Genomic DNA, 288,358 nt, shown 5'->3' on the forward strand with positions numbered 1-288,358 from the left:
ATAAGTTTTTGTTTTTTTTTTTTTTCCCTCTACTGGTAGGAATGCTTGGACTTCAAACAAAAATGTGTTCATTTGTTTTTAGGAGTGATGATATGATGTGTCTCAGGATAGTTATATAAATTTATCTTCTCAAGTGTGGTACCAGAGCTGTAGTCATGCCTATCCTATCCATTGTTTTTTATTGTGTTTCTTTTCAATTTCACCCAAACCTTTATTATTTGTGGCAGATGGATACACAAACCTGCAAATTTAACCACTGCTTTCTATTGCTGTTTGTAAGAGAGAGTTCCTAGAGATATACTGAATAGTTAAAGAGCAAGGTGACAAACGGCAAATAATAAAGTGACCTTGGGAAAAAAGAAGTGTCATTACAAACCTCAAGGAGGAGGTGGGGGTAGGCAAGCATTGGGGTTCAACATGGCTGTTTCCAGAGAGCTTATTGCCTCCCCCAACCGTGTGCCTTCTGAGGTACATGGCAGTACTATACCATCTGGCAAAGCTTGTAGGAGGCTGGGAGCAAGCAAAACCTAAGAGAGACCACTCCCAGTCAGAACTTCATGGACATGGCTTATGGATGGGACTCGTGTGTGGGTAGTTAGGATTAGGGCCTCTCCACGGTGATGGGGAGTTTCATGTATATGAGAGATGTTAGCTAGCTGGAGCAAGACATTGGCCATTCAGGGGTTGGAGGCCAGCTCTGGAGGCACTGTGCAGGGCTCTGTCTAATGCCATGCCATCTTCATTCCTTGGATGTGGCGTTCTTGACCTAACCATAACCTCTTCATCCTAGGGAGGAGGATCAGGAAAGGGATAAAAGATAAAGAATGGAGTGTGCCCAGCGGTACACATTTAGGAGAATTCCTGGGAGTTGCCACACCCTGGTGCTTAGAAAACATTGGCCAGGAGCTTGTCCTGGGGAGCAATAAGACAGAGGGAGGCCAGGAGTTTGGGTTTCCTTCCAAGCAGCCATGTGCTCAAGGGGAGGCTGTTTCCGGGGGTAAACAGATTGAGACTGGCAGCTGTATCTTCTCTGCTGTTGACTAGCAGAAGAAGGTGCAGATGTTTTAGCTACACAAATCCTATTGCTCTGCAGGTTTTAACATGCAGGCCATTCTGTCTGACAATCAAGGTACCACAGCCTTAGCAAAATCCTTCCTTCATTCTCGTCAGCTGGTATAGGAGGTGGTGCCAACCCTCAGGCTGCTGCTGAAGGTCAGCATACCCAGGAACTAAGGCCAAAGGAAGAGAAAATTTCCCACTTGTTAATATGGAAAGGAGAGAAATCCAAGGGAGAGAGTTCAAGGCTGACCTCTCAGACATGGCTTTGCAAAGAGTTAACTCTAGGTCACTGGAGGCCTTATAAAAAGATGGAGCACTCCTTTCCCATGAGGCCCCCAGGCATGGTCCTCCACCAGTGTCTTAGCAACTTTTGTCAGCTACTGTATTTTCTACCTGGATGGAGTCTCCATCATTGAATCTTCAGTAATGGCCACCTCAGCACTCTGGCTGCTCTTGCTAACGACATCTCACTTAATGCATTAGCATATCTTTTCTGCTTTCAGAATGAGTTCAGAATCATCTGCTTCTTACCCCCCCTGCTGCGGTAGTCCTCAGTGATGTGAGCAAATGGGAACTGAGACCCAGCTGTGTCCTACACATGGGGTCATTTACTTTCCTCCAAGATTCTTTCCTCTGGCTGGAGAGATGGCTCAGAGGCTAAGAGCAGTGACTGTTCTTCTGAAAGGTCCTGAGTTCAATTCCCAGCAACCACATGGTGGCTCACAACCATCTGTAACAAGATCGTATGCCCTCTTCTGGCCTGCTGGCATACAAGCATGTGGAATACTGTATAAATAATAAATAAATAAATCTAAAAAAATCATTCCTCTAGATACTCTTATCAACTGATGCCTCACAGACTCACTCGCAATGGGCTTAGTCTACTTCATTCTTCTCACATCCTTCTCTTCTCACTTAAAGGGTCAAAATTCACAGGGAAATTTTCAAGGCAGCTTTGCAATATCTGGGACCCAGTCATCTGCTGTTGAAGCTGTGTCCATTTGTAGGCAAGTTTCTGTCTTGGGCCCTTGGCATTTGCTGTTTCTTTTGCCTAGAATAACTCATTCCCTCACATCATAAGGAGAACATCCCTGGATCCCATCACCCCATCCCATCCCCTCCTCATGCGTCCTGCTGTCCTTCCTTTCCATGTCGTCAACACACGGAGGGTTGAGTCAGGTATACAGACATGCTCAAGTTGGAACTTCAGGTTCCTTTGAATGCGAACTCATCTGGAGATAAAGCCCTTGCAGAGAAATGAAACCAAGACAAAATCACACTTACAGTGTGCCCAATCCAGTGACTAGTGTCCGTATAAGAGCAAAGAGATGGGGACACAGAGACACACAGGGAACAGTGTGTTACTGAAGGAGGTGGAGATGGGAGCATCAGGGCGACTGTCTTTGTCCATCTGTGCTATTAAAAGAATTACTGTGTAATTTAGGAACAGCAGAAACCTGTTTTCTTATAGTTCTAGAGGATGGGGAGCTTAGGGTCAAGGAACTGGCTGTCCTGCTGCCTGGGGAGAGCCTAGTGTGCCTCTGCATCTCTGCTTCCTCGGTGACACCTTGTTGCTGTGTCCCCTGAAGGGGAGAGGCAGACACTGTGTGCTCTTATGGAGGAGACAAAGGGGGAAAGGGTTGGTACTTTTCACCCATCTTTATGAGATCCCTGATCCTATCAGCCAGCTCCCATCCTCTGACAAAATCGTCTCCCCAAAGCCACACCTTTTAGTACTACCGCCTGGGGGATTAAATTTCAACACAAGAATTTTGGAGGGCAGCTTCAGACCACGGCAGCCGGAAATCCAACCATGGGAATTTGAGAAGGAATGAGGCTCAGAATATATTCTTCCTCAGAGTCTGAAGAAAGAATCAACTTGACTGATACCTTGAGGCAGGCTTCTCATCTCCATAAATAAATTTCTGTCATTTGAAGGCATCTGGAGATATTTACATCATCTGGCATGTAATGCATTGCTCATCAATTTGCCTTTCTCATTACTAGGAGGGCAAGAATGCTCACAACCATGTTTCCTGTGGCTGCATGGTACCGGGCAGAGAGTAGACACTACAAATACTTCCTGGAAAAGTGAATAAAAGTTTATTCTGTTGGACTCGGTATGGAGGGCTCTCCCTCCCACTGAATGTAGACATTTTCTGCCACATCCTTTGTCCCTCCCATTCACAGCGGGTGACTTCTCCATTGGTGGCAGAGAGGTCGCAGATACCAAAGAAGCATGTTGCTCAGCATCTTTCTAGACTGCTGATGGGCCAGAACCTCTCTAGGGTGTTTTGCTAGGTTCCTGTGTCTGGGAGTAGGACTTAGGGAGGGTGAAGGTTACTCCAGGGCAAGATCTGGGACTTACTCATGTCGAAATACCTCTTCACAGATACAGAACATTCGAGAGATACATAGTTTCTGAGTAAGTCAGTGGGGTGCTCAGAGGGTGAGGATCTCTATGCTATGCAGCAGGCCATGCACAGGGCTTCCTGTGCCTCCCTCCAGCCGCACAACAAGCAAAGTTACCTGCTTTCCGCTTTCGGAGCTTTGTAAGAGGCAGAAAGACATTTTGTAATTCACCCAAAGAACCCTCGAGAGCCTGCTTTAGATTCACAGGTGGACAGGGTTCGGTCTCTTGCTTTCTGGTCATCACAGATAGCAATGCTTCAAGGGCAACTCGGCAGGAATCCACAGGGTGTGCGGTCAAGTATATCCACAGGAAACAAGATATTCAGGCAGGGTTGGAACAGCTCTTTTCTCTCTCCATCACGTCTTACAATTCTTCTTTCCTTTCAGCAGATTTATCCTGTGGCTTGCAGGTAGCTTAGTAAGCCTGGCCTTTCGCTTGAGTTGTTAGGCTACCCCGACTGATGGGGAGAGAGGTCCAGCGTGACAAAGACACGGCAGGCAGGTCGGGCACCTCTCATTCAGTGGGCGGGTACTCTTCCCAGAACCTTGGGATTGGGAGTGTTGACATCACACTCCCTTCCCACGAGACTCTTCTTTGGGAAATAAAACAGGTGACAAACATGTTCGTATCAGCCGAGTGGCACGTACTGTCCTCTTTCCACACAGGGAGTCAAAGAAGGCGAAGCTTGTACCACAGTCTCTGGTCCTTGGCTGTGGCCTTGGTTAGCTGACAGAGGACAGCTCCATTACTGCCTTCATCTTCTTGTGCGGCTCTCCTTGCCTCTACCCCTTTTGATCTCGACTTCTTCCTCTCTCATTTTTCTTTTTTTCCAATAGGATTGGATTAAACAACCAGAATTCCATCTTTACCATATCTGTAGCAACCTCATTTCTCAGTTAAGTCGTGTGTTAAGGTGCTGGGAGTTAGGTCTCAACATTATGGTTTAAGAGAGAACACAATTCATCCCATTGTAGTGATTTGGCCACTTTGTCAAGCAGGGACACTTTTGTGCATCTGTTGCTGATCATGCTGCCTTGGACTGCAGCTGAGAAAGCAGCCTGAAGCCAGAACACAGTGTAAGGCCATGGTATAGACTAGAGCAAAGCCTGGGCTTTGACAGCAATTTCTATCTGGAATTTGAAGTTTTAACCTAGCCCGTTCAGTGGCTCAGATGACCTTGGTAGTCCTAGTCTGGTCTGAGCAGTTGATCTGAGGACACGTGTGCATGTGCACACATGTGTACATGTGTGCGTACATGTAAGTGTGCACATGGTGTTGGACAAAGCTCAGAGAATTGTCTCTTTATTACCCTTTGGATGTAATTCCCTTTCTCCCACTTCTTTAAAAATGTTTTTTTTTTCATGTAGTATATGCTGATTATAGTCTTCCCTCCCCCAGCTCCTCTGAGATTCCCTTCTCCTTCTTTTGACAGGTCTCACTGTGTAGTGACGGCTGGTCTGGAACTCACTACTAGGCTAGCCTCAAACTCACAGAGTCTGTGTGCCTCTGCTTCCGTGTGCTGGGCTACTGATACAATTTTTCTGACCTTGACTGGTTCCAAAATTTTCTCATTTCTTCTCCTCATGTTTTCAGACATGTCCCCACAGCTGCACAGGCAAAAAGACTCATGCTCAAGGTCAACTTTGCCATCCCTCTCCCCACACCCCACACCCCATGGCCAGCTCCCAACATTGCTTCCTTAGTTCATGGCACAAGCTCAGTCCAGGACACACCACTCCCTGGTCAGCATAACAAGTCCTATCTGTCTATTGAAGGCAGATGGCACTTATTAAAAAATTTCCCAATGTCCTTGGGTTGAGCTTTACAAGTACTTAAAAAAAATTTTATGCCTAATTATTGCCCCACCTGCTACACGATGATGGTTTGTTTACCTGCCTTTGAAACTGCCAGCAGGCTAATTTGTGGGTCTCACACAGAATAGAAGCACAGGGCTGCTTATTAAAAAGTTATTAATAATTTCAAGATGGCAACAAGTAAATGAGGGGCTCTCTTAATGGTATAGGCCTCGCAGATGGCCTTGTCTGTCTGCCTGGCGCTCTTAGTCCTTTGATACCTGCCCTTCAAGACACTGACTGAAGAAATGAGTCAACAGGAAAATAAGTGTGAGCAGAGTCAGCCATTTTGTGAGAGAGACATTGCAGTTTAATTGGTCCCTCCTCAGCCACCAAGGGTGAGAGGAAAGCACAGCGGTATGCAGTCATTTGTAACAACAAATAGTCACACTTTGTGTGCAGGTAAGACTTCATCTTCAAAACACTTTCAAAACATTAATTAATCCCTACAAAAGCACCAATGAAAATGAAACTAAAGGAGAATGTGAAACACGCAGAGTTTAATTACCAATATTAAAATCTGGCACAGAGCTAACATTCTCCCTACCAGAACAGCACACTCCATGCCGTCTCTCACTCCAGAAAAGGTATGTGGGAGCATGGAGGGGCATGAGGACATGTGGGACATGGAGAGAGATGGAGGACATGAGAACGTGAGGATATGGACAGACATGAGGACATAAGGACATGGAAGACATGGAGGACATGGAGGACATAAGGACATGAGGACTTGAGGACATGGAGGACATGGAGGACACAAGAACATGGAGGGACATGGAGGACATGAGGACATGGAGGACGTGAGGACATGGAGGGGCATGGGTTCTTATTTCTAATATATCAGGGAAGAAGGAGAAGGGGTTCTTCTGAGAAACCTTCCGTGTGTGTGGTGGTGTGTGTATATGTGTGGAGTGGGGACCAAGCATCTGACGGAGGGTGTGTTTAGGCACCTCTGAGTTGTGTTTCAGGCCTGGGACTGCAAGCCCAGCTAAGGGTGGTCACTAGTGCAGGGTGGGTTTGTTGTGAACAAAGATATGGCCACTTCTTGGAAGTCAGCCATCTATTTTGGACCAAGAGTTTTATAAAAGATTCTAAGGAACAAGGATGGTGATTTCTTAGACATTGGCATTGTATTTGGATGCCAGAAGAGGGTTTTATCTATGGGTGAAGCAAAGCTTGGACAGGAATGGGGAGGGCTGGCAGGACAACGGGCCAATGCAGACCTGTTCCACGTGTTCGGGAGAACAGTGAGTGAACCTGCCTGCCCCCTCTCAGCAGAGAGAAGCCTTCACTAGGGGCCTTCACTCTGTCCCCACTGAGCAAGGGGAAAAGGGGGTTCAGGCTGTCCTGGTGTACTCAGAGGCCGTTTGTCTTGGGAATGGAAGGGCGGGCGCTCAGCTCCCCAGAGCACAGAGGAAGGGCTGACACTATAGCAAGGGGAGGTGCAGGGGTAACTGCCTAGGGGAGAAACGTGGTAGACTCTTCCTCAGCCAGGCGGTGAAGGCCAGCAGGGAGGTGTGGCTGGCCACTGCCATTTCCTTTCTAGCGTCCAGATTCTTCCACTGGAATACTTTTGCGCCTTCAGGTGGTACGAAAATGTCTCAGTCACCAGTTTGGTTTGAAAACCCGACATACAGTGTGAATGAAAGCGGTCCCTAGGCAAGTTCCATCCACCATTCTCTATGACCGGTCCTGCTGTGTCCTGCCAGTGCCCCAGGGCAGTGATGCTCTAGGTTCCAACCTTCTTATCCCCCTACTCACTGTGACTCCCGACGCTGTCTGTTAGCATCTTTGGCAACTGCAGAGGGCCAGGCATGTGTTTCCATGAGTGGGAGATGTGCAGAAAGCTTTTCAGAGTGGTCTGCGGCGGCAGAACAGTGATGTGGCCACAGGGACTCAACACTGAGATGCTAGCCACAGTTCGCATGTGGAGGAAAGAATTAGTCAGAAATTCCTCAATCACCACCAAATCTTGCTTCCTCTGCTTACATAAAGATCATGTGGCAGGTTTCAGGTTGGACATGTATGTATTTTCCACTTCATGTCTGCAAATTCCATCTTTTCTTTTCCTCATTGTTGTGTGTATCCTCTCTCTCTCTCTGTCCATCTGCCCATCCATGTGTGTAGACTGAAGGACAGCCTTGGTTTTTGCTGTTTTAGGTTTCTACCTTTCATTTTGTTTTGTTTGAAACAGTGTCCCTCTCCAGCCTGGAACTTGACAGGTATGCTAGGCTGCTGGCCAGCAAGCCCCAGGGCCCTGCCTGGGATAGGAAACCCACACCACTACTCTGGCTTTTTATTGGGTTCGAGGAGTTGAACTCAGGTCCTCACATTCATATCATAAGTGCTTTACTGACATAGACATCTTTTTAGCCTGTCTTGTGTTTAAAAAAGAGAACTATAACACTCCTGCAAATGCCTTCACACCTCTGGAACCCACCTTGGGTGCTTGGCCCTGCTCCCGGGGCCGTTATGCCTCAGCAGCCAGGGCATATTAGAAGTACTCCTGGAAGGGCCTAGCCTTGAACTTGAAGTGATTTGTGGAATATATTTCCATAGTGTGTTGTAGTGGGCTTCACTTGGCATCTTAGAAACAGACAAAATTGATTTGCCGAGCACAGGTGCTTGTCCAATTGTTTATTTGCCATTCATATGGGTTTTAATATTGAAGTTACAGAAAAGACTGTAGTACAAAGAAAGGAACCCTTTAATACTTAGGGCTGCCCCGCACTGGCTGTGCGTGATACCCCAAGAGCACGGGCCCAGCTCACTGACTGTGCAGTGACAGCGGCAATGGGTGTCCGCTTTCCTGGGCTCCTGAGGGGGATCTGGAACATTCTCTCCTATCTAGTGTGATTTAAGACCTGAGCCTGACAGCGCTGCTTAGGAGGTGTTCTGTATGTTAGTGCCAGGGAGAGAGAGGACTACACACGGATTTCGGGATGCCCCTTGACAGGGCAGTTGCTGGAGGCCGAAGAACTGCATTTTCTGAGATTTTCCTTTTTAGCTTTTCAATACATGTATTTTGCTGTCATTTAAATTTGGAAGTTTATTTTTTTCCATTGATCTTTGTACATCCAGAGTAACAGAAATACCCAACAGTTCATTTGGAGATTTTTTTCACATTCATTCCTCCTAGGACATAAAAAATTAAAAAAAAAATTGGAACCATGCTGTTTATTAGCTGTTTATAAAAGTGAATAAGAAGTAGTTCTTTTAAGTCTAAAATAAACAAGTGGAGAAAAGCATTTTTCTTCTACAATATTTAGCGAACATAAGAAAAAGTCCTTAGAAACACACACAAAAAGTGGAAAAAGTTATTACAGGCATTAACAATATTTTATAATGAAGCTTGAAATCTATTTACATACATAAATACAATTGAGTTTGTTGATACAATTCTTCTGAGGGAGGGATAAAAAAAGACAACTGATCAGCTTTGCCAATACTGACCTGGCTGAAAGAGGGAAGCTATTCCAAACAAGTAACCGACTAACCAGCCACAACCCTCAAACAAATGTATACTCTAGAGTAAACAAAAAGGCATTTTGTTCAGATATGGAAAAATATTCTGAGATTGCTGTCAAACCGTTTATTTTCATGTATAAAAGACCCTAAACATCTCATGCCTCCTGCTGCAAACAAAAAGAACCAAAATAATAACAATAATATCAAACCCCAAAACCCCTAGGACAGAATGTCCTAGGCAAAAAAGATATTTCAAGAAAGAAATCTACAATCCTCAGTTGAGGCCATGTGAAGTCTGAGCGTGTGTTTGTCTGCACAAGATGCTGTGCCAGCCACTCAGCCCCGGATTGTGATCTGTGGAGCTTCGCTGTCATCCACACAGCAAGCAGATTCAAAATGGCTGGCAACGCCTCTGTTCTGCTGGGAGAAACCCATGAGCAAGAGAATGGCTGACTCACCCTGTTCTTTATGCAAATGGAAAAGAACTGAACCTTCCGTGTTCTGAACACTTGGTATGGGGGAGAGAGAGAGCGAGCGTGTGTGTGTGTGTGTGTGTGTGTGTGTGTGTGTGTGCATGCATGGTGGCTCCTTGGAAACCAGGCAGGAGGAGGAAGGTGGAGTTTGGAGGAGGGAAGAGAAGAGAGAGAAAAGATATTGGGGGAGAACAGAGGGTGAGAAAAACAGAAGGAATTAGGTATGTGTTAAAATCATAACTAGGCCTTTATAACAGTAGAAACAACTGTTCTGTTCTCCTTTTCCTGGACCAGTATTCCCAACAGCCCCAGTTACCTCAGAACTGGCCTGTGGGTCTTACCTGAAGACAGTGAACGAGGTGGCACCTTCATGCCCCTGAAGGCAACGAACACAATTTCTCAGGCAGAAAAATATGTGCTGTATGGAATCTACTTTCGAAGCAGTGAGTGCATGATTTTTTTTTTCTGAAATGACCAAATACTACATATGCTGATAAAGGTTTAGAAAGCACAAAACCAGACCTTCCACAAGGTGACAAGCCTCTTGATGCATGGTTTCCAGTGCAAAGGTTCCATGTTTGTGATTATCTGGTTCCTCTCTTATGGTTAGAATTTCTTCCCATACCACAATTATTATGAAAAAAAAATCTTTTTCCTTTGTCTTTCCCTAGCATTTTTTTTTTTTCAGGGCTGGTATGGCAACCTATGCTAAATGAAACATCTAATTTTGGAAAAATAAACTAATGGTCCTTTTCATAAATTAAATTATTTTTTTCTTGATGACAGCATAGCTGCACACATGTCCTGTGGAATAGCTGAGTAAAATTGAAGGAAGGAGGAAGTTATGTGTAATGTGAAAATCTAGTCTGAGTTTCTCCAGATCTCCAATGGGTCTTCTCCAGATAAGAACAACCTGCCATCACAAGTTAGCCTATTACCAAAGTGCTGCTGCTCCGTGTAAAACAAAGAATCAATATATAGATAGATATACATATAGATAACTCAAAACACAAGTTGTTTTTTAAATAAGTCCAGCTGGTTTTGCTGCCTGCAGCCAAAGATCTAATCTGAATGCTTAAATTTATAAAAATAATAATAAAAAAAACCAAACACTGTTCTGAAGTCCTGCTTTCAAACGTTCTTCAGAGTTGACCTGACATCATTTCAACTAATTTAAGAGGTACATTAAGAACAACCAGATCATTTTGAGCACACCTATGTCAAAATCAGCAGTTAGGATTTATCAGTTGTAGAACAACTGGATTTTGACCAAGTCCTCCACTGTACCAATAGTGCCATTACATTTACAGTGATGTGATATGCATCTGAGCTGTAGCCATGGACTGCAAACAGGAATCTCTCCTATCATGCTGCTGCACAGATAAAGTGCACAAACCCCAGAGGCTGGGGCTCAGCCGGGCTGAGGCGACTCAAAGATGCTGGTGAGTGAGCTGCTTCCGGAGTCGCCCTCTCGCACAACCATCTCACTAAGACAGGTAAAGGGAAACTGGCTCCTTCAGGCTTTGGGGCACACTCTCTTAAAACTCAGCCTTTGGCACCTGGTCTTGCTTCTTTTACTTGGATCTTTGGGAATGCAGCCACGAGTTTTGGTTTTCACCAGTGAGCAGGTGCTATTAATGGAAGGCAATTAAAGGATCATAGTCACTGATTTGGGGGTCTAGGTAAATACTAAACCCCTGCCCAACCGCCTGTCTGGATGAGCTCTGTTATGCAGCCTGCCCGAATGAGAAAGCGATCCTCCTCAGAGCTATAATCTTGGCGCCTCTCTGAACTCCCAGCAAAGCTTTCTTTGCCTTTCTTTTTTAAGGGAAGGAGCTAGGTATGAGACCCTTTGTTGAGCCTGGCAGAAAATTTCATACTTACGACCTTGGAGTGACCCTCAGTGTCTAAAATCCGATTAAAAACATTGCTGCATTAGCTACCAACTTGTTTGAATAACATAGGAGGGAGTTTAATGTAAACAATATCTCTAGAAAGCCACGTGATCACATAACCCATCCTTTTTTTTTTCCAGCCATCTTCAATGCAATAACATTTAACTTTGGCTATTATAAAGAAAAATGTAGTACTTGATATTTTTTCTTAATATAAGTACATTTAAATAATTAAAAAAGTATCAACACATATGTAAATGTTCAAACATCGAGATACATAAATATCTAGGGATTTCTTTGTGGAAATACAGTAGTTAAAAAAATGACCCAAACTGTAGCTGTCTCTTTAACAAAACACACACACACACACACACACACACACAAAAACAAACAAAACCCCCAGCTACATGGAAGTCTAAAAGTTAAATAAACCTTACAGAGTAGGGAACCGTGTCTTTCAGTTGGTCAAAGGAAGAAAGAAGCAAGCTCAAATCTATACATGTTTAAAAATAACGACCACCCAGTTGCAAACACGATTTTTTTTTTTTTTTTTGCAATTGATAAGGTGCGGAAAAGAAACTCCTAAATGAGAAATAGATGCCAAAACAGGATGAGCTGCGTCTTCCCCGCCCCTGAGCCAAAAAAAGAAAAAAAAGAAAAAGAAAGAAAAAAAAATTCCACACTCTTTGGAATAAACAACGTGGTTAAAAAGTGAAGTCAAGGGTATAAAATCTTTCTTTTATTCACAGCATTGCTAAATCAGAAGCATTCACAGTTTCCCTCCGGGCATCTTCCTGTTGGCCTCCGAGGGCCCTCCTGGCGGGGGTCTGTGCTTGGACGGCGGGCGGGGGCCGGGCTCAGTCCCTCGGTGGCGGCGCTCAGTAGGGCCGCCACACGGCCTCCTCCAGGCGCGCGGGCGGCATGTTGGTGGGCGAGTTGCTGTGGCTGCCCTCGGTGTCCACCACGTCGCTCTGGCTGGGGAGGCTGGGGTTGAGCAGCGCGGCGCCCGTGGACGCGTTGGTGCAGGGCGGCAGGATGCGCGGGGGCGAGCGCTCGCCGCCCACCATGGAGAACTGGTAGGAGCCGGCCGACGCGCCGTAGTACAGGTGGTAGGAGGGCGAGCCGGTCTGGAAGGGCCCGGCCTGCGCCTGCGAGGAGCCGGGGTAGGGCGGCGGCAGGTAGGTGTGGTAGCGCGAGGCCGAGCCCATGGCCGACATGCCGATGCCGATGCCCGACGTGACGGGCGGCGAGTAGGTGAAGGCGCCGGGGTAGTGCATGCGCGGGTCGGAGATGGACGGCAGCGTGGGGAACTGGCGCGGGTCGCCGAAGGCGGTCAGGTCCGGGGCCGCTGTCGGAGGGTGGGAGAGAGGGCGTGAGTCTGTGGTCAGGGAGGCAAAGGCGCCCTTCCAGGACACACAGGATTGCCCAGAGTGCCCTTGCCCGTGAGGGTGCGCGGGGGACAGTACCCACAGAGCGCGCCCAGCCTCCTGCCGGGAGGAGGGACCCCTGAGATGGCCGCTCACCCAGAGCACAGCTGGGCAGCCACACTACTCAAGATCCTGCCATTTACGAAGTTGGGATTCTGCTGCTGCCAGCAGGGTGGGCCTCTCTGCAGTGCCACCGCGAAGCGCCCTCACCCAGCTTGCTGTCGCACACAGCCCGGCAGACAGTCTGCTGGGGTGGTGCCACGGCGTGCGGTGTGTCCTGACGCTGCGTAGCACAGGTACGCAAGTAGGTGCCTGACCGCCGCAAACGCGGTAGTCTAGTGGCGTGCCTATACCGTACAGGAACGTCTCCCTCCCCCGTTCACACACCGCAGCCAAGTCTGGCTGCGGCAAGTCTGCTCTGTCCTAGGAACTAGGAGTAAGTTTTACTTTTTCAAATAGTTGTGAAACTGCAAAAACAGAAACACGCAAAATTTTTGTTTCTATTTCATTGGTTGAGACATAGGCGTACTCTGCAGCATGAGGTGGCCTTGGGCACCTTCGTGGGTGCGAAATAGCTCCCATTGCTATCCCAGTGACCCAGGACAGCAGGAGCTCTTAAAGCACAACAGTTTCTCTTAAGCCCTTTACTGGTTAAAAAAAAGCCTATCCTCTGTTTATATGAAAACATTAATGTGATTTGTAGATTGGTAATATAATCAGTCCACGGACTCGGGCATAACCGCACTAAGATAACAATGCCCAGTGAATGACATCACAGTAATTCAGGTAGTGATGCCCCATATGCTACCAATAGAACGTACTATACGTAAGTATCTGATAACAATACCATGTCATTGCCCATAGCGTTGAGGTTGGATAACAGGAAGTTGTCGTTTCTGTAGGCCAGTTACCTATTATTTGACAGAACGCATGCTGTGGCAGTGACAGTGTGCATGTGGGTGGTTGGGTGTCACTCTGGATCTACCCTCTGACTTGTTTCCTGAAGGAACAGTGGCATTTGATTTCAGGCCTTTACCTAAGACTTGCTTCTGTTTTCTTTTTAGAGGTAACTTTAGTTTTGATTATGTTTATGCATGTGTGGGTTCGCGCCCACCGGGGCTAGAAGAGGGTGACAGGCCCCCACCTCCCTGGAGCAGTGTATGCTCTTAGCCACCGAGCCGTCTCTCCTGCTGCCGCTTTGCTGGTTTTTAACACAAACAGATATAAAAACTTGTTTGGTCCCGAATGGCCAACTTTCCTTATGAGATTCATTTTGAAAGCACAGGTTTACAAACTGCCCTTGGCTTTCCTTCTGCAGCTCACCTTGTCTGTCTGCACCTCACCCGTGTGCAGGCTGCCTCTGAGGCAGACCGGGAGCTGGGGGGTGGTGGCATGTGCTCCTCAGGGGGTGGTTGGAGACCACTGTGCACTATCGGGCAGCATCTCTGTCCTTTACCCAGGACGTGCCAGCAGTGCCCCTCCCCCACGGAGACATCCCAGAATATGTCCAGACATTGCCAAATAGAGAGAGTGGGTGTAAGGGGTGCACGTCCGCCCCTGCTGAGCCACCACTGCGACTTAGGACTTGTCCCTCAGAATGAGAGCAGGCTTTGAGTCCCACCAGACCACGCAGACACCAGCAACGCAGAGCAGGGCAAGAACTAAACGTTCGAAGTGCTAAACTCTCACTGACTCCAGAGCAGCTCCTTGCTCTGCTGGCATGCGGTCAGGGGCCCCTTCGAGTTGAGCCTGCTGGAGAGAAACTTGAGGGTAGCTAAAAGCTTCCTTTGAAAGGAAAGCTACCGGGTGGATTAATCTGGTTTTGGAAGGCATGGGCCGTGATCAACTTCCTTCTGAGCCCATTATTCCAGCCCGGAGAGCCAGTGTTTGTGTTCTTGTTTCTCTAGCCCCCGCCCCCCCCCAACGATCTTTTATTGCTCTAACACAATTTTACAAAAGGAACTCTTGTGTACATTTGGGGTGAATGTGGAGGAAACAGAGTCCTCATCAGAGAGGTAATTAGAGTTTATAGGAACAGCCGAAGTCTGTAGCAAATCCCTCTCCTAATGAGGAAACCAGGAGTCTGACTTTCAAACAAACACTCCTGTTAATCTTTCCAAAGCGAGTCAGACATGTGGGCAGGGGAAGGCCGTAAACTGACAGTGGTCTGGGGCTGCCCTGGCCCAGCTGCCCCTAGCTTCTTCTCCAGCCAGGCCACACCTCATTCCACAGGGCTCATCCCTGCCCCCTCGCCGAGGCCACGTGTGAGCAAGCCCTGTGTCACTTGTTTTGCTCTCACAGAGAGCCGTGACATGTTTGAGAGTTAACAGGGAGCTTTACTCCATTTTTCCCCCCAACTTATACAGTCCAGGAAGACGCGGAGGTAGGAGGGAAAGCATTAGGCAAATACGATCAATTTGTTGTCATCTGATGCAATGCTCTGGACACAAACAAATGGTTCTGCCCATTATCCCTCTTGCTTCATTTGCCCTGAGACAAAAAGGTGAATCCACTGGAAAAAATGAATGAAAGGTCACCCGTTTCACAGCCATGTCTGAACATGCTCTGCCAGTCCGTTCCAATTACTACATGGTGATGTGGTGATGGTACCGGGTTACTGGAACCCTGCGTGAGTCTGTGATTTGTCATGGAGTAAGGTTACAGTCTCAGCTGCTGGGGCAGAGCATGCTGGAGAGCTGAGATAGTGTGGCATCCCTCTACAGGAGGTCAAGTTCTCTGTCCCTCCCCTCCCTCTCTTCCTCCCCCTCCTCCTTCCATCCCTCCCTGTCTCATTTTCACATACATTGTAATAAAAAGACTTAAGCCCTCTAGATATGTTCAAATTCAAGTGCCCTATTTAAATGCTTTTTTTTATTTACAAGTATTATTTTATTTTCAGTGGCGTGTTTGTGTTTGTTGGGGGTGGGTGGGTATGTGTGGAGTGCAGTGGGCTGGTGGATGCCGAAGGAAGGACGCAGATGCCCTGATGTTACGGGCAGCTGTGAGGCAACTAAGCTAGAGTGGGGCATGGGAAGCGAACTCAGGTACCCTGGGAGAGCAGCAGAGGCTCTGAACTACTGAGCTGTCTCTTGTTTTCATTTTTAAATCTGGTCTGGCCTCTCTTATTACAAATCACCAGCACACAGAATTTACCCACCATGAAGCTGTGGCTCCTCTCTCCTTTTGGCTGGCCTAGTGTCCTCCCCCTGAATCAGTACTGAGGGCAACTGCTCCCCTCCCCCACTCATGGGGAGATTGTGAAAGTAGGAAGTCTGAGGATTAGAAGGTTCAGGTGTTTTCACTGGAAGTACTTCTCCTTGGATGGTGCTAAATATCTGCCGTGACAGAGCTAGTCTTGGCTGTAGAGTCTGACAGGGATGAAAGCAGGCCCAGAACAGGGCCCTCCCACTGCCCCCAAAGGATTAAACAACCTGAGCAGATAATGGTTGCCTTAAAAGGACCCGTGCGTGACTCAGATTAATGCTTGCTGTCTGTCGCCCAGGTTGGCAGCTAAACATTAATTAACAAAAAGAAAAAGAAGGGGGGAAAAGGAAGAAAAGAAGAAGAAAGTTAAGCCGCCATATGACAGTTCCTCTCAGACAAGGTGTGGAGTCTGTCTGCAAGGGACAGAGACAGACAGAGCACAGGTCTGCGGAAGAGAGGAAGGGGGTGGGGCTGGGGGAAGTGGAAGGACCAGCACAGGGTACATCAGGCACAGAGGGGTCAAGTTCGAAAAGCTGTGGGCAGGCAGCCACGTCCTTTCATGGAGCCCAGCCCTGTCATGCCCCAGGTTCATGACAGGCCTTTGAGGCCTGTGCTCGGGGCTTGATTTCTCAAGCTTTGCCAAGTTGAAGCTCACGCTCCTATTCTCTGCCGCTCATGAAAGCTTGCTAATTATCCTCTGGTCTTCCCTGCTGGGTGGCAGAGGGTCACTTTGGCACTGATGTCCTTTTGCTGTCTCACATTCCTGTGCCATAAGCACCTTTCCTTCTAGTGTGTGTTGTTGAAATCCATTAGGAACATCGATGCGATCTGGGCATGTTACTTATTCCGGGTGACAGTGGCTGCTGGTATATTGCCCATGTCATAGCGAATGTTCCCACATCCCACATGTAAGTGGCTGCGCTTGATTAATAAAAAACAAATTAAAAAAATGTAAAGGACATGAAGTTTTGAGGGAGATGCTACAGGGGCGCTGAGGAGGAGGAACGGTGGAGCGATGTGATCAGTCGTATCGTATCCATGTCCGCAGTCCCCAAAGAGCAAACAAAAAGTCTCAAACGCCACTCTTCCACATGACCACTGGCCAGCTGGAGGAGCTGGCCCTAGGTGCCTGTTTTGGATGGTGACCAAGCTGAAAGTATTATGTAACACATTTCAAGGGACAGACCCACACTGGGGACATCTCTAAGGAAAACAGTGAGTGCTTCAGATGTGGGCTGTGGCCAGGGGACATCGCAGTGTCACTGGGAGGAATCTGTGAGAGCTGACAGGCGCTACTGGAGTCAGACTCTGTCCCTGAGGAGGCAGGCTTTTACAAATGGCCAGCTGAATGAATGCCACAGTTCCTATGTTACCCTCTCGGTTCTGCGGATGCTCAGCTGCCATGGCAGTGTTGGCACTGATGGCCTAAAGTCAGGTGGAAACTGAGTGAGTAAGCTGGCTTTTGGATTTCAATCAGCTCCAAGGGCCGGCTGAAGTCAGAGCCTCCCACTGCCCCAGCTGAGACACGTGGCGACATCTGGCAACATTTTCTATTTTTACGTTTGTGGGTGTGGGTGGGGGGAATTGTGAGTGTTCATCTATGAGTGCCCTTGTGTTCGGGCACTGTGCATGTGTGCACATATGTGTGTAGAGGTCAGGGGTCAACCTTGGGTTCTCCTCAGCAGTGGTCCAACCTGTTCTTGTGAGGCAGGGCATCTCCTTGGCCTGGAGCTCTTTGATCAAACTAGTCTGGATACTCAGGTGACTCCATGTCCCCAGTGCGGGGCCTAGAGGCCTGCGCCACTGCATGCCTTTATCCCTGGGTTCTGGGCATCACGATGATCCTCATGTTCTCATGGTAGGGGCTTTACTGACCAAGCCAGCCCCCAGCGCTGGAGAATTCTAATGGACAGACAGAGCACTAGCTACTGGCATCTAGATAGAGGTCAAAGGCGCACAGGTCAGCCCCCCAACAACAAAGCGTGATGCAGCCCAAATATCGGCCTGGTTGCTGGGGGAAGGCAGGCTACTCTAGGCAGGTGACCTGGGATTCTGAGGTCGCGTAGGATCTGCCGGTGGACTCTCCTCTGCCCTTCTGCCCGCGCCCCCAATCTGCTCTAGTCTGCCTCAAGAGCCCCGAAGCAGAATCTCCCTCTCCCCCAGCACACATGCCACAGCACTCTCAGGCCCCCAAAGGGCGAAGCTGTCTGATGTGCTTCACAGTTTGGTGCAGCTCCAATTTCAAAGCCCCAAACAGTAAGTTTCTTCTTCTGCCTTCAACAAAGGACTTTTTTCCTGTAACTCTGATTTCCCTGCCCAGGAGCGAAGGTGAGGGCCCAGCCCAAAGGGCTCCTGGGTTAACTGACTAATATTTAATGAGCTCGTATTAACAACAATTACGCTAACCATGACACCTGAGCTTCCTACCTTGTTTCTAACCTCAGTCTGGACAGCCCTTAGTTGGGAATGTTTATCTTGGGGCATGTTTGTTTCCTACTCCAGCATGTACCCCGTGTGTTGCATGAAGAACCGGCGAAAATTCACCACCACTGGAATGAGCAGCCATGGTCTAGAATTCAGATGGGATGTTGATTTCTTGGCCAAAGGTACAAAATCCTTAGGCCGCTTTGACGGTTCAGAACAGTAGCCCTCAGCCACCAACCTCTCCCAGCAGGCACGAGCAAACTCCAAACACCCAAGTGAGGGACTGGCTAAAGCACGCTGGCCTCCTGTCGGGAAAGATCAGTGCCTGGGCATGGGACCAGTGCGTACGCAGGGCACCTGGTCCATTAGTCACGTCCTGCCAGCTCCTTTCCTGAGCTTCCCTTGCTTCCCGACCTTCCCCTCCAGCCCCGATGCAGATAGGGTTCCAAGTGGCTTACTTGAAAGTCGACTGGAAAGTTCTGCAGAGAGGCTTGTCATGCCGCTGGCACGTCCAGGTGAAATGGGTGTTGCGGGGTGCACGGAAGAGGGGGTGATAGATCCCAGGTACTGGTAAGACTGCTCATAGGACCACGGTGGGGACGGCTGGATCTGCCTCGCATCTGCAGAGAGACAGGGACATGAGTGATGGGTGGCGTAGGGCCAGGCTTTAAAACAAAGAAGTCTTAGCGTGACAATACTATTATTTAAACAGTTAAACATGTAAGTTCACAGCTTGCTCACTTGTATGTAATGAACCCACTAGAATCCAAGTATTTGTTGCCTCCACCGTATGAGAATGGAGAATACTGAAGAATATCTGAAAGAATACTGAAATACATGTTGGATTTGGGGAGATTCTTATTTGATAAAAATAACCTTCCTTCTATATATAAGTATACTGATACTGTGGGAAATGGTTTATACTGGACCCTAGCAGTACTCAGTGACTTCAGGTACCAAACGTGACTCATTCAACTTGGCCAATAATTAGAATTATCATCACCAGAAACATTTCATCAGTTCAGATGGTCGGTCACTTGTGTTCAGGAAGCACAAAGGGATTTGGAATGTGAGGAAACCTTGACAAAAAAAAATGTACATGGGCTTGTAGACATTTCAAATACTACCCCGACAAATGATCACAGGAACAGTAGCAATAGTGATAGTAAAAGGATACCCCCCCAGACAGACAGACGGACAGACAGACAGAAAGCACAGAACACTGAGAGTGAGCTGTGGCGGCCAGGACACAGGCCCCCCAGTGAGGCTGCTCCGTCAAACCAGGCAGCATTGAGCCTTGAAGTTGGCAGTCTCTGTTAAAGGGCAGAATTTTCAGAGTGTGTTTTACAGATTGCCACCAAGAAGGATCTGGGACAGAGCAGAGACCAAAGTCTGCCTTCGGACAAACGGACTTTTTTCACTTGACTCCAGGGTTCGTTCAGCCCAGTCACTGCTGACTTCTTGCTGGCTTTGACTTTAGTTTTGGAGATGGTGTCTAACTACATAGCCCAGGTCAGGCTCCCCATTCCCTCCTGGAGGTCCATTTCCTTATTATATTGAAAATAAAATGCAACAGCCACACAAAACCTGAAAATAAAAGTGTCATAAGCCTTGTCACTCCTGGAAAAACATTTTAACTTGGTGTCTTTGGAATCTACCGGTAAAGAGGCCTCTTGATTTCTTTCCACACGGTGGAGGGTTTGAAAAGGTGCCGCAAGAAAGGGAGCAGATACACAGTAAACTTAGCAGACAGTGAGAGCCTTGGGCAATTTTCCAGCTAACAGTGTTTCTGGGGGCTAGAGGTGTGCAGAAACGACAGACTGTCCTGCAGCCCAAGTCACTGTAAGTATCTTGCTCCCAGTGTATGCATGGGAACTCCCAACTCCATCTACTCAAAATTTTTCTACAAGACATGCTTATGTTCTTGCTACACACACTTAGCAAATGAACAGATTCTACTCAAACAGAAGAGGTTCTATAACTGTCGTAAAGGCCTCCAGGGTGTGAAGTGCAGTATTGTAATCCAGGCCTTGTTGTGTAGACAGCCTAGCACTCCTAGCCCCATGTCTAAAACCACAGTAAGCATAAAGTGCTATGCCATGATTCATGCTCTGTCATGTTTTACTGTAGTGAAAAAGTCGTGCTAGGCCTTTCAAAACTCATAATTAAACCGTGCAAACGTTGCATAATATTTCACAGCCTTTTAAAAATATGCTTTGGGAAAATGACCTTTATGATTCAAGCTCAAGTCATGTGCTTTTTTTTTTAAACACAGGTTGTAGATTTGGCATCATCTTACTTTCCACTGCGGTGCTGAGTGGGGACAACAAACACCGAAGGCCACCCATCAGCCTTCATTTCCTCTATCACAAGGAACCTGCTCGCGTCCTTTGCCAATGGTGTGCCAGTAGGTGGTGGTGGTGTGCCAAGCCTCTCCTTGCAATTTGGGTTGTCTTCAATCTTTTTTTTTTTTTTTTTTTTTTTACTTAATTGTCCATAAAAAAATAACAAACCAAAAGAGGCATGGCAATATAGTGCATCCTGAGTTTTGTGTGAGAGGCCTCTGACATGTTTTGATGGAAGTGGACGTGGGGCCATGAACACAGCAAAGCCAGAATTGAAATGGCCGGATTGTTAGTTGCCTGGCAGGAAAATGAGCTTTAGGTCCATTTGTTTGGTGAGAGCGCCGTTAGCCTTGGAAACCTCCATCCTTCTCTCTCTGCAGTGAGATGGTTTCTGAAACCACCCAGTGGTGACAGGGCGGGGTCCCCATTCATTAAGTCTAACTCGGTACTGCATTGTTTAACTATGTTGCTAGAGTCAGGGAAGAGTCAGGGAAGGGATGTGAGGCAAGGGGTGGTATTTATAATCATAACTGTGTGGCTTCTGGGAAATACTACAGGAGGGATTAAAATAAGAGTTATCTAGAAGAGGCCACAGATGGAGAGAGAAAGAGACCGTTAGACATTCTGCAGAGTGCAGATGAAATATTCTTGAAGGAGTCTCCTCTGGTAAGTCAAGCCATCAAAGTGAACAAAAAGTTGGTTAGGCATATAGTGTGCGCCAGGCACATGCAGTGTGGCCAGGAACAGCGATGACCAAGAGCAGTATGGCCTCTGCTCCAGCTTCTCAGGGAAAAGCTTCCAACTGTGCGATGCTTGGAAAGGCTCCTTCCTCATGCACTTATCACCACACTGAATTATTTCATTCATTCATTCATTCGTTCATCCATTCAAACATTTGTATATTTAGAGGCTGGTGAAATGATTCACTTGTTCTTTCATTCATGTTTCCACAAATGATTTTGTTTTACCAGGGCTTGTGTGGTGGGAAATCATTAGTGAGTGGTTTTATGGTCTCTGCCTTCTAAGAGTCAGGGCTACCAGAAGATGTAAAGGTTGTTTAGAGAATGGCTGCTAAATCACACGCCTGATTTGAACTTGCAAATGGCTGTTTCCAAGGTAGAGGCAGGAATGGCAGTGACATTTGTGACATGTTTATGCTCTGTGACCGAGAGGAGCAGAGTAGGAAAGCACTGGACATGCGTTGAACAGATGCGGAGCTGAATTTTGCCTCTACCATAAACTAGGGGAGGCTCACATTCTTCTACTACCCAGAGTAATATCCAGGAGCCAGCAAGCTACGGAAAAAAGGTGTGTCACAATGCGAGGCTATCGTAAATGCTCGATTAATCTGAGTGATTTCCATGATGGCAATGCTAAAGGAAATGAAATCCTGCCAAAAGACTTATCTGATGCTTCCTGGTAGGGAAACACACACTCACACGAGGGTGGGACTCGGCACCACTGCTGTGCTTGGGGCTGAGTGTCTTGAGAAGAGCTAGGCTCTGGAGATTAGGTGGTGAAGGAGTGAGGAAGCTGGAATTTTGCAACATGGAGAAAGCCGGAACTCAATATTTTAATCAATTCATGCTTCTGTTACTAAAAGTACTGGATAGCTGACTTCAAGCTGAGCCTTCTATACATTGGCTGTTTTGTTTTCTGTTTTCAGGACAAATGGTTTTGATGAGATTACATGACGAAGGCCATTACAAATAATGGGTGACAGGGTCTCCCTTCACATTCCTGACCCGACTTCCTTCTATTTGAAATGGACGTCAAAGACAAGGGAGAAGGTAGGGAGATAGTGGAAAAGACCACGGTGTGTTTCACTCAAGAAAAGAATGCTTTTAAGGCAACAGCATCAAAATAGCTTTAGCACCTAAAGATATGATCCTATCAAAAGATCCATCTCAGTGTGGCTTGCTTCTTCCACGTTAGCACCAAAATGCAAAGAGCCAAGGAGTTACTCTTCTGTTCCCTAAAACAAGGAAAAAGCTGAACAGAAAATCTGTGACCTTCTGGATCTCCTGTGAATTCTAGCAGTAAAACAGGTCTCTACCGACAAGGCTTGGGAAGCAGGTAAGCATGGAAGGCGACCACACTAAGGTTGCTCATGGGAGCACATCATGGGGATTTCATAAGTTCCTGGAAGCTGAATATAGGCCTCTATGAGAATACAAATCTAAGCCACAGTCCTGTCAAGGAGGGGCATATTTGTGACTCAGGAACACCATTGGGATCTCAGGGAATCCCATCTAACAGTAGACTGTCAATCAAAGAGCTGTAAGGAGCAGACCAAGCAGAGTTCATGAGAAGCTCTAAGACAACGCGGGAGACAGTAACAAAGACACTAGAGGAACTGGATGCCTTTGGCAACTATAGTTTTGTAACCATTAAACCTAACCCGGTGGGCACAGGAAGCTCACCAAAGGTCTGTCTGCTTCAGTTCCTGTTCTGGATGCACCATGTTCAACTTTGAATAACTCACCAGAAAGGAAAGAAATGCATGGCCTAAAAAGACAGACTCAGATGTGACACAAGTTTTAGAATTACCATGGAGGGAATTTAAAATGGAAATTGTAAGACAGCCTCAAAAGAAAATTTGAAAATGAAAGACACTGTAACAGAAAACATCTTTTATAAGCTCATTAGTAGACAAGCCATGGCTAAGGGAAGTCGGGGAACTTGCAAATGTGTCAATACAAACTTGTCAAACTAAAAAGTAAAGAGAAAAAAGAAATAAAGTATCAGGGAACCATGGGCTGTGTGAAAAGGTGTAGCACATGTGTAATTGGAATACCAGATGGAGGAGAAAAAGAGTTCATAGGAGAAGACACGTGTAACATATACATGACTGACTGCTTTAAGAAGCTCCAGAGCTGTGGAGCTCTTAGCAGAAAATCTAGCTGAAGAAAAAAACTCTTTAAAGTGGCCAGATGGAGGGAACAACAGTATACAGAGAGAAAGAGGGATTAAAATCATGTCAGAGTTCCTTTCACAAACCATGCAAGCACAAAGGGAATAAAGTGAAATCAGATGTTGGGAGAAAATTCACCAACCTAGAGTTTTATACCCAGCAAAATTATTCTTCAAATGCAAGGAAAAAGCAATACATTTTCTGATGAAATTGAAGTCAATGATCACCAACAGACATGTTTAAAAGGCCTCAGACAGCAAGAAAATGACACAGACCAGAAACTTAGATCTGCAGAGATAAGGAGGTCATAAGAAAAGAAGTGAATCTAAATGAAATAAAGCCTTGCTTGCTTTATTCATGATGAATCTGAAAGATGTTAGAAGCCACAATTTATTGACAGTTACAGCATAAAGATCAAGGAAATGGTTGGCAGTAATGAGAGATAGGAAAGAAGTGATACAGGGTCAGTAAGGTGGTACATGCTACCAAGTCCAACAAAACGAGTTTGATCCTCAGGACCCATGGTGGAAGGAGAGAACCACTAAATTCTGTAAGCTGTCTTCTGACCTCCATAATACACTACAACATGCACACACATATGAATTATATATGTATGTATATATATATATTAAAAAGAAATAACATAATGATTAATGGATAACATTACTTGATTGTGGGCATACTTTTTAAAATTCTAAGGCAATTATTAAAGCAATTTAAAAATATTTTACTTATTTACTTTATGTGTATGGGTGTTTTACTTGCATGCATATCTCTGCAGCGCTTGCAGTGCCTATGGAGACTAGAAGAGGGAGTTGGATTTCTGTGGGATTGGAGTTAATAGACAGCCTTTAGTTACCTGTGTGCTAGGAATCAAACCCATGTCCACTGGAAGAGCAACCAGTGCTTTTAACCTCTGACCCATCTCTCTATCTCTCACAAAGCAAATTTTTAAATGTATACTTGATATGCAGATAAGCAAGCTAAATGAAATTATATAAAATCTTTAGTTACAGGAAGAGGAGGCAGAAAAGCAGGGGGTGGGTTGAAGAACGGAGCGCAACAGACGTAAGAGTTAAACCACAGCAGATGATAATCCAGTTCTATCTATAAACAGTTTAAATGTGAGTTGTCTAAATCTACCACAGAGGTTGTCAGAACAAGCTACAAATAAAACTTAACTACCTGACGCATACAAATGGCTCATTTAAATACAGACTCGTAAGCATAAAGGGGTGGAGAGGAATTGTGCTCATATTAAAAAAAAAAAAAGCCCAAGTTGCTATGGCTGTATTAGTTTTATAAAAAGCTAATTGAAGGTGGAGATTTTCAAGGATAAGAGATGAATTACATGATGATGATGATGATGGCAAACTAATAAATAATACATATTCCTTAATAGGTGCCCACTGAACAACGGTTGTCGAGAGGCCTGAGGCAAAGACTAACTGAAATACAAGGACAGGCAGACAAACCCAACATTAGGGCTAGAGGCTTCAGCATCCTCCTCCAGTCACCGATACACCATGCAAGCAGAGATGCGGGCTCTGCTGACCTAGACCTAGGGAGCACCCACTGAGACAGACTACATCTGAGGCCTTGAAATACTATTTGATGTTAAAGACATAATCATACAGAGCATCTTCTCGGGCCACAAGGACTTAAACAAAACAAAACTAAACTAAACACAGTAACAGGAAGATTGTTGGGAAATCTTCAAAAAGAAATTGGAGATTGCCTGTGAATGCTATAGGAACCAAATAAAAGATCTCAAAAGATGTCACTTAGTGAAAAGGAAAGCAAACACCAACATTTAGGGGAAAGAGTGGAGGCAGCATTAGAAGGGAAATTTCTGGTGCTGGAAACATTTGAAAGGAAGGATCCAACATCAGTAACTAAAGCTTATGAAGTGGGAGGGAAGAACACTCCAAACCTGGGCGACGAGAAGCAACAGTACCTAAAGCAGGTCCGTGAAGCTGACAGCAGACAGCCAGCAGAACAAATGCCACTGCTTGGAAAATCCAAAGCATCCCAATCCATCCTTGTGTTCCCTCTGGCTAAGGAAAGGACAGGCAGGGACATCCAGCCTTATTCACGTGAGCCTTTGGTGGCCCTGGCACCTGGCCTCACACTCTGTGTTCCCCATGGCTCATTTCCCAATACCTGGTCAGGATGGCAGGGCTCCATGTCTCAGCTGTAGTCAGAACCCTGTTCCTTGACCATATGGTGGGCATCTCTAAAACAACAAATCTTCCAGGCACTTTTGACCCATTAAAAATAAACAGTGGTCCATCCACTCACTGCAGGACTGTCTGCTTTCTAAAGAACAAAACCTGCTCCACAAACATATAAACCTAAAGAGGTCTGTCTTTTCTGGGTTTTTCCTTAAATGACTCCCCCCTTTCTACAAGGAAGAAGGCAGAGTCATTCCCAGGGTGCCCTCCCAGTGCACCTTGGTCATGGGTAGCTGGTGTAATGCCCTCTTGGATGCCTCAGAGCACACAACAGGATGTGAGTCAGGACTCAGAGATGTGAGTCAGTTTCCAGGGTGATGTGTCAGGGCGAGCCCCAGGGGAGGTTGCATGGTCTCATTGGGGACCCCCTGTGAAGAAAGACACAGGCTACCTTGTATAGAAAGGAGGTGGTGGCCCTAGATGCGTGGAAGCTACCCCCTTTGCCCCAAATTATGCAATGCCAGCTTTCCCTGCTGTTTCCCTGCAGCGTAGGGTGCTTTTGAGCCATGTTTGCTCTGGCTTCCACAGTGGACAGTAAATCCACCCCAGCACCAGGAGTTAGAAAGAACAGCAGTCACCCCAGAATCTCCCCAGGTAGCCAGGGCTGGATTTAGCGTCGCCTAAGCACATCAGTGAAAACCCATGATGACATGAGTCAGTTCCCGCCCGCTCTGGATCCTGGAAGAAAAGAGGGGTTGTGAAAGAGTCCCGGGATTTGCCAACCACCCATCTCCCACTGGCTGCAGACATTTTGGTTAGTCATGTGCTGCTCAGCCGCATTCACTGTTCCAGCAGTTACTTTGGAGGAAGGGCATCCAGTCTGAGCCAGATCAGAGATCTGCCCAGGTCTGGTGTTTCAAAGGCCTTCAGTGTCTGAGGGGATCCATTTCCCCTGGTATCCTTCCTCCCAGGAGGTGACAGGAGCCTTGGGAAAGGAAGCTGGAGTTGTGTGGCTTCATCTCCACTCCTGTTTCCGGTACCCACATTCCTCACTCGGTCCAGGGAGGCTTCCCGACTTCGTGATCTGAAAGGCTTGTTCCTACCATCAATGCCATTAACTCTGGTGGCTCACCCCAGAATCCTTTTCCTGTAAAAACCTCTGTTTCCTCATCTTAAAAAAAGGGGATGGGGGGTTAACCAGACTCACCTGCCTCACAGGTGTGAGAGTTAATTAATGTTTGTGGTACAGCTTTGAGATCCACAGATGAAAGGCTCTCTATAAATGCAAAGTGCTATCCCTCATTAGAGCTGCCAGACAGTTCCCAGGGGAAATAGTTCAGCCCTCACTATGAGGCTGCTCCCCTCAGCCAGATCAGTCTGAGACACGTCTGGAAAGGGCTCTGTATTTAGGCAGAGTCCTCCCTGTGCAAGGGTTCAGGGATAAGTCACCGGCTTCTAGAAAAGACAGTGTTTTCATAACATGTCTCATTCTGTGCTGGCACCACCTCTCCTCTGTGGACAGAGTGGCCTTTGGTGTGCAGACAGGAGAGGGATTCTGTTTCTGGGGGCACCAAAGGCCCTGTTTGGTCTCTGCGGTGTCCTTTCTTGCAGATAAGTTATTTCACTGAACTTTGTTAAAGTGCCCTCTTCCCCAATTCCTCATCTTAAGGACTGTCTGTGCCCTCATTCTCTACACCTCTGAACTCCACTTAGGTGTCCTTGGCCTGGAGAAGCCTATAGTCAGGCTGGATAATGTCTTATGAGCACCTGACGAATTCTCCTTTCCTTCATTTTTATTTTCTCCTCCACTTGAAAGACTGAGGGTAAAGATGTCTTTCTACCCCCTGTCCCAGGTGGTCCTTCTCCAGCATCTTAGTCTTTTTTAATACTTTCTTCAATAGTGTGAGGGAGAAATCCAGTGTCAGGGATTGGAAGCCCTATGTAGCTTTGCAGCTTCGGGCTCCACCCTCAGTATGGAGTGAGAGGACAGAAGTCTGCGGCACCTTGGGAAACTAAGCAGGATACCACAGCCCTGGGCATCTCACAGTAGAATGTTCTGGAGATGGTTCACAGACAGTAGCACACACTGCACCTCACTTGTGTGGCTCAGCTCGGGATGTTGGAGATGGTCCGGGCTGGCTGCAGGAGGCTGCATGCTCTGTTCTGTCCGGCCTCTGCTCTGTTTTGCTGCTGGGTCCCCAGGACAGCTCAGAGACACCCCAGCTGTCTTCTACTGAAAACTAGATGCAGTGAGAGCTATCCTGTGGCCGGTCACAGTAAGGGAATGACGGAGACTTCAGCAGGGTCCTTATAATGCTTTCGGGTGATTGTAGGCAGCAAGAAAGGCGTGGCCATTCTCTTTGGAACTGCAGAGGGTGGTAGTGATGGATCCACGGCCTGCACGATGCCAGGATGAGAGGCTCTGGAGCTCCGGGGGCCAGCCTAGCATCAAGTCCAGCTGCTCCACACTCTGTCATGCCATTTGGCAGCTATGTTTCCTCTGGGAATCCTGACTCCCTGTGTAGTACACATATCTCTGTGCTGAGGGCTGTCACTGAGCCAATACTCAGGTGGGAGAGCAGAGGAAACCGGCACCCCACAACCTGACCTTTAGGGCTCTGTGTGCACTTCTCTCTAACCTTTTGCTCTAGCACTGTATTCGTTTTGTTAAATGTGGGAACTGCTTGGAAACTTCTAAGGGGGCTTGAAGGCCAGAATTTAGGCTCTGCCACTCTGGGTTCCTAGAACCAGGGTACTAATCCATTCTTATTGGATCTTAAGTAGAGTTTATGGCTTTATACTGCAGAGTCTGTCAATGAATTCTTGTTTGTGGGGTCAGAAAAGAACATTCAAGGCAATATCCTTTAAAATGCTCCCCGAACCAAAGCAGAGGGTTCTCAGTTGCACTATGGCTTGTGTAGGCCCCAAGCATTTCTAGGATTTGGGTGCCTCACCTCTGTGCCATCCCCTATCCCTGAACCAACAGTGGTTGGGCAACAAGAGAACAAGGGCATGACTTTCGAGTCTGGGAGATTGTCATGGAGATACCAGTTGGCCTGTTACTGTTGAGGCAAGTGGCTTACTCCCTGGGGACACTCCCCTCATGTTTGATGAGGACTCATTGCATCAGCCTGTGAGGTGACTGGAAGGGCAAAAAGGGACCTTAGCCTGCTGCTTGTCAGTTTGGTTACTGGGACGGGGAGGCAAGGCAGTCTCCCTTGTTGGCCTTTCAGGGAATGGTAGCGGTGTCCAGAGTGGGGACTGCTTGGCTATTACCCAGCAGCTTTCTCAGCCACATTACCAGTGTTCCACATAGCAACCCCCCCCCCCCGGGCTACCGGCAGTGAGACTTGCCTCAGCCAGCCAGAGTTCCAGGGTGCAAACTGTGGTTTCCACAACCATGTGTGTGTGGCTCCGGTGGCCAGGTGCCAGCACTGAAACACAGGGCAAGAGCCTTCTCCCGCTGAGCACCACAGCTCCAGAGGAAGAACCATGCTGCTGAGCGCAGGCTCATGGCAGGGTGGCACAGCCACTGCCAGGCCACAGGGCCTGAGAGCTGGAGTGCACGTCAGGGATTCATTGTTCTTTGTCTTTGGAGGTGTGAGTCATGTGCAAGGGTTGTTCTCTCTTTAAGAGCTTTCATTCCACATTCTCAACTCACAGATGAAACATTCCGCGACAGGGGAATAGAAAGTTTCCTCAGAGATGGAGTGCCTAGCCCCCTGTGGTAAACTCTTGCACGAGAAATCCAGTATCTGCACAGGGTGAGGTGGGAGTTCTGGTCTGGTCTTACAACACTGTTCTCTCCAGCCTGAACCCTGGCCACTTTTGCTTTTTCTTTTCCTACATACTAGACTTGGGCTCTTAGAATCATTTTCCTGAGGCAAAGCTAGGAGACCAGCACAGTGGAGAGTTTGGGTTGGGGATGGGGTGTTCCTTTCCCTCTTTTACTCACTCTTCTAGCTAGGCTATGCACAGGTCCCTCCCTGTGTTAGAAGAATCTGATAAATAACTCCAGGATCTGCCTGATGAGAAGGGTCCACCTTTCATGATTCCAGCTGTTCTTGTCCAACACATCTGTCCTTTCACAGGACCTGTCCTGTCTGACTGTGTGGTACAATGGTCATTGAACACTATGCTTCCATCACAGGACCTGTCCTGTCTGACTGTGTGGTACAATGGTCATTGAACACTATGCTTCCATCACAGGACCTGTCCTGTCTGACTGTGTGGTACAATGGTCATTGAACACTATGCTTCCATCACAGGACCTGTCCTGTCTGACTGTGTGGTACAATGGTCATTGAACACTATGCTTCCATCACAAGACCTGTCCTGTCTGACTGTGTGGTACAATAATCATTGAACACTATGCTTCCATCACAGGACCTGTCCTGTCTGACTGTGTGGTACAATGGTCATTGAACACTATGCTTCCATTTGATCTCCCATGGCCTCTCCGCTGTGCGAGAAATAATGGTAAATCCGAGACGTGTATTCTCACATGCCGTGCCATCCATCCTGCTGGTAGCCTCAGGAGTCAGTGGGCTCTGTGGCTAGGATCTCAGAGCTGACCTTCACTCTTGAACTGTGGTGGCCCATCCAATGAATCCACCCAGCCCAGCCCATTTTCCACAGAAATGTCTCTCAGAGGAGTGCTGCTTATCACTTACAGTAAACACAAGGCTCCTTCCCCACCACCAGCAAATGTTCTCAGGAACGGCTCTGTGTCTCAGAGATGGCTGAGTTACTCAGCTCCAGCACAGGGTTGGGGGCCGAGCCCCTGCCCTGGCACTGGGACTGCACCCTTCTACTCAAGCTTTGGGCTGTTTACTGTCTCCACTTCATTCTCAGCCACCGAGGCACCGGGCAATTCTTGCTTCTCAGTTTCCCAGCTGGAACCCCTCTCTCATTTTCACGGGAGAGCCACACGAGGGAGGGGCTTGCTCACTTAGGTTTGCAGCCCTTCTGCACACCCCAAGTCATTGACCTTGATGTGAACTAACTGGGATTGCAATAGATTAATAACGCAAGTTGGTGAGATGGAGTCTGCTACACAGAGGAGACCTTTGAAGATAAGAGCCATGTGCACTTCCATAAACTAATCCCTGGAGCTCTGAGCAAAGGACATAAACTAATGAAGGCCGACTCATCTGGGGGCAATCTCCACTCGCAGAGGAATTCCCCCCTGTGCTCTGATTTGGGAAGGCAAATGAAAATCTGCCAGAATTCTTTTAAACTCTAACACAGATCTCAAAAAAAAAAAAAAAAAAAAAAAAAAAGACACATATCCATACAGAGTGAAAACTCTTGGTAATAAGCAGACCTCTGATGATCTAAAGATTCACAGTTTCATTTATTGACTTAGTGAAAGTAAATGGCATTTCAAATACAACCTTCATACTTGAATGGATGAGGTCACCCTGAGAAAGATGATACTGAACTGAGCCCAGCAGTGGGAACCCTTCCTCCAGAGAGCTCCTTTGATTTACAAGGTCAAGGCAGCCTTTCACATAAAAGAGATAGGTTTTTAGTGACTTGGACTCAGATGGAAGAAAAGCGATGCACAGGTTAAGATAGTGAGCAGTACTGAAGCAGCTGCTTACGCAAAGGGAATGGCCAGGGAAGGAGGAGGTGCCAGAGACCCAGAGTCAGCAGATCTACGGACCCCCACTCCAGCTGCACATTGACATCGTATGTTTATAGACTAAACACTTAGGATTTTCCCAGGCTGGTCTAAAACAGTAGGGAACTCTCCTCTGGGGGATTTCTAGCCATGTCAGGAAACAGGCTTGTCTTGAATAGTTAGGAGAGTGACAGGCATTTAGTGGGGAGAGATCAGGGGTGCTGTTTGGTATCTGATGGCATGCAGGAGGGTCCCAAACAGAATGGTTCAGCTCCCAAAGCCAAGGGTAACTAAAATGACAAGGGATGCCTGATCCAGGGAAGGTCACCTGGATATGGAAGTTTGGCCAACTTCAACGACAAAGCAGAAAAGGGACTTCTAGAGGCAGGTATGGTTGTGAGATTTTTAAGTTAGCACTGTGGCCTGGGGGGAGTACACAGAACTGGGAGGGGTGAGGGGGGGGCAGCTGGGGTTAGGCTGCTCCTAAGGAAAAGTCTGTCTCCACACTGGAGTTTGGAGCAACTGCTTTTAGACAGTCTCAGGACTGGCACCCAGACGTGGCACTGGCCGAATCAACCCTGGGGGAGCCCAGGGTGTAAATGAGCAACACGAGCTCCTGAGTTGACCACTGGCTTTGCCACTTGGAAGGGATAGGCCAGCACTTGCCTCTCCTGGGCTTCCTGGGCATGAGTCACGTGTAACTAGATAATGATGCAGGTTGCTGTCAACAGTTCTAAGGTCTCATTCCAATGTCTCATGGAATGATGGAGCAGAAAACAGCCGCAGAGACTCCCCATGCCAGACCCAGGTCAGAGGAAGCTGAAGCCGAGATGAGGGAATGCTCTCGGTTCCCCAAAGAAGGCTGGAGGTAGGATAAAGGCAGATCTCTGGGCTAATTGTAGCCCCGATACTTTCATAAGACTGTGGGAAGTCATGCCTCCTCCTATCTAGGAATCATATTCTGCCAATATAAGAAGGCTTACACTTCAAAAACTGTACAAATAACTGCTGAGGGTGTTGTTGGGATGGGCACTGAGGAGGGTAGCTCTTCCTGTTTAGAGATCTGGGGGTCTTCAAAGCATTTAGGGTTCCCTCAGATTTCTCTCTTACATTTGTATCTCCTCTCGGCCCACACCAGACCTCAAATAAAAGTTAGTATCTTTTGCTTTCATAATTCACAAACAATCCAAAATCAAGGGCAGGATAGGAAAAGACCATTCTGGGGTGGTCACAGGGAGGAGCCAGGCTTCCTAAAACAAGAAGACAGCAACTGGAGGAGTCACATTGTCACCCTGCCTCTTCTTCTGATGGCCTTAAGCTGCCAAGCCCTGTGCCCCGGTGACTTGAACCCTTTACGGAAAGCGCTACACTCTCTGTTCACATCACTTAAAGTAATGAGCTAGCTCCGCTTGTATTAGTCTGTCTTTCAAGTGGATTAGATTCACAGGCTCGTTCCCCTCCAGTCTCGCAAGCTTTGGCCTGGCTGTCTGGGCCTCCAGAGCAGACTGATGAGCACAGGCCAGACAGCAATGAAACGCAATTACCTAGGCAAACTTTTGAAGGATTTGAGCCCTGGGGCACAGGCTGTTTACCAGAGACTGAAAGCACCTTTTGTACTGAGCAGGGCCAGTTGCCGTGGTCGTTGGGAGCTTTGGATCCTGCCTGCCACTGGACTGCAGGCGGGATTTCTGGGGGCTGATAACATCTGCTCCTGTCCGCACCTCAGCACCTCAGGGTCTTTCTGTTTTTCAACAAGAAGACACAAGCACCAACAAAACCCGATTATAATATCTCCCTTTGTGTTCACAGACTATCTTTTTCATTGGTTTAGTAGTTTTTTTTTTTTTCCTTTCTCATATGTATTGTGTGTACAAACTTTGGGGGAAAAAAGGTCAGAAGCCATCCTACGGCTGATTGGCTCAGTAACGTGGTTCTTTGGAAGTGAACAACCTTTCTGAAAAACAGGAACTCCCTGTCTTCTTTAAAAACAGCAACAAGCAAAAAAGTACACACAGTATACTCATCCAAAGCACTTTCCCCTCGAGTTGAACAAAAAAAGTTTTCAAAAGTACCCAGAGAAGGTGCACCCCCAAGGGGACCAGAGGCAGAGGGCTTCCTCTGCAGGGGCCACAGCTGGTGCCATTTCACAAGGATGGCGGGTACAAAGACAGGTGAGAGTGGGCTTCAGAGGAAGGGCAGTGCCAAGGAGGCATGTCTGGCTCCTCTGCTCGGCGGGAGACGGAAGTCACCAGAAGCTGGGGATGGGGCTCTGGGCTCTGAAGCCATCTGACCTGGCAATGTTTAATTGTTTTTAAAGAAAAGATTTCTTGTGGTCAGACTAGCCTTGAACTTGTTACACAGCTGAGAGCTGTGTAGCTGAGAATGACCTTAAACTTGTGACTTTCTTGCTGCCAGCTCCTCAGTGCTGGCATTAGAGATATGTACCGCCATGCTGAGTACACGAAGTGCCTGGCATTACGGATGTGTTCCACCATGCCAAAAGTGTCAGGCTTGTACATGCTAGCCCTGGAAAAAGGCTTTATTAGGGTGGACAGGCGAGAGGGATGGAGAGTTCAATACAGTGCTTCAAAGGATGGGTTTGAAGAAGAACACAGGAATGTGGTCTGGAAAGGAAGCAACAGACCTCTGCATCTGAAGGGCAGGAAGCAGAAACCAGGCCTGTGTCAAAGAGGCAGCAGTGTGGTAGGGGCTTGGATCCCTAGGAAGTTGTGAGTAAATAACACCTCTTATTTTCAGGGTTTAGGTCTGTAATTAAGCATGCAAAGCAGGTTCAAATATGTGGAAGGCTACCTTGGGAGAGGCTGAGATGTCTGCACAGGAAGGAAGACAGGGCAGAGTGAGAGGAGTATTTGGTGTGAGGGGCAGGGCTGGGCCAGAATGTCAAGAAGCAAAGGGACTTGCCATTTTCCTCCTTACATTATTCTCTGCCTAGAACTTTGAAATGGGGTTCAGACCCACAAATGTTCCCACTCTGACTGCCTTCCTAACATCAGAAAAATGTTTCTACAGAGACTGCAGCTAGCTCCTGGACCTCGAGACTGGACTCCCCGGGGACCCAGAAAAGTGGGAGAGAGGGCTCATGGCTAACTGGACCCCTGCTATCCCTTCAGTGGTCTTAGAGCCCAGATGTGTGTGGGAGGAGGTGCTGGAGCCCACACAGCCCGTCGGCCTGCTGGCAGGTTGCCACTGTTGACTGCCCTGCAGAACAGGAGAGCATCTTACCCAGGACGATGAGGGAGCAGGCCTTTGGCCCCACAACCCCTCCAGTGTAAACAAAGAACAGACATGGGGAGAAGTCACACTGAGAGGGACTGTCAGGCTTATCTAGGAACTGGGAGAGAAGATTCCATTTGGTCCAGGGGGACACAAGGATATCCTGAAAGGTGGGACTCCTGAGGCCTGCTGAAGAATAGGGGGATATGCGCAAGGGGTGTGGAGGGGAACATGACTGGCCACAGGCATTCACTGGCCAGAGAGGAAGGCAGGTAAGAAGCTAATGCCTAGTGCTTCTGCCTCCCTCCTGCTCCTCTTCTGGCGTATGGGGCATTTCAGAGGTTGGATGGGCTAAGGAGCAATTGGATAGCCCCTCATGGCTTGGAAGACCACGGGGAGGCCTTGCTGAGAAGGGGACTTAAAACAGGCAGTGAAAACAATCCCTGGATGCCAAGACTTTGGCCTTCAGTTGGCAAGAGGCATTAATGGCTCTCTGGCTATGGCCTTCCGAAGGCTGCATGATGGGACTAAGTGGACTCTGTTGATGGGATAGGGCTGAGCTGGACTCCTTGGACTCCCTGAAGCCCAGGGTGACAATGGGAAGCTACGTGTCTTACGTTGTCACTCAGAGTCACACAGATGGAATCTACACTGAGGTCAGAGGGGTCATTACTCCTGCACACTGTGGCCATTCTGCTGCCCCTGAAAAGTTGTCCCTCTGGGAATGTCCACTGATATCCTCGTAGAGACACAAGGTGGCTCAGCTTCAAGTCTCCTAAGTCCTTAGTCGCCCATGAACTAAGTGTTTGCATTCCTTGTAGTACCTCTAAGGAGGAAGTGCCTGATGGGCTTGGTGTGTGAATGAGTTCTTTGTAGGTCTGAGGACAGCCACAGGCACCTAAGCCTGGGCAAGTCACCCACAGACTACTGAGCTTTCTGAGTCCCCAAGCCATGGTGGCCACAGCGGGGAGAGCCACCAACGGTTCCCATATGGCCTCCATATAGTGGGTTCTTGCGTCACAGAATGCCTGGGATAGTTTGCACAACCCTTGCTTTGAGCCTGCCCTATTTATATATAGACAGTGAGTTAGTGACTAACTCTACACCTTCAGAGCCACCAGCTTTGAGGGGTGCCAACCTGGACCTGGGAGAGCCCCTGGCTGTACCTGTTGCTGTCAGAGCCTTGGGTGGGTGGGGGCTGGCTTTGTACCCACCCATAGCTGCCCATAGCCAGCTCCACTCTCAGTTGACCTTGTGGAAAAGGCAGGCTACACTGGAATGTGATGGTCTGGTATGCTATCAGTGAATGAATTTCTGTTCCCTCACTAGGATCAGCACAGGAAAGGAAGAAACAGAAAGGGCGTGGCCATGAGTAGGGGGATGGGCTCAGGTTCCAGCCCTGGGTGGATGGGCTAAGGGTTACCCTCCCTGCCTCATCTTGCCTCTCTACTGGGCTGGAAATGGATTGTCTAACAGACCTCTCCCTACTTATGCCACAGGAAGTTCTTCAAAACATGGCTACTGTTCGGATTATTATTATTTACTTTCTAAATATTAAGATCACTTTAGAAAATTGGGGGAGTGATAGGACTGGGCAGGGAGGAGGGGCTAGGAAAGGAAAAGAATTCAAGCGTCAGCTGACCTCAGTAATCCCCTAGTCTTGCCTTGGCTTCTTCAGTCGCCCCTCCTTCCAACTCCTCGCCTCCAAGTTCTGAAGGTGAAAAATAAGCAGCCTGGGCTGGAGATGCCTCTAACAAGGCCCTCATTGTCCCAGACAGGTGTGAGATTGGACTTGATCTGTGGCCAACACCTCCAGCGCCAGCGCCAGCCCTGTGAGCTGCAAACATGCACCAGCCCTCCAGTAATGCCGCTGCAGCCAGCCAGAGACTCAACAATTTAAGGCTTAACACGCACAGCATAAATCAGAGGAGGATGGACCAGCCGGCCGGCAGCTTCTTGGGCAGGTGCCTACAGACTGTCTGCACACCAGACCCGGCCTGTTTGGGTTATTTGAGACTTTTTTTTTAATATAATATAAAGTTGAGAACTTGGGTGGAGCTGTGTACACAGGCACACCGGGGTTTGCCCTATCTTGTCCCGACAGCCCCTCGTTCGCCTGAACGGTGTTTTGAAGGGACTCCTCAGGACTGTGCCCCGTGCTACTTCCAAATACTAGGAATGTGGTCCAGCCATCCAGACAGGAGAGGAAAGCCAAGCACCAGGATGACAGCATGTGCCACCTGCGGCAAGTCACTTTAACCCTCTGGATTGCCACTGCTCAGCTATTTAAGGAACAGGCTGGCCATGCCATTTTGCCCTCTACCGAGACACTCATCAACCCCGACAAGCTCAGAGTCGCCCTAAGTGTGTCCAAGTCAGGAGAAGCCATCCCTGTGGGAGAGGAATTCAGCTTGGATCTGGAGGGGGTCCTTAGCATTTCCAAGAACACCCTTCACTGCGCTAATCTTATCTGCTTTGGAGACTTGTGTTCCTCAGACAGTGGAGGAGGCAAGCCCAGAGTGCAAGTCCCCTGGGAGTTCGGTCATGACTTGTCAAGAGCACTCGCAGTGGGTGGTGAAGGTGGAGATGACAGGCCTGCAGGGCTAATTAGCCAAGGGAGTCAAGTCCCCATTCTCTTTTAAAACCTGGTTAACCATTAAGTAAATATCATTTGAGGGCCAGGATTCGGGAGTCCTCTGCCGCTCAGTTAAGGAAGGGAGCCAGAAGCCAGCCATCACTGCAGGAGCCTGTCCCCTGGCAGCTAGGAGAGAACGGTGGGGCACCTCTGGCTGGACCCAGGTCTCATGGCTCTTCAATGCGGTCTTCTGGGAGCGAACGGCAGGAGATTGGCAACATCCTGAACTAGGTTGAGGGGACTGTCACTCTGCACCCTCCCACCCTAACCCTCCCAGCCTCGGGCCTGCCGGGAGCTGGCGTTCTCACAGCTGTGGTGGTGTCACCCCACACACCTGTCTGCTCTCCTCCTCTTGGCATGACAGCCTGGGCTGCAGCTGAAAGCAGGCTTGCAGGGCAGGGCTTTCAGTGGTGGGTTCAGCACCCAGGGAGATGAAACCTCATTCAAAGATGAACACATCAAAAACAGGGAAGAGCCAGGCCATTCACACAAGGCGATTCTGTCTGATTCATGAAAGCAGTGGAGAGGGGGAGGGGCCATTCCCTGACCACTGCCCACACGGGCCTTGGGTTCAGGAAATGACCTGTCAGCTTGCTGCAGCTGTTAACAGTGTTGGGAATGCTTGGCGGGACTGAAGAAGATGAGAAAGAGTGTAGCCGTATTCATTTAAAGAAAAAAATTCTATTTTAAAAATAAAACTCAATATTAAGAAAAGAAGAAAAAGGATTGTAAGAAACTAAATCCTACCCTCTCCCTGAGCCAAAAACACATTTCAGGAAAAGGCTGAGTAAGGCTGAGCAAGTGCTAGGGGATGAGCTGTTCCCATGTGACAGTCTCCCATATAAGAGGACGATGGGACCTTCAGGGTGTTGGCAGGGTGGTGGTGGGGCAGGGAAGAGGCCCTAGGCAAAGACGTTTTAGAGTCCTTTCAACCTTGACATGGTTCTCATATGGTCTTGTGGGATAGTTACAATGGTTTGTCCCATCTGAGTTTATCCAAGGATTGGAAACTCAAATCATATTCTCCTGTATCCTCTCCAAAGGTACCAGCACATCTGAGGAATACAGGGTCCTATAGAGACACTCCACCAAAGCCACGGTGAGCTGTAGCAGTAATGGCACTTATGAGAGCAGCAGGAGCATCTCTTAAGAATTCAAGCACACTGGGCACTGTGCTGAGCACGCTATCTCAGCCTCAGTGAGGGGTTTGTGCAGGAATGAGAGGAAAGACACAATCATGCCACGTGCTGGGCACAGGACACTCTGTGTGTGCTGGCTTAGTCTTCAAGAGCATTGGGTGAGTCAGGCACTATGATCATGCTCATTTCACAGATCCAAACAGTGGCACAGGGGGCCAAGTGCTTCCTGCAAGGTCATATAACTAGGGAGCAGATAATGTGGGGTTTGATTCCCAAGCATCATGAGTCTGCTAGGCTGGCCTAATATATTAGGCTTTTCTAGTGCCTCTGGGTTTGTTCTGGGTCTAGTTGTGTGCTGGCCGATGGAATGGATGGACAGGGGATTTGGCATTTTGCCCTACCCAAATGCCCTGGCATTTTTTAGGCTTTGGTGTCCTCAGAGGAAGCCATGACTAGCCAGGGAGAAGTCTGACAATAAGAGCTACTCCACCTAGACCCTCGTCTATGTCTTCCCTTCCCCCAAGGTGCAAAAGAACCAAATGAGGGAATCGGGAAAAGCTGCTGGAACAGGGATAACTAGGTTCCCTTCCCTTCCACCTGAACTGGCTATCTGTAATTTTACACAAATTCAATTTCAAAGTCATGCTTTGTAATTTATGGAAAATCATATTAAATTAAACAGATCCATGTCTGGGCAATGACTTCTCTCATTTAGCAACATACGGTGGCTCAGAGCCTCCCAAAGCTTGATCACACAGCAAAAAGTATCACTCCGTCCCCTCTACCACCACCCCCAATAAAGTCTGCCAATCAAAAGCAGCAGAGTTAGAGGCTCTGGGGTGCCTCTGTGGGTTTCCCTGAAAGTGTTAGGGGTGACTGTAAATCTTGCAAGATACTGTATCCAGGATTAGAGAATGTTTAGGACCAGCTTGCACTTGCATGGCAAAGAGGCCTAGGACACAGCATAGATAACAGTGCCAGCATGGGAGGAGTCAGTGAGGGAAGCGCCTTCCTCCAAGTGTGAGGATTTGATCCCAAGAAGCCACATGAAAAGCAGAGTGTGGGATCACATGACTAATCTCTAGGGTGGTGAGACAGTGATAGACAGAAACCCTGGAGTTTGATGGTCTTTTTGCCTAACCGACTTGGCAAGGCTCAAGGCTAACAAGAGACCCTGCCTCAAGCAAATGTGGCAGTTACTTGAGGAAGGACCCTCGGGGCCGTCCTCTGAACCGAGGCTGTCGCCTGACTTTCACACACATACATACATGTGCCCGCCCTTGTCTATCCTCCACCAGAAAGAAATGGGGGAGGGGTGGTGTTGGGTAACACGGGAACACAAGGAACACCCCGAATTGAACCTTCTAGATCATTCGTCCTCTGTCTGGGGTGACCTGTGCCAGATTGGATGGTGGTGGGCCACAGCCAGACCACTCCCGATCCAGTCTATGGACATAACTGTGATTGATTCATTACTGCCTTTGGTAAACACGCGACTCTGACTGCATCCTTATGGTAGTCTTCGCTCCTCAGCTACTCTGGCAATAATCCAGCTGCAGACACTGTTACACACCTACACAGAAATTTTTTAAGTTGGAGGTGGGGGTGGAAATGGGGGCGAGGTGGGCTTAGGATCAGTCTCAAGAGCTCTGGGCTCATTCTTAAGATACTGGCCTTGCTGGAAAACCAGAGGAAGCACATCGTCAAACCTGGGCAATTCCGGTTGGTCTGTGGAGTGGGTGGTGGTTTACCGCACAATGCAGATGAAGATGAAGTGACCTTGAAACGTCTAAATAAACCACTGAATGGGCAGAAAGGCCGAGTCAAGCCCTGGAGCTTGGGCTGACTTTTACAGATATTTTAATAACTTTATCGTTCTATAATTTGCCATCTGATATGTGCAGAAAGATGTGCTAATGGAGGGAGAATGGCCACGGCTATGCAGTCATCCCGGGAGACTTCATAAAGCAACCACATTCACTCCCCTCAAACGAGCAGCCACTCTGAGAAGTGCATCCCCAGTCTCATTAGTTCTCGGACCCTTTTTGTCTCTCGATGTTCTTTTACAGCCACCAAGGCAGCCCACCAGAGCACGCAGAGAGGAAACAGCAGAGATTTAGCTCTGAGCCTCAGGTCTGCCTTGGAGTGTGAAGCTACAGGGAGAAGATGGCTCCTGCCAAAGCAGGAGTTGAGAACTTATGAAGCTGGAGACTGTCCCAACGGGTGAGCCTCTGCACCCACGGGCACACTGGCTCACAGATCTTCCTTCCTCACAGATCTACCTTCCACCAATGGTGCCTCTCCTCACCCCCAGAGCAGCACAATTATAGCAATCCTCTGCCACACTCCTAGGACTGGCTGGTCACTAGAGTGCCCAAGTCTTGATAAGTTTAACTGTGTTAAATCCTGGAACCCCAAATTCAGTGACTCGAGTCAAACTATGTGAAAGAATTAAGATGGCGCGAAGGAACTGGGGACAGACTTGGTGTCCTCTCATGCCAGCCCTTAGCTGTTGGATGGCCGGGAATGTGTATATACATTCTACCCATGTGACTCCCTCTTAAAGGAAAAGGCTGGACTTTGGCACTTGAAATGACTACCCACCCTTCCAAAGCTATGAGGTCACGATCCTCGGAGATCGGAATTGGACAGCGATGGTTCAAATCTTGCAAATATGTCTGGAAGTTTCTAAGCCTTTGCATGTGCCAGAGGGTGATGCTGAGTAGTAATGATGCCCATGACTGTGTGTGACCTGAGTCAGAGAAACAGGTCTTCTCTGGCCATCTGCTTCTACCAGTGGCTTAGTGACTCATTCTAGCTCCTGGACCATGGTTCAGTTCATTCCTGAAATGCTTCTACTTTTCAAATGGTAAGCACTGCTCAACGGTGCCTGGATCAGGCAGAACTCAGCCCGAAGACCTCCATCGCCTAGTTACAAAAGTCAATAGAACAAGGAAATAGCATGACCCCTGCCCTGCTTCTTCCTTGCTCTGTTCTCAGGCACAGCAAGGCTGAGCATGCACGTGACTGATCAGTGTTTGTTTCCAGGGTGAGCTCTATTCTGTTTTTCTCATTCCTAGCTTGTCGTATTGACCATGCTGGATCACCACATTGACACATAAAATATCCTGCCAGCTAGGGAATACAGGAGGGAAGTCTGTGGAGAGATCAAGGCTGGGCAGTGAACATTGTATTTGCAGGCTGCCAGCCATCCTACCTTCAATCGCCACAACAACTGGCCATTCTGCTGCTCTGCAGGCAACTGTCTAATAGTAATATGAAGTCTGTGTGGGCCAAAAAGTGTGGGAAGAGGACAAATACCAGGCACTAGTTGGCTATGGTCTAGAAGGTCAGGGCTACTCTAAACTTCAGTACATAGTGCCTGAGAGTTAGGATGGGGTGTCCTGGGAGCAAGAGAGAAGCAAGACAAGACAGAGCCATGGAGTCTTTCAGGTCACGTGCGCTTGAAGAAACCTACCCTGACCAAACTGGGCTGGGGCTGTGCTTTCAAAGCCTACCAATGGGAGAACTCAGCGGCCGGGGCTATGATCCCTTCCAGCTTTTTGCTGCCCTCTTGGGCCAAACTTTTGGCAAACTTTGACAAGACTTCACAGCTGCAGTCAAAATCTTTTTCTTAAACCTCCGAACTTGAAACGTTATCTCTAAGTGATTTGTGACTTGGCATCATGAGGGACTCAAAGTCAATCACCGTCCTTTTGGAAGGAGTGTCTGCTTGACAGTACTCTGTGCTAAAGCCACTTGTCACTTCAAAACAACAGTGACATGCCTGGCTCTGGCCTGGCTTCATCTGGGAGGTCAAATTCTTGAGTTCATCCCAACCGGCTGGCTTTGGCCTTCATGACATTCTTTTTGTTTGTTTCTCTGCTTGCTGCTGTCTGTGTGATCACTGGATTTTGGAGGCTAAGCTCAGGAGGACCCACGTCTCCTGTGTTGTGATCTGATATTGGGGAAGGGGTGTCTGTGTGGGGGGTGGAAGCCTCACTTTTCTACCACTGTTGAGCCTTTATTTCATCTGTGTTGGTGCTCTAGAAATCACGAGAAATAGCCAGGCTTGTCTAGAAAAACGAAAGTAACTCTCCTTCCCAGGAAATGAAACAATCATGACATGGCTGCAGCAAACAAAGGGCTGAGGTGCCTGTGTCCAGATGACAAAATGGGGGCCCACAGGCATGGGCTCACAGTTACCTGGACACCTGGTCTACCATGAGGGACATATGGGAAGTCCTCATTGTACCGGCACCAGAAATGACAGGGTCATATTCTAACCGCAAAGGAGGCAGGTGGTCTTTTACAGACACAAATAAGTGAAGGGCCTTGACAGCTCTCACGAATGACCTGGGTCTAAATACAATAATATGTGACCTTTTAAGACGAAGAGGAAGAAACAGAATGGAGAGGTCACATGAAGAGAAAATAAGAGGAAAAGGAGAGGGAGAGGAAGAAGAGAGGAGAGGAAAGGAGGGGAGGGGAGGGGAGGAGAGGAGAGGAGAGGGAAGGACCCTTCTTTTGGACCTTCAGTGGGAAAGTGTCTGTGTCATCTCAGTTGGAACTTGCAGCCTCCATTTGAGAAAATAAATTCTCATTGTTTTAAGTCACTAAATTTGTGGTCCACATGCTGTGTGTGAGCCACGGAAAATCTGGTCAAGCTGGTATTGTTGCAAAGATTGTCACAGAGAACATTCCCTGCTGTGTGTGTTTCTTGTCCTGAAGACCGACAAGAACAACTAATTAGCACCCTCATTTTGCAGTTGGGGAGACAGAGGCTTTAAGAGATTAAACTTCTTGTTAAAAGTCCTGGAGAATATGCAATAGCCAGTCCAGGCCAGTTTGGGGCTGCGCTCTTCCTACTCAGCAGCTAAGAACGTGTGCCTTTTGAAGCCTCAGCTGTGTAACACCACTGTTCAGTAAGTGCACACGAGTGCTTTGTACAGTCCAAGGATACCATTTAATGCACCTTGGCTTCACTGGCGTTAGGGAGAAGTTCAAAACCTCAGCAGACTGGACAGGGATGATTTGATCCCTGAGTCCAAGCCCCACAGTAAATTATTTTTCCTTGTAATCAGAAAAGGTGTCCACAGAGGACTAGCGGGATCCCCAGAATATGAAGACCACTTTGAGCAACAGTCATGAAACAATTTGGAAACCGGGTCCTATCAAAGTGTGGTTTTGGGTTACAAAGGTGGTGTCAGTTTAAGCGGTAAGTGATTCTTTGAAGGGCTGATTAAGTACTTGGGGCAAGGTTTGTATGTGGTACACCAAGGTCACACAACACTGTTTTAGCGACCATGGTGCTGGCACTTGTGGCTATCCTTCAGATGGCTGGTTGTGTTAGCACCTCATGCTCAAAGGGACAGGACAAGGCCCACTGGCTCTTTCTCCCTCCCTCCCTGGCTTCTTTCTCTTTTCCTGAATGTCCACAGTCCAGTTCTGTAGCTGAATTTTCATACTTTCTTTACATGGAGTTTGTGTTGCACCAGCTAAGAAGGTGCACATGGGGGAGTTCTTGGTTCCTGTCTTGGAGCACGTCTCTTCCTGTGAACTTGGCTTCTCATTCAGCCCGCTCACAGGACAGGGGCTCTGTATTCTGCACTCATCTTTCAGGGTTTTCTCCTACCCACGTCTTCCCCCTCCCCTTTTCTCCCCACTTCCCTGTTTATTTGTGGGAACCTCTGATTCAGGCTGGTATGCATACAGCGCTGACACTGAAGCTCTTCAGGTTTCAGTGCATGCCACAGACAGGAGCTTTTTTGAAGGAAAAGTTATCTCATGTTATAAGCAACTTGTATGGGTTGATTTCTAGTACTCTGAATTCTTTACTGTGTGTGCATGAAATGGCCGATCATAGGTTTACCAAGGAAATCAGCAGGCCCATCCTATGTTGCTTTTAAAGGGATGCGTATGGGACAGAGAGAGACAGACAGAGACAGAGAGAGAGTGAGAGAGACAGAGACATACACAGAGAGGCAAAGGTGGAGAGAGTCAAAGAGAGAGAGTGAGACAGAGACAGAGAGAGAGGGACAAGACAGACACAGACACACAGAGGCAGAAATGGAGATGCACAGAGAGACAGAGTGGGGGCAGCAACAGAAAGCAATGCTGAGAAGTTGCGTGTTTTACTGCAGTGTGGGAAGTGTCTGCAGGCCCCGTCCTCTCCCTCTGCTATGCTATCTTGAGTGTTGGTGGCAGGCAGGACAAGAGGCCCTGGTCCTTCACATCCTCGTCCAGCATTGCTCTCTGGATTCAGGCGTGTGCCCCTTTCTTGGGAAGGTGAAAATGCTTCCTTCCTTTTGCTCGTTCTGTGGATGGAGAGTTGGCCTGACACGGTAACCCTACCTCTAAGAACTTCACAGACAGCAGCGGAACATAATCTTTCCAAAGGGGCTTTGAAGGAGGCTAACTGTCAGGTTAGTACACTGAGCATCCGGAGGGAGCCTGAGCACACAGCTTCCTCAGCCACATGAGACTAACTCAGAGCAGCCGCGCTAGCCTGGGCTGACAAGTGCTACTCGGGAAGGTGGCTCTCAGTGTAAAAGGCCAGAAAAGAGAGACTCCTGCATGGAGGGAGGAGCCACCCCAAGAAAGCACAGAGTATCTGGGAGTCCTCTCCTGCCACTATCCCTGGCCCACACATTCCTCTTTAAGGCATACTCAGAAGCTCAGTATTCTGACTGGTTTTCTTTTCTCCCTATCTGTAAGGTACCCCCAAAATATGACGTATTAAGACACCCAACACAGAGTCTGATGTTATTATCAATATCAACACCAGCATCAATAGCTAATTAGCACAGGACGCACTCAATCCGCGTCTACACGGGTGGCCAGGCCAACACCTCTCAATGCCTGTTGACCTGAAGCGCATTGTTCCCTGAATCTGGAGCACAAGTACACCCATCCGCCTTCTCCCCTGCCACCTTCCAGCCTGTGCCGTCAGGAAGCTCTGGGTGTGCCTTCACGTTCATCACTTACAATGTTAGAAATGGTGACAACGGTTTGCTCTCTGAGCTGAGAACTCTAGTCTTTCTCTCTATAAGCCACACCACAAGATCACCGAGGGAAAAGAGCAGAGCAGATGGTGAAGGTGAAGTCTGAGCTATGCCCAGATATATCACAATGAACCCAAGGAAAGTTTATGGCAAGAGGCTTAGCGTGCCAGTTCGTTAACTTATGTGGTCAGAGGAGTTCTGCATCAGTATCTTTATACCTCATCCTTATCTCCACATAAAGGTAGAAGCCATGCTGTCATGATGGTTTATTGGTAAACCATAGTCCAAGACTTAAAATGACTGACTTAGCCATCCCTGAGTGGAAGGTGTACGGGAGGGGGCATCACTACCCCAGAACTCCGTGATCTACCCCACCCCTGCTGTAAAACAACAGAGAAAAGCCCTGAAACATGGCAGGGGTTCACCAAGGGGTCCTCACTTGTATAAACATGCAGCCATGACGAAACGGCTTTCTGCTCCACTTTATGACTTGCTCAAAAAAGAAGCTGAAACCAACGTCAGCTTTTTAAAAGTTAAAACCTTAACAAATAAACACTGGTTTGGTGGCATGGCAACCTGCCGCCCTCTCCATCGGAACCCTAGTGCAGGTTATTCAAGATGCCTATTTGGTAAGATAAGGAAAGGCGATATGATCTTTTGCTGGCAGAGCTGAGGGGGTGGCTCCAGTCTTCAATCCCCTGCCTCCCACAGAGCCCCTCTACAAACCTGAGAATCATTCCTGTGTCTGTGCAGACTTCCAGGATAGTCTTCTTACAACTATGACTGCCATTTCCGAGAGCTGTGAACCCCTGCCGTGTTGCTCACATTCCCACCTTAAATAGGCGTGGATGTGCACTAGAACTGAGACCAGGCATTAACTTTGTGTCTTAATGCCAGGAACAACATGAAGGACTTGGCTGTTACATTACCCCTGTTAAATGTTTGAGTTTCAAGGGGGAAAAAAAAATCCAAGAATCTTCTCTAAACTAGACTTGCATAAAATAGTATTTTCTTATAAGAAAAAAAAAGGTGCAAGAGGAGAGGAGGGGGAGAAGGAAGGAGAGGGAAGAGAATAGAGGGCAGCTGGGAGAGAGGGAGAGAAAGAGAGAGAGAGAGAGAGAGAGAGAGAGAGAGAGAGCGAGCACACAGGAAAGTGATAGGAGTTTTCCATGTTATATCTTGACCACAGTTTGAAACTGTGTGTCTGTCATTGGGGCAAGGAAATCCCTGAAAAGCAAATTCATATACTGGAGAGAAAAAACTTGCACAATATAGTCCACATATCTTCCAAAGGTATCAACCAAGCCCCTAGGCCACTGTATGAGCAGTTATGATTCAGTGCCATGGAGAGCCGCATAGAGCTGCAGGTTCCAGCAACCTGGCCATGGCAACGCCTTTGTGCTGTGCTGTGGGTGGTTCCAAAGGCCGGGGATGTCCTGAGCATCCTTCACCCTCTCCATTTTCCAGGGACCAGGAGTAGAAGATGGTCCTTGAAAGCAGACCAGCTTTCACAGAGTAGGTGGGGCTATCATGTGACTCTGCGCCCACGCAGTTTCCCACGGCTTTAAAAATGCTAGTTTTGGGTTTGGCTGTCAGTAGTAAAAGGCAACTCTCATTCTTGGCTCACGAGTGGTCAGTGCAGCAGCGAGAGACTGCACACATGAGACCCCGGAGAAGACACGTGTGAACTTAAATGACGGTAAACACAGGTCAGGAGAATCCCTCAGGAATGTTAACCTCCTCATCCTGCAGCCCATCTCTCTCACTTAAAGTGTCATTTGCCCCAAACTGCCAATGCAGCTGCACTGGAAGGCAGTTTGGGAAGTTACTGTGAATATCTTGGGTGGCTATTCATCAGCACTAAACACCAAGAAACCAAGGATTTCTTGGGCCTTTCCCCAAACATACCTAGGAAGAAAGCCCAATTTTTGTGTCTGTTCATATATATATATATATAAATAAAGATGCTGTGCAGTGGGGCTGACGGGGTCCTATGAGGCTGGCCTCAAACTAGCCATGTAGCCAGAGCTGGCCTTGAACTCTTGATCCTGCTGCTGCACACCATGTCTGGGGGCACAGGCATTCTCTCTCAACTCTGGGCAGTGTGGGCTTCTGTGAGCACTGCAGGTGCAGCTTCCCCAGAGGGAGCCATTGGCTCAGATGCCCATCACACAGATGCTTCCTGTACGCCCACGGAGAGCGCAGAGGAAACTGACCTCTGCTTTCTGTGCTGCTGGCCCCCTGCCCTTTCTCCGGATGGGCTGTTCACCCGGGTCTTTCCTTTGAGTCGCCTAAGCCTGCATCTCTGCAGAAGGAGTATTTCTGTAAGCATGTCTTATACGCAGCTGTGTCCCACCTGGCACAGAGAAAACCGCCTTTCAGCTATTATAATGGTATCACTGAGCAAACAGCCTCCGACGTCAACGGCCCCAGCACATAAATGCTGTGAGTCTTATCTAGGTTGGCACAGTGCGTATGTGCAGTTATTGCCTCTCACAGCACTTTTGCAGCTGGTGACTGGCCCACGGGGTGAACGGAACTCACGCTACTGAGCTGAAAATACTATGTTTGATTCAGCCTGCACCACATATGTACACACACATGCCTCCTTCTTCATATTTTGAAAAGAACAGATATAAGGTACAAACTACACAAGGAATCTGAAGGCATCAAGAATTGGAAAGCCCCTCACCATGCTGGATTTGTATGTGTATATGTGTGTGCTTATACATACATACACATACATCCGTACATACATACAATTGTATGTATGGCCTCAGGACTAATGGGTAGGTAAGAAAACACCATAGCAGAACTGACTTAAACAAATGCCTCAACTGTTTATATACAGGTGCTCTTTGTATCCGTAGGCTCTAGAGTTAAAGACTGAGCCAGTGGTGATTTGACAGTACAGCTTTTTAAATGTACACATACTGAAAATGTCTTTTTGTTGCGATTCTCTAAATAATGTAATTTAGTGATTGTTAACACAGCATCTATATAGTGTGTTAGACGCCAGCAGCAACTGAGGAATGGACTAGAGTCTCTAGGAGGGTGCACGCGGGCTTAGACTAGGACAAATTATATAACACGCTTGAGCTCCTGTGGATTTTGGTACCTGGAACGGATCTTTGAGAATACCAATGGATACATGGATCCATGTGTATACCCGCATATATGGAAGTCCATAGCCACGCCTCCCTATCCACACTGAGCAGCCACACCTTTTAGTCTAGAGATACTCTGTAGATGGAACACCGCTTTTGTCATAAGCTCCCAGCAGAAGCTACGGGGTTTCAGGAGCGTCCTTGGAGTCTCCAGGGGAAGGGCAGCCTGGGTGAGCTCTGTGCCTGGGATTCAGCAAGGACAGGAAGCAGTGGGCTCCGTGGGGTACTTACCCTGCATCTGACTCTGAGGCTGAGGGTTAAAGGCAGTGGAGTGGTTCAAGGAGGCCCGAGGGTTGGGCGTGGGGGCTGGGTGGTGCGGGCTGACCCTCATGGCCGTGCGCCGCAGCTGCTCCAGTTCACTGAGCCGCTCGGAAAAGGACAAACTCCCGGGCTTGGTCTGATCATCTAGTTTCTGCCGATGTCCTATTGCAGGGACCGGGAGGGGAAGGGAGGAGGAGAGGGAGGCAGGGAAGGAGGGGGGAAGAGATCAGAAAACGTGTTGTGGAGGGGGCCGTTTCTTATCCTTCCCCTCCCTCTCCCTTCACCCCCAAGGTGAGCTTGTTGAAATTGCCCCTTGAGCTGGCTGCCGATGGGACCCTCGGACATTTTTCATAGCAGACAGAAGCTTCTTCATCACATAGACCACCAGGTTCCCCTTGGCCTGGGACTCAGTGCCCATTCAGCTCTCTGAACAGACCTTGGGTAGGTGGAGTGAGAGGCACTAGAGAGCAGAGTTGCTGATAGTGGCCTGGGGAAGAAGCCCATCGCTTATTAGGGCCACAGGGTGAATGTGGAACCATGGCATCCAAGGAAGGTGCCCTCCCCAGGTCACGAATGCCCTGCCTTCCTGAAAACCCGGCCACCAGCAGGTCTGAGAGTGGGCCCTGGAAGAGTAACATGCCCCTACATCAGGAAATTGGGTGCAGGTGCCAAGGCCTGGCCTGGGAGTGAGTTCCTGTTACAAGCAGGCAGGCACAGGGTATCTCTGTCAGCCCCTGCACACGCTTCCTCCTTCATAGGGGCTCCTTGGGGCATGCTTTCTTCCCTGAAGCCCACTCCCCGGGCATATCCCTGAGAGGGGCGGGGCAGAAAGGTGCATCCTGGGCCTGTTCCTCCATTTCTAGTAGGCAAGGCCTATGGGAGCCCCGAGGGAGGGGCCAGCCGATCTGCGCAGCTTCCCCAGGGCCCAGGAATGAAAGCAAGGTGGGAAGATGTCTAAACGGGGCAGTAGGTGTCCCTGTTGCCAAGAAATGGCCAATGAGACATTTCCATGGGTCAGTCAGGAGGGCTGAGCCTCCGGTTTCTCTCTCTCTTCGTCCTTTTCAAATTGTCATTTAGCTGGACACTGTAGCAGAGACCCGCCCCCACAGGAACAAGGTCACAGCGGACTTGGGAGATCTGTTCCTCTTTTAAAGAGGCCCACTCTTTGCTTCCTCCTCGCCCTAAAGGTTTGTTTAAATAGAACCCTTGACAGCTCTACCATCAGTGGTCATGCAGCCTCAAAACAACACAGGAGAGGCCTAAGGCTTCTGCCGACAGGCCTGCTGCTTCTGGTACTCCATGCCAATCCAAAGCTTAGGACCTTGCATACCATGTCCCCAGCATGGGCAGGAGCGAGGCTGCCCTGGGCCGTGCCCTACACCCCCACCCCCAGTTCCTAATCGCTACAATTATAAAATTAAGTTGTAGAAGTTGTGTTATGGTTTCAAATCCCTGTGGCTTGCCGTTTCTTCCTGCTATGGGCCCCCTTGGCACCACTGACACTGTCTCAAATTCCAGGCCAGAAAAAGGGCCCACTATATTGCAGTGATTTTTATCACTAACAAGACCTGTTTGGCTCCAAATGGAGAGAAAAAAAATGCTTAAGCATAATATTTGTGTAGTTCATATGCAACGTTCCCTCTTTCCACGTATCACTAAGGCAAATCTGGACTGTCATTCAGAGCTGTAGCTCACAGTACTCAACTCAAACACAAACACCCCAAGTCACGCAGGGACTGGTGCACATGTGAGAGGCCCCTTACAGCCTGAGTAGTTAAAGCTCCATGAACAAAAGAAGCCAAGCTCCTGGGCCACTTCCTTCATCCTTTTACAGCAGAAGGACAAAACCTCCTTTTTCTAGAACCCTCTACTTCGGTCGGTCATGGTACACAAAATTTCATGTATAGCCTTCATTGGTTCCTCCTGCCTCTTTTCTTTGTGACAGGGTCCCACTCTCGACCACACTGAATAGTCTCAAGCTTCCTTGCTTCCTTGCAGTCCCAGCTCTAAACCCTTTAAAGTGTGGTGTGGCCCCCTTTAAGTGCCTTCCGTGGTCTCATGCCAGTCGAGGAAAGAGAATGGTAGGAAATATGACTCTCGAGAGCTGTATGGTCTCAGCAGGAATGTGGGCCAGCAAGGCTTTGTCTGTGTCTCGGCTTCACATTCCTAAGGCACCCAGGGGCGGTTCTGGAGAACATCGTGAAGGCCAGGGAGAGGATGTGGGGTGTGTGTGTGTGTGTCTGTGTGTGTGTGTGTGTGCGTGTGTGTGTGTGAGACCATTATAAATTCATTGCATCAGGTGTGGTGGTGTCTCTGGCCAGCCTCTGAAGAGTGGCCATTGGTGTATCTGCCTCTGTAAACTTGGCGGGGGCGGGGAGGGTCACTAAGAACACAAAGAGGAATAAGCCACTTGGGGCAAGTGGCTATGTGGCCAACACATGTGACATTATTTATTTTTATTTATTTTTCCTCATTACTTGACAAGTTAAAAAAAGGTCTAATATGTGAGTTGGTTCTGTATGCCGACACCTGCCAAAATTGTAGTCATTTACAGAGATTAACTGATGACTGCCTGCTTAAGCAGGAATGCTTGGGCCTGGCTTCCTAAGCCTGAGAGTCTTAGGCTGGGTTTAATGCTCCGGATTAGGGACTAGCTCACTCCACAGTTTGTGGGAGTCTGTAAGAGAGGAGCAGCCCGGGAGGAAACCTGACCCCCATGTTCACAGGGTGTTAGAGAGTTACAACACCAGGACACTCGGGAAATGAAAGGCGTCATCAAGTTCAAGGTGTGGTCCTGATGCATTTAGAGTTGAGCAGACTAGGAACACCTAATTCTCTTCTGAAGCCATCAGGCTTTATGTGCCAAATAGCGCTATTTTGCATGGAATACAGGAGCTTCCGAATGAAACTTTCAGGCTGGGGGAAAATGAATGCTTTATGTCTTTAGTTTCCTGTACCTTTATGCTATTAAAATATCAATTTGCCCCTGAATTTTAAATACAAAAGCATGGAAACGCCCACTAATGAAATCTACTCTTCACTCATACGGATTACTAGGCTCTGGAGGGTAACAGAGAATTCAACCTGGGAACAGGCCACTGCGGGACTATGTAGACCTAACGCACAGGCTGGTAGCCTGGACTTTTGAGACACTGGGAGTCAATTGTGAAGGTTCCAGATTGGGGTGTCAAGCTCTGGCCACTATGTATTGGGTGTATCTTACTAATGTTCACACAGTGCTGAAATGGACCTCCAAATCTATTTTTTTTCTTACATTTTTTTTTTGAGAAAAATATTGCCCAAAATGCTATTATACATGCAGAGTAAGAAAACAACAAAAATGAAAAGAAATATGTAATAAAATAAACTAATGCCACTTGGTACATTTGCTTTATCCCAAGCATATCTCTGTAGTTCTGGGCATCGCTGAATGGGACCGTATTTTATGGTAGATAATGAGGTCAATTGTCATCTTACTTCTGTTAAAGTGGAGTGGAATAAGCACATGCAGCTTAATAATGTCTCATCTGCCTTTGCCAGGACACCAAAGGGCTCTGTGGCCGCAAGCAACTGAAATACAGCATCTGCTCCTCTACCAAAGGCAATGAGGTGAGCTTGCTGCCTTTTCCTGGAGATGTTTGATTCGCCAGTCAATATGTTAGTGCAAGCTTCTGATAGCAGCTTTCTTGATGGATTACATGGCATTTGGAAAAGTCTATGCAAAATGACAACACTGAAAATACTCTATGCCCTCTCTCTGTCTGTATATGCACAGGCACATGCACACACACACAGACAGCATGAGCAAATTGTGGCTTTTTCAAAAGTAATGGTGAGTTTTATATATTCACCTTTAAAATGATATCTGCATTTCAGAAAATAGCCTTCAGTCAACCCAATGGTAGCTACATGATCTGGGTATAAAAGGTGTACTCTTTCTGATTCGCTGCAATTTTATGAGGTGGTAAGGAAGTGAAAATGTTAGGAACAGTTCACCTTCTCTGTGTCACAGTCAATAGCTAATTGCACTGAATCAGCCGTGACCCTTTTGTGAACTGTCTTGCAGGCAGCAAGACAAGCCTTCCTATCAGCAAAACAGCAATCTCCCAGCTAATTCACTGAGAGATGCTGTCTAACATTGCATATTATTCACAGATTATAAATCACTGAGGAGGTAGCTCAGTGACAGACCACTTCCTAGCATTCATAAAGCCCTGAGTCTCATCTCTAACATTGCAAAAAGAGAAAAAATTCCAGTTTAGTAAACATTTAAATAAGTAAGTACATTTAAATTAATTCACATACTATAAATAAAATAAGTAATGACATCATCTAATGTATGCTACCATATATCCTAATACATTCTATATATGTAAGCTTTTTATAGATTGTCCAATGTTATATGAACATAGATCATTTCATCGACCCTGCTAATTTCCTCTCATGTCATTATGCAAAGACACAGTTGTTACGCTGAAGAACTAGAGAAGGGCCAGAGAAATGAGCCATAGCTTCTAAATGACAGATGACAAGCCAAGGTCAGAGATGGGCTAAATGTCATTCAGCCCATCTCAAACAGCCAGATGGAGGAAGAATGCGGGTCCAAAAATATCCCCAGTTCCCAAGTACCTCCAACTCACATCCAGAGCACCCAGAATCAGAAACTCTGATTTTGGTAACCCCGTCCACGCTCAAGTGAAGAAATACAAGCGACCTGAGTCTGGGCCACAGGCCATGACACTCTGTCTTTGTTGCCCCTCCACCCCCGCTGACCCAAAGAATGAGGAGGACCAGGGTAGTGTGGTGGTCTGCAGCCAGCTGCTAGCTCTCTGCACTTGAGGCAGGAATTGGGGCTACTCCAGGACACTCAGGTTGTTCAGAGTAAAGGCCCCTAGAACTTCAGTTTCTAGAAGATCTGTATGCCTTGATGTTCCTGGTATCAGAGAAGGGAGGAGGGGCTCCCCTGACTGGACCACAAATATCCCATGAGCATCATGACTTCCCTTCTCCCACAGGGCTCTGATCTGCTGTGTGCTGGGGAACAAAATACCAACTACAGTCCTTCCTCAGTGGATGTGGGAGACTGGATCCTGTAGATTCCCAAGCGGTGGTAGTCAATCAAACCACCAACCAGAAAGCATGCAGGGGCTGGGCCTAGGCCCCGACACAGATGTAGCAGATGTGCAGCTTGTTCTTCATGTGGGTCCCCTAACAATTGGAACGGGCCCGTCTCTCACTCTATTGCCTGCCTTTGGGTCCCTTTCCCCTAGCTGGGCTGCCTTGACTAGCCCCAGTGGTGGCCTCTCCTTCTCTAAGGAGATGGGGAGGGGGGATTAGGAGTGTAGGGATGCAAGGGTGGGACTCGGAGGAGGGAAGGGAGAGGGGCTTTGATCAGGATGTAAAGTGAGTAACTAAATGGAAAATAAAATAAAATAAATGGCCCCTCATTTATACCTGCACCCAATGCACGCCTTCCTGAATTCTTTTACTCATCTCTAGGTGATTTCCAATACCTAAACAAATATAAGTGATCGACAGACTTTTAACAATTGCATCTTTGGGGGGAATGGCAAGAGGAAAAGTCTTCACACTTAATACCGATGCATTTTTCAAAAGAACATTTTCTACCCGTTGTTGCACGGATTGGCACGTGTAGTGATCACGGATACTGAAGGCTGCCTACAGTCTAAGGTCTTGGCCTTTGTACTGGCCTTGTTTAGTGTGAAAACTTGTGGTCCTTTGGTTTATCCTAAAACTTTCTCCAGTATGTGCAGAGACACTCTTCCCTGATTGCGGTTGCATACAGCTGTCTCCCAGTGTGCCTAAGTAGCTCTGGTTACGGCAGTGGGTCTCAACCTTCCTAACTCTGTGAGCCTTTAATGAGGCTCCTCATGCTGTGCTGACCCCCAACCACAAAGCCATTTTCATTGCTACCTCATAACTGAAATTTTGCTATTTTGGTATGAATCATAATGTAAATATTATTGGAGATGAAAGTTTGCCAAATGGGTCGCGGCCCACAGGTTGAGTGTGTTAGAGGCTCCTTGGAATTCTTGAGGAAGAAGCATCTCCTTCCTTGCCATTAGCAGGAATGTGAGAACAGCAGGATGATGGTCAAATGGAGCTTATTATTCTATTCTGCAAGTGAGGCATGATAGACCTCAGAGCACCCCTGAGGACGAGGATATTAATGTAGCCTCATACTCCTGCTCCCTAAGAGGCGGCCCAGCACTGGGAGATATCACTGCCTGTCTGGCATCTCCATCGTCCATTCTAAGTCTGTGCTTCCTGCAGACTCTGCGGTGGGCTGAGGAAGTCTTCATTGCCTTAGCTCCTTATCTGCAAGCCTGGAATTAAAGGGCTGAGGTGGCACTGCCTGGGGCTCTAAGAGCACCCATGACAATGACATCTGCCGCCATTGTCTATCCACATAGCTGGGTCTCATTGGGCCACTCTAAGCCCAGTGTTTCTGAACATCTTCCTGACTCAGTTCCTCAGTTTCCTTCAGACAGATGGCTGGTCTTTAGAGCCTTTCCTCAGCCTGACTATTAAGACGGTTTGTAGAGCTGTGACTTTGTGCGTGCGTGCGTGCGTGTGTGCGTGTGTGTGTGTGTGACAGATTGTCATGTAACCCAGGCTTGTCTTGAACTCACTACATAGCAGAGGATGACCTTGAACTCCTCATCCTCCTGCTTCATCTTCCTGAGTTCCTGAGTACTGGGAAGACAGCTACATACCACTAGCCCAGGTTTATACACTGCTGGGGATTGAACTCTGAGCTTCACGCATGCTAAGCAAGAACTCTACCCACTGAGCTTCACTCTCAGCCTCTAGCCGTTTCCACAGAACCACTGGTCACTGCGGCGTATCTGTGCCCACCGAACCATGAGTGCTTGGAGATATGGGTGTTGCTGTCTCCTTCGTACCTAAGGTACCTGGCACACAGTCCCACGTAAGGCTGAATGCTGACGGATCAGTCGACTAGCCTGGCAAACAGACACTCAAGATCCGCACCACCCACCCTTCCTTCCCCAGACCCAGGAAAGAGGAGTTCATCTGAGGCAAAAGCATCAACAACAGAAGTGTGTAGCTACAGTGGACTGCTAGGAAACCACCTGCTGAAATGGTTTAGCAGACCGAGCACTGGAGGTCCCTGAAGAACTGTCCGGAGACAACTAAACCATTCTCTTTTCCTTTCACCACACTGAAACACAAGACAAGCCGCTGTGCAGAGCTGAGAACAGCACACTGGCATGAGCCAGCAGCCACAGTGGCTGCTGCTTTTCCTCTGTACTGAGTACCTGATGCACATATATTCAAGCACGTGCCTATGCCACACATGCACGCCCCACACACTTATACCATGTTCATTGAGTGCATCTGCATTCTACCACACGCCTGCATACAGGCATGTCTACATATTCCTATCAACTCACCATGTCTGTGCACGGGACATATTCTATTACACCATACGTATGTGTCACATATAAACACATATAATATACATATTACACACGTGTGTAGCACATGTTTACTATACACATAATAGCACACATATGTTATATATACATGCATGTACACACCATGTGTTTATATCACAGGTATACACATAACATGTTCTATATATGTATTATATACATAACACATACACATAGTATATTTATAAGTCACACTACCTCCTACACACACACATCCATAATTTTCAAACAGACACAAAGTATTCCATGATCCACACATGGAGCAGTAGAGCTAGCTGAGGCCAAATCAAGAGCAACACCTAAGACAGCCACAGGCAGGAGGCTGGCAGGCCCTGCCTCTCTCCATCCCTAGGCCCCAGGATTTTGGGGTGGGAGGGTGGGCAAAAAGCAGCGGAACAACCACTTCCCATTCCGTGCTCTGATAACAGACTCAGGTGTTGTGGCAGTGACCCTGGTGTCCTGTGCCTGCCTGACAGCAGAGGGGCTGCCTCTGCAGGCACCACCCTCCGCCACCTCCTGCTTTGTCTGGTGACTAAGGAGGTAATTGTAGCTTAGAGCAGAAGCTGGCCGGTTATCTTCTGCTTTTGAACAGAAGTGGTCCCGTGTGGGGGTGGCCAGCAGGGGTGTCCTTGTGGGAGGGGTGAGGGGAACTCACATGGCATGACTGTCTCCTCTGCCAACCTGTAATCCCCAAGTGTTATCAACTCTCCTTAGAGCATGGTCTCAGGACCTCCCACACCCCAGTGTAGTTAAAAGTAACCTGATGTAACTGTTTCTATCTGTCTTCCAGAGTAGCTTTGAGCCAGACAGACTTCAGAGGAGATGGCCACAGAAGGGTAAGTCTGGGCTGCAAGGCACAGTCGGAGTTAGGAGAGAAATAGACTCTGAAGTGTACCTGGAGCTCAGACCTTCGGCAGGACAAGCCCCAGCTGCTGCACAGGCCTGAGAGGAAGAAGACACCCAGAGGCCCCGCCTCCATCCCCGGGCTTAGTGCATGGCCTGAGCAACTGCACCTGTCACTTCTGAGCAAGCTGCCCTCCTCCTGTTCCAGCAGATGCCTCATGTGATTAGCAGTGGTGCTGAGCATGCTCACATAGAACTCAGATAACCCGAGGCCTCTTCAGGGCTGAGTGATATCCCTGTAAAACCTGGCTGGATGAGGGAATGAGTGGGTGAATGGGGGGGGTGTCCTTTCTCTGGGATGCTTAGCTGGCAGCTTCAGCAATGATCTCAGTCCCTCTGTGCTTAGGAACGGGGTAGGAAGGTCCCTGTAGTGTGTCCCCAGAGCTTTCAGTAGCCAGATAAGGCTGCTGACTCTTCCTTCTCCCTCAGATCATCAGAACTGGATGCTGGTGGTGTAGCTCAGTGGTGGAGTGCTTGGCTAGCACATGTAAGGCACCGCCAGTCCCTAAACCTGAAGAGAAAGAAAAGGTGTCAATCAGAGTTCTAGGCTGGCCTCAAGGAAGTGGGACCCAAGAGCCAGCACATGGCTAGCTGCTAAGTGGAGTTCCCTAGCAAGAAGGCCAACAATTCTCAGGTGTTTGTAAACAACCTGCTGGCTCTATGTCACAAATCCAGAAAAGACTATTTTCATGTTGTTTGGGGATGACCTCAACTCTCAGCCACTGTGGTCTATGGCAGAGAGAGGGTGGGGGAAGGAGAGAGAGGAGAGACAGAGAGTGAGTAATCGCTAGCTACAGGCCAGGAGAGGGGTGAGTGAGCAGTGTCCTGTCTACAAACAGCCATATGTCCACAAGGCACAGTAAGAAAAATGTTGGTCCCGTATCTGTCTGGTGGTGTGAAAGGGAAAGTTCTACTCATTATGAGACCGGAGCACCCCCATTCGCCCTCTGGTGACCACATTTCAGGAAAGGAATAGAGGTAAGCTTGGCTACCTCCCTTGCAACCTCGGGGAACATTCTGCCCCCGAGTCCTTCTCAGAGGTGGCAGTGGTGGGCTTCATCCCTTGTCTGTCATCCTAGGACTGCCCTAAGGGAAGCTGGTCAGGTGGTACCCAGTGCCTCTGTCTGCAGTCTTCAATAGCAAACCCACTTTTTCAGTGGGTGTTTTGAACCTTTCTCTTTATAGCCCTCTCCTGCCTGAGCACTCCTGTGTGTCAGGACAAGCTCTGGAGGCCAGCAAGAAAGCCCCAGAACAGGGCAGATTGCACTGTTGTCTCTTGCCAGACTGAGAGGGCCCCGCCCCACTCCCTTCCTGCTCTCTTCCCCGCCCCCAGCAGCCCCCTTACCACCACCACCAATGGCCACTTCTGCTTCCTTCATTTTCTTTGCAGCTGCAGCTGAGATAGTGAGGCTACTGTACAGGCCGCTGAAAGTCAGGGCTTCCCAGACGCCATACAAGCCAGCTATTTTCTGCCTTGTTTTCTTTGGCTTCAGGTTAAGCACACCGAATGAGTCAAACAGTATTAACTTTCAATAGGGAAGTGGTGTGGTCAACCAAAGCTGTTTGTGGCTAGATTGTGAAGATAGGTAGGGCAGGTAATGAGGAAAGGCCCAGAATATGTGAGGAGGAGGAGGCGGGCGGGAGGGAGGCAGCTTCCCTCAGCAACACTCTGGCAATTAAGTCAACAGAGCTCACACCATCTTTTTTTCTTTTTCTTTTCTTTTTTTTTTTTCCCAGTTGGCTGAGGAATTAACACCAAGGCTGACCAGCCAGCTTTGGGAAGTTGGCCATTAGGCTCGGACAATTGAGCACTTTGTGTGTTTACAGATTTTTTTTTTCTTTCTTTTACTCTTTTTCCATTGCTGCCAAAGTCATGGGAAATACAGTTTTGATGGTTTCCCCTATTTAAGCCACTCTGCTCTGCATGAGCCTTTATTCATGGACCTCGGCAGCAGCTCGGGGTGGGTGGATCCGTCCTCCCTCTGGCCCTACCCCTCTTTCTACCCACTTGCACCCCCTTTCCCCCCCAGAAACCATCTCTTCTCCATCTTCCTTTTGGACACAACCATCAGAGTTGATCTTGCCTGTCTCCTTCTAGAGGCAAGAGGAGGATGCCTTGCAAGTTCAGCTGCTCCTGGAAACATCAAATCAAGCCTTCAGGAGCTCCTGAGTACCTTACTGCACCCTCGTTGCCACTCTGTAGATGAGGAAACTGAGGGGCCAGGAGAAGCTGAGAACCTCACAGAGGCAGGCAGCAGGGCCTGAGGGCTTTCCCCTGGGCACTGGCCGCTGCTCAGGACTGAGCAGCGGGGCTAAGAAGAGCTCCCCACTCCAGACCCAGAGCTCAGGGGTTCCCAGTTCTTTCTCTCTGCACTGTCTGCTGCGTTTTATTTTGAGAATCGCTGAATCACTCTCAGAACAGAAGAGTCTCTGATCCCGCCCCCAGCCAGTATGTCAGCAGACCAACAGAGTGGCCTCCAGAGACTCCACATCAACTGGCACTGGGAGCCTCCCTGAAACTGAGTATGAAACCGAGTATCAGGCAAAAGCCATCTAAAGGACACACACACACACACACACACACACACACACACACACACGCATGTGCACAGGCACGGGGTGGAGGAGAAGGAGAGAGACGGAGAGATAGGGATAGAGAGACAGAGAAAAGAAATATGGACACAGAAACTGTCTTCTGTCGTTTTGCTACTGTGAGAGCTGTAGAAGAAAAACCATTTGGTTTTGGAAAAGAATTTAAAAACTCTCAACTGTTAATCACAATTGCTTCCTTTCTCAGTGTCTTAAAGAGGTTCCAGATGGAGGCAAATGGCAGAGGATAAAGTTTCTAAACTTATAGGTTTAGAATGGTGGCTGGTTTAAATGCCTATTTCTCCCCCCTGTGTTCTCACCAGTCTGAAAAGATGAGATAGAACCTATCTTTCAGGCTGGAGAGATGGCTCTGTGGTTAAGAGCTCTTGGTGCTTTTGTAGAGGACCAGAGTTTGATTCCCAGCACCCAATGGCAGCTCAGAACCATTTGTAACTGGAGTTCCAGTTCCAAGGCATAGAATGACCTCTTCTGGACCTGAGGGCATCAGGCATGCTTGTGGTACAATACATACACACAAGCAAAACACTCACACAAGGAATATAAAATAAGTAAATCTAACCAAGCCAAAACAAAACTGTGTTTAAGAAAACAATCATTATCTTCCTAAAGATCCCTAAGGGTCTTGCACAATACCTGTAAAATAGTAACAGCAGGTTTTCAGGTTGTTTTGTTTGCAATTATCTCATTCACATCTATTTGTATTTCTATTGCTTAGTTGATAGACTAATAAGCCACACTTTGATATCTATCACCTCCAATAAGACAAAACCCTGTACAGTAGAGACAGCTCCCAGTATACTAGCCTTATAGATGACACAGTAAAATTTCCTAGATGCTCAGAGCTTTTGGAAGTCACAGCAATGTGGGTGCTTAGTGTTCTGCCGAGAAATAGAGCTACATGCATAGAACCTCCAGCTGGAGACACATGCCTGCTCTCAGAACAGGCAGGTAGTGTGTTTCACATGGTGGTGCCTTGGTAAGGTGTGGGTGTGGTTTCTAGTGCTTCAGGATGTAAAGTGACTGCTAGGTTGAGCTGAAGGAGAAAGGGCTCTTGTTGTGCTGTGTCCCAAGGGACCAGTTTGTCAGGATCCCACCCTCCCATTTTTAAATGACTTGGCATCAGTACATATTTAGTGCCCAGTTGAGCAGAATTCCTTGATTCCCTTGGTAAATAAGGAGTTGGGGACGACGTGGGCGATGTGCGTGCCTGTGACCCTGGCATGTGCTTAGGGCTCTGTGCGGCACCTTCACAGGCACCTGTCCACTTGTGGCGTTACGGTCTCTATGGCAGAGGTGTTACCAGAGCCCAGACACAGCACCAGATCTGGGGCCACGCAGTTAGCCTCGGGCTACAGTTCCCACTCGCTTAATCCTTTCAACTCCTAGGAAGGTGGAAGTCTGGAAACCCCGTCTACGGAGGGAGAAACTGAGGCACACAGCTTGTAAGTAAGAGGTCTGCCTCCATCTCCCACTGGCTTTTGAGCCTTCTGATTCTGATCTGAAATGCTGAGCCAGGCCTATACGCAAGGTTGGGTTTAGAGTGAAAACGTCCCTCTGTGTATTTCTCATTGCTTTGTAAAATGAGTGGATCAGAAATACCACAAAACTACTCAAAAATAAGTGAAGACAAGACACATGTGAAAGCATCCAAAAAGGGGCCATAAAGTCACCATACACTTAAGAAGTGACTTATTTAAAATGTTTACATTTTGCCTCAAATGACCGGACTAGGACTTACCAGCCACAATGAACAAAAACAAAAACAAGATCCAGCTAGCAAATAAAATACTCAGTGTTCCACATTTCAGTGCAGGCAAGCAGGCTGAACTTTTCAGTAACAGTGCGGGCTTTAGTCAATACTTGCTTTAATGGAACCTGGGCATATGGAATTCCTAGGAGCACAAAATTAATGTATCACCATTAACTCACTTCATACGGGTCTGGGGAGTTGCAGATTAATTCCACTGTGCTACTTTAAGGGTTGCGGGGGCAGAGGAGGAACCCACAGGAAAAATACTTCCCTTTGGGTACTTAAATATTTCTCTAACTGTGGCTTTCGCTTATGGACATAGATTCGAGAGTTTGATACACTGACAGCAGGTTTTCCCAGGGAAAGCCTTACCCAGTGAATGTGCTGGAAAGTGGACCCCGAAGAAGGCCTTTGGCACCTGACTCACAGCCAGCGCTTTTCTGGGTCTGATGACAGTTGCAATACACACTGATAGATTGTACTTAACCTGTTTCCTAATGGCACTGTCACAGCCCCAAAGCAAGGTGCCTCACAAACCTGTTTTCAGACCCAGAGCACAGGAAAAGAAGAGGCAAATTCGAATTAGCTCCAATGAACTTAGGCTCAGATCTAAAATGAGGAGATTGGCTTTACTTATTTAATCCAAACTTTGGAGGAAAATCCTTTTATGTGTGTGGCGGTGGCAGGGTCCTTTGAGGCACTGTGTATCAGCCTTTTACTAATGGTCTTTCCCAGCTACACCGCTTACAGGAAAACCTAAGCCCTTGGGAAAACTCAAGCCTGTTCGAAATGGAAAAGGGAAAGTGGCAAGGCCGTTAAAAAACTGAAATTGCCTTGGAAAGGGGAGAGGTATGCATGCTATAATGTGCTCCGACAACAGGGGCTGCGGCCACAGACCTTCAGCAAGCTGGGAGGCCACTTGTCCCTGTGCGAATGCATGCAAGCTGAGGGTCCCAGAGCGACAGCCACAGGTCACAGAAGAGTGCTCTCTCCCTCTCTCTTCTCTCTCTCCTCACTCCCTCTCCCTCTCTCTGCTTCAGAAACTCAAAAGAGCAGCTAGCCACCCTCTGTGTGTGCAGAGCTTGGCTTTGGCTAGGGAGTGCTGGCGCCTTGGAGGGGTGAGCCCAATACTGTCAGCCTTCCATGTGCTGGCTGATACACATCCTTGGATTAAGCTGACTTGAGGCTGAAAACACTTGAAGAAAAAGTGCCTGCATTGGCTGTCCATAGACTTCCATCACAGTCTAACAGCTTATTCATGTAGCCCTGTCTCGAGTCCTTCAGTGACCCGCAGGTGAATGACAGCCCACATCAGAAAGATGTATACAGGTTATCTACAGATAATCTGCCACTTGATATCAGGGGCTGGAGTTCCCGTGTGGCAGTGTTGATATCTGAGGTGTCAGTTCCTGGAACAAGTCCTCTAAGGACATCCAGGGCAGATGGGGGGAAGGTTCTGTTGTTTTCTAGAACGATGTAAGATTCTCCATCAGTCGCATTGTGTGCTCACACTGAGATGTGCGCAAGCACTGGGTCTCAGCTACCGGCTACTATGCTACTGGGACACAATTTTCCTTCAAAATTTTCACAAAGTATGACATTAGGGGACAAGCCTGTTGGAACCCTACGGGACCCAGAGTATTTTAAGGGGCCCTAATATGCCAGAAAATAAATTTACTGGGCCTAAATACAAAGTAAAATCTGAAATAAAAAATCAAAATGCATAAATGTTTAATTACATCTCAAAAATGCAACATTAAGGCAACTTCATGAATTTTTAAATTTAGGCTTCATGGATCCCTTCTTTTTTCTTTTTTGGTTGTTGCTGCTTTTGTCTAGAGTTTTCTCATTTTCCACAAGATTCTAATATTAAATACAATAATAGCTGATGCCTTCTAAATGTTTACTGTGTCCCAGGATTCATTCTCGGGGTCCCACCCTGTTTGAGTGGGAACTAATTTAGAGATTATCTTGTCTCATTGCCTAGTTTGACCCAAGAGGAAACCAAGGCCTAAAGTACTTAAGATAATTGCCCAAGTTCACACCCACAGGCCTGATGGCGCCAGGGTGAAAACCCAGGTCCCGGAGTTAAGGATCCTGAAATCTTTTTACACATTTTAAGATTAAGGAACGGAAGTCTCACTGTAGACAGATATATCTCTCTATCTATGTCGTAGAGATGTCGATATGTTAGCACTTCATACAGTCAGTTCTAAGAACTGCACATAAACTTAGACCCTGGCTTCCCTCGTGTGGTATTTACTCTAAGTAGCAATATGTGTTTGCAGTATCTGAATGAAAAGAAACGTTCAAAGGAATGGCTTAGCTTTCATTCATTACGTGTTTCTTCTCTCTTTCTTCTCTGCATCAAAGTGAGAAGGTGTCTTGATTTTGCCTGTAGATTCCCTCTGGAACCTGGACAGAACCTGCTTTGGGGACCTGGAGCTACCTGAACCTTAGCAACTTGGCTCGGAAGCAGGATTCTGACCGAGAACTCACTGGGTACTCTCACGGCAGACTGCTGTTCGTGGGGTAGCCACGACTACTGCTGTTCACAGAGATAGAAGCATGTTTCCTTCTGGGGTCCTCTCACAGCCCCAGCTGCCTCAGGGAACCTTCTAGACCTTAGTCTGAATTCAAGAGTCAGGGAAATCCTGATGCCACAAAACCCTTCTGGGTCTAGTTTCACATAACTAAAATAATAAACAGGAAGAGATTCTAGAATCTGATGGAAACACTTAGGCACAGTTGTTATTAATGCTTTTAAGAGCTGCTTCTCTAAGTCTCCAGGCAGTTAGAGAGATTAGCAGAGTGGGAACTAAAATACCAGGGCAAAGGCCCCTCAGAACCCCGGCTTAGGTTGAAAGGCAGAGTGGGGGAACAGGCAACAGCATGCCCCCTTCGACCCTCTATCGGTTTTCTGCTTTACATCCAGGCTGGAAGGAAGGAAAAACAGTCTACATTTTCCTTCATGTTCCAAGATTCTTTCTTGACCTGATAAACATGTCTGATCTTTGAACAATGGGAGGCACAGCTGGCACAGTTCCCTGTGAGCACCATAGCTGGCAGTGGCCATGCTAAGAGCACACAACGAGTGCCCACGCGTTCCTCGGAGCCTTTGCTAGGGGGGTCCCCATTTGGACACCTACCCTGGGAGCTGTTTTGGTCACTGTTTTAATCTTTTCTCTGGGAGACATACGGGTTTGAATTACCGCTGGCTTACGTCCCACTGACCCCAGGTCCCCAAGCAGACCTCAGTGACCTGTGGTGCCAACTATTTGTATCTATGTATTGGGAACTCACTACCACACACCTACCCAGAGGAAGGCTGACTCCCTCCAGTCAAAGTGGCAAAGACAGCTGCGGAGCTACAGGGCCTTGATTTCTCCAAGAAAACCACGTGTGGGTCACACCCACATTGATAAGCTCAAAGATACGGGAATCACAATAGAACGAAGCTCAAATACCATAGCTCTCAGAACAGACACTGATGTCCAGGGAGCCCTGGATTCCTCACTTCCATTCTGGTTGACTATTGGGGTGACCTTAGAAACACTTTTTAATTAGCTTTTGCTTCAACTGTCTTAACTGTTCCCTCCAAGAGTTTATAAATTAATATGCTGGCTGCTCTTTGAATGGTTCTGGGCAAATGATTACTACACAATGTCAGTCATTATTAGTGCCTACTCTTCATTCCCAGGAAGTGGGATGTCCTGAAAAAGAGCCACAGTGTTTTCAATCCTAAGAAAAGCCACAAACACCCATTTCACACTTTCCTAACAATCTTGACTCTAAGTCCGTTATCACCATAAGCTTACAGATGTCTTTTATGTATTTTGTTTTTTCACTTGCAAATACTTGTCAAATTTGAGGATTCTAGGCTGGGCATGGTGGCACATGCCTTTAATCCTGGCATACAGGAGGCAGAGGCAGGCAGATCTTTATGAGTTCAAGGCCAGCTTGGTCCACAATGTCCAGGACAGCCAGGGCTACACAAAGAAACTCTCTCTCTCTCTCTCTCTCACACACACACACACACACACACACACACACACACACAAAACAAAACAAACAAAACAAAACAAAATATTCTATATAACATACATGGATACATACATATGCATGTAAAATATTGTTGCTGTTTCCCTTCAAAGCCAAAGAAGAAAGCTATATTCAGGAGGTTGGGAATATAGTTCAGTTAGTAAGGAATTTGTTGCCCAAGTATAAGGAACTGAGTTTGGATCCCCAGCACCAAGGTATAGAAGCTGGGTGTGGCAGTACGTGCCTGTAACCCCAGTCCTGGTGAGGTTGAGAAACAAGAATTTGGAGACTCACTACCAGCCATTCCAGCCAGAATTTTAAGCTTGGTAGGCTCCAGGTTCAGTGAGAGACCCTGATTCAAGCAAGCAAAAGGGCATAAGGAAAGTAGTGGATGAAGACCCATGACATCAGCCTCTAGGCTCCATGGGGAACACACCATGGATACACTTACATTAACACGTGTATCCTACTTCTCTCTCTCACACACACTTATAGTCTCATGATGACTTCAACAAAGTCCTCTAAAAAGCAGTTGGTTGGCCAAGAGGCCCTTCAGTTGACCTATCTTAAGGGTAACTTCATCTAGAAAGAATTAGTTGGTGAGACTAGCACCCTGCTGGTTCTGAGTTCAAGGAATGCCTCTACTTTGCTATCATTACTGTGATCTCAGAGCTTCAACACTGAGTGTTCAGACACCTTCACAGGTGGGTAGAAGCTGTAGCATTTTTTTCTTGACCCTTTTGAGTTTTACTCATGAACTCTGTTCCACACGTCACAGGTACCTGACCCAGTAATAGAGACTGCCGAAGCCTTATCTCCAGATGGACCCATGCTGCTCCCCGTCCTGATTTCCTCAGCAGCACGTCTCCTGTCCACCAAGCCAAGACTTGCATTTAAAGTACGTCATGCACCATTTGTAGAGAATGTATCTGGAAAAATGTAGCCTCATATCTCAACGTCCCCCAATTTCCTAAATCACAGACACGTGTGGCCTGAGAGCTGGCGCTCTACACTAAGTTCCCAGAATAGTGAAGCAACAAAAATCAACTCTTAAAATTCTTCTTGTGAAAAGTCCTTTTCTGGGGCAGGGGGTAGCTGGAGAGATTGCTCAGTCAGTAAAGTGCCCACCACCGAAGTCTGAGGGCTCAGGATCCCATCCATACTACATAGGTAGCTGGCCAGGTGAGGCGGTGTGCCTGCAGCTGTAACCACAGCGATGGAGGGTAGAGGCCTGCAGATCCCCGAGGTTTGCTGGCAAGCTAGGGTGGCTCGGTGGAGGAGCCACAGGTTCAAGGAGATGCCCTGTCTCAAAAAATAAGTAGTGAGCAGAAAAGGGTGATGTCTAATTTGACTTCTGACCTCCACATCCACATGGACACATAAATCCCTGACCCCCTCTCCACACACGCCAATGCCACCAGCATCATCCTTTTAGTGTATCTTCTATTCTTAAACTATTTATCTCAGCATGTTAACAAGCCATCAAATACTCTACTCACTACCTGAAAACAAACCCCTTTTGACGGCACTCTTACCCCTAGGAATTTAAATCCCCCCCTCACTAATTTCTGTCTTGAGTGGAAATGTAAAAGTGTCCTGTGGAATGTGTGAAAGGCAAGCTTTGACTCACTGGGGACAGAGGGCGACTGGTAAGGAATCATCTGAAGGGTAAAGAGGTTCAGACTGTCTCTCTCTGGAGCACACATCCTACTACAGCTCAGGTCCGGATGACCATGTCAACACTGAGGCTCCCATGCACCTACTTTACAACCTCAGAGCTGGGTCTCATGTGAGAAGTCAGGAAAGTCAGCCCACAAAGGCTCCAAAGCCAGGAGAGAAGGTTCATAGGATGTGAGATGCAGACAGCACAGTAGGGATGGACCAAAGGGACAAATGGATGATGTGCGGATGGATACCAGTCCAATGCCAGACAAGAGTGAAGAACTCTCCTGATCCTTGCTGCTTCACCATCCTGTTTAATCGGGGAGGAAAGTTACTTCCTTTCTCTGGGGCTTTTTTTTCTTCTTGGAAGGACCAGAAGGTTATTTCTGAGTCTTTGATTTCCTGAAGTGAGAGAACTTTGCAGTGTTGCTCAGTTGGGCCAGACTCATCCAGAACTCATGATCCATTACTAATGAGGGGTTGGACAGAGCTCCTTAGTGGAGAGCGACTGCATTAGTTTGGCCTCCCTGATTTGCACATAGAGTCCTCACTTCCCATTGCATCAAAAAGTGACGGTGGGTGGATTCCACCAGAAATAATCAAGACACTCAGAAAGCAGGTGAGATGTGGGTCACAAGCCTGTGACCTCAAGCACCCAGGGGGAGGAGGCGGGACTGTCAGAAGTTCAAAGACAGCCTGGTCTACATAGCAAGTTCCAGGCCAACCAGGACTACACAGCAAGAGCCTGTCTCAACTCAAAAGACAAAAAGAAACAAATAAAGAGGAAGAGAACAGTGAAATTAACCACTAGTGGCCCACCCTTGCTTTTGGAGTTGGCCTGCGTTTGAAATTTGTGTTTTTTTAGAAGTCTTTTGTGAAACAGAAGTCTATGCCTGAGGCTACTAACAGCTCTTTATGACACACTGAGCCTTATTTCTCCCCATTTCACTCTTCCCTTGACATCAAATTCCATCTGAGAAGAAAGGCTGAGTACAGAGGGGGTGCCCTCAGGTACTTCTCCCAGTGACTGTTGTCATTAGATATAAAATAGCAGGGTGGCAAACACTTTAACTGAATTCTTGATCCTCAGGGCAGACAGCTATACCAATACGGGGCATTTCCCTTCTCTCGCCATTTGTTTTTTAGGTTCAGCTCCTCCCTCGCTTCTTTGAATGTTTCAGAAAAAAAAAAATGCATGTGGTGAAAACCTGTCTTTCTTACGTGTGGAAGAAAAAGGGAATACTAGAAGGCTTGTTTTGGATCCGTTTTAAGCTGTTTTCTTACAGAGGGTCATTGTCTAAACTGTTCTTGAAGCAAAGGCTGCTTTGGAGAGCCACAGACACCCGAAAGAGACATCTTATGAGTCTGGTCCCCCTCAGCATCAGCCTTCCTACACTTCTCCCCCACCCCCGCCCCCAGCCGCCACTGTCTGTTCCCTCTCCAGTTGTCTGCAGGGAGCCCTGGCCCTTGAGGTATCGCTGTCATTCTGAGTAGTAGTCACTTCTGCTCTGGAAAGCCAGGAGTGCTCTGAGGATTCCTGGCTGTGTGAGGTCTGTGTGCCATCTTAGTCTGTTGCCCACACATAAAGAAGCAGGGTGTGCTACCCAGCAAGTCCCAGGGTTCTCCGAGCCGGATCACGGCTGGGAAAGTTCAAAGTGTTTACAGAGGAAAGGCGGAACTGGGCCTGGTAGGGGGTAAAATAGGAGCGCAGGCCAGAGTGGAGGGGTCACCAAGCTCAGCAAGCAGAGGGAAGGGCAGCGATGTGAAAACCATGTCCTGGGATAGTCTGGTCACAGCAGGTGCTCTCTGCATGGAACTGCTTCAGGGAAACTGGAGAAATGGAGGCAGGGAGATGGCCAGTTCTAACAGGTAGTCCAGATACCACAAGTCATGGCCCTGACTGCAGGAAACGTTGCCATAGCCACAGCGAGCACTGGATAGCCACAGAGAGCCACAAGCCCAAGGGCTTCGACCTCAGAGCACAGACGAACTGCATGTGCTGAGATCACAGCCGAGGGAACTAACTCAGAACCTCAATGGAGCTACCACATGGAAAAGGTCACCTGGAGGGGACAAGGCAATGAAGCTCCACTGGGGATCCCTGACATTTCCTAAGCTCACGCCTGCACCAGACACTTAGCATCAGCTAGTTAAGTCTTACAAAGATGCTGTTGTTATTACATTTTATAGAAGATACTGGGGTGCCAGGGGCTTCTGAGGAATTCTACTCACTGTATTCTAGGGCCCGTGTTCTTAATGGCTTCATTTTTTTTATCTAACCTCCTTGCACCACAGCTTCTGGGGACAGGAAGGAGCCTACTTTTCAACATCCCAGGCTCTGAGGGTGTTATTTCCCAGGGTGGGGCTAGGCATGGTTTAGAAGCAGGCTGGTGTCCATCCAGGGCCCATCTGACTACAAGAGCTGTAGTCTAGCCTGAGCTCCTGGGCCAGGGTGTGGTCCTGGAAGAGTGTGACTCCTGCATTTACTCAAAAATAGTCATTAAGTCATTTTGAAGACATCTTTCCTTCAGACTAAACAACCCCACTCCCTTTTTAAACACTTTCCTCACAGGCGCTCTTTTTTGAGACCATCTTTCTATATTTACTAACCCCCCTGCCCAGCATTCTTCTCCCAGCCCAGTCTCTATTTTAAACTATCCTAGAACAAGATCTTCACTAGGGAAGAAGAAAGGAATGTCTTCCCAGATTTCATCTCTGGCCTTAACAAATTAGCACTAGCATAGATGGCAAATTGCCTCTTGTGGTCCACTCTGACTTTCAGGTTTTTTTGTTTTGTTTTGTTTTGTTTTGTTTTTCTTTCTCATTTGTACTTGGCCAATCTTCTATTCACTGATTGTTTCTGACCACACTGAACTTTGCTATTTGTTTGAGGGTCTACCCCTGGCCTCAGAAAGCCCTTCAAGCTGTTCTTAACTCATTTGAGTTGGCCTAGTTTTTCTTTGACACCTAAGACAAAGCTTCAGAAAGAACCCATTACATAGGAACAACTTCTGAGAAGTGAGAGAGCTGACAAGGAAACTCCTCATGTCTGCAGGGGCCTGACATCCCTTCAGCAGAGAGGCCAAAGCCACAGACAGATTTGTGAGACCTCGTGGGTCTTTGAGTACACCAGCTCAGAGAGTTACTGGCCCCAGGTGGGCCCACTTACTTCGGGGTTCCCGGGGGCCGTCCACTGTGATTTTGATGGCTCTGTGGTAGGTGGCCACTTGTGGCGGGTTTGTAAAGACGGTGATGGTCAGAGTGAAGCTCTTGCCTGTGGAGACACAAAACAGAACAGACACAGTGAGGGGTGATCTGAGCATCTTCCCACTGGGTCAATCTAGGTTGTGCAGCCCTCAGACTGGAGAGGCAACAGGGCTGGGGCAGGAGCAGTTGTCCTCCTGGTGCTCGTGTGCATTGTGCACTGTTCCCAATCTGGAATGCACACAGCGGGTTCTTAGGTGTGGAACACCGAATAACTATGTGGCTTTAAGTCAGCCATTAATTACCAACAGGATCAGGGAAGACCAGAATTTACCCCCACACTGGGACTTTGGGAATTGCTAGCTGGGACTCACAGCCATCCACTCCTACCCTTGGTCCTCCTGTCTCTTCTGCTTTCCTTGGATGTTTATAAAATCCAGGCAAAAGAAGAAGAAAAGAAGCCTCTCCATATTTCTCTTTTAACTCTGGACTTCTGAGGATTATAAAAGATTGACTTTCTAGGGCCGGGGGTAGGTCAGTGGTTAGAGCAGTTGCCTAGCAAGCAGTAAAGTGCAGGACTCTATGTCAGCACTGCGTTAACTGGATGCAGTGCCACACATCTGTAATCCCTGAACTCAGGTAATGGAGGAAGAACAATCAGAAGTTCAAAGCCATCCTCAGCTACATAGTGAGTTTGAAGTTAGCCTGGGCTACATGAGACCCTGTCTCAAAACAAATGAATTAACAAACCAAACCAATGAAGATTGAATTTCTAAGTGTGAAAACAGGATGAATTAGAAATTATTCCTTCTTAATATTAGAAATTGATGGTTGATGTTAAATACTATTTATAAATGCCAGGTGACTAAACGTTACAGAAGTATTAATGGGATAGAACAGCACAAAAATGTGCAGCCAGCACATTCAAATTGTTCATACAAAAGTGTGCCTGTCTCTCTCTATTTGACATGTTCTATGAAACGTCAGCTCAGAGTTCAGTCAAACACATTACTCCTTGGCTGGCTTCAAGGGCTTCAGGGGGTGGAGTCTGGGTTCGAATTCCTGCTGCTTCCCCCTGACAAACTGCTCTATCTAGACTTCTTAGTGTTCATGCCTGAAAATTGGGTACAGGCAATTTTCCAAATTTATACAGTTTTTGGCAGAGAGAAGAATAAATGAGGCAATGCTTTTCAGCAGCGCCTGCGCTCTGTGTTCAAAGGCTCACGTCTGTGCTCCCACCCCTGCCCTGTTTCCCAGAGCTCTGCCTGGAATGCCGGTGATTGGCTGAGGGCAAGAGAAAGTGTTCTACCTATTATTATTATATTAGTTCTTCAGTTAAGAAAATGTCTCCTCTTACATCATATGCAATGAATGAAAGGGAAGCAAGCCATGCCTACTGGCTCCACAAGGCTCTGGCTATTTTAAAACCCAGCCTACCTGCCTACCCTCCTTAGAAGAAACATATGGTTTCCAGCTGACATGTGTGTTTTACTATGGATGAAGGCTTCTGAGAAATTTCCTAAGAATACAACCTATGACCACAACATGCTGCATTTGTAATCAAGAAGATTGTCCCCAAATAATCCTCGACATGCTAAAGTCTGTGCCAAAAAGGATAGTGTCAGGCAAGGCTGGTGAGGAAGTTCACCAGCACCTAGAGTGGCCCGGGGGACCAGGCAGGAGTGAGTTCTGGGGACTAGGGCTTTATGGCACAGGAGAGTGTGTACCTGAACTCCCCCCAACACCGTCCATTGGCTGCCTCCTCTGGAAGATGCTGCCAGGCTCTGGGGTTTGCCAGATGGCATCGGGGGAATCCCCTGTGGTTTTCTACCTTGGCATCTAGCTGACTTGGGGGGATGGTGGACAAAAGCTGAGGGTGGACACACTGAGGACGCTGTGCTGATGGGGAGGCCCAAGGGAGCTAGCTGGCCATCATTGTCTATAGTCTTCAAGCTTGAGGCCTGCTGCTGCTAAGGTAAGCATCCTGCAGACAGCACAGAAGGCTTTCCCTTCTCAGCAAGAACCCATGATGGGTGAGCTCTTGAGTCATCCACAGGGTCAGTTTCCAAAATCTTCTCCCTAGAACCTTCCCCTTCTTCTGCAGATCATGAGCTCAGCTCTCAAGCTTTGCAATTCTGGGGTTTCTGTGCCCACAGCCACTTCTCCAGCAACCCAGCCTCACTTGCTTGGGTGAACATCTTCAAAGCACAGGCAGTCTCCACTGACCTGCTCCTCAGTGATCTTCTCTGAGCATGAGTTTCCTTGTGACTGTTTCTAATGGGCCCCATAAATCACTCTTCACCTTGATTAATGAGGACATCTGCTTTGACAGCATTTGTGATTGTCCAAGCTTAATCTGCCTGAGGGCAGGGGCCATGTTCTTCTCCAAAGCCTAGTATGCCTCAGACGTGTGAAAGGAGAACAGGCAGAGGTGTAGGGGCAGGAGAAGACAGTGACGAGAGAGGGAAAAGGAAAAAGTACCTTGAAGACGCGAGTGACTGGTGGTGACATGGCTGAACCCTGAGCTGGCCTGGGGTGTGTGTTTCAGGGAGTGCAAGGACAATGAGTTCTACTGCCTTCAGCTAGTCACTTAGAAGATTTGGATTCTCCCACATTTTTTTTTTTTGTTTTGTTTTGTTTTGCCTCCATTGGTCTCAGTTCAAAGGATATTTGTGGTGTGGCTCACAGCCCTCTGACACTATCTTTTGAGTCTGAGGCAGAGGGATGCCTGCATTGGAGCTTGTAGCTCTCTGAAAGCTCTCTTCTCAGCTCATGGCTGTGAAATAACTGTACCATCTAATGTTCTCTGAGGCTGTCATCTGAGCCCATGACTGAACTCTGACTTCAGCTGTGGGTTGCCTGAAGCGCATCTTCAAGCTCTCTGGTGATGTCTTCCAAACCTCTGACTATCCAGCATTCTGTCAGCATGCATAGATGCATGGTGGCCCATGTCCTCTGCTGCCTACAGCTTTGGAACTGCAAAGACCTCAGCGAGCGCTGAGTTCAAGCAGTCTTGGGCTGATGCAATACAACACTGTCACTTAATGTACACAGACTCAGACTCTCGTTGTTCTGGGAACAACAACATCAAGATGAAGGTTCCTGTAAGATTGCTCCCTTAGGAGGCTCTGAGGGTGGCTGGCTCCTTCCTTCTCCTCCTTCTGGCTTCCTGGGTTTGTCATGGGCATTGACCTTGCAGGAGCTTGTAGTCTCAGTGCTTAATCGCTGGCTCCATCTTTGTATGCTGCCTTCCTATAGCATGGCCTCAACTTGACTCTGAATCTCCCCTTCCATAGAAGTTGCCATACATGGACTCCACATGAAGGTCATCATGCATCGACTCTACATGAAGGTCATATACATGGACTAAACATGAAGGTCATCATGCATGGACTCTTCATGAAGGTCATCATGCATGGACTCTATATGAAGTCATCACATGTGGCTTTAACCTCACTGCACTTGTGACCTTTCTAAATAAGGGCATATTCTGAGATCATGGGTGGGTATAGACTGGGCACATTCTTCATCCCAGGCTTGGCATGTGAGCGTTTCTAGTCACCAAAACAGCCCTGTTCTTAGCAGTCCTCCTTCAGTCACGATACCTGTAAATTCCTAAAGAGCAACAAAGAAATCCATGTCCGCAATACCAACATTTGTAGGTAAACACACACCTTACACTGTTTTCAACACTTCCCTACATATTATTTCACATGGCTGCCACAGCAGACTCATGAAGTGAGCAAGAGGGTAAGGAAGAGAAGTCCTTACAAGGGAGGAAGCTAGGAAGTAGAAAGCTGAAGTTATGTTCTCAAGCTCATTCAGCTTGGGTTGGCAAGATGGCCCAGTGGGCGAAGGTACTGGCTGCCAAGGTGGACACTCGGAGTTTCATTCCAATAACAAAGAGAGAACTGACTCCTATAAATTATCCGCTGACCTCCAAAGCTGTGCCACAAGACACGTGCACCCACACTACCACACAAAAACACACACTATAATAAAATACCGAATAATATTAACAATAAAATATTAATCACCTAACTTAGTCACAGAGAAACCAACCCTTTGTGTTCCTGCCACTCACTGGTGTCATAAATCTCCATCCACACAACATCCAAACTCGCAGCCTTTATCCACCCCTCTACCGTCTCCCAAAGTGAAAACCGCCCCGGTGACTCTAACATGCAGACTTTTCTAGGCAGCTACCTATGAAGCCAGGGTTCAGCATGAGTCTCTCCCGGAGCTGACGGGGGTACCAGGAGGTGCAAACCCTGGAGAAGCTCCTGGTTAACTAGAGAGCAGCTGACTTAGAGAAATTCTGTCACCAGGAGAACCGCAAGGGCACTGCTCATCGCCTCGGTTCTTACTATTTTGTGCTCAGAATTTTAAGCACAGACCATGAGGAATCTTCGCTTAGCAGTGCTTACCAGGCAGGGAGACTTCACGTCAGGAATGGGGCTCCCCTGGGAGGGGCAGGCTGCTGGCTAGCCTCTCAACAGGTGTGTGTTCCCCAATACACGTGGGCAATTATGTAGACCTCGGTGTCATTCCTCAAGACCTGCCATCTTGTCATCTGAGAGAGGGTCTCTTGCTGGCCTGAAACTCATGGGTTCAGCTAGTGATGAGTCCCACTTCCCCACAACTGGGAATTCAAACGTGTGTCACACACCCAGCTTTTAAAACATGCTGTCATAAATCATAAGTTGTACCTAGGGATGCAACCCATGCTTGTGACACAGGCGTTTCACCAATGGAACCATCTCCCTGGTCTCGGTGAGAGCATGGAGTCTGAGGACAACTGCTTATTATCTACAGGCCATGGTGACTTTTTTGTCACAGGTGAGTGTGACATTTTTCTCCTAGGGGGAAAACCTGACCTCCGGTCCTCCGTATTTTCCAGCTGGGTTTAGCACCCTGGTTGACAATGGCTTCCAGGTAGCCAGGGGTGCAGTTGGCAGCAGGGACCATGTGCTCTGCTCTCCACCCACCCAGGCCCACGGTTGTTCAGACAACGCTCTGCTTGGCCAGCACCTGCAGACGTGGGAGCTGCAGCCTGGAGCGCACATTCGTTATTAGCCAAATCCCCTTATTAAAATGACCTATGGGCTTGGTATTTTAAGTACGTGGGCGTGGAGAGTAAAAGACTTTCAAGTGTTTTTCTCAGCAAGTTGCAGCCAGAAGAGGGAGGGCTCAGGGGGGACCAGGGGAGGACGGGCAACCAACGTAACACTAGCCTTCCTGGGCTCTGCAGCACCTAAGGCAAGGCAGAGGGACTGGGCTGCCCAACTTCACGGCCTAGTCTGCTGCCCGATGGGAGATCCGCTTTCCCAGAAGCCCTCACTGGCCAGGACACAGATAACCTTGGAGGCTGATCCTGGGCACTGCCTGGAGGCAGAGGCTTTTGGCAGTGGAGGATCAAGCTGTTAAGTCGCAGATGCCCCGAATGTGAGTCATCCGGCCAGTAGGAGGTGCCAGGGGGAGAGGAAAGCATTACAACCTTCACTCTGCTCCTGGCTCTTAAGGAAAGGGCAGCTGATGCTGCCATGGATGGTTGTGATGTGGGAGGGCTGAGGAAGGAAGAGAAGAGCTGTCAGAAGAGAAGGACCAAGAGAGAAGGGGCCACTGTGGACTTACACAAGCACCGGGAGAAGCCTACTCCTCACATTCCGGAGATGTGGAGATACACGTGTGTGCATTGGAGGGGGGTGGGTTTGAGCGTGGATGCTGAGCAAGACAGTGTGTACCTGTGTCCGAATCGCAGGGGCCAGGCACCCAGCAAAGTCTGGGTAAAAAACGTCAAAGATATGACAACTGTTCCACAAAGAGCCTCAGAGATCCTGTGGGGAGGGGCTGGTATGAGATGGACACCTGATGGGAGGGAGGATGTGGGGGAAAAGGAGGAACATTCAAGAGGGGACAGAGTTGCTACTCAGATGGATTTCAAACTGAATTTAACATTCCGGGCTGCACCACCAGCTGGCAGCGCTCCGTGAGGCCTACCCGTGAGTGGCTGACCCACAACACGTGGCGTCTCCCTGGACGCCAGTCTGTCCACCCACCAGGCAGAACAAAATACGAACTGCTTTATTTAGTTGGAAAGAAGGTCACGGGGTGAGCCTTCCTGGACACTTGGTGCTGTGACATGACATGCTTTCCAAGGCCAGGCAGTTCCAGGGCCTTGGGGCGGGGCTCAATGGTGGACACTGACAGTTCTGAGCTCTATTAAGGCCTCGGCTGGACCCTGTCTGTCTGTCCGGCCTAAGACACACTCTGCTTCTCCTCACACGTAGTCAACGATGAAGCATTTCAAGATACTATACTGTTAAGGCTTAAGGCCTTCTCCAGGAGGGCTGAGGGTGGGAAGAGAAAAGTAGAGAGAAGATAGGTGGCTGGAAACCACTTCTTGCTGGCCCATAGTTGGGTTCTACCAGTACAGTCCAGACAGAGCCCCCGCCCCACCTCCCAAGCCAGCTGGAGTCAGAGGTGTCTCTCAGTCTCTTGCTGGGAGAAGCTACCCTTTCTTGGCCCGTGGGTGAGCTGCTCTACTCCACTGGCCTTTGGTGGCTCTATCACTCTCCTTCTCCTTGGTGTGGGTTGGGACGCATGAATCATCTTCTCCTTTTGGGGGACTGTTTCTGAGGATGTGAAACTTCCCCTTTGTCACGAAAAGGAAGACTACGCATGCAAAGGACCTCCTGCCCTGGGGCTGTGGGGTAGCCATTTTCCCTAAGTAGTACCCTTAACATCCCTCTGCTTGTGTCTCTGCAAGGGAGTCGCTGGGCTCTGCCACTTGGGGCTCCCAAGAGCATGCGAAAGGAAACATGTTTTTAAGGCTGCCTTTAAAAAAGCAAGGCAAGGCAGGAAGGGCTGGGGTGGGGGAGGTCTGCTCTTCACAAACTGAGGAAATCCCCGAAGATTCTCAAAGGTTGCTGGGAGAGTTCCCCTTGGACGCTGATATCTGAGGACTGGAATGAAGGCACCCAGGCCAGCAAGATGGCCCAGTGAGTAAGGGCCTGCTGCCAACCAAGTCACCTGAGTTCAGTCCCAGAGCCCACACGGTGAAAGGTGAGAACTGATCCCCACAAGTTGTCCTCTGACACCCACACGTGTGTACATCAACATGCATGCCCCCACACATGAGAGCGTGATCGCTCTCTCTCTGTCACACACTCTCACACGAGAGCAGGGGACAAACGAAGCCCCCTTAGACTCCAGGGACGGCTTCTGTGCCGCAGTATTGCCCTCGGTGTTCTGCCTCGTACTTTCTCTCCAGAGCGTCCTAACAGCCAGTGTTCACGCCTGTCTCTGTCCTTTCCTCTTCCTGCTTCCACCATGATCTGTCGTCAGTTCAGCTGTGTAATTAATTTATTTAGGGACTTGTGAGCAGAACAGGAATCATTCGACTCGCACAGAGTCGCCTGGTTCCTCTAAGCTGGACTGGAAGGTGTTTGTGTGCATATCTGATCTTGTGGGAAGTGACGCTGTCCAGCTGGCCTGGCTCAGGCCCACCTGTGTCCATGCAGACAGAATGCACACCAGAGCCCCCAAATTCAAGTTCAAGCCGTGGGTGCCTAACTGAAAATTTGAAATACAGAACTCAGTTGTCCACAGAAATAACCTTTGCCTGATTGCATGGGGTGACCAGACATTTGAAACAGAGTACTGCACTTGGGGAACAGGAAAGTCACACGTTACATCTCTCTGGAGTTCTCTGGAAGCGAGCCAGAGAAGCTCAGGGCTGTGCTCAAATCATATTTGTGTCTTCTGGTCCAGTGTTTTTAAAAATGGGGCTGAGCAATGGTGGCACACAGACTTAATTCCGGCACTAGGGAGGCAGAAACAAGCAGATCGCTGTGAGTTTGAGGCCAGCCTGGTCTAGTGAGTTCCAGGACAGTCAGGGTCACCCAGAGAAACCTTGTCTTGAAAAACAGAAAGAAAGAAGAAAAGAAAGAAAGAAAGGAAGGAAGGAGGGAGGGAGGGAGGGAAGGAAGGAAGGAAGGAAGGAAGGAAGGAAGGAAGGAAAGAAAGAAAGAAAGAAAGAAAGAAAGAAAGAAAGAAAGAAAGAAGGAGGTTGATGGGGAGATGGCTCAGTATGTATTAAAATGCTTTTGACAAGCATGAGGAACTGAGTTCGGCTCCCCAGCAGTCATGTAAAAAGCCAGTGGGCAATAGGAACCTATAACTATTTCTTGGGAGGGGGTGGATACAAATAGATTTGGGGGTTTCCTAGCTGAAATAGTGAGCTCCAAGTTCAATGAAAGACCTTATCTCAAACAAACAAACAAACAAAACAGTAGAAGAATCTGGAGACCAGTCTCTGGCTTCATACACTTCTTCTGCACACACATGTGCACACACATACAAGCTTGATAAAGTGAATCAGTGAGTTCTGCTGGCTTCCATGGCAGCTGCCTCTGGTTGGAAGGCATAGCTATACCTTGGGTGCTGGGTTGAGAACAACATTAGGGAAGAAGCGAGTGGACAAAGCTTTCCTTCACTGTGAACTCAGTGTGTCCTGCCTCTTTGTCTCTGAGGGTCCAGGAAGTTCAAACACACAGGACAAAGACAACCGATTTGTGTGAAGTAGGTACTGTAAGTCATCCCAAAGTGACATCAAATAGATATAAGGGAGAAGAGAAAAGCACAAGTATATTATACACAAATAGATACAAGTGTGAAGGGAACTGAGTGGATGACACACAGATGCTATATCTGTGCCATTTTCAATAAGGCATAGGAATGTCTATAGATTTCCTATCTTATGGGAAAGCTCCTAAAATTGGATCTAATACCTGTGTCACTTGACCACCCCCTAAAGTGCCAAGATCGTCCCTGGGGACTCTGTTTTCTTTCCTCCAGTTCCGTGTTTTCTCCTGTCTTACTCACTTGAGAGCCTAGCCTCACATTATCGCAGATGACCAGCCCGTGCTTAGCCCAGACATGTACAAGATTCTAGTTAGGCTAAGGCCACATGTGTTCTGTCCTTCCACCCACAGTGTTGTCTAGTGGACATACCCAGATTGCCCAGGTGCTGCCAGTCTTTCTGGCTTATGTAGTCCAGCCAGGGGTGACAGGGGAAAAATCGGAAAGTGGCTTCCCCAGGCTGTGTGATTCATCGCCGTGCATGTACCTGTGGCCTAGAGTCTCTCACACACAGCCCCACACCACACGCAGAAACAGCAGGGAGGCTGGGGTGCGGCTGTGGCCATCAGAACGGAGGGAGCACTGGGGTCTGCAGTTTCTGCTTGCCAGCCTTTTGAAATTCTGCTGTGCCGCAAGGTGGAAGGGCCAGCGGGCTGGACGCTAAGGGAAGACAGGAAATCGCAAGGCCAGCCTGAGGTGGGGCTAAGTCCCCAGGGGCAGCAACACTTACTGCGTGGGGGTGTTTGCAGGCTCTACACGCACGGATCTGAGGCTGCCTCCAAGGAGAAATGAGTGGGTATCCCAGCCCCCTCCACACACTTTTCCTACCCTTCACACTGGAATCTAAGTTTGTCCGTTATGAACATCTAGTGACACACTTCTCTCCTGAGGACCTGTTGGTGGTTCACTGTCTCATTGGCATCAGCACCAGTGCCCAGGGCAGATGTCAAGGCCCCGACAGCATCCTTACCCGGCCCTACTCCAAGGCCTCCAGGGCAGGACACCTACTATCTCCTGGTTCTTCAAATGGCAAGGTGCCCACCCCTGGCCGACACACACACACAGACACACACACACACACACACACAGACACATACACACACACAGACACACAGACACACACACAGACACACACAAACACACAGACACACACACACACAGACACACACACTGTTGCCTCCTGTAGGTATCAGTCAACATAGATGACAGGTTCTCTGGGGAAAGCCATCTGCCCTTCACTAGGTCTCCCACAACTTCCATTTGCTCCGGTTGTCACTGTCTTCTGACACAGACGTGTCCACTCAGAACCCTTGACCTTGAGGACTTCTCTTTGGCTGACTCATGAACCTAGTGTTAGCCTAGTGCCCGATGTAAATGGCACACAATACATGTATGATGAATCAGTGAATACATGGATGGGCATGTGGGAGGCTGAGGCAAAAGGATCACTGACTTCTAGGCCAGCCTGGGCTAAACACAGGGTTGTGTCAAAAAAAAAATGAGTGAATGAATAAATGAAATGGTCTTCTTAAATGGCTTCAGAAGACAAGGTAAGCAAACCGACAGAGCTAAGGAAGAGAAGCAGATAGAATGTGTGCCGCACAGAGTGTCCAGACTGTGGCTGGCTGTTTTGTTACTGCTATGAATGAATTTATTTGTGAATATGTAGGACACCTTCCTTTTGCCAGGTCCTTAGCAGAACAAAGGGATAAAAGTTCCTTGTCATGGAAGAGGGGCAGGAAGAGGGCCCACTGCTGTTCCTAGCTTCCTGTCATCTTCTCCCTCCTCTTCCCAGACTCCCCACTCCAGGAGGAAGACCTCTGCCATCTCACTTTTATCATCTTAACCCTGTGAGGATGAAAGGTACAGCCTTTCATCACACGGGAGGAAAAACAAAGGCCCGCACATGTCAGGGACTCCTGCCCACTTCTCAGACTTCCAAAGACCCGCCGAACATCCTGAAGAGATATGTGTTTCTGTGGAATTGTGAGGATTCAGAGGAACCATGACTGAGACTCCATGGCTTTGGCGTAATCCAGAGCCCAGGAATTTGGCCAGAATGTAAGACAACAGTGCAGCAAGAGACGGTTGCAAACAACCACTTAAATCAACTCTCTGGGTTCTCTGTGGCCTCCAGAGAAAACCCATGTGTGAATATTCACTTGAAAATTATTAAGACAATGAGATAAGAATGGCTTCCGGGTAGCAGCAGGATGGCCCGGAGCACCATCCAAAGCTAGCTCAGGGCACACAGACATAAACGCCCCCTAAGCTTGGGTGGAGACAGCAGTTACCACTCAGGAAGAATGTGAAGCTGCTGGGTGCCAGCCTGCACAGCTCTGCTACGGGACAAAGGGATTATTCTGCCTCATTGTCAAAAGGCAGTGTTTATTGTTAAAATACACAGGGGAATTAAAAGGGGCATGTATGAATCATAAATATTTGCATGCTATTAATGTTTGGACAAAAGAGTTAGACAGGCTAAGTTGGGAGAACTTCTTTTCCCATGAAAAACAGTGCTTCGAATTACAGTCCATATTTAATTTCATCTCTTCCATTGCTAATCTGAAATCTCAGTGGCTGCCGGTCACAACCCTTTCGGGCCCTCAGAGCTCCAGAAAGCTGGTGAGGCAGGGTAGGCCAGGAAGCTCTCTCTTGCAGAGGTCCACCAAGGAGCAACAAGAGACAAGAAATGCCAAGAACTGCCTCCTCCAGGAATACTGTCCCTACAGAGACCTGACCCAGGTTTGGAACTCAGGACAGTTTTCTTCTTGTCTGGGGCAGGCAAAAGCAGTAACCAGTATTTTATCTCAGGTAATCAATCCTCACAGCACCTCCCCCTCCCCGTGGACAAAAGGTGAATAGAGTTCAGACAGGCACCTAAGGAAACTGTTCTTCCCTTCCCCACCCTCAGGAGGTTTGGCAGTATTTTCAGATATTTCAGGCTGTCACCACTAGGAAGGGGAGTGGGGGGTGGGAGTCATGGGTATGCTGTCAAACATTCAGCAATGCATAAGGCAGCCACTTCCTTGTGTTCCCCGGATGGTCCCCAAAAGCGAATGGGTGGCTGTGAGGCCGTGGGAGACATCCTCTAGATGCTCTGTTAAGAGGCTGGTACAGTCCACAGCCTAGAGTGAAGACAGTCCTGGAAGGGCTGTCCACTAGCAGGGATTTCAGGGGTGGGTACCTATCTGTCAGGCAGGCTAGGCCCACTGAGGAGAGATACCACTGGGCACACTAGGTTTTAGTTTTGGAGAAATCATGGAAATTCACTTTTCCTGCCTCTACTTATTATTCAGTGTGAATATCATGAATTAAATTTTTCACACATTTTTTTTTTTTTTTTAAGGAAGGTAAAGAGTGTGAGGGAGAAGGGGCAAGAGAGAGATTTTACAACTTTTCAGTGTGTTGGGCCAGGTCAGGGTTTCCCCAGTCTTGACATGATTGAAGTTTTAGGATTGGTCTTTGTACGGAGTGGGGGTGGCAAAGTATTCTACACATAGTAGGGTGTTTAGCAGATCTCTTGGGGGGATTCTGTACATAGTAGGGTATTTAGCAGATCTCTGGGTCCCAGGGACCACTCTTCCAGCCCAGTATTCGACAATCAAAATATCTGCAGACCTCTTCAAAATTCTCTAGGGGTCAAAACTCACTCCAGCTGAGACCTGCTAAGCAAAGGGGTCATTAAAATTGATCATTCACCTATAGTGAAGGAGTCCTGCCTCCTGGTGGCAGTTCAAATAGAAGGATGAAAGCAGAAACCTCACTGTAGGCTCTGGAGACATCATTTAAAAGAGACATCCTTATGAGTGATCCTGGTTCAGATACCACCTCACTAATAAGAGACTAAATGGACAGAGAAATGATAATTGCTGAACACATTCCATACAAAGATCTCAAACAGAAAGAAAAATGTCTGTGAAGACCCACAACCAATACTGTGAGCAAACAGGAGTCTCTCTATCTCCATAAGGCCACTCCCTTCTTGCTTGTCCTTGAGGGTCTGATAAGGATGCAGAGGAACACTGTAAAACTCCTTCCTTTGCATAGGTGACTTGATTAGGGACACACACTTCCCCAGAGGATACTGGCCCATCCTCCCATTCATTGGAGTTTCCTCTGGCTGAGGAAGCCAAAGGAAAGCACTGGGACTCCTGCTGGGATTTATTTACACTCTTAGGGACCCAAGCAGCCTGGCATCCTGGCTGGAGAAAGTTTGGGCAGAGCACATGACGTTCCTAAACAGGACAGGCTGCTCAGTGTAGCCTAACAGAGGCTGGCAGAGAGCTGGGATGCCAATGCAGTGCAGGTGCAAAACTGAATGGCAACATCAGCTCCATTCCCCACACAGAGCCCAAAATACATCTCTCTGAAAGTGAGGTTCACAGCAGGACCAGCCATGGAGAACAGGCATTGGCTGCAGCTCACTAGTGCCTGTTTATAAATACAGGCTGGATGTGAGCAGTGTGTCCACCCCACGCCCTGCTGTGCAGCTGGCACGCCAGGACGTTTTCACAGACAGCTCGCTCATTAATTCGTGTTAATTGCTAGACTGGGGCTTCATATGAGCAGATGTTATCAGCATGGACTCAATCTTCAAGAACATTTTGGTCCAAGAAGTCGCTTAATGGAAGTATAGACACATGAATATATACGTGTGTGTGTGTGTGTGTGTGTGTGTGTGTGTACATATTCCTGGCTAAGAGCCCAATAGAGCCTACAAACAGCGTCCTACTCCACATTTACAGCAGAGATGGTCCCATGTCCATGGTTCCCATGGATTCAAGCAGTTGCAGATCACAAATATTTGCAGGGGGAACACGACCCATTTGCATTGAACACATGGGCTTCTTTTTTCATTATTATTCCCCAAACAATACCACAGCAACTACTTATGTGTAAGTGATATTCTGTTAGCTATCATAAGTGATCTAGGCCTGATGTAAATTATATTAGAGGGTAGGCAGGGGTTATTTACAAATGCTGTACCATTCTGTAGAAATGGCTTGAGCAGCTGCAGATGTCTGTGTGAATGGAATGGAGCTGGGTTCTGGACCAACCTTCCACAGGGGTGACTCCCCGAAGTCATTCTTAAACATCCTTTTACTGTTCTCAACTTGTTTTATAATCATCAGCAGGGAGGAGACACTCACCAGACATTACACCATCTCTCTGCTTCAACAAGTAATTTTTCTTAAAAAAAAAAAAATCCCAAACACAGAATATATTCTTCCATAACTAGCCTACTCCTCCCTTGTACCTCAGTAACCAGCACAAAAGAAGGAAGGAAGGAAGGAAGGAAGGAAGGAAGGAAGGAAGGAAGGAAGGAAGGAAGGAAGGAAGGAGAAAAAGAAGAAAAGAAAAAACCAAGCAAACAGGCTGAGTTACCAGAACCAGCCTCCCCGAGTGGCTAGCTGGGTCACTGTTTATGTCTATAACGCTGTCAGAACAGGAAGCTCTAAAAGTCAGTCCACCATTATTTCTCTCCAAGGGACTTTCTGATTGATTGTCTTCAGTCCTGACCCAAAAGAGCTGGCTCACTACAGGGGAACCCGGAGGGCGGACCCACAGAAGGGGAGCCGCTGGCCCACAATTGAAAAATCCTATCCATCCAAATAACCTCAACCACAAAAGGTTGTGTGACACCATCCTCAACGCCTGGCTTTTCAGGGAACCAGCAAGGAAAGCCTGGAGGGACAGAGTGGACACTGGTTTCCAGCAGGGGCAGCGCACAGACTGCAGCTCCTGGCCCTTGCTGGGGCTCCGGCACCTTGCCACCTGGGCTTTAAGCTGGTTGGGGGGAAAAACTTGCTTCAGGAAAGTGTTGCTAACTCTTTTATTGTAGAAGAAAGAGAAGGGGAAATCTGATCTGCACAGGCAGATTTTGCGTCATTCCCATCAATTCCGGGGTGAAGCCTGTGACCTGCCGTGGACAGGAAGTGTTTGCTCGGACCGGCTGGGGCTTGTTCTCGGAAGGCCCTGGCTTTGTTCAGTTTTGTTTGGCTTTTATTTTGTTTCGTTCTGTTTCATCCCTATTTATTCACAGTTAAATCCGAAGAGAACTGATTTTATTACATGTGTTGTTGTTACATGTACTGTAGACCAAAAACCAGAAAGAAAAGTGGGCATTTGATTTTAACTCAGCTCACATCTTTTCCTTCTACGTATTCTCTCTGGGAGACTCAACTGCCAGTGTCTATTGTGTACATGGAATGCTCTTTATGAAGCATCTCTGGGACTGGGGTTGGATATTGCCTTTCTCTATTAAATGAATTTTGATCAAATAATGATATGGATCCTATGATAACATCGTGAGTCACTAAGGCCAACTGTCCGGTAAAAGTCAGTGCAGGAAGACAGCCCTCCTCGTCCTCCTGGCTCAGAGTGCCAGTTTATCCTTCCCGAAATGCGTCTCTGCCACAGCCTTCCGCTCAGCTGAGAGGCAGCATTCCCATACTGTACCCCGAATCATGTAGAAGGGGAATGGAAAGGCCTTAAGAAACCGACAGTACACACATATGTAAGAGCCCAGATTGTGGCAGGATAAGTATTATGTCTGGGAAGACGCCTACCGAGAGAGTCCAGGAAAGTAAAGCACTATCTTCAAAGTGGGCAAGTTCTGAGCTGCCAGGATGTAAATGAAAACAGCAGATTCCACTAAGAAATGAAACATTTTCCTGATGGGGCAACAGAACACTTGGCTCCTCGGGGTCCTGGCGTCGCAACAGCCAGGGCTGAAGGTCACTAGCGAAGATACCGTACTGTCTTTGCCAGGATCATTCACTTTCACCAATATGCCTGGTGGCCACTGAAGGCCTGGGCTAGCCTGGGCTACCAAACCCCTACCAGCCAGATCCTAAGTCTAAGGATAGCACTGCACAAGTTAAGTGTCCACCTTGTGTACTCTCCTGCGTGTTTATTTTCTGGGTATCCGCTGTGTGTAAAACTTGGTGTTGAGCTGACCCTCTACACTCAAAGACACGTTTCAAATTCACCCATTTTGGCACCCATTCATCCTAGAGGATCTGCAAACAAACTCGGGAAACTAAGCTGCACACGGAAATCTGGGTACCTGTGCGTTTTTTTGGGCGTTGGTATGTCTTTGGGAGGGTTTTCAGAATTATCTATGACATCTCCCAAAGATTAAATCACAGTTTTAGAACAAATGGAAACTGGCCTTGGTTTCCCTCCTTACACTTGCAACACAGTTATTGTTACATTTGGTAGTTGTGTGCCTTGGTGCCCAGTGAAATAAAACACGCTATGTTCACTAGTGGGTCAGTTCTTTGACGGCTGGTAAAATACTCCAGCAGGGAAAGGGTGTTTGCAGCGTCACTGCTAGAGTTTCTTAACTGGTTGTCACCTTTTGTGGTGAGAAGCTCTCTTGTTATGGGAACATACCAATTGCAGTTAAGAGACAGAAAAATGCTCAAATAATTAACCTTATGAAAGACATTTCTTGTTGACCCTGAACTTGGAGGCGAGTGATACTCTCAGGCCTTGTGACTAAAATGTATATTGTTCTGGACAGTCACCTGAGTGCCACCGTCTTGAGTGGATGTCAGAGGGTCCTCTTCTCACCACCACCCCTGCCCCCAGTTGGCTCTCTCTTCTTCCTTTGGAAAGCCACTATGTTAATCAATGTGTGGATCAGGAGTCAGAGGGAGAGATATTCCCAGGAGAGATACACCAGACAAGATCTATACTACCTCAGAGCAAGGGGAAGCCATGGGCACAGAGGAAGAAGGCCGAGCTCCTGGGCCTTCACCACTCTGCACGGCGGCCAGCAGGCAGCCAGGCCTTAGAAGCCAGACAGGCAGGTTCTCCCAGTCACAGGCTGAACCTGAGGTTAGGCGCTGTGGTGCTGGCCATGAGCCAGCACCCAGCCTGATCCATTTCTTGGAACAGAGAAAAATCCTTCGTGGTTAGAGCTGGCAGTTTCTGTGAGGGTCACAGTCCCCCGCATCTGTCATCTGGTAGGAGAAAGGGGGCACCCTTTCGTATCTTCCCGACTTTCCTCCCACCGTGATCACCCAGGCTCCTCAGCTAAGCCATCATTGACAGAACCCAAACCCAATACATACAACACATATGTATTGGTGAAAGGCCAGAAACTTCTGGGCCAGTGTGTGGCCGCTGAAGTTTTTAGGCACATTTTTTTTTTAAGGCACATTAAAAAAAAAAAAACAAAAAAAAACAAAAAAAAAAAAAACAGAAAATGAAATAGTTGAGTCTTAAGATTGCTCAATAAAACATAATGAAACTTTTAAAGGATAAGACTCAGCCAGGGAGATTAGGGCTAATTGTGAGAATTAGCAAGAGTCGTCTCTTTGCTTTCTAATGGGAGGCAAATCGAGAGAGAGAGAGAGAGAGAGAGAGAGAGAGAGAGAGAGAGAGAGAGAGAGCGCCAGAAAGAGGGAGAAAATCCAGAGGGCTTTGATGTTGGTATGAAAAAGCAAAATGAAATTATATTTTGCAAAGTGAAATTATGAGATAAAACCATGTTCAATCTCCTGGCAGCTCACTTGTCTTGTATTATTGACATAAAATATTTAAACCATAGAAACTCAAGACCAACATCATAAACGGAAAATGTAACTGGGTCAAGTGGTCAATTAGTGCTCCTGAGTTTTAATTACTTATTATCACTCATGGAGAGGAAAGCCTGTTCAAGTCAAATATAATCTGTTTTTTTTCCATCTGATTAATTTTTCTCATTCCAGGGTATGGGAAGACAGCCTGGCTTTGGGTGCTGTTGTTTCCCTTGGGGGGCTTATGCAAACTCAAGTGCATGCTGGCACGAATCAGGCAGCAGAATGCAAACAGTCCACACCTTGGGGAAACAGTCGGCCGTTCCTCAGGTAAACACCAGCACCTATTAGTCACCCACTCAAAACAGAAATGGCCAAAGAGGGTGGGAGATCAGCTCTCAGCACCCCAGAGCAATCATGCTGCTGTCCAAAGCCCCCTCATCATTACCATCAGCTCGGCACCACACAATTCCCTGCGCGGAAGTTGCCACTGGAACAGGCCATCTTCAGAACGTCCACAGCCAGATACGCCAAACAGACCCATCCACACGTGCATGAGAGTAGCCACACCTTCCCTGGCAACCAAGGGCTAACCTAGCTAGCCAGTCCTAAAAGCAGCGGGCTGAGCTTACTGCTTGGGCAGGCAGGTGTAGGCCTGGCTACGGGGTCTTCCTCTCCTCTTGGCTTCCCACCCACTCTGCCGGCAGGTCATCTGAAACCCTCACGATGTTTTCTAAACATGTGTCTCAGAACCGTAATGCAAATTCCATTTGCTGAAAGGCGGATCTTCCATCCACCCAGTGAACCCACTTAATGATAGCGGCTTCAGAGCATTGTCCAGCCTTCCAAGAAGTGGATGGACTTTTCTCTGAATCCCGCTATTATTAGCATAGTAATGGGAACATATATTTCCAATCACGTTATATGTTTTTAATTTTTACCCAGCTGTGATTTCATTATGAAAATGCCCTGGACATCTCTGGTGAGAAATACAGCTTAACCTCCCCCCTTTCCATGAAGGACAGAGATTTTCTAATGGCTTTGAACGACTTCACAAACAGCAGCAATGGCCTTAGCTTGATATTTTCTACCCGTTGCCAGTCTGCTCGTTTTGTTTTGTTTGCTTGGTGCTGGGGACCAAACCCCGGATCTTGCACATGCTAAGCACGGGCTAAGGAGCATCTCCAACCCCTTCCTGTTTCTTTTCCAATGCAAGAACTGCTACTACTACTTCGATAGATATCATGCCTTTTTGTTTAAGCTGGAAATGTCTTTTGTGGCTAAGCTTGTTCAACCCTACATTGTAAAAGGGGAAATTTAGACAGACTCCCCTCGCTCTTACACTTTCACTACTTGTTGACATTTGTAAAATGTTATGTAGGAAATAGAGAAAAAACACAACACTTGAAAGATAACTGGAAAGCAGGGAAACCCATGGGAGACAAATTCCTGTTTCTACTCCAAAATGTCAGGAACTGGTGAAGAAGAAAACTGCATGTGCACCTGGGCTAAGGTGATGGTTTCTTTGAATGACCTAGTCTTTCATAGGCTTAGCATCTAAGTGAGCCCTTCCTCCTGCCAAACCACAACAGGCTTCAAGAGGAAAATATCACGATGGTCAACTTGCTCTCAATTGTTCTAACACAATTCCATATTTTATCCTGGAAGACTTACTCTGCTTAAAACTACATCATATACTATAAGGATTCTCCAAAATTACTGATGTGACCAAGTGAAACCCTGACGATTGTCAGCGGGAAGCACATGCACCACTGCTGAGGCTTCAGGGGCGTCGATGACCCCACAGTGTCGGCCTGTGGCATTACCTCAGTCCTCACTGAGAGTACCTCACTACTCTCACTGTAGAAAAACGCTGAAATCCACAATTCATGTTTTGTATGCTGTGCGTTCCAAATCAGTCTTAAGCCAGTTTAGCCATCAAATGTGATAGTATCAAGTTAGACTCTTGCAGAAGCATTAATTTCCAAATAAATATTACTTTAAAGCTTTGAGCGGCATCAATAATAAAAGGAACTGCTCTTAGCTGGAAAGCCTGGGTTTGTTCCCAGGTAGACGGTTTGCTTTTCAGGCTCGTTTGTGACAGATACGTACCTCTACCACTCCGACCGACAAACCTGAGGTCATTGAATCTTGCCACTTGGTTCTTCATGGCTGCGGTGGCATTCCTCAGCTCTGCTGAATAGTTCTCGTCATTGCCTGCCATGACGGTGACCAGAGTGCCGTCTGGAACATCCCCCAGCGCTACCACCTAGACAGCAGCCAAGGGACAAATGCAGGCATCAGAGCTGTGATAGAGACACTTCTGTGTCGTTTCTGTGGCAATGCTTCCAAAATTAAACATATGCTAAATAATACTTCTGGTCTTTAGAAGAATTGAGTATCACACAGACAAGGCCCGCTGGTAATTCTGCAATGCATAGGTGGGTACAGATTTTGAAATGTGGAAAGCACTGATGAAATTAAACAAAGAAAGCCAAACAGGGCCACACAACACACTGGGAACAAGACTAACGAGAACAGGGACTCTGAGACGCTTTTGTTTCTTGTCAATATAGTTATCGCTTAAGACCTCATATTTGAAAGATGGAAAGTCCTGTGTTTGTAGATTTGTGATCTAATCCACCTTTTAAAAAAGATTTATTTTATTATTTTAAATTAAGTGTATGTTCTTGAGTGCAGGGCCATTGGAGGCCAGAAGCGTCAGGGCACCCCGGAACTGGAACTACAGGCAGATGTGAGCCCCTTGACATAGGTTCTGAAATCAGAACCCGTCCGTCCTCTGCACCATGTGTCATGGCTCTTAATTACTGAGCCGTCCCTCTGGCCCCGTCTTTTACTTGCTTGGACCTCCATAGGCGTACCTAACAGAGCCTGGATGTAAGTATCTAAACTTAGTTCTGCTAAACTAAAATCTGACTTTGCTACTGATTTTTTTCCATGTAGCCCAGGCTGGCCTCAAGCTCACTGTATAACAGAGAATGACCTTGAACCCCCTGATCTTCCTGTCCCTGCCCTACAAGTGTTGGGGTGTGTGTGTGTGTGTGCGTGCGTGCCATTGTGTGTGCACAGCTTCCAATGGTGATTCTGGAAAGACTTTCCGTTCTTCCTGCCTCTATTGGATTCACACTAGCAGTGAACCCTCGCATTCAAGGAGAAAAACCAGAAATGTGCCATTTATTTATTATTTATTGCGAAACGGATGACCTCAGTAACAAAGGGAGTTCCAATTTAATCGTTCTCCCCAAACCAAAGGTGGGACCAGGCTGTAGCTTCAATCTGTGATCCCTGAACAGGTATGAACTGTGTTCTGAGGGTTCCTTTATCGTCACTGAGAAGGTAACAGCTTACTGTATTTTTCGTCACTGAGAAGGTAACGGCTTACTGTATTTTGAAGATAACTGGTGGATATATAGTTATCTATATGTATAGAATCAGGACAGCAGACAGCAGGTTTTATATCCAGAAAACCAAATACTAATTTTGGATTAAAACACTCTATAATCCATGCCTTGATAATATTTTGCTTCACAAAATATCACCCATTGCTTGGCTGCTACTGGATTCTTTTTATTTTGTTTTAGAGCTAGGGTCTCACTATATAGCCTAGAATGGCCTTGAACTCACAATCCTCTTGTCTTATCCTGTGAGGCCAGGGCTTACAGGTATGTACCACCGAGGCCGGTGTCCTTTGACTTCAGCAGTGTTTTTGAGTTTTGACTTGATTATTGATTGGTCATATTTGTTTTGTTCTGTTTTTGAAGTGGTCCTGGAATTCCAAGTTAAAATTTCGAGTTCAGTTTGCCCTAGACATTTCAGACATATGTTGTCAGTCTGTTTTGAAATTTGTGTTATTTATCCCAGTTGCGTGGTCGTCCTTGGGAGGGTGTCCTCACATTGGCAGCAGCAAACATTTCTTAATCTATTGTTATTTTGGTTTCCACTTTTTGCATACTAGTTGCTGCATAATTTACTGGAGGGATATTCCTTCTTCTCTATGTATGTAAATAAGGCCACTACAGATTTCCTAATCTGGTATTAATGTCCAGTTCTGTGTGTGTGTGCTTAGTCATGTCCCCTTCCGCTGTCCTGCAGATGTCTATCTGGGTGATTTTTATTCACTGTGGCTGCTCCATCTCCTGGGTTCTAATGAACATGCTAGGAAATTACCCCAGCTGCCCTGAGAAATGGACAGATGGGACCCCAGGACATCAGCAGGACACTGCTCTCTGGTACTGGGTAAGTACCTTGCTATCTCTAATTTTATGTGTTGTAACCAACTTCCTTCATGAAACAAGGGCCTAGCCTCTTGCCTCTGCTTTTAACCCTTTCATTCCAATTATTGGACGTGCTTTCCAGAAAGGAGATTTTAAAACACTGATTCTCCAAGCAATCTGCAATTAGATGTTTCCACCCTGCCACAGGTGTTCGATGGCCACTAATTAAGAGTGGTAATGTGAAGACTCCTTTGTTTCCAAGAACATCACTGAAATAAATCTCCTGAGGAGTTAATTGATAATTGTTGCCCTTCCTTTCTACTCCTACAAAATTCTACTCCAATAGATTGTGCTGTTTTTACTTTATTTCCCCCCATTTCTTTTTTCACCATTCTCACTTCCCTCTGCACAATTAGCTCACAGTGTTGAAATGCCCTCCACAAACACCCTCCACTTCCTCACCCTCATCTCCCTGTGGAGACAGAGGCTTTTCTAGTTCAACTCAACACCCACAGGGCATCTCGGGCATTGATTCTACAGCTGGGCTTCCAAACTGAACGCCTCACTGTTGGAGCCTGTATCTCTTAAGAGGTTAAAATAAATACATCCTGTTCCATAGCACCCAAAGGCATGCTGAGTCATGGTTCTTCCCTTCCCCACTGTGCCTCCGTTTACCACTATAGCTCAAGTGCCACCCCATCAATAAGAGGGCCAAAGCAGTAAGCCCTCAGCAATAGACACAGACATTAGAGGACCATGGTAGCTAAGGAAAGCTTGTTTGTGTTGGAATTCAAAAGTCTAAAAACCAGGAGTTTAAATTTCATCACTCCCATTTTTAAAGGAAGTGTGAATGGGGCATCCAGAAGCTCAGTTATCACTTCTTGGCTTTCTGATTTATCTCCGAAGAGTTTTGGTGGAGAAGAGGGGACAAATTAAATCCAGGGACAATTAATATTGCATGTCATCCAATGACAAGCAGACTTAGACTAGGTTATTATTATTTTTTTATTTAAAACTAAGATGTCTTCCAATTTGATACAGATTTGTCATTGAGAGAGGATATAAGAAAGAATGAAAATAATCTAACTTCATACAGAAATAAAGAGCAGTGTCTTCAATAAAAAGCTATAAACAATAGGTAAGGAAAGACAAACATTTACATTTAGCGCAGACCAAACAGACAAGAAGGGACTTGCTGGCCAAAGATAGCTCATATTTTGTTGGACTTCTCTGTTCTCTAAGTATCAGGAAGTTGAGCAAAATATCAGTTGTGCTCTCTGCCATAAGGACTTCCCAGTACTGCTCATGGCCAGTCTGTTCATGATTTGAAACTGGCATTTTCCAACAATTTTACGGGCTGAAATTACAGTTACAACTCTTTCATACTGCTGTAAATTTCTTAATCTTCCAGAGTTTCAAAGGTGGTTGTGGGTTGGAACCTAGAATTCATCTGAGATGACATTTAATGCATAGCTAGGGACCATGATCCTCCTTCCAGAAACATTTATTTATTTATTTTAATAAAAAATAAAAAGATTCCATCAGCATCCCAGGGACCATGATCCTCCTTCGAGAAACATTTATTTGTTCATTTTAATAATAATAAAAAAAGATTCCGTCAGTATCCACGGTCTTTAAACTTCCAGATGAAGGCATATTTCCATCTTTGGGCTCTGGGGTACCAGGCCTAGGCAAGCCTCACTATTACAGTTTGACAAAACGGACTGCAAGTCACCTAAACAACAAAATACTGCATAGCACGCACCAGACTTCCCAGTTTCCAGCAGTGAAATTAAATGTTTCTCCTATGCTATGATCCGCGATCTGTAGGTGGAGGATAGGAGGGAGGACGACTTAAAATGTCAGAAGATTTCAGAAGATGCTCTCCCACTAGTGCTCTGCCTGGAACACTGCTTCCCACAATCTGGTTTTTAATCATAGGGAATAGGGTAATTCCTGCAGGATTAGTCCCTACAGAGATCCCTGGGTCTTACTTCAAATGTAAAATGTAAAGAAACGTTTTTGATAGAAACTGCGCAGCGTGTTTGGTAGGGGCTGGCACACATAGGGCCAGGGATCCAGCGCAAAGGCAGCTAGGGCACTTGCTGGAAGTGCTGTTAAGTTTCCTCTTAACCCCAACCTTTAGATTTCTCCTCCCTGTGAAATTTCTCTCTGCTGCCTCAGGTCAGCAGGGTGCTGAGCTCCTTGAAGCAGCCTCCTCTGCGGGACAGGACGGAGGAGGGATGGAGTGGTGACAGATATTAATCTAGTGGCCTGATTTTCCTGCCTCCCTGCCCCTTTCCCCAAGCACTCTCAGGAGACCCACTTGAACCTTTCACACGTGTTGTGTTGTCTGGGCCTTGACCTTTGTCATAGCTACTGGCTGTCACTCAGGAAAACAAATAGATTCTTTGAGAAGCGGGCTTGCCAAAATCATTTATAAAAGGGTACCTTTATGGCTGTGATTATTTTTGCTAAAAGGAATGTTCCGTGGTTTGTAAAAGTAATATGTATGGTCTTTCATTCTTTTAAAAGAAAATAAATATTTCCATGTGGTAGCTCAAGACTTTGAATCACTTCAACTCCTGAAGATATATATATAAAAAAATCAATCATTTAGTGTCTTGGTAAACTGGGGTTTCCTGGCAGAAAGAAAAAGCAGCTTAGGAAAGACCCCAGTTTCTCCTACAAGAAAGCCACAGGTCCCTTTAGCTCTGCTATGCAGGGAAACCCACTTAAATGGCCCACGGTTGACTATAGTGAGCCTGAGCCCAGTCAGGTTCCTTCAGGGTAAGCAGAACACATCAGCAGCTAAATTTGTTTTCCTAAAGGAATTGGGATGGCTTCCCAAATAACTGGAAGGGAAGGGAACTCCAAGTGCCTGGCTGCCTTTCTGACCCTCAATCCCACCTTTCTCCCCTTAAAAAGTTGCCTTCAAAACAGTGGTAAAGGATATATTGTATAGACGGAGTCGATTAGAAATTCTACTTCTGTGATTTTAAAAACGTGGACGGTGTTTTTGGCATAAAAAAGGGAACTCAACAGCGCTTTTCAAAAAGTGAGCGTTATTCATTGTAATTAGATCAACTTCCAGCTGAGGCCTGGAACTACGAAAAGCTTAAATTAAATTAATCTCCCTTCTAAATGGGACAATTATTCAGCTAAATTGGAAGAGAAAGAGAGGGAGAAAGAGAGAGAGCGCGCTCATACTTTTGCTTTACCGCTTGGATCTCCCGCCTTCATCAGTCTTTTAAAAGAACAGGACCTGACAAAGTCAATTCGCTTTTCAGCTGTACCTTTTAAAACCCACCACCGCAGAAGACCAAAGAAGAGAACCTAAATTCCTCCAGCTCTCTGCCAGAGTAGTAGGGTGCTTGTTTCAAAAACGCCCGGGGTTGTTTATATATCGCTTCTGAAGGCCAAGTTTTGGAGGCAGCTCAAAGCCAAGGCAAGGTCTGGGTGAAAAGCGACCAGACTGACGTGAGACGCCCATCTGAAGTTGCCGGGTCTACAGGGCCCCCTCCTCTAACAGAAAAGCTGCGGGATGGCACTTTTCCATGGGTCGGAAGGCCCCCAGCACCGGCACCCTTCTTGCCCAGGGCTTAATTTAGCTGAGCCAACGATAACGTTCCGGAGGGCTCCAGAAAAAGCAACAGGATTCCCTACCTGAGGCTTCTGGCAGGAGAAGGCTACAGGCTTGGAAAAAAATCCTCGGGACTTTGGCAAACTTAACTACGCCTGCCGTGGACTTTGGACACGCTGATTCCTATAGGGAGGTTTAAAAGAAAAAAAAAAAAAAAAGCAAGGCGGCAGCGGGTGGGATCCCTGGCGGTTTCCCTTGTTGGTTTATTTATCTTTCCTTATTGACCGGAAGGTATTAAAGCATCTCTCCTTTTATTTCCCGATGCCTTCATTTGAGAGATACAGAACGGTCTGGGTGTTCATCCGGAGGTCCCGGGCCCTCACCAGAGAAGATAGGTTTGTCAACTCCAATGTTGTAACTTTTCCTAGCTGGTAGCAAAGGTAAGGCCCTTGGTAGATGTTCTGGCATTATCCTAAAGAATTTTAGAACTCCCTCTTGGATGCCTCTGAGGCTGGCTAAGGGTGGGACCCTGCCGGGGGTCGCCACGGCAACGCAGCGTCTCCACAGCCCGAACTCCGTGAAAGGGACTAGGGGCTTCCACAGCCAGCACCCCTCTCTAGAAGCCGCCGGCCTCTGCCCTCCAGGCTCGCTCGCTCTGGGAATCTGGCCTCTACCTGGTCCTCCCCAGCCCCCGCCACCCCCTCCAGGCCGGAGTACCTTGAAGGCGATGGGCAGGGTCTTGTTGCAGCGCCAGTGAGTGGGCAGCACGGAGCAGAGGAAGTTGGGGCTGTCGGTGCGCACCAGCTCGCCGGGGTGGTCGGCGAGTACCTCCACCATGCTGCGGTCGCCGCTCCTCAGCTTGCTGGCCAGGGCGGCGCCGGCGTCCGGGGCGCCCAGCGGCAGCGCCTCGCTCATCTTGCCGGGGCTCAGCGCGGTGGAAGGCGGCGTGAAGCGGCGGCTTGTGCTGGCATCTACGGGGATACGCATCACAACAAGCCGATTGAGTAAGGACCCTGAAAACAGCTCCCACTACACGGCGACGCGGGCTCGGATCTTCGGCCAGCAGCTCGCGGGAGACCAACATACAAGTTCAGGAGCCTTTATTGCTACCGGAGGGCGGTGGGAGGAGGAGGAAGCCTAAGTTACCAACAGTCTCGACTGAGCCCTCGTTAGGCGGGTGGCCTCACACCCGGGCAGGGCTAGCAACTCGCCGCTTAGTGCATCAGAAAGTGGGCAACCAGAATCCAAAGTCAAATATGCCCAAAGAAGCCTCGCGTTGAGAGTTGAAGTTCAGCCTTTGGCTATTACAAACGGTCCCGGAGGCAAAATTCCCGTACACGACCTAAAATATTTATGCGCAGAACAACAACAAAATGACCAGCAAAAAACTAGATTTGGAAGTTCCAGCAGTGAATTGCCTGTCAGTTTGTTTTTCTTTCTTGCAGGTCAATTTTGTTTAAAGTCTCAACAAAATACAAAACTTAGGAGTGTCTTCCATACAGGGCGCCCCTCTTATCATGAAACAAAACAAAACAAAATAAAAACCCCTCACTTCAGTTCTCAAAAGCAAGAGCCGCAACTTTAAAAGACTGCGCTACTACTGTATGTGCTCCTATATATAAATATATACGTACGATATACTTCATAAAATATTTACAATACAATCTGTAGAGAATTTAAACACAACAGAAATCCATTAATGTTTGCTGCAGTTTTTTTTTTTTTTTTTTTTTTTTAAGTAGCCTTGAAAATCAGCTTCAGTAGTTGGAAGGCCGGGATAAAATCACTTGTCATTATTCTCGGAATAAATTCTTGGCCAAATGGCCCGTGCAGAAAATTTAGCTTTCCAAAGACCCCTAGCTAATCATTAAGAAAAAGAAGAAAAGAAACAAGAAAAAGCGAAAAGCCAACTCGACGACCCTCGGGGAAGAGCGCCCAGAGCTGCGGACGCGGTTTGGGAAGGCCGGGCAAGTTTGCGGCTGATCCTGTGGTTTGGTGGGAACTGAGCCGCGGCGGGCAGACACGCACTCTTCGGAAGCCAGCCACTGTCTACATCGGTTGAGTGAGTCAGCCCAGACTCTGGCAAGCTGATCTTCCTCCAGCGTCGCCCGGGCGCTGGCTGGTTTTCTGCCGGGGCGCACCGGTGCCCACGAGCGAGCACCGCGTAGCCGCAGCAGGTGGAGCGGCCCGGAGGACGCACGGCGGCCCGGGGCTCGAGAGACACGCGGTTGCGCTCACTCCCACGCACTCCGCCACGCACACGCAACTTCGCCGCTCGCCTGGAAGCCCGGAACGCCTTCTCCCACGGTTGTCAAGAGGAACAGTCGGAGAAAAAGTTCACAGCCAGGAGAGAAGTTGAAACATCCAACACCCAAGCCCAGCAGCCGGTTCATTCAAAAGTGAGGGAGAAAAGGGAAAAGAAAAGAGAAAAGAAAGAAAGGAAAAGCAAACAAGGAGGTCCAGCGCAGGTCGAGGAGGAGCCGCCGGGGGTGACTTCCTCGCGTCCCCGGGAGTCAGGACGGAAGCGCCAGCGGCGGGGCCGGGGCGGCGTGGAGCCCTGGCTGGGTCGGCCCGGGGGCCCGTGCTGCCCGCGCCCGCTGGCTCTATGAATGAGAGTGCCTGGAAATGAACGTGCTTTTACTGTAAGCCCGGCCCGAGGAATTCCATTCCCTCAGCTCGTTTGCATAGGGGCGCGCGGCGGCCAATCACAGGCCTTTCCGGTATCAGGCTGGGCGTGGCCGCCTGCCGCGCTCCGGCAGTGGGCCCGCGCGCCCCCGCGCGCTACTGTACGCGGCCCGGCCGGGACTCGGTGGCAGCCCCCTGCTCCCGCGCCCCCGCGGGCCCACTCGCACACACACGCACGCACGCACGCACGCTACCACCTTGCCCCGAGCCCGACCCAGGCGCAGACCCCACCTCGCCGGGCAGCCACGCGCGGGGTCGTCCTGCTGCGCTCGCTCTGGGTGGGTCTGCGGGGCTCAGGGGCGCCACCGGCGGCCACGGGTCCCCGAGAGCCCGACACAGGGATCGAAAGACCGGTCTGGTCAGAGACCGCGAGCTTCGTCCGGAGAAGCCCGGGCCTGGGGACCCGCGGGAGGGAGACGCCCTGCGCTCCCTGGACAGACGCGCAGCGGCCATCGCGAGGCTCCGGGACCCCGGCCTAGCATCCCGGGCCGGTGCCCGGCCAGCCCTGCGCTGCAGTGGCCGGCCAGGCCGGCTCGCCGGCACGGCCGTCCCAGGCCAAGCCCCAGCGCCCCAGGAGCTGGGATTCGGCCGCAAGGGGGCCGGAGGGCTGCTGGCCGGGAGGAAGAGGGTCTGGGCGCCTCCCTGGGCCTGCTGACAGCTGAGGCCAAGTGGCACCGAGTCATTTGGACGCGGTCAGTCGCGGCTCCGCCGCAGGAGTTTGGGGTTTCAGTGTCTTCTCCTTGGCGAAGTTGCTTGCTTTAGTGTCGTCCCCCCTGCGGCGGGGCTGCGGTTCGATTACGCAGCGCGCCGCGTTCTGAGTGTGCGCAGTGGCCGGAGAGGCGTGAGTTAGCGAACCAAGGCCTCAAACTACCCCAGACCGAAAGGAAAGTTCAAAGCCTCGGGGCCCCAGGCCACCGCACCGCCTGAGCTCAAACCCACCCTCCAGCTCCGGGGAAGGCCGGAGCTTTCTCCAGGCGCCGAGTCCACTTGTGCCCGTCCCCGCGGCGCCGAGGGCATTTTCTCGGAGCATTAAGGGTCCCGTCCCGGCCTGGCGCGCCGCCCATGCTGTCCCCAGGCGGGGCAGCTGGCCGGTGCCTCCGCTGCTCCCTCCCTTCTCCCGGGCCTTGCTCCCCTCCGGGAACTCTCGCCACCCACTCCGTGGAGCCCACTACTGTCCGCGTGTGAGCGCAGCCCTCCGCTTGCGCCCTGTGCTCGGGGCCCCGCTGGCTCCTGCGCGTGTCCTCCCGCCACACGCGTCCGCGCGCGCGGCCTGGGCTCCACGAGGAGGAGGAGGCTTGCGGAGGTCCGGGCACCGGGGCCTGCTCTGCGCTTCGGGGCCGCCTCTCCTGCCGCAGGCGGGTGGAAGCTGGCGGCGTGAACACGGGGCCGGCCTTTCACGCTCCTGTCCGGGCTCGGGGCGGACGCGAGGGGGCAGCAGCGGCCCTCGCTCGGCGCCCTGGGAAGCGGCGCCGGACCCTGGGCACGCCCCGACGGCGGGGGCCGTCTCACCTCGGGGTCCTTGGGGTCGCTCTTGCGAGTCTGGGACAAGCGCTAGGAAGCGGCCGCCAGAACCCACGCGAGGTGGGAGCCGGGCCAGCCTGCACGGAGATCCCCAGGCTGCTGGCTCTCGCTCTCAATCCATCCGAACCGGGGTCTCTTCCCCTCTCAAAGCTTCTTTTCCTGGGCTCCTCCTTGAGGGGACCACGAGTTCTTCAGGTGCCCAGCGAGCACCAGCAAAGACGCAAGTGACCTCACGGCCCCCAGCCTCCTGCATTTTCCCGAGTGGGCCTGCCCTTCCTCCTTCAGCACTAAGATCGTGTCAGCAGGGAAAAGCTCAGGATTCCCCATGTGTTGGGGGGAGTGAGGGGGAGTGGGGTTCCGGAGATTTGGGAAGAAAAAAATCTCAGTGCTCGTAAAACAAATTCCAACGAAGCCCCATTTCAGGTGTCAACTCCCTGAATGTTCCCTAGCCCCCCGCCCTCCAGCGTGACTGAAGCTAGATTCACCCTGCAGCCTACTCTACCCTGCCCGGGCCAAGGCTTCCTGAGTGACCGTGGGTGTCCAGGCTCGCGTGTGCAGCGGGAGCTGGGCTCCCCTCAAGCACGTAGGCTAAGAAGCTGACTGCAGATCTAGTGCTCCTGCGGCCGCAGCCAAGCATCCTCAGGGAGCCACGGAGACAGGGTGTGTCAGGAGAGTGTGGCAGAGACCTTGAACCAGGGCCATCCGGGCCACCTGCCTTCTGGAGGGCTAAAGGGAACGCCTTAGAGTCAGGCCCCTGCTTAAAGCCCCCAACCCTGCGAGAGGTGTAGGGTGTCCGCCTGGGAGAAGTCAGGGAAATGCTGCAGTTAGAGCAACGCACAGGCTTAGCTTTCAAGGTCCGCACCTTGCGTGCTGCTCAGAAGAGTTACTAAGTTCGAAGCCCGACAACGGTTCCGCAACGAAAGCCTCAAAACCCGCCGGCCGCGGGCACCCCTAGACCTGCTCTTGCAACAAACAAAACCAGTGCGCCCTCCTTACTGGGGACCAGCAAAAGGCGAACACGCTGCCGGAACTCAGCTGGCCCCACCGCTTGGTCCGCAGCGCTGTGCTCGGAGTTCAAGTCCTGCAGCGGGAAAGGGAAGCGAGGGATTCCTTCCCACCCAGAGCGCTCGTTTCGGCGACAGCGAACACTTTCCCTCCCCGGCCTCACTTAGAGCTGAGGGAAAGGTTTACAGCTTTCACTTCCAGGCTTCCCCCACAGTGACACTAAAATTTACATGATAAAAAACTGCCGGGGGAAAGATTTGTGTAAGCGGCTACCGTGTGGCGGTCGAACACCTTTGTTGCTGGGGGAGTTTAAAAGTGCCCAGAACAGGACTGAAACTTTCTACCGGGAGTTTAAAACTAGTGTTTAGTTCAGTGGGAGGCAGACACGTCAACGGAGAACAGAGCGGTTTATTGATTTCTTTTCTACCTCTTTCTGTAAGTGGTCTCAGAAAACCAAAGGTTTTGCGTGCTCTAGGAAATATTTCACCCCACAAAATTCGGGGTGCTTAGTAAACATTTTACCATCGTAAATTTTTTTTTTTTTGCATCACCATTTGCTTTAACACATGTTGTAAACTCTGTCGCAGCTGATAGAAGCCAAGCCATCTTTTTTCATAGAGTCATATAGTCATTTAATAACAGCAGAACGTGTGAATGATGACCGCCACAGAGCTGAAGGTGTCACTTAAGGTTTCATTGGGGTATTTTATGTGCTGTGACAGCTACAGTGTGGATTGCTCCTTTTAAGTGTATTTGAATCAGCAAAAAAAAAAAAAAAAGCTTTAATTATTTGGCAAAATATCATAACCCATGTATAGAAACACATCAGTAGAAAAGCATCCTCTATACATATATGAATAAATTGCGCAAAATGTATAACTTGGAACCTAACACACCACGAGCTTCTCTATAGAAGGATTCTCTTCGTGTATGCGCTCTGAAATAATAGAAAATGGGAAAAGAAAAATAACCCAGGAATAAACTGAAAGTTAAAAATTTCATTCTATTACAGCAAATGCCAAGTTTAAAAAATAGATTCTCCACTGAATTATTTTTCCTGTTTCATTGCTGGCTATATTTTTTAGTGTTGGGAGTTTTATATCATGGTCCAAATAAATCCATCATCTTTGGCACAGGAGTAATTAGTGGGGCGATGAGCCCCTTCATCAGTGAGCGATGATCTGAGCAGCTCTCTGCCATGCTGCATTCAGAGTGCTGGCTCTCTGTGTCAGACGCTCTGCATGTGTTCACACATATGAATTATTTACTAAAGCTTTGGAGATGACTCAGAACTCAAGGTGAGATTAAAACCAAATCCCAGCTTAATACAAAAATGTTTTAAGACGGGTAATATGGCAGAGGCAAGCATAAGGAGAAAAAAAATCTGAGTGTCACTCAGAGCAATTTGTTTCCTTAAAAGAAGTGGTGGTCCAAATAAACAATTTGGAATACATTTTCTAAAACAAAGAAGCTGGTGCTTCTGTGTTCTAACTGCTTCCCTCCCTCTGCTGGCTTTCCTGCCCTTTTCTGTTAGGGGACCATTTTGTTGAGCACTCATTCTTGATATGACACGGCCTTAAATATTGTCATTTTCATCTGCACATATTCCAGGAAGAAGCATTTTCTGCATTCTGCTGCATCTAAGTACAGGGAAGCGCACTGGAAAAGTCCCAGGAAACTGTTCTCCTTTCCCTGCACACTGAGTTGGAAATGACCCTTAGTCTGTACACTGACAGTGGTCAGCACCAAGTGACCGGAAGGGTGTATGCGCTCCAAGCCTTAGCTCCAAGCAGCCGCGCTCCACAGCAGTACAAGATGGCTTAAGAACAACGTTTCAAGGAGGAAGGTAGCTAATTATTTCAGATTTCCAGACGCTGTTTAAATAGGCAGGAGGACAAGATTTGCAACTCACTAGTCATATATTTTTTGTCAAAGCAAAAAGGAGCAAATGGAATAGTAAAGGCTTCCATGGGACTGCCCTCTAATGAAAGATTGCATGACTTAAATATGTATGGCCTCCTTGGAACACCCTTAAAATAGTTTTAAAAGATCATGGTTTACAAGTACATAAAATAGCTTCTTAAAGCTTTTTAGTTTTTATTTTTTGAACAGAGTAGGGACAGAAAATTTGCACTAATTGCTAAGGTAAGATAAGATAAGAAATAACAAATGGACCCCAAAGTTGAGGCAAGCTTGGTTCTAACAGGCAAGGACTGGGCCTAGGAGATCCATCCACAGAGGAAGACTGACCACACCAGATAAATTTATTCCAGAGACCAGGTGGAATCAACCCTGTGGACACTCTCTCGGGGACCCAAAGGTCCCACATCAGGCTGAGAAGCTGTGTACATACTTCAGCATTTCTTAGAGAAAAGCCAACCTGCTTCTTACTCTACAAACCATGGCAAAAGTGACTGTGCTTTGAGAGGTCCTTACTGTTAAGAACTTTCTTAGCTTGTGTGACACAGGCCTTGAGAGCACAGGGACATTGGCTGGCCTCAGGGTTTCTAGCTCCCAGAGCTGTGTGAGGTGCCACCTGGAGCTTGGGGAGAGCGGAGAGGTTGCTGCCCACACTGCAAGCTAGACACGGCAGGTTTGTCTGTCATGATCTCCTTCCTTTCCCACTGCGTGCCACCGATGTCAGGCAGTTAATGTAGAGTTGCTCAATTTAATCCTTGGAATGCCACTACCACTTCCCCTTTTTCAGACCAGGGGGAAACTTGCCTGTGGACAGACACACGTGCACACACATGCATTTGCGTGCACACACATTTGTGCACACCCACAGGCACGGGTCAGTTACGTTTCTTCCTAGGTACAACTGGTAGAGTTGAGAAAACTGAAGTCTTATCAGGTCATCTTTCACCCCTCTCCTCCTCATGTCATGTCCTCATTAGGAAATACCTCAGGAATTCTTCACGTACAAATCTCAAATACACAGCATTCCTATCATGAAGTCAGATCTTGTCATCCAGAGAGTTTAGACAGGCAAGGGCTTTTTGGTTGAGAGGTTTTAAAATCCATAAGGGGCTTTTTGTCTTTTCTGACCTCAAGTCTTTCCAAATGGCATCTCTGAGACCCCTTTAGAGTACGAAGCATTTGATTTTTCTTCCTTCCAGCCTTCCTATAATAGCCCTTGTATGTCAGCCAGTTCTGGGCTCATTGGTGACAGAGAACATAGAACAGACAGTAAAGTATGTAGGCTATGATAGGCTACAGACAGTAGCTATGATATGGTTACTGATAGGCACATGTGCAGTGTCCAGAGAGTAAGAGGGACAACAGAAGGGGCTGACCACCCGGGGACCCCTAGAAGAGACTTTGGTCCTAATGATGTATGATTGACTCTTAGAAGATGGACAGAGTCTTATATTTTCTGAATCCCAGAGGAAGGGGCTAGGGAGGTGGAAATGGGTTGGGAGACGGTAGTCCAGGGAGGAAGGTCACAGAGAACAAGGGAAGGCTCTTGTGAATCAGGCGTAGGAGGAAGGGTGAAGGGAAGAGAGAGGAGAGAAGATTTGCCCACGTTTCTGACCATAGTAGCAGTAGAGAAGCCCCAGAAGAGGATGAGGCAGGAAGTAGGCCCGGGACCGAGCTTTGCACATGTGGGTGGCGTTCTCACGAGCGGCTATACAATGTCTGCCGTCCCTGCAGTCTTCCCTTGCACTTGCTCCCAGTGTCTGGATTCAAACCTTTGGACATATCTTCGGTTTCATTCCTTCTATTGCGAAATCCTCCTCTGTGTAGTTTTTCTGTGCTGGTTTTAAATTCTCTCCTCACCCCATCCCAACTGCTCCCACCCCATTCTCATTCTCTCACTCACCTCATTCTCTGACTCCCTGTCTGATATGGGATTCCCACAGCTTTTCCGGATGTGCTCTCCACACAGGCTTCTGCTATCTTGTTCTTCTACACAGCCTGAACCACTGCAAGCTCCTCAGCTCAGGGCTGCAGGACACCAGGCTCCTTCCCGTTCTGATCATGGAGGGATGTCAGGTCTCTTGCTCAGGTTAGTCCCCCCCTCATGGATCACCACATACTTCATCTCGATTGCCATGGCTCCCAGATGACCTCTGAACTATACTTGGTGTCTCGGGAATGATGGAACGCGAGGCTGGTAAGAGGCCACCTTGCCCTGGATTCAGGTTTCTATGGGAACAGCATTCCTCAGCAGTCAATCCTGGCCCCTCCACACCCACATTCATCCTCTAACCATGAAGGATTCAACTACTCAGCCAGCCACTAAGGATGCAGAAGCAAGTGTGTGAGGAAGAGTCCTAAAACAGTCCTAAGACTGTCCACCCTAATAACCAGGACAGTGAGTGAGGGGAGATAGAGCAGAGAGGGGTTTTCATGTGCACTTAAGCTTGCTCTTTCATTTCTCCATGCTTTGTCCACCATTCAGTTGGTTCTGGGCCCCAGAGGAGTGGATGTCATTTTTAATGAGTCCCTACAAAGCCACTCGGCAATAATCTTATTCTCTTCTGAGTTATTAACAGCCCCTCCCCCTACCTTGCATACACACACACACACACACATACACACACACACACACACACTCACAATCCCTGGATGTTTGGACACCTTGTCAGTGAGGCTATCTAACTCATATTTTAATTTATTGGCACCATTGCACAAACCAAATGTGATGGGAAGCCCAAGGGCTCTCATTAACTAGAGACCCTGATTCAGCAGGTCTGGGGAAAGACCCAAGGCTTCATTTCCAACAAGCTTCCAGTGATGTCAGCTGGGGCTGCTGGTTCAAGACCCACACCCAGAGCTGACAAGGTCCCTGGAAGCTGTTGGGTCTCCAAGCAAAATTGTGTTCAGCATAAACTTTTAGACAGACTACTGAAGTGTTTTTCATAGATAACATTACAACATATAAATTTATAGCAAGTCACTTCAGACCAGGCTCTTTAAGCTATCATCAATGGACTGAATATTTGCATATGTCCTGAAGTACTAATCCCTAATACCCTCAGCTTTATGAATAACCCCTGAGTGGGGTCTTTGGAAGGAGGAGTGGAGAAAGACCAGGTCATGAAGGTGACACTGGGGTCCTTTTAGGACTTTTTCTTGCTGGGTATGTTAGTGCATGCCTTTAAGCTCAGCACTGGGAAGGCGGAAGTTGAGGCCAGCCTGGTCCACATGTTCTGGCTTGACAGGGCTACACAGTGAGACTCTACCTCCAAGAAAAGGTCAGGTTCTCTTCCCACCTTCTCCTTCCTTCCTTCTGTTCCATTTCCCCTCTCCTGTTCTTACTCATCACTTTTCTCCCTCCTTTTCTTATTCTTTTCGACAGGGTCTCATGTGGCTGCATGCTCACTGGATATATGCTCCAGAAGATAAAGCAGGAGTGTATACATTAGCAGCCTTATCCCTCCCTGCTTGAACTTCTAGAAGATGTGCCCAGGACACAGTGATCATCTGGGGCCTAGCTGACACGAGCCATCGTGTCGGTAACAGCATATATAAACTAGGTGGGATTACTTCTCATTCTGCAGAAACGTAAGGCAGTCGTGACTTGGGATTTCCCAATAGCCAGTGTTTTTTTTTTTTTGAAGCAAACGGGTGGTGTTAACCCAAATGACCAGTGGTGATCAATGCATTCGTGTATTGTGTAGACATGCATGCTGCAGCTTGTGTGGCTGCTGCGAGCGGCTTCTGCTTCTCCACTTCCACCGATGCGGCCTGGACTCAAACTCAGGTCGACAGGCCTTGAGGCTTAATTTAATCCTTATTTAAACCTCTTGTTGCTACAAAATAAGGTATTTTCCATCTTGTTAAAATCATATTTTCAAAAGCCTGTGTGTGTGTTTTGTGCCTAGAGCTCATTTTAGTCCGGTCTACCTGCTTGTAACGTTCAGTAGCTGCTTGTGACTGGTGTGAACTGTATTGGTTGAAGCAAGACTGTGGTTGCTACAAGCTCCAACCAGCAGCTTTGAAGTTTTTCCGTGGAAGCCCCAGGAGCGGCTTCTCACTGCTGTTAAGGGGAGACCGGGGGTCTCTTCCTTGACTTAGGTTTTCCTCTGAGAACATAGGCGTCTTGTTTTGTTTTGTTTATTAATAGTTTTCTGAAACACTGCTACACCATAGCCCAAGCTAGCCTCAGCCTCCTGAGTATTGAACTTCAGAACTTCATTCCGTAGCATGCAATGAAGTTAGGGTAAGTTACAAGCTGAAGAATGCATGTGCTCAGCTGCAGCGAGTGCTGCTTGAGGCTTGCTCCCACTGTCAGCGCGCTCGTGTATCTTGTAGCCCGGGCAAGCCACGAGTTAATCTCCTGAGTTCTTCATTGTCACTTAACACCCACTAGCTCTGATGGCGCAGCCTGGAAGACAAAGCTTTGGTCCTTAGCACTCTGAAAAGACTTCACAAGAAGCAGTAAGCTAGTTCTCTACAAGATTTGTGGGCCAGATATTTTCTTTTAATTAAAAAAATATTTTATGTGTATGGGTATGTTGCCTGCATGTATGTCTGCGCGCCACATGTGTGCAGTGCCCACAGTGGTTAGAAGAGAGCATTGCAGACCCTGGAACTAGAAAGGTTGAGAGTTGCCATGGGGGTCCTGGGAACCAAACCCCGGTTCTCTGCAAGCACAGCAATTGTTCATAACCACTGAGCCACCTCTCCAGTGCCATGGGCTGCCCTGATAAACACTGACTAGGACTGGGTGTTCTGATATTTTCATAGGTCACAATTTTAAAATTGCTGGTGCTCTCTCAAGTAAGAATTCATACAAATGTGTTTAACTGGAAACACAGCATAAAGAACTCTTCAAATCCCCGCTTGGTCAGCCATGCCAGCCAACAGCCATCCATGCTTCCGCTCAGCGTGGGAGTTTGGTAATGTGTGGGGAAGGCTTTGTAGTAGGAGGGCTGGAGGGAGACCGAGGCAGGAAGGGGAGGGGATAGGTATAATGACAGGGGGGTTTGGGGTAGATGAGAGAAGCCTAGGTTGTAAAACCACTAATACTGTAACCGCCTGCCGATGTGAGGCGTTCGAGTTCCTGTGTTTGCCGCCATTTGCACCACAGTGAACGAGGAGTGACAAACAGTGTTTCTAGGTTACGGTGAATGAATGTGCGCATGGACACACCACCAGGGTCCTCCTCGTTGCCCACGGAGGGTGCTCCCCCCAAGTTTAAATGTTTGTCTTGATTCCTAGTGTTTATAACTTAGCTTTTCTCACTCGCCGGGAGGTGAACACAACATTCACATACTGTAGTGATTTCAATGGGCCCTTGGATGACTAGACCTGTAGAGGCGGGGTGGGGACCAGTGCAGCCGAGCTCTCACTGTCCTACGGAGAATAGCTCTGACGTCAGGAAGTTCCTTCTTGCCAGCGGGGCCTGAGGAGATGGGCTTTAAAACACAACCTCGAAGGGGCGGCCCCGCCAGTAAACTACATATGCTGCGAACGTGAGGACCAGAGCTTGGGTCCCCAGCACCCACATAAAGGCTTGGATGTGTGGTGGCCTACTTGCAATCCCGTAACCCAGCAACCTGGAGGCAAAGGCGTCCCCAGGGCAAGCTAGCTAGCTAGACGAGGGGCTCAGCGGAGAGAACCCGCCTCAGAGAACAGAGATGTGACATGACCAAGGAAGACAGCTGATAGCAACCCGCTCCCACGTACATGCATGTGCACAGATATATATTCCCATATGCATGACCACACACACACGCTCTCTCTCTCTCACACACACACTCACAATTAAGTAACAAGCAAGTCACACTGAGGTTCTGTGATTTCTAGAAGATGACACAAATACATTGCTCTCTTCTATAGGTTACATATGGGTTGGGGCTACAGGAGCCGCATAGTGATGAAGATAATAATTTTTGAGTGACTAACATGTTCAGTATACTATAACTTAGTATATTAAAATTAGCTTTTTCACTAATTCTTTTCTCCCTTTATGTCAACTTGATTAATAAGGCTGCACTAAACAGTTTATCCAAAATAACGACTCAATAATAATAATAGTATTGAGGCAAGAAGATGGTTCAGCCTGACAGCCTCAGTTTGATGCTCGGAACTACAGGGTGGAGGGACAGAACCAATTCCCCCAAGTTGTTCTGAGATCTCAGCAAGTGCATGCTCCCCCAAACAGGTAAGCAATACATAAGAAAAATGTAAAAGTAATAATGATGTGTGTTAATAGCACATGAGCAGCTGTGAGCGCTCTTGTTGTTTGTTACCTGTCTGTCTCAGACTGGCGCCTTTTCCACAGAAGTTTCCCACCTCTGACCTCATGTAAATGGGGCGGAGGAACCCTGGCCACCAGCAGGGGTCATCGGAAAAGGCAATGGGCAGCTGAGACCTTAATTGGATCTGAGAGAGGTGTGGTGGTGTCCTTAGGACTCCGAAGCTCTTCTGCTTTGATTATGGGTGCGTTAGAATGTTCTCCGAGCCTTCAGACAGGAAGGTGAAGGCTTTCATGCGAATGTTTTGTAACTGGACAACAGATATTTGGATTTAAATGTTTAACTCTTGTGAGGATGTGGGTGTGTGTGCGTGTGAGCTGAGCACGCACCTACAGAGGTCAGAGGATGTGGTCCCTGGAACCGAGTCACAGGTGTGAGCCGTCTGAGGTGGCTGCTGGATTGTCCCCTGCAGGAGCAGCCAACGCTGGCAGCCACTGAGCCCTCTCCCTCAGGTGAAAACAGAGTGTTATAGGAAACAGCAGTGAGAGCCATCGCTGTCCTGTTTGCTTGTGGGGGCATAGCCTTGTCATATACCATACAAACTCTAATTTCCTATCCATGAAGTGAAAAACAAAGCAGAAGAAGTCTGCCATGATGGAAATGATAATTCTCATATCTAATATGTGTGTACATACCTATTTTCATCTAAAAATTTCAAACAATCACTAAAGTCAGTAGAGACAGTTACATATTTTCGTATTGAATTAATGATACATACTTAAGGCTCAGGGTATAATCACTTTTGTGGATCATGACTCCTGCCCCAAAGCGATTGAAGGTTTCTGAGGACAGTTCTTATACTACGCAACCTCTGCCTCTCAATCAAGCAATGGTTAAGTAGAAATTAAACTTAAAAAAACAAACAACAGATCCTTTCAGGTTTGCCCATAACAATGCTGCCCTCTGCATCTATCTTGTAAAACACAAAGCAAAATTTTCTACCTTTCCTGAGTGAGAACACAGCACAGATTCTATGGCGCTTAGCTTCTCCAGAGAAAACAAGAAAGAGGGGAACAGAATGACTAAGGAAGACAAGCATTTCTGAGAGCAGATACTATCTGGGAACTGATATTCAGCTTACATTAGAGGCGCAGGGAGAGCAAGCCACAGAAATGAGCTCAAAGTGAAGAAAAATGGTGGCGCCCAAAAATAACACTGCAAGAATTTTGCACTCTTTTTTTTTTTTTTTTTTTTTCCAGAGTAGGTAGGTTTTTAAAAATAGCTACAGTCAAGCAACAGATGTTTGCCACATATAACCACACATGACCCCTAACTGAATTCAAGTTCACTTCCAGTGTGGCCACTGGCCACGCAGAACCCAGACATTTCACTGCTGTCCCACAGTCTCATTTTTCCCCATATTTCTCTAAATCACTTTAAGAATTTAAATGCACACGATGATATCTGCTTTGAGGGGTAATTTTTCACAAAAATCATTGGTTGACACAGCACTTTTGAGTAAGTTACAAGAGGGTTTTTGAAGCAAGATAGTTGCAGAACTGTGAATTTTAATTTTTTTCAGTTTTAAATTTTCAATTCTTAGCATCCAATTCTACGTAGTTCTGTGACGATTTATTTAGGATCCTGTATAAGTCGGAGAAAAATATCCTAGATGAGGTCACCATACTCTGGCCGTGTTGGTAAAGGTCTCGGCCAGTGCGTACTCTGAAGCTGGGGCTGATTTTGGATCCGCGATCCTCTTGCCTCTGCCTCCCAAGTCTTTTTTCTTAGAACAGAAGTTGTTTATAAAATGGTAACAGTCTTGTTTAGCACCCCCCCCTTCCTGGAAGCTGCCAGAGTCCTCTGAGAAGCGGAGTAGAGGACCCTTTATGTCCAGCGTCACATCCAGCAGGGGCTGGGTTATGATGGAGGGCTGGCTTCCCTCTTAGCTGACCGGTGACATAAAGTGAAAAGGCCTTGTGTCGCTCCCTCCTTACACTAACCCACCTCACGGGGGAGGGGAGACTCAACTCTCTTCTTTTTGGCTCAGGCATATACAGGATGGTGATTTTCATCCCGTGACTGAAATGATGTGCCCCTTTCTTCCACCTTGCCTGTCAGAGTGGAAAAGGACTAGACTCCAGGTTAAAACCACTCCTTACTGAGAATAAGAAGGAAATAAGCTTGTATGTGTACGACCTATTTTTCTGACCAGATGCCCACTGGTCTTATCGGTCATACCCTCCCTGACGTCGGTCTGTCGTGAGGACAGATCCAAAGGTAAGGGAGCAGAATAAAATGCTGTAGTCAGAATGTTACCCCTGCTGTTGTCTTTCTATGCAGAAGTGTTCTCAGCTGGGCACAGTGGCCCACTTTGGGAATGCCAATACTTGGGAGGCTGTGGCAAGAGGATGACGCAGAGTTTGAGGAGAGCCCTCGGGACTCCTTCTCACCAAAACAAGCCAACAACAGCAGAAACAACAAAAGAATTTTTTGTTACCCTAGAATTCTTACGAGTATCACTAAGAAATCCTGATACAAACAAGGAAGCTGTACCAAAATGACAACAAAAAGCACACAGATTCTCCATGGTACGGAGAACGCATGATGAAACCAAGGGCTCCTGTCTTGGTTTTCACTGGTTGCAATTGTGGACCAAGGGGAGCCAAGAGCATTGTGGATGTCTAGAAAGTGCTGGGTCACCTGAAGCTCATCAAGGAAAAGTTTTTTCCCTGTGGAAGCTAAAAATAAAAACTTCTATAGCAAAAACATCCTCTTCTTATTGATTTTTAAGATTCTGGAACATTCAGGTCCTAAGTACACGCGCCTTAATGACCCTGCAGCGGCAGGCAGCCTAAGAGCAAAATCCCCTCTTCATCTCAGCTCACTTTGTTAAGACTAATAAGGAAGAGGATCCAGCACTGCACCCCAAATCTATATTCCCTTCTGATATGAATGTTCATATGCTTAAAAGCAACCCTGGTTCTTTTCTGTGTTTGGAAAATTGATACATAAGCACACACATGATTGCCTTAGGAGGCCAAGGAAGTCATCCATCTTTCCCACCACAAAGAGCCTGGCTAGCAGGATGGCGGGTCCCCACTGCACTGGATGCTGGGTGTGAAAGATTGGGGTTCATGAAGAAAAGGTTAGGTCATTTGACCTTAACCTTGGGAATCCATCAAGTACTCCAGGTCTATGAAGACAGAGAAAGTCGTGTGCTCTCAGAAATGAAAGCCATGGAGTCTCAGAAATAAAAAAGCCTTGATTATGTTGGTTGGGTTTTTGTCAGCCAAGCAAGTTTTAGGGCTCAAACATCGAAGGTCTATGGTCTCTTTCAAGCTATTTTGAGCTCCAGAGTTGTGACAAAGACTCTTTGTTACATCATCTCATTTAATCTCATTTACTCCACTAAAGTTGACAAGTTAGGAACTATTATCTCCCTAAGTCAAAAGAGGTTATATGACTTGCCCAAGGCCAGAAGAGAATGATGCTCACTTATATGTGTGTATGTGTGTGAGTGTATGTGGGTGTGAGCATATGTGTGTAAGCTGTGTGCGAGCATGTGTGTGTAAGCCAGAGGATAAGCTCAAGACTCAAGAGTCCCCTTCAGGTGCTGACCTTATTGTTACCAGGACAGGGCTCCTGACTGGGCTCACTGTGAACCCAGGGACCTGCATGCTTCCACCTCGCAGAGCTGGCTACACCACACTCCTGTTTCTCATGGCTCTGGGCTTGGACTCAGGCCCTCATCTTCTGCTCTCAGTGAACATAGCACATGATGTTTGAGTCCCATGCATTTTAAAACAATGCTCTTCAGATCTCTAACTCCAGGAGTTTCTTGGAGACGCCTCTCTGGAAGGATTACTTTGCTTACTGGGTACAGCCTCCCTCCAGGTGTGGCGGGTGTGCAAACAGGCCCTCTCTGGTTGTGTGGCTAAGGAAATGAGCTGTTTTAACGGCACAGAAAACAGCGAGCTGGATAAATATTTCAATGACTTTTCCAGAATGTACTTAAGGAGCAGTGGCCATCTCCACTTGGGTTTGAGCCCATGGCCTTATGGTTTAAATATAAAATGCATTACAGCTCTTTATTTAGAGAGCCATATGCCATTTTTAGGGATCAGCCCCAGTTCTCCCTCTGACTTTAGTGGGAGGACAATGCAGATAGGTGTCTCGGTGCTGTCATTACTATTCATTATTTATTAGTGTTGATGGTGGATTCAAAACCAGCCAGGGGGGTTATGTGCCCCTTCAGTGAAAACCTCAACTCAAAGGGCAGGACTTCTGAGTGCAGCCTTTGGAGGCTCCTGAGAGGGTGAGGAACCCAGAATAGGTCAGGCCTCCAAAGCTCAAGGGCAGGGTGAAGAGGGGAACTTCAAAATTTAAAAACAATCTTAGGTTTGCCGCCACAGGGCACACTCCATTTTAAAAAGAAAAGAGGGGAAGAAGAAACAGCACTCAAGGGGCAAATGCTTCCAGGAGTCACAGCAAAGTTTGCTTTCCCCCAAATCTCTCTTTGATGTTGAGGATCATGACAAAGGACTGCTGGTCACTGTTCAAAGAAGTCTGAAACCTTTGCGCCCCGAAGGAAGTCTGTCTGAGAACACACTCTGTCCATGGCTAAATGTGGTAACACTGTGTATGACTCTCTATAGATTCCCTACCATCTCCGTGCCTCAGTTTCCTCCATTGCCACGTCTGAAGCCATGCCATCCTCAAAACATTACAGAGAAGACTGAACCTAGTTGTGACTACTGAAGCACTCTGATGTGCTAAAGCTGTTCACCCAGACGAAAGGATGAACATAAAACAAGGGAGAGAACAGATTTGTTCCAATGGCCACTTTCTGTGGAAGGCACTGCTAATCACTTTCCTTGGGGCAGACATTTGATGGAATTTATGTGTTTTGCAGAGAGCAAGGGGGTTCCAGAAAGTGAGTTAACTTAACCCAGCTCCCTTATTTTGCAGACCTGGGACCCTCCCTCTGTGAAGGGTGTCTCACCCTCCTCTGTAGCCTCCTGCCTCTTCCATCAGCCATTTTGCAACTTCCCTAAACTCAGGAGGGTCTTGTGACATTTTATCTAGAAGAAATTTAGAAACGACTCCTGGAAAGCTCCAGAGGGCATCTTCTCTTTCAAAATCCTTTCCTGATAGCAATTCACAGATTTAACTCCAGTCCCAAGAAGCCTCAGGAACTAAGGACCTCATCTCTGGAAAAACATGCAGGAAGAGCTCCTTGAAATTCTCAAGATACAGTACAATAACATGGAGAAGGAGCTGGCATTAACCATCTTCTCAGATCTCAAGTGATTTTTTTTTCTTATTTCTTTAGTAGTTAAAAGCAAAAAAGGGAGACGTATTCAATAAGGTCACATTGGACCGAGGGACAAAGAGACCGTTTTCCTGGACAAAATGTCCCTCGGTCCAAAGAGACCGTTTTCCTGGACAAAATGTCCATCTCCTTGGATGCTTATCTTTAAGTGGCATGGGAGAGGAAGGGCATTTCTTTCTTTTCTTTACTGACCTAAGCTGAAATAAGGGAGAGAACCAAAGGAAAAAAAAGACACCCAAAGTGTCTTTATTTGTCTTTCCCCAGGAGAAGTGTCTCGGGACAGTGAGGGTGTTGCTCAATGTTGTGTTACAACACTATTCTAACTGTCACTGCGGCCCTGGATGGCAGCCTTGCATCACCTCCCTGCAAGGTGTTTCCTGGACTTTGCAGACAGGCGGGGGAGGTGCTGCTCCTTGTGCGGAGGCAGATAATGCCTTCTGTTCCCTCAGCTATCTTCTGGTGCTCCTCCTGGAGATAACATGGGTTCCCTGCCCAAGCCCCACCTTCTCAATTTGTAGATCTGAATTGATGAAGCCTTTCGTGTTATTTTATCAGACACAATTTTATCACCCCTCTCCAAACGCCCTCTGTCAGAGCCAGTCTTTGAACTTTGGCCTGTTTATCAAGTGGGACCAATGATTGACGAGATGAAGAGGCTTCTCTTCAATTCTAAAGAAAGAGGAACTGAGGCCTGATCTCTCTGCTAGATCAGATCTTTTGGGGACTGGTGCATGTGTTTGAGCACATAAATGTGCATATGTATGTGGTTTGTGTGCAGCACATATGAGTGTGTGTGTGTGTACATGCGTGCATGTTTGTCCATGTACATGGTCACGAGGAGACAGAAGATGGATAATTCTGTTTCTTATCTTTGGGGTAGGCATCTTATGCATTTTGTTTTCCATATTCTGGATACCTCGTCTTGTATTGTTCTCGAGGCCCCAGAGTAGTGGCTGCGCTCAGCCTCTGTGCATGCACAGAATGCCAGGTCCTGCATGAGGCCCACTTCGCCCTCACTTACACTGCAGATCTCTGAAGCTGAGTGTCAGCCCTTGAAGGGAGAATTAGTGCTTGTGTTACTGTCCTTCTTAGTGTGCAAACAGATCCAACCTTGGAGCTTCAGACACCTTTTTAACCTTGTCGCCTCTTTATTCTACTTTTCTCCTTTCTTCTCTGTGTCTGTCTCTTTTCTTTTATTAAATTCTACTCTGCTACTGTAAAAAAAAATCTAGAAAGCAGGGAGGTGAGGACAGAGTAGGAGGACGAGGAGGACAAGACCCGTATGCTGGGCACAGAGGCCCCTGCGGTGCTATCAGCAATGTCAGAAAAAAGGAGGGAGTAAAGAGGGGGAGGGGAGGAGGGAGGAAAGGGAAGGAGAAAGAAAAAGAAAAAGCTCTGTTTGCAGACCTGAAGGGAGTTTCAGAAGGGAGTCTCCAACCCAGAGTCCAAGTTCTTCTTTGGTTCATCCTCCAGTCTCTGACTGCAGAGGCAGTCCACTGAGACATGTGATTAGTAGCCTGTGAGTAGCTGTGGGAAAGGTGACCTGAGGACAAGGCTGAGACCTCTCATCAAATGATCTCTGCTGTCAAGGCTCTCCTCTTCCTACCCCCTCCTCCTCTTTGTTTTCCCCTCCCGAATCTATTCTTCATTCATCACCACCTGCTTTTCTGTGCGTACACACACACACACACACACACACACACACACACACACACAGAGATCTGTCTCCCACCTCCCAGGGGCCCTGCAGTCATCTGAGAACCTCTGCACCGAGTCTGGACACTGCCTGTGAGCGACCCCCTCAGTCTTCACTTTTTGGCCCTCACCTGGACCCGGGTTTCCCTGCATCACATGGTCATTGACGCCTAATGTTCACATGTTTATGTTGCACGACTTTTCAGCACAAGATTGGTCACAAGGGCTCCAAAAGCCATTATTAAAGCTCTCGGGCACAGTAGGAGCTGTCAGATTAGGGTTCAGGTGATGTCTTTAACCAGGCTTGTAAGCTCCCATGGTGGAGTGGGACCTGTGGATGCTGGCTGGCTAACACTTTACAGCAAGCATCCAAACACATCTGTGGGATCGCGTAAGAAGCAGGGATATCGAGGAGAGCAGCTGTAGTGTCTATCACCTGAGGGACCTGGGCCAGATCCCTGCCTTTGACAGGTCTAGGAATCCTGCATCCATGAGACAGAGAGGGACATGAGACAGCTGAGGTCCTCCACCTGATGTGCCTGGACTGTGTGGAGAGAGGAGTGGCCTGCCAGTGGCTCAGTGTTGCAGTTATGGTTGGGAGGAAGGCAGTGCCGTTCTTTCCAGCTGCTCCATGGGGCTGCTGTCTTCCCTCCCTCATTCTGGATGGCTGCCTGATCCTCCTGACAGCTCCCGCCCCTGCCTCACTGTAGTCAAATGATCAGAGGAAAGGAAACTGGAGCACGTCTCGTCTCTTCCCCACCCAGACTCTTCCTGGGCACAGAATCCCAGGCCCTTAGGAAGCTGGCCGAGCCACTACCTGACCTAGATACCACGGTTTGCTCAGTTTACACTGCCATGGTCCTTATTCTGACCCAGATACACCAATCTCTTCCTGCCTCAGAACATTTTAACATCTTTCCTTGTGCCAGGACCACTTCCCTCCACCTCTCAGTTCTTGTCATGGCTGCTCAATCGTCAGCTAGGAAAGTATGAGCTGAAGTAATCTCACTTCTTATCCTGGCATCAAGTCCCTCACTGGACTCATTCACACCACTGCCTTTGTCTTATCTAGTTATGATTCCTTGTATGATCCAGTGTTTAGTCATTAGAGGAAACAAAGCCAACTTCTGCCTGTCCCTGATGCTAGTTCTTTGTCACTGGAGGACTCCAGACCCCCACAGGGCATCCTCCCTGTGTCCGCCACTCTTGGGGCTTTCAGAGCTTCAGAGGATGGAGAGGTCAATAACCTAAAGAACACCCCAAGACCACAGTGCTAACCACAAGTGGCCAGCAGCGGCCTCCTCCCCACACTCATGCCTTGCTTATGCAAATGCATGGGTTTTCTCTTTGGTAAACATTTCTGGCAAAACCAAAACCAAAGGAATGGAAGAAGGACCACATTTCACTTCCATTGCTTTGCTTGTCTCTGGGGCATAGATGGAGTTGGGTAGAGATGCCTTCTCTGTCTTTGAGGAAGCTGTGGCCAAGGCAAGTCTCGAAATTCCAGGTCAGTGTAGAATTCTTTTCAGATATATAGGCTGATGTGCACAGCGACTGGAGTTCGGCTAAGCAGTTCAAGTTGATACAAACCAGGGTGTGAAGGGCTGAACTTCCTTCTTACAATGGGGGCTTCCTCCTGGGTCTTCTCTATCACAGGCTCTATCAGAGCGAAACTAACCTCCCCATGGAACTCTTTAATATCTAAGGGAGCCTTCTGAAGCACTCTCAAGGCTCTGGGCACTGTGAACTGAGTCTTCACCCTTCTGGCCAATGCTGGGCGCTGGGTGGGCTGGTCCTTGAGTTCACACAGTCATTGACTCCTAATGTTCACATCGTGGCAGTGAGTCAGTCTTCTCTGAGAAGCGTATTGCCCTGGAGAGGAACAGACCCACAGGGCTCTGAGGCAGGCTACTCAGCTGCAAATGAAAGACAGCATTGATGTGGAAGCAGACTGCCCGGATGATCTGTGTTTCGCGCCACCTCCATATAGGAGTCAACTGCCTGGGATAGCACTGAGCAGAGTTGGCTGACCCCTGTTTCCACCAAACACAAGCTTCTTAAGGCTTGTCGCTTCTCTGTTATTGTTATTACCGTTATTACTTTTGTCATTCAGATTTATACTATTTTCCATGGGGACCATGACAGCATGGGAATTTTGCACAACCCTCCAACACTGGGTTTCAGTTGAGGGTAGGCATGGGGACCCTTTACATCATAGTCTTTAATAATTCAAGTGGCAGCATCGTAGGGCTTCTCTTAACTGCTTCTTAAAAGTAATTAATTGATTTTCTGACATATCAGTTAACAATGTATTACTCTGACACAAAGTTGTGTCTCAGCTCTTGATTGGAATGGAGTGCTATATGGATTAAATTCAGCTCAGAGTTTAGCTTTGGAGAGACTAAAAATATGCCTCTATAAAAAGAAAGGCTTTTTACATGGAGCGTTGTCTAAAAATCTAAACCATATGTTCTTTCCGGGGCTGTCAATGGAGTGACGTATAGGCTCAAGTCTCTGTGGCTGTTCAGGCTTGGAACATTCAAGAGACATGGGCTAACCCACTATGACTCAATATGCTCTGTGGTCTAGAGGAAGAAAAATCTTCCAGGCTGTGCCGAGGGCAATTGGAGACTCTCCATCCAAGCGTGGCTGCTAAGAGCCAGGTCCTGGCCTAGGTGAGGTTGTCTGCTGGCAGCCAGGTCCTTTCTGTAGCTGAGATTGCAAGATTCATTCACTGTTGGCCTGTGGAGGGCATCTCACCCTCCATGGTGCAGACTCTCTGACCGGGCACATTCAGGCCAGTGTTTTACGTGGCTCGTCCTGGGTCGTGCCATGCAGGATGTGGGCAGGAAGGCTGTTCTGATAGCATGGCCTCTTCAGGGATGCCTGAGACAAACTCCCGCCATGAGGGAGGTAGCATTTCCACGGATGTCACCATGGGTATTTAAATAAACACCGGAAACTCTTGGTAGACCCGTTTGGTAGAGTGGCGTTTCTTCCTCACTGTGTGTGTTGGAGACCCCACATCTGTCCCTGTGGCCCTGGCACATGGCTGAAGCCACTCTTCATGTGGTATGTGCTTAAAATGGGTGAGCGAAAGGATGGCACAGGGAACTCAACTCCGGCCTTGTCCCTCCTTTGGGTGATAGGGCCTGGTGAGCAGGATCCAGTCTGTGTCCAGGCGGTCCAGCACTGCTCAGCTATGTCCGAGGCAGGGGAGTGAGCTCCTCATGGGGCAGCTGGTGTTCCTGCCTCAAGTCCCAGCAGGCAGTGCAGCCTGAGTCTGGCATTCGACTTGCGTGCCTCCTGCTCCTTTTTGAGCATGTCTGAATCGATCCTTTACTCAAGAAGGCAGCCCCTCATGAAATGCCCTTCAAACGTCAGCACCTTCAAAGAGACCTGGCGTAAAGCCAGGAAACACGGATCGCAAAACAAGCCCGTTGGAAGGGGACGCCAGAGCTGGTGGGGGTCTCGCTTCCCCTGTGTGTCTCACTGGCTGGCCATTCATTCTGTTTCTCCAGATCCAGAATGAGGACAGTGATCCACTGCTGTGATGCCTGAATGACACAAGCTATGAGGTAGCACTCAGAGCACACTTACTCTTTGCAGTTGCTCAATTAATGGAACGTGAGCTATTTTATTTTTCTTGTTAAAGTATCAGAAGGATGATGGAGAAAACTGATGAAAAATATTACATTTTCATAATATGTTGTTTTGCTTTTCAATACTTGAGAGCACTTTAAGTTCTAGGTCTTTGAAGAAAGGGACCTCAGTGGAAAGAGTAGTGAGCCAGTGGGGAGAAAGGAGTGACTGTGTGTGTGGGGGGTGTAGGAAATGCCAGACAGGTGAAGATAGTCTCAGAGCAGCGTCCCACTGAGACGGCTCCTCTACTTCCCTTGGATGATTATGTCATTTTTACACCTTGCCCACTCTGAACTCAAGTGGGCAGCGAAGACTCCTGTTCCTCAAGGATGGCTGTTGTGATGAGCCTCTGAAGAAAAGAGCATTTGAAGGGCCAACAGAGAAATACATGCAAATATAACCTCTTCTTCCTGCTTTTAATATGACTAGTTTGGTTCTATCTATTGCTGTGTTTGTACTTCCTTGACCAAATGGACCGTGTCACCAGAATTAGGGAAACAAATGTGAGACATCAATAATGTCATTAGTGACCCATTTCAGAATTTGCCCTGAATCCACACTTGTTAATTCATTTTTTCTAGGCCAGTGTTACTCTTCAGACCTTAAGGGTCTGAAGTATGGAGTATCGACAACTTCTTCCCATCTTAGTTTTTGGAAATAGAAAACTTTTATCCTGAAATTTAGGTTGTATTTTACTCATTAAAAGCATGGTAATAATACAGATTTTGAAAGTTACTCAAGAATAGGAAAGGATTTTCTTTTCTTTCTCTTTTTCTGTAGGGGGTGTGAGGAAGAGACATGAATTATTTACCATGGCTCTAGAGATGGGAGAAAGCTTGAAGATTTCGCTGGAGTCTCTAATTGATTTTCTGACACAACAAGTGAGCTGAAACCAGAGAGCCTGGTGGCGTGTCAGACACCAGATCTGCAGCTAAGCGCAGCACTGCAGCTCAGTGGCAGTGCGTTTGCATGTCTGGGAGAGGGAAGCAGTTGATCTCTGCTGCTTTGTCATTAACACATTCGATAAAGTGCTTGGAGAAATCAGCATAAGGATTGTACACTCAATTAACATTGAGCAAGCAGTCTCCATGCGCTAAGTCCTATGCTGTGCATTTGGGGAGAGGGAGAGGCAGAGTTTGAGTAGGGTCTTGTCTCTTAACAGATAGACAGTCCAATGGGGGAGGGCAGACTGCTCTCTGAAGGATTCAATGGATGTGATCATAAGTTGTAAACCACAGGTTACAGGAGCCTAGGGTAGGCAGTAATGGGTCCCATCTGGAAGGGCTAGGGAAGCTTAGAGGAGGAGATGGTGCGTGAATTGTGTCTGGAAGAAGCAGAGGGTTTGGCTACTCGGATAGAGAGAGGCAGCTAGGACAGACCATATGATACAGCAAGCCAAGGAAGAGAGGGAATGCAGGGATGTCACTGAATGGCACGCTTGGGAGCCAGCTGCAGGACACACGGGCCCGAGGAAGACAAGGCCCATGCAGGGAGGGGGCTGGAGGAGGTGCCAGCTCTGGGAGAGAGCAGCCTTTTGAAGTTGTCAGAGCCTGAGTGAGTCCTTGTGTCTCATCTCATTGAATTCTCATCACAACCGTTGGGGAAAGGCACCATGGGTGATCCACCTCATACAGATATACAGGGTCAGACAGTAAGACTCAGAGCCCCCAGCCTGTAAGGTGGCAGAGCCATGTTGTGGACTCTGTCAAAAGCAACATGGATGCTGTGAGCCCAGGTAGTTTCTGTTTCCGGTATTCTAGAACCACCATAACTCAGGCTATATAACTGAGGGGGTTGATAACCCCCTTCCTACAGGCAGGTGGACATCATTCAGGAATTTTGAGTGACAGGATGTGTGAGCAGTATTGCTTCAGGAAGAGGCTGAGATCACAGTGAGAAGGAGAAGTGAGTCAAGGCCTTGAGCCAATGAGAAGGTTTGGAGATGTCTGGGTGAGGGACTGTGGTAGCCATGGGAAGAGAAGGCAGATGGAAAAGATAAGGTGGAAATGGACCCCCAGCGCTATGAAGCTGTACAGAGGAGAGGGGCCAGAGTACAGGAGAAGACATTCTGCTGCTTAGCCTGCGGGGCTGGGGACTAAGACAGAAAGCCACATTAGCAGCCATTCAAGCTTTTAGCTGAACTGCAAGAGTCGGAACCTCACATTAGCATTACACATGCTGGCCCCAGTGCATGGCTACGTGATCATTAGCCCATGGAAGAGAGGTTGGACAGAGCTGGGAATTCTGAATTAAGTCGGGGCTGCTCCTGCTTGGTGGAAACGTGAAGTGACACCACCTTGAGATTTCTCTCACTTTTGTCAGAGACAGAAAAAAATGAGGTGGGTGTTAGCTAGCTTGCCTGGATTCTCTAGTTTTCATGCAACTACTATAATTCAAGTAGAATTTGGTGGCTCCCCAAGACAGGCCTAGTACGATCCCTGCAACTTGGAGTCGATTTGTAAGGTGGCTCGTCTTGACCTCAGATGCATGCACAGAAGTGGAATCAACGTTGGCTTCGACCCAAGCCAGACTGCATGTGAACGTCAGGCTCTGTTGGAGACATCGCTGTGTATTAAAGTTCTTTCCCTGATGCACATGGCATGGGGATGTTATGGCACGAGGACACGTCTCACCTTTAAAGAACACTTCCTGACATATGATCACAACTGTCCTCTGACCTTTGAACCTAAACTGCCAGCTCATGATAGCCTTGCCAAGTTCACACTGGCTGTGCCTGAAACCATCACTACCAGTTACAAGGTATATGTGGAAGGTCTGTGCTTCACAGACCTTCGGAAAAATAATTCTTCTTAAAAGCCTTGATTCTATTCTTTGTTGAGATGCACTGACTTTCTAATTTCCAGGGCTGTACTGTAGATCTTTTATAAATTTCTAAACCACACTGAATAAGATGCATAAAATATAGAGGTGAAATTGAGTTATAACATAATGCTTAGTACATGCCAGACACTATTATAATATATCAAGTCATTATAAACACAAATTCCTTTCACTTTCTAACCATGGCTGTGAGGTATAGCTCACAGGTATAGGTTTTTGCCACTGCACACATAGAGGAGCACAGCTTGGGTACATTAAGGCGCATGGCCGCCCATGAACTCGCCCTACGTCAGAGAGCACAACTAGCAGAGCCAGGATTAGAACTCAAGCAGTTCAGTTCCTGAATGTGTGCTCCCGGTCAGGATCCCAAACTGCTTTCCTTTATACCAAAGCCTATACCAATCCTTGGCAAGGGACTGCAAGTTCAGTCTGTGAAAAGTGCTGATGGTGGAGAGAAAGCTATTGGAGGAGAGGGTCTAATCTAGTGACAAATGAGAATGTAGGCAAGAAACTCATCGTGATTACATTGGCAGGTGAGCCAGGCTTCTGGGGAACACAGGACCCATCGGCCCTTTCCTGGACCATGCATATATGACACCATTTACGAAGCTTGGCAGGGTCCCTCTTCTCTGCTCACCGGGCACCGCTGGCCTGTCTCTTGCTTCAGTGTGCTGGGCGGGCTCCACTCCGTTCTTAGAGGCCTGGTTCTCCACCAAACATCTGGCTCATTCCCCACGGAGCCTCCGTCTTCAGGGAGGGGTGATGATTGACCAAATTAGCATGGAGATAAAAATACTTCCTTCTTCGATTGAGTGGTCCCATTATAGAACTGAAACAGAATCAGCTCTAGGAAGTGGCAGGTATTTTTGGTAAGTGATACTTGATAATTGAACACATTAGATTCAGGCTTATACCTAAACAAAGCTAGTTTAAAAAATATTAGAAAAAAGATGATTCCAGATGAAGCATCTTAGGTCTGAGTCAAATTGAGAAGGAAGCATGCGCATTTTATATTAATATATTATATTTGTGAGGCCCACCAATAAGTAGATATAAAAAATTTATGTTATTTCATTCACTCACTCACTCACTCACTCACTCATTCATTCACTTGCACACTCATTTAATGGCTAATTGTTGAGAAGGGATCCTTTGACGACCCTAATTTGGCTCTTTGATTAGCATACTGAACAGAACAACAAAGCCTTCTGGAAGTCCACACTCAGAGTTCAGATGGAGAAATCAGAATGAATTCAAGCCCATGTCTGATGACCAGATGCTACAAAAATATTCACTATCTGCTCAATCCTCATTCAGAAAGGCAAACGGGATGGACATTGAAAGAAGGTGAAAACAGGGAACAGGACAGGAGCCTACCACAGAGGGCCTCTGAAAGACTCTACCCAGCAGGGTACCAAAGCAGATGCTGAGACACATAGCCAAACTTTGGGCACAGTGCAGGGAATCTTATGAAAGAAGGAGGAGATAGAAAGACCTGGAGGAGACAGGAGCTCCACAAGAAGAGCAAGAGAACAAAAATCTCTGGGCCGAGGGGTCTTTTCTGAGACTGATACTTCAACCAAAGACCATTCATGGAGATAACCTAGAACCCCTGCACAGATGTAACCCATGGCAGCTCAGTCTCCAAGTGGGTTCCCTAGTAATGGGAACAGGGACTGTCTCTGTCATGAACTGATTGGCCTGCTCTTTGATCACCTCCCCCTGAGGGGGGAGCAACCTTACCAGGCCACAGAGGAAGACAATGCAGCCAGTCCTGATGAGACATGATAGACTAGGGTCAGATGGAAGGGGAGGAAGGAGGACCTCCCCTATCAGTGGACTGGGGAAAGGGCAGTGGAGGAGAAGAGGGACGAGGGACAGAGGACATGATTGTGAGGGGACGAAGGAGGGGGCTACAGCTGGGATACAAAGTGAATGAACTGTAATAAATTAAAAAAAATGCTGGGAAAAATCACTACCAAAGAAGAAAAAAGTTCTTTGCCTTCAACATGTTGGTTCATACTCCTTTTCCCTCCAGTACTGGGGATTCTCAACTCTTTTCTTTCAAAGCTATTCTCTAGCAGCTAAGAGCCAGCTACAGCCTCACTCCCGCCCCCTTCAGTAAATACTTATTGATGTTTCCTCATTCTACAACCAAAACCTTTCCAAAGACCCCAGGCTGTCTTCCGTCTGACGGCAAATCATGGGCAAGTCTCTAGGAACAAGGATTACACTGTTCTCTTCCTGGATGATGAGATGAAGCAAGAAGGAAAAGCCCCGAGGCTCGCAGCACCACCCATGAGAAGCAGATTCCAACCAGACACACCAAGACCTCTGCCAATTTCTGACCACACCGAACAGCCAGGAAAACAAAACCCTTTGTGAGCACTACCCCACTTTGTCCCTCATACTTTAGTGGAGGCATTGCCTTCCTGGGAACACCTGGCTGTGTCCCTTGGGTGACTTTTTGAAGAAAGTCTTAACGCTTGGAATTCTTATGGCCCTTTTGGCTTCTAAGCCAAAACCTACAGAGAAAATTGTGGGCCCCAAGGCCCCTCTGCTCTCCTGTAACAGTGTGTTCATACAAGCTGCATAAGGCCCTTTTGTGTGAGCAGCATGGCGTCCTCAATAGCACTCTCTCTCCTCTCTCTTTGTTAACGGTAAACCATACCTAACATACCATGTTCCATCTTAACTGTTGCTAGCTGTACATATGAGGTAGGTTAAGTACATGCATGGCATTCTGTGACTATTGCCACCATCTATCCCCAGATCATTCTTATTTTAACTGACATAGAACAACATTTTAACAACTCAAACTTCTGTGTCCTGCTCATCCTTGGCCGTCTACCTAGTCCATGTCTCTGTGGCTTCATTACTCTTCTGTACCTTCTTTAAATGGAACCACATAGTGGGATTTTTTTTTTTGAGACTGGCTTCTTCTGGGTCTAAGCATTCTGTGGAGTATATCTGAACTAACTTCCTTTCATGTGTCTGTACATGTGTACAAGCGTGTTTATGATGATGTGTGTGCATGATGTATGCTTGTGTGTGGGTATGTGCACATGTGTTTGAATGTGTGAGTGTGGTAGCCAGAGGTGAAGTTTTGATGTCGTTTCTCCGGAGCTATCCACCCTCTTAAAAAAATCTATTTTATAGGAGAAGAAAGCAAGTCTAAAAGAAGATATACAATTTTCTGTTGTTGGTTAATGTGGCTGATAATTGGCAGGGTGTCGACATGAAGTATGTGAAACCCCCAGGTTCAGATGGTCCTTATCCATGTACCAATGTCCTATTTATGTGCCATCCCCTTATGCTTACTTCCTCTCCTCAACATGATACAGTGAGGGCCTTGGTTGTCTTTTTTCAAAAAAAATTTAATTTTCTGTGCACTGGTGTTTTGCCTACATGTATGTCGGTGTGAAGGTGTCAGATCTTGGAGTCACAGACAGGTCTGAGCTGCCGTGTGGGTGCTGAAGCAGGCTCCTCGGAAGAACACTCAGTGAGTGCTCCTAACCGCTGAGCCATCTCTGCAGCCCCGTGGCTGTCCCTCCTGAAGGACAGCGTGCCCCCGGCTGTTAGGACAGGTGGCTGTGTAGCTCGACCCGGAAGGAAAGGACAAGACTATCAGGCACTGTGGGTAGTCGCTTCTCTTTCATCCTGTGTAACCGTACAGACACAACATCTATATTTAAGTTGCATTCTCTAAGAGGTGGGCTGTCATTGTCCGTTAGCTTTGTGGTTTTCACTTCTTTCCAGTTTGCACTTGAACTTGTGAGGAAATTAGAAAAGTGTGAGCTGAGCTCTGCTTGTTCCTGATGACAGTTATGTACATTTTAAGGTCATGATGTCATGAAAACAGGAGGCACCTTTCCAGAGTCGGAACTTGACTTCAAGCAAAACTCTAATTATAGTTGTCATTTAAAAAAAAAAAGTTGCAGTCCCAAACTCCAAGCCCTCGTTTTTAATTTTATGAAGCTGAGACACCCCATGGGTGTCTCAAAATATTCCACAGTGAAACCAAACTGAAGACAGGCTCCCAAGACAAGGCAGGTGTCTTCCACTCTGGGTCCAGTGAGCAATTCCTTCACTCAAAAGTGAGGTCGCAATCACTCTTTCTGATCCCATCCCATGGCTTCTGTCTTTTCCTTGGGCCCATATCCCTTCTCCTGTCCTCACTGGCAGTGGTCTGGAACTCACTCAGCACATTCTCTGGGTCTGCCTGTGGCCTCTCACCTTCAATTCCCCTGCTCAGCCATGCCTCTCCTGCTCAAATCTGGATGCGGTTTTGCTGTGTGGGACTTTTTGTACAGTCCATGTTTGGTTCTCCCTCATGGTCCCTTACACCTGTCCTTGCAGATATGATGGCTTTGTTGTATTGATTTTTTTTTCAGTTTTTTTTTTTTTTTGCATGAAAAGCACCTCACAAATCAGGGTCCTTACTTAACAGGTACCTTCCACAGCAGGCTGTGTCCACCTCCTGTGGCAGCTCAGCACGGTTTACAGTTGACAAGAGCTTGGCTATCAGCTTATCTTTAGTACTGTTCTTCTGCCAGGCCTTCCTTGGGTCTGTCTTCTCATTTCCTTCCCTTAAGAATTTGGATAAACTAAATTTCAGCAACCTTTTAGGGACTAGGTACCAAGAGCAAGGCTCTGGCCACTTGTTGGGAATCCAGACAGGCTGCACCCTCTATCCTTGGACACTTCAGGCTAACAGTCAGTATTCACAAAAGTTATGGCGGCAGCTAGTGGGAGGGGACCAATTCTCTTGGGAGGTTCAGGATTCCTGGGCTTAGTGATATCAGGGTTAGGCAGATGGAAGGGTGACTTGGGTGCTGATCTGTGGTGGTGGCAAGAGAACAGGAGCTGTTCCAGAGTAAGCGGCATGTGCACAGGTGTGGAAGTGAGAAAAGACACGTGGGCAACTCTTGTGAGATCCAGAGCTCTGAGCACCTCTGGGACGGCAGATGGGTAAGACAGTGAACAGAGGATTTGCTAGTGAAGAAGTCCTCTATTTACTGGACTGAAAAATCTCAACCATCCCTCTTCCCCAGGACTTCCTCCTCACCTTAGTCAGCCTATGCTATCTAGACAGAGCAACTCAAATAACATTTATTGGTCACAGTCCTGCAGTTGAGAAGTCCAATGTCAAGGGGCCATCAGATTGGATTCTGCTTTCTGGTTTGCACCTGGTACTTGTCAACCTTGTCATTGTATGGTCATAAAATGGAGAGGGAAGAAGCAAGCCTGGTGCTTCTCTTTGAAGGGTGCCAATCCCTCTCAGGAGGGCTCTCCCTCAGTACCTAATGACTTCCCAGCGGCCCTGCCTCCTCATATTTCATTACCATTTAAGGCTTCAATGCTTTAGCATATGAATGAGAGAGCCTAAGATCTATCTGAGCACAACAATTTTCATGAAATCTTACTGTTCCCAAGCCATCTCATCCTTTTAAAATAACTGCAGGAATTTTCACATCACTGATAATTTGGTTCGAGGATCTGAAGACAGACCTCTTATTGTCCTCCAATGGGACTGACCTCCTCAGTGTTACCAGCTGAACTGTGCTCCTCATACCTACCATGCCATGCTAAATTGAACTTTTAATTTTCAGGAATGGTGTAGGTGGCTGCTTTAAAAGTAATGCCTTTACCTCTGTAACCAAGATTAGCGTGACCCCAATCCAGCATGACCAGCATTTTTATATATTGTGTGGCTGTTCCCTCCAGGTTGCAGCTTTCCTTTGTGGTAGGAGGAGGAAGGCTCAGCATATTCTCGAGACTCACAAGAATCTTGTGGCCCCTCTTGAGGCTTTCAAGGCAGTGAACAGCCACTAGCTAGAAGAGGGAGGACTCCTCAGATGTGTAGACACCTACAAGCGTATAGGAACTGCAAAGGAGTGGTGCAACTTCCACAAATTGTCACCCAGGCTGCCATAAGCTGCCCGGTCACCTGTGTGATCACTCCTGTGTAAGTGACTCCTCCGTCATGCTTCCATCAGCACCCCATCAAGCATATTGGTCCATCGGGCTCAGTCTAAGACTGAATCCTTTCTTTGGGCTGTTTGCTCTATCTGGAGTGAACAGAAATAGCCTTCCCAGGAAAGGTAGAGAGACATTATGGAAGGAACAGAGCATCATGGGAAGACAAAGACACCTCAGGAGAAGGCACTGTGGAGCCAGCAGCAGAGACTAGAATGATGCAGTCACATGTCAAGTGATGGGAAGCAGCAATGATGATTCTCCTTGGGAGAATGGCCCAGATCATACACAAGGAGGTGACTTTTAACCTCTGGAATGGAGACAGTAATGTTCTGGTGTTTTAACCTGGTTGCTATGCTTAACAACATACTTTCTTAATAATAGCCAGGGAAAATCCAAGATATCAGACTTCTGTCAGTTTTTCCTTAGAGGCACAAAGTAGATGGGATATTTTAGCATTAGAAAAACAGCTCGGAAAGGTGCCTGAGAATGTTGAATTAGCACAGGGTGTGTGTGTGTGTGTGTGTGTGTGTGTATACGCATACATGGAGAAGGCTTGTGCTCACAGTGTCACCATGGTGGAATCGGCTGTGTTTGCCAAGGTGAAGGGCCATAAGACACTCTCCCTGCTGTCTTTTCGGGCCATGGGAACACTGTAGTTCTCTAGCATTTAAAGTGTTCTCTCCATGGCCATTAGAGGCAAAACTAAGAGCAGATCATGCATGAATTGTTAGCAGACGCCGTCTCCAGAGGGTGATATTTTGGACAATTTTGATTAACATTTCCTTTACTTGGGAAGGAACATGTATTCTTTCACTGTGAGAGGGATCTTTTTTTTTTTTAAGGCAAATGTTTTGGGTGGCTAATATGGATAGAAATCCCATATATTTACTATTTATTGATTAATTGTGTCAACATTTTGATTGACAGAAAACACAAACTGGAGTTTTCTAAAGCTCTTTGGAGCCTCTCATAAAGGCAGGCTTTTTAGCCACTGCTTTGAGAAAATCAGGTTAAGGTATGTGAAATAGTCTCTCCTCGTGGAATTCAATATCATGCAGGGACATTGGGGTTGAAGACAGGATTTTGTTCTTTCTGAGAAAGAGTCAGATGCGTTTTAGCATTCTTCATCCATATCCTCTAGCTGAGACTTTTGGTCAGCCAGGTAAGATGGATGCTCCCCAGAGACATCAGCACCTTGCACAGACCATCAAGACTACTCCACAGAGATGCAGTAAGGCAGCCATGCTATCTGCAAGGGGTGGCCTGGAAGCCTAGAGTGTTCTTTTCTCTCTCTGCAATTCTGTTTTCCAGAGTAGCAAGTCTTTCCCTTTGGCTAAAGTGCTGTCAACAGAGCAGCTACTGACACGAGTCATTTAGTGAGAGAAAAGTGTGAATTCAAGACCTTGACTTCCAAATTGTAAGCCTGGGGAAAGAAATCATGAATGAAACTGAGCCAATTAAATAATCAGAGTTTGCACAGTGTGGATCCAGGGAAGCGGTCAGACCCACAAAGCCCCAATGAAGAACTGAATGATTGACAAGTATGGCCCCAGTCTTATTCCTCATCATGGTCCTTGCAATAGAGAACTCACAGGCTACAGGCCATGTGTAGATTCTTTGACAGCACCAGGTAGCCTATTGTTTGTATGTTAGACAGAAGTAGTGTCTTTGCTTAAGATGAAATTTGTTTTCCAATCCCATGGACAGAAGTTGAGTGTGCGTGTGTGTGTGTGTGTGTGTGTGTGTGTGAGAGAGAGAGAGAGAGAGAGAGAGAGAGAGAGAGAGATAGAGAGATAGAGAGATAGAGAGAGAGATGGTGGTGATAGGGAAGAGCCCCAGGCTAAAGATGGCTTCCCTCTTGTTCTATGCTTTGCGTAGGTACAGAGCTGGAAACAGTTCATCGCTCCTCCAGCTTTTCTTTTGACTACAGGTCAAAAGACACTTAACTTAAACTTATGTTTAACATAAACTTGTATATGTTTATTCAGAGCCTGAATTCATAAGGTTCTCTTGGCTTGTGTCTGTCATTTACTTGACATTGATGGTCATTTTTAAAAACACAATATCATACAAGGAATATTTTTAGATTATAGTGTTGCTAAGAATAGATTAAACACAGTATCTATCACAGACTAGGTTCTTCAAACATGTTTTCTGAGAAAAGCATGTTTCAGAGATACAAAACATATTGCATGGAAGATTTTCAGGGATTCAAATCACTATGCTAATAAATGGACAGGTCAGCTGGTCCTGGCAATGTCTTTTCCAGAACAAACAATTGCTCATGGTGACGTGATGGTTTTACTGTCAACTTGACAATATCTAGAGTTTCTTTGGAGACAAGCTTTGGGTACATCTTTGAAGTTAACTAACTTATCTTGATTAAGTTAACTAAAGTGGGGAGACCCATCCTCAAAGCAGGTGAGCTCATTTCCTAGGCTTGAGCCATGGGAACTCCTCTCTCTCTGCTTCCTACCTGTGACCTCAGTGAGCTAGCTGCCTCAATCAAACAGGAGGAATGCCATGTTGACCTGTACCCCAACATGTAATTTTCTACTTAAGTTGCTTTTGTCAGAGTATTTTATCACAGCAACAAGAAAAGCTACTCAGACAAATGGTATGAGGTGTTCTTTAAGATGAGTACATCTAAGCTAGTTCTGGGAACCAAAATTAGTCCTTGGTATTTAAATGACTTCTTCAAAAAAGTGAACTAAGCAGCCTTGTTTGAGAACCATGCAGTACTTTAGCATGATCCTGCCTAAACCCAGCACTAGTTTCACGTGAATTGAACTAATAGATACTGTTAGTTACTTAGCTGAGATACACTTCAGGCCACTCAATAGCAGCATGTAAATATTGGCTGCCATAATGAATCACAAAGCGTCAGGAACATTTCCCATTGTTATAGAAATTTCTATTGTATCATGTGGGTCTAGGGTTCTGAATTTTTTGTTTGTTTCTTTGCTTGTTTATTTTTATTTATTTATTATTTTTATGTGTGTTTCATCTGCATGTATGTCTGTGTTCAAGATGCATGCCTAGTGCATGCAGGGGCCAGCAACTACAGTTACAGATAGTTGTGAGCCACCATGTAGGTGCTGGGAATTGAGTCCTCTGGAGGAGCAGCCAGGGTTGCTCTCTATTTGTGTCTTTGAGGCAGAGTTTCTCTGTGTAACCTTGGCTGTTCTAGAATCTGATCTGTAGACCAGGATAGCCTCTAACTCAGAGATCCATCTGCCTCTGCCTCCCAAGTGCTGGGATTAAAGCCATGTGCCACCACTACCTGGCTGAATTCCGGCTTTTTAACATGGCTCTAATAAACACTGAATAACAACACTGCCAATAAAAATTAAGTAAAACGTCCTTGCTCTAGTTCTTTGAACTTGCTGCTAGTCTCTGAAAGGATAAAGTCAAATTAAATTAATTTGTTTAAGATGTTTGGTTATGGCCCAGTCCTGGGCAAATGAATCTAACTTTAATGTCAGAGAAGTAAAGTCCTCTCTACAGCCCCAGGGGAAGATGGTCCAAATCATTTTCCCATGGTGACTACTTCTATCTCATGGCCAAGTCAACTAAAGGGAACAGGCAGAACTTTGATAAGTTCTAGGGATCAAAAAGTACCCCAGAGTCTTGTGTTTATTTCTCTAGGTCTCTTTGGGACTTCATGTAAACAAACCCTTTTTAGAACTCTGTCTTCTTCCATAAGTCCTTGAATCAATGGGAAGCATCTAGACATGGTCCTTCATCCCAGCTGCAGATGAGCCGGGAGAAATTTGTTACTGAAAAGCAGAAGGTGAGAACTGGGCTTCCCCTTCAACTTAGTAAAAGACCAAGTCCAGAGCCATCCTTTACCAGGCTGTCTGTCACAGCGCATGCATTTAGGGGCTTCTTTGTAAAATGTGCTCCATGATGAATCAGTTCAGGAAAGCACAAAGCTGGGCCCAGTGCAGTACCTGGGAATACACTCACCCAGATGATCCAACTCCATTTGGACTTACAGAAGTGGATGTCTCCAAAAACATTTTGGAGGGTAGTGGGTACAGATCTAGAGAGAGAGGGTATTCTAGAGGAATGATGATCCCTTTTCTCCTTGTCCAGGAGTGATTCTCAAGTTCTTGACATTTAATGGTCTTTGCCATAGAATTTCATGGTGCTCAAGGAGCCCAGATCAATGTTTCGAGAGCAATACATTTTTATTGAGCACCAAGAGCACTAGTGGACAGATGGCACAGGTTTATATAATATACCAGTGAGTAAACAATAGTGAACAGTAGTCTCAGGTCTGGGGCAATGACCCAGCAGCTAAGAGCATCCACTTAAGATTCTCTTGCAGAGGAGCTGATTTGGTTGCCAGCATCTCCACACTCTGTAGCTCACACCAGTGCACACTCCTGCTCCCGAGAAGCCAGCGCCTCTGGCCTCTACAGGCACCTGCATTCATTTGCACACACTCCCCACCCCATGTACATACACAGAATTAAGAATAACACACATTTCTAAAAATGTATTCCACGGATGATTCATCTGATAAAAATGAGGAGCAAAGTGTCAGTTCTTTAAGAGATGAAGCTAAGAATTGGGATGTCATCAGGAAAATTCTATTTTAATATTCTCTATGGATATCTCTTTTGTTGTCATTTTCTCAGGCCTTCAGTAAACATACACACACACACACACACACACACATCCTTTCCATGCATTCTTTAGAGCTCTGACTTGTTGTCACCCTGAGAAGTTCTGAAATGTCACAGTTAATTTTTAAACACACCAAACATGTATAAACCACAGTTCTCTGTTGTTTCAGGATAAATGATACGTCCTTTAAAGATATATAATAATCGCATAATCTATTATGTGAACCAATTGCTTGGCATGTTGAGGTTCGAGATTGCAACTGAACTATATTTAAAAGTCCTGCTCCCTAGCCAATCCCTGAAGTTTTCTGGCTGGCTCTGCAAGGCAAGAGATGCTCCATGTTCTAGCAGCTCATGGAGCAGGCTCAGAGCTCATGAAGAAAACTGCAGAGAATTGGCGAGGGCAGTCCCATTGCTGTCCCATTGCTGGACACTTGGGTTGGAGTCACCTGGGTTTTGTATGGTAGGGGGATTCTCTAATACACCTCCATTGTCCTTTGGGGTTCTTGGTGGGACCCTTTCACCTGGGACCCTGGTGAAAACATATCAGGAAGTTTACAGTGCTTGCTAGCTGCCATCCTCACACACCTGTGCTGAGAGGTGACTCACCTTTTAAAGACCGTTTCAATAATATTATTATTTTTCTAAGTGTCTGGAAGCCAGTGTCTAGGTTTGTTAAGGAGTATTGACGTTTGAAGATGAGTTAATCAACAACTGCAAGTCCCAACTCAATAGAAACAGTAAACAGACAACCTAAATCCAAGTTCGATGCTGCCTCCTTTTTCCCTGACAAGTTGCCCAGAGGTGGGATGGCCAAGAAGGTTCGCCTGAGCCACACCTCTGAGTGATTGAGGAGAAGACCCGAGACCTTGAACTAGTACAGCAGAAAGGAGACACCCTGGTTAACTATTAATGTCTGCAGTACGCGCAGTGTGAGAGGAGGAGCTGACTGCATCCATAATGGCCCAACTCTTTATAGTAAACACCTAAACGTGCAGAAGGGACCGTGAGAGGTAGGACAGTACAAGACAGCTTTGAAGGGAGCTTGGAAAATTTCTATTGAATTCTTTAAACGCTGGAGCATCCTGGACGAAATGTAAACATGTCAGCAGTACCAACAGATTTAACCCTGTGAGAAACCAGTTGGTCATACATGTAAGGAGAGCTGGCAAATGAGAGCCTAGCCAAAGCAAAGGCAGGCACAGGGCAGAGGCACTGCCAAGACGCAGCAAGGACCACAGAGCTGGCTGAGAGGGTGTGAGGGGGGCTGAATTTTAAAAGTGGGTTGGTATTAACTTACAATCTTCTTATTATTTTCATCTGTCTCTCCATAAAGTGACAGTTACACCACAAACATAAAATACCTAGTGAGTATATGAACGAATGAGTGTATGAAGGTAAAGAGGGAGAGTGGGTTGGGATGAAAAGTGGACAGTTTTTATTTTAGACATGAGCTTTGGGTAGAGCCCTCAGGATGCTGTCCACTGGCAAGAGCACTCTCTGCCCTTTCCCAAACACGATATTTGAGTATTGTTGGGTCTTGGGTCTTTTCTGCAAAGCAAATACTTCATGAATGCTGGTCCAAACTGCACACGTGAGATTGAAAAGACCAGCCAGCAGCCTCTCCCCCCATGCACAGCAGTCACCTTCCCTGAATACTCAGTGATACTTAGCATGCAGTGTGTCAGCCAGCCTTCATGGCTCTCTTCCGATGAGTACTGTTATATATTCTATAGACCAAAAGAGAGAGTAAACTTCACAGAAATGGCTCCTAACTTGAGGATCAGAATGGGGATTCAAAATCAAGTCCCTTTTCTGGTAATTTTATCCCTATTTCATTTCTTCAGACAGCCACACATTGCTAAAGAATTATGGTATAAGAAACTGTACACCCCCTCCTGCTATTTTACGTTAATTGATTATGCCTGGAGAACCCTTTCTCACTTCTTGAATTTTCTATACCCCTTTTCCATCATGGTAGACAGTTTTCCATTATGGTAACAAATATCCTGGCCATTCAACTTAGGGAGAGAAAAGATCGCTCTTGTTTCCCAATTTTAGAGGTTTCAGCTCCTGGCCAGTTGCCCTATTGATTTTGACTGTCTTAAGACAAGCTTACCATGGTGGGTAGGTGTGGCAGAGGGAGCCTGTTATCCTGTGGCCAGTGCAAAAGGACGGAGAGGAAGAAGCCAGGGTACCACAGTGTCCTTTGAGGCAATACCCTAAAACTTCCCACCAGACCCTGGCCTCTTCAAGGTTTTCCCTGGCCTCATAGCATCACTATGCTAGAGGCTAAGTCACGTGTGTCTTCCAGATCCAAGCTATACCATCTGCTTACCCATTTTCTTCACCCCTGCTTCTCATCCCTGCATCTCACCCCTGCTTCTCAGACCAAGGAGCTGCCACCTCCTACTGGTGGTCACAACTGTCCTCATGGCCTGTGTCCAGTTCTAGGTTTTCACTCGTATGTCTCCCATAGATACAGACACACCCCATAGATGATTATTGCATGCACTCAGAGGAGTGCCAAAAGAACCAGCTTAAGAACATGCAGTCAGAGGCCTGGGGGATGGCTTAGTGGGAGACAGAGCATGGGTCATCCATGCACAAGGACCTGGGTTTACAAAGCTTGGTGCATGTCTGTAATTCAAGAGGAGGGGAGGTGCAGATGAGAGCACATTGTGTGCTCAACACTGGCCAGCCAGGATAGCTGAATCAACCAGCTCCCTCCAGCTCAGAGAGAGACCCTGCCTCAAAAAATAAAGTGGAGAGTGCTTGAGGAAGTCAACCAACGTTAATCTCTGGCTTCAACACACATGTGAATACAGGTATACCTCACCCACAAGTGCATGCACACATAGACAGACACAGACACAAGAAACTATGGACAAATGGGCACATAGTGTGCGGCGTGTGTTCAACCAAAGCTCTTGACTCTAAACAGACACTAACAGAGAGAACAGGCCTAGGGTGTGACTATTTGGAGCTTTAGTGATTGGGAGCATCTTGTGGCAGCTGTTGAGAACTAAACAGTTCTTTGGCAGCCTTGATGTCATCTACAGAGCTGTGTTTTCCTGTGTGCTGGGGGCTGTGTGCTGGGGGGGGCAGGCCATCACAGCCCTGATAGCAGGAGCCAGTGTTTCTGAACATCAACATAGCTGGGTCAGACTGCATCCAGAGCTAGGATGTGGTCTTCTGAGGCCACTTGACTCATAGTTTCTAGGATTTCAGGTCCTCACTGCCAGACCCAGCATCTAACATGTTATGAGTGGCGGGTTGCTCAGCTTAGTCAAGTTTTCGTGTGTGTGTGTGTGTGTGTGTGTGTGTGTGTATGCATGTGTGTGAGTGTGTATGCATGTGTGTGTGTACATGTGCAAGTGTGTTTGTGTGTGTGAGTGTATGTGACTGTCTGTTGAGGCTCCTGGTAAGTTACACTCCTTAGGATTTATTACTAAAAAAGGATCAAGCACTGCTGTTTTACTATTTTTTTTACCACATACCACGTTTCAAGTGGAAAACCACTTCAATATCTGACCCTCTTTTCGGTGAAGGGCAGTCCTCCTTGCAAGCACATCTTGCCAAAGCGAACTTCCTGGTGTAATGGACTAATTCATACATGACCACTGGTATCACTAGCGCACAATAAAGACTTTGCACATGTGAGATGAGGACTCAGAAACACGTGTGCTCCCTGGTTAAGCTGCAGAAGTGCAGTCCTTGTCCAGAAGCTGTTGGGGGTGATGAATAGCACCTGGAGGCATGGTTCACCCTACTGACTGAATTTTTAATCCAAGACAAACAGCAGATAGGAGGATCCAGAAATCTACCCTTTATTAAGACACGCTAGAGTCACAGAGCTTTTTAGGATGTCTTGAGAGATCAAGAGCTCAGGTTTGTTGGTCATGACTTCGTAGGTCACAACTAGCTCAGCCATGACCCTCTCAATGGTTCTTTCACTTCCTTTTTTTTTATTGAAATTATTCATCCTACTGTCTTACTCCAACACAGCATTAGCATGGGATCTGTGGACATAAGTTCTGCTATCTATTCATTCACCTTAGGCCAAGACACATTTGTGAACATTTTACTAGGCTATAAGGTTCAGAGAATGTAACTTGCTTATCCTTCTGTTGATAACATCTACAGCTTTACTTCATATTTGCAGAATACAATGTCCAGTTGACCAACAGAGGATGCTTAGCCGAGGAGACAAAAATCTCTCAGCTAAGCTTGGCTTTGATGTTCATGCCGTTCACAGCCCGCGGGGTCTTGGCAAGTGTTGAGAGGCTTGGTCTTGGCGATACCTGGTGAACTGAGGGCTCTAAGAAACGAGCACATGGGCGTTCGGTGGCAGAGAAGCCACATCAGAGACACAGATATTGAAGGCCTGGGGTCCTCTCATGACCCTGTTCCCCCAGGTGTGGCAGTGTGGACTCATGGGGTCAAAGCTCTGATGAGTTTTAAAAACTCTTGGTGGAAAGGAGGCTGTGTGAGTGTCAGGGAAGATGATGGAGACAGGTCTAAGAGAGGACAGATGGCTGAGGAGGCCCACCGAGTCTCATAGGTGGGAGTCCTTCACTTCTCTCTCCTCTTCATTTTGTTGGACGTTGCTGCATTCATTCTCTTTTATATTTCTGTATTCATCCTTTTACTTTCCACCACAGTGTTCTTCCTACTTTTCATGCTGTCTTCATTCTAAATTTGCTGGTTCAAAACATGATCTTTTACACTTAATAAATTCTTAACCCAATGACATTTTTTTTTTTAAAGAAAGAATGAAGTTAATAAAGAGGATTAGAGAGGAAACCAAAGCGTGCTTCTATAATGAAAGTAGCGTGCTGCCCATATGCTAACTGGCTCCACTGGCTGCGCTCTTGAAGACCATGAAAAGAAGCCAGCAAAGGGAGCTGCAGCTGGGGGCTGGCCTGGCTTGGCGCGATTCTCCGTTTCAGAGCTTTGGTGATTCCTAGCTGGGATGGGGTGGGACAAAAACCTGGCTTTCAGATTTTATTGCTGGGGTAAAGGGACAGCTCAGGTTGTAAAGTCAGCATCGCAACCAGGGTTCAGTGTCCAGGGCCCATGGAAATGACATGGCATGTGTGCTTGTAATCCAGCTCCAGGAAGGCAGAGGCAAGCAGGTCTCTGTGGCCAGCCTTATGGGTAAGCTCAGAAAACAAGGACAATGAAAGGTTGTCCTGTGGTCTCTGTACTTATGACGCACCACACACACACACACACACACACACACACACACACACTGCATCTGGAATTTAAATATTACAGAGTTTGAATATTCAGCTTCTTCATTTCTTCTCAATACTGCCAATATGAGCGCCTTGGCTAACCTTCACGCTCAGCTTTCGGCGACACTTCCAACCGCACTAAGAGAAGAACATGGCGGGCCAGAGCCAGGAAACAACTCTTCCTGCCTTCTGGATCATGATACATATGTGAGTAGCACTGTAACAGATTTATGGCTGGATCGCTATTTGTCCACATACATCAAATAAAATTTGAGACTGGAAGCCACAAACTGCGACGATCATTTTCCCCGTCCTGCTCCTCTGAGGAGCAGCCACCTAGAACTCAGCCTCTCTGCTGCTTTTTAAACAATAGCCCTCTGTCCTTTCCAGAAAATGTTTTAAATTAGTATAAAACTTGGCTAAATTTAGCTTTTATAGAAGAAAGAATAAAACATAATTAGCTGTTTAAAGAAGCAAACAGAAACCACATGAAGGAATGAGACTCGCTGGCGAGAAATCTGTCGGTAGTGCTTGGTAGCTAAGCCATCTCCTGCGCAACAGATGTTCTCACGTTTAAACGGAAACAGGACCGGCCTTCCCGGGGAAGGCATCTGTGCTAAGACACTGCCAACTGTACAGAGGTGAGTTGTCCAGGTGTGGCGTTACAGTGCTCCCGAGGCTCAGAGATGGAACTGTTCCAACACTTGTTGGGGCAAAACAACAGTAAACCTCTCAGTGCAGCAAGCGCTAGTGGCACAGCAAAGGCTTTGAGGGTGTGTGGTGCTTGCTAATGTTTGACATGGGGGTAGGAGGGCCAGCCCTGGAGTCTAGAGAGCTCTGACTTCAGCAGACCATATGGTGTCTTCAGAATTTTTATAAAAATATTTGTCAGCTTTAAAGACCCCCCTCCCGCCGCCGCCAATTCAGACTATTTATGGTGTTTTATTGGGGAAAAGGGTGGAGGTAAATTTGATTGAAAGACTGAAATGCATTCTCTAGACTTTTTTCCTTCTTCTTAAAATAATTCCTGCCTAGAGCAGAGACAAAGGATCCTATTGTGCCCTGACCTGGGCGTGCCATGTCTCAGACAGAGGCCTAGCCCGAGGCACACCGCATCACACACACATGGATCCAATCTTTGTCACCTAATAAAGACACACTGAATCAAAGGGCAGGTTATCATTTATTCTGTGGACTGACTAATGCACCCCTCTCTCTTTCATGCAGTCTTTTCTTAAGACTCAAACAATTAGGCTTATTATTGTTGTTGTTGTTACTGTAATACTTTAAAAACACAGATGGACCTGGTAGTGTGCCATTGCGGCAGGGCGGCTGCAGGCCAAGAGAAAAAGTACAATAATCTATTGTTGCATTGGAATTCTGTGAGTCATGGGCTTCGGGGACGTCTCTGAAATTGTGGCAATAACTTAATGCATTTATTTCTCTTTCATTCTTCAGTTTCCATGTTTCACCACCCTGGGCACACCTCACAGGGGTACCTCTCTGTGGTCGCTTTAGACTTGAGATCAACCTATCAGTACATTGAAGACGAAATTCTCTTCAGTTTGACAAACCTGAAACACAGGCTTTGTGTGGATTAACTTGTTTTTAACCTTTAGGTGATGAAAAGTCCCATTAAAAGACAAAAAAGAAAAAAAGTGTACTCTGCTCCCTAGGTGAAAGAAGAGGAAGAGGCCCCGAGAACTCCGTTAACACACTCTCCATCCCTTTCCTACTTTTCCACAGAAAATGCTAGCTGCGGTTTTACTTCCATCACTGTCCCAGAATTCCATTCTGTTTGGTTCCTGGACTTTACTGAAGCCCTGTACCTCAGAGAACTTAGGACTCTTTCACACTCAGCGCCTCTTTCACACGTCTTTCCAAACACCTCAGGTCTGCAGGCATGAGCTGCCGGGGCTCTTACCCTACAGCAGCCTGCATTTCAGGGATGTGCTCGGGATGCCCACAGTTTCTGAGCCTACGTTCTGAGCGGGATCAATTAACAAGCCATGAGTCAGAGATGATGGCCACAGTGAAAAGCCTGCCTGCCACTCTACAGCAAAGAGAGTGCATACGTGGCCCATTTTGACGGTCTCACATCAACTGCATTTCTAAGCGGAGAAACCTTGCTCTCTTTTTTCATCTCTATCAAAGCAGAAAGCCGGCAAATCCTCTCTTAGAATTTAACATTTGTCTCAGCTTAATATTCCTGTTTCTAATTCAGGGCTAAATTAGTTCTCATTAGAAGGAAAAGTTGGAATCAGTTTTTTTCTCTCTTAAGCTTGAGTTCTTCTAGCCTGACACCTCGCTCAGGCCTCAAGTGAGACCAGCCTTGTTTATCTCTTGTCAGCCTCGTCCCAGCTTTGCATTTGCTATCCTTGTTTTCGGTTCTTGGAAATGGATGCTGTCCTACACAACGGGCACCTTCTGACCTGCCAAAGACCACATCTGTCAAAGTGCTGAACAGACATTGCTTAAAAATAAGGGTGGAAACTTAGCCCTTCATTAAAATCTCTAAGGCAAACGCTAGCCTCTTTCCTCTCAACACTTTTCTTTTTTTTTTTTGGTGTGTGCACTCAATATTAGCATTTAATAATAATAACATGTCACCATGCCTTTGCCCACAGAGTGCCAAAGGGAAAAGCTTTCTGATGGCAACCTTTAATGAGACAGGCAGATGAGCACCCCAGGAAGCACAATGCTGGGTTCATTGCTTATTTGGCAAAATGATGTGTCCAAAAGAAGCCTTCTACTCCCCTCTGGCCAGAATAATTCTGAGTTCTTTTTTTTTTCTAGATTCAGTTCCCATGAAAACACTTCCCATGCTTTGGATGCCATCTTCACAGAAGTCTTATAGGTGAACTTTCTAAGTTAATCAGAAAACTAACATGAAAATGGTGACTTGACCTATGGAGAGAATCCTAATGGCTCATGTGGTGGGTTTTCCATAAGACCATTGTCCCCAAGAACAAATCATTAAATAAGATAACTTAGCATCTCGCTGGGCTCAATGGGTATGCTTCCTTAGTCTCGAAGTTACTGTATAGACAAGCAACTGATGACCAAATGTTATTCTCCTGCCACAGATGGTGTGCATGTTTGCTTCTAAATCTTTATCAGTGGCTTTACCTGTGGCTGAACTAGGCACTGAGTTGCTCCTATTGGTGAAGAGAACCCTGCTGTGACATATGTAGCACGGTACACCTTTCATAGCAGAAAACACATAAAAGAAGGTGTGCCCCATCAACTCAAGTACAGCCACCATGTCAGGGGAAGAAAGACACAGGAGGCTCCTGTCCCCAGTGCAGGCACCGTAAACCGGCAGCAGCTGGTCCCAGAGTTCAGCCATGTGCCACAAAGAATTCAGCTTTGTAGAAGGCTGTGGAAGGCGCCAAGGACACCCTCAGCCATAAGAGGGGCAGGCTGACAGGGCTGAGCCTCTGCTCTGCCATGGGTTAGAGCACATCTGCAAAAACAGCAGCATTTGGAAGCAGAGATACACAGGGACGCTAGACCCCATACAAATTCTACATGGGTGTTTTGGAAAACTCTGAAACATTTCAAGTTCTATGATCTATGGATCACTTTGTTTCCAGGTTTTATTTTTATTTTTTAAAAGTCTTTCCTTCAGAAAAGTGCTTTCAGACTAGCTCAGCAGTTGTGTAACTTAACCAACCTATGACTCTCTCTTTAATATTTGCTTTTGTTTTGAATTTAAGAGGAAATCAACAGCAATGAAGAGAGCAAAGCATTTGACCTCATTAAGTTTTCTGGAGCCTTTTTTGGCATATGGTTAATACCAAATGTTTCTTCTTTGCGTGTTCTGGGAATGGGCGGTTCAGTTGTGAAAGGATGCCCGAAGGTGGCTATTGAGAACCTTGCAGAATGACAGCTGTCAATGAATGAAGAAGCAGTAATGATTTATGAGGTCAATTAATAATGGCATCTTCTACATAAGCACCAGCCCAGAATTCTTGGACTGTCAGTAAAGGATTGCCTGTGGTTGACCAAGTGGCAAGCATTCATTAGTTCTTTAGTGTCCCAGTTAAATGTGTTTTGCATTCATCATCAAAATCTAGAATTTCTCAAGCCAAGTCATAAACACAGAGAGAAGTGGTACAAAGAGAAATAACTCATCATTATTTTAAAGGTCAGTTTTCTTTGATAGGACAATGTCCATATTCTTGTATGTGTAAGGACAATAAATACATGCATGTGGTTACCTTAAGATAAAGATTATAAAGAGTTTTCATTGAGTGTGTGAATGTATGTCTCAGTCTTAAGTCAGTGGAGAGAAGACACGAGGTCTTTTTGCTCTGGGAGCATGAAGCTTGTGAGCTTTTTGGCAGTCTCCCTGTGAGTTCACCCCACCAGGCCTCGAGCTGCTCTGCTCCTGCAAACAGCGGACACTCTACCTCAGATTCTCATAAGGAGGCAGAGGAATGTTCTGGGGCTTTAAAGGCTGATAATTAGTAGGTATCTCTCTCACCAGGCTCAGAACCCTTTAATTTGTGTTTCTGTTTTTTCCAAGAGAGATTTGCTCTTTTCCACTTAAAATTAAATAAATTCAGTCCATTTTTGCCTCCATGGAAGCAATGACCTGATACTCTTAAAACATCACCACAGAGAACTGGAAATACCTGATCCTTCCACCACATGAGGATTCTGGGCACTGCTATACCAAAGTGGCAGGGATGGCCTGTCTTCGCATCCCTGACTTCTGATTGTCTGGCCAGAGTGGCCCACTTTCTCCAGCCTCAGTCATCTGATCAGTGTAGCAACAAAGGTTTCCTTCCGAAAGAGCTTCACCCAGAACCTGGTTATTTTGTCCAACAGTCACACCAGTTTCTTTGTACCCTAGAATGGCAAAGCCTCATGGGAGCCTTCGATCCACTCGTGAGAAACTGGTCTAAATCAATGTGTTGTGGAAGGAGGAGAATCGAGCTGGGGTTAGAGCCGTCCAGGTGTGTTCAGCCTCTTGGTGTGATATGTTGTTGTCACCTCTAAAGTTCACACTTGAGAACCGAACAGTCAAGGCTGGGTGTCATTCTGTGGTTACAGGGCCAGACCAATGCTTATGGGGGTCTTATCCCCAGTGTCTCATAAACCAGAGGTGCCGATCCCTGAAATCCCTGTGCTTGGTAGAAGCGGTACACGAGGCCCTCTTTCAACACATGCACGTGCGCACACATGGACACACACCTGAAAAAAGCTAAACTAAACCCCAAACCCTGAAGAACCCCTTTTGATGTTTTAAGCAAGGTCCCAGTTTTGTGGTAAGCCACATTCACGGCCCTCCTGGGCTCCATGTGGCCCCATGTTGTTCAGCACTCTTGGTAGTGTCTGTTTCCCCTGGCTCTGAGGTTTGGGGAAGTTTCCTCTCTGCTCCCGAGTTTCCACACCTACCTTCTATCTCCATCCCCCTCATCTCTCTTCAGGTAGCCATCCTGATGCCTATGTAAGGACATCTGGGGACTGTCATTTCCCAGCCTCCTGTTTCCATTCAGCAGGGATATGCACGTCTCCTTTCCTGCCCTCACCTTCTCCCTTTCCTAACGTAAGAGGATTAAGTGAAAATAGACACAGTGGAAAAGGAGAAGTGAGCCTGAGGCTGACCTTGGCCAGCACGTGTGGGAGGAGAGTTCTACTGTTGACTACACCGAAGACACCAGTCCGTAGACTGTTCTTTCTGGGAGTTTCAGCTCGTCTGCCTCCACGGTGCTTCTTTACGTGCATTCCCCAACACAACAGAAAAAAAACCAGTGAGCTGACACCTAAGACCATCTATCCTTCCAGTCTTCTGTGAGGTTCAGTTGCTCTGAGGCCGGGGTCTGACCTCACTGCAACCCAGGATGATCTGAAGAGAGGTTCAGGGAAGCGCAACCGCCTTGTCATTCTCAGTGCTCCCTGCCAGCCAGTCTTCCAGAATTCTTGCTTTCTCCCATGTGAAAACTCTTGAGCCCTCTTGAATGCCAGTGCAGCCACTGGGCAGAAAACGTTTGGCTCTGTTTATCCACATTCTTTATCAAGGTCCTTTTACTAAAGCCAGATAACTGAAGATGAATGTGTGGAACCTAATTTCTTAATAGTAGGCAAGGCTAAAAATAGTTTGATTGTTTGATGTTTAGCTATAGATGGTGTGTCCTTTTCTATTTTTTTGAAAGTCTGGAGGATTATTTAATGAGAGACACATGCAGCGAGTCACAGCATGCAAGCTTTCTTCGTCTCAGCAATGCAGAAAATTCCTTAGACTCTTGCTTTGCTTTTGGAGGGTATTCTGAACCATGCAAAATATGGTGTGAGTCCTTAAGAATGAGGAGGAGGAAGATGGAAGAGGAGGAGGACAAGGAGGAGGAAGAGGAGGGAGGAGGAAGCAGCTGCTGCTGCTACAAGCTAGATGGGGCTTTCCTGCCGCCTCCATCTAACCAAGAAAGAATTATATTCAGGTGCTGGAGATGGTCCAGTAATGGGAGTCTTAGGAACCACTCCTGAGGCCGCTGGCTGCCTGGGGTGAAGTCCTACACTTACAGGACTAGAATGCGGAAATAGAAGCCAGCGTACATTCAACTGTTAGCTCAGATGATCTGCCACACATAACTTACATTCGGTTTCCTACGGCATCACGCTGTGTCTCTGGGCTTGTGCCTGTACGCTTACCTGACCTATTCAGTTGTCTGCCCACTCGAGACTCGGTCTGTAAGACTGCACATGATTGTGCAGATACATTCACTTTATTGGTCTGTGCTGCCGTTTTCAGTCACTCGACAATCACTCGCCAGCTGCCTCCAGGAGCACACACCTTCCTCCACTCTCCTCCAAGTTCAGGTCCAGGTGTCCATTATTGCTAAGAGCTAGGCAGGACTGGGCTTAATTGACAGCTCCATTAGCCTGATGAGCACAAATGGCATCAAATGCCAGGACTGGACACAAATTGAAGATGAGAGCTCCTTTGCATCCACATGGGAGGGCAAGCAGGGATTTTTAAGACAGAGCAGTGAGGACAATTAGCAGGATTAATGGACTCTCCAGTCTGGAGAGGACACCAGAGGCTCTCTGCAGCGCAAGTCGTGTGCATTCCACAGCGACTGGCTTTGGAGCAGGGGCGCTGCGTGCACAACCTCATGTCTCTGAAACGGTGAGCCTGTGTGTGGGCTAAAGCCGCTGGCCAGGCTGAAGTAAGTTTGGTCCCCTGTTTCCTGTAGCAGATGTCCCCAGTGGGTGCAAGCCTAGAAGTTCCATGTGGCCATTAGTATGGCCTCCCTGCCTGGGTACTGAGCAGCCAGAGAGCCATTCTGGCTTTCCACACACGTCCTGCTGCCTGTATCAGCACGTTGTATATCTCCAAGTAACTGGAATATATGGGAAGCATAAATGGAAAAGGTCCATAGGGAACAATCAATCATGTCACCAAGATCCATTTCTGAAGAAAACAACCACAAATGTTTTAGCGAATTATAAGCGAAGCTCACCCTGTCTGTTCCACTGTTCTTGGTTTTATGACTATTTTTTTTTACACTGTGTGGAAAAATACAAAGAAGTGCCCAGGAACTGAAAACAGAAATGGATCTGTTTTGAGGAGTATTTCCTCCTTGGTTTCTTTGCTGTATTTACCAGATGTTGTTGGCCACCCAGATGTAGCCCAGCCAGCCTCCAAGAACCACACTGTGGACCTGAGCTGTGTTGTTCCAGCATTGGAAACGAAGCCAGGACTCTTAAATCATAAAAAAGGAAGAAGAAAGGAAGGAAGGAAGGAAGGAAGGAAGGAAGGAAGGAAGGAAAGAAGGAAGGAAGGAAAGAAGGAAGGAAAGAAGGAAGGAAGGAAGAAAGAAAGAAAGAAAAAAAGAAAGGACAGAAGAAGGAAAGGAAGAAAGAAACAAGCATTTTTGCAATCTGTTAGGTGTAGCAGGTCACATGAATTTCCTGTTTTCCAGTTGTTACCCTGAAGAGAGTCAGGAGGATCTATCTCTCCACAACTTGTTTTATTTACAACAAAAGAGAGACATCACAGAAAGGCTGTGGCTGTGGTATTGGCTCACGGAGACCAGGTGGCTGTCCACATTACTTATCAACATATTCTCACGCCACAAAGATCCAGGGTTTATAAACATGTATCTTTGGGGTCTTGGCACTTGCTCTATCATGCCTAAGTTACAGTTGTGTGTTTCCTGGACACTGAGAAAAGGGTCTTCTAGAGCTAGGAGAGAAGGAGATTAGAAACTTTATCAAATACATTGTCTAAATGTCACTTTGCAGTCGTTTGGCAGGGACAGTGGTGGTGGTAGCTATGGGAGAAATTTGCCCAAATGAAGCATTTGCTAGATAGCACCCTTGTCTTCCTCCCCAACTTTTCCTTCCCTTTTTATGCGTGTGTGTGTATCAGCCTGATAGGAATTCTTCTTCTAGCACAAATTTTGTGGCAGGCCTGGCCCTCACGTTTCAAATGGGCTGGGGACACGGCTCTGTGGCAGAGCACTCACCTAGCCCGTGCAGACTCCTTGCTTCAATCCCCAGTACTGGAAAAATGAAAAATTCTGGTAGGATGAGCAGCTGCCATCTGAGTGGAGCTGGAGAGGGCTGCACACGCGTGGGCATGTCTGCAGTTCACAGCCCATCACAATTGTCTTCTGATGCGGGAGGATCAGGGAAGGGAACTATTTCATTTTTAGTTACCAACGAGCGTTTGAAAATAAACTTGCAACTCTATTACATTTTTTGGTGATATTCAGTAATCAGCTTTTAAGCATTATAAATTCAAAATACTGCATGTTGAAAAAGAATTGACTATTACTACACTGCAGAATGCCACTACTTAGTGACATGGCTCACCTCAGTGAATTGCTTCCCCTGGTGACGGGGACTGACTGGGGTTTTGCACATTAAAGTGGACTCATCGTTACTTTAGGCCTGACTGTGTTCCACTGTCTGTTCCTACCCTCTTTTCAGAATTGTCTTTTGTCACCTAATGCGGCAATGAATACAGTTAAGTCATTTTGCTGGGTACAGGCAGGGTGATGCCAGATTTTAAAGACAGGTAGTATTTCTTATCTACTGTGTGTCAGGGCTGGGGTTGTAGATCCCTGTAGATTATTCATGGCTTTGAGTAAACCATGATCATATGAAAAGTTTCAGGGGAACTGGAAGATTCTAATTACATGCAATACAGTCACATGCATCCTGGAATTCTTTTTCTCAGCAATAAACCAAACTCACCATCTCCCAAGCGTATGCCAACATGCTCAGGTGGTGACCTGGTTATGGAAACCCTCTTTCAGACTTTGATAGCCCCTTCAGTGGGATCCTGGTTTCTCCTTTCCCACTTCCGTGCCACGCGTGTTACCACAGCACCTCCACCTTCCACCACAAAGCTCGCTCTCCTCTCTCCTGCCCACCCTCTCCTCCCACTGTTCTCCTGAGATGTCTTTCTCAAGTGTCACCACTGCCTGACTGTTGCTGAGTCAGTTCTCCCTACCCAGATATCCCCGCAGCGCTCTTGTGCCTCCTCTCATTCTTGGCTCATCCTTCTTGTGGCAGAACCCCAGGTTTCACCCCTTCTGAGGTGAAACCACCCTCACCGCTCTTTCCTCTAAAGAAAGCAATCTTCAGTATGTTTTTGCTTGTTTAATTAATTATTTATTGTTTAATTATTTAATTATTTAATTGCTTGTTGAGACCATTTGCTGTAGAACTTGGTACTTTCTGGGCTTCTGTTACTGTCTGTGAAGTGACTGTCACTGTCCTTCCTTCACACCTGGCTTGTCCTTGCACTTCAGCTCACTGTCTCCCTTTGTCAGCTGAACGTTCATTTCTTGATTATCCTCAAAGGCAGTGGTTCTCAACCTTCCTAACATGTCCGCTCTTTAATACAGTTCCTCTTGCTGTGGTATAAAATTATTTCATTGCTACTTCAGTAATTTTGCTACTGTTATGAATTGTAATGTAGATATGTGATATTCAGGATGGTCTTAGGTGACCCCTGTGAAAGGGTCAGTTGACCCCCAAAGGTGTCGAGACACCTAATTTGAGAATTGATGCTCAAAGGAAAGAAGAAGGGCTTCAGAGGGACAGGGAGAGAAATGACAGAGAACATTGGTGGTAAAAATGCCGCTAAATTACCGTATGTATGTATGTATGTATGTATGTATGTATGTATGAAATTGTCAAATTATGATGATGTAGATAAAAGAAAGGTATTTCCATAAAAGGGCCAGGCCTCCCTTTCCTTGGTGACTTCCTCACCTTGGTTCTCTGGCTTTGGACCTGGCCCGTTCTTCTTCCTTTCACTTAGTGTCCTGGTTCTCTTCCTTCTGTCCTCATCCTCACCTGGGCAACCATCAGGTTTGACTACCTCTTCCTCCCTTGAACCCCTGAGTAATTGTCTCTGAGTCTGGACATGCCTCCATTCCTCTATTCCCTCCCCATGCTCCAAGTGTTCCAGGCTAATCTTTCTGAAAAAAAAAAAATGATACCAGTATGATGTATTTCTTTTTTCCCAAACACTGCACTGTATTTTTGACAGCCAACCTCATGTCTTCAGACTTTTCTTCTGTTACTCCTAATACATATAACCACAGTCCTTTGGGCCCCATAGCTGGGTGTTGAGGGTCAGATCTCATGTCCCATTTCTCCCTTTGCCCCCTCTGCCTGGCATATCCCTTCATCCTCTGTGCCCCTGATGCCCCTGTAATTCCCAGTCCTGTCATCAGCCCTACTTCCTCTTTTCTTGTTTTTTTGTAAATTATGCAAACTTGTTGCTTTTTCTTTCTCTTGGTCTGATGGATGCACCAGAGATAAGAATGAGGAGCAGCCTCTCTTACTGGCACCCTGACACACGCTTGACCACTCAGCTGAGGGTGTGGCTGCTGAGAGGAGAGCTCTGTTGAGCAAAGCTCTGCAAGCTCAGTGCCTAAGATCCCCTGAGTCAGGGGATGACTGTGCCACTCAGCAGGACTGGCATCATGGGGAATGTGAACCATGGCCCTGTGGTCCTTGGCCTCTGCCCTTCATCACAAAGTGACAGCTCTGATGACTGCTGAACAGGAGGGGCTGTCTGCCATCAGCTTCCGAGTGAAAGCTAGTCCTTTCTACATAGCCATGTGTTTCCTACCCGGTCCTCCCTGGGTCTGCACTCAGTGAACTTGGCCAAACTAGCACATCCTTTAACAACAACTGTTTTGACTGACTTCCTCTCTTCTGACCACCCATGACACATCTGTGCCTCAGTTGGCTGCGAACATCCTTCATTGTTTTATAGATGCCATCCCACCAAATCTTGCCAGAATCTCCATTCTGTGTTAGCATTGGCACAGCCTCTGACCCCTTTGCTCCTCGAGTCTGTCCCATTTGAGCTCTTTTCTCCTAATCAGGATTGAAGAAATAACTGAGTAAACACAGGATGACATTTCAGATTCTGTTGGCTGCTATTGCCCTTAGCAATGTTGACATCACTATAAATGCGTATCTTAAAAACATGTATCTAGGGGGCTGGAGAGATGGCTCAGAGGTTAAGAGCAATGGCTGCTCTTCCAGAGATCCCCAGTTCAATTCCCAGCACCCACATGGTGGCTCACAACCATCTATAATGAGATCTGGTGCCCAATTCTGGTATGCAGGTGTACCTGCAGACACAATATTGTATATATAATAAATAAATAAATCTTAACAACACATGTATCTATTTGCCAGTATGCTTCTCAAATATCTGTCTTTCAAATTTTGTTTTGAGATTTATTTTAATTTAAACATGGGGGTGTTGTTTGTTTGCATGTGTTCCTGGTGTCTGTGGAGTGCAGAAAAGGCTGTCCAACCCCCTTAAAATTGGAGTAAGAGATGGTTGTGAGCCACCATGTGGCATCTGGGAAGTGAACCTGGATCCTCTGCAGGAGCAACAAGTCATTTCTCCAGCCCAAAATTCATGCAATTTTATAGGACTTCTAGATGGAGCATCTTTGAAAAATGCACACCTACCTGCAAATTCACATACATGATAGGACAGTTTCAAATGCTATGTATGCAAGTAGAGTCATGGAGAAATTTCATTTCCCGAGAGCAGAATCTCCAGTGTTATGAGAAAATCTAAAAATTTTGTATCTGTATATATGTATATGTACATATATGTATATACTTATGCACCGCATATTAATGTATTAATTTTTATTAGTCCTTTTCCCCTGCTTCCTTGTGTTCATTAACTTTATGGGTACCCCATCTGCTGTAGCAAGTAAGACAAATGACTTTTTCTTCAAAGTTGGCATCCTCCTCTGTGTTACCCTCAGCTTTGTTGTTCACAAACAGGCTCCCCCAGTGTTCCCTGGATGCTGCCTCTGAGGTCTGCATAGAAGTTCTTGAGAACAAGATCCTCTGCTAAGACCCTGGCAAGGCTTTGAGGCACTGTGAGGAAATGTGTGCAGGACACTGAGCCAGGCTCTGAGCATGCTCAACCTCAGATCAAAGTAGGTCTCACAGCTGGTTCCTGGATCTCCTCACAGGGATTCCCACCTACCTGTGGTGGGTCCGCCCCTCAGCCTCATCTTGCTCCTATGCTGCAACTAAGAAGCCATTCTTTTCTTTCCTTTTTGGTTTTTACCTTTGAAATAAAGGATGGCCTTTTAGAATGGAGGCATGTGTACAAACCTGCACACACACCTATGCTCATCAGTAACTACAGAGATGGGAGAGAGAGCAGACATGGATACAGTTGGAGTTCAAAGGCCCAGGCCTTAGGCCATCTTTCTCATCTCTACTTCAAGTGAGACTGTGATTTTGTTGACCCTGTGTCCCCCTCTCAAGACCACAAACGGAGACTGAGAATGCTCCTGTTGGAATTGATTCAGGCTCTGTATGAAGAATGTCTAAGAAGACATCAAGCATATACTGCATAAGTGACTCAGAGTCCTGACTTGAAGCAAAGAGATGGTGGAACTCTGGCATCTGCCGTGGGGCTATGAGAACATGCGGGAAGGGGAGGGCACGGCGGGATGCCACCCAGGACCAGTAGCTCACTGATCAGACCTTTCTTAGTTTGGGAGGGCTCTACTGGCAGAAAAGTCTGGCCGCTAAAGGACTGAAGCAGAGCACACGCTAACAGCTTGTATCAACAGTGCCAAGGCAAGAGAATGAAGAAAGACTTCTCCGACTGGAGACGTTCATTTCTTTGTTGCTTCTGCCTTATTCTCCAGAATGACTGAACTGCACACAGAGCAAAGCCTCTGAAGCAGGAGTGAGTAAGTGGCACTCAGAGTTCCTGTTCAACAACCAATATGGATGTGGCCGTTGGTTTAAATATCCCCAGGGGTCCTTTTGGGAGATGATGCGGTGGTGGTGGAGGTGATGGAGGTGGGGGTGATGGTGGAGGTGGGGGTGGTGATGGTGGTGGTGATGGAGGTGGTGATGGTGAGGTGGAGGTGTTGGTGGTGGTAGTGGAGGTGGTGGTGGGGATAGTGGATGTGGTGGTGGTGATGGTGGAGGTGGTGATGATGAGGTGGAGGTGTTGGTGGTGGTAGTGGAGGTGGTGGTGTGGATGGTGGAGGTGGTGGTGGTGATGGTGGAGGTGGTAGTGGAGGTGGTGGTGGTGGTGGTAGTGGAGGTGGTAATGGTGAGGTGGAGGTGGTGAGGTGGAGGTGGTGGTGGTGGTGATGGTGGAGGTGGTGTTGTTGTTGGTGGTGATGGTGGATGTGTTGGTGCTGGTGATGGTGGTAGTGATGAGTTTCACTAATGACAATTTAAAACCAGTCGTCTCTGCTTGTTGGTTTAGTAGCTCCAAGTGCCAAACTGTGATGTGAACTTTTAATGAAGCAAATTTGGTCATTAAGAAAGAAAAGGCAAGGAAAACAGATTTCCCATCCTTAAGAGCAGAGAGATAACTTTTAGTGGTGGGGAAATAATCCACAGGGGTTAGCTTGTGTGGCTGGGGCCTGGTTTCAGTAACATTTTGAAAATGTCATCCCACCTCTCTAGTTGGCTACTTGCTTGGCAATAAAGAGAAAAATAAAGAAGGTGACCCCCCAACACTGGAACTGCCCCATAGTCACACTAATTAGGAAAGGCCAGCACAGCTATGTGGGGCCCTGGCAGAGGGCAAAATGAACATCTCTCCTCTGTTTCCTCTCCCCACCTGCATTTAGCCCACTAAACCAAATATTTTTGATCATATCTCTCTTGGTGAGCCCAGAGCCATCCTCTGAGGGCACAGAGATGGCTAGAGTCCCAGCATCCACTTCCAGAGCTCCAGAGCTCCTCCAGACCTAGCGGGGTGTCTCTCTGAGGTGGGTGACGGCAGCCATGGCATCTGGTGCTTAGAATTGCAGAAACCCTGTTGAGTTGAAGTCACGGGATCATAGGATTTCATTCTATGGTGGGACCTTAAAGATCTTGTGTCAAACAGAATGGAATGACTGTGATAGGTCTTTATAAACTGCCTAGAGCTAAGCAAACACTCTTACTCTGTGTCTAGGCCTCTCCATGTACATAACAGACTAATACAAAATTAAATGATTGCTTAACACTCATAACCCATATGCAACTTTTTGTTTAGTATCCCTAACCAGGATTTTAGCTTTCAAATTATATGACAAATAATAAATACAAACCATGAAACTGCATCAATAAAATGCTGAAAATGATTTTGTTCTGCATGTCTAAGATATAGTTAACAAGATTATCATGTAGGCAAAGAAATTTCCATTATAAGGAAGTATTTAAGCAGCCATTGATTAAGCATATAGGAATGGAACGGTTAGTGCCATTTCAGAGAACATCTGTGGTAGGCAGCAGTCTACTGCTCCTGGAAGCCAAGTGGCAAACCGAGGGCCTCTCTGCAACGCCTTCAGGTGGGAATTCTGCCTCCTTCTGCCAGTGGGGGTGGGTCTCAGAAATGCTCAGATGTTTTGAAGCTTTTTTTTTTCAGGACTCCCAAAAGCAGCAAGAGGAAGAATGATGGCATGTCACCAAAATTGCCCTGTTGCTTATATTTGAGAAGCTAAATAGAATTTCCTCTTTCTAACATACTGTACTTCAATAAACATGAGAGAGTCTTTAAAAAACTTTAGACTCAGATATCATATCCTAGGGTCCCTAGGATATCAACTGGAGTTACTTGGTACTTATATTTATTCCTATCTATCTATGTATCTATCTATCATCTACCTATATCTCTTAACCATCTATCTATCATCTCTACTATCTATCTACTATCTATCTGTTGTCTACATCTATCTACCACCTCTATCTATCTATCTATCTATCTATCTATCTATCTATCATCTACCTATATCTATTAATCTTCTATTTATCATCTATCATCTTATTTATCAATCATCTATCATCTATCTATCTAACTTCCGTCTATCTATCTACTATCTATCATCTACCTATATCTATTAATCATCTATCTATATTTATCAATCATCTATCATCTCTATCTACTATCTATCTACCATCTCTCTATGTATCTATGTATGTATGTATCTATCATCTTCATCATCTATCTATTAATCATCTTTATTATCTATATGCCATCTATCTATCTACCTATGTATGTATGTATGTATCTATTTATCTATCATCAATCATCTATTTACTTATTTGAAACAGGGTCACTCTATGTGATCTCACTGGCTTCCCTGGAACCCATGATATAGACCAACTTAGCCTCAAATTCACAGAGACCCATCTTGTTTTGCTCCTGAGTGCTGGAGTTAAAGGGTATGCTACCATGTCCAGCATACTTCTTATTCACACATAGTGGTTCTGGTACAGATTGGAGAGCCAGTTCATGCTATCTGAAGGAGTAGATTCATTGTTAGTTTACCATTGCCTTATGAATTCTGCAGTTCTCTTAATTATCTCATTTAATCATAGTAGTAAGTGAAAAATAATGTCCTCATTTAAGATAAAATGGAACTGAGGTTTGAAGGTTTAATGTGTCCAAAGGGCCACGCTGACCTTCTCCTGTCTGAGTGGTTACTGTTTTCTGAAGATACTGGGTCACTGCCTGCTTTCCTCATTAACTACTTTCTCACACTACGAGGCAGGTATTTTATCTCCAGTCTTGGACTGGAGGCTCCAGAAGCCAAACTGTCACAGTGGAGTTGTGGAGGCTGTGACTGGATAGCTGTCTTCTAGTTAGGCATCTCTCTACCGGGGAGTGTGTGCTCTTCCCCTCCAGCCTGCGCCTTCTTCTCACCAAGGCACTGGTTTCTGCACTCTGAAAAGTCTGGAAGGCACAAAGCCTTGGTTAAAGGCGTGGTGGTTGAATGGGTGACTAGGATGTTCATGCAGGTGTAAAAAAAGATATCCTACAGCTTTATTGTGCTGTTCAAATGAATTTCATTCAATCCACTGAGTTTGAGGAGTGACTGTTTTATATGAATTCTGCATGTTACTAAATGTCCAACATTTTCCTTTATTTCTTAAAGAGTACCAGTTTTCTCGAGGACAACACTTTACTTAGGTCGGAAAAAAAAAGAGCATTTCCCATCTGTCCTTGAGCCAGGCGGTCATGTGACTATATTCTGGATGCCACTTCCAGGGACTGTCCTTCCCCTTCTGCCTGGCTTTTACACAAACATGATGTCTGGAGCTCCAAAAGCTGTCTTGGCCCATGGAAGATCCTTGCAAACAGAAACGTGAAGGACAGTACAAATGGAAGGTAGAGGGTACCTAGAATCCCTACTGACAAAAAAGGGGCTAGCCTTGTCCTACCTGACTCCACCCTGTGAAATACACTTTGATCTTATTTCAGCTCCTATTTTCTTGTGGGCTTTGAATGCACCCTTTAACTAATGAGGCAGGAAAGCCAAACAAAAGCCACATATGGGTCTCCAGAAGAGAAAAACACACAGCTCACTAGTTGGGCCTGAGTATGATTTAATCTACTGGAAATTTAATCTGAATGGGGAACATTCAGAAGGCTAAAGTTAATCCTGAGAAGAGGAAGTGATCAGGTGGAGGAGGAAGGAAGGGGAAGAGGAAGGCCTGATAGGAAAAACCTAGATACTGGGAAGTTAATCGTGCGGTAGCAGCAGAGACCAGGGGTAATGGACACTGTTGCTCTGAGATGGCTTCCTTGGAGTTTTCAGCACATACTGAGCCACCACCACACATGGGCCTTGCCCCGTGTGACCTGATCTGAAACACACAGCAAGGTAGCGTGGGCCATTTGGGATCCTGTCTGCCAGCATCCTCTAGCCACTCTCTCTGAGCATGTCACTTCAGTGGGGATATTTTAAGCCATAGAAAATATTGTTTTATACTTGTGTGTTTGGCCATAACCAAATGGAAGATGGCTTTTTATAGAATGCAGGTTCATGTTTTCAGGCTCAGGATAAACAGCTTTCTTTGGTTCAGGTAGGAGAAGGAGTGAGGAGGAGAAGCCTCTGGAACTTTCTGGGTTATAGTCTAAGCATTTGCTGGTTGATCCATTGTAATAGTGGTTCTCAACCTTCCTAAAGCTGCAACCCTTTAATACAGTTTCTTGTGTTGTGATGATCCCCCCCAAAGCCATAAAACTGTGTCATTGCTACGTCATAACTGTAACTTTGCTACTGTTATGAATAGAAGTGTAAATATGTGCCATGCAGGACATGTGACTCCTATGAAAGGGCCATTGGACCTCCCCACAAGGGATTGCGACTTGCAGGTTGAGAAGCACTGTGTTATAGGGACAATGCTGGCTCCAGCTCTCAATGCAGGTGGCAGAAGGGCAGGAGGCAGAGGGATGAGCTGAAGAGAGGGGCCCCATGCCAGAGGCTGATGAAGCCCATTTCCCAGCTGACCATGAGCCTTCCTTCTTCTAGGCTGAGTCCCAGAAGTGTTCTGTGTGGTCATATGGCCTCATCTCCCCACTGTGGTGACACTAGCTTTTGCATTTCAGATGTCACAGCTGCAAAGCGAAAGCAGCTTCGGACCCATAGTCACTGCCTGGAGGGAGCTCTTGCAGAAGGCTTGCCCTCAACAAAGGTGCCTTTCTGTGAAGGAAGCAAGTCTTGGAACTAAAGCATGGGATTTACTGCAGGGCAGGTGGCATTAAACTCCGATTCTGACAGTTGTCTCTGGCAAGAAGAATTTGTACTAGCCTTTTGTAGGGTGAGAGGCGTGCCTCTGTAATCAGGAGCCTGGGATTTGGTGTTGGCATTGGAACAGCTTCCGTCTGATTTCTGAGTGAGTTTGGGCAAATTTCCTAACCAACCAGAGCTCAGTTTCTATCTACATGATGGGAGCTACAGTTTTACCTCTTTGGCAGGGCAATGGTTTTGGAAATGTGGCTGCACAGACTGCTCACATTAGGAACGGCTCTTGTACTGCTAAGATCTGTTAAATGCACAGTGCTAGGTGTCCTGCCAGGAGATCCTGAACACAAATATTTATGAAATGGGCAAGGGGACACAAGTCTGTACTAATGAAAGAATATATAAACAAACCAACTGTGTATACATGCATGTGGGAGTGTGTTTTTTCATGAGTGCCTGTGTGTGTGTGTGTGTGTGCATGTGTGTGCACTTGGTTGCACACACACATCAGTCAACTCTAGGAGCCATTCCTCCAAAGTTGTCCACCTGATCTTCCGAGACAAGGTCTCTCTGTAGGGCTCCTGATTAGCCTAGTCTAGCTCCACAGATGACCCCTGTGCTCACAAGCTTTCTGAGAGACCATTTCAGTTGGGCAGAGGCAGTTATATGAGATACTATGAAAGGGGTATCAGGGTTCAGGATCAAGAACTGAGAGCAATTATTTTTTGTCTCCAGAGATTGCAGTGCTATAGACGTTAGCTTGCTCAGAAACTCGGTGGGCGAGCGCATGAAAGGTAGAACACAGGGCCATCCTCATTCTCTGAGCCCTTAGTGGAGAAGAGAGGGAAGCCAGACCGAACGGAGCCTGCTTCAGCTCCAAAGAAGGCTGAAGGACTCTGCTGTGATGTCCTGTGTGTTCAGTGGCAAAACAACCTGAGGACAGACAAATGAGGTCCCTTTTCCAGTAGCAAAACCCCTCATGACTCCCAGGCCTCAGGAAGGGAGGTGAGTGTTCACGGGATGATGGAAACTTGTTAATGAATGAGTGAAGGTGTGGCTGGAGGCAAACACTGCGCCCGGAGCTCTGCTGGAAATTATCGACAGCTATATTGCTTATTCCTGTAGCGGTTAGGAAATGAAATGCCTCAGTCTAATCAGGTAATTGCATTAAGAAACTACGAGGGACATGCAGCTGCCTCTCTGGAACAGGCAAGCAGTCAACTGTGCTGCAAGCAGGCTAACTGTCAGGAGGAGTTTGACTCAAATTTCTTTTTAGTTCAGCTAACATACTTCCACCCTCTTGCAGATGCAAGCAAAAGTCTTTAAAAAAATAAGGGCAACTAACAGTCAAAATAAAACAACATGTTTGTAATATGTGGTTCATGTTTCTAGAACAAAATTCAGCAAAATTCATATTTATTTATTTATTTTTTTGAGCAGGGAGGCTAGAGGGTGGGATGTGGGTTTGGGTGGCATTGAGCCCCAAAGTAAGCAGCGGATGATTACTTCAGAATGAGCAAGTTCTCCAAAGGCTTAGGCAGGCAGCTGTGTGCCCAGGGTTCAGGGGTCAAGTACTTCATTCCACTCCAAGCAGATGGGCAGCCAGAGATAGGACAATGACAATTAGCAGGAGCTTCGAAATTAAAATCTAAGGAGTTCCTATTTGAAGGATTAGCCAGAGGAAAGTAGTGACCCCAAAGGAGGGGAACACACATAACAGAAAGATGGCCAGTGTGTGTTAGAGTTGTCCCTGCGATGTTTTGAGTTCTGTGGGTCTTTCCAGTGCCATTTGTAAATATGCACATCCAGAAGGACACAGCCACACAGTAGGCCCAGTTAGTGAGCCATCTTTGTCTACACCACATCAGATTCGTGACTGGTCCATTTGGCCACCAAATTTCTCAGCAAGTGTTGCTTTCATGCCACATCTCAGTCACAATGTTGTGAGAGTTTGGTCCTCTTGGCTGAGGACCTCCTTCCTGTCCTGGGGACCTTAGCACAGTGGGTCTGAGTTGCTGGGACTTTGACCTCACTCTCCTTGGCCTCCCCTCCCTCCTGGGCTCTCACAAGCAGAGCTACGCAGTACCACACATTACCGTACTGTGCATCTCAGTCCTAAGAGCTTACAAAATTACTGCCATTTGGGAGGTAACCTTGCTCTTTCCCCCTCAGCCTTGAATTTGCCCACCAGGCTTGCCATGAAGAGTAAACTTAACAATAAACTATTTCCATGTGGCTGGGCCCTGGGATCCAACACAGACTGTACCACCAGGGCAGGCGTCATACTGTTCTTGTTTGCAGGCTGGTATTTTGTGAGAGGAGTTAATCTGATGTCAGGGGAAGGTGACAGGAGACAGAAGCCACCTCCCAGCCTCTGAGCATGGTGTCAGGATGCCTGTCCTGACCTGTGGCCTGCATTGTCTCACTTCAGTCCCTCACGATGTGTGGATGCAGAGCGAAGTGCTGACTAAGCCAGGGCAGGTGTTATGAGTGCTTGGTAATATTCTCTGGCTGCTTTGAAGGATGAAAAGCACTAAGTACAATAATTATCAGTATAAAACCTCACACACCTCCTTGGAAAACTAAGGACAAACAGGCAGGAAATATAAACGCTTACAACAGGAGGCCAAGAGCCAAGGTGGCTTGTGAAATGTGAGGACTCAATGTCATCTCTGTGACACTATGAGAGCCCAGGGATTCCTGGCACCTTCAAAATGAAGGAAGAAAACTGCGAAGGAGGCTTCTTTAGAGACCTGCATCCTTCAGCACCAATGGGATTCTGGGTAGTGGGTACCTGAGGAGGACCACTTCCAGTGTAAGAGGGATGCAGTCAGAGCATGTGTCCCTCGGGTGCTATGGAAGGAGTACCCATTCAGAGTTTGTCCTGGCAGCCTCCATCACCTCCCCCACCTCTGTCATAGTAACGGAGTCGGGAGTCCTGTGCTCATGGGGACCTTTGGAACACTCAGATGCTCTCTCGATCCTCATTGTGCCCACTGATGGTGACTCCTTGCATGGGTCCTAGAATGAGGCATAGCTTCTCTGGCTGTTTGATGGTGTTTACAAATGCAAGCCCTCTTATCCTGGCCACCTCTAACCTTTTCTGGGTGTCCTGGGGTCATTAAGCTTGTGCTGCAATTGGCCATTGGCTCATGCAGAGCAGGTGGTTCATTTTGTGGCTACCTCTGAGAGATGATAGACAAGGTGTCTACATCAGCATTAAAGCTCTTTCTGTTTACGGCACCAGTGGACACGGCGAGAGTCTAGTCTCCCAATATCCCAAAGGAAGATGGTAAAATTGAAAGTCCCCTCAGATACATCCTCTATCAAAGAAGGCTCTGAAGACACAACACCATTCTGAACTGGGTCTAAATGGCTCCATCAAGGACGAAGAAAAGACTGTAAGTCTTGTGTGGGAGACACTGCCAGCCATGTGGCCTCTGCAAGGCACTTGACATCTGGTGAGCACCGGCATTCCCTTCTCTCTCTTCTTACTAACTGCAGGGTCACTGTCACCAGCTGCCTGGCCCTCCTGCTGCCGCCATTTCCCTGTCACAATGCACAGTACCCTCATTCCAGAAACCTAAATAAACCCCGTCCTCCTTAAATTGCTCTGCTCAAGCATTTTCTCACAGAAAGAGGAAGAGTAGCTTGGGCACATTCTGATGGGGCACTGAGCCTGGAGATAAAGACAGAAGCAGAAACAGCAAGAGCTTGAGCAGTATCCTTGGTGGCAGAGCTGGGCCTTCTGGGAAATCTGCTCATTCCTAGGAGCCCATGAATTCTGAGGGAGAGCATCAGGGACTGAAGAGGGACAGTCATGTGAGTGGCAGCTGGTGTCACACACAGAAGGGGTCACCTGGAACCTGGGCATTAGAGAACAGAGCGGTAAGGACCAGGTGACCGTAAAGCTGGTTAAGAACGGAGGGGTCCAGGCGAAAGCTGGGCCCATGGACGCCAGCATTCACCAGGAGGAGAGTAAGCAGAGAGATGCAGAACAAGACAAACTGGAAATGGGTCCTGAAGCCCAGACAGAGACCCAGAAGAGCAGGGTCAGCAACACAGCTGGGGTAGGCAACAGCATCTGGAGTATGCGTCACCAGAAAGGGCCCTGGATATCCTGAGGAGCAGAGCCTTCTGCGTGTGGCAGAGACAGGGTCATGTGTGAAAGGAATCCACTTCCCGTCTCTCCTGGCAGGAAATGAAGGGAACTCTCAGTAGTTAGAAGCTCAGTTGTGACCAAACCTAGCCATTGATGTATGAAAGAAATGGAGGCCTCATTCCAGCCTGGTCCCAAGCCTTCCCTGTACTTTCTCTCCTTCCATCTGGTGCATAGGGACCTTTAAATGTGGAAGAGCATCAAGATAGACAAAGCCCAAGTCTCTGATATGGTCAGAAAGACACGTGGGAGGGAGGGTACCACACAATGAACCACCTAGATAGGTGAATTCCTTTGATAAATCAGTTCATGTTATTTAAGCAGCCAGAGTGTAGCTGTGGTGAACAGGGTTCACCTAAGGTTAAGATCAATGACATCTTGAGATCTTCCTGGTCCGAGTAGCAGTGGAAGCCCTCTCATATTTGGCCACGACCTCGAGAGATGGCTGGTATATTACTCAGTCAACTGTGCCGAATTTTTACATATAAAATTACTTATGGGGATTTGCATGATCCCACTAGCTATAAGGCATTTAATGTGTTTGTAAACGCTGTGGAGCCTGCAGGAGAGAGTGCTAAGTGGGCACCGTCTAGCCAATGCCTTGGGGTTGGGGTGTGTGGCAATTGAGGGTGAAGAGACCTGGCCTGTAAAGGAGCCATCTGATTCAGGAACTAGTTCATCAGCTAGGTCCTTCATGGCCTTAGTTGATGACTCTGAAGATAGCACAAGAAGCCATAAGCAGCATGGTCACTTGTGACCTGATTTTAACAAAACCTAACACTTTCCATGTGTACTTGAGTGTGCACATGTGTTTGTGTGTGAGCTTGCTGTGGAGGCCAGAAGTCCAAAGTGTCTTCCTCAGTCTCTCTCCACCTTATGTTTTGTGGCAGGATCTACCACTGAGTCTAAAACTGGCTGCCGACCAAGCCCCACAGGTTGTTCTTTCTGTGGAGCCCTGGAGTTTTGGGCACACTCTGAAGAGCTTGCATTTTTTACCTGCGGGTTCTGGGGCATCCAACTCATGCAGCAGGCACTTTGTTGCTGGAACTATTTCCCCAAACTCCAGCAAGCCTTTTAAATCAAGAGCATTCATAAAGTTCCCAAATGTCTTGGCTCAGCACTCGGGAGCATGATAAATTATGAGGCAGGCTCGGTCTTGGTTAATTCTCCACAGCAGACTTTGAAGTCGATTGAGACCCATTCACAGAGCTTCAGACCCTGGGAAGTTGTGAGGACTGAGTGACTCTCACTAACTACCATACTGAAGGGACAGGAACAAGTGACTTCAGGACAGTCAGGGACAGCTCCTAAGAGTGACACATCTGATCTCAGCCTGTTGTTCTGGTTTCTAAAGGGTGGAGTGACTTTAGCCATAGATAATTTGCTTTCCTAGCTAGGCTTCTGTGAGCAGTGGAAGCAGGAACATGTCTCTCTGGTTGTAAGGGTGAGCTCCTTTCTTGGTGAATTATGTTTCTGAGCAATGCAGCTATGCTGCTCTCCATCCGAATTTCAAAGCCCCCCCATTTTAATGGAAGTTCTATTTGTGTTTCTAAATTTATAGATTTTTTGATGTCTTGTAAGTTTACTGCACTTTTTTTTTTCTTTGCTTCCACTAAACATTTTTCAAACACAGAGACCATGTTTAGCCAAAGGCAAAAAGGGACCATGCTCCCTTCTCAACTTAAGAGTTTGCTGAGAACTCGAATGGGACTGTCTGTTAGGTCAAAACAAAATGAATTATCCATTATGTATTCCACAGCTAACTTGCCACTTCTGATGGACCTGAAAGCCTGCATCATTAGACAGTCAGAAAGAACACTGTCTCCACAGGGCTGGAGAGAGTTGGAATCACGGGGAGGCAGTTTCCACACTTCTTCTAAATCTAGGGGTCTCTTGACAACTGATGCTCTTGTCATGTGGGTGTTTCCCTCTTCACCCCTTCAGGACAGCAGTTGGAAGCTATGCTTGGGCCCAAAGGTTACGCCAGAATGTCTTGGCTGTGAGGTTCGGCTCTGCACCGTGTGATCCACACTACTGTTGGCACAATTCCCACCATTTTATCAGAAGTGACTGAGATAGCCAACGTGATATTCCTTTGAAAGCTCATAGGTAACTTGACCTATAGTCATCATCCTCCTGCCTCACAAGTGTCAGTCTCCTAAGAATCTAGACAGTTCAGCTACAAGGATAAAATGTGGATGTAGATCCTTGCTCTTTGCCAGTCAAAATACATGCCAGCCCTGCTGCCCTGCAAGAGAGCCTACAGCAAACGGGCAGAGACACCACGGCCAAGCTCAGCAGCACGTTGTGCTTGGCGTGGCTTGACTACTCCGAGGTCATCCTAACATGCTGACAGAGCCTATAGGACACTGGCTTTCATGGCCACCTTCCATGTCCAGGCTTGTTGTGGCTGGGGCTCTGTGACACAGAAGGAATACCTAGCACATGCCTGGCATAGGCAGGAGCTGGCCGTTCATTTCCTAGAAGCCCAGTCTGGCTTCCCTAGACTCCAGGACACTGATCTGAGAACAGCTGGAAGTCATGTGCTAACTAAAAAGACCAAAAATTCAACTCAACTAAGTGACCCCATATGTGATTCCTATGCTAACACACTTGAAGCCATCTTTCTCAGAAAGTTATAAGGAAGGATGACTTAGCAATGTCCCCTGCTTTTGGTGTAGAAGGCATTGGAGAATTAAGTTAGAATGGCTGGGACCCTCTAGACCCACTTGGATGTCCTTCTGGACAGGTGGTGAAGATCCCGAGGAGGATAATAAGGCCCAAGGTGCAGTGTGTGTCACCGGCTGACATCAGACCTGACAGAGGACATTAGCATGGCATGGTGGGAGGGGACCTACACTCTGATTTGTTATCCAGCTTCTGAGGGGAGCCCAGCTTTGTGACCAGGTGAACCAGCCCTTCTCTGAGCCTCTCCTTCCTCATTTGCGCTTTGAATGCAAGTGCATCAGGTCTCTGCTCGCTTCTCCGAGAGAACAGCATCTGGTCAGAATGGCCATGCCTACAGGGGCCTCAGCACACACAGACACACACTTACATGCATGTACATGTATGCTCTTACCCCAGGACATACACCCACATAGGCAGTGTTCCTAAATTCATGGATGTGCATACATGTATACAGATAGACAGGAGCATGCACATGCACTGACATGTACAGATACTCAGTACTCAGTACTCTCTCTTGTACACACACACACACACACACACACACACACGACTTCTTACATGCATGTGCAGATCTGCATGCCCATGCCTCTTGTCTTGTATGTATGCTCGTGCCCACACATGTACACAAAATCTTCTCACAGACACAAAACACATAGACCTCAAGGCCAGCATCTCACATTTCATTTATACACTTTCAGAAAGCAGTAGGAGACAAGGCAGGAGCTAAGAATCAATGTTGTATTTCTGTGCTGACCTGAGGGCCCCCAGTCTTTGGTTTGGCCTCCTTGTTTGCCTCACAAGGCCTGAGACTTCATCTTCACCTAGATACTTCTCCCAGGGAAGGCATGCAATAACAGAAAAGGAGCTAAAGGAATGAAGTTTATCATAAAAGAAAAGGCAAGAAAAAAATGAAGGGGAAAAGCCTGTTCAGTCCCATCTGCAAGAAAAACAAACTCAGAAAAGGGTGCGTGCAAGCACTTCTGAATATCTGTATAAAGGATGGCACGCTCTTGTTTTCTCTCACTGGAGCCCCTGTTGCCTTCCTAGGATTCCTGGTATCATACTCACCAGTAACGGGGCTCATCAGATGAAAATCAGGGAGACAGAGAGTGAGCGCACGCACACACACACACACACACACACACACGCACACACGCACACGCACAGACACGACTGTGGGGCTCCGTGCATCAGGGCCTTTTCCAGACTTTCATCTCTCTTGACCTGCTTCACACCTTCAGGGAAAAGCTAAAAAGGTCTTGGAGTGGGTGGGAGAGGGTTTTCACACCACGGCCGACAGCTGGGAAAAGTCACACTCATAGCTCCCAGCCCTATTCCTGCTCAGGACAGGGATAGCTAGGGACCAGCTACATCCCATGCGGGCCACCATGGAGCTGTCCCCAGAGTGTCACCCTGAGGTCCTCAGCAGAACTGTCATGTCAAACACTTGCCTTCTTTGACTTTATCTGCACATTTGCGTAAGTGACAGAGCTCCATTTAATCAATACGGAGACTAAGGCTTGGAGGCTCATTTGCCTAAGTTCACCACAGCTGAGAGCAGGGACTTGCCTTACATCATCTATGCCCAAATATAGTTTGTTAGCTATGGTGGCAGGGAGAGAAAAATAATATCTAAAGACAGTAGATAATAATAGATGATAATGGATTTTCACAGAATGCCCTGAGCCATTTTAAGTGGATTTAATGTATCAGTTTGCTTGATTCTTATAGTCTTATGAGACAGGTATTTTTATTACCCCCTGTGAGCAATTGTGGAAATCAAGCCCCCAGAGTTAATGGCTTGCCGGAAGCCACATAGCCAGGGAAGGCAGAAGGGAACAGTTTGGTCTACCTGCCCAGCTGTCCAGAGCTTGACCTTCTCATCTCTGCCAGAACTTCCAGGTGCAGTGACCCATGAACAGCACCGCACTGTGGATGTCCATGCAAGGCTTTACAGTCACCCCACTGAGGACCATTATTCAGACAAGTATCCAGTGTATTCCCTAGCCAGAAAGACATCTTAGGTCACAGGTCCTCAAAAACAGAACTTTTTCGAGGCATGCCCAAGGTTCACCACGTTTGCTGTTTTAAAGATGAAAAGGGTATCCTAGCCCCATGGTGGTGAAAAGTGACAGAGTTAGCTTAGGATGGTGAGGTATGGAGTGGCGTTAATGGCTGGAGAAGCTGAGGACACGAGTCCGGGAGTCTCTGGGATGTCATAGCAGGCTCCCTGCCCTGGCCATAAGGAGTGCAGGTGGAAGACTGGCCGACCTACACTGGACTCTGAGAGGAAGGAGGCCACCTGTTCCCATCAATGGGACCACATAGTCATCTGTTCCAGAGGGACAGATGAAACCTTGTTTTGGGCCACTTGAATGCAGGTGCTGAGGGGAACTCACTACAGAAGCAGCAGGTGTTTCCCTGCCCCCACTCCTCCTTGCTCCAGAACTGGGCATCCATGCAAAGCAATGGCAGGCATTTGGGGCTGTTGTGGGTCCGTGTCAGCCTCATACCCCACGCCCAACTTCCTGCAGCATTCCCAGACTTTAGCATGCTCTCGGGACATATGCTGAAAAGTCTTGCGGTTCTAGGACAGCATACAGGTTTGCCCTCCTGGGGCTGGTCCTACACTTTGTGCGGTCCCGTGGACATTTAACTGCTTTGGCCTTGGAATCCCCCCAAAGCAACGAATCTCAGCACAGGGTACAGGTCTGCAAAGCAGCGTGGGTTAAACGGGAAGGTTTGCTGGGACATTTCAGAAACACAGGCTATGCTTGAAAAGGTTCTTGAATATAGCCCTACTGAGGCCAAGCGTGGACAGGACTCTCTAAAACTCAGTGACTCAGGAAGCCATTGGTGTGGAGACTGACTGGGTGGGTATGCTGTCATCCCTAAGAGCCACCATCCATGTTGGCACAGAGGCAGCTGCCTTTCCCACAAGTGGTTCCTTTGTTGTTTTTTCAGTTCAAGACTACAACTGCCCAGGACATTCTTTCATCCTGAGTCCAGGTGCCAATACTGTAATAGATTGCACATGAGGGGTAATTCAGTGTGCCTCGATCCTAGACACTCCCTTGTTGAGGACCAGGGGCTTCTAGAACATTCTAGCCCAGCTGTAGGAGAGTGAGTGAAGCATCTGTTCCAGAGAGCACATGCCCAGCTCTGTAGAACACCTTAGTGACCAGTGGGAGTGACTGCCTGCCTTTTGTGCTTTGAATCAGAGATGCTGACAGAGAGCTTTGTCTCTTGTGAGATATAGTCTGCAGAGAAGAGGTGGGGGGATGAATGCCTGAATTCTTTGGAAGCCATGTTTGAGTTCATACAAGATTACAGCAATCACACAGGCAATTCTGGAGTGACAAAAATCAAGAAGGAAATCTCCCCATTCACAAACTGGTGAGCAGTAAAGAGGCCTAAGTCAGGCTTTTCATAGTCCAGGCCTTCTGTGACAGGGTGATGTGCAGTTTTCACTGAGCATTGGAGCCTCTGAAGTACAAACCTATCTTGGCTTAATGGCCTGAGCCAGGGAGAGGAAGATGGGTTCCTTTTACAGTAAACAAACCCAAGTCTGAAAAGACAAAAAATACAATTTCTAAAACAAGTAAGTGTACCTCCATCTTGGCCTTTGCTCACCAATGTCCCCTGGCATGATTGCTGATATGGAAAACACCTATTTCACTGTAACAGGGAAGGAACAGGAGAGGACACTGATGGCTTCCAGCTCCTCTATTTCATTGAATTACTCTTAGAGCACTTTGTCAAGAGATAAAATGTGTGTGAGTGTGTGTGTGTGTGTGTATCTGTGTGTGTGCATGAGCGTATGAGTGTGTATTTGCATGTGTGTGCATACATGTGTGGAGAGAGGAGAAAGAGAGACAGGATGAACAAGGAGGGGTGGGGAGAGGAAAGGAGAAAGAAGAAAAAGAAAAGAAAAGAAAAAATCCTTTGCTGTTCAGTTTCTTCTCCTGCCTGACCCAATTATCAGATTTTGCATTTAAGTTTGAGACAGAAGATCAAACAGCAAGAGGCACTTTGTACTTCTGCCAGGAGAACATATGATATCTCTCAGTGACTCTCCTGCATGCCAGGAATACGGAACCATGCCTCTCAGCTGGGCCTACATATGGTGCGATGTGTAAAAAAATAATAATAAAATAAAAAAAAGAAGAAGAAGAGAAAGAAGGAAAGAAAAAGAGCAAAATTCGTAAGCGATTGTACTCATGGACCATGGCCAGGATTTTTAGCACTTTATCAGTTACAGAAGAAGAAAAGGCAAAAGGCACAATCTAATTATAACTCACCACAAATAAGTCAAAAGCTGAATGAGGACTAAAGGAAGGACCACGGCCTGTGTCATGCTGACTTTGTAAAATTGATCATGTCGAGGGCTGTTTTTATGCGGTACAGAGCGTGTTACAAGGTATGGATCGGATCTGTTCTGGCAATGTCTTGCATGGATGGGAAGGACTGGGTGCTGAAGCTGAGCTTCTTCCTTCTCGGTTTAAGGCAATCCTGAGGGCACTGCCGGAAGACCACTCTGTGTGAGTGATGGAGTGGAATGGGCTTTCTTGTCTTATGAAGGCGTTACAGCCAAATGAACCAAAGGGATGCCTCGAGAGGGCCACTGCCCAGAGTCAGGGAGTCACAGCAAGGCTAGCAGTGTAGGCACATGATGAAGGGGTCCCACCCTCTGCCATAACAAGAGTGGGAGCACTGTGGCACCCTTTATGAACAACAGCAGAATTCAGTTAGGCTCAAAGCACTTATTTTTCCCAACACACTCAGTCCCTTTAGGGTTTTAAAAACAACTGAGTCCCCTTCTTCTGAGCACACAGGTGTGGCCAAGCCCGCTTTGTTTTGACGCTGACTGTTGGGTGCTTTCAGGTGGACTTCCTAGCTCTCCTCCAGGTCCTGGTTCAGCTCCTCCCTTCACCTCCGGCCCTCCACCTGAAGGAGGCTCACTTCCTTCATGACATTCCCACACCAGTCAGCGGTCCTGCTGCGTCTTCCGTGGCTCAACGCATGGGCCCTGTTCTTTACGTCCTGGAGCACACGCAGTCCTCCCACTAAGGGCAGAGCCCATTTTCCTGACCATTACAAGCCCATAGCCAGCTCATAAAACGTCCTGAGTGCTTGCGGAAAGATGTGGACAACTGGCCAATTGGAATGGAGATAACTTGCATCGTTATTGTAATTTCTCTGTGTGTTCAGGTTATTTCAAATGTAAAGAGAAAACCAGAGATTGAAAGACTTAGGTAATTCTGGGTCCCGGTACCAGATCAGCCGCAGACTGGCTTCTGGTAAAGTGAGGTGTGTGTGTGTGTGTCATATGCATACACACCGTCTGTGTTATCATATATATATTTATGTGCCTATTCAACCACTGCAATGTCATAAAATTACATAAACAGTGTTTATCACAACTGAGTACACCAGGACATGGGCTCAGAGAGATTAAATAATATATCAAAATAAAAGTCTTAGGCCGGTGAGATGGTGCAGTGGGTAAAGGGCTCTGTCACCAAGCCTGATAACCTGAGTTTGGTCTCTGGGTCCTACATGGAGAAAGAACCAACTCATGCAAGTTGTCCCCTGACCTCCATATAGATGCACACCACGGTGTGTGCTCCTGTCCCACACACAGAAGTAAAGAAGTGCAATAAAAAGCTTAAAAGTAAAAATAAAATCATGTGCTTGTGTGGCCTGTGTTGAGCTAACCCACAGCTGGAATATACGTAAAAATATAAATATACATAGTGTTGAGCCCCATAGAGCTGAGAAGAAATGCAACACTGGCTCTGCTCTTCACAGCAAAGGAACTTTTGTTAGAAAACAGTATAGCTGCCAATCAAAACCGAGGCCTTGGAAGAGGCAGCATGGAACTTGACATTCCTTAACTTCACATAATTGATTTCTGAATTACAAATAAAGAATAAGATGAGCGTGGTGAAAGGCTGAGATTTGGAAGTTTGTTAACGTCAGGAGGCTTGAAATCATAATGACGTTGTTTTCCTAAATTTAAGGAAATTTAAGATGTCTTAAGATGGAGCTGGAGAGATGACTCAGCGGTTAAGAGCGTTTGCTGCTCTTGTAGAGAATTAAGGGTTTAGTTCCAAGGGGTTCTGACTCCCCTCTTCTGGTTTCTTCAGGCACTGCTTGCACACAGTACACAGATGTGCATGTAGGCAAAACACTCATTTACATAAAGATAAATCTTATTAAAAGTTTATTTTAATCCAGACGCAGTGGCTCATGCCTGTAATCCCAGCACTCAGGGAGATAGAGGCAGCTGGATATCTGTGAGTTCAAGGACAGCCTGGTCTACAAAGTGAGTCCAGGACAGCCAGGGCTACACAGAGAAACCATGTATCAACATTTCCCCCCCCCCCAAAAAAAAAAAGGTTTGCTTTAAGAGAGTATATTGTCTTAGTTATTATTCAGTTGCTACGAGGAGACACCATGACCAATACAACTTATGGAAGGAAACATTTACTTGGGGCTTTGCTCACAGTTTCAGGGCGTGAGTCTACGATCATCACGGCAGGCAGCAGGCAGGCAGGCAGGCATGGTGCTGGAGCAGGAGCTAAGAGCTTACATCCTGGTCCACAGGCAGCAAGAAGGGGGCGGGGTGGGTCTGCTGTAGACTTTTGAAACCTCAAAGCTCAGTCCCCCACTGACACACTTCCTCCAACCAGACCACACCCCCTTATATTTTCCAAATGGTTCACCCACTGGGAACCCAACATTCAAATATATAAGTCCATGGGAACCATACTCATTCAGACGGCCCAACCATCTACCCAAACCTGATGGAGAAGCTGCTTCTATCATATATCAGAAGGTAGAGCTCAGGCAGCAAAGGAGCAGGAGACGAGAAGATCAGAGCCGGCGGCAGGGCAGGGAGGTGTACCTCTTCCCTGAGGCCCAAGATTGCAGCAATCAAACCTCAAGCGTAACGACACGCTGTGTGGTTCACCAGTGCTCTATGAAGGGTTTCTGTGGCTGCCCAGATGAGGCAGGCCCTGAGCCGATGGCCTCCCGTGAAAAAGCCATGCCTGGGACAGCATCACTCACCCTTAGCATGCTTGCAACTGGTCACTGACAAACCTTACTTTCCTAACGATGGCTTAGGACATTTCCTCCTGAACTCATTAACAGTCTACCATGGAGTGTCATGTGAAACTTCTATACCCACTGCCTGGCTCTTCCTGTGGCTCCTTCATGTTAACAGGTCATTTTCACTGGAAAAACCAGAGATTTCATGGCCCACTGCTTAGACTCAGGTATGACATGCTGACTTAGAGAGCCCAATGTTGACTCCATGGGGGTCTGGGATTCGTGTGTGTGTGTGTGTGTGTGTGTGTGTGTGTGTGTGTGTAGGGAGATGTCCATTTGTGTGTGTAGGGAGATGTCCATTTGGTTTTGGACCCCACATCAGTATTCACAAAACATCTCCCAATTTCACCATAATTAAATAAATAGAAGTTCTTACTAGGCTCTGTGCCAAGAGGCCTTTGGAAGTGAGATCGATTCTATTTGCTGGCCCCATTTGACCCTCTTTATTCTCTACATAAAGACAGTTGTCACATGCATTGCCCCAAAACCAAACAAATGAAACACCCCAAAGCAAATGCATGTTCCTAAAAAGAGTTAGGAAAGTGAGTTTGCTTCCTGGCGACATCAACTATGTCCTCTCACCCAGACACTGGCTATTTGACAGGCTTCCATGGCAAATCTATCATGGAAATAAAACACTACCCTCGATCAGTCTTGTGTAAAGCAGATGTTTATGCATTTGGCTTATTTATTATAGACTGCAGACTTCAGTGGCTAGTCAAGACATGACTTTGTACTTACAGGGAAAGTGGTCTGGGATTTTGTATCGATCAGCTCTGCAGAATGAGAATCGCCTTCCTGATGGTGGAAAGCAGACCGGTGCTACGGGCATCTTTCACCGACCCTCCCCTTGCTGCCTCATGTAGCTGAAAAGATTAAACCAGTGGGTCGAAGAGCCTGGGGCTACCTTTGACCCACTTCACTTGCACCAACTTTTCTGGATCCTGTCATTAAATGGGACTTTGCATTAGTTCTCATCTCCTGAGTTCTAGCCTCAGACTTCCTGACTTAGATTTCTGAAAGATCGTCAAACCTTGCCTTTTCCATGAGAATCCCCCGAAGTAGTACAGCTCAGACTGAGCCCTGGTGTGGACAGATTTACTAGCTGGCTGGACAAAGGTCCCTCGTAAGGCTTTCTTCTGAGGTTCCTTTGCGTGGATCTGCCCAGAGGGAGGACACAGATGTGGGCATCTTCCATTCACATCCTCATGTTCCAGAAAGATATTCCCACCCTGGCACATATAACCATAGAGTGCACAGGTTAGTGCAGGTTTTGTCTGTGGGTGAAAAAGACAGACAGATATCTGCAGTTTTCAAGCTCCCTGGCCTGGCCTGGCCACCTCACAGAATCTCTCTGGAAACTGCACCCAGCATGTGGGAGTATTTGTGCCTGGATTTTTACAGCAGCATGAGAGGCTGGGCTATTTTTAACCAGCCTTTCATTTTCTCTAGAAGGTTTCCATGTAAGCAATGCCTTGCTGCAGAGTCTACCTAGTCTTTCCCAAGTTTCTGGACAATGGTGCTCTGTATCTCCTCTTGCAAATTCTGAGTACTAGTTTACTTAACCAAGAGAACAGTGATGGGCTCCCTTCCTGTCTCTGACAATTCAGACTGGTGGCTGTAGAAATCTGTCTTCTGGTTATGTCATGGCTGTTGAACTAACTCTCAGTAGCTGTGGTTACCAGCCTTGAGAACTGCACATAATTGAGAACCAGTGGTTCTGTCATGGTGGGTGAGGGGCTCACAGGCCCCAATCCTCTGTGAGCATATGGATATGGCTGGCAGATGCTGTGGCATTGTAGCCACTCTAAGTTGCCCATGCTTCTGTAAATGACCACAGTTAAAGTTACTTGCTCGCAAGGCCAGGCAAGGGTGGAATGGTTCCCTTAGTCGGTCACTGATGCCCTTCCTAGGGTGGATCAGCATTTGTTCATACTCCCAAGAGAAATCTGTAAGACCAACCCAATTCCAAAAGTCATCACCACTCAGAGGGCAGGGCTGTGTTAGCACTGTAAGTATCTAAGGGACATTTTTCTCTTTGCCAGAATTGCCAAGTTCACATATGAGTTATAGAAGGCATCCCATTCAAACACAGAATGGAATGTACCTGATACCAGGCTATGGATGTATGCCCAGTGAGGGGCTGGAGAGATGGCTCAGTAAGTAAACTGCTTGTTGTAGGAGCCTGAAGACTTGAATTCAATCCCCAGGATTTACACAGAAGGCCAACTGTACACATGTGATCCTAGCACTGGAGACATGCAGATTGAAAGCTGGCTGGCCATCTAGCCTGGCCTACTTAGTGCCGTGTCCCAGGGAGAGACTCTGCCTCAAAAATCAAGCTGTGGTATCTCTGGAAGAGTGACATAAAAAGTTGACCTCTGGCCTTCATGTGCATACACACACATGTGAATCTATGTGAATATCCACCCTTCTGCACACACACAAAATACTTCCAGGGAGGGAAAACCAGTGCTGAGTTCACCCATGTCTCTGTGGGCTCCTAGTGATCATATGTCTTCATTGTCTCTAGATTCTGAAGACTTGGGGTCCCAGCCTAGATTATTCTAGGAATTACTGCACAGATCTTCTTTGCTTCCTTGTGATTGTGGTACTTTTAGGACAAGCTCCTCTCTTGTTCTGGTTCATTGTCTTCCATTTTGTTGTTGTTCTTGGAAAATCCAAGAGCAAAGAGATGGACTAATTAGTGGTGCTTCTTGTTTTTATGGCTGCTGTTTTAGCCTCGTAGAGCATTGCATAAGCAAGGTTGCTCAAGCCTGGATCTTCAGAGGCATGCCTAGAAGCCCCCCCATGCTGGCTGACCTGGGGTGCTGATGAAGCAGAGTCCACATTAGCTCAAGATGTGCCCAAGCTCTGCCAAGGAGCACTTCTGAAACTGGGGCAGACTTTGCATGAAACCTCATTTTCAAACTGAAACCATGAATAGAAAAAAGGTGGTTCAGTGTGGTTTTTACTCAAAACCAGGTGAAGCTTTGTGGTTCAGCCAAATTTTGACTTGAAGACAGAGAGGGCTCACTGTGTGTGGCTGGGTCTCATTTTACCTTTCATGTTCCATTTGGTTCTATTTCCCAGACCTGAAATATGAGGGTCAAATGACGGGCACAACATGAAAACATGTGCTTGGCATAAGATGGGGGGCAGATGAAGACAACTTCAGCTTTCTAGGGCCATGCTGCCCTTTCTGGGTTTCTGTCTGTCTTCTCTTCTCTCGATACTCTTTTTGGGAGGATCTTTCAAACAGCAAGACTTTAAAAATTATTTTTAAAGGAAGAGAGCTATTAACACCATACAAAAATGGCAAAGATGACTGGACTCTTGTTTATGCTAGTAAGCCCATTAGTAAATCTGTTTTTGTAACTCAGTTGTTGAATCTGTAGAGGAAAATATGTTAAAGCAATGGACAGTGACATTATACACGCACAGATTTCCATGCTTTGAGTGTCAGTTGTGTACTGAGCATGTGAACTTAGCACAGTCTTAGAGTGAATCATGATATTTTACAGACAAGAGAGTTCTTAGTAGTGTGATGGCTTGCCCGCACACTAAGAGAGAAGGCACGCAAGTGTAATACAGGCTAACACTCCTTATCTGAGACACCAGGAAGCAAAAGTGTTTTGGATTTCAGGAGTCTTTATATTTAGAGGGTTTGTGTTTACATAATAAAGTATCTAGGACTGGCATAAGACCCAAATCTAAGTGTGACTTTCATGTATATTTTCCTTGTACATACATATGCTAATAGAAATTTTATTTTTGTTCTAGTATCATTTTTAATTGCTGTGAAAAATACCCTGACCAAAGGTGACTTTGAAGAGAAAAAGGTTTCTTCAGCTTACAATTCCAAGTTACAGTCCATCATTTTGAGAAGTCCAAGGCAGGAACCCAAGACACTACTCATAGCATATCTACAGTCAAGAGAAAAGCCAGAAAGTAGGCATTCTTGCTGTTCCCAGTCATGTAGCTTTTGTTCTGTCTTACATAGTTCAGGACCCTCTATCTAGGGAATGGTCCTACCCACAATGGCTGACATCAATTAACAACCAAGACAACCCCACACAGACATGCTCAGAGGCCCACACGGTCTAGACAATTTCTAACTGAGGCTCTCTTCTCAGTTGATTGATTACATCCTGTCTACAATAAATAGATTACCAGTCAGTCAGTGGTAGAGGAAAATGCTTCCAGGTTTTGCCCTCATTCCTTCTGCTCGGTAAATTTCTATCTTATAGAAACTGTTCAACTTGTCAAGCATACCACAAGGTACACCTCCAGCCATGACACATGGGTAAGAATTCCTGAGTGTCCTGTGCTCCCGTACAGGCAGCTGTATGGGGAAATGGGGATAAGGAGGAAAGAGGGGAAAGGAGGAGGAACAGAGGAGATTAAAGGAGAGGAGGGGAGAGGAGAGATGATTTCCATTTTTGAAAGGCAGGTGAGTGGAGATGAGGGAGACTGTAAACATTTTTGTAAGGTAGTGACATTTGGGGCTCTGAAGAAAGAGTCCTGGAACTCAGGGAGAAGAAGGACGGTCCTGGAAGAGACACGGGTAATGAAAGCAGAGATGTGCTGGAGTGGAGAGTTTAGAGTGAAAAATTGTAGGAGGGAATTTTTGTACAATAGTTTTGGCCTAAATCACAGAGGAATTGAGTGCGTCAAAAGTATAAATGGCCAAGTTTTCTATTAATATTTATTTTAGCTTTCAAAATGAAGTAAAATATTGGAAAAGTTCCAGGATCCATGTGTTGCTGATTGATCCCAAAGATTAATCGTTCATCATTACCAAGGATGGAGATTTGGCTGACAAGAGGACAACTGGCAGGAATGTTACTATTTTTCAATAATCTCCACTTGGTTCTTTGAACAGCTACTTATTTTGTGTGTACACTAAAGAAGCTGTCTCTAGAACACATTCCTAAAGGATAATCTTTGCTCTTGAGCTGAGGATATAAGCCAGTAGCCAATTTCCCAAGATGTCAATTTGGTCAAATCATTGAACCCCATCCTATTAGTCAAAGTTCCAATCTGATGGCTCATTGTCCCCAAGTTATTGCCAGCAAGCCCTAAATAGACTTTGAGCCATTATTACAACCCACACACTGGAGAGCGAGATAGTTAGGTACTTGTTGTGGATTTGAGTATATGTAACTTCACACTTGAAACACGCTGACTTGGCAGGGCCATAAAGCTGTAACTAGATAGCCTGGGGTCAGTGTCCTCATGTGACCCAGGGTTGTGTAGGAGATGCTGCCAATCCCTCACTGACACCTGTAGATCTAAGAGAAAATACCCAGTCTCTTCATGGACTAGGGAATGCCCTCCCGCCAGTGCATTTTCTGTGAAAACTTTCTCCTGCAGGGACTTACTGTGTGAGGGTACTTCTCCACTGATTTCCTACAGAATTCCAAAGTAAGTGGTTCGTGTGGGCAGAGGAATAGGAATGCAAAAGAAATGGGCATCTCTTTCCGTTTGACTACTTTAAGCATAGAACACAAGACTAGCCATGAACCGTCCTTATTTATACTTTTTCCGGAGGAAAAAATATTGACAAATTAAAGCATTCCTGTTTTTTTTTTTTTTTTTTTTTTTTAAATGTCAGTAACAAGATGCCTGGCAAGCATTAGTATTTTGAAAGAAGACTGGTTATTGTACGTGCTTGGTGTTTTGCCTGCAGGTAAAACTGTGTATCACATTTGTATGATACCCACTGAAGGCAGGAGAAGGTGTCAGATCCCTGGAACTGGAGTTACAGACAATTGGGAGCAACCATGTGGGCACTGGTAACGAAACCTGGGCCCTCTGGAAGAGCAGCCAGTGCTCCTCGCCACTGAGCCATTTCTCCAGCCCATGAACATTATTTTTTTCCTTATCATTTATCTGCCACAGTTTCACTTCTTTCATAATTGTGTTTCCCAAATGGAAAGCACTGTTTTTCTTTTCTTTTCTTTTTTTCCTAGCCCTTGCAGCTCACTTGTGAGCCAGATCCGGGCAACAAAATCCCAGCATTTATGAACAGCCATAGAAGTAGCTTAAGGGATAGACAGAGATTCTGTCAGCTCCGATAAACTGTGAGCTGTGCTAGTATTTAAATCTCTGTCTACTCGAAAGTTCATTTTTCTTGTACGGAAACATGTTCTCCTGAGCCACCTGGATGCAAAATTAAAAAGAAAGAAAGAAATATTTTAGTGATCTCAGACTCTCTCTTGCCAGAATTCTCAGACAGAACAGGACTTTTGTCTGAGCTGGGCCAGCAGGCTCCTATGTCTTCTGGGAGACAGATTACCATTGTCTGTACTGAGGAGGGTCAGGATTGTATCCTCCTGGACTGAGCCTGAAGTTCTGAAATTTTCAGCCATGCATGGATAACTGGAGCTGTTGAGGGTCAGGACAGCTGCAAATATTCTGGGATGTCTCCCATGACCCTACAGCCCCAGGGATGACAGAAGATCCCAGAGTCTCTGCTTCAAGACACACTCCAAGCTTTATTTAAACATTGGGGAATCCTCTTGGGTCTTTCTTTGAAGTCATTGTCTTATTAGTCAATACAATTTTGTTGTTGTTTGTATAGTTTGATAACTCAGAGGTGAGTGCCAAGCATTCTGTGTAATTGTAATTCCAAACAACCTTTATTCAAAAAAAGAGTCTTTATTGTGTTTAGTCGAGTGATTTATTGGTGCAGGACACAGGTATATCTGTGGCTTGGAGGTGATGGTTTATTTCAGACAGATCTGGACAAACGGATGCTAACATCCAACCACCAGACAACATCCAGTCCTTCCTGGAGGTGGACATACTGCTCATTGTATGGCTGCCTTCCTTGCTTGTATGTTATATACCTGTTCCTTAATACTTTTATTACATCCCCTGAAGACATATGGAATAATATGCCCCTTCATAAGAGGGATTTGTTCTCAGATATGTGCTCTCAGGAAATCTCATTCTTGTGGGAGTGGCACAGGGTGTAGTTACAAAGGCCAAGACAGATTTGGCATTGCTGGGTGATGTACAACCTCAAGAGACCACCATCACGCACACATGATCTGCTGTTGACAGAAACAGAGTTGGGAAGCACATGACCCTCTATCACCTGGCTTCTGGTCCCTTCTGTTCTGAAGTTCATTTGATCAGTGTGATGATGTGTTTTGGTGACACAAGAACATGAGATTTGGAAAGGCAGGCTAAATTGCTATTTGCAACCTTTGCTTCTCTTTCCCTTGAAACCACAGGGACTGAGCATAGACTGCTAGTCATACCTCTTAGTGCTCTTGGGACTCTGGGTCCAGGCTACCTCATTCTGAGCCCAGTTCTGCCTCTATCTGTCCCTGGGCTAGGGTTCTGCTTGTGCCAGGAAGGGATGACATCACTTACTCAGTAGTTGTTAGCTGCGCTAACTCAGCACAGCATAGTGTGTGATCTGCAGGGAGAGGGACCATCTGAGGTCCTGCAGCATCACTTTGACCTTGGCATTGCTGCTGATGAGAAGCTTTGGGCCTCTCTGGACAGCACTCTTTTTCTATGGACTGAAGAGTAAGTGCTGAAACCACTTATCAGTATTACTTTGTTTGTAGATTAGGATTCATGTAGCCACCTAGGCAAAGCCACACAAAGGAAGAGACCAATATATACCGATATAACAACTGGAAAGGCTGAGCTAGCATGACAGCTGAACCTGTAGCTGGTATTATCCAGGGCCATATAAAGACAGGGAGTGGGAATTCTTCCTGTAATGATACGAGGGGAAGGTAGTTGGTTCATATTCTAACTGACACATTGAAATGGTGCTCCATTTTAAAAAGCCATTCCAAGTCAAAGTCCATGGTCTTTTGGTGTCCCCCTTCCTTTCTTTCTGTCTCACAGGTTAGGATCACCATCAATGTGATGTGATGGTCACTCTGAATTGTCTAATTGATGCCATTTAAAGTCGCTATGGAAACACATCTCAAGACGTGTCAGTGAGAGTGTTTCGAGAAAGGTTTAACTGGGCAAAGGCTCAGGCTTATGTGGCTAGCACCAAACTAAGTGTAGACGGGAGCTGTGTGCTAGCACCCACCGCTTCTGGACTTCGGACACAAGGCCACCAACTGCCTTTAGCTCCAGCCACCCATCACTTCGCCGCCATGACTTCCTGTCGTGATGGATTGTACCCCAAACTGTGAGCCAAAATAAACCCTCCCTGACGCTGCACTTTTTGGGTGTTTTGTCACAGCAACAAGAAAGGGAACCAAGACATCCACGGAAGAAGGAGCCTTGAAGGAAATCTCGGTTGTGCAGATGTCATTTCTGCTCACTTTTTCTCGTGGAGTCGCCTCTGTTATCCTGAGAGAAACAGTTTCCCTGTTACTGATGGAAATTTAAGTCTCTCCGAAAGAGGACTTCCTTTCCAGAAACTCCAAACAAGAGAAAAGTATCAGACCGTGTGATTCTGTGTCAACCGGCAGCCTTTTCCAAAGATTCGAATGGAATAATTTGTTTTTCATGGTTTATAGGTAGTAGATAAAACTTACATGGAAAAATGGGCAGGCAGAAATGGAAAATGAGACACAGAACCTGGAATCGTCAGCTTAGAAAGCAATTTGTTTCATTTCAGCTGAGCCCAGGAATAACTTGAGGTTAACAAGTAAATATTTCTACTGGAAAGATCGGCTACAATTAGGTCACCAACTCAGAAAAGACGTAGGCGGAAATTTAAACCAACTCTATCATTAAGAAGGTACCCCGTCAGCAGAACTGTCAGCTATGGATATGTTGACTTAAAATGATGACGAAGCTAAAATATCAAAGGAGAACATGAGGAGGTTTTGGAAAGGCCCCCTTCAGATCAACAGCCACCCGGGTTCCAAATATGGCAAAGTGGCTGAAATAACATCTTGGGGGACTTGGTTTGAACTCTTTGCCTTCCACACCAGTCTAAAATGAGAAAAATAGATGCTTCTTTTGGGGCCCATGTGCTGCCAAAGGCTGTATAGGTTATGGTTTAATTCTGGCAGTGACAAAGGTGTTATTTTTTTGGATACCGAGAAATGTTAATTTTATCTTGATATCATACTGTGAAATGAGCGGACTCGAGGACCTGTAACAATACTTTTCAAGCTTACCTGAAGCAGTTGGCACCCCACAAATGAGGGCCTGGGAAGTATGGGGCTATCTTTAATTGCTACAGTCCTTGCTGTGTGGGTATGAGAGCCTCAGTTCAATCCCCTTCCCCCATGTGAAAAGCCTGGTGTAATGGTGGACACTGAGATCCTGGTTCTGTGCAAGTGGATATAGAAGGAGCAGACAGCAAGTCCCAGGTCCCTTTGAGAAACCCAGTCCCAAACAAACAAACAAACAAACAAACAAATAACAACAACAACAAAAGCAAACACAAGATACATGGCTCTTGGGGATGCATGCACACAGGAGTAAAAAAAATGAAGACCTGTCTGAGTACAGGATGGACAGATAGACAGCTGTGCAGACGGGCTCAGCTCACCCAAGAACAGATTTCTGTTCTCTTGGGCTTTTATCAGAGAGTCTGAAGAAAAAAAGGCTCCATTATTTGATATATATTTCTCATGTTACTTTGATGGTTTACTAATGACTAGATTTTACTGAGACTTAGATCCACGTGAGCCTTGGAATTTTGGAGAACACTAATTTTTGCTTTGCTAATCATTGATTTCTCACAAGAGATTTTACTCAACAAGCCATATGATACATCTGGCTCAATTGTTCACACATCCAACCCACCCACCCGTGGGCTTTTTTGTTTTTTCTCTTTTTTTCCAAATCTCCTTTCTCCACAGCAGCCTTACTTGCGTTATACAATGACTCTATTTCTTTAACAATATAAAGTTTCTGCGACTTGTGCTTTTGGGATGCACAGCCTCACACACAGGTAGGTGCCCTCTATAAAGTCTCCTAAAAAGGAGGAGAGGAAATGCTGAGACAAACTCCCCACAGAGTGGGTCCTGCCATAGCTACCCACATTGCCCTAAAGGCAGTCTCCATGTTGCTGTAAAGTGAGATGAGGCTCCCAGGGCAGGCGGCTTGGACCACGCCAAGCAGTGGAAGTCAGCAACAGGAGGAGGGGTACCGCATTATCCTCTGCTCCTTCACCTTGGTCCCTTCAACACATGTAAGAATATTTGTGTCCTCTGGTACTGTAACTCCAAATTTCTACAACTTTTCTTTTTTAATAAAAAAATTATGTTTATCAATCTCTTAGTCCTTGGCAGTTTAAAAGTGTGTATGATGAATTTTAGTCCTTACTCCTTCTGATCCCCAGTCTTTCCCTTCTTCCTACTGAAACTCTTTCTCTTCCCAACATCTCTTTCTATTCTCATGTCTTTGATGTGTGTGTGACCCACTGAACTTACGTACAGTTGTCTAATGTGTGCGGGTGGTTATTTACTAGAGCATATGACTTATCAGTTGGTTACACCACTGAGGAAAGTGACACTCTTTCCCCCAGCCTCCATTAACTGTCCATAATCCGTGTGCACTCTTTGCCTTTCCCTATTTCATGAGGAAATATTGTTGGGGCCCAATCTAATGCAGGTTGCCGCACAGCTGCCATTAGTTCATGCTCTGTCCTTTCTCACTCAAGATGTGTACTCTCTTCGGCTGCATGCATGCCAGGCACCCATTTCTAGGAATGAACACTTAAGTCCAAGCTCATTATTTTACTACCATTCTACCACATGCTACCTCAAGCAAAGAAGGTTGCCTGTTGCAGGAAGATAGCTCTTAGTAGGATCCTAGGGTCAGTGACGGTTAAATTATAAAGTCAGAAGGTGTGTGTGTGTGTGTGTGTGTGTGTGTGTGTGTGTGTGTGTGTTATTTGTATGTGCATGTGTGTCATTTGGAATGGGTGACCAGGCCTTATGAACCCTTAAAATTTCACGGCAGAATATAGCTTAGCTGTGGGAGAGACCATTGCCTTGGTTCCAACTCTCGTGTCTGCAGAGGGAAAACAGTTGGACACAAACCAATCTTCCAGAGAAAGGCATAGGAGAAGAGAGAGAATAAAGACAAAGGCCTGAAGGAACATCAGAGCCAGAAAGAAGGTATTTCAAGACCAGAGCCATGCCTAGTTGACAGAGAAATTTCAGGAAGGAGGGGAGACAAAGGCAGGTGGAACAGATGTCTCCTTGAAGAAAGCAGAGGTCTCTGGGAAATGGAGCCTATGGAATGTCACTGAGAGAAGACATGAGGCTGCAGAGGGATGTGGCACTGATGTCATGCTTGCTACTTTCCTGTTCCTTTGCTGCTCTTCTCAAGTCTTCCCAGTGCTAACTCCTCTTGGAGATGGGGGTTGGGTACAGCCAAGGCCAGTGTTGGAAACATCCCCGGAAATTTAAACTGAAAACACAATTCCATCAAAGTTGTTTTTGCAACTCCATCAGTTCCTAGAAGACTGAGTCAGACAAGGGAGGAAGTGCTAGCATTTGCACAAAAAAAGCAGCTTGCAGCACCCGATTCTGAAAGAATCATTCAAGAAAGTAAAGAAGCCTGAAGGAAGATGGACATGGGTTGGTTAACAGAAATGTTCCACAGAAAGGTCCTTTGAGTTTTCATTTTCCAGGCATTGTGGCTCTTGACAGAGTCATGGAGCAGAAAGCTACATGTTGGGCAGCTGGGAAAACATGTGGCCATGCCCAGGGTTCAGGCCCATCATGGCTGAACAAAGATGGTCACAGGTGCCTGTGTGTAGAGACCACACAGGGATGGAGACAGCCAGCAGGAGTGAAGGCGGGAGATGGGGAAGAAGTCAAGTGTGAGTAGAGGAACATTACGGAATGTGATATAATGCGGACAGTACCGCCTCTGCTCCAAAAGCCCTATCTCCCAGGATGCATTCGGCTAACTTGCACTGCTTTCTTTTTCGACTCCCATCATCCCTCTGGCCACATATCAAAGGCTGCCCCAGCCTCATCATGAAAGGGGAAAGGTCAAAATTTGGCAGCAAGTATCATCATGTAACCTGTGTTGCTACCTAAAATTGAGGACAGCAACTGCTAATGCCTAAAGATGGACACATGAGGACCTATGGGTGATGCAGCAGAGTTGTTGGGGTCCTTGTCATCTCCCACGACATTCAGGTCTTCCCAGGGCTCTTGGCTTAAGGCTCCTTTTAGGACAAGGTCTTCATGGTTGTGATGTGCTAGGAAGCAGTCACGAGGCATCAGGGTAGGTGCTAAATCAACAACTAGTGTCTTTTCTGAGGAGACCCACAGAGGCTCAAGGGAAGATACATCATGAAGAATGAGGCAAGGCCTGGAACCACGCAGGCAGCTAGAATCCAAACAAGGAGTGTCAAAGGTGGTCTGGACCCCCAGACCCACAAAGGAGCAAGGGGGAACTATTCTCTATTTGAGAAGGACCCCAGCCTGCAACACCTTGGCCTGGAGCTGTCACACCCGAGAACCGTGAGAGAACAAAGTTCTGTTATTTTCAAACACCCTGTTTTGGTGATCTGTTGCAGCAGTCCCTGGAGGCCCTGGCTACCCAGTTCTTCCGTGCCTAGTCAGGAAGCTCCACCCCATGGGCCACACTGTCTGCGGAGCCAGTCCCAATGCTACTAACATGATTTAAAGGCCCCCAAAGCCTCACCGAGAAGCCTCATGCCCAGGTAAGCATGCTTCTGGGGCCACCCTCATTATTACTGACTTCCATCTGTGTTCCTTTGAACTTCAATCAATGGCTGAGCCCAGAAGGTTGTTTTGACTGCTGGTTTCTAAACTCCCCACTGTGTGGTTTTTGGGTCAGACAGTCAGGCTTACTTCGGTGAATCATCACCCAAAGATTCAATTAGCTCTGGCTTCATCCACCTTGTGGCTGGGCCTTTGGGGACTGAGCGAGAACAGGAGCATTGCTGAGGAAAGCCAGGCATGCCAGGGGCGCAAGGCGCTGACACAGGCAGAGAGCAGGCAGATTAGGGTGTTGGGACAGCAGGGAAGAATGACATCACCAGGCTCAGTGGCTGGCACAGGGACAGCTGCTCTTTCCTGACAGTAATTTAGGGTGAGAGAAAGTGAAAGGGCTTTGTTATGTGAAGAGGAGAGACAGAGGCCAGACTCAAGGGGAGTTGAGACACATGTCAGCCACACAGTCCTTTCAGCAAGACAGGAGGCTGAATCCCAGGCTCAAGTCGGCTGGGATGTAAATGGTTGGGAAGCTTCCTTTGAAGTCTGACATCATTAACAAAAAATCACATAAAACCAGAAAGGGAGAAGAGAGGGAGAGAGAAAGAAAGGGAGGGAGCGAGAGAGGGAGAGGTGGGGAGAGAAGGGGGAGAAACTGATTTTTCATCTCAAAACTTTAGAAACAAAAGAAGGTAACAAAGAATGAACTGAGAATCACTCGTGATTTTCAGTACACACAGTGATTCAGTTAAAGCCGTCACAAAGGAAAAGTCAAACAAACAAACAAATCAACAGCAAGGTTTCCTGAATGGGCTTGGTCCGTGAGGCAGAGCCCTGAGTCACACCACAAGATTCAGGCTGAGAAATGGCTTCCATCCTGAGACCGGGGCGGCCCTGAAGTCACAGACCTGCCTTTGGTTTCTGTTGAGATGGGATGGTTTCTGCTGACCCCTTTCCGCTCTAGCAGGAGTTTCCCCATGTGCTCCCAGGAACTTCCGGTGATTAATTGAATTCTCTAAACAAGGGTGTTTAGTAAGCACAGAGACGCCAAAATGATGCCTTACAGTGGCTGGGCTTGGGAGGCCCTTGAATGCCACCGACTCCTACCCATCCAGGTCTGATCTGCCCAGCTCTGTAAATCACCTACTGCTTTCAGAGTGTTCCTGCATCTCCCCCCCCCCAGTGGCTACCAAAGTCCTGTCTAGCCCTGAGTCCTGCTGAGGGACCACCTGCACCAGGAGGCTGAGAACTTTCCTACTTCTCCCTTCCCCTATAGAGGTAAGCAGTGAAGATTCAGCATCCACATCAGCTTCCAGACAGACTTCTCCCACACCATCACACTGTCCATGCCTGTGACCCTCTGCATGAGACAGTCCCTTGAGAACACATTTGGGTGTGTTAAAGGAAGCTGCGCACTCACCTAGTAGTTGACTGTAGGGAGGGCACCATCAGGATGCTGGAGAAGAGGCTTTCTAGCTTGGGGACCCTCAGACTCTCAAAGAGGATAATAGCAGTAGGTTTTGTTCAGAAGAATGAGAAGATTTTCCAGTTCAGTTCACTCAAAGATTTACCATTCTATATCCTATTTGGGACAACCTCTTAGTCATACCACGGCGCGCAAGACTGACAGTTTCACTATTTGTAGTATAAGTGGCAGCTCCAGCAATGCTGAGCAAAAGACAAGAACCTGGGCCACATTCCAGCAGTTGGGGGTGGCCAAGTGGTGTCTTAATTTCTCCTTTAAAAAAAATGAGGCCCATAGGCAAGCTGGAGTCTGGTGTGGCTCTAGACCCTGGGGATAGGTTAGACAGAAAGCCTGATTGCAGCTTGCATTCCATGCAGGCACCATGCTACAGAAGGAGGCCGTGTGTTCTTCAACAGATAGGTTACAATTTTAGAGAGTAATGGGGCAATAAAATCAGGTTCACTTTCCCAAAGATGATGAGAAAAATCAAACAAGTCAAAGCTAGCACCGTTGAGTGGCCATGTGGTCTGGCCATGTGATTGGTGGTTGGTCACATGCTCAGACTCACGTCCTCTTGGCAGCCTTACAGTACCTGGCTGGTTCTCACTCAGCCAGCTTTCTGAATATACATCTGGGTTACAGGACAGGCCAATTTGTGGCTAGAGGGGCCACTGCAAGTTTGGTTTCTCCATCTCAAATCCAGCAATAAAAGGGATGAGTGTGCCACGACCTTGGCAGTAGGGAACCTGGAGACTCCCTGGTGCCCGGCCTCTGGCAGCTAGGCCTAGTGTTCCCCGAAAGGACTATTTTTTTTTTGTTCCTGCCTGGAAAAGCTTCTGGAGGCTGATGGAAGTGCCAGGGTTGGTGGGAGAGGGGCTGGTTGCTTCCATGCCTGTCTCAGATCCCTAAACCTGTGTGTGTTTCTCAGGTGCTTCTTTGGGGAGGAGACATGTGGCAATTCTAGGGTGTGACAGACCTCTGAGGGACCCAGGCAAACTTCCCAAACAGAACCTCTGTGTCTTAGTGATTGTCGCTCAGAAACACTGGCAGTATTAGATGTGTGCAAAGGGACTTAGTGGTAAGGTAGGAGGATGGATAACAAGAACCATGGGTTTAAAAGAACAATTTGGGGTGGTCAGAGTCTAAAAGCAAATAAAACTGCCCCTGTCCCTCCTTGAATCTCCTTTGCAGTTGCCTGAGTTACCTAAGCCAGGACAGGAGCCCAGGGGAGATGACTTCATGTGCTGGTCTTCAGGCATGCAATCTCTCTCTCTCTCTCTCTCTCTCTCTCTCTCTCTCTCTCTCTCTCTCTCTCATTTCTTTCTCTTCATCCCCTGGGACTGTTTTTCTGAATATTTCTAAAAAAACAATGCCTTTCCTCCTATCCTTTGTAGCCAGGCAAGTGGCTTTGGAGAAGGCCATAGTCTCTGGAATGGCTGGCCACAGACTCCTCTTCTTAGCTTTGCTAGCACACAAAAAAAAGCAACTCCCTCTGAGGGGAGGAAAAAACAGAGGTCATGACCCCAGGCAAGGAACTCATGTTGACAGTTGTGAGATTGGTTCAGGGTTCCAGAACATTCAAGGAAGGCCGATGCTTTCTTGCTTTATTTACAGTGTCAATTCAATGTTTAGAAATCAGAGTAATTATTGAAGAAATGTCATAAGCTTGCAAAAAGCATGAAACAGACTGTCAATGCCCTGATGAAAATGACTGACATTTTTTTTTCTGCTAATGAAGACTTTGATGATGATGACGACGTACTGGGAAGTGAATCAGCATGTGTGCATGCTAAGCCAGTATTTTACCACTTTACTCCCTCCATATGCTGAGGTTCTTAATTTAAACTCCCTCTGTACCTACAGCCTAACTAACCAATAGCTGCAAGCCACCTCAGAAAACAGGCATGATTTCCAGCCTAAGTACTAACTGGTCCCCTCTGCTCTTGTGCACCCTGAGCCCTCAGCCAACTTCCAGGGAAGTGATTGGTTTCCTGCCTGGGATTGTGACTTGTCCCCTGACTTGCCCATGAGCAGGGTGCAGGAGGTACAGGATGGCATGGGTCAGCGCTGGGCTGGTGCCAGGTGTCCTTGGGCTGGAAAGGAAGCTTGACCACATTAGGTCCATAGGAGGCTCTGGGAGAGCTGTGTAAAGGCTGACTCCGAGCCTGTCTGGGGACCACAACTTCCCAGGGGCTCACACACCCCGAGCTCCACCCTTCCCGGCAGACTTTCAGCTCTTCCAGCTGTGACCACAAAGGGTGGAACCAAATGGCCTGGGAACCAACTTCTTATTGGTTTTGGTAAATTCAAATGACAGCCTGAGCAACACATTGGCATCATCATATGAAGTTATAGTACAGAGCTGGGAATATAGCTCTGTGCTAGAATGCTTGCCTGGTATGTATGAGGTCCTAGGTTCAATTCCTAGCACCACTCAGACACAGACAGACAGACAGACAGACAGACAGACATTCCTATAAAACACACACACACACACACACACACACACACACACACACAGAGTAATCACAGCTCTCTTTGAGGGGATGACCCTGACCCACTAAATATTGGTACTGGTTACTTTCCTGGGTATAATTTGAGATTTAAATGCTGTAATTTTCTTGTACTCTGCTATCATGATGTTTATAGGATAGTCCATTGGGAGCTAATGGTTTTCTTTCCCCCTCCACTTTGTTCCTTCCGTGTCCTCTGTCTGCCTCTTGGAATGTACACATTGAGGTTCAGGGACCCACACTCTTGCTCTATCATTCTTCCACTGAAGATTCCCTTACCCACATTCAGGCAGGATTCTTTTTCAGAAGTTTGGAAACAGGGACTTGTGTTAGAGAAACATGGCTGTTTGATGCTTCTGCATCTTCTCTACAGTATGTAAGATCATGCAGGGTCAGGCCAAGAGGAGTGGCCCTGAAGTTACAGTCTCTCCTTACCACAGGACTGGAATTGTCCCAGGCAATGCCATCTTTAAGCTCAAGTCTCGTGTTTCCCTGAAGCAGGTCTGAGCTCCACTTCAGTCCCTCAGCCCAGCCATGAAGCTCTGAAAAGGAGTCTGTGTCTAGAGGAGAGGAATGGAGTCCAGTTGAGGGGACACAGAGAGAAGCCTATGCTGGGGCACGGAAGAGGCAATGGGGAAATGGGCAGGCTATCACTGGGGGATCCGGGTGTCTCAGTCCCACCCAGGGTCTAAGACCGCAGACATCCCTTCTGCAGGGCCCGCCAGGTCACATGTCTGGCCTTTGGCGACTCTTTCTCAAACCCTGTAGACATGTTTATGAAGCAGACCACGAGCTCCTGGGGGTGGTGGAAGGTGAAGGGGAGGGCAGAATCTTTGGCCTAAAAGCAGAGTTCCTGGAATAGTGTTGACACTTCTCAAATAACAGCTAGCTTAAAAAAAAAGTCCCAAACTCTTTCTCCTCTCTGTGCTGCTCAAATGGTCTGTACGTCATCATAGATTGTTCACTGACACAGTTGGAGGTGTGTATGTGTGTACCTGGGTACAGAAAGTGTTGCTGAAAATCATGTAGGAACGCTGGTGTTTCTGGGTTCCTCTCCCTGAGCTTCTTGCTTTCCTTTACACAGTGAAGCCAGGGGGCTAAAAAGAAAACACAGCGCTGTGGGATGGCTCAGGAGGTGAAGTGCTTGCTGCAGAAACACGAGGACTTAACTTTGATCCCCTGAACCTATGCAAGTTTAGATTACAAACAAATGCCTTGTCGTCTCAGGCCTGGGGTGGGGAGCAGGGGTAGAGACAGAAGGATTCCTGGGGTTTGCTGCCAGCCTAACTGGGGAGCTGTAGACAAAGTGCTGAGCAGCTGAGGAATCACCTCCAGCCTTCCCCTCTGGTGCCCCATGCACACGCTCACCCCACAGCAACATGCACACCCACAGCAACATGCACCCATGCACACACAGGCATTCAAATATAAAAACTGAAAGGACATATGTGTACACACAATCCCACCCTGTTTTAAAAACACACATATAAGGGTTTAGGTCTTAAGCAACAGGGAATAGATGCCATCATAATATTGTTGCAAAATATAGAAATATTGGCACATTTTCCATGAGGTTTACTTTTGAGATAAAGGGTCTCTTAGATGAAGTGAAGACATTTTCTTGGGAGAAGAAAATGGCTAAGCTGTGGCTCTCACAATGGTTGTCCTGCCACTTCCTGTCACCACAAGATAGGCTTCAGTTACACTCACACATATCTTGTCACAAATGTGAGCAAAATCTTCCAAGGAAGAGCCAAATGGCCAACGATAGAGTACCACATGGATGTTGGCACCAAGACTGCCCCCTTGGCCTGAGAGCCCGTGTTTAAATTTACACTGAGGTACAAGCTTAAATTTACAAATTTAAATTTGTCCTTCCCAATCTAGAAAATGTAGTCTTCTTGCCACTGTGAGATAGGGCAGAAGGATGCCCTGAGTGGATCTCTTCCTGCAGTATATCTGGCCTTGAGTTCTCAGACTCAGCTAACATCAAAGGAAACACAAGAATTGGAATGGGGACTACAGATAGCTGGGGGCGCATTACTAAAATTAGAGGTGAGGTATCCTGGGTTTTCGTAGCCTGGGCTCTGGTAGCCTGGGCTCTGGTAGGGATCATGCTGGTCATCTGCTCACTCAGAGAACAGGCTCTTTCTCACTGTCTGACCTTCAGAGAGAGAGGCTCTTGCTCCACAGGCCTGTCTTCCAGAACTGCATAGCTCTATTGGGGTCCCTCCAAACTATCCTAAATTCTTTGTGCTGATACTCAAATCCATTGCTCCTTGCTGTGTAATCCTGAAGTTGACGGACGTGCCTCTCGCCCTGCAGATGTTCTAAGATGGTTTTCATCGTCGGAAACTGTCTCCCACACTCCCCTCCCTCCCTCAGCCAGGGTATTTACAGTCCTCTCTGCATTTGGGGTGCATCTGGTGAGGGGGGGTTGCAAGCTGGAGTAGAAAAGTGAGGGACAGCCTCGTGTGTGGGCTGGGGGATCACCTGGGATGTGTGGAGTGTCTCCCTCTCTCCCTCTCTCTCTCACTCTGCACAATGTTCCCGGCTACAGAATCTGAATGTCTACCCCTCAGGATTTATGTTTTGGGGATAACTATCACATCCCAGGCTGAGCCCTTCAGAAAAGGGTTGAACTTTTTTTGTTAATATCTTGGCTTCCCTGATTTCCTTTTCAGAAAGCATTTAAGGACACAAGAAAGTCTGAGAGAAGGGATGGAGAGAAGGAAAGGGCTTAGGGAAAGTTTGCCCCAAGTGGGGACCACAGAGATCAACACTATTTCCCCGAGAAAGCCCATGTGGCTTCCTCAGAAACCTCACATGTCCAGAGACCACCATGGGACTTTCAGAGATAACAGTGGCAGTTCCTGTTGGTCTTGGCTTCCTCCTTTTCCCTGCTACCCTCATCTTCCTCCTCCTAGGAGATCTTTTTCAGGCTTTGGGCACCAGAGGCCTCAAATTTGGAAAGCGGTGAAGGAGCCAGAGAGCCTCTTCCACGTAGTCAGCTCTGTTTTCCCTCTGACCTACATAAACCACAAACTCCCTCACCCTGGCACTTACACCCCAAGAACTGGCCCAAAGAGGGTGTCCCTGCCCAACCCAGCACACGCACCATTAGGACTGCCCTGGAGCGGTCATCCCAGAGTACAACTCCTTCCTCTGAAGGAGCCAGCTACCCAGGCTCTTTCACTAAGGAGAGGGGAGAATAGACTGGACTCTAGGCAGGTACCCCTGGTACATGGGCGAGTTACAGTGGCTGTCAGCACAGAGGCCCTGGAATGCAGGCCTGGGGGTGAACAGGGCATGGACAGCTGGGCAGAGCGGGCCTTTATCTGCTGCCAGTTGGACCCAGACATGGGCTCTGAGGCCGGAGTGCTCTGCCTATTCCTGGCAGATGTTTCTTAAGCAACTCTGGTGGCTGTGGCTCCAGGCCTGGCCCAGAATAACACATTGTTAGCATATGTTAACAGTCTGCCTCTTCCCCAAAGATCACATACTGCTTTCCACTTAGTGTCTGTCTTGCATGTGTTACTCTCTGTTTTATGGTCAACAAAACCAAGATACAGTGAGGCTGGGGAGCACCCACATCTGAGTGGAAGGGGCTGGGGGTTGACCCGGGAGAGCTGTGCCTCCTGACTCTCAGCTGTTATTCACCAATTGCCCTCCTCGCCAACTCCTGCCAGAGTGGTCTCAGGATCTGGTAGGAGTTAAAAGGAACATATGTGTTCCCAACTCCCTGAGAGTGGTATTCACACACACACACACACACACACACACACACACACACACACACACACGTGTTTAGCATGTGGAGACAGATGAAAGAGGAGGGATGCTGTTTCAGTACTGGGTTTTGTGACCACACGTGGTTTCCTTCACCCCAGAGGAAACACATGAAACTGGAAATGAGCGCGAGGGCTGCCTGCCTCTCTGTGCTCCCTGTTCTTCCTCCATTTAAAAGGGTGACTCCTTCTGTCCCTGAGCTTTCTTAGTAATGGGCCGCTGACACCATTCCACAGAAAGAGGAACTGGGCTGGAGCTAAGTGGAAACTTTCAGATGGCTTCAGTGGCTCTGAACAAGGAGAGGAGAATCTCGTTGGGCTGGAGACAGGCTTGCAGGGAAGCAACCCTTTCTGCTGCCCGGCCAGACTCTGAGGTGCAGTGCTCCTTAGCTCTCATTCAGATGAAAGCAAGAGCTCTCCGGGCGAGGACCACCAACAGAAGAGCTAGAACACAGAAATCCACATCCCTAGAAAGTTAACTACAGAGCAAAAGGCACCAACACTGAGACCATAACACACAACCAGCAAATTAAAGACCCAAATGAATGGAAAGACAGAGCAGTAAGTGACAATGCTCCATGCTATTGAGATGACAATGCCATTCCTACTGCAATCCCAGTGGAATTTCTCTCTCTCTCTCTCTCTCTCTCTCTCTCTCTCTCTCTCTCTCTCTCTCTCTTTCTCTGTGTGTGTGCCTGTGTGTGTGTTTGTGTGTATGTGTGTGTGTGCAGATACACATTTATATGTGTGCAGGCGTGTGTGTACATAGGAGGAGATATAGACCCTCACATATTGGGCCACTATTTTTTGTTTTCTCTTTCTTAGACAGGGCCTTTCACCAACCTGGAACTTGTTGAGTAGGAGAGGGTGGCTAGCCAGCAAGCCCTGGGGACTCCCTGGATCCTCCCCAGGGCTGGGATTTCAAATCTGTGTGATTGAGGGACTAGACGCCACACAGATCCAGGATGAGCAGACAGATAGGGAGAAGGGCTGCAGATAGATAATAAAGATGGCAGCCTTGGGTTTCCTCCTTGTGCTCCTGACCTGAGTCTAAGGCCTGGCAAGGTTTTCTCCTGCCAGCAGGGCCCTTGCTGTGGCTGATGAGTCCAGGCTGGTCAAATCGTCTTAAGGGTGCTCCTGATGTGTTTACCTGAGGCTGTGGGCAGATTAACTCCATTGCTTTGTCTAAGTTGACTTAGCCATAATTCGGGAGGAGCCTGCCCTACACCACCATAAACACATTTGCCTGAGACTACGGACCTATCAACTCCCTTTTCTTTAAATAAACTGACAAACCCACAACTCGGGGAAGGGGACACATCCAGACCACCAAAGCCACCATTCCCCAGGACAAAATGGATTTTAGTCCTGAGAGTCCGCTCTGTGTGCCTTGCCATTGTGAGCTTCTTTACTGGTGACGAGCCTTGTTACCTGTCGCCGCCAGCTGTGCCCAAGATTTTCCCACTTTTCCACCCTTTAACTGGCAGAAAAACAACTCTGGTCCAGACACTTTCTACTTGTGGGAGAGTTGCAACCCCTTTAGGAATGGAACGACCCTTTCCCAGGGGCCACCTAAGACCATTGGGAAACACAGACCTTTATATTATGATTCATAACAGCAACAAAATTAGTGGCAATGAAACATTGTCCCCACAAGAAGAGGTTCGGTATCAAAGGGTTGCGGCATGAGCCCTAGAAATGCCCGTGTATTCTAATTGGGTTCCCGTGCTTGCAAGGCAATAGCACCATGCCCAGTGAATTCTAATGAGTGTTCGTGTGCTTATAAGGCTTCACCAAGCACTCTCTGCCACTTAGAAGAAAAAACTTAAGCTAAAATACTAAGTCCTTTTCTAACGTTTTTACTGAGTTCCCACTAGTTACTCTTTGGGCCACGTGGCCCTGCCATACCGGTCACCTCGTAGCTCCCTGCCCCACTTCCTCCCGGTGGAGACGTTCAGCTCCCCAGTCACATGCCACAGTAGAACCTCATCGTGACCTGCCTTCATCACCTTTCACATCCTCAGACACACCTCTGTCTCACTCTTTCCTGCTGCTCTGTCTCTAGGCCCCACTGCACTTTTAACTCATTAGATTTTCTTTTCTCTCCTTACATAACTCTCACCATCAAGGGTTGCCATCTTTGTTCACTGTTATATTTCCAGGGACAGAAATGTTCCTGTGCATAACAAGCACATAGACAATACTCAAGGCCACTATTTATTGAACGCACACACGGCTGACACCCTGGAGGAAATAAACGTATCTGCACCTTTACTTTTTGCAATAAAGTGAGTGACTACGAAGGGGATTTTGGCCCAGCTTAGTGCCTCAGGAAGCACAGTGCGGCAGACAGTGAGAGGTCACCCCACACCGGAAGCAGTGCTGAGTTCTTCTACTTCCTCCTGCTTGAGAAGCAGGTTTGCTCGTCCTGGACTGTTTTCAGGCCCACTTCTTCCAAGACACAGCACCCTGGATCACAATTCATGTGAGATCACTTCCCCGTCTGAGAAAGTCATCAAGGAATCTTAATCCGTCTTAATCACTGGTGGCAAAGGAGCCCTGGGAGAGGAGACACAGTTATAACTGTGTGGGATGCCAGCACTTGGCCTCATCTGGATGAGAGACTCTGTAGCAAGGAGCCGACAGCTGGCAGGAAAATCGCAGAGCTGTCTGCGAGTGAGTGAGGTGGATGAGCCGTAATGGGAGCCTTAGTGCTTGTGGACGCGACTATATCCAAACAAATGTTCGATTCCGTGCCTAACTGATGATTTCCGCTTCGATGACACCAAGTGACCAACGAGAAAAGCTGTCTGTTAAGAGATGACTCACCACTTGAATCAGTCTTGGGAACACTGTCCTGTATTACATCACTGACCTCCTGAAGTCGGGTAGTTTCTGAGAGAACATCAGAGAGCCGCAGAGGCTTCCTTATGAGGGTCAATACCTCATGAGCATGCCTCTGCGTTCTCAGGGGCAGCTGTTACAGGAGAAAAAGGAGATTGAGCTGTCCGTGAGACCAGCAAGAAGCATTTCCTACCCAGAGGATGAGCAGACTGAGGTGCCTAATCTGAACACGTGGCCAACTGTCTTCAAAACTCCTACAAAGCTAGGAGATAGCTTTTGCCTTGCAAGCTTGAGGACCTGAGTTCAAAAGAGACCCTGCCTTAGAAAACAAACAAACAAACAAACAAACAAACAAAAAACAACAACAAAAAAGCTTAGAAAGCACCAGGACATCCCTTTTGTATGTATTCTTAGGCTGCGGAGGTGCATGCAGTGATGCATATCTGAAATCCTAGCATGTGGTAGGCTGAGGCATGAGGATGATGGATCTGGGGCTAGCCTAGGCTACTTAATGTGTTTGAGGCCAGCGTAGGCTACCTGGAAAGATTCTGTCTCAAGACAACAAACAAACAAGAAACAAACAGACCAGCCAATCAAAAAGAACCAAACAAAGCAAAAATAAATGTAATAAAGAAATAAGAAAGAAAGAAAGAGAGAGAGAAAAAAAAGAAAAAAAAGAAAAAAAAAGAAAAAAGAAAAAAAGAAAGACATAGATTGTTTTTCAAGAGTAGCCATTGGCATGGCACTGGCAATTATGCTTTAGTCTTAAAGTGCATCTCAAAAGCCCCAGAATGCAATCGGCTCCCATCTGTGCCAAGTTTAAGATAAAACAGGGCTGAATCTTGAAAACAAAGCTCACGAGAGCTTAGGCTCACTCATTCCACCTCCATTTCTTCCTTTATAGCTGATGGACCCTTTCAGTCTCCTGGGTGGGTCAGTGATCATGTGAACTAGGACCTCAACTCCCCCACCCCCCGACTCCCAGCTCACCGTGTGGCCTCCATATGGGCAGATTTCCTTCTGTGAGGAGACTGTGCCTCTGTGGAGACGAAACTTGACTGTTCAAGCTCCGAATAGTGAGTGCTCACAGTTCAGACTCCTGCTGTGGTGTCTTGGGGAAGTGACTGTTCTGTCCCTCCAGTGGGCACTCAGCCCTGAAAGGCACCAGGCATCCAAGAACCCAGCAGCTGTGCCCTAGGTGCCTGCCACCATATCACTGTAACTGAGCAACTTTTCTCTGCATCTTCCCAAGGCCCCAGGTTGGGACATTTCAAGTTTCAGTTTCAATTTCTGTGCTTCAGTGTTTCAGGACCAACTCAGATTCTTCCCCACCTGCCTCACAAACCCCCACACTTGCAGCCCTACTGGATAGAGAACAGTAAAATTATAGTCAGATCAGACTGACCTACAGAGTTCTCAAAGGATCTACTCTTTGTTGGGGTTGTTTTTATTAAACATGCTAATCCTGCTCAATAAAGTGGTGGAAGAATAGGGGAGATGGAGACAGAGGAAGTATGTAAATAGACGGATGGACAGATGGATGAACAGATAGATGGCTGGGTGGGTGAGTAGATGGACAGACAGACATAGATGGACACACAAGGTACATTTTACCCCACATCCCATACACTGTAGAGTCCTATAAACATCATCTATAGAACCCATTTTATGCCCCAGGAAACAGTGCCTTTACCTCTAGAGCACCATGTGTTACACACCAGACCTGAGTTAGATGCCTGCATACCCCCAGGAGTCTACTCAACGTGTTACTCTAAAACATTCCACGTTAAATGTTTCATACGGGATACATACATCCATCTATTCTTAAGCCTAGGAATTACCTGTTTTTCAAGCATTATATATATCACTTAGAAGAGCCTCTGAGGTTCCATCCTTATCCACAACACTTAATCACCCCCTCTCAGCCCCTCTTCAGCTCCTGTGGGAGAGCCTGCCCAGGAGCATGGGGCCAGCAGGACTCAGTGCTCTGTGCTGCTTGTGAATACTGAGGCGGTGGAGGAGAAAGCCGTGTTACCACGGCTGGTCATGTCACTGCCAGGGACTGCGGATGCACGTCGGTGTGTCATTTCCTACCACACTTTGCAGGTTTGCCACTCGGCCTTGACACGTTCACACTTGCTTTTCAGCTTGACTGTGGCAGCCACCCCCCGCCCCCGGCTGCCCTGGCTTTCCTCAGCTGAAGTGTCTGAGGTTGGATTCTGCTGGACAGCAGCGTCCTGTCTGGGAAGGCGCACTCCAAGGCCCCACGTCATTACTGGCAGACACATCCTGCCTGAAGTCATCCATCCTCTGAGACAACTGCACAGAAAGGCGCATCTATGATCACCACCAGCTCCTTCGGTGCTAGGGAGCTCAACTGCAGCTTGACAGCCAGGGGCTGCATTGACGGCCTTTCTGTGAGTTGTCTTGGAGACACAGATATGGGGAAGGAGGCAGGGCACACATGCATCAGCGACCAAAGGTGAAAAATTCAATGTTCCCAGTGTATGGACAGAAAAATTACCTTGCGTCCACAAAAGCCCCAAGTGAAAGCTCATGTAAACATTCTTTCCACAAACTATAAGCAGGGCACTGTATGTGGTTAGGATAAAAGCATAGCCCCTCTCTGTCCACCCAACTTTCCACAGCAGCCTCCCTCTAGCAGGCACAGAAGAAACCTCGGGGGCTCCAGAGTTAAAGAACATGGTGCCTTTGGGATGTGGCTCTAAAGGGTGGCTTTAGGTAAGTTAGTTGAGTCCTCTGCGCCTGTGAAGATATTAATACCAGTATTTTGGTGATTGCATGTGAAGTGCTGGGCACAGTACTACGTCAGTGTGTGGCCCATCCTAGGTGATGCTAAGACTTAGAATGTCCCTTTATGTGCTGGGAGATAGAAGCATGGGCAGAAATTTCAGCATATCTTTTAATCATGAGGCTGAGGCGGGTGTGCTAGAGAGGCCAGGAACATAATCAAATGCTTCTGGCGCTGATTACTTTTTTCTTATCTGTAACAAAATGTGTGGCAAGCCAACTTAAGTTGGATGCCGGAGGTCTGGGTATAGTCCATCGTAGCAGGGGGGTGTTGGCAGGGGGAGTGGGAGGTTACCAGTTACCCCCGACTACAGGCAGGAAGTGGGAAGCCACCGATGCTGGTGCCCAGACCACCTTCTCTACCTGCACAGCTGCACAGGTCGAGGGTGGCCTTCATAGAAGACCAGATTAGAAACCCTATCTGACCCTGCATGCTAATGACCTGGATGAGAGAGTTGGGAAAAGGGAGGCTAGGACACCACCCTTCCTGGTTGCTCCTGGAGAGTTCTTGCCCCTCTGTTCTCATAGACTAAACTGTTCTCAGAAGCAGGCCCATGAAGGAGAACCAATCATGTGGCCACCTGGTCTATAAGTTACCTTGTTGAACTACTATAGCCACTGGCTAATGGACGGTGGCTGGTCCGAACTGAGACAGCCTCTGAGTAGTAACCAAACACCAGCTTGGAGACAAGTACAAAAAAGGAAACATCGTAAACTAGTGGATTAGCATACACACAGAAATGGAGACATTCAGCCATAACGAGTCAAATGAACTAGAAGCAAGATCCATTTCCCCTGGTGATGGGGAACCTTGACTGTCAAGGTGACAGGACTGAGAACCTCCATGGAGACAACTTCTGCACCTTTCTGTGAGGGCTTCCTGGGGCTGGAGACTCAGACTGAGAGGAAAGGAGTGAGTGAGCAGGCTGAGCAGCAGGGATCAAAGGTGTAAACCACCACACCCAGCGGGCACTTCTTTTTGGCTACAGAAACCAGAATCATAGCTAAGCTACTCATGATTTACCTCACTTATTTGATGGTGGCTGCCAGGCACATGGGCCTGTGCTCCACTCGGTCAGGCACAGTGTGATAGCCCAGAGTTTGAGCCTCAGGGACGTGACACATATATCTATGTGCTGGACAGATGCTGCACCTTGCTACCGAATGTCTCCAAGAGTAAGGGGAACTGGCCCTTCTCCACTGGGCTGAGTCACATGACCTCCTTGGCCCTTTACTGTCATCATATGGTTTTTTTTGTGTGTATGTGTGTGTGTGTGTGTTTACTTTCATGTCATCATATGGATGATCACAGGGACCCATATTCAAGATTTCCAAACATAATCCATCAACTCCACCCCTCACCATCCCCCAGTCTTCCTTTAGTGTCTGTCTCCTATCCTGAATAACTGCTATTTCAGCCATCTGACCCCAGACCTTCTCATGGTTGGACTTCTTCCCACAAAGAGAAAGTCACTGTCAGTCATGGTTGCAGCTTTCTCACCACTTTGTAGCTCACTACCTCAAAAGAGGTTTCTCTAACTTTTCTTCACACACACCTCCGACCTTCAACCCAGAGTCGTCAAGTCCCAGCATTAAAGAACATCCTTGAGCCTCCATGATGCTGAAATTCTTCATCCTCCCAATCCAAGCTCTGTGGACTTCTGCCTTCATACTGCACCTAGATTCATTCACCCTTATCACCTCTTCCTCTGTCACATTCACATCCCCCCAGCACGGCCTTGCTGTTCTCAGTGAACACTCATTATGCTGTTTTATCTCCATGTCTTTCATTGCTGGAGCTTTGTGGTACTAGTGCCATCTTATCTTCCTCTTGTGCTTTGGGAAACTATCCAACTTAAGGGCACAGTTAAAATCCCCATCTAAAGCTCTGCAGTCATGACATTCATCTTCCCACAACTCCAGCATCTTAAGTATGGTACCATGAAGACACAATCAATTTGGTTCCGCATTAGCATCCTTCTAAGAGACTCTCTTCCTGATTAGAGAAAGAATCCTTTACCACATGGTTATTTTTCCATTGCTCAACCCTCTGTCCTTCCTGGTCACTGGAACTCACGCAGGGAAGGAGCTCCATCCACATATGACAAAGAGCTGGATTAATGATAAATAAGGAGCCTCATTTGCTCTTGGAAGGATAGCTGCCTGGACTTTCCTCAGCATTGGACTGAGAGACTTCCTAGCAGACTGGAGACTGAAGACCCCATTAATATTTAAAAAAGGGAAAGAAGAAATTAGATTGTGTACCATTGTTCAGGCAGACTTTCTGTCACAGTACATCTAAATGTTAGTTGAATGTGCATGGTGAGAATAATTATGTCAAAGTCAGAGGCTGCAGTGGTGAGCCCAGGGTGTGTCTGGGCTCCACTGTTTCTTCTCTCTCATCTTCCCCTCCCCGACACAGGTAGGACCTGAGGTGGCCCTACCTCTTTTAACCAATTACAGAATGAGCACGAGGAGTACAGAATACGCACACTTCTGGAGGAGAAAACTCACATCTCCATTAAGAGTCACATAAAAACATTCCTGAGGAGAGCCACTGATCCAGTGGGGAAAACAGGACGGAAGAGAAAGAAAACACAGAGGCCCACTGGTAATTGGGAGACCACCACTTGGCTTTTGGGCTGGCTGGCTGCGCGCACGTGTGTGTGTGTGTGTGTGTGTGTGTGTGTGTGTGTGTGTGTGTTGAATTACAGGCAATTATCGGTGGGCTCCCTGTTGTCCCTAATGTGGAGCCATGTGTCAAAGGGAAACCTGATCTCTAGGAGGGAAGCCCCACAGCATCTTTTAATCCTGTGCCAACTCTGCTGGGTCCAAGCCCTTCCATGGTGCATTTTATTCTTGAAATCTGTCTAATAATTATTGGTATGAGTTGACATGAGGTTAAGAGTCTCTACCAGATCATCTGGTTTTTAGAGGCTCCAACTGGAGTCATGAAAATATGCAACTTTAAAGACTGAAATAAATCCCGCTTTATGTCTTCCATACTGCCTATCATTCTATCTCCAGGCACTGTATGCTGCTCGCCAGGATGGTCTTGGTTAATTCTGTGTGTGTGTGTGTGTGTGTGTGTGTGTGTGTGTGTGTGCATATGTGTGCAGTAGGGTGTGGTTGTGTGGAGGTCAGTATCTTTCTCATCCCCTTGTTCTTTGAGACAGAGTCTCTTATTGAATTTGGAGCTCACTGCTGTGACTCAACAGGCAGGGCAGCAGGCTCCCAGCATCCCCCTGTCCCTGCCCTCCAGTGCTAGGATTATAGAAACATGCCCTGGTGTACCCAGCCTTTTAAGTGAATGCTGGGGATGCTAACTCAAGTCCTCCTGCTGGGCTGCAAGTCCTTTACCTGAACACTGAGCTGTCTCCCCAGCACCAGCAAGGTGATCTTGAAGTGCTATGACACCTTGTGGCTTGATTCATCAAAGAGCAGCAGTTGGGTTAATGCAATTTAATCATTAGTTGTACTTCTTTATATTCCTGGGAATTTTACCACTGGAGTTCATTAGATTCCTGAGCACCTTAGATTCCTGAGCACTGAAAATAGGACTCACAGATGGCCCAAATGGCATGCAAAGCTAGGCCCACTAGATAGCCATCCTGGCTCATCCCAGGCCCCTCTATAACCAAGACACATGCCTCTGATCTATAAGGAGAGTTTGCTGGGTAGAGTGAACGGAAGCCCATTGCTTCAAGGACGGCTCCTTCTAGGTCACACTGAACAAATGGAGTGCTGACCACCCGGCTTCAGATTTCTGAGCTTTGGTTCTCAGAAGTTCAGAAGGTGAGTCCATGGGTGTGGTCACTTCCAAGCTTAAGCATCCTATCAGCTTATGCTCCATACAGCTACTATGCAAACCACACTCTGCCTTAATATTCCAGATAAGGGCTGTCCTCAGACAGAGTCACTCAGAGAAAGTCCATGATGACCAAATGTTATTAGTTGATGCTAGGTGGGGCTCTGACCGTGAAGCACATGACAGCCACATCCCACACCCTGGCTCCTCCATCAGCAAAGAATTAACTCAATAAATCCTGGAATTACTTAAATGATACTTTCAATACCATAGGTAATGACAATCAGGAATTTAATTTTTTTTTCTCACTCTTATTTTGTTTTTTTTTTGAGATGGGATCTGATGGAGCTACGGCCAGCCTAGAACTCATTACACAGCTGAGGATGGCCTTGAACTCCTGATCTTCCTGTCTTTAACTCTCAAATGCTGGTATTACAGGCATGTGCCATCATGCTTGGCTTGGGAATTTGCTGTTATGCCACTTACCACTGGTTCATTTTGAATAAGCAGCTGTCCCAGTGACTGGGACTCACCAGCTATGACCCCCCACTAGCCATGCCCTAGTAAGGTAAGGGCTGATGAGAATGTTTCTGTCTGTTTGGGTTTTGGATTTTTTTCTATCCTTAGCCTCGGGAACATGGCTTGATGTGTTCTGGTTAATAGAATATTGTTCAACTAGCCAACAGGTGAACACTGCAGACAGCCAGGTACCCTGTCTCCAGGAGGGAACTTGCTATCTGATTCTGAATGTGTCCTAGGAAGAAACAGCCACGTGCCACTGACACAGAGGGATGAGAAAGACCCCCAGGTCTCGGTCTATTTCCTAGTCTCAGGCCCAGGGCACACATGGCATCTGATGACTGTCCTTCAGAGCGATGCTGGAAGCCCAGCGCTAGGCGTTGGGGTTAGGAGCTGGGGTGAAATCAAGTCCCAGCCCCTTCTTCCTCTGATGATGAATATGTTATCGTATGCAGATGAGCTGGATCTCGGAAGGGAGAGCTGTCACAGAAGAGAAGAACGGAGCATGGCAGGGCCTTGGCCACAGGCATAAAGGGTATTATGTGATAAAACTACAAGAATTACAGGTCTGGAGAATCAAAGTCAGGAAACATGCCCTACTGAGCGTCAAGCGTCCTGTGCGGAGTTTCATCATTTTGACCTGACTGGGATAGAAGAGCAGCTCCAGCCCTTAAGCAGGAAGACTACAATAGCACTTTCACATTCAACACTTCAGTTTTAAAGCACAGTAGGTTTCTGAACAGCCCACCCCTCTTTGGCAGCTCCGCTCCTGGCCTTTTAGTGGGCAATGGTTGCTGTAATTTTTCTGTTCAAATGAAGTCTATAGAAAGCCACAGAAAGATGTGGACCCCAAAGCTTAACGCCCTGGCCCTTGGGAGGCAGCTGGCTTGTAACAGGAGCCTGGCTTCCTTCTTTGTGCATTATGCTCTGGCCTTAAGAATGGGTTATTGGATGTCTCCTGGCAGGTGCTGTGGGATTGAGGAGGTCGCTGGTCAGAGGCAAACTTTGAATTAGGGTAGTTTAGCAAAAAAAAGTAGGTGACTAAAGTAAATACAATCTTTAGCTTAATCCCCCACAGCTAACATGAGGTTTAAATTTAATAGCAAGGTTTGAAAAAGTGGTTGCCCTGTGTATTTGTCATCTGTGTGTGTGTGTGTCTTTGCACTCCAAGCCAGGAATTATCATGTAACTCAGTGAGGAAACCTGTTTACTGGGCCTAGCAATCTAAAATGCACAGTGCGTCATTTCTCCTTGTTTGTGAGACGCAGCAAGGTGTAATACTGAACAAGGTCTGGAAGCTTACTTTTTAAATATTTGTTTTCCTCTGTGTTAGGGTGGGACCCAGAGCCCTCGGGCATGGCCAATAAGCATTCTACCTTTGAACTACACTCACAGCCCTCCTTTCAATTTTTAAAAAGTTGAGACAGTAGCCCACTCACTCATTTGCTAAGGTAGGCCCTGAATTTACTCTGTAGCCCATATAGGCTTCAAACTCATGATCTTCCTGCCCAGATCCCCAAACAGCTGCAATGACAGCATTTCATCATCAACAAAGCTTCAAAGTCACTTTCAAAGAATATTGTGAGGTCTGTAATTTTCACTCATACATACATGAACCATGATAAATGACAGATTTTTTTAAAATGTAATCACCCTCATATATTCCTAAAGATGATTCAGGTTTCTGAAGAAAGATTGACCCCAGGCCTGGGATGTCAGCTTCATTGGTATGGTGCTTGCCTACCAGGTATGAGACCCTTAGTTTGATCCCAAGTACCATATAAATTAGACAGAAATTAATTTACACCTCTAATCCCAGAATTTAGGAGGTACATGTTAAAGACCATCCTGGGTTACATGAGACCTTCTGTCAAAAACAAAAAGAAACCAAATTTGAAGCGGATGGCACTTATTATGTCTATTTTAGTGACATCAATTTTCTTACCACAACTAAGCATTAAGTTATCAACATCTGCGCATCATCCTGTTTCTCACATACTGGGCGGCATCTGCTTGTATCTCTTACTACCACTGTATCGCTAATGTTACCCAAGAGAAGCAACCGATGAGGAGAATTTTGGAAAGCAGCAGTACACACTAGCTGACCAACAGAGACAAAAGCAAGGCCCCAATACGGTGACTTCTTGTGTGTAGAAACCCCAAGATCCCAAATCCGAGGTTTCCAGACCTAACTTCAGCTTTGCATCTAGCCTTAAAGAGGTTTGTCTGCCTCAGATCAGGTGCACACCCCAAACATGGGTGTGTTTACTAGCTTGCTCTCTCTCCCTCTCCCCCTCTCTTTTTCTCTATGTGTGTATGTGTGTGCTCGATTATTGGTGTGTATGTCACACATGCAGACACCAGAAGTCAGCTGGATAAGGAGATAGTCACCTTATTCTTTTGGCTTTCCCAACTTACAGCAGCTTCTCAGTAGCAAATGCATCTGGAAGTGATAGGGCTCGGGGCAGTGTGGGGAAACTGAGAGGGCTCGGGGACCAGCGTGATTCACAAGGAGGACGACTGCTGTGTAGATGCAGGGAGACTGAAGACAGCACCAGAGGTACCAGAAATTTCAGACTGTCTCAGGCTTATCTACTGAGGTAGCGTTTCATGGAGCTCAGGCTATCCTAGAACTTGGTATGCAGCTCATAATGACCTTGAATTTCTGACATTGTGTGCTGCCAATTTATGTGGTCTTGCGGATGGAAGCCAGGGCTTCATGAATGTCAGGTAAGCATTCTCTCAAATGAGCTGCATTGACAGCCCCAGATTACTTTTTTTAAACAAATAAACACAGAAACAAAAAACATTAAATTTAAAATATTTTTAAAAATGCATGCACATATATGAAATTTTTGTATATTTACATTTTATTACATTCTCATGGTTATTACATTATATGGTCTGCTTTTTTTATGATATACTATATTTGTCCTGAATATGCATATATATTGATATATTAAATAGATATGTTTGCAAAAAAATTTAGCATGGGACAGCTCCTCAGTGGAAGGTTACATTTCTCAGCCTTCCTTACCACTAAGTGTCTCTGGGTTTGCTTAGGTTCTGCTCAATGAATTGTGAGCAGATTCTGTTCGTACGGAGAACAACATGTGTTCCCTTCAATATTCTCTCCTTTTGCCTGAGGGGGAGAGGTGTGGCTTTGGGGAGTGCAGCAGCCATCTTGAATGATGTGCCAAGAGATAGGCATGACAGAAGGCAGGCTGTCAAGGTAGAAGAAACCTGGTTCTCTGTCACACTGAAGAGGACATGCCAGGAAAAGAGAAACACACCTCATACCTCTGTCTTGCTTAAGCCCTATTACTTTGTCTAGCTATTAGTAAAGACCAGAGCATGTCAGTGATAAAAGTGGATTCTGGGTATTCTCCAAAGTCTTCATGAAAGTTTAATTCACTTTCTGCATCTGAATCCCTTTAACTTCTCAAGCAGTGAACTTTAGTGCCGTGGTTAAGAGCAGCATTTCCTGCTTTTCTATGGTCTTTTCTTCCCATGATTCATGTTAACCAAAGTTAACTGCAACATGAAAATTCCCGAAATAGACATAAGTTCTAAACTTTGCACAATTTTAAATGGCCTGATGAAAATGCCACCCACCTCTCCATGCCTGGGAGATCATGTTTGTCCAGAGTATCCGCAGTGTGTATGCTACTCTCCCATCAATGCCTCGGTGTCTGTCTCAGTTATCAGATAAACAGCGGTGCTTACTTAGGTCAAAGTAAGCTTTCTTTTACTTAATATTGGCCCCAAAGCATCAGTGTGGGGTGCTGGCTACTGAGAAACATCATGACCCAAGAAGGAGAAAAAAAAAGTATGCCGAGGTTGCTAGCATCTTCAGTAAGACCCAACCCATCTATGAGACTATGAAGAAAGGTAAAGAAATCCATGCTAGGCTCCCTGTCATTCCTAAACTACCACAGTCATGGCCTCGTGGGTGGTAAGTTAGGAGGGATGAGGCTGTCAGTGAGTTGGATGCTCTCTTGGTTTCAAGCAAGATGGGGGTCTTTGAAAGCATTCCTTGGAAGAAGAAAAGATGGCTGTCCATCCTTACTGCTACACCAGGCTGTGAAGGGAACTCTTTGAGCAATAAATACTCTACAGTAATGTTGACGATGCCAGCCTTTACCGCAGTCATCTTGCAACTCCATATTCCATTCCCATGATGCAGAAGCCCCCACATCTACTAGGGATTCATAGTATGGATCATGTTCTTTGCAATATCAACCATGCCTGGAGGATGAGGGATGGGGCTGAATCAGAAACAGCCAGAAGTCACTGAAGACAAACATCTATGGAAACCTAGAGCACTCATCCTTGTGAAAGATAAGGTGGGACCTAAAGAGTAGAAGATTTTTTTCCCCTTTTCACCAGTTCAATGACTCAGAGGAGCAGATCCAAAAATGTTTAAAATAAAGACACCATAGGAATGTTTTGCACCCTCCCACCCCTGCTGGGGACCTTGGAAGATACAGTTAGAAGTGTGGAAACTCTGACACGTATCTTTATAATCAACCTCTCATCTTACACACTGTCATATGTTTATGATAACATTTCACTAGGGAGGAAGCCCACTTGAGTTATTCATGAAAATTGCTGACAGTAAAGCATCAGTTTGGGCAATTCCCTTATAGTCGGTCCCTGCACGAACGTCCTTACAACTGGACTCTGTGTGACCCAGAGCATCGAAGCGTCCTCCAGGCCTTCCCATATCTTCCACTCATCGCAAGAGATAGCTGGGTTAACCCAGTGGACCCCATCAGAGTCAACAGAACTGGGACTTGCTCTCTTCCCACTCCTAAGACATGGACATTCTTTGGCTGTAATCTTTATGCCTTCCTGATTATCAAGTTGGGCTGTTTATTACCAGTGTCTAAAGGAGTGAACTTATGGAGATGTCTGGATATCTGGGATGGGCACAGACATCTCTACAGAAAGCAGATGAGAAGAGCCACTTCAGAGTGAGGCCATGGGAAGAAGGACAGTAGGACAATACCAAAGATCAGACAGGCACTCAGAGAAGAGCCAGGCTGAGTGCACACCCACTCAGGGTACCTGCTCGGCAGGGGGGTTGTCCAGTTAGAGGAGGTTCCTAGAGGAGGTGATGGGGAAATCACAGGGTTCTCTGGAAATCCTTGAGCACAGGCTAGCCCACGTTCCTCCCCTAGCCAAGAATGATTTATTTTTATTTCATGTGTATGAGAGAACACCAGCATTTATGTGTGTGGACCACGTGAGTGTAGTGACTGAAGAGGCCAGTAGAGGGTGTTGTGTCCCTGAAGCGAATTACAGACAGTTGTGAGCTTCTGAGAGAGCGCTGGGAACTGAAACCATGTTCTCTGGAAAAGTAGCACTGAGCCATCTTTCCAACCCCTAGATTATTTTTTGTTTTTGTTATTAATCTTTTAGTTAGCATACAAAATATCAGGTTTCACTATGAAATTTTCACATATACAAAACACACACAGCCTATGTCACCCTCCAAATCCTTTTGCCTTACTGCCCTCCCCCACGGTTCCTCTTGTGTCACCAGGACATGGATGGAAGCTCTTATTTACCCTTGTTGTATTCATGAGGCACAAACACTGATGAAGCATAAGGACAGGTTTTCCCCTGTGTTATTGAGAGTAACAAAAGTGAACTTGAAACTCCAGTTTAGATGTGGGTATCCAGAGGCCTTCAGAGTCTGTGCTGAAGGCAACCCCATCATGCAGCTAACTGTGTCCCCTTCCTGGAGGACTGGCCATCAGCTGCTTGGGAGCTACTTGCTGTGACATAAGATGCCCACTGTAGTGAGTGGGTGAGTGTGTGTGTCCACTTTCTAGCCTATCATGGCCTCAGAGTCGTGGCAATTCTCCTGCCTCAGGCTCCTGAGTACTGGGGTGATAGGTTTGAACCACCACCCCTGACTGTGCTTGCTCTGAGTAGCAGAGAAGCAGGTCTCCGGAGCTGAGCACAGCCTGTAGTTTTCAGGTTGATTCTCAGTCACACCCTTTGTCTTGGAGGGTCAAGCTGTTTGGTTTCCAGTGAATTTGTGGTTGTACCTGCGGTTACCCGCTGACTTCTCATCTGCCTAGCTTATCTGATAACAGGCAAATGGGGAAAAACTTTAATACCCCCCAAAGGGGGAAGGAAGATGGGCACACAGTTCTTCACAGCATGGAACAGACCAGGGCACCTTACTCCAAGAAGGGAAACAATCTCCATGCTGTGCTCTGGGGCCCGCTTGTCTTTCGAATGTAGTGTTTCAGCTCTCCGTCTCTCTCTCCATGTCTCTCCGCACCCCCCCTCGCTTTATTTAAACTGGGTCACAATAGCCCATGACATTGAAAGACAGCGACTTGTCTTGCTTCTAACTGTGTCATTTTCAAGACAGTTTAGCTCAGGACCAGGGTCTGTAAGCCTTGGCCCCAGGGAGTCAGCAGCAGATTAGGGGGTGAGGCTTCTCTGCCACCCTCTATTCAGCTGCCCAGGCACTCAGGTGTTCTTTCAGGAAAGCAATGGTCCTGGTGGCTGAAGGGGTGCAGTAAGAGGCCGTAGAGTGAGCATGGTGCGATGGCGGGGACAGGAAGGGAGGCGGTGGACTGGGCCTGCGCGGGGCGCTGCAGCTCGGAACTACTGCAAAAGCAAGCTGCCAGCGTTATCAGAGGCGCGCAGGCCTGCGGTTTTCTCGCTCTTGCAACCCGGCTTCAACTGCCGGTTTATTTTTCGACAAACAGGATGCTTCCATCTGAGGCTGTCAGCATCCCAGGCTCTTTGAGAAGAAAAGAGGTAGTGAGGGCCCCACCCTAGAGCCTAGTCTGGAGGGGTGGGAGGTCTTGTTTCTAGATGCTTCCCAGAGAAGTGAGAACCCCACAGGTGCAGCTGCTGGGTGGCAGGAGACTGTCAGGAAGGGCGGGGGTGAAACTGACACCTCCCACCCCCACCAGGGCTCAAACGGGCTTCTTGGGCCCCACCTCTTCGTGGGTCCCCAGGCTGAGAGTTCCCACTGCAAGGGGATAGACAGCTTGGGCTTGGAGGGGCGTGCTTTTGAAGTTAAAAAGGTTGCAAAACATTTGAGGTTCACCAAATGCTAACCTGCTGGCCCAAAGGTCTAGGCCTAGGATGGGGGAACCTTGGACAGCCTGCATTAAAATGCTAATGGATGTGTAGAGATGTAATGGGCGGGAGTGGGGCATGTGTGAATTTACTCCCCAGGCTTATGAGAACTACTTTGTTAATGGAAGAAGGAATTTCTTTATGTTCTAGAAGGAATGGGAGTCTGAAACAGGGGAGGGATTTGAAAAATCCCAGCTGAGAGATGACTCAGCTTCCAGGAGCGCTTATTGCTCTTCCAGAGGACCAGAGATCTTGTTCCTAGCATCCATCTTAGATGGCCAAGGCTGCCTGTAACTACAGCTCCCGAGCCATCGAATGATCTGGCATCTGAGGGTATCTGTAGGCACATGCAGGCACCCCCTCCCCCTGCCACCACACCCGCACATATGCATCCACAGATACACACACACAGAAACACACACATACCACATCCACATACATACACACATACACACATATCCCCCCACATGCACACACACACACACACACAAATAATAAAAAATAAAATCTTTAAGAAATATCAGCTGGGAACACCTTCAAAAATTAGGGAGAATATAGATCAGGGTTTTAGCCGAGAGATGGTGGGATATGACAAAAATACACTAAAAGATTCCCACCCCAGTTAGAGCCCCATCTGTCCCTGGAAGCACTGTCATCATGCATTTGGACCTTCACGGACACATTTTTCAGAAATTAGGCCATCGTACTAATGTTGCAGAATTTAGAGTCCAAATTTCAGAGCCTAAGACTTAACCTGCTCTCAAATTACGCCTAGGACTGTGGCATCAACTTTAAGAATGCATGTTCTTGAGCGTCATGTAATCAGCAGTGCTCTATGAAAACTGAGAAAGCAGAATCGGAAATCAGCTCTGTGTGGATTTCTTCCCAAGGAGAAGGCACAAAACCCGTCAGACACTCCATGTCGATGTTGCGTTTGCTACCTTCTGCTCAGGCCTGGAGCTGCGTCAAGATTCCATTTTGAGTTCACCAAAACCAGTCAAGACTTCCTGTTACAGAATGTCAGTCAAAGACCTTGAAGGCTACTGGGTAAATGTGCAGAGTTTCAGGTTCTCCCCACAACTTGGGGTTTCTCAGGTGGGCTTTGGAAATCTGAAGATTTGCTGTAGGGGATTCATGTGAACTGCCAGGCTGAGGACTCCCAGGTCTATAAAGGCTGGCTGAGGAAAGCACAGGTTACCCCTGGCCTGGCCTGATGCCATTCTTGGATTGGTGATGCTCTGCTGAGTTGTTTTTTTTTTTTTTTTTTTTTTGTCCATGGAGTGTCTGGAGCTTAGGCTTTGCCTCTCTGACTAGGTGGCAAGTTCTTAGAGGCAGTTGTATGCAGTCTAATGTTGGCCTGGCAGGTCATTTTGTAGCATAGAGTCACATACATGGGCCACCCTGAAGATCTAGGATGCTCATGACTACTAAGCAAGCTATGAGCAGCATTAGGCGTGACGTTGGGATCAGAAGAAGCTGGGAAGAAAAATGGGGTAGTGGGTGGGGAGAGTTTTGTGGGAACTGTTTATACGGTTATGAAAGATGTGGTGGAGGTGGGGGAAGGAGACTGTGGACTCTCTGCTCAGCTGTCAGCTGTGTGTGCTAAGAAGGGGATGGCCTCACATGCTTTCTGTCATCTTTAGCTTCAACTCACCACCTCCTTAGACCAAATGATGGGCTTTTCCTCTATACTGTCACCCTCCAGTGGTGGATGTCCTGGATGGCCTCTTCCACTGTCTTTTCCTCCTTTTTGCCCTAGCTGGCCTCCTCCCTTTTCTGCCTAGTTGGTTCTGAGCTCAAACCTTCACCTCCAGGCCCAAGTTAGAGGAGCTTTTATAGCTAGGCAGATTAATGGCATGCTTGTACATTGCTGTATCAGATTAAAGTACTTTTGGGACAGCAATAGAAATACCCCATCTTATCCCAACATGGCTGCCATTATTGGCTATGTGACCTTGGGTTTTACTCTTAACCTTCAGAGGTCTTGGTTTGTCACTGACCCCTGAGACTCAATGTGTTTATTTCTAAGTCAGCATGACCACATCGGCTCATGAATGAGGCTTTGGATGGTGCATGGCAGGCATTTGATGACCTTTTGAGAAAGCCGGGTAGGGTTAGCCTAGGGTGCTCAGCCCCTCTGTGCAGTTTACTTCCCGGAGGAAAGTTTCCAGGTGTCCCTGGCCCTTCCTTTGCTTTCGTCCACTGCGCTCGAGTCTTTAGCTTCTTCCTGAAGGGACTCTTTTGGCTTCTGTAGGAACCTGTTCCTTTTGGAATGCAAGGATATTCCCATTTGTCGTGTGGTCACCTAACAGCTCCTCTGTGCTCCCAACTCTGCAGCTAGGACCCCCTCCCTTCCCTTTATCTTCTTCCTCCAGCCTTTGTTCTCCAGTCTCAAAAGCCGTCCCTCTTTGTGCTGGACGCCCTTGTCTCTGATCGTCGAAGCCCCTGGGAGAGCCTGCAGACTATGCTCACAAAGGCAGCTCTCATCTCTTCTGCAGGACACAGGGAGTAAGATGCCTGTATCAGTGTAACAGTGCTGAGATCTGCATGCCTGTATCAGTGTAACAGTGCTGAGATCTGCCTTCCACAGATAACAGGCCCCGAAAGGGCTGAGTGCCTCCACTGTTGTCATTTCTAAGATCTTTGAAGTTCTGTGGCTTTTACAGGGAACTGGGCTGTGGTCTGAAGATATGCCCAGTTGCTTTCCCAATTTTGGTGGTGGCGTGTGTGTGTGCGTGCTTGTGTGTGTATGCAGGGCTGTGTGTGTGCGTGGGGGGTGCTTTCTAGGAAATAAAATGGGAAGAGTGTGAAGGATAACTTTCTCTTTCGATTCTGATGAGAGTGTGAGGTTGTATTTCTCTACCTTGTCCTTCTTTGGGCATGAACACTCCTTGTTTGTGGTGTCCCATGAACTGCTGTGTGTGGTAGCATTTTGGACCTCACCAACTCACTGCATTGCTAATATTGTCCCTCTCCTCTCCCTCACCTGAGTTGTGACCACTACAGACAACACCTGACATTGGAAAGTCACTTTTCTGTCCTCACATGGCTTCCTTCCCCTTCATATAAACCATGGATGGGTGTATAACATTCTCCTGGTGTAGAAGAAATCTGATAAGAAACCTTATTCCAAAATCCATTTAAGTACTCCCTAAAGAAGTGAGAAAGAGGCTGAATGAACAGATCTGCTAGAAAGTCAGAATCTTAAGAAAAAGAGTGAAAATTGCAAAGAGATTAATCACAACAGATAAAATATAGGTACAAACATCCTGAAGCCACTAAAAGAGAAAAAGGAAAAAAACCACATCTTTGGTCTGGACAAAGATGTTTCATATAAGACCCTAAAGGTAGGGGTAATAAAAGAGAAAATAAACAAATTGGAAAATCTTCCCAGGAAAGTGAATAATCAGAGGGTAAGAAAGGCTTCCTATGGAGCCAGAGGCCATATTTGAAATCATGTCTACAAAGGGGTTCACATCCAGGGTATACAAGAAACCCAATAACTCAACAGCAAGATAAGAAATAACCAGAGTAAGACATGGACAGGGGACTTGGAAAAATATTTCCCAGGAGACAAATGAATGGCCACAAAATGTATTTAAATTTTATCAACACCTCTAACCATAGGGGAAATGCAGAGTAAAGCCTCCGTGAAGGATAAAGAGTAAAACCTCAGACCCTTTAGGACAGACAATATTAAACAGCTCAGAGACTTCAGAGCTGGTAAAGATGTGAGGGAAGTGGACCTACTGTGTGCTGCTGGTGGGAATAAAGTTAGTCTAGCCACTGTGGAACTCAGTATGGAAGTCCCGTAACAACTGAAAATTGAGCCTACCCCACCTGATGGTGGTTTCTAGACTGAGTCATAGGAGGCAAGAAGTCTCACCCTGGCTGTCACCAGTGTCAGCCCAAGGGCTCACGTTCTGGACTGAATAAAAAGGAGGCAGTGAAGCTACATACCAGCATGCACCTCTCTGTTTCCTGACTGTGGTGGGGCAGCAGCTGGGGCTCAACGCCTTCCCTATTGTGGTGTACTGTACCCCAAAGCGTGAGCTAAACACACCCTCCCTTCCTTAGGTTACTCTTGTGAGATACTTTATCGCAAAAACGAGAAAAGTAGCCAGCGCACACACACAGACATACATATAGGTACACACAGAGACATACACATGTACACACAGAAACAGACACACAGAAACACACACAAGACACACACAGGCATACACATACATACAGACAGACACACAAACAGACACACATGCACATGTACGCACACTCCCATACACATACACACACACACACACACACACACACACACACAGAAAATGAAATCTCCATGGGCTATTTGCACTTCTCTATTTATAAATGCAATATTCAAAATCATCAAGATAAGCCATCCACCTATGGTGCATCAGTGGACAGGATGGGTAAAGAAAACAGCCTATTCACACAATGGGATAATATGAAGTCACACAAATCCTGCCACATAGGTGGCCTGGAGGATGGTGTGTGACATTAGATGAGCCAGGAAAAGAAAGACAGATGCTGCATGTTCTCAGGTATATATACATACACATATATATATTCACATCCTTAAAAGGTGAGCATAAAAGCTTATACCATAAACATAGAATTTTACAACACATACAATTATGCATCTGTTAATAATGATGTTAAGAAAAAGAGACTCAACTACATATTAGGACAAAGAACCCATTTAAGGATGTGTGTGTGTTACTGAGTCTTGAAGCTTGGGCTTCACCTCCTCGAGGCAAACACCGTACCAATGAGCTACATCCCCAGGCCTTTAAAAACTTGTGTGTGCGTGTGTGATGTGTTTGTCTGTGTGCATGTCTAAGGACATCTTTTGGGAGTTAGGTCTCTCCTATCATGTGAGCCATCTTGTAGTCCATATCTTCTTCCTCAGACTTTTTTATTTTTTAATAAAAAAAATCTTTTATTTGGTGTACTGTCTTGCTTAGTTGCCCAAGTTGGCCTTGAACTCACTGTGGCTCACCCTAATCTTAACCCACCCTGAACTTGGCATCCTCCAGTCTCAACCTCATGATTAGCTAAGATTACAGGCCTGACCTACAAGCCTTGCATTCTGAATTAGACAGAATCTCAACTGTGATTGTTGGCAAACATGGCGGCTTCTAAATGGCCAAGGGCCAGGCCTAGTGGGAGACAGAGGGGATTCTGGGAAAGATCAGAGGTTACCAGCTTCAGACCCAACTTGCAGAATGAAGGTGTGCACATGCCTGCAACACATTCTGGCGTAGCACTCCACAGACAGGACTTCCCACCAACTGAGAGGCATGGAGAAAGACTGCCCTGTAGTTGTACTGTTTCAGTCAAATTTCTGGTTCCTGTGACAAACGCTGCTGGACAGACACAACTTAAGGAAGGAAGGAAGGAGGGAAGGAAGGAAGGAGGGAAGGAAAGAAGGTAAGAAGAAAGGAAGGAAGGAAGGGAACAAGAGAGGGAAGGAGGAAGGAAGGAAGGTAAGAAGAAAGGAAGGAAGGAAGGGAACAAGAGAGAAGGAAGGAAGGAAGGAAGGAAGGAAGGAAGGAAGGAAGGGAGGGAGGGAGGAAGGGAAGGGAGGGGGAAGAAAGGAAGGGAGGAAGGGAAGGGAGGGGGGAAGGAAGGAAGGGAGGAAGGAAGGAAGGGAGGAAGGGAAGGGAGGGGGGAAGGAAGGAAGGGAGGAAGGGAAGGGAGGGGGGAAGGAAGGAAGGGAGGAAGGGGAGGGGGGAAGGAAGGAAGGCAGGAAGGGAAGGGAGGGGGGAAGGAAGAAAGGAGGGAAGGAAGGAAGGGAGGGAGGGAAGGGAGGGGGAAGGAAGGAGAAAGGGAAGAGGGGAAGTTTTATTTAGCTCACAGTCGTGGGTGGGAAATCATGGCCGGGAAGGCGTGACAGCAGGAGCCCGAGGCAACTGGCCACACACTGTGTCCACAGTCGGGAAGCAGACAGAGGTGGAGGCTGGTGCCCAGCTCACTTTCTCCTTTTATTAAGTCTGGGACCCCAGCTCATTAGATGGTGCTGGCTACACCCAGAGTGGGTCCTCCCTCTTTAGGTGAACATTTCAGGAACAGCCTCATAGTCCACACAGAGCTGCATTTCTACGACTGTTCTGAACTCCCTCGAGTTGGCAGTGAAGATACGCCATCAGGGACACAGACACTGATGTTTCATGTCAGTCTAATTTAGAATACAGGCCAGTTAGTCCAGGAACAGAAAGGCCCTGGAGTATCTGTGCTCCCTGGAAAGCCATGAGCAGGGCTGTTTAGTCTGACACTCTCTTCTAGACAGAAGCTAAGCCAGCCTCACACCAGGTCTGCCTCCATTCTAGTCCCCACACTATGTGTCTTTCCTTGATTCCAGGAGTTAAGAGCAGAGGCAAGGGGCAGGTGGAGGTTCATGCCAGAGGTCAGCTTTGTCTGGCTGTCAATGCGCGTGCACTGGTGTGTGTGTGCACGTGCCCATGCCTACCGTGACTTCCATGTCTGTGAAGGAGCTGGTAGGTTGTCCCTGTCCTGTCCTGCTTTTCAGTTCAGAGACTGCCATCATGGGTTGTTGGGAGAGTTGCAGTCAGGTCCCAAGTCTTAACTGAAAGATGCCACTATGAAGGAACAGGGAAGGCAGATGAGGAGGGCGGGGATGAGGAGGGCAGGGATGAGGAGGGCGGGGAGTTAGGCTAGCCTGGCCCTGCAGTGCACACAGACATGTAGAAAGACCTTGAAGAAGCCCAGCAGGGTTGTGAAGCGCCTTCCGTAAGCCTCGGGTTTTGATTTCCCAGTCCTTGCACAGGCACTGAAGGTTTTTGACCTTCTCAAAGGAGCATTATTATTTTATTACTGTTTTTTTTTTTATTATGGGAGAATAATTAGCTTGAGCACCTTTTAATTTCTTCCCATCAAGATGTTTGCACAGCAACAATTAAAGGCTGGCAGCGCCTAGCATCCACATAGGGAGTCTCTCCAGAGCCAGCAGGAGCTGGCATAGGGACTCATCACTACCATAGCCTCCCTTAGGGCCCAGCAGAGGAGGTTAGGGAATTGGGGTGAGTGTAGTAATCCCTGGCAGGAAAACTAGGTGAGAAGTGATTTTAATACAAACACAGGCTAAAGGAAGAAAGCAGGCAAAAACCTCAAACCCAGCGAGTGACTCAAAAAACAAAGGCGCCACTGACGTACTGGAGAATGGGCAGCACAGACGTTTGAGGTGATAAGCGTTTCTAGAGAAAGACCTACCATGCTCAAAGGCATAGCTGCTTGCTGTGTGATTGGCAGGTAATGGCAGCAAGGTCCCGTTCACAGGGTCACTTCTTGCTGTCACAGCTGAGTCAACTGCTTCTGGCTAGAGTCTGTATTTCAACCACAGAAACAATGATACGAAGTGTTTGGGGTGAGCCTCTGCCCAAACCCTGGTCAGGGTCAGAGGTCACAGTCAGGGTGAGGGCCATGGGGGCACTGGCTCCCAGAGACTCCTAGAGCTCTGAAGTATGGTCTATGTAGTGGAGCATCCTGAGGACTTGTCATTACCTGGGTCTCAGTCTGGGCTATGATGGAGTTGAAAAGAGCCTCAGACACAAAGCTAGGGCAGTACCCGGTGTCAAGGTCATGCAAGCGCAGGAGCCCCGAGCTTTGCTCAACAAACTCCTCTTTTAACATTTTTGTGGGCTATACCCAGAAAATTACAGACCACAAAAGAAACCACATGAAATAGACGCAAGAACATCCATATTAGATATCTCTTTGGTCACAAACATGTCCAAAAGGTCACCTCCTTCTATGCCCAAGGGATCTCAAGACTGAGGGAAAAAAAATCACCAACTGCTATGGAAGACTATACAGCTGATTGTCCCCAGCATGCATATATGGCCATGATGGGCATGCGGCATGCTGGCTTGGGGGAGCATAGGCCCCTTGTGAAAAGGTTAGGGAAGAAAGAAAGTCTCCCTCAAAGGGCAGCTATGGTGGGTAGGAGAGTGCAAGTGAACGCAGTAAAAAAGGAAATATGGTCAACCAGTTGTGAGAACATAAGGTCACTGAATGCCTCTAGGGACACCAAAGATGTCCAAGATGGTGGACATCATCCTGATAGAACCATCTTTACTGTCACTTATGATTCAGGAGCTGGGGCAAGCACTTGGCTCTGAAAGTCTTGACTTCCTTGAGTGTCATATCCATTACACACACACATACACACATACACACACACATACATATATGTATATATGTATATATATATGTATATGTATATATGTGTGTGTATATATACGCATGGGGTCATGTGAAGGATTCAATGCTCTAAGTACATTTGCCTCATGCTTAGTAAGTGCTCAAGGAATGCTTACTACTCTGTGCTCAGTTTGAAATGGTTCAATGCTCAGCTAAGGGCATTCAGTCTACTATAGGTAAAGAAGAACAGGCTGTTTTCTCCTTCTCGGGTGCTTGGCTCCAGGAAAACCACCGACCGGCTTTCCGAAGCTAAGAGGTGGCTCCCAGCCTCACATCCACAGCAGCCTCCACAATTGCTTCTCACTTCTTAGCTTCCTCTGTGGGTCTCCCACCTCATATGTTTTATCTCCAGCCTTTTGACAAGTGTAGAAAGGTTGAGTTGTTTTCTTACTCTACAAGTAGGACTCCAAGAGGTTAAACCAGCTAACACTGGTGCTAAATTGTGATGACAACAGTATGAACCAATGGTGTTCCAGGTGAAGGACTGAAGTCCAGAAGGGAGGCGGAGTCTCGTGAGGACTGTCTGATTCAAAACGGGATGCCCATGGGAGGGCGGGAAAATGTATCCCGGCTTTCCTTTGAAGCTTGTCGGTGCCATTCGAGACGTGTTGTATAATGCACAGTCTACAGTAGTCTCCACCGAGGCATGCACACATCACTCACAAATGGAGGCCAGTGGAAGGATTGTGGCCTAGGGTCACAGTCTGTAGTGATTGGTGGCAGCACTGAGCCCCTGAGACGGCTGATACTGCAGCTGCTGATGGAGAAGGCTTTGTCCAGGCCAGTGTGCCCTGGGAGTCTCCGTGGATGCCCCAAGGCCTGTGGGCATGGGATTTGAGGGGAGAGCTTCATTTCCCAGAGAGAAGACATATTTTGGCCTTCTCGAATCAGGAGCCCTGAGCTTTGCTCAGAGTCAGACACATCTATTCCTGGTAGGAACTGCAGTCTCGTTTCAAATTTTCTACACTAGCTTCTCTTGCTTTTCAACCTCCCCCCCCCCACCCCCGGAGGCTCTCAGCCTTGGTGATGCCATCCTCTGTAGCCACGACCACATTCAGAGAGCTGCTTCTTTAAGTTTCACCACAGACACTCATTCAGACCAATCTGCTCAACCGCAGAGTTGCCCATATGGCCGGTGCTGAGTTCATGGGAGATGGTGACTCCATAGGATCCAGGTTTCTGTCATGACCGAAGGACGATGTTGATGGCTCGGGGCATGCAGATAAATGCTGGGGCCCTGCGAAGGGGTCTGACCAAGGCAGAGGATTACTGCTAGCTGCTAATTCTTTAGACTCTAGAGTTGTATCAGCCACACTGGTGTAGTGTCATCAGAGCTCTAAGAGACAGAGGCTGAGGGGACCTAGTTTTAGTGTCTGACTCAGAGGAGACCTCAGATAAGCTCTGATAGAGGAGTTTCCTAAAATGACTCTAGCCAGGGGCTGGGGAAGTGGCTGAAGAGTTGAAGTGTTTGCCTTGCAAGTGAGAGAACTGGAGTCCAATCCCCAGAACCCACATTAAAAAAGCTAGGCACTGTAACACTGCCTGTGAGCCCAGAAGTCTATGAGGTGGGCTCCTGGAGGGCCAGCCTTGCCTACCCAGCAAGCTCCAGGTGGTGTGTCTGCGGAAGCACAGCCGGCATTGTCCCCTGGTCTCCACATAAGCACTTCACTCACATGCGTGCACACTGCCCTTTCACACACAAGAACACACTTTCCCATCCCTCCACCACATAGTTACAGCTTTATAGAATAGTGATGACCGTCAAAGGAAACCATGTAGAGCTACTGTGAGGTCACCCACACGCACACTTGGTACATGAAGCCTACACGTACGCATGAAGTGTCACCGTGCTGGGACAGCATCTCCCGGGTCAGATGTCTCATGTCATTTGGATTTTAGACGGATTCATCTAATTCTGCACCACAGTTATTTCTTTATTTGGACAATGGGAAACAGGTGGGAGGCAAAAACATTTGAAATGGGAAAAAAAAAAGGTGGTGTGTTTGATTGACAGTTGAGCTTGGCCTCATCCTGGTGTGTGTCCTAATGTTGGTCACACCACTGCTGGCAGCCTTTCTTCCCTAGAGATTTGAGGGAGCATCCTTCCTGATCTTTATGGAGCAGCAAGTGGCCTGTCTTCATCTCTGTCAATGGCTGCATGGTTTTATCTTCACCTATGCAGGCCACAGGGCAAGGAGGAGAGAGAAGGAGGCTGACTCCCACGGATCCTTGCATGAGTTTGACACACATATGCGTTCTCAGATTTCATAAAGTGTCTTTTCTCAGGGTGGGTTAGAGGGGATTAGTTGTGACAGTGAGCATGGTCCATGGTGTGCAAACTGCAGATAGGAACTTTGAGAGAAGCCCACATGCAAAGTGGCTGGTGTTAAAATTGCTCCCAGAAGCCACGGCTGCTGGGCCAAGGCCTTTCATGAGCCCGTACTCTCTGTGGTACGTTTTGAGGCCGTAGTGAGGAAATGAACATGGACGGCTAGGTATGTTCTGAATGTCTCACAGGAAAAGGCAAGTGTTCCTTCTCTGTGCTGTGACAGGCCTGCCTGGCATGCTTAGAAGAAACTCACCCATGAAGGGAAGTGGACTTGGCAGTTCATACACACACACATACATGAACATACATACACACATGTACCCAAACACATATACACACATATAAACATATATACATATACACAAACACATATACACACATGAATATACACATACAAATATATACAAACGTTCACACAAACACAAATACACACACACACACACACACACATACACATACACACATACATTTTTCTCTTTCCAGTATTGGCGACTTACCCAAGGTCACACACACACACCAGGGTAGCTCTTGATCATTGAGCAGATCCCACCTCTTCTTTTACTTTGTATTTTAAGACAAGAGCTCACTAAATTACCCAGGCTGGCCCCAGACTTGAAATCCTCCTGCCTCAGCCTCCCAAGTGGTTGAGAGGAAAGACCTGAGTCACTGGTGTGGCCTAGCTTCCTTCGCTCTTCATCACACACCCCAATCTGGCATGTTGAGTATCAAAGCATCGTCTAGATTTTCCTGTGGGCTCTCATGAGGAAGCCCGTCCTCCTCATGTTTTCCGAATATTTGCACCTCCTTGACCATGACATACTTGTGAGGAGAAGGGACGCTGCCTCCTGGAGCAGCTTCCTGCTAGTCTGGCTTATTGCACAGTCTTATTTCATTTTCCACTCAGAGTTCCTTCCAAAGAGCCCAGAGCACGCACCCAAAGGCTTGGGATGGAAGCCTGCTGGCTGGCAGAGGAGGGAAAGCGGAGGCTGTGCTCACCCCTGGCTGCCCACGCACACACCGACACACACAGACAGGCTTGATGTAGAACCAGCAAAATGTGGCTTCACATTTGCACACACAGTCTTGAGATCAGCAGAACGCTCCGAGACCTCTATTTTTGTGATTATTTCTATTGGAGTAGGGGGGTAGCTAAAATGACTGGGAGAGTCATTGGTTTACAAGGAGTCTGTCCAAAAATAGGAACCTAAGGGGCTGGGAATGGAGGGTAGTGTATGGAGCCAACAGTCCTCAAAATGATCACCTCTCTTGCAGCAACATGAAACGAAAGGTGAACATTCTTTCCTCTTGCAAAGGAAACCTGAATAAGGATTTACTTTCTTTTCTTTTCTTCTTTTTTTTTTCTTTAAATGAGGCATCACTCTCTCAGCAGAGAGAGATTTACATCCGAACTCTGGAAACTGACAGGGCCAGTAATTACCAAGCAAAATGACCTTCCCCCTTGCAGTAATACGAGGTATGAACAAGAGCCACCCTAGATAGAAGGCCATTTTCTGGTTATTGCTTGCTAGTTTTTATTTCTGTGAAAGATAAAAATATCTTTAAATAAGTGTAAGGTAAGTCATTTAAAGCTAAGATTCCCTTGATTAGGAGAGAGATGGCTGGGGAATAAATCAGTGCTGGAGCATGTGCTGAGGCCCTGGGTTCCATCACTAGTACCGCAGGAAAAAGTGAAGAAAACAAAAAAGGGAGAAGGGAGAGAGAGATGGAGGGAGGGGAAAAGGAAGAAAGATATAAAAATACTTCTATAATAATTATATAGAAAAGAATTCTATAAAAAGCAAAAATAAATTTCTTTAAGATACGTTAGCCCCTGGCCAGTGGTAGTGCTGTAAGGTGACACTATTTCTTTGGATCACTAACAAATTGGGGATTAAGCATAATTTTGAATTTTGATGTTCTAAATTGCTATGGCCTTGTTTCCCATGGAATCCACTCCCCCACCCACCACCCATATACCCTTTGTCTTAGTGAATCAAGTGTAAACAGCCTCCCCAGTATCCACCTGCCACTTCTACAGCGTACCAAGGAGGAACTTGGCAGTTCTGCGCACAGAGCCACTTCTCAGCGTCCCAGAGAGGGAGAGGTGCCAGGCATCTCCAGCCCCACGGAGGACAAAGTCCCTCTTACAGTGGCATAATATTTGCATAGAGCCTGCGTACCCCCTTCTAGATCTGTGAAATCACCTCTGGATGCCTTTCATATCTGATACTATGTAAAGGCTATGCAAAGGAGGCCATACCATATTGCTTAGGGAAAGCGGATAAAAAAACTCAAGTCTGATATTCAGTTCCAATGTAATCCTTCCCACAACATTTTTCCCTTCTGTTGTTGGCTGCATCCACAGATGGGGAACCTGGGGAGACAGACTGCCAATCACATTTGCAGAAGACAATGATACAGGCTAGGAAGGTCCGCCTGTCTGGAGCCCACCCACCAGTAACTGTGTTACCCTCACACCCAGTCTTCTACACCCTGCTTCTCTGCTGCGCAGGCAAACCCATCCTCCCTGGTGCTCTCCAGCCAGACGCTGGCAACATGGCGCTGGCCTGCACCATACAGAAGTTACCCTTCCGTTGCCAAATGCTCATGTCACCAAATGGCCTTCTAAATATTTACATTTCTGTCCATAGAGCTGGGTGTCTCCCAAGGCCTGGGCAAGAAACATCTCTTTGTGGTAGAGAACACTTAGTGCAGAGACTCATAACTTCAAAGAGTGCTGAGCACCAGTGACAAATGAGTGTTCATCCCTAAAGGGGACATTTTTATCAGCTCCCTTGCCCACCACCACCTCGGCCCCACCAAGACTCAGGGAACATGGGTGTGTGTGTGTGGGGGGAAGCAGAAAGAATGTAAGAGCCAAAGAAGGGAGAAGAGTGCTGTTGAATGCTTGCTGTCTGGATATGGTGGGCCACTGCAGATGTGGGTACTTGGTTTTCTGCTGGAGACCCACCCAAGATCTAGCCAGCCAAAATCCCCACCCAGAAAGGGGAGGAGCTAAGGGCATCCAACCCCAAACTGGACAACCATTTCCAGTTGATGGATGATGAAGAGGGAACAGGCTTCTTCTTTGGGGGTGTGGTCATTGCTAGTTACCCATACACTAATAACTGGACTCAGGAGGTTGTTGGAAATGACAATAAGGGCTGAAGGGACGGCTCGGTGTTAAGAATTCTTAGTGCTCTTTTGGGGAACTGGGGCTCAGTTCCCGACACCCACGCAGTGAGTTACAACTACCTGTAACTCTAGCTCCACGGGCCCCTGCTCACACATACGCTCAGACACAAAAGCATATGCATTAAATCAATCAATCGCTTGATCAGTCAGTTAAAGAAGAGGACATGAAGTGGGGAGGAGGTATGTTTGGGGGCAGATATAGGTGCAGTTGGAAGGGGAAAGGGGAATGGATTTGACTATATTACGTTGTATATATATATGTATGTATGAAATATTAAAAACTATATAAATAAAAAAGAAGATTCTCTTTCTGAATAAAAAGACTAGCCTCATAGGATTAAAAAACCTGCCAGCTCCTTTCTGTCTACACAGGCCCTCGGGTACTCAGCCATCTTGGTCATGGCCCAACATGCGGGGACTCAAACCAAGGATGTCTGTGTCCCTGTGCACCAGTTCTGGGCTGCTGGCTCCAAACAGACCAGCCGTCTTTGCAGGAGCCACTGTGGTTAGCTTCTCCTCACCGAGAAACACATCACTGCAATCACCCTCCGGTACAGTACAGTGCTCATCTTCCTGTCCCTGCCCCTGGGGCACCATTCCATGTTGCTGGGGCAGGAGAGCGGAAGATAGAGAAAGGTGAGGGTAGACGATGTGGGATGAGGAAGTAAAGGAGTGCATAGCAGGAGTCTCTGAGCTTGCCTGTCTGACGTTAAAGGCTTCAGGAGGTTTCGCACCCCGTTTTATTTGAGATATTCCTGGGTTTCATCATCACACTTCCTGATTGTGGACATGGGCTCCAAAGACCTCAAAGAAAGCACACAGTTCCCTTTTTCTTTTCTTTCTTCCTTTTCTCTTCATCTTGTTCTTGTCCTTCCTCCTCCTCCTCTTCTTCTTTTTCCTTTCCAGAGACAGGGTCTCTGCATCCCAGAATAGCCTCAGACACTGTGCAGTTGAGGGTGGCTTGAACCCCTGTTTCCACCTCCCAAATATGGGGATTTCGGGGTGTACCCACCCTTCCCAGTTTCTGAAGTGCCACAGATGGAGCCCGGGACTCCGTACATGGCAAGCAAGCACTCTCCAACCAGCCTGGAAATACTCCTTTAGTGTGTGCCAAGGGGCATCATGGTTACATTTTTGTGGGGTTAAAAATGTCAAAAAGACATATCATTTTGTCTAAGCTTGCGGCTTCTTATATGCAGAGGGATGGTGCTTGGTGTAACATGATGAGGAAGGAGAGTGGGGCCAAGGGGCAGGACTTGCGGGAAAGAAGCGGGATGATGCCATGTTTGTATACTAAAGCGGGTTCAGTGAATTTCTCCAGGAAGCTGGGAGGTAGAGAAACACGGAAGTGTCTGAAAATGTCTTCCATGCATTAAATTATGCAAAACTTTTCATATGAAAGCAAAACATGGCAACAACAACACCAACAAACCCCCTTATGTCGCTAAGCTGTAATATGTTTTACGGCTTCTGAGGAGTGCAAAGATTTCACACCGGAACCTGGTCACTGGGCAGTAGGCTCTTCTAGAATGTCACTAACCCTTTTGCAGAACTCAGAGTAGACAGTGCGACATTACTGACTCATCTGGGTCACTGGAAGTTACCTGAGAAGCGCCTGAGTTTCCTGTGTGGGCCTCTCCGCCTGGCCCCAACCAGACAAGAACTCAAGGCACCTTTATCTCTGAGCTTTGACAAGGATGTGTCGATGACAAATGTTGAGAAGAAGAGGAAACTGGAGGCCTTAAGAGTTCCTGCATGTGGTTCAGCAGGCAAAATGGCTTTCTTGTAAGTGGCAGGGTCTCAGGACAGTGCTTCTGCTCTTCCTCCTGCTGCGTCCTGACCTGGGGCTGGGCCTCCACCCTTAGAAACTGTGCCAGTGTACTGCTGAGTGGGCTTGGCCCTGCCTCTCCCCTCCTGCGGTCACTGAGGAGGAGCAGAAGGGTGGGGGCCGGTGCCACCAGAGAGCTGGTTAGCTCTCAAGCCTCTGTGTCTCTGCTGTGTGCACAGGGCGCTCTGCGGCTCTGCTCTGGGCTCTCTGCTGGACCAGCCTTCCCTCTGCTTTCTATCTTTACTTCCAGAAATCTCCAGGGAACCTTCCCAGCATCCTCCATAGTATTGTGAGCACTTTATTTCCCTAGTGGACAGAGGTTGGCCAACTTACTGGCTGTTGTCTTAGAAAACTGGATCTTTGCTAACTCGCCACTGTTAACACTGCTTGCATGGAGAGTAGCTAAGCTCTTCCACAAGCCGTGGAGTACTTTAGAGGTTTGCAGTGCAAGATGAGAAAATTACCTAGGCATGGTGACATATGCCTTTTTAAAAATATGTATTTTTATTCCTTCTTTGAGAATTAAATAAAATCTATTTTGATCACATTCATGCCAACCCTTGCTCTCAGCTCTTCCCAGGCCCACCAGCACACTCTTTAATGCAATGGTTCTCAAACTTGCTAATGCTGCAACCCACTAATACAGTTTCCCACGGAGTTCTGACCCCAGTCATAAAATTTCTTTTGTTGCTACTTCATAACTGTAATTTGCTTCTATTATGAATAATACTGTAAATATCATTTTACTTTGTAAAACATTTTACATCATTTTACATTACAAGTGTTTTCTGATGGCCTCGGGTGACCCCTGTGAGATGGCCATTGGAGAACTGCTGCTTTAATGCCAGTGCTTGGAGGCAGAAGAAGATAGATCTCTGTGAGTTCCAGGCCAGCCTAGTCTACACAGTGAGTTTCCAAGGGATGGAGTGAGACCCTGTCTCAAACAAGCAAATAAAACCCAACCAACCAAACCAGCTTCCAAAAAACCAACACCTTAAGTTAACCAAACAAAGATGAAACAAAGAAAAGAAAACTGAGGCTCTTGGGAGCTCTTTTGCTTAGACGAAAGCCAAAACGGGGAGAGGAACGAAACGCCCCTGTGGTATTACCTGCGCACGCTCTGACTTCAAACCCCATCCCTGCCTCTGCTAACAGCTGCTGTGCTTAACCTCACTGTCTTTTTTTTTTTTCCTGCAGGCAGACACCTGGCTTCTCTCTGCAAGGCCTTATGGGCAGCAGCCAGGGCCCTGCTCTGTTCCAGCATCAGCCAGCCCAGCCCTGCTGCCTCGCAGTGAGGGGCTCTATCTTCCCTCAGGGCCCTTTCCAGTGTGTTTCCACACTGCTCTGGGAGGCTTTTCGCTGTCTAATTGGTTGCTGATGGTCCTCCAGTCAGCTGTCACTTCTTTATCTATTCATGTTAACCGTTGTGCGCTCCTGTGTGTGTCTGTGTACACTGTGTTTCGGTGTGTGAGTGTGTACGTGGGTGTGCCAGTCTCACTGCTGGGGAGGCCACAGGCAGCCATGGCTGCTCACCCTTCTGTATCACCTTCCACCTCACAGCAGGAGCCCAGAGACTGTAGACATGAGCACCTGGCCTTTTCCGTAGGGTCTGGGGATTGAACTCAGCTCCCTGTGCTCCTGTGACACGTGCCTTACCCAGGAAGCCATCTGTCTAGTCCCACCAGCTACTTCCTGTCACGTATTTAATGTGTGAACTGCAGTAGGGTCCCCCGCCCTGCAGTCACTTGGCCAGGGCTGGTAGGGTGTCCTTGGGCTCAGTCTGAAGCACAGGATGGTCCTGATGGAGGGGCAGGGCAGAGGTATGTGAAGGGGTGTTTCTGGAGAGTGCCATGGGCTCTTCAAGTTTGAAGCTGCCGTTAGGTCACTGTCAACTGTTTACCGGTGTACAGAAAGAGTGTGAGGCAAAGGCTACGAGGATGAGTTCAGATCATTTTAAAAAACGTTTAAAACTTAGTTTCATAATGCATGGGCAGCCTCAGAGGTGAAACTTCATCTCACAGGGAAGACGGAGCCCCACCCCCGCTCCGTCCATACGTTCAACTTTGAACTGCAAGTTTCCCAGAATGTGACTGCATTGCATAGAGAGCATTCTAGAAGCTATGAAACAGAAGACCTGTGAGGGTGCTCGAGCCTTGTAAGAGGAGGTGAGGAGCTACGTGTGCTAGATCTGGCCTATTCTAAGACTCCGGAGCCTGGGGCAGGGAGATCGTTTTGATTCAAGGCTATCTTGGGCTACATAGGAAGTGCTAGATCAGTTTGGGCTAGAGAGGGGTGGGGAAGACAGACAGACAGAAAGACAGACAGACAGAGAGAATGTGAGTCAGAAGAGGCAACAAATAGACGCATGAAACAGATCTCACAGACACATAAAACAACAACAACCAAAGCTGCTGCTACTTTGTCCTCAGACTTCTGGCCTCCCGAGCATGAGGAAACGCATTTCTGCCTTTTAAGTGGCAAAGTCTGTGGTATTCTGTTACAGTAGCCTGATCACTCACTCACAGGTCTTGCATGGTGGACAAAGCCACACATAGCTTCATGTGTGACTTTCTGCCTCTTAAGTCTTCAGTGGTGGGAGGAACTCTCCTCTTGCCTTTAGGTAGTGGTGACTTTGTCCTGAGGGGAGAGCTCATTGCATACAGTCGCCTCAGTCCTTTCACTCCTGCTGAACAGCCCTGCCCAAGTGTCTTGAGGCACGGAGCTGCTCTGCTGAGATTTCTACCCGTGGTTCTAGGAACTCCGAGGCATCTCGGCACCCAGGCGTTGCCTAGACCACTAAGCCACTTCTAAGAGCAAGGCTGCCTGAGGCATTTTGAAAAAAAAGAAAAAAGAAAAGAAAAGGAGAAAAAAAAAGTGTGGCAGCGCTTTTTCCCTCCACAGAAAGCTCTTTGGTGCTGCTCATTGCACCTCCTGAGAGGACCAGGTTGGGTTTCTGCAAGTTTCATGTCGCCAACCACGTGTGATAGTTCCTGGGAGTCTCAACAGAGTCTTATCTTCTTGCCTAGGCAGACTAAGTGAGAGCCTGGTGTGGGGTGACAGAGGAGGAGAGGAGTTCTCTGTGGTAGACCACAGTCTTTTTGCGTGCCAGTGTCTCAGACGCTGGGCCAGCTCTCACGAGAAAGGGAACAATGGCCTGCTTGGTTCCCCGTCTCTGTTTTCTCTGTTTCCACAGTGGTATCAAGCTGAGAATGAGTTACAGGTTTCCTCCTGCCAGGATTGCAGGGACTGATAAAGTACCATCCCAGGAGGAAAACAAGATGCTGTGAGGCCTACAGTGGCTGCTGGGGAGGGGACACGAGGCCATAAATTAGAGGTGGGAGAAGCAGCTCTGGGGAGCCTTGTGAATGGGCGGCTGTGGCATCTGCTGCCAGGAGAGGCTGTGAGATGGAAGCTCGGGTGAGGAGGGTGGGTTCTGGCACCAGGTCCACATGGAATGAAAACGAAGCAAAGTTTTGTCACTGTTCTGGCTAGAGTGGCTGGCGTGGACAGCCAGTGCAGGCCGTTTAAACCCTTGTGTTGACAGGTCCTACGGATGGAATAACGTTAAGCAGGAAGCTGCCAAGAGCTCGCTTAGGTTCTAAAGCTGACGCTCCTTGTTATTTATCAGCCTGTGGATTCTGACGGCCCCTTTCCCTCCATCTGCTCCCTGTTCCCTTTTCCTCAGAGGAGGAAGTGAGACCTTTTCAGATGAACCACGCTGACTTAAAAAAATGTTGTGTATGTATGTGCAATGTGCACGCTATGTACATGTGTGCATATTCATGTGGGGAGTGTGGACACAAGCACGGCACAGTGGGTGTGCGCAGAGGCCAGAGGATCACCTCAGAAGCTGGTCCTCACCTTCCCCCTTGTTTGAGGTGGGGTCTGTGTTGTTTGGCACTGTGTCTACTCCAGACTAGCTGGCCCACTGACTTCTAGGGAGGCCCTGTCTCTGACTCCTATCTCCCTCAGAAATGCCAGGGTTACAGGCGGAGTACACCACCACTCCTGGCTTTTCTAGGGATTCCAACGTGGGTCTTCGCATTTGCATTGTATTCACGCTTGCATTGTAAACATTTACACATCTTCCCAGCCTTTTCTGAGTTTTGATAAGAACAAGGGTCTGTCCAGGTAGCCTGCTTGAAAGCAAATGGACTCTTGCTCCTCAGGGGGGGAAGCAGTTTGCAGGAGTCAGGCTTACTGGAGCTCCTGGTTTCCACATCTCTAACTGTCTCCGCTGTTGGACCCATGAGGACATTCCGGAAGGCCGACACAGCAGTGCAACCTACCGCCCAGTGGAATGCTCAGGTTCCTGCTCTGTCTTCCTGAGTTCATCAAATAGGAAACAATAAATGTTTGGAGCATGTATCGAGAGTGGAGCGAGCCAGGAATTTTTGTACACATATTGCTTCCTTTGCCTGTCAGCAGCCCAGAGGGGATGCTGCCAGTGAGCAGTTGGTGGCTTTTCACCAGGGGCCCTCGGGGCTGCTGCCTCTGCCTGGCCCTCTGTGAGGCACTGAATGATAGCTGACTCACACCCATCCCATGAGTCAACCTCACTCAGCTTCTTCCACGCCAGCAAGGGAGCACTTGCAAGCCCTTTAATTTAAAGCTTGGAATTGGTTAATGGCTTGCTTTCTTCTCCTTCTCTTTAAATTCTGAAGCTACCCCCAAAACCCACAAGCACATGTGTGAGAGTACACACACACACACACACACACACACACACACACACACCACAAACACATACACGCATATACATACCCCTCCACACACACACTTTCCTCAAGTTTTTACATTTTGGCAAAGAAGCACCAAGATTTAGCATTAGTTGTGATGGTGGCTGGCAAGCCCTCTGAATTCCCCTTCGCATTTGGCTGTATGAATAAGTAATGATTCACAGATACTGGTTGGGTGTGCACAAGAATTTGTATCCAGAAAACCAATGATTCCCTGCCCCCACTCCATCCCATCCCACCCCACTTCAGCTCTGCCAAACCATCAAGCCACAGGCTGCAGGCACAGGTCAAAGAGCGTGTCCTGACACATGAAGGCCAGGCCTTCATGGTTTCTTCATGCGGTTGTTTTTACCTGCTTAAGCTCAGTCCCCATATACCTCGAAAGTCCCACAAAACACACATGGACCCTCGTGGCTGAACTCCAGCCTCATAACCTTCAAAAGGGTCACTGTGAAAATGCAGGTAAGTTAGCGGACCTACGTGGTGCCTGCCTGTAAGGCTGCAATCTAGTAATTTTAGCTGTGACAATGTGTAGACTTAGGAAATGGCTTCATAGCTCTTCTCGAGAGAGACTGTGTATGCCACAACATGCTGGCTTTCTGTCTTGAGCAATGCCGGCTGCTTCTCTGCAGTTGAGGCTGAAAGGAAACCACAGCACAGCCTCTTCTGATGAGTTTTCCCAGAATGAGTCTGCCCAGAGCCTGTCCTCTGCCGAGTGGGCACTTTGGCCCTGAAATCTCCATGCTGATCCAAGGTATACCTGTGAGTGGCCTCCTCCAGCCCACACTGCTGGCCCCAACTCTCCTGGTCAGCTAAGTACCGAGCCTGCTAAACCCCAGGGCAGGTTGAACTCAAAGCTGGGGCCTGACAGCTTGCTGATTCCAGAATGACTGTGAGAAAGTCACTCAGGGCAAGGAACAACTGTATAAAACCCAAAGGGTGCCCTCCGTGCCAGCCTTCTAATCTCCGGGACTTTAAAGGAGAGCAGCACTTGCCACAGCTTTCACTCAGCGACCAAATATTCCAACAGCTTCACTAAGCATTTAACTAAAACATCACTGCAGCACGGCGTCTGGCAAATACATGATCCGCTGGCCTCTGTTTGACTTCCTCCCTGCCAGGCAGGTAGGGACCCCAGGCAGGCACTGGGGGGTCCACAGGCGGCCATCCCAGCCTGTGCAGAGCAGAGCAAGATCAGATAGAAAAAGCATAGTGTACTCACCCCTCATGAAGCACTGTGGGTATGGAGGAAATGACTCAAAAATGCTGTCCGAAGCCATCGCTTCCTTTCGCAAATGCACCTCTTCTGAAGGCGAGGGGATTCGATGATTTCTTTTACCTTAAGAGCAAAACCCAAGAAAGGTCACTCCCTTTGACCTCACCTCCCACCATGGCTCCCTCAGTTCTCAGTCTGCCCCCAAAGCTTAGCACTTCTTGGATTCCTGGGCCCTATGCGGAGGGAAAAAGTTGCAGAAACAAATATTCAAATTGTTAAAGATTAAAAAAAAAAAAAAAAAAAAAAAAAAAAAAGCACCGCCTAGGCTGTGGGCTGAGCTGCTCACCGCTCTGCGAAAGCCTGTGGTTTGCATTCAGTGTGATTCGTCCTGCCTGCTGACCACTGTGCCGGGCTTAGACTTCTGACACTGCCAGGCTACCCAACTTGTGGTTCTGTGGTTGTTTATGAGGCCCAAAGAAGTTTTCACACAACCCAAATTACAAATTTAACTGTTCCCCTTTCCATGCCCCATCGCCATTGGTTCTTGCCAACCACGTGACTTAAGTGATGTCAATTTTTTTTGAAACTTTCTGAGCTATGCCCTTCCTGCCCTCCACCTGCCCTCCCCCTGGCTGTGCAAGAAAATAATTGAGTAGAGCTTAGACGAGAGGGGCTGGAAAAGAAAACAAAGCAAAACAAACAAACAAACAAACAAAAAAACCATCTCCTGCCTCAGTCTCTTCTTGACGTCTCCGCTCTTTATGGATTTAGTGGAGTTCAGATCCTGTTGTTATTTGTGGTTTGGGGAACAACTGATTACTTAGATAAAGAGTGCCTTGCTGTTTATTCAATAGCAATTCAACATTGGCACCGACTCGCTGCTGAGACCGGATGTGGCTCTCATCACTTAAATTGCTGGGCATCAGCTTGGGAGAGCTGGTAAAAGCAAGTAAGACTGAAAACGGAAAAAATAGAAGAAGGATCCATTCCCATGAGTGGCTGACCCTGAGAAGGGCTAGCAACTTACTGACATTTCAAAGCTTGGGGGGAAAAATTAAAACGTTTTAATTGTGGGATGAAAAGACCATTTTAATAAAAACCCAAATGATGTGGCTTTATTCCCCCTCGGTGGACACGCTTAGCACAGATCTCTTTTGGTAAACAGAAAAAATCATGGCATGCTCTTCACAACCGCACCAGCTCCCATGCTCGTATTAGGAAGTTTTGAGGAAAGCAAAGAAAGGGAGTTTCCTCACAGGGCAGAGCTGTGGCCGGCATACAGCTGCTCTTTTATTGTTTGTACCTGTAAAGGCTGCTGAGAGCCTTTCTCCGCTCAACTCAGATAAGCAGCCAGTTCACACCTCTGGGTAAAAGTCCTCTTTGAGTCCACTGACAGTAACTAGGACTACCCAAGAGCCTGCTTCTTCCTAGCTGTTGAGGGGCCCATTAGGCTGCCCTTTAGGCTTCAGGCTTCAGCAGTCACACTTGTGTGGAGGCAACCAAGATAGACACGATGATTCCATGGGTGTGAGCTATCCTGCTCACTATTGCCCGTTTACACTTTCCAGTCCCTGCTTTACTTGCCGACAAGCAAGCGTTTACTGTTTCTGTAATTCCCAGATGAGGCGTGGCTTTCTTTTTCTAACTTGGATCTTCCTTTCTCTCTGCTCAATTTCTGTCTATTTCAAGGCGAAGCCTGAGGAGAAGCTGAGCCTTGAGCGTCACAGGTCCAGATGCCAGCCCGGGATCCCAAGCCCTAGGCATGGAGGTTGCTTCCGTAAGTCTGAAACCCTGGGGAAACCCTCATTTGGTTTTTACGGAGTTGATTTTGCACACACAGAGCTCCAGTGTATTAATGACACAGGTCTTTCTAAGGGACCAGACTCCCTTTTGCTTAATCCCATTTTAACCAACACAGGAATTAGAAACCTGTGGATTTTTTTTTTCTCCCAGCCACTGATATCACAGTTATCATTAACGCTCACACTTGGCTCAGATTTGAAAAGCAATGGCTACACGTCTTTTATGAAGCTTATTAATATCTAAACACAATACAGGTTTTGCACTGTCTCTCAGCTCAGATCCCTTGTTAATATAATCCTCGTATGTCTCTGCGATGTTGCTTCTAAGCCGATTCCAGAGCCCCCTCCCCCCGCAGAGGCCCCAGCCAGGTTCTGCTGTCTTCTGCATTTGCTCCTCCATGGAGCACACCCACCATCCAAGCCCATAGCTGCAGCTGGCTTCTTGAAGGTGACTCACAGTCCCAGAGTGAGAAACTCGTGTCCACGCAGATTAATCCTGCAGTCATTCCACTGCAGAAACCCCCACATGCTTTCAGCCTTAGGTGTCCTCATGCCCACAGGATGGCTTAGATGCCCAGAGTGTCTCTGCCTTGGGTGCGGGGGAAGCGTCTCCAAAGGGCAAGGCAGAATGGACAAAGACTGTCAGGGTGGGCTTCTGGTCCAGTTCTGGTCTGCAGGTCCCACTGCAGGCTGTCACCACAGGGCCCTGCTTGCACTGAGGCACCAGGGGGCAGAGTCCTCAGCAAGTCCTCTGATGACTGTCACAGAAGCCTAAGCAATACTTCAGGGTTCTCAGAGGCAGCAGATAAGGCTTTTTTTTTGGGGGGGGGTTCCAAGGCCATAGCAGCTAGGAAGGACTCGGGTGGCTGCCAGCTCTTTATACTTCTTTAAGAGCCCAAGACAAAAAGACATGTCTGTCACCTGGAAGCCACCTAAAGAATGTTTAATCTCATTTGAGGCAGAACTGTTGGTTCTTTAAGTTCTCAGGTAGACCCACCCTCCAGCTTCATTCCTGCTGGTGACTCAGACCCCAGGCTGCTGGCTTGGGAACCACACTGGAGCTGCTGCAGGGGGCTGTGGCTTTGCCAAGTAATGCCACAGCCATCTCCATCCTCTGGGTTGGCAAAGTCACAGGGATGCCGCTCTTGAGGGTGGGGTGGGGAAATGCTCAGGTGTCTTTGTTAATGGCCCCATAAAAATGCCAGGAAGGCTAAAAGATTCAGAGTTACATAACCCTGTAATTAATGTGGAGAGCTCTGTGTGCAACCCCATCCAGTTAAAACACTTGCTCGGGTTGCCATTTTCATTGTGTGGTTATTTTGTGCCGTCTCAGAAGCCAGCACATAGATCTCCCAGATGCTCTGGACAGAAAACAGGGGCACGGATGGATACCCTCAAATTAGAGAGCATCAAAAGTCCCTAGAAAATGCCCTGATGAGTAATAATGTGTATAGACTGTGGATTGTGTGTGGGGGGCACACGCCTGTCTGTGCCACAGGAGAACACAAGTCTATGAAGGCCAAAGGTCTTTCCCAAGTGCCACCCACTTTGGCTTTTTTTGTTTTGCTTTGTTTTGGTTTGGTTTTTGTTTTTTCAGGACAGGGTTTCTCTGTGTATCCTTGGCTGTTCTGGACTGACTTTCTAGACCAGGCTGGCCGAGAACTCACATAGATCCACCTGCCTCTGCTTCCCTGAGTGCTGGGATTACAGGAGTTCACCACCCGACACACCCGGCTTCTTTGTTATTTTTAAGACAGAGTCTTTCATTGGCCTGGGGCTTGGCAATCAGGATAGACTGGGTGGCCAGTGAACCCAGAGAGCCCCGACCTCTTTCTGCCTCCCAGTGCTGGGATTGCAAGTGCAGACCCCTTAATGTGGATTCCAAGGATCAAACTCAGGTCCCGAGCCAGCTCCCCGGACCTGTCACAGACTGTCATTATTGTCTTTGGTGTATGACAGCTTCAGAAGCTGTGAACACAGTTCACAGCAGCGAGCTCAGGGCTTTAGAACCGATGCACAGATAGCAAAGCTCTGTGGACTGGAAAGCTTGTGGAGTTGGCAGCTCTGACGGCTTGAATTGACTGGAAAACCTAACAGTGCTGTTGCCAGCTTTCCTCTCTGGACACTTACAGTGCAGAGCACGTCTGTGGTGTGTGTGTGTGTGTGTGTGTGTGTGTGTGTGTGTGCACGTGTGTGTGTGCGCACACGCACGCCCACGCAGTCCTGGAGTTTTCCTCATTTGGGTAAAAGTGAAAAGTGCGAATTTTAGTCCCTAGAAGACTATTTGTTAACCAAGAGGGGTTTTAATACTTATTTGCATGGCCTTCCTGAGAGGATACTATGGTGCACTGAGGAAAAACAAGATAGAGAAAGGAAGGGAGGAAGGGAAGGAGAGGGTGGTTGAGAAGGGAAGGGAGCATTGAAGCCAAGTCCTTAGAAGATTGTCTAAAGGCATGACAGCCATCCAGTGACGTTCATTTACAGTGAGGACTTGGAGCCATTTGCTGCAATCCACAGAGAACCCAAGCCAGCAGCCATGACCCTACCTGGGGACTTGCTAGGAGTCAGAATTGGTCACAATCCAGACCCCTGGACTCCTTTGCACACTGTACTTGAGGAGAATCTGGGCGAGGGAGGAGCCTCGCCCAGATACTGCAGCATCTGGAAAGAAAAAGAGGGAGGAAGGCGACTACTCCTGGGACATCCCCTTCCCATCAGCTGGGGCATCTAGCTTTCCTGTCCTGTCGCCCTGGCTTACATACCCAAGTCCTAAGAGCTTCCAGACAGCAGCCACCTACAAGCTCTGGCTTGCATCCTCCAAGGTTGCCTGGACCCGTCGCCATTGTGCTTGACAGTTGGAGGTTTAGCACTCTCTACTGAGGCTCTGAGTTCCCGCTTAGCTGGTGACCACCCGGGTCTAAACACCCGGCTTCTCTCTGCAGAGCCTTCGGGAATCTCAGTTTCCCCTGACTTTGTACTTTTTAAAGTGTGTGGAGCTGTGAGCTCTCCCCGACACCCGCTGCAGGCAACCCTGCCTCGGCAGCCCCGTCATGGGCTTGCCTCCCACCCCAGTTCCGTCCCATGCCCTGCTGTCACGACCACCCTGCTGTTACTCTCTGACCTTTGCTTCAGGGGAAGGGCTCAGTTCCCCTGGCCATAGTTTCAACAGCTTTCTTAGCCTTCCAGGGCCAGGGGCTCCCTTACCACAGGAGGCTGGGGACTTGTCTTCTGGAGCATCTGGGTCACTTTAGGCCTGACTCTGGCCAGAGTTGTTTGGGGTAGGTCCTCCTTACTGAGTGTGGGCCCTCTGCTTTTGATGCTGCCTGCTACCAGGAGGGCAGAATTGGGCAACCCAAACCCACCTTGAATGGTAGAAATCTACATCATTCACACTTTGGTAGTCAGTGCTTGGCTTCTGATCTCAAAGTTGGGGCTGATTTTATCACGCAGAGAATGCTAAAGGAAGCCTGCACCCCTGTGAGAGAAAGAAGGCTCCGTGTCCGATGCTGGACTCAGTGAGCACTCGTCTTTTGAGAACTTTGGACTTCCATTGTGAGAGTCGCTTCTCTTCCTGGTGTCAGGCAAATGAGCAGCCTTCACGGGGCCAAGTATAATGCCACTTTTATCCCTGGGGTGCCACGAGGACCAGTGACTGTTTGGACTATGCAAAATGGTTTTGAATGAACTAAGAGGGAGAATTGTGGTTGGCATTTCAATATGAAAACATCCAACATGTGAATTTTAATATGGACATTTGCCATGTAGCACACAGGCGCAGAGACATAGATGTTGGGCTTGAAAACAGCCTTTGTAGTTGATGCTAGAAAAATCCAAAGTGTTGGTCACTGTGTGTGTGTGTGTGTGTGTGTGTGTGTGTGTCCTCATCTTCCACACTGTTTGAAGCAGGATCTCTGTTGTTAGATGTTGTATTTCATACCCTACTCTACCTGTCTCTACCTCCCACCCCACTTTCTGAGCACTGGGAATACAGATTCACTCTGCCATGCATGGCTTTTTATGGGTTCTGGAGATTCGAACTCAGATCCTTATTCTTGTACGAGCGTTTTAACCACTGAGCCCTTGCTCCAGATCAAATTTTGTTGTTGTCATTTTGATATAGTCTCTATCTAAGGCAAGGCTGGCTTCAAAACCACAACCCCCCTATCTCTGCCTCACACTGAGATTGTAGGAATGCCTCCCCATGCCTACATTCTCCTTTTTTAGCCCCTTGCTTTGAGATAATATAACCAGCCTAGCCCTGCATATGCAGGCAATTTTTTTTAGAACCTCAAAATGTCAAAAATGAATTAACTATACCAAGAAACAAAATATTGGCACTAAAAATTATGTGGTATATATTATTATTATTATTATTATTATTATTTGAGACAGGGTTTGTCTGTGTAGTCTTGGCTGTCCTGGACTCGCTTTGTTGACCAGGCTGGCCTTGAACTCACAGAGCTCTGCTTGCCTCCGCCTCCCTGAGTGCTAGGTGGTATAAATTTTAATTTCCTTCTCTTCGAATTCTTTTCTCTTCCTGTGGACCGTTTAGAAGCTGGCTGGATTTCTGGGAAGAGTAGACAGGATGATCTGACCATGGTTTTCTTTCTGTTCTCTCTCCCTCAAGTTCTTGTTTAGTTACAACAGAGAAGGAAACAAATGTCTTGGAGCACATCTCGGTACCACAACCAAACTGCATGACTTTTCGCCTCCTTGTAGTCACGCCTTTGCCTCCTTGTTCTGACTGAGCTTGACCAATGAGCCCGATGCATGCAGAGATTTGTAATGGAAAAGCGTTTGCACTTTAGAATATGCCCAGTCTGGTGCAGTAGAGGTGAGACATATGGAGGAACGCCAGTTGCCTCAGTGACCATCAGACACTTAGTGAACCCAGTCCAGAGCAAGTGGTCTGGAGTGGGCCATGGCAGGAAGAGCCCGATGTGCAGAGCATCTGCAGAGCTAAGTGTGAGGCCTGGGGAAAGCCAGACAGGCACAGGCAAGCCTGCTGCTGGTCTCTCTTTCTCTCTCCCCTTGTCTTTCTAAGCCTGAAGGTGTGAGGGTCTAGCTTGGCAAGAGCGTGAGGTGAACAGAGGAAGGCTCTGCAGTAGGAAGCAAAGACCTTCCACTGTGCAGCCCACTCTGCAGCCGGTCCTGGTTCCAATGAAGCTGGCCACTTTGGCATCTGAGGCTGTGATTTACTGGCCACAGGCCCTCTCTTATCTAGTCAGGCAGCCGAGGAAGGGTCACCACACGGAAGGGTGATGAGACAGTGTGATCTCAATGCTCGGAGCTCAGCACAAACCAAGCTAGATCTTGTGTCAACACAAGGAACACAACAAAAATGGATGCAGTGAAACAAGAGCCAAATAGCTTTTGGGAAAGCAAATGCAATGCAAATCACCTACCAACACCAAGGGATCGATGGGTGTTCTCGCCGGCTCTGCCCTGTCAGTGATACATCACGGAGCAAACGTAATGAAGTCAGGAAAGAGTTTATCCAGCTCACAAGTCTGAATCACAGTCTATCACCGAGGGAATCCAGGATAGGACTCAAGCAGGAGCGCTGGAGGCCTGGAAGGAAGCTGTTTATTGGCTTGCTTCTGTGCCCATGGCCAGCTGCTTTTCTTGTGCATTCTAAGGCCCCCTGCCCAGGGGTGGTACCACCTGAAGTGAGCTGTCGCCTCCCACACTAATCAACAATCAAGAAAATGACCCAGGGACATGCCTACAGGCCAAACTGACAAAGCTATTTCCTCAGCTGAGGTTCTTTTCCCCTCGGTGTGTTAAATTGGCAACCAAAATTAACCATCTTGATGCACATAAACAAAACTGTGGAATATCATTCTGCTGCAGAAAGAAACTCCCCTTGTTGTGTGCTGTGGCATAGAGAGACCTGGGCAGCACGCTCAGCGAAATAAGCCAGAGACCAACAGATACTGTAATTCCATGATACAGGGTACATGGGATAGAGAGCAGAAGTGATGTCACCAGAGGCCTAGAGGAGGGAGATGGAAGCCACCGTTTCCTGAGCAAGGACTTTAGATCGGGAACATGACTTTCCGGAGAGAGGGGGTGGTCGCTCAGCACCGAACGTAGTCAGTGTCAGTGAGTTGCATATTTAGGAAGAGTTGCATAGTAAGCACTGATTGTATACCTTACCACGATCATCACAATAGACAAAAGCAAGTGGCTTTTGTCATGAGACCCAAGAAATTCTTTGTGAGAAAAATAGCCCTTTAGACCACAGTGGGACTCTGGCAGTGTTCCACGGGGCTTCTGGATGGCTAGCAGAGCAAACGGTTTCACCACTGTTGCTTACCTTGTCCTCTTAGCAATGCGAGGTAGGACTCTTTGCCCAGTCCTTGCCATCAAGTGATCGGGTCATTGTGGTCTGTTTTCATCTGGGTTCTTTAATAAACCTTGTTTAGGTCAGGGTGAGGCACAGTTAATGCAGCACCCCACCACAAAGGAATGTATCGTTAATTTTAATTTGAGAGAGACAATGAAAAACTGCACGTGCCCCCAGTGGTGTATGGAAAGTGGAGGAGTAAAGAGTTATTTTCTTGTTGCTCTGAATTCAAATTCAACCAGGTAAAATTACATGAACGAGTGTGTGCCTGCCGGTCTGTAGCTTCAACACATGAGTGTGGCAGGAAATGGTGTCAGATGCCCTGGAGCTGGAATTCCAAGCGTTTGAAAGGCCTTATGTGGGTGCTGAGAATTGCTCCAGGTCCTCTCTGCACGAGCAGTGAGTCTCTGTTTCCACTGAAATACCTCGCCCAGCCCCACTGGGTGAGTCTCACCTTAATTCATTTTACTTATGTAACAACCTCTGTCACTGGCCAAGATGTCTTTATCTCTTTAAAGGCAGGAGCTTGGGGAGGGCGCCTTGTCTTGCCCGCAGATCGGCACCCAGGACTTCCCGTCCCTGTTGGCTGCTGTGGGGCTTTCTCCTTTCTGAGGCCCTGCAGGGTTAAATACCAGCCTTAGCTGTCAGTCGCTTGCCCAGCTGTAAGACACAATAGCCAACGGGATCGGTGCCTTTGCTTTTCCACGTTGGACTCACCTGCCTCTGGCATGGGGGGACAGAGCCATCACTGTGCTTCTCTGTTTCTTTCCGAAGGGGAGTCCAGGCGTGTTAATTACTGGGCGGCAGCTAAGTTAGCCGCGAGTGGATGACAGCTGGGCCCTGGCCCCACGCTGCAAGGAGAGTGTTGGGTTTCCACTGTGGCCCACGTTATAATCCCGGACCTTCCATCTGCCCTAACTGTTGTTTTAGGTCGGGAACAATTGGCCAGGGCTGAAAACATAAACACCTCCCTGGCTTGGCCCTGATCATTTTCTTTTCATGTTGGCTTAGGAAATACACCTGAGAGAGCAAAGACTCACAATGAGCCCGGCAATTACCGGCCACCACGGGCAGGCAGCAAACGTTCACCCAGGATGGGTGGCTGCTGGCTGCGGGCTTGCCTCTGGCCCTGGGGCTACATCTGCATTTCGGATACCCACCTCCCTCCCGCCTCTATCCGCAGCAGCTTAAGTCAGTGCTGCTAACAACCAGGAATGGTTTGGAAGCTTCCCCCGACTTCTTCTGAGCAAATAGCTAGTTCTGGTTATGTGTGGTGATCGAAAAACCACTTAATAAAGAAGAGGTGGGGCATAGCCCACTTTGTCACCCATGACACAGTTAATTGCAAAAGTGTTAAAACCAAAACTGGACACACAATCCCTTTTTCCTCCCAAGTTTGGTCTCGGAAGGAAAATCCCAGAGCAACACTGAAAACAGAGGTGAAGTTGGGACGCACTCATGGAGAATGGCCCCATGCGGTACCCTCTTCAGCCTCTCACTGAAGACTCACAGGGCAGCTCCTATGTGCCAGGCATCAGTCACGTCTTTCTCTGTTTGGTGGCGAGAAATTTGTGCTGCAAATATATTTCTGATATACAATATTTTCTTGCCAGAACTTTTTAGACTTTTTAGACTTCTCTGCCCTTTTGTTCTCTTGTGCTTATATATCCACTGGGGGCAGTGGTATGGAAGTAAATTTTCCTTAACTTTGATGATCTTTTCCAGACTCCTGGGCATATTAGATATCTAGTTACTAACCAATTCTAATTTTATTAAGTTCTAATCTCTCTTAATTTAAACACTAGAATGAGTAAGGTAAACTTTTTTTTTTTTTTTGAGTAGCAGAGATATGAAATTTTGCATCTCTGCCCAAGTAAGGGCCCACACTGAAAGAAAAGACTCTGAACAACAGGAATTCATCTTCTAGCAATCTTATTCTTACTTGCAAAGTGACTAGCTTGCTTTCAGTTGCTATGATCAAACACCATGACTAAAAGTAAGGTGGTGGAGAAAAGCTTTATGTGGCTTACAGTTTACAGTCCGTCACCAAGGTGCTCAGCCTGCACTCTCATACAATCTAGGACCACCTGCCAGGAGCCATGCCCCACAGTAGTCTAGGCCCTTCTCAATCAGTCCCTGGTCAAGGCAATGCCCAGTAGACATGCCCCCTGTCAGGTGAAGGTGATCCCTCAGTTGATACTCTATCTTCCCAGTTATCTAAATTGACTCTAGAGTGAGTCAAGTTGAAGAAAGGAGAACCAGAACAATTCCCTCATTTATTTTAATTATCAAGTCAATAATCTTTGAGAGAATAATTCCTTTAAAAAGGAAAACAAGAATAATGGGAAGTGATAGGCAAATACTCACTGGTGACTTTATCTACACTCAGATAAATTAAGAGTTTGCTAGTTATAGTCAGACGTGGTGTCATTAGCCCATAATACCATCATCTCGGAGGTGGGGTAGATCATGAGTTCAGCATCAGCCTTGGCTACATTGTCTGTTTGAGGCCAGCTTTGGTTACCTGAAACCTTTCATTAAAGAAAAAAAAACAACAAAAAAATAAACAAACCAATAAAGCAATCAATAGCAACAGGAGGAGTTAATTAATATATAACAGCTGCCATCAGCTGGTCACCTGGCGAACTACCGGCACCAACGTGCTCTGTGTATTTATGTTCTTATATCATGTATGTATAACATCTTACCTCATGCCCACAGCATCATTCTTATGCCCATTGTTAGGGTTTGAATGTAAAATGTCTGCCCCAGGCTCAGGTGTTGAATGCCCAGTTTCCAGCTGGTGGCACTCACTGCGTGTGCTGTGGAAATTGGCAGCAGGGCCTACGTAGCGGAAGTAGGCCACTGCAGACCAGGTTCCTTCTGTCTTCACATTCTATTCACCAAGAAGGAAGGACAAGCCCCGTGATAGATCACTGCCCCATGAGGCCAAATGATAGTGGACCTTTTAAGACTATGGGAAAAACAGTGCCATCATCCCCTAACTTGTTTCTGCCATGGATATTGGCAGAGCAAGAAGAAAAGCATCTAACTGGCCCATTCTGCAGCTGAGAAGACTGAGGCATAAGAGTCATATAGTTTTCAGAGCCACCCAGGTGGGCTGGCTCCAAATGGCCCAAGCCCTCAGTGGACTGCCCTTCTCGGCATGTCCTTCACTCTTTCTTCCAGTTCCTAATCAGAGTGCTGCCTGAGATAGGAAAGAGGGGACTTCTCTCCATAGGAATTCAAATTTCACACGCTCTGGGACCATTCACTTGAGATGAATAGAAATATTTTCTTTAAAGTTCAGAGAGTTCGTAGGAGGTAGTACCCAATTTTATTGTCTCTTGTCTCCACAGTACATTTTATTTATAAGGTGTTCAATTATACTACAAAGGGGTCCTGGGTGCCACTGGAGATTTTAAAAGCCTTGTGGAGATTTAAAAAGCCTTGTGGAGGGGTAATACAGCTTGGTCATGTCCAAGCCTGCACTTGTCTATGTCTTTATGAAAGGCAGGGTGCCTTTGGGTCACGTTAGATCTTATTCAGTGGCAGGTGCTGTGTCCTAGCTACTCACTGTGAACTAATTCTCAGTGACAAATCTTCTCTGCCTCCAAAAACTCTGGCCACTTCTTAGCCACCCGTGCTGGTAGCTCCAGTCTTCTCTTCTCTGACGACCTGTAGTATTCGGACTACAAAGAGGCCAGAGGGCTTTCTGAGCTCTGTGAATCTGTGAGGAGAGGGACGCAGACACATTTTTGTTGAGTGGGGTATCGGTTATCTATTGCCATAATCACTCTGCATCGCACGCTCACCCAAAGAAAAATCTTAGCATGAAAGTCCTTGCCCTCAGGTCTTGGGAACGCACAGCCTGAGCAAGAGGCTCAGGAGTTTACGATCAGCTGCAGGTCGGGTGAGCAACTCTGTGGATGTTGGCTGGAATCTCTCATGTGCTGAAGTTGGCTGATCTAGGGGGACTGACATAGGCTTCAGTCTCCTTCCTGTGTCCTCCTACTCTTCAGGATACTGGCACACTCACTTGGAGGTCGTAAAGAATGAGCAGACATGAACTCTCCCAGTCAAATCAAGCCTGCAAGGGGTGGTTAGCATTTCTGCTGCTTTACTTCAGCTAAAGAAGGGCAGTGGTTCTCAGCCCATGAAGTTGCATATCAGATATTTTCATTCACTACAATTCATAACAGTAACAAAATTACAGCTATGGAGTAGTGAGGAAACAATTTTATAATGGGGGTCATTACAACATGAAGAACTGTATTAAAGGGTCACAGCATTAGGGAGATTGAGAAACAATGAATAAAGTAGAAGATACAGTTCAAGCCTTGGTTAGAAGTGATTCAAAGTCACAGTCAGAAGAGCATGCATGCAGGAAGGGATGAAGAGCTAGAGTGGGGTTTAGAATTAATAGGCCATGGGTAGAATAAATAAAAAATGCTCCAGTTGGCCTAACATTGTTCCCAGTGTATTTACAAAATATTTTTTTTAGATTTGTTTCTTTTTTTTTTATTTTTTTGTGTACAAGTGTTTTGCCTACAGTGCATGTATGCACCACATGTGTGCCTGGCTGCCCTGGAGGTCAGAAGAAGGTGCTAGATCTCTCAGGACTGGAGCCAGAGATGGTTGTGAGCCACCACGAGGGTGCTGGGAATCCAGCTCAGGTCCTTCGGAGGAGGAGCAGGTGCTGCTGACCTCTGAGTGTCTCTCCTGCACCAAGTCCCAGTTTCTTAACTGTGGGTAATTTTTGGTGTGGGAAAAGGGAAAGAAGGCAGGAGTGCAGCAGTGTGTGCAGGCTTCTGCTCCCCACACTTGCGGTGGTCTGCCTGCGTGCCAGGGAGTGGCACTATTTGAAAGTATTAGATGTGACCTTGTTGCAGGAAGCATGTCACTATCTGATCAGGGGTCACAGAGTCTGTCCATAAGCTCCTCACAAGGACAGATTCTAAATGATCTCTACAGAGGATGTGTAAATCCACAGAAACCGTAGTTTTCTTACTCACTCTCCCACAAAAGCAGGTCTGACACAGGCCAAGAATCAGCAGAGTCCTCACAGGAGGAGAAACACACAGGGTTAGGCATGGGTTGACCTCGCACCCTGGAGAAGAGGAACCCCTGCCTGGCTTTGGCTCCTGTGGCAGGAGGGAGGCGGCACACCAGAAATGGACGTCTGAATTAGTTTCTCCCTGTGGAGTCAGCTCTTAGACACGAACCGTTTCTCTCTCTTCCTCTCCCTCTCCAGATGTTTATGACATGTAAGGTCACAGAATCTTTTCTCTTGTTGTTGCTTTTGAGATAGGGTTTCACACATTGCAGTCTTGCCTTGAACATCCTGGCTGGCTAAGGATGACCATGAACACTGATTCTTCTGCCTCTGCCTCATGAGCAGAGTTCTGGGCTCACAGGTGTGAGATACAGCACTTGCCTTACGCTGGGCATCAACCCCAGGACTTCTGACACGCTAAGCAAGGATCTCACTCACAACTGATCTGCATCTCTAGCTCCCTCTTCCCTTCTCCCTTTGTGGATGACCTTGTGGAAATGAGAAATGACCTCTGCTGACGTTCATAGGAGCATCCTGATGGGTATTTGAACTAACGTGTTCCTGCCACTTCCGAGTTCCTCATGGTGCCAATGATGACGGGCCTGTTGGCAGATGGTCCAGCCAGTGAGGGCTTCTGCTGCTGGCTTGACTACCTGACTTTGATCTGTGGGACCCACAGCTTAGAAGGAGAGGATGGGTCCACACAGGTTTTCCTCTGACCTCCATGTGCACACAGAGGCATGTGTGTGCGCATTCACATAGTAAGTGATGCAATAATAAAATCTACCATGGTGCATTTCACACAAATGACTTGCAAAGAGATGCTTGCCCACCCGTGGCCTGATCCAGACCATGAGTCAAAAGAGGATGTAAATAGTTAACACATTGCAAGCCAATGACATTCAGGGGGAAAGACTCAACCTGGATGAATTTGTGTTGGAGACAGCATCTGCTGTCTGCCTGTACATATGGAACTCCTAGCCATCAGGTCACGCCTCTGGGCCAGATCTGTGGGTATTTATTGTATCTCAAAACATGTGGGATCCAAAATTAAAAGATCTTGTTGCAGGATAGGAGAGATGTCAGAGAAAAAAAAATTGCCTTAGATTTTATTTTCTTTAAGAAAATTAGCGTGGTGGTGGTGGTGTGTGCCAGGAAATGAACTTGAGACCCCTGGAAGGGCAGCAGTCTCCCTTCAACCCTAAGCTGTATCTCCAGCTCCCAGGCTTTCTTTTCTAAAAGATTCGCCCTGCCTGTCTACACCCCTAAAACTCAAAATCACCTTAAATGTAATTTATAAACCTACAGTTTAGATTTGGAACCTTCCTCTTGTTATTGAAAGAACTCACGTGAGGCATGAAGCGCCACTAGCCATTTGTTTACAGCCCCAGACGTGTGTGTGTTTGTGTGTGTGTGAGAGAGAGAGACAGAGAGACAGAGAGACACAGAGAGAGAGAGAGAGAGAGAGAGACAGAGACAGAGACAGAGACAGAGAGACAGAGAGACAGAGAGAGGTTGATTCAGTAATTCACCCCATCCTTGTCTTGTGGAAGAAGCAGGAGGCCAGGAGGTGGCCTTGGATGGACAGTTCTTCCTGTGGATTCCTTGGGCTCTCTGTTGTCAGGAGGAAATGGCTGATGGCCGCTTGGTTGGGGATCTGGGAATGACCAGAGCAGGACAATCTGGCTGAGATCTGGCCAACAGCAGCAGCTCTGCGGTGGTGGAAAAGAGGGACTATCCTGTTTTCATTAAGTGTATTTATAAACACACTGAACATGAAACATTTTCCCTTTCTTCACAGTGATGGATGATTATATATCTATGAAATGTTTTCATTTATTTGGCGCCAGGGTAATCAAAATCAGTTCAAACTGCCCCAGCGAAGGGAGAGAAAACAAGGCAGCCTGGGCCAGCCGTGGCTGCTTCCCTCTTGCTCTTCGGGTAGGAGCTGCCTGGCAGAGAGGCTCCTTCACAGAGAAACAGCTCTCGGGGAAGGGTAATTGCTCCCAGCCCTGCTCATGGCTGCAGTCCACGGAAGCTGCAGTTAGGCAGAGGTTTCAAAGAGCTCGCCTGCCCTCTGGAAGCAGCGTGGGAGCGGCGGGGCCAGCCTGTGCGTGACTCTGTTTAGGCTGAGAGGGAGCTTGGTCCCAGAAAACCTTTGTGAATGAAACGAAGCGGGCTTTCATGTCTGCCCTGGCTCGTGTTCTGGGTCAGGCGCCCTGATCTCCGACATCCTGTTTAAACTGGTGTTTTCCACTACATACAGACAAAACTATTTCTATTCTGAGCTCTTCGTGATTGCACAGAGACAAGCAGCGGGGATTAGGTGGGGAAGCAGGGTCGCCTAGCTGGAGAGAGACATACACAAAGCAGACACCCAGTCCTCCAGTTTTTGATGTTCTTTTCGTTTCTGTTCCTTTTGGACAGCTACAGGACGGAGATCTACACTTCACAAGCTCAGTCTTCAGCTGGGGAGGCCACTGTGCCACTGAGTTTATCCAGCCCGAACCACAGGATAATGCTGTTTGCTTCTGGTCGCCACTTCGCCTTTTGGTTCCAGGCACTGAGAACTAAACCCTCAGTAGGAGAAAGACAAACTGACGTCTCTGGCCATCACTTACCACCTTTCAGGGGATTAAGCTGACTTGTCAAAGCAGGGCCTTCTCCTCAGAGTGAGGTCCAGGAACTTGTCTAAGATATCCGAGGGATTTCTCTGAGGTGAGCTCCAGCACAAAGAGAGCCCTAGCCAGGTGAGGGCTATCTAAGACACTTTCCCTGCTTGTTTTTCTGAAACCTCCGCTGACTCGGTGGAGCTTCCCTTTCAGACTTCTCAGGGAATAGGAAGGTACACAGCCAAGCTGCTTGCCGTTAAAGAGCTACAAAACTGTGGCGCGTTCCTGCCATTGCCATTTTGGCCATGTAGAACCAAGCACTAACGGGACATGGAAAACCAAGGCAAATACATGCTCTTTCTGAGTAAATTAAAAACCACTTCAGTTTTGAGGGTGACGTTGAGAGTGCCCCTTTTTCTACTTCTAAGAAAATTATAATCATATCTCAGCATCCTAGGTCAGCGCAGTTTCTGGGTCCTCAGCCAAGCAGCCTCTCCGATGGGCGCTTGAGCTCTACAGTGGAGTTAATGAGTTCTCCCTGTGCTGAGGTGGAATCACCTGAAGAAAAGCTGTAAAGGTTTCACTTCTGTGTGATGCTGGGATGCAGAGCACCCTTGTAAGGATGCAATTGGAATAAAAATAATATCACTAAAATGCGTCTGATACAAACACATGCATCTTTTCTGGAGGGACCACGATGCGACTTTGGCCCTTGATTAACCAATGAGATTTTCTATTTCTTCAATTAGCACTTTTGCCTGGGAACTTGGAAGTTGTTCAGTTTTTAAAAGTAGCCAAAGCTGCAAACAATACAAGGGTGTAAGATATTTAAAATTGCTTCTGGGGTGCCAGCATGGTTTTAGAAAGACGGACCGTATTAGTTTTCTCTCTGCTACAATAAAACGCTGTGGCCAAAAGCAGCTTGGGGAGGGAAGGGTTTAGGTGGCTTGTACTTCCACAGTGCTGTCAACTCTCAAAGCAAGGCAGGCAGGAACTGAAGCAGAAGCAATGGAGGGGTGCTGCTCATTGGCTTGCTCAGCTTGGTTTCTTACACAACCCAGGACCGCCTGCCCTGGGTGGACCGCCTGCCCAGGGGTGGACCCCTTTGTGGGATTGGGCGCCCCCTGGGACGGGCCCTCCTACACCAGCCATGAATCAAGAAAATAGCCCAGGAACTTGCCTACAGGTCAATCTGATGAAGGCGTTTTCCCAGCTGGAGTTCCCTCCTCTCAGATGGCTTTAGCTTGTGTCAAGTTAGGCTAAGTATGGCAGAAGAAATTACATGTCCTGTATCACTTTTGTCATAATTAAAAATAGCTACTATAATTTGATATATGTTAGTAATAAAACTATAAAAGAATATGAGAGAAAGATGCCTCTACCCAGAGAGATGGACTGGGTAGTTTTCAAGAAGGTAACCTTGACTTTGAATGTTTAGATTTCCAGTTAGTTGGTTCCAGCACTTTATTAGGAGAAGAACTAACTAATTCAGTAACAGTCAGCAACCAAGTTCCTCACAGCAAGATAATATGACATCACCTCAGAGTCTGGGGAGGCAGTATGTAAATACAATTTCAAATCCACCAATCACATTGGTTGAGATACAGTGGGGACAGCCAATCATGATCACTCATCCTCCTTCATAGGCCCCATTAGGTCATCCTCCAGAAAAAGTCAGGGTGATCCAAGACAAGGGCATCCAGCCAAGTGTTACACAAATCCCTATGATACATTTATCTCCAGATAACTAGATCATCTTGTTGCCTTCTGTGGCAGAAAACTCCATTGGCTGGTGTGATATTGGTGTCTTACTAGGAAATGCATTTCCTTCATACAGCCAAACTGACTTATTCAGAAGGAGGTTTTTTTCCCCCCTCCTATTTTTATAGGCATCTCAGCCAGTTTAATTCGACTTTTATCTGGAGTGGGAGCACACTGGGAGATGTTGACTGTGGATGTGAGGAAGACCCTTACCTGGAGTTTAGCTTAGTCTACATTATTAACTATTTTTTTTTTCTTGCCAGCATGTTAACATATTTCGTAAGCGACCCCTACTGGGTTAGTTTCCAGCAGTCTCCATGGGCTTTGTTTCTGCTCATTGCTTCTTCACTGTTTGGCTATACTCCCACACATTTCCTGTGTTCCCAAGCATCAGAGCAGCTCTCGTTCCTGCCACAGAGCATTCAAGGTCTTTATGTAGGCCCAAAGCCTCACACACTCACACACTTATCCACCCAGATACACTTAGCTGAGCCTTTGTAACTTGTGAGTATCGTGGATATGTTTTACTGCTGCAACAAAGACTGGGTAATTCATAAACAACAGGTGCCTTTTTGGGTCAGCATTCTGGAGGCTGGGTTCTGGAGGCTGGGAGGCCCAGGAGAATGGCACTGGTGGAGGACTGAGGGCTAGTGAAGGATGGCAATGTGAGGCTGTTTGGGGTTGTTCTGATGCTGGCCCTCGAGATCTAGGTACTCCCTGTATATACGCATCCTTGTTGTGTAAACCTTCCCAAAACATACCTGATTGGTTGATCCGATGGCCTGTACCTGGGCAGAGCAGAATGGAACAGGTATGGCTGAGATTCCTGGGTTTTGGGTTAGAGAATCACAGGAAAGAGAGAGACAGGTAGAGAGGACAAAGGAGGACGCCACATGGGTTAGCATGCAGAAAAAAGCATGTGGAAGGACTCCATTAACAGTGTGAAGAGGTCCAGGTGAAGAACACAAGCAAGTATCTTTGGATTATGCATGGAAGGTAGCCAAGATAGGAATGATTAAGGCGGATGGCATTGGATGGGGGATGGGAGATGGATGGTGAGGTTATTGAGACAGCACAGGTAGAATATCTGTCCGGCCAAAGGTAATATGGCAATTACAAAATCTAACAGGTGCCCTTGTATTATTTGATTGGCAGCAGGTTAGATAATACTGCCATGATAATCACAGGGCAAATAATAATAATAAACATTATATAGTCCAACACTCATATTTATTTTCTACAACAGGAGGATGATAATGGGAGGCAGAAGGGCAAGAAAAATAAAACAAGAAAGGGCCAAACACGCTTTTATGACAGTGTGCTCTCTAAATAAGTATACTCTAATTAACAAAATTAGCCAGTTCATGAAGTCAAGGCCTGTGAGGTAATGAGACCAGCCCACTCATGGAGACAAGGCCTATGGAAACAAAGTCTTCTAACTAGGTCCCCCTCTGAGCACTGCTGTGTTGGGGTTTACCTCCCCAACACCTGAACTTGAGGGCCACAAACCACCGCATCCTGTACAAAGTAAAAGCATGAATCCCTTGTTCAAAACTCACTACAAATGTCAAAATGCTGACTGAAGGGCCTTGAATCAATGGTGAGCATGGGAGGCTGGGTGAGCCCTCAGGGCACACGCTGGAGAAGCCAGCTCTGACTACACCAGGAACCAGATTTACACATGCCTCCCTCACAAGTACACAGCCCAGGGCATTCTTAGAGCACACGGACTTCTGCTCCTTTTACTAGAACCCAACACCAAGTATTCATCACTCATATCCACATGTTTTCTTTCCTCCTTCGATCTGAATAAGAACCACCCATTCCCTGATAAGCAGGTAGTCTGGGTGACTTGTTCAAAGGTTGTGCTAGTTATTTTTCTGATTATAAGGATACTATATAGAAAACGTTAAAAATACAGAGAAAGAAAAAGAGCTCACTGTCCACAAAGCGTCACCAGTTGGTGGCGAATCTGCTGAACTTTGTTTTCTGCTGATGAGATTAAATACTCTGACTAGGAGCAACGTGCGGAGGAAAGGCTATTTTTGCTTAAAGGTCCAGATCACAGTCTATGGCGGAGGGAAATCAAGGCAAGGCAGGAGCTGAGACAGGGGACATGCAGGGAGGCTGTTTATGGGCTCACCTTTTGGTTCATGATCAGTTTCTTGTAGAGCACAGATCCGCGTGAGTAGGCAATTAGACACAGCACCAACAGTAGTGGGCTGGGCCCTCCCTCATCGACCATCAACCGAGACACTCTCTTACAGACGCACACACAGACAAATATGATCTCACTTGAGGCTCCCTCTTCCTAGGTGACTCTAGGATGTGTCAAGTTAATGAAAAACTAACCAGCACGCCTACTCTTCAGACTTTCCTATGCATCCTTCTAAACCATATTTTATCTGAGTTTGTATAGGCTCTCTTGTGTACTTTTCAAATCTAAAGCACTGTCATACATACATATATATATATATATATTACTTATTAATGACAACACAAAGCATTTGTAGGTTAAGAAATATCTGTACAGTGTTATGTCTACAGAGCAGTTAACATAATAATCTATCATGGTTGGTTAAGGGTTATAAGGTTGAGTGAGAGGTCTTCAACAGAAAAAAAAAGACAATACAATCAGTAGTAATTGCTTTTGCTACTGTAACTTTTACTTTACATTAATCCAAAGCAAGCAGTTTTTAAAGCAAATGTGAAATTTGAACCCAGGTCCACACAAAGGCAGAGGCAGCTGGGAACACTGGGGACCTGGGATTTACAACTTCATGCGGAAGAAAGGCCCCAGCGCTGGCACATCCCTTGGAGCCGTGGACACAGCAGGCTTGGCAGTGCTCTGCTGTGGAGAGAAGGGAGCCAGAGAGAGACAGGACGGAGATACATACTCTGCAGTGATGACAAGTGATGATCAGGGTGGCTCCTGAGCCAAGAAGTGTCAGCACAGAAACAATCCTCTCATTAATGGTGAGTCTTTCGGTCGCAGCCAGTCAGTTCACACACTGGGAGAATCTAGCCAAGTTTTTCTTGCTTATGAGAAACAAATGCAGAAAGGAAGATGGATTGCTTTCCATCTTCAGCAGCCTAGCATTTTGAATTCCTTGGCCACATGTCTCCAAGTGAGAATTCAAAGACATTTTTAGTGAAAAATTATACTTCTTTAAAAATTATTTTAATAGAAATGACTTGTAAATTATCTCCTTGCTGTCACATAGTTTACTCTTATTTTATGGCTCCTGATGCTTCATCAGTTGGCTTGTGATGAACGTTCTGAGTACCAGAGCCTCGTTCCCAAGGGGATAGAAAAGGTATTTACATCAAATCAAGGAATTCCATGATTTTTAAGAACTAGGCCCCCATCCTGGTTACACAGTGAGCTCTCCTGAGCATGGGCCACACAAGGGTGCATCAAACAACCCAGCTCAGTGGCCTTCAAGGACACAAGGTTATTATTTCTATATAGAATTGGAGTCCTGGGGTCCACCATCAAGGTTATTTGCAGGGCTGTCCTCCTTCCTCCCCTTGGCCCTACTGTTCCAGGCGTCCCTTGGCTGTGTCACGTTTGTCTCTGTGTCCATCTTCCCAGGGCCTCCTCTGTTCCTCACCAGGACGCTTGCCACTCGAGTTAGGCCTTACCTGGAAATCCAGGATGATGCCATCCAAGGCCATGAAAACCACTCTGTAAAGACCCTGACCACGTTAGCTGTAGCTGTCAACCTGATGCAGCCTGGGGATTTCTGAGAAGATAGTTTCAATTGAGATTTGTCAGGGGGACTGGCTGGCGGACCTGTGGGCAGAGATTCTCTTGGTTGCTAGTTGATACGGGAGGGCCCTGGCCACTCTGGAAGCACGGTTTCCTGGTTCTGGGCTGTGTTACGGACGCTAGCTAAGCATGGTCTGTGAGGGGGCAGCAGGCGTGTTCTTGCCCTGTTTCTACTGTCCTTTCTTGGCTGAGGGACTTTCTCAGTCGATAACGCCCAGTCGAATACCAAAGAGAGCCTGCTTTGGTTCCTCCACGATGAACCTCAACTGAGAAATCTGAGCTGAAATTGACCCTTTCACCCCCTTAGTTGATTTTGATCAGACCATTTTATCACAGCAACAGAAAGGAAACTATGACATCATCTCTAAACAAGGCCGTTTTCATAGGTGTCACAGGCGACGAAGAAGACACAGATTTGGGGGACAAGGACTGAATCTACGACAGAGAAGATTCTTTAGCTGCTGGTATATCCCTAGTCCTGGAAGATGTGGTCAGCCTGCTTTCCGCTGGGTCCTCCTGGGTAGATGTGGTCAGCCTGCTGTCCACTGGGTCCTCCTGGGTAAATGTGGTCAGCCTGCTGTCTGCTGGCTCCTCCTGGGTAAATGTGGTCAGCCTGCTTTCCTTTGTGTCCTCCTGGGTAGATATAATCAGCCCACCTTCCTGGTTAAGGCTGTGGTTAGCAAGGAAGAATCTGGAGCTCAGGGCTGTCTGGGTAGTCAGGGCTGGCTGTCTCCAAATTCTCTACTGCAAAATAGTGTCTGTGGCTGCTGAGGGTCATCCAGAGAGTTGAGGGAGAGGAGGCCGGGCTTGCTGTGTAGCCAGGGGAGGCAGCAGCTACCCTAGCAGCTTCTGGTCTAGAGACAGGAGATGGCCAGAAGAGCCAATTCCTGTTGCCCCACCCATGCCGTGGCACCAGAACCTCTGGTAGAGGGTCATGCCATGCTAGCCGAGGTGGGCTTCCCAAACCACTAAGGGGCAGGAAGCCCCAGAGAGTGGGAGGAGCCGTCTGTCTGTTTATTTGTGTCAGTTGGAACTCTCGAGAGAAACAAAACCATTAGGAACATATGCATGTGCACACACAATACCTAGTCACACAAGCACACACATATACATACACGTACCCACACATGCATGCACATGCAGAGACACCCACACATGCCCACACACATAAAAACACATGCATGCACACACACTTACATATATACATAAATGTGTACACAATTATACACGTGTGCATACACAGAACACATGCACACACTCTCCTACACACATGCACATACACATACTCAGACACACACATACATTCTCTCTCCCACACACGTGCACACACACTCTCTCCCACACACATGTATACACACACTCAGACACACACTCATTCTCTCACACACATGCAAACACACACACACGCACACATACAGAGTTGCAGATCTAGCCCGTGTGAAGCTGGAGAGAGCTGAGACTAAATTCAGTGTGGGTTCTGTGGTGTAGTCTTGACAATGTCTTCTCCGTGAGGTCACCACAGACTTTACATTTAAGACCACTAGTAAAGCCACTATTCCAGGGGATAATCCCTCTATCCTCACAGTCTACTGAGGTAAATATTAATCACATGCAAATTATACCTTCACAGTAACACCCAGCCAGGCTGCACTGCCACCTCAAGTGAGCTGCCACAGACACAGCAGCAGGCGTGGGGCTGTCCCTGAAAGGTCTACGGGCGTCGGGTAAGTGCCAGGATCTTGCTACAGTACTGCAAGAGACAATGGTGGGCACGGACCACCTGGCCTGTGTTGTTGGAATCCACAGTGGGGTTACTTAGCTAGCCCAGGCCACCATGCAGTAAGTAGAGCAGAGACTGATGCTTCAGGAAGGCCGGGATGTTCTCAGGCTGGCAGAGGAAGAATTGTGAACCAGGGACATGGGGAGACAGAGGAAGGAGGGGAGGAAGCTGATGAACCAGAGAGATGGGGGGAAACAGAGAAAGCAGTGTGTTCCTGGAAGAGAGGAAGCTCAGAGTCGCAGACACACAAGAGCCTGAGGAGCTGAAGTTGAAACAGGTAGAGGGTGGTGTGGCCAGTGGAGGGGCTGGGAACGGCTGGTCCTGCATCTCCTCTGAGATGCTGAAATCAGCATCTCACTGGGGGCCACAGAGGTCTGCCGAGGTAGGCGTGGTGTGGGTGGACCTGCTGGGGGTGGTCATTAACGGGGGGAAATACTTTGTACCCCACAGTCTTGGCTGCCCCACTCTCAGGAGAACCCTGCTTCCATGCTACCTCAGATGAGGGCATTCTCCTCTCCTGTCTCCTTTTCAGTCTCTTGCCTTTCATGGAGAAGATCAAAACTGGAGTGAATTACAATTGAACATTCAGCCTTTCCATATTAAAGTGAACATGAGATCAAATTGTCAGTTTTCCCAGACTTATGTCAGTTTGTATTAGATTACCATCCATGTGCCAGGACGCAGAGCTCATGCAGGCCCAGAGTGGAAGGAATCTTCAAACGGGGCCAATTCTATAACATGAAGAAAAAGAAAAAGAGGAAAAAAGGTAACTGAAGCAAAGTATATTTGAACATGACGGAGCCCCCAGCTCTGGGCTGGAGGGGTGAAGGAAGCTCACCCCCGTTTGGCGTTGGGGTTTCTTGGGAGGTGTCATATCACACCTCCCAAGCAGTCAGAGTTGTACAAAACCAGAACCACACTCTGCCAGGTGCACCCCTCTAAGTTCCAGTGTGTGTGTGTGTGTGTGTGTGTGTGTGTGTGTGTGTGTGTGTGTGTGCTTTGTGTGGCATTTAATTTGAAAAGGGGAAATCAGACTTGGTGAAGTGTAGACTTGAAGCCACAGATTTGTACAGTGAAGAAAAGTATGCACTTGCTGTTTTCTTTCTTTTTGTTTCTTGAACTTTAAAGAAACCCTGGATCCTGAGGAGCTGAAGTAGAAATAGATGGAGGCTGTTGTCACAGGAGGGGGTGGGGACTACTCCTCCACACCTCCTCTGAAAGGAGGCAAACCTACGACCAACTAGTGGAATCTGCACCAAAACAATGGGCCCAAGTTCCCACCTCCCATTCACATCGGTGTCATGGTACTGTGACATAGTACCATCGTATGGGAGGAGATAGGTGCATGGCAAGGGTGCAAAGGCAAGACAAGGAAGAGCGAATGTTTCACAGAGAAAATGACAGGAGGAGAGGAGCAAAGGTTTGAAGGGAGGCTGGGGGGGGGGAGAGTTTAAACTTGTTTTTCTGTGGGTGGGCAGCATGTGCATGTGGGCAGCCAGAGGATTTCAGAGGATGAGGGTGTCTACACATCCTTTCTGAGATACGGTCTACCATTCCTTGAACTCATCAAGTAGGCTAGCCTAGCCAGCCATCGCAGTCCAGAGATCCCCTGGCTCTGCCTCCCTGGTGCTGGGATTGCAAACTCATGCTGCCAGGCCTTTCATTTTCTCCAAGGGTCCTTGGGTTTGCAAAGCAAACGCTCAACTGACTGAGCTATCTCTTCAGCCTGAGAAAGAAACACAGTTCTAACACATGGGAAATTTATATATCTGGGTAGAAGAATAGAACAGCATCTGATGGAGAGTCCTTTGCGGTAGCCAACTGCCTTTCCATCTACTCACTGACAAGATGTCTCTGTGCTTAGCGTCATCTTTTGACACACTGGAGAAACAGTGATGGGTGCAGGCTCTCTGACCGTCCTCCCGTCCAGAGGCTGGCCTGCTTCCTCTTCACCTTTTTGGCCTGTGAAAGCACTTTGGTGAATGTGGTATTACAACAGTTTCAGATCTGACCTTCGAGTAGACTGGCACAGCCAGCAATATGGAGACCAATTAACAGCCCCATCGGGTTCTGAGATGAGACCCAATGTCTGCTATGAGCCTTATGAGAGCCCCAATATTGGACTACAGTCCATTTAAATTTGAAGACACAGAAATTTCTCTCCTGTTCTACCAGTCTTTTCTCTGGAGTCGAAAAGTTGCTTTGTTAATGTTAATGTGTTTGCTGCTGCTCTGGACCTTTCAGGTGAATCTTCACGAATTTTGTGTTATTACTGGCATGCATGAATGGCTTGCAAAGTCTTTTTTCTGTCTTCTTCCATACTCACTGCCTCCTTAAAAGCTGCATATGTCTCCATGCATGGTCCTTGGTTGGAGCATCAGTCTCAGAAAAGATTCCTGTGCCCAGAATTTTTGGTTCTGTTGCTCTCGTTATGGAGGTCCTGTCCCCTCCAGGTCTTTCTATCTCCCTCTTCTTTCATAAGATCCCCTGCACTCTTTCCAAAGTTTGGCTATGAGTCTCAGCATCTGCTTCAATACCCTGCAGGGTATAGTCTTTCAGAGGCCCTCTGTGATAGGCTCCAGTCCTGTTCCCTGTTTTTTCCCTCTTTCGATGTCCATCCCATATGCCTTTCTGAATGAGGATTGAGCATCTTACCCAGGGTCCTCCTTCTTGCTTAGCTTCTTTAGGTGTAGAAATTTTAGTATGTTTATCCTATATTATATGTCTAATATCCACTTATAGTGAGTGTATACCATGTGTGTCTTTCTGCTTTTGGGATATCTCACTCAGGACGATCTTTTCTAGTTCCCACCATTTGCCAGCAAAAATGTCATTATTTCCTTGTTTTTAATTGCTGTGTAGCACTATTCCATTATGTAAGTGGGTTCCCTGGTGAGGGGAACAGGTCCTTTCTCTGACATGAACTCAGTGGTTGGCTCTTTGATCACCTTCCCCTGAGGGTGGGGCAGTCTTTACAGGAAGACAATGCAGCCAGTCCTGATGAGACCTGATAGGCTAGGGTCAGATGGTAGGGGAGGAGGACCTCCCCTATCAGTGGACTTGGAGAGGGGCATGGGAGGGAGAAGAAGGAGGGAGGACAGGATTGGGAGAGGATGAGGGAAGGAGCTACTGCTGGGTTGCAGAGTGAATAAATTGTAATAAATAAAAACAAATTTAAAAAGCTGTGTATGTCGCAGATGACTTGATTTAAGAGAGACATGCTCTTTGAATAAGACCCTTATGGTCTATTTTTATTTATCATCTATCTATCTATCTATCTATCTATCTATCTATCTATCTATCTATCTCTTATATAACTACCTATCATCAGTGTAGCTAGCTATTTTTATCAATCTGTTATCTATTAGCCATCTACCTACTATCTATCAATCAATCTCTCATCTATGTATCTATCCTCTGCAATCCATGTATCTATCTATCAATCATTTATCAATCATCTGTCTCTCTATTCATATATACATTATCTATGTAATTAGTTACTATTTATCAGTTAATCTATTTATTATCGCTACCATCTATATCTATGTAGTTAGCTATTATCAGTCATCTACTTACATAATTTTGTCCATCCATCATCTATCTATTCATCCAAATCATTTAACATTCCAGATGTGCCTTGCATATATCTACTATGTATAAACATTCATGAATGCACACTTATTTTAATGTGGCTATGACACATGTTAATTAATAAACATGCATTTTAACTTCATAGACCCTTAAATATACCAACATATTCAGTTATTTTAACTTTTTAAAAATGCTCCTGATTTGTTCCCTGCACTCATTTACTTTGATTTGGATGTGATCTGAATGACTCCTGAAAACTGCACACTCTGCCCTTACGTGGCTTTCCTGTATTTTTCTTTTTCCCCCACTAGCTTTTGATATAAACTAGTAAGAGGAGATGTTTAAGGAATGCCATGGATCAAGATTGTGAAAACCACAGCACAAATACCATTCCAGTTGATCCTCACAGCAATGCCTGGAAGCAGGTACTGCTTTCCCATTTTATTGCTAAGGAAACAGCTGCAGAGAGAGCTCTGGACACTTGCTCAGGGTCACACATTGGGTGGCAGGCCTGTGGTTTGAGCCCAGCGTTGTCTGTGAAGCCACACATGTAGTCTTATCTCCTATCCACACAGGTGGACACACAGCAATTCATTTGTTCATTGGACCAGTCATCTTGAAAGTCTCCAGCCATCCTCTGTGTTCAGTAGCAAAGGACCAATAAAGCAGAGTAAGGACATTGTTCATCTTTGTAAGAGGTAATTTGAATTTATCAGTAAAATCAGATTCTGATGAAGATACCATAGGCATTTCCTCAAAAAGTAAAAAGTAAGTCTAGTGTATGATACCACTCTTGAGCATCTATCCAAAGAGCTCTATATCCTAGCATAGAGATACCTGCTCATTGGTGCTCACTGCTGCTCTGCTCACAATAGCCCGGATGTGGAAACAGCCTGAATGGTCTTGGTCTTGCTTTCCTCAAGGTGCCAGTGAGCATGGGCATGCAGTAACAAATAAGAACAGAGTCTATGTGGCTCATTTTGTGCCCTCGATGTGTCTTCCTCGTAGCTCACAGCATCTTCCTTCATGTGCCACCATTTCTGCCCTGGCACCAGAGCTCTAGCATATCAGCAGTCACTGAGACAGAGGAAAAGGGAGCCCTGGACATTTCAGAGGGACCAGGACGCATGCCAACCAGAAGTGAGGCCCTTTACAAACAGGCACCATGCACTGGCCACAGCTGAGGACTTCCCAGCACAGAAGAGTGAGAAAAGAGAAGAAGCAGGTGTCTGGAGCAAGTGCTACCACGTGTGGCAGTGCCAGGGCTCCCAGTCCAGTGCATGGAGAGACTTTGGAAATACACAATGGTTATATGTGAGCTGCCAGGGTCATAGGACTCGCCTTGGAAAGCGGCTACTGAAAGGCTCCCTCCGCTCTGTCTTTCCAGACTGCCCCGTGGAGAGGAGCAGAGAGATAACAGAAAGATTACCAAGTCTTTGGTGTCTACATTCAGAAGCTTGGGCCTGCAGCTTCAGCTAAGAGCTTGAAATGATCCAATCCTGCTGCCAAGAAGGAGAAAAGCCAGATGGATGGATGACAAGAGTGCATGCTCATACATGCCCCATGCACACACATGCACGCACACACACACACACTCTCTCTCTCTCTCTCTCTCTCTCTCTCTCTCTCTCTCTCTCTCTCCTCATATGCACTCAACCCAGGTAAAGCCACCACAACGAACTGTTCCAGGTCTGGTGTCTTGCAAAGGAAGGGCAACCGCAAAGAGCTTGGCGCCCTATGCTGGACCAGCCCCAGGGCTGTCTCCTCTTCTCTCCTCATCAGGGGCCAGGGTGACAGCATTCAAGGGGCAAGAGTCTGGGCAGAGCAGTCTGTCCATCTGTGCTGGGGATACAGCAGTAGATGCTCAGGTCTATGAAGACATGGAGACTTGAGTGAACATTCTGGAGGAAAGGGAAGCTCAGAAACCAAGGCCAACTCTCTAATTCACGTTTCTCCTACAGGTCTTGCTGAAAGGCAGAGAAGACTCACAGAAACCAGCTGCTGACAATCTATAAAATGGACGCAGAGTTCCTCGCTGCATATGGTATCTGGATGGGAAAACAAATTAGTTCAGGGTTTGCCAACTAGAGGAGTGTAGGTAACAAGCAGGTGGGAGTTCTCGAGTACAGTTGTCCTGTGGTACCTGCTAGGGAGCGGTTCCAGGGTGCCCTACAGATACCCAAAGCCATGTGTGCTCAGGCCCCTAGGCAGAACAGTACAGTGGAAAGCTAATCCCTACACACACACACACACACACACACACACACACACACACACACACACCGTGCAGTGGAAATCACCTTTAGGCTGCCTATAGTGCCATCGTGGCAGTCCTCTGCACGCTTGTTCTGCTACACTGCTGAGAAGACAGGAAAGGAAAGCCTCTACGTGTTCTGCATAGACACAATCACAGGCCCGAGTATCCAGCACAGAGGCTCAAATGCACCCTGTTCACTAGGAGAGAGAGTGATAATCCGTGGGATGGTAATAATGCTGCCTGCGCGCCTGCACAACCACAACGCTCCATTTGCCATAGTGCTCGGTTCAGATAATCCAAGTGTTGTTTCGGAGATTTTTGGAAGTTATAAAATCATTATCACCATTATATATACATACATATATATATGTATATATTTTTTACAGAATGTATATATTTTTGCATGTATGTATATAATGTATATATTTTTTACAGAAATTTTCCTATCTAGCCTGGATAAGCTTAAAATCTACTCTGCAGTCCAGGCTGGTCTTGAACTCACACCTCAACCTCCTGAGCATTGGGATTACAGCAATGTGTTACACATACAACTGTTCACAAGTGTTTTTGAGCAGCCATTGGTTGATTGTCAGAATCCACCAATATAGAGGAAGGGTTGCACTATATTTCAGGAGTGAGAACTGGTCAAATCAGTCAAAGCCCTAGAAATAAAATCCCATTTCAAAGTGTCTCAGTCTCTGATTATATCAAGAGATCTATTTTTTTAATTTAATTTTATTTTTTTATTATTAGTTACATTTTATTAACTCTGTATCCCAGCTGTGTCCCGCTCCCTTATTCCCTCCCAAAAGAGATCTATTTTCACTCCAGCCATCTTCATGATAACAAAGAAACTTGTTTTTAAAATTTATAAGATTAACCAAAAAGTTTACCTTGTTTTTTTATTTTTTATTTTTATTTTTTGCAATAAGTAATGTTTAGTGTTCAATAAAAGTACGAGGTATATAAACAAATAGGATTAAGGGAGACAGTATCATAACTTTCAATTACAGACTTAAATAGGAAAATGTACGCCATGCATTAAACAGATCATAGGACAAAATGAAGAATGTTACCAGAGAGATATAGTGAATACATTTATAAAATAAATAACATAAATAAAAGTAAGTGTAAATAAAAGCAAGTTTACATTTTGGAATTGAAGGAAATCTAATGAGTGAAATTGTGCAAGAGGCGTGACTATTAGCAGATTATTCAACTAAAGAGCAGGTTAATCAACGTAGAAAGTGGGTTAGTAACCAAACAAAAGCATGGAGGGAGTGCTTTCATGCATCATATTAGAAAATGCTTTTATAAGAAATTAAAATAATTAAATGAAAACAAACACAAGATATTTGAGAAATAATTGACAATGATTAGAAAGCTCAACATTATAAACACAGCAATTTTCTCTTGATTTGATACCAGATAACCAGCAGGTGACAACAGATTCATGCCTGTGTGTGGAAATCAACAAGTTGACAGGAAAATGAGAGCCTGGTGTGTCTGCAGGAAAACTGACATTGGGTTCATTCTTAACAGCAAGATTTCAACGTTTATTGTAAAGGTACAGATTATGTGGTAGCAGTACAAAGAACAATTCCTCTTCTATAAAAACTCTGCACAGCAGGCTTGGAAAGAATGACTGTGCTTCCTGCTAGTGATGGGGAAGCCGTGCTGTGGGGCTGCTAGCCTGGTTCTTCATGATCACACATGGGGTAGAGCCCAGGGGCTGGGATGCAAATGTGGGGACAGGGCTGATGGGGGTGTTTCCCTTCCCTCTCACATCTGTTCTCTGAGCCTCGGTGAGATGATTCAGAATCCTTGCTTTCGGGTCAGCAGTGGCAAAGCTGCGACAGTGGGAAGAAGGCAAGCTGTAAGCATGAGAGAGGCCAGGAGCTTGATGGCCTGTCCTTGTGAGCCCAACACTGGGAAGGCAGGGAAAGGGGCTACCTGGCCACAGCGAGACAACTTCTCGGTTAAATTGAATAATGTTCTTGGACATGTCCAAGGCTCTCCTGTGGCTGCCATGCATGCATGTGTGTGCGTACAGAACTGCACGTGCACACACACACACACACACACACACACACACACACACACACACTACAAAGAAGAAAAGTCATCTTTGCACAAAACTGAGCTCAACTGTTGAAGACCTTGAGAGAGACATGATTGGTACCCAACTTCCCATGACGACATCCTCAAGAAATATATAGAGAAATGAGCCCAATCTGGTGGCACAGACTTGAATCCCCTGCTCTGGAGGAATTGGCCCAGGAGGAGAGTAAATTCATGATCAGCCTAGGCAGTGTGGAAGAACTTATCACAGAATAGAAAAATACCATAAGATCTTGGGGTATAGTTCAGTGGTAGGGAATCTGCACAGCATACCCAAGGCTCAATCCCAAGTACTGTAAAAATAAAAGGAGAAAACAGATGTATTCAATTCTGCATTTGTATTGACTTAAAAAAAAACAGAAAATGAGAAGCATACAGAATAAGACAGTGAAAACCTAGTTTCAGTATGACAAATCTGTCTCTTAAAAGGTTCCACTGTTTCATAAAACAAAACTTAAAATCTATCAGCCCATCTGTACTACTTCCTGGTCTCCTTTGTCTGGAAAACCACTGGCAGGCAGCTTTATGAGAATTCAGGATATCCCAAGGAGCACGAGGAGAAGGAGACGAGACAGAAGCGGGGGACATGGGACGTGGAGAAGCGTTGGAAAGAGGAGGCAGATCCCTGGCTCATTCTCCAAACCCAGGTGCACCTGGAGAGACTTGAAACTCCTCCCTTGGCCTCCCCCAGGCACGTGACCACAGGCTACACAGAGCTTCTCTCAGAGCCCTGTGTAAACCCCTCCAGGTGGGTGATCGCCTGCAAATCACCTAAGTTCCTCACAAGATGGACGGGTTAGGATGTTCTGGGTTGAGTTTTGAAATACCTCAGGCTCATTCTCTGTGAACTTGAAACCTCTTTCGATCAGCTAGGCTTTCCTCATGAGCTAGCCAATCCTCTACTCTCTGGCATTCATGGTCACGTATTTGCTCCACACCCCCAGGATGACTGGCCATTTCCCCAGCAGGCAGCATGGCACAGAACAGGTGTTTTGAACCCAGAGCAGGTTTCCTCCTTTTCACTGTTGTTGATTCCTGAATTCTCTCCACTTCTCTGTTGAGCTTCGAGGGTGAGGGCTACAACCATAAAGGTCATGACCAGGCTCTGATATGGGATCCGAGAAGTCTCAACAGAATGCCCTTTGCTCTACTGCTGATGAGTGGATCAGTCAACTGATGCCAATGAACAGAGAGCGTGATGGCTCAAACAGTAAGGAGACCCTGTCACCATCACCCTCATCAAGACCAAGGATGGACAGTTTTACCTCTGCTACAGCAGATGGCTTCTGTCATCAGGGACCAAAGCCTTTCCTTTCTTCCTCCTCTGTGATCTTTGAGCAGTTGGACCAGAAGCAAGGTTCATATTTATCACCTCATGATCATGAGATGGTTGATGTAGCCTCTGATGTCATGCTCTCCTTTCAGCTCCACAAACAGGAAGGAAGGAAGGAGCTGACAAAGAAGTTGTTTTCTAATTTAGAAAGTAAAGGCCTTTCTGCTTCCCTCTTCCTCTCAGTGTAGAGGTCTGATTTTATTCCCATCCCTAGCAGCTCATCAGCAATGGAGACTAAGATTTCCAGAGCTAGCTCAGGCCAAGTGGGGACTTGTGTGGAGGACGGGTCCAGCCCACTTTGAAAATGAAGAGAATGCTGTTCAGTGTCTGAAACACACAACTGCAAGGCGTTCTAGTCAGTGTGATGAAACACTGACTAAGGACACTCTGGGAAGTGAAGGGTTTGTTTAATCCTTCAGGCCACATCACGGAAGGAAGTCAGAGCAGGCCCATTTTCGAGCCTGTGCAGTGTTACCTCTGACTGAGGAATGCATTGCCAACCCTCATGGGCAAGGAAGTATGACAGGAACTATGGGGAAACTCACAGGCTCATGCTTCGTTTTCTTCCTTTCCTTTTCTCTTTTCTTTCTGATTTTTCGTTTTTATTGTGTGTGAGTGTTTTGCCTGGCGTGTGCGCACTACTTATACACCTGGTTCCTCAGGGAGGCCAGAAGAGGGCATCAGATACCCCTGAACTGGAGCTTTAGATGGTTGTGGACACCATATTGGTTCTGGGAACGGAATTCAGGGCCTCTGCAGGAGCAGCAGGTGCTCTTGAACACTGAACTGTATCACCATCCCTCTAGTTTACCAGCCAGCTTTCTTACACAGCCTAAGACTACCTCTCTGTTGTGGACTGGGCCCTCTGACATCAACTAACAGTTAAGACCACACCCCCAAATATTCCTATAGGCTAATGCTATCTGGCTAATCCATCCTTTGATACCCCCTTTGCAGGCGACTCTAGGCTGCAAAGTTGACAGCGTAAACTAACTAGGGCATGAGGGAACAGCTATGGGATGCAGCTAGGAAGCCAGTCTCCGTCCCTGAAGGAGCTGGTCTAGCTGTAATGACCGTTTCGCTGTTGACTGTGGCCTGAGGTAAGTGCTGTGTGCGGCATGAGACTGTGTGAAGGGACAAACACAGGCCACGCGAGTCCACGAATGTGTGAGTGGTTGTGTGTACCTTCTTCCTTGTTCTCGTCCTTGCTCATTCACACTCATCAGGACTTTCTCTTCATTCTCACATCGACCTCTTGGAAGAAAATACTTCAGGCTCTCTCGTCTACTGGTCGTGTGTTTTATCAGTGTTCCTTGTCTATTTTTATTCTCAACTCTGGGCTTGCAGGAAGCCTGTCTGTATCGTGTTCCTTTTTCTGAGCGGGCTTCCCGTCCTCAGACCTACGCCTTTCTTCCCCTCAGCCGCGCTCCTTCAGCTGGTGAGCCTAGCACCAGTCTGTTGCCTCTCAGCCACACTCTCTCAGCTGGTGAGCCTATCACCAGTCTGTTGCTTCTCATTTTATTTTATTTTTTAGTGAATGATTTTTCATACAATATATTTTGCTTATATTTCACATTCGCCAAATTCTCCCAGATCATTCCCACCTCCTAATATACCCAACTTTATGTTCTTTGTCTCTCTTTGAAAAGAAATGTAAAAAACTAAAGCAATCAAAAAACAACCCTCCCAAACCACAAAAAAAAAGAATAAAAAAAAAACCCGCCCAAATCAATAAATAGATAGGCACCAATAAGGCAAAAGCAAAAATTCCCAAACAAACCAAAATGAAACAAAAGTTTACAAAAACAGCATTGAATTCGTTTTGTGTTGGGAAGATCCCCCTGGGCATGGGAGTGTGGTATATGGGGCATGGCACTGTTACATTGCCCTTTTTAAGGGTGAAGTTGGGTGAGTTTTGGAATCACTACAAATCAGGTTGGGTTTATTTTCATCCCTGTGGTCAGAACTCTCCTGCTCTCTGGCTCTCCTTTGCTAGATTGGTATTTCATTCTTTCATGGAGAACGGCTCTCTGCCACTCATGGCTTTGATTGGCAGGCAGGAACTCCTTCCATATGTAATTTGTATAATCCACCAGCAGAGAACATTTAGTGAAAACAGTATAAGACTGTTTAGTTGCATCCAAGCAGAGACTTAGCCTAGCTTATCAGTGGCTCGTCCGATAGAGGGAGTTTAGAATGGTTCTCCCTTTACCTGAGGAGTGATGAGCTGGGAGTTAGACTCTGTCCTCCAGAGCTGAGGCCAGCATGCTCAGCATCCCAAGTCAGAACGCACAGAGCACAGTTGGCATCCTCAGTAAATACAATGGAGAACTTCTCTGCTATTCTTCCTCATTGGTTACTTGCCTCCATTTTCCCCCTCACTGACCATAAGCACACACAAGCACATCAGACACCTAACCTAAACATTCTTGAACCTTCACACATGTACCTCTTCTCTTCCTTGCATAGAAATTGGATGGGTGTGGCCAACAGCTATGACATCACCACTTCACTTCCTTAGATATGAATGTATGTGTCTCTGAAAATCATTGTTGACACTGTCCACCCCAAGGTGATGGATTTTGAGGTGAGGCCTTTGTAAGTCATGTGGACAGAGTTTTAACGTTTTCATAGGTGACGTCTCAGAGTGACAGTAGTTCCTCACACCAGGTACAAATGTGCCATCTGTGAACCAGGAAACATGTTTCTCCAGATGTCAAATCTACTGGCACATTGACATTGAACTTCTAGCTTCCAGAACTGTAGCAGATAAACTTCTGTTGCTTACAAACCACCTGTCCACGGGGTTTACTAAAGCAGCTGAGACATGAGTCCCGAGAATGCAGCTTCCCTGTTATTCCTCTCAGGAGCCTCAAAAGGTGAAAAGCTTTTCCTCATCAAGTGGTGTCCCACACTCAGGTATCATGAGAACCAAATCTCATAGTTCAAGGGAGTCTCAGGACCAAGGGCACCATCAGTTACAGGCAATGCCCCACCCTCTCTGGAAGCAAGTCATCCATATGCCTTATGTCAATGGTTTCCACAGACCACCTCATACTCATGCTTTTACTCTCTTTGTCTCTTGTGAAACTCCACAGCAGAATCAGGTTTGCCCTTTTCTGAATGTGTCTAGAAACACAGACATGTGCTTGACTGCAGGAGATAGCTCAGTTGGTGAAGTATTTGCCTTGTAAGCACGAGGACCTGAACATGTGTGTGTATGTGTGTGTGTGTGTGTGTGTGTGTGTGTGTGTGTATCTATGTATGTGTGTGCGTTGTATGTGCATGGTGATGCATACTTGTAAGCCTAGTCTTAGGTAGAGTTAGATGGGTGGCGAGTGGGTAGGGCTCCTTGGCCAGATAGCTAGCCTGCAAACTATGTCTTCAAGACAAAAACAAAACAAAAAACACAAACAAACACAAACCAACACGTGTGGGTGAAGAGGGGGCTCAGTGAGAAAGTGATTACTGTACATGGATGGGGACCAGAGTGCTGTTCTCTAAGATCCATCTGGGAGTCAGACAGGCTTGATGGCAGCTCTAATCCCAGCACGTGGGAAGCACAATCAGGAGCTCCCCAGAGCAAGCTACTTAGCTAGGCTGCTAGAACTGGCATGTTCTCGGTTCAGCTTGGGCAGTGGAGAGCAACTCAGCACAGGTGATGTCAATGTAGGACCTCAGCATTACTCACACACAGGTGTGCACACATACTACACACGGATATAATCCCCTTCCCACAAAAGAGCATATGAGGAACAATACCTGGGATCTCTGACCTCCATATACACCCCATACTATGTGCACATATGATATGCAGGAACACACATGTGCATACATGATCACACACACACTCACACATGAGCATGGACATATTTAGAAGTACTACAGATACAAACATGACTTGCTGTTTGCCTGGGTGGCTCTAAGATCCTGGGGCTTTGTCAGTTTGTTAAGAGTGGGGTCATCTCCGAGCCTTGGTCACAGAGGACTCTTGCACATGCTCGCTGAGTGAGCAGTCTCTTCCATGTTGATGGACGTTTCACTCAGACATGTCGTGGGCGAAAACAGGAGTTTAGAATCTTTGTCTGTCTGCTGATTATTATCACTTCTCAAGAAGTGTGCCAGATCACTGGTTCCCAACTGCCTGAAACCAGTTGTTTCCATCAGCCCCAGGACCCTCCCCATCCATCCAGTTGCCTTGGCTTGATTGCTATCCTCCAAATTTTATTTTGCAAACTTCTGTTGTTCTAGAGATCAATGTAGTCATACGAGATGGCTTGACTGAGAACGTCTCTGTTCTGGAGAACCCTTCCCCAGAGTTACGATAAATATAACTCAGAAGGGTGTTATCGCTCATGCAGCTCGCAGTCCTCCTCAACTGCTTCCGTTGACGCTCTCTGACCCATCACAGTGCCTGTCGAGGCCCCTCAATGATGCGAACTGGACCTTCGGTCTCCGGTTATCACAGGATGCACTTGACATCCATCTATGCAGAGGCTATGGGGCCCACGTGGCAGGCTGCCAGCCTAGGGGACCCAGCTCTGCTCTCAGTGGGACTGTGTAAGCCTGTCATCTACAAAGTAGGAAGGGCAAACCACACTGGGCTCCTGAGGGCTCTATTCTGGCTTCACAGCATCATACCCTCAAAGTTTCCCTCTCTCTTCTGAAACAGCCTTAGAGGTGGAAATTCTGAGGGCCACGTCTATGAATTCTTTCCCCTGTAGTCTTCTCATTGGCTAATCCACTGAATCATTTCTCAGCAGCACAGTTAGCCTTCAGCCTTACCAGTCACAGGCTGAAGGCCAAACTGACAGGAGGTGGGAAGCTTTCCCTCATCAAGTGTTGTCCCACACTCAGATGCCATGAGAGCCAAATCTCACAGCACAGGGTTCAAGGGAGTCTCAGGCATAGGACCAAGGGTACCATCAATTACACAAAATGCTCTACCCTCCCTGGAAGCAAGTCATCCATATGCCTTATTCCAATGGTTTCTCTCCACAGACCACCTCATACTCATGCTTTTGCTCTCTTTGCCTACTCACACTCTCTTGCCCCAACAAGTTTCATGAAACACTTCCCTGCACAACTCTCCAGGCTAATTTACCATGTAGTCCTCACCACATCTTCATGCTCTACCTTCTGTTCACAGCGTTGCTGCAAATGAAAAAGTTCAGAGGAAAGAAACAGGCATTGTCCTCTTGGAGCTTAGTGAATTTGTCTGCCATCAAGCCATTACTCTCCTACCCCAAGCCATGGCCTGCTAGGATCTTCCACCACCATCCTCTTCTTTACCACAGTGTACAGCTTAGGGATGGACTTTGAAAATGTTTCTCTGAGCAAAGATATGTGTTTTCAGCAAGACTGGAAGACCACAGGGATAGTTTAATGTCTGAGTTGCTGTCCCTCAGCTGAGTGGCCTTTATGGCACATGGTAGGCACCTGAAAAATACTTCTTCTTTTGAAGACACACTGACGCCAATAATAAATCATCTAGAAAATTTCCAAGTGGCGCCAGGGAGATGGACGAGTGGGTAAAGGTGCTTGCTGTCAAGCTTGGTGACCTGAGTTATCACTCCAGATCCTACATGGTAAGAAAGAACCACTGAACTTTACATTCACACACACACACACACACACACACACACACACTCACACACACACTCACACACACTCACACACCACACACACACCACACACACCACACACACACACCACACACACACACACACACACACTCACACACCACACACACTCACACACCACACACACACACACACTCACACACACACTCACACACACTCACACACCACACACACACCACACACACCACACACACACACCACACACACACACACACACACTTACACACCACACACACTCACACACCACACACACACACACTCACACACCACACACACTCACACACACTCACACACACACACTCACACACACACACTCACACACACACCACACACACACCACACACACACCACACACATACCACACACACTCACACACTCACACACACCACACACGCACACCACACACACACCACACACACACCACACACACACCACACACACACACACACCACACACACACACACTCACACTCACACACACACACACACTCACACACACTCACACACACCACACACACACACACACACACACACACACACACCACACACACACAGGCACACACACACACACACACATACACTCACACTCACTCACACTCACACACCCCAAACCACTGATGCAAGCAAAAGCTTAAGATCATGGCTCTTCCTTACAGCTAACCTTTGCCACCCAGTTTGGGAAGCATTTGAATGCTGTGGAAACTCAACACTATGGGTGACAAATGTCTTAGGCCCCAAGAGTTCTTGTATTGGAAACTTGGTCTTTAGTGCAGCAGCCTGAGAAGGGTTGAACTTTAAGAGCATCCTAATGAAAGGTCATTAGGGGCAGAGCCTTTAGAATAAAAGTAGGTTGTGTGGTACTCCAGCCAGTTCTTATGTGAGGAAGCAAGCCTGGATGCTGAATGGCCCTTTGCCTTCCTCCCTGGTGACATGGTGGATCTCCCTCCACTCATGCTCCTCTTTTGTCATTAGGTCCTCAACAGTGGACAAACCAACTTGTTCCCTGAGGCTGCCCAATTTTGGATGTTCAGCCTTCAAACCATTTTTTAAAAATAAATTATGGGTCCTTGGGTAATTCTTTATAGCTATGGAAATCAGACAAGTATAGCCCAGATCAGGGGTAACGAGTGACTTCATTGAGATCACATAGCTGTCAAGAGGTAAAGCCCAGATCCACCATGAGCATATGGCCTCAGAGACTGACTTCCATTTTCAAATTATAACACTCTTCTCCAACCTTAGAGGATGCCAGGAGAGGAACAGGGTGAATCCAAAGACCATGGGGAGTCTTGATATTGGCCTTCTTCAAAGGTCAGATGGGTTTTCCCACTGGTTCCTGCCCAGTGTCTGCAGTGGACAATGTCCTGGTTATATCTAAGCTTGCTCAGGCATGGCCCCACTGGAGAGTTCAGAAGCTGGTCAAAATAATTGATTTCTGTTGTTATTTGATAACCCATTAAAGTTTTTTTAACCATATTAGAAAATATCCTGTAACATTTTGACTTTTGATTGTTTATAGCAAGTGGGTCCATTGGAGGTAAGTGTTTGATACTTTTAGCTATCAAAGAAAGGGCTGAAATTTCCTGTACCCAGGAGCAATGTTTTCCTACTGTCAACATTTGTGTTAACGGCAGGGTTTGTGACTACATGTTACCTTAGTCGTGTCAGTAAGGATCTTAACTCCTTTTCTGTTGCTGTAATAAAATTCTCCAACAAAAGCAGTTTAAAAGAGAAAGCATTCACTTTAGCTCACAGTTGAAGGCACAGCCCTCCCATGGTGGAGAGCTCCGGGTAGTGGGGCCTTGAAGCAGTCATGGCAGTGGGGGTGGGTGCTGGAAGCAGCTCACCCCATTGTGTTCACAGCCAGGAAGCAGAGCGTGAGGATTGAGTGCCTGCCACTGCGCCTCAGCCCACATGGGCCTTAGTCTGTCCCAGTGGGGGAAGCATGGCAGAGTCTGTGGTGGCACCATCAGAGGGCAGGGTCCTTGGTGGCAGCATCGGATGGCAGAGCCCCCTCTCACCACAGCAGGTCTTAGAAGAGAGTGCACTGGAACCCAGGGCTGGGTCATATCTAGTCACGTATTCCCCCAGACTCTACCCGCTGAAGTTCCCACATCTTCCTCAACTAGTGACACCAGCTGGGGATGCAGCACCCAAAACAGAAGCCCGCAGGAGACAGATGGGACTCACACCATAACCAGGACTGTGGTTTCTCCTGAGCTCATGGTGACTGTGTGGTGGAGGAGACAGCACGTGACAGATGGGCTTGTAGGTACCTCTTGTGACGAAAGTCTGAACCATAACTAACCACAGCGATTACTGTAGTTCCCGGGGCTCAAATCAGTCTTTTAATGTTAGTGTCTATTTTTTACATAGCTACAGTTTAACCTGTAAAATGTGGAGATTCGAAGAGACATTAGGTTACCATGGAAATATTTTCCCATTGTCTTGTTCTGTTAAAAACATATCTCTTCTATATGTGAGAATGTAAGAATGCATCCAATAACACGATATAAAGTAAGAGCACTGTGGTGTGTGCATTCAGGTTAAGTAAGATCAAAGTATTTGCTTATTGTACTTCTGTTTTTCTTCTGGTATCATTAAGGAAGAACTAACTCACTAGCAAAATCAGCCTCTTATTTTAGGACTATCAAAAAGCCTAATCTTAGAAATGAAAGTACTCATTCCCTCAGCACAGACCCAAAGAAATGGTTATTTAGGTTTCTTAGTGCCCAGAGGTTTTGAAGTGTAAGAGCAGGGGTGGCATGGCTTAGCTCCTCTCATTCCGTGTCCTGTGCATGTCCAGTGTGAGTGAGTGTGGGAAACGGTTCATCAGGCAGGCTCAGTGGCATGTGTGTGTGAGCTGAGCATTTGTGGGGTGGAGGAAGGAGGATCAACTTGGCTCTGCAGCAAGACTCTACCTCCGTGTTTATCCACGGTTACGTGCTGAAGCAAGGGTGTCGAGTGCACAGTGTCTGTGCATCAGTGAAGAAGACTGACAGAATATTGTTATGCAAGAGAAAGAAATTCATGTCTCAGACAGGGATGGTGGCACAGCCATCTTTGTCCTGACACAGATCATGTCCAATTCAGTCCATGTCCAAATCACCCCATAAATTTCGATAAACCACATGCCTTCCCTCTATGCTCAATTCGGATCTCTCCCAAATTGTGTTTTCTGAGGTCCCCAGAACCAAAGCTTCCTGCATCTCCTTCCAACCCACCCGAGCTACCTAACTCATTTTCTTCTTTATCTGGTCCAGCCTCCTTCCTTTGCAGGGTATGTCACTTTCCACTGATAGTTCCCCAGTCTTGTCATCTAGAGATAGAAAAATGTCACCAGTGAACCCTGCCACCATTGGCCCAAGTGGTGAGCATGGATGACAGAATCATTAAGGCCTTTTAATCAGGACACAGGAAATAGTTCTCCAAAGCTCCATGGTGCCACTTTCCCGTCTCACAGCTGAATAAAGGCTGGCCTTCCCCCCCACCCCCCAAACAAACAAACAAAATAAAAACCACAAAAACAAAATAACAAAAACAAACAAAAAACACAAAACCCCCAAACAACAGCAAAACAAAACAAACAAATACCCAGAATCCTCTAAATCCGTCTCAGATTCTTCAAACATATTGGGACAGATCTTTCATTGCTGCTCCTCATTTCCACTCTCCACTGCCAACCCAGCAGTCATCTCTGCTCTGTGTCCTCTCAGACTCCCTCAGGATGGGACCCTCTCTTTCAAGGCTTCCCCTTTTCCGAACCTGGGTCCTCTGTCACAGCTCCATCTCCTGTCTCACCAGACTCAGCTCCATTGCTGCCTCCCTGACTCCGCCACCTTCCCAATGTCACTCCATGCAACTTGAGGACCCTGGAACTCCGCCTTCTCTGCAAGCTCACACTCATACATCCCCTCGGCTCATAGTATTACATTATTTTTGTTCTTACAGGTTTTGTTTGTTTGTTTGTTTTGTTTTCCCTTCTTGAGACGGGCAAATGTAGTCCAAGCTGGCTTGCAATTTGCTGAGCAACCAAACAAACAAAAACAAAAACAAAAAACAAACAAAACCTTGAATTGCTGCTCCTCCTGCCCACACCTCCCCAGTGCTGGGATACAGGTGTGCACCAATACGCCCAGCTTATGCTCAGGACTGAGAGCAGAGCCTCATACATGCAAGAAGCAGTCTATCTGCTGAGTTACAGCCCCAGAGCTCATACTTCCGTGCGGTCTGACTGACCCTGCTACACCTTGGAAGTAAGCTGCCCTGCATAGGCTGCAGAGTTTGAGTGCGTGAATGCCCACTGTTAGAATGTTAAACTGCGCTCAGCCCCAGCAGTGTTTTGAGAGGCTATGGAAACTTTAGGAGTTGGGGTCTAGCTGGAGGAAGCAGGCCTCTGGGGGGGTGGGTATTGAGGTTTATAGGCCTGTCCCACTTCCTGTCCCACATCTGCTTTCTGCTCTGCTGAGATGTGAGGAGCCCCAACTGCTCAATCTCATCACCGTGGAGCTGCCTGGACTGTATCTTCTTTACTATGATTGGTATCTCTAAAACCCTGAGCCCAAACCAGGCATTCCCCAGTTAAGCTGCTCTTGCTGCATCTTCCGGCACAGGGATGGGAAAAGTGACTCATGCCACCTTGGGGCCTCTGATGGCTCTTAGCCTTCAGCTGCCCCACCTCTATCGCTGATGTTGCTTCGGTCTCATTGACCATTTTGACGTTGGGCCTGTCTGCATCTTCTGCTCCCATGCATCCTTTAGTTGAGTCACGGCAAGTCTCCCCCACCGTCCTCCTCATCTGCGTGTGGACACCTCTGAAACACTATGCCCAGGTTTGTGTGTTCACTGCCCACAGCTTCCAGCTTTGGCTGAAGCTCAGCTCTGCCCAGTCCTCCTGCAAAGCTTATTCTATTAGTCACTTTTCTCATCACCACGACCAAGATAACAAAGACCAAAAAAGTTAAATGGGGATGGGAGTACTTCTTTAATTTCTTTAGTGTGTGTGTGTGTGTGTGTGTGTGTGTGTGTGTGTGTGTGTTGCATGTGTGTGTACCCATATGTGTGTGTATGTATGTGCACATTTGTTGCATGTGTATGTGCTCATGTGGGTGTGTATGCATGTGTGTGAGGAGTTCAAGGTCAATGTCACATGCCTTCTTTAGTAGCTCTCCACATATTTTTCCCTGAGACAGAGTCTCTCCATGAACCCAGACCTCATCTGTTTGCTAGCCTGACTGGCCAGTGAGCTCCAGGGACCTGCCTGTGTATCTTCAACACCAAGGCTCTGAGTACAGGCCAGCGCCTGTAGCTGCAAAAGCTCCTACATGTGTGCTGAGGGCCTGAAGTCTGGTTCTTCATCTTGCATGCCAAGGACCGTCTCTTCTCACGCTCCCCATTCTCTACTTTCCACTAGCGTGTGTCTCTCAACCCAAGACCCCAACAATTTTCCTTGGCAGTGTCGCTCATGTGAAACTTCTAACATGTTGAATTTTACCCTTTGAAGACACATGGCGTCATGGAGGCTTACTCTCTAGACATGTGCTTTGCACACTCTCCCTATCCGGCCTGTGAGCATCTTGGGCACAGCATCACACCCCTGAGCAGTCACAGAGTACAGAGGACAGTGGGCACGCACAGTTTAACTGAGTTGAGCTGCTGTGGCTTCTCTCTGTGTCAGCCTCCTTCCCAGAGGCTCTGTCATTATCCTTTCTCTTGCCCTTCCTTTTACACCTTAGCATATTTTACAAGACCTTGAAGAACAATGCTCTATTTCTCACTCAACTTTATATCCATATTCCTTCCTGTGTATTTTTATTTTTGGTACAATGTTTTTACATCTGGTGTTACCAGAGAATTTCATCCATAGTCACCTCTTCACATACTTCTACCTTTCCTGTCTGGGTCTGAGTCCTACCATCCTGGAGGGGACCTGCTGTTTCATCTTCCATCCTTGCATCCACCATTGTTTGAGATTTTACTACTATGACTTCTCCAAAGCTGGACACCAAACTCCTCTGGTTCCTCCTCCACTGTCTGTGGCAGATACCAGATTGACCTGCTCCTGGTTCTCCACAGCCCCTGCTATTTCCTTGTTGGTTAGAACAGATCCAGCGAAGCCAGTGTGTGGCCTCCTCTTTTGGCTGAAGCTGATCTCCAGCGGCTGTCCCCATGGCCTCCCTTGCTGTCACCCCGCCTCTCCCGGCATCTGTTTGATCTGTACCTGGAAAACATCACAGCTTCCTCATGTGGATGGGTGGTCTTCGTGTGTTCCCACTCCCACCTCTCCTTTCATCTTTGGTGCTCTTTCCTGCTCCATTTCACCATAACAGACACCATGGCCTTCCTTGTCCTGGGCTTTGACTTCTTCAGCTTTGGTCTCATTTCTTTTGAGCAGCCATCTGCTGTACGTTGCTGATTTAAGCTCTGTTGAAGGTGACTAATGCTGGTGTCCTTTCTACACCAAATTATTCTGCTGGTTGATTATATTCTGTTCCTAACACTGTTGTGTGTGAACACCACTGTCAATTCTGGGCTCCTTGCAAATTAGCCTTGACTGAATCACTTGGCCTTAGATGCTGTTTTCCACAGTTCTGAATAAATTTCCCCAATACTTATTTCTTTCATATTTTGGAGGACAAAGTCTTGATTATTTTTACTCTTTCTTCCTTAGTTTTGAATGTTTTAAAGTCTTCTTTTTCTAACAAAATTTATTGCCATTTTATGGAATATTATTCATTTATTTATTATAAATAATAAATAATGATAATAATACTATTATTTGATTATTATTATCATTTGCACCCTTTAGTAGGCTATCTTCATGAAATGTGCATGATCCCAAAGAAACTGCATTTCAGTATGTTCACCTATGAAATGGAAAATCAAATTCTGTTCCAAGAACAACATCAGGAGCACGGTTACTGGGTGGCAGTTGTCACCATGTGCTCAATGAACATCAACCCCCTATAAGGTACTGAGGCCCCTGCTATATGTTTTGAGAAAAATGGAAATGTTTTCCTATTGACTTGAACCAGCTGAGCCTGATTTTCGCTGGGGAATACAAATACACACATGAGCAATATAGAAAGTAGGCCAGAATCTATGCTCAACAGAGACAACTGGTCATTCATTATACACCATGGTGTAGGCCTTTGATGGCAGAGCTCTCAAGTTGTCTAGGCTCAACATTGCTTAGCCAGAGACACGGGGACTACAACCTCATCTTAAGAGAGGGGGATCCTCCATTGAACCCACACTTCCATGTATTCTGTAGATGCTGGTCACCAATAAGTTACACCCCTTGAACTTTTTTTTTCCTATTGAGAATGCATTAGAATAGAAACTTATACAGATAAAGACACTGAAGAGAAGAGTTGGGGAGTTCTGAGGTCAGGTCATGATACTCTTACCAGAAGATGTGCAGTATGAATACAGTCATTGTGGCTTCATGATGGGAACAACATTGCTACACATGGTACCTGGCTTTCTCTCTATATATACATATATCTTTATTGTGTATGTGTGTGACTTGCATGCAGATGCTAACAGGAAATTGTGCATTCACATTTGCGTGTGTCTCCACGTTTTGTCTGTATGTGTGCATAGGCATGCACAGTGATGTTTGTTTTCTGAGATCAACACCAGTTCTTCCATCTAATTCTACAAGTTCAACGCTGCCTAGTCCCACAATGTCAGCTCCATGATCGCCCGCACTGTTTGCTCAGTACAAAGGGTTCTCAGAGCCCTGAGAGGGAGGCCATATGGAGAGACCTGTTCTGGTAATGTAAGATTCTGATCCTCAGAGGATGCTTGGTAACTCAGTGTCGCAAACGGCTACCAGTAGGCCTGTCAGGGCTGCAAGGGCACTCAGCTCCTGAGTGTGAGCATGCACACAGTGGCCTTCGGAATCTACTTTTCCAACTGCTGTCAAAACACACAAACCATCTGAGCAGACAAACGAGAGAACGTCTTTCCCACAGCCTGACTTTCATTAGGTGGCCAGCACTGCAAGCTGGCCTGCGTGCCGACATCAGTGGGGTCCGGCTGCTGGCAGATAAGTGGGAGCACATGGTACTGGCAAGATAAGACTTGGGTGGCCTGGAATAAATGTGAGCAGCCAGGCTCTTCCAAGGGGCCTCTGGGAAAAGGCCTCTTATCATCAGCATTGTTCACACTTGCTAACAACTTTCCTTGAATAGGGCTTTCAACATGTTTGTTCCTTCAACGAAGCATTATCTGCCAGTTGTTAGTGTGGGTTGTGGCCCTCACAGCAGCTTCCTGATGTCAGCACAACAGGAAGGGAGCAAGAATTGAGAGTGATTTAGAGGCCTGAGAGCTGACATGGCCCTGGCTCAGTGTGAGCCCAGCTCTGAGCATTAGGCCAGTGTTAGCAGCCCCTGTTTTGGAAAAGCAGAGAATGAGCCTTTCAGAGAAGTGAGGGCTCCTGTGGTGTCGTCAGGAAAAGATGAAGAACAATATAGCATGTGCAGCTGGCTCTTCTCAGCTCCTGAGCTGCTGGGGAAGGGTCTAACACTCTATGGGCCGCCGCCATCCTAATCTGTTTGATTATATACGTAGGCCAGAAAGACAACCTTGTCTGCTGTTCCCTTGGCATCCTCCACATGGATTTTTAGACTAAATCTCTCATTGAACTGAAACTCATCAAGTAGGCTAGTTCAGTAAACAAATCTTAAATTGATTGGAAGAAGTGCTTTCTTTGGCAAATCAGTCTCTTGGGATTTCAACATCCTTAATCTGAACACAGAATATATTGAACCACATGGTTAGAGACACGCCAGCTCAGCCTATTCCCGCTGAGGAGGGGTATTTGGTTGGCTCCTCATACAAAACATAAAGGTGACTGGGGTGTAGTCTAAGCACAGGACAAGGATGAAATGGGGTAAAATTAACAACTGTTCTGATAGGTTGAATTCAAAGCCATGTATGACCCATATGATAAGAGAGAGCATTCTGCAAAAGCAGATGTAGATGACCCTGCAGTGCAATGCAGGGATAGCTTTCTGAGCAGGTCAAACTGAGCATCAGGGGACTGTTGAGATTAAAGAATATATAGCTTTTGGGAGGTAGCTCTATCAGTGAAGTGTTATCATACACACACAAGGACCCAGCTCCATCACCATCACCCACATGAAAGGCTAGCTGTGGGGTACCTGCTTGTAATCCCAGCACTGGGAAGGAGGGATACAGGATCTTTAGAACTCTAATCAGCCAAACCAGAGTACCAAACAAACCCTCGGCCCAGTGAGAGACACTGCTTCAAAAAGACTGGGTGATAACTTCTGCAGAACAACACCAGGAGTTAACTTCCTGTTTCCACACATTTGTACACACACCCATACACACACACACACACACACACACACAGAGAGAGAGAGAGAGAGAGAGAGAGAGAGAGAGAGAGAGAGAGAGACTATTTTAATGGTGATGTATGTTTATAGGAAAATAGAATCAGAACAAAATAAAAAAAAAGGAGAATAAAACTGCTTCAAACCCCACTCCTCTGAAATAACCACTATGGGGCTTCATTTTTTGGAATTTGATTTTAGTTTTCATCCAATATCTAAACAGTGAACAGTTTGTCTTCATAAAAGATTATGTTATTATGATCCTTCTCCTCCTCCTTCTTCCTTCTTCTTCACTTTCTTCTCCTTCTCCTCCTCCTCTGCCTTCTGTTTTCTTTTGGGATAGAATCCCATGGACTCTTTGGCTGTCCTAGAACTTGCTACATAGCCAAGGATGAATTTGAACTCTTGATTTTCCTTCCCCATCCTCCCAAAAGCTAGGCTTACAGGCATGCATCAGCATGTTCAGCTAGCACTGGTCACATTCTAGAACCCCATTCTGGGGTTCCGTTGCATGACCTGCCCCTGTGCAATGGATGATCTCTGGCAAGTGCTATTCCCTTCTGCATATTGTTACAGTCGTGCTGATACCTGTTCTGTGAATTTCTCTAGTTCCCTCTTTGGTTGCAGCTACAATCAGGCCAGGATCTCTTTTGACAAAGAAAATTATAAGGAGAGCCGTGTTCAAGATCAGTGTTACTTTCCAGTTTCACTGAAGTGTGAAGTTTGTGTATAGAAGAGTGCAGTTACTAGAAGGAGAATTATGATAGGATGTACCTCCATGGTGATGTCAGACTACGAATGACAAGTTACGAGGATGTATATTATTGGATGGCAGCAGGAAGGCTGTGATCAGATTGGTATCTGGGTAAAAACAAGGTGAAAGATGGATGTAAGGGAAAGGCATTAGAGGCAGTGTGCTGGTTAGGAGTACTGTCAAACTGTAGTGATAGTCAAAACTTAAAAAATAAAAACAGCAGTAAATTGTTGGTCAGGGATATTTTGAAGCACCCCCCCCCCAACAATAAAGGCTATATTGCCATTGTTTGTGATTGCTGAAGACACCACACACATTTGTCACAGGACATGGGGAATCATTTGGTACTGACCAGGAAGCCTCCTTCGCAGTAGGCTCTCACAGTGCTGAAGGGGGCTGTGCAAGCTGCTGCGTGTGGGGTAGCTAGCAACAGTCCTTCCCAGCTGAGAACCCTGTGAGCTATAGAAAGGATGCAGCTGTGTCAGGATGAGTCTTTGGATGCAATAGTAGCACGAATGTTTGAGGATTAGCAACCATTCTCTGGTTAAAATTAAGGATCACGTTATAAGAAAACAAACAAACAAAACAAAACAAAAACAAAACAAAACAAAAAACCCCAAAACATAGGTCTAGTAAAGTAATCTGACCAAGAACTTACAGTCAGAGAGTCTACTGACTCCAGTGGTAAACTTACTCCTATTATCCTTCTAAATGGACAGAGCATCAAATTGCCCTCTGAACTATCTCTCTATCCATTGATTGTTAGCGACTTCACTGGAGAAGTTTCTTTATGCACTGGAGAAGTTTGTTTATTCGATGATAATTAGCACATACCATCCACTTGCAGATACTTACAACTGCCCAAAGGGCAGGCAACAAGTGTCTTCAGAATGTTCAGCCACAAGCATAGTACCTCTGTCCCACACCCTGAAGGATCAGGGGCCATCATGAAAGAAGAGACAGAAAGATTGTGAGAGCCAGACAACAGGAAAGACCAGGGTGATGAAGTGTCTTCTGGATGTGACAGGACTGTTGTGCTCATGAACTCATAGGAGCTTGGGTGTTCTGAAGAAGACTAGAACAAGAAGATCAAGCCAGTCAACCTTCTAGCATGGAGTGGGGTGGTTTCCTAACAGAGTTGCTATGGACAGTTGATGGCTTCTGAGTAGGAAGCATCCGTTTTCTTTATGGGTGTGGTCTTGTTAGGTCAACTACCCTCCAGTGGATGGATCCACTCCCAGAAAAGTATGGGCAGCGCAATTTGGACTCCGTGGGCTTTTAAAATAGAGGTCATGAAGTTGCCTGGCGGGGGTAGAGAGGTGTGGATGGACCTGGGAGGAGTTAGGGGGAGGAGTGAGGGTTTTATATCTTCAAAATATATTGAATGAGGTCCTCAAATAATTAATTCAAATATTATTTTTGGAAACAAGATAAATGAGGAGTGGCCTGCAGAGCAGCTGCGAAGGGCAGCAGCCACTGGTTGTTTGGATGTAAAGTGATATCTAAGATCACGCAGTCTGTCCAGTACTTTGCTCTGCCATGCTTTGGGCAAATTTATGCCTCAGGCCCCAGACACTACAGCACCAAACAGGAAGAGAAGTAAAGCACAGTAACAGGCTGAAGAAAATGCCTGTTTGATTCATCATTCACCAGTGCTGGTTCTCCAGAGCTGCTGGTGCGAGATGTCACAGGCGTGTTTGTTCTTGGTGTTCAGGATGCTAGAAATCCAGAACTGTGCTCCTGATGCCTCTCAGGGAGAACTGCACTCCTGATGGCTTGTGGAGGGCTGTGCTCCTCCTGAAGGCCTCTGGAGAAGGCTGTGCTCCCCCTGAAGACCCCCAGGAGGGAATCCTCTCTACTTTTCTCATGAATTGCGTGTTTGTTGGCAGCCCTTCACATGGAGATGCAGCCTGATCACCGCCTCTCTCCTCATGTAGCCTTCTCTCTTGTCTCTGAACTTTACTTCTAAATGTAAATACATCTCATAAAATGTTTTCTTCATCTTTTTTGACCCAGTTCTTTTCCTACACAGTTCTGTTAAGAAAAAAGATTACAACAGTCTTTTAAACAGGTGTGTGCATATGTGTTCTGTGCAGGTGTGTGCACATGAGTGTGCGTGCCCTCAGAGGCGGGTGTCCTGCAGATAGAGCCCCAGGTGGTTCTCAGTCACCTGATGTGGAGCCTGGGAACTAAACTTCGGTCCCCGCAAGAACACTGTGTGCTCAAAACCAGCCAGTCACTTTCCCAGCCCCTCAGATCACATTTGTTAATAAACTTTAGCTGGGATTTCCATGGGTCTGGGCCCATACATAAGATCTAAGATAATCCTATCACTTAACCAGCCATTTTTAGTAAGGATTATTAATGGGATACAGCCCTTACCCATCTTGGCTCTTTGTTTAGATCACGGAACAAAGAGTCACTTTTTCAGATGAAAATCCTGAAGGGAAAAGGAGCCCAAAGATCATTAGATCAAATGCAGGAAATTATTGACTGCCCCTCCCCACCCAATACAAAGAAGAACAGTTTACTTTCTTCTATTCAGCCATAGCATCCAGGAAGATAATTTGGAATCTGGAATCATCTAATATGCACACTTATTGAGCTGAAATAAGTTATGCAGAAGCACGAAGCACTGTATCTGCCCTATGTAATGTGATCATGGCATTTATCTTCCTTCCGCCCCAGTCTTGACCTGAACATGGCTTTTTGCATTCACTTTTAAATCAAATGCTCTAACATGCTGCACACAAGAAGGTAATACTACAGATGATTTTTTTTCCTGGGCCACAGAGGGCTGGCAAAAAGTGAGAAGAGAAGGATGTGAGCTGAGTCCTCAGGGACTCATTTGATGAGAGAATTCCTAACTGTGTTTTCTGTGTCCACATCCACCTTAGCATGTGAGGAAGCTGAGGTCATCAGGGAAGGTGCTAGTCTACTGTCACACCTTAGGAAAGTTAACTTAACCTACCATGCGCACGTGGTGCATGTACCTGCTTGTTTACGCGTGTAAACAAGCCAGAGGACAGTTTCTGAAGTCAGTCCTTGCTTTCCAGTCTTCCATCTTGTGGTTTGAGGAAGCCTCTCTTCCTGCTTGTCCCTGAGCACACCAGGCTAACTGGCCCACAAGGTTCTGGGGATCCTCTTGTCTCCACACTAAGAGCTTGGGCTCACAGACCAGTGCTATCGTATTTAGATTTAGAAACAACTGCTCTAATTTCATGGAAGTTAGATGCCAACCCCTGACTTAAAAACAAGAAAAGTCAAATTCACACATAACTTGACCAAACCATGGAGTGTTGCAAGGGCTGCTCTGACATATTGACGGTCTGCTTCCGAGATGTGTGCTGGGTCACACGGATGTGCAGATGACTGAGCGCTCGTGTCTGACTCCAACTGGCAAATATATGCTTAAAGAACAGGGTGAAGAAGGGACAGTGAGTCTTCAGGAGCATCCTGTCCAGACAGAGAATGTCGGGGTCATGCAGGCGCCATCGATGAGTGGAGAGAGGCAGGCTTGTCTTCCTCATTTGCTGGCTCCCTTAGCTTCATTTGGCTGGAAATATCACTGCTGCCCCAATGGGAAAGACAAGGCACGTAGGTCTCTCAGAATAAAGTAAATTCTGAATGAGCCACCCTGACAAGATTCCAAATTACTACCCACATGCTGTTTGAGAAGGTGCCAGAAGTTAGAACCTAGAAGGTGGCTTGAAAATTTGTCTCAAAAGCAGCCATGCCTTTTGTTTCATCATTCTACTGACACAGTCCCATACAAGGTGGGGACCTACATGCATGGGGCTGTTCTGAGCAGCTCAGGCTCCCACCTCAGCAGACAGGAGGCAGGCATGGAGGAAGGAAGAGAACAGAGAACTGAGGGACACTCTTCAGACTTGGCCTGGCACTGAGGTCAGAATTGGTTATGACACAGCGGTAGCAAATGTTGCCACAGGTGTATACACAGCTCACAGCATGCCAAGGAGTGTGCCTGTGTGTTTTTTTTGGGGGGGGTATACACTGTAGAAATTGGACATGTAAAAGCGGTAAATGGATCAGATGGTAAAGTTGCGGCTCAGACAGACACAGGGAGGTCACTCCTACACAGAAGACATGGGAAGGCTCAGCTGAGCCAGAAAAGAAATGAGGGGCCTGAGTCCAGCTCAGGGTTTCAGCTGGGCAGTCATTTGTGGGTGTCACAAAGAGTGTTGTCGGCATCTGGTGAGTGCAGGCTAGCAATACTGCTACGATCGGAGAATGCACAGATGCTCCCTAAAGCCAGAAGTAACCTGCCGCCTGCTTCTGCTTCTCCCCTTGGGATACCCAGGCATGTTGGCACTGGTGTGGGTGGGTGACAGCAGGATCTCAGCCCACGTGGGTGCAGGACAAACATCCTTTCTCCAGAGACAGTTTTCAGTGAAATGGTCCTCTTCACTGGTGGGAAACAGGACTAAATAAACCTTGGGAAAGTGAGTAAAGGTTTCAGGCTGAGGGTACATTATTGGCTGGGGCCGAGGTGCTGGGAATGGTTCATTTGCATCAAGAGGAATTCCAGGTGTTTGTTGGACATGTCCTTTAAGGAGAGAGAAAGTTTAACCTGTAATCTGGTCACCAGGCAGAGGTGGGGGGCCTAAGGCTAGGTACGCTGCTGGGACATGAAGGCCCAGGGCAGAGAGGGAACAGTCCTACTTCTCCTGTCTCAAGATGAGATTTTCAGAATTTGGACATGCCTCTACCTTACTCTTGCTCCAGGCCGGCTCCTCTCTCCACCAGCCCCACAGTGACCTGGCCCAAGTGTTAACAGTGGCCTGCCCAGGAGACTAACTGCTCAGGATGGGAAGGCAGACACCGTGGAAAGGATCGGAAGCATATGGCACAGATGGGGAAGGCGGGTGGGATCTCAGGGGACTCAGCCATGTGGGAAAGAGCTTTACAGGTGTATCCTTGGTGGAAGGAGTAGCAGCAGGAACAACACATACTCCAGCACGGGCCCTCCTCAAAGGTCTGGGGAGTTCCTTACTAGCAGCATCTAACAGGAGAATATGAGAAGACTGAAGGTGTCACAGGGGTGGGAGACCCAGGGCAACTCACTGGGGAATCATGAGGGCCTGGCTGGCCCTGGGAGAGCCTGTGGTATCCCCCAATGCAGCATGCTAGGGGGTCCTTTTCTTTCCTTCTGTCTATGTGTTCTCCCCTCCTGTCAAGCATCTTGGAGAAGAATGGGACTGTGACAGTCAAGAGCACACATTCCCCAGCAAGCCTGCTTGGGTCAGCATCCAGCCCGCATTCTGCCTGCAGCAGGACACCAGCCTATGCCTCAGTTCCTTGCCTATAAAATGGGGCTGCAAAACAGCATTTATCTTCCAAACACGCTGAGTGATGGGTGGGTCACTATTTATAGAAACAAAGGTGACACCCTGGGCTAGTTACAAAGATATTTGATATTTGTTAAGTTTCTGTAGAGATGAGACCAAATCCTATGTTTCTGGGCTTCTCTAGATAGGGCATGTTTATTTTCTGCCTCTTGAAATGGAGCTTGTGCTGAAGCCGGAGGAGAGAGAAAGAAACAGTCTTTGCTTTGGCCATCCCCTCCTCAGTACTCTCAGCTTCCTGGGGATGCCACAGCACAGTCCCTTAGGCCTTCTGTGCTGGGGACAGCACAGTGGTAGGACAGTAGTCAGGATGTTCCATGGTGTCTTGGAGGAAGCCTGGAAGACATGTTTTTGTTTGTTTTGCTTGTTTTGTTTCTGACCTGTAGATGTGTGATATAACAATTGCCTAGACAATGCCATTTAGGTCTGATTCTCCAGGTCCAATCTCTGTTTTCATATCAACTTTAGGAAAGTATCATAAGGTCATTTTGTCTCCCAAAGTGCCAGCAAGAGCCTGGATATGCAACATAGGCTATGAGAGCTGCTAGCTTGGCTGGTTTTTGTGAGAGGGTCCCACCCATTGTGCAGGGCAGGTTACCAAACATCTATCAGGGGGGCTGGGTCTCAGTCGGCAGAATGTTTGCCTGGCATGCACAGGCCCTGGATCCCATCCCTAGCACTGAATAAACCACACGTGATAGTGTCCACCTGTTATCCCAGCACCCAGGAGGTAGAAGCAGGAGGATCAGAAGTTCAAAGGCCAACCTTGGCCACATAGTGAAATTGAGGTCATCCTGGGCTACATGAGACCTTGTCTCAAAAAACACAAACACAAAACAAACACAAAAACAAAACAAAACCTCTGGCATTTAATTTAGAAAAGATTCTAAAGAGGCTAGTATGGACAGTCTCAGAATCTTAGTATATAGTCTCTAATATGCTTCTAATCACACACTTAATTTACTGTGTAATGCATGCCCAAAGAAGCAAAATACAGAGATTTTCTGGCTGAAATTATTTTTCGTTAAACATTTTTCTGATAGGCTTTGGGTGAGAGACTGGGGTAATTCTTTTGCCCACTTGGCTATATGTGACAACATTGCTACTCATTTTTTTTCCTTTTTATTTATTTATTTATTTTTATTTATTACAATTTGTTCACTTTGTATCCCAGCTGTTGCCCCCTCCTAAGTCCCCTCCCAATTCCACCCTCCCTCCCTCCTCTCCACCCATTTCCTTCCCCCAGTCCAATGATAGGGTAGGTCCTCCTCCTCTTCCATCTGACCCTAGTCTATCAGGTCTCTTCAGGACTGGCTGCATTGTCTTTCTCTGTGGCCTGGTAAGGCTGCTCACCCTTCAGGGGGAGATGATCAAAGAACCATCCACTGAGTTCATGTCAGAGACAGTCCCTGTTCCCCTTACTAGGAAACTGGCTTGGATACTGAGTTGCCATGGGCTACATCTGTGCCTTCTTGATTGATACAAAATGTACCTCCCAATAGACACAGACCTAGTGGTAGGTTTGGCTCTAAGTGGGTAATTTAAGAGAACTTCATTGAAATTCTTGCCTGAGGAGGCTCAAATAAGGCTCAGGATAGTCACAGATCTCAAGGGCTTTGTTGACAAGTGGTAGTTCCAGGATGATAGGAAAAGACACTTACCCCACAAACCTCTTTCATCCCCATGGTGCTGGGAGGGAAATCTTTCTTTTTAAAATTCTGAGGTAACAAGAATTTTAACAAGTAACAAGTAACATGGCTGAGTCTGGTCACAGCTCTTGTTTTCCCTTTGGGATTTGAGCTGCAAGGCCTGTGACCTTATGGCCCACATGGACTTGTTTTATAGCGAGTTGGGAGACATTGAATTATGTCCTTGTTTGAGCTTCCAAAACCAATCAGTGAGTATCACAGGAAAGCCTTGATCCCCAAGTTTCCGCTTCTCCTGTTGGAGTCCCTTCCCCCATGCTGCGTGGGTCCCTTCCTACAGGGACATCTGCTCTGAAATATTTACCTGAAAGTGGCAGCAAAGAGGTTGTGTGTGTGTATACGTGGGGTCAGGGGAGCTTGTCAGTAAGGTCTGAAAACCAGGAGCCCCTGAGGTAGGGATCTCCAGCGAGCCTCTATTTCCTACTGCCCCTTACCTCAAAAATGCTGGTGCAGTCCCAGGCGCCCCTCTTCGTCCCTCAGCCCTTCCATTTCAACAACCCCCAGGGGAAATCTCATCACACTTCCCAGTTTGCTCCTGGAGAGAGGGCAAGAGCTCATTCTCAGGTCCCTTTTCTCCCAGTCCCTGCCTTCAGCTTGGACATATGTGGAAGCTCACGTACCTCATCTTCTCTGTAATCATCTCCCCTGAACCCAGATTTGTGGACCAATCATCACACTAACAGGCGGCATGAGGACACATTTTCACCAAGGTCAGCTATGGAAGGGGCCAGTGCAACAGACAGTGAATGTGTACATTTACAGCTTGATTGTGCAGTTTCCCTGTGTGAAAGTTGAGACTGTTTCAGGGTCAAAGTGTTGGGCACAGGGAGCTGGGAACAAGTCTCTAGAGATGAAGTGCTTGCCAGCAAGCGTGAGGACTTAGGTGCGCATCCCAAGCAACCATGTAAAAGTGGAGATATATGCCTTTAACCCCCATGCTGAGAGGATTGCAGGCGATTGGGGGGTCTTAACTGAACAGCCAGTCTAGAAGAATTGTGAGCTTGAGGCTCAGTGAGGGAATAAAGCACAGAGCGATAGAGTGTGACACCAGATGCTCCCCCTCGCCCTCAGCAGCCTCACATAGATACACATGAACACACAGACAGACACAATTTTTAAGCTTTCTCTCTTAGTTTTTTCCCCGTGGAGAAAACAAAATGATTTTGTATATACGTGTATACATGCAGATACTAAAACAGAAATGTGGCTACATAGAATCTTCAGGATGTTAAAGTGAGGTAAAGCTAGGCATGATGGGTGATGCCCACCATCCCAGTACAGGACAGGAAGAGCACCCATCAACGCAAGGCCATGGCACTCATCTTATGGGAGTTTATTCTTGAGTGACCCTGGCCCAGGACACACAGTTAGCTTATCCCACATTCCATACTTCAAGGAGGGGGAAGTTTCATGAAGCTTTATAGTTTCATAAAACAAATACAGTCATAAGGTTAAGTTTAAAGTACTCTGGTGGCATGCAAAATGCAGCAAGCTGGGAGACAATTTTTTATGGGTCTAAGACGACATCTTATGGCATTCTTACCTTTGGGGTTGGTGAAAACTAGCATTCTACTGAACAAATAGATTTCAAGAGTTTTGTTTGTTTGTTTGTTTGTTTGATATGTGTATATGTGAGTCACAGGATGTTAGCTCTGGTAGAAGTGGGCAAGAAATGGCTGTCTCAGAGCAAGAGAAGGGAATTAGCCTCTGTTACCACCCTCGGTACCGTGTTCTAACCAGTCGATCAGTCTATGTGGATGCTGCTTCTTTGCAGGAGTTCTCATCCAAAACCACAAGTTCAAGACCATCCTGGGCTTCCCAGTGAGTTCCAGGTTATGAAATGAGACCGGGTTTAACCACCTTTGTGAAGGTTGAGCCAGAATTAAGGTGGATCTGAGTTTGAACGCTCTCTCCACAGATGATTTTCCTCCCAGGCAACCCTGAGCACGTCTGTAACTGTTACCCTTGGTGACACCAGGGCGCCTTCTACTGAGCCCCCTCATTTCTTTGAGAAAGGAATCCGGGCAGAGAGAAGGCCTGTGGCGGCGGCAGAGTTGACGCTTGTTGCTGTTTACACATGAAGGCAACACAAACCCATCATGCCACCCAGAATTTTAAACCAAAACATAGCTCTGATGCAAAAGCCTGGTTTTTCTGTTGAATTTTCCCTCAGAAACCCTGTCTTTTTGCACCTCATTAAATGCGTTGGGCTTTTCATCACTCTTTCCCTTAATCCAACAACATAATCTTTAATCATCAAGATTAACGATGACAATAAAAATGTGGGGATAAATCTTAAGAGGATCATGGAAATGCTCAGCTGCAGTCTCGCTCATGAAGCTTCAGAAAGATTTATCTCCACTGATTGCATGGCCTTCTGTCTTGTCTAATTAAACCAAACTTCATTTTACTCTTTCGAGGTGAGGGTGTTTACTGTCAAGAAGTTGAGCAGAGTTTGGTGAGAGGTGATTTGACCCCTGACCTAACATCTAACTCAAATCCTTCAGGTTTCTTTAAGATTTGCTCTTGATGCTTTTCTGCATGCTGCAAGCTGCCCAAGTCACCACCAGTCACACTCTGAGCCAGAGGAGAAACACCCGAGTGGCTTCTCCCCACCTGGGGACGAGCAGCCCCCACCTCCACAGGCACTGCTGCGAAGAGAGGCCGTTCCTGGTTCAGGTCCCCAAGGGCTTTCAAAGTGTCCTGCGGCTCAGGTGGGTCTCCCAGTACTTCACCGAGGACGCCGAAGGGGACGCCGAAAGAGCATGCCTATTCTAGTAACAGAACTGTTTCCTCGGCTCACAGAGAGCTGATTCAGTTTCTTTTTTCTGTTTATGTGCATTTTCTTGTTTTTATGCATTTGTGTGTGTTCATGTTTGTCAGTGTGCATGCGTGCGTGCATGTGTGCATGCATGTGTGTATGTGTTTGGTAGACAGGAACTGGTTCTTGCTTTCTACCCTGATGAAGCAGAGTCCCTCATTATTTCTGATTCTGCACTGCGTAGTTCCAACCAGCTGGCCTGCGCGTTTTTGGAAATTCTGCCTCTGTCTCTCACTGTCTCTGCAGGAGTGACAGGGCTTAGATGTGAGCCAATACCCTGGCTTTTTAGGTGGGTTCCAGGGATCAAATTCAGGCCATGAGGCTTCTGCAGCTGCCACCTTTCCCCACAGAGCCACGGCCCAGCCCTGAACTTGTTGGGATAGTTTCTTCACCTGCCTTTGTTTCTCACCTTCTCCAACCCTTCTCTGCATTCTAATCCCAGTTGCTTTCTTTCACAATGATCAAATCTCTCTATAGAAGTAATGGCGGGGACTAAGTGCCTACAAAACATAACATTTACTCTTGCTCGTTAGGCCCACATCTAATTAGTGGGACAGCCTCACCACTGATTAATTAGAGCTGTCCAGCAAAATTTCCGCTGACCGGTGACAATGTGAAGAGTACAGGAACAAATCATGGGAAATAGAAAAATCTGAAGGTTTTAACTAACTAGGAGCAGTGTTCCATGAGGTGATATCTCTCAGCTGAAATCTCAGGGACCATATCCAAGTCCCTACCGGGCCACTGTGAGTGGAAGCTCTGTGCATCTTCTCGTCTCGGGAGAATCACGCCCTTTACCCACCCTTCCTTCCTTCTTGAATGTGAGGCAGAGAAAACACACAAGTGTTTGGAAATGATTCATCCAGGTGAGGCCTTCAGGTTGTCATGAATAGGACACAACCTGCCTCGGTTTGCTCAGGACGTGGGGGTTTCCATGACAGCGGATAAAGAGGTGCCCTAGACAGGAAGGAGCCAGCACCCCCTGTCCACAGTGGGATGACATAATCTACCCTCATCTCTCCAGAAAACACACAGAAGCTATTTCCAATTTTTGATTTTTCGCGAGATTTAGTCTCTTTTCTTTGTCCCAGTCTCTGATTGGCAGGTAGGTTTGATATCTCTGTGTGTGTGTGTGCATTATAGTTGCCCTTGCTTTAACCTGTGC

General features: G+C 47.2%; 1 protein-coding gene across 2 annotated transcripts; it reads right to left on the reverse strand.

The window, feature by feature from the left end:
- Window positions 1-7,947: 7,947 nt before the first annotated feature.
- On the reverse strand, window positions 7,948-229,574 carry Runx1 (RUNX family transcription factor 1). 2 transcript variants are annotated; one of them, XM_060370753.1, is made up of 8 exons: window positions 229,453-229,574; window positions 229,113-229,229; window positions 96,073-96,326; window positions 89,650-89,806; window positions 70,329-70,433; window positions 48,686-48,877; window positions 18,675-18,836; window positions 7,948-12,509 (listed from the first exon to the last, which is right to left on the reverse strand). In XM_060370753.1, the coding sequence occupies exons 2-8, from the start codon at window positions 229,168-229,170 to the stop codon at window positions 12,040-12,042; spliced, it is 1,398 nt and encodes a 465-aa protein (XP_060226736.1). In that variant the 5' UTR covers window positions 229,171-229,229; window positions 229,453-229,574; the 3' UTR covers window positions 7,948-12,039. The 2 variants fall into 2 exon arrangements, with proteins under 2 accessions (XP_060226736.1, XP_060226737.1); XM_060370754.1 differs by lacking the exon at window positions 48,686-48,877.
- Window positions 229,575-288,358: the final 58,784 nt, after the last annotated feature.

This window comes from Meriones unguiculatus, chromosome 17 (assembly GCF_030254825.1).
Source record: "Meriones unguiculatus strain TT.TT164.6M chromosome 17, Bangor_MerUng_6.1, whole genome shotgun sequence".
Lineage (NCBI taxonomy): Eukaryota > Metazoa > Chordata > Mammalia > Rodentia > Muridae > Meriones > Meriones unguiculatus.

Excerpts from the sequence above, each read along its gene's own strand:
- Runx1 (XM_060370753.1), bottom strand. The coding sequence starts at position 229,170 with ATGGCTTCGGACAGCATTTTTGAGTCATTTCCTCCATACCCACAGTGC. Across the intron at positions 96,327-229,112 it reads CCCACAGTGCTTCATGAGGG|ATGCCAGCACAAGCCGCCGC; the intron begins GTGAGTACACTA and ends GTATCCCCGTAG. Across the intron at positions 12,510-18,674 it reads ACTTTCCAGTCGACTTTCAA|CGGCCCCGGACCTGACCGCC; the intron begins GTAAGCCACTTG and ends ACCCTCCGACAG.